Source organism: Heptranchias perlo, chromosome 16 (genome assembly GCF_035084215.1).
Source record: "Heptranchias perlo isolate sHepPer1 chromosome 16, sHepPer1.hap1, whole genome shotgun sequence".
NCBI lineage: Eukaryota > Metazoa > Chordata > Chondrichthyes > Hexanchiformes > Hexanchidae > Heptranchias > Heptranchias perlo.
The window spans coordinates 49,049,349-49,326,630 of record NC_090340.1 but is presented as its reverse complement, the minus strand read 5'-3'; the positions used below and the strand labels follow the sequence as shown (position 1 = coordinate 49,326,630).

The following is a 277,282-nucleotide window of genomic DNA, read 5'->3' as shown; positions in this document are numbered from 1 at the left end:
AATACATTCAAGGCTGAGTTAGACAAATTTTTTGATCAGCAAGGGAGTCAAAGAAAATGGGGAAAGGGTGGCAAAGTGGAGTTGAGGTAAAAATCAGATCAGCCATGATCTCATTAAATGGCGGAGCAGGCTTGAGGGGCCGAATGGCCTACACCTGCTCCTATCTCTTATGGTCTTATGGCACCTCTGAGTCAAAAGGTCAAAAGGTTCAGGACTTCATCACATAAAGATAGAATGACACTTCAGTGCAGCAGTGAGACAGTATTATATTGTCAGACGTGCTATCTTTTTGATGTGATGTTGAACAACGCTCTGACTCTGTTCAGGTGGATATAAAAGATCTCAACAATATTTTTTGAAAGAAGAGCAGGAAGTTCTTCTTGTGTCCTGACCAAAATTCATCCCTCCAGCAACGCCACCAAAACAGGTTTTTCACCTCATTGCTGTTTGTGGGACCTTGCTCTGCACAAATTGGTTGCCATGGTTGCTTACAATCAACAGTGACTACACTTCAAAAGAAATTAATTGGCTACGAAGTTTTTTGGGATGTCCTAAGGATATATAGAATCATTGGTCTGGATATTAACTCCAAGCCAGGAAGGAAGGGGGAGGATTTTCAGACGGGAAACCCGTAAGTAAGGATTTTCCGCACATCGTGACGATTTTGACATTAGGATGTCTTTAAAAGTTTTTCAACAGGTTTTGAGCCAGGTTAACAGATTGATTGCCTGTCAGGCAGGAAAGTAACCGGGGCGAGGTCAGAGTCTTCAGGGTTTGTATTGCGGGGGGGGGGGGGGTGGGGGCGATCGCGGGGGGTGGGGTAAGTCGGACATCGTGGAGGGGGGTTGGGGAAGTTGGACATCGTGGGGAGGTGGGAGGGTCGGCCAATCACTGGGTGTTTAAAAGGTATGCTTGGTGAGCCACGGGGAAGCACTCCTGCTTCTCCTGGCCCACAAGCAGTGCAATAAAAGCATTTACCTCATGGATCCAGCCCTTCTCGCCTCTGTTTCATTGGCGAGATTCACAAGCCCTGGGAAACATAAGATTATAAGAAATAGGAGCAGGATTAGACCATACGGCCCCTTGAGCCTGCTCCGCCATTCAGTAAGATCATGGCTAATCTTCAACCTCAACTCTACTTTCCCACCCAATCCCCATATGCCTTGATTCCCTTAGAGTCCAAAAATCTATCGATCTCAGTCTTGAATGTACTCGGACTGAGCATCCACAGCCTTGTGGGGTACAGAATTCCAAAGATTGACAACCCTCTGAGTGAAGACATTTCTCCTCATCTCAGTCCTAAATGGCCGACACCTTATCCTGAGACTATGCCCCCTAGTTCTAGACTCTTCAGCCAGTGGAAACAACCTCTCAGCCTTTACCCTGTTAAGCCTTCTCAAAATCTTATGTGTTTCAATGAGATCACCTCTCATTCTTCTAAACTCCAGAGAGTGTAGACCCATTCTACTCAATCTCTCCTCTTAGGACAACCCTCTTATCCCAGGAATCAGTCTAGTGAACCACCTCTAAGGCAAGTATATCCTTCCTGTGCTGGAGATGTTAAATTCGAAGGTCTCTTAAATTCAGTTGAAAAACACCTGCTTAACATCTCATAATGAGGTAAATTGTTCCGGGAATTACCCGCCCGCCTGCACTAATTAGGTTCTTGACTGCAGCGAGTAGGTCACTCGCACGCATCCAAATGCGCCTCCGTTAACCCAGAAGTGGACACATTGAAGACGGGTTGCGGTCGCGCTGGAAAAATCTATTATTTTAACTTCCCAACCCACCTTTTCTTGGGGGTTAAAATTCCCCCTATAAACTTTTACAGCACAGAAGGAAGTCATTCATGCCTGTGCCGACTCTCTGTAAGAGCTCTCCATTTGGTATCTTACCCCTTCCCTTTCCCCATAGCCTTTTAAATTTTTCTTTTTCAAATATTTCTCCACTCCCCTTTTAAAAGTTATCATGGATTCTGCTTCCAGCACTGTTTTTAGTAGGGCATTCCATATCATAATAACCATCAACATACATCTCCCTTCATTCTTTTAGTGATAACCTTAAATTTATGTCCTCCAGTTACCGACTCACCAACTAATGGAAATAGTTTTATCCAATTTATTTTATCAAAACCCCTCATAATTTTGAAAACTTCTATTGGATCTCCTCTGAACAGTCTTTGTTCTAAAGAAAAGAGCCTACTTTCTCTACCCTCTCCTCATCATTAAAGCCTCTCAGCCCTGGTATAATTTTAGTGAATTTCTTCAGCACCCTTTCAAAGGCCTTGACATGCTTCCCAAAGCAAAGTGCCCATAACTGGACACAATATTGTAACCGTGGTCTAATCAATCATTTGTGCAGATTTAGCATTAACTTGTTGTTTTAATACACTGTACTTCTATTTAGAAAACCTACAGCTTTATAATTTGTCCCCTCACTTTTAAATATTTGTGTATCCGAGCCCTTAAGAATATCTACTCCTTTACTCCTTTTATAAATCCAAGGTTTTCCTTTTTTTCTCTGACTATGTTGTTATTAATAAAACATAAAAACTGCAGCTGCTCCATCAAAAGCCAGTTTGGAGCAAATTTGCTCAAATTTGAAATGTCATATATCAAATATATGTTTGATATATGGCACGTCAAATTTGAGCAAATTTGTTCCAAATTGATCTTTTGAAGGAACAGCTGAAGTTTTTGAACAATTCAGCAACTAAAATAGAATGAGGGTAATATGGTGAACCAAAATTGTAGAGACCCGTCTCAATTAAATCTACCTGAGGAATATCTGATTGCCAGGAGTGCTGGCTATTGCTGGTTTAGCACAGAAATCTTTGTATTGAAAAGCAGGGTATTTTCCAAGGATTTGAAATTGTTGTTAACCCAAAAAAAATCAGGCTACTTTATTTCACAAGGTTGGGGTTCTCTTGCTTTTCAGTTCACAAATGCGCAGCCTGATGTGGTGCTGAAAGATACAGATTATAAGTTAGCTGATCTTGGCCAGGGCAGAGATTGGGGACTATAATTGGCCTCAGTGCCCCTTGGCAAGGGAGAGGAAGATTGACCAGGATTCCTGCTTCTGATGATTACTGACTTTCACCTGTTGGAAGGTGTGCAAATGTGGGCTTCAAATGAAAGGAGGATTAGGCTTGTCTATGATGCCCCCTGGTTGAATAGCCTGCCAGTGTGCATGCTCTAGGCTCACCTATGAGAAAGGTACATTTGAACAAAGTACAAGAGGGTCACTGGTTCCCATCGAACTATGCCCTATCATCAATCATTACCTTTAAGTGAAAGGGGAAAAAGTTGGAGGTGAAAACAATTGCCTCGTTCTCATACGTAGGTGTAACAGCCCCTTAGGATCTCACAGTGTAGTTTATGGTACTGGACTAGAAAACCAGAGGTCCATAGGGGTAATTTTGACTTTGTGTGATAGCATAAAATGGGTGATAGCAAATCGGCAGCCCAATCGGATTGAATGGAAATAAAAATTCGCTAGCATCCATTTTACACTATGCCACAAAGTCAAAATTACCCCCATGAGTTGAAATCTCACCATGGGAAGTTGTGAAATTGAATTCAATAAAACTGATAATTTGTGGTCTAAAGAAAGCTTCTGTATTGTTGCAAACACCCGACTAGTTCACTAATGTCCTTCAGGGAAGGGAATGTGTCACCCTACTTGACCTACACATGACTTCAATTGCACACTACGCGGTAATTCTCTCTGAAGTGGCCCACAAAGCTGCTCGGTTATAAAAAAAATCACTGCTGTATGAGAAACCCCGCCAGCTTCTGAGGACAAGTATCAATGGCCAATAAATGAGGGCTTGCCAGTGGTGACCACATCCTAGAGCAAATATAAAAAGCCGACACAAAGGGGCAATTTGATCTTTACGACTGTAGCTGAGCCATGCCTATCTGCTGACTTAAAAAAAACAGTGTTAAAATTGGTGAAAATGTTAGCAACATCTTTCTTTAAGTGGGTTAAAATCACAATATCCCAAGAACAGATTAACTGGACTGTTACCGTTAATATTTCTGGATAAAACAGTGGGCAGAGCCTCATGGTACAACATCGAGCTATAAATCTTGGCCACTCTGAAACCTTTGCCCTAGCAGAATGTGTACAAGAAACAGCAGGTTGTTAGGGAAGACTTGGGATTGCATGATAAAGAGAGCAATAAGAACAAGAGAATGTTCATAGAATGCTGGCATTTATTACACGAGTAAGACATTAAGCATGATAGAAAACATCAGTCCCAGTTCCACAACTATACAGGGCTTTAATGAGAAGAAAGCTTCCTGCTGGAGGGAGTCCATTTTGGCACCACAGATTTCATCTATGGTTACTGTCTCTCCTCCTTAATTTATCCCTAGTCATTTTAAAGGTTACTTTTGATGGATACAGCTTTGACTTTGTTTTTAAGCAGGCACTATGACTCTCATTACAAATTTATTAGTTTCCTTGTCACAGCTGCTGAAGGTGATGTCTCTGGGACACCAAAATTACTCAGCTTCATTAAAGTTGTTTTTAAGCACACTAATTAAAATTGTTTTGCGTAGAAATAACTTCTCTGTTGCACTATTTATGTTGAAAACAAATTGTTGCACGCAGACAAACTAAGAGCGCAGCTGAAAAACCTTACTTTAGTCCAATTAGTGCTACAGATGTTTTAAATATGTGCACCTCCCCAAAGGGACAAAAATATTTTTTGAATTCTCTCAGCATGTTAAAATCTGTTTAATTAGGAAAAACTCTGCCATATTAAATATTTTATAGCCATGCCTGCCCCATAGCCACCACTTTCTTTCCCGAAAGGCAAAAATTAAATTTTCTGTTAACAATAAAACTAATTGATAAAAGAAATCCCAAACGTAATTTTCAGAAACTATGAGTATGAATCATTTATTCCATGTGGCGTTGTGTAATTCCAGCTGATGTATTTGTGTCTGTTATTCACTTATTCCAGCACATTTATTACAATTTAATGCCGCGTGCAATGTTAAATGGACCATTTTCCACACATTTCAATTAGCTGTTAATCATCATAAAAATACAATCCATTTATGTGCCAAAATGAAAAGAGTCATCTTTTAAATATTCTGTTGGGAATATTCTTGCTTCAAATACATGCTGTAATGATCATCATTATCACTAATCAACAAGAAGAGTATTAAACAATGTATGAATATATTAACTAGCAGTTGTATAATGTTAATTCAGCCTAATGTACTAAAATGCTTCTCTTGAGTAAGGTTTCTCTGCTCTCACTGGTCTTGAAAATCATGATAGCATCTCATGACTTGTGGATTTTGCAAGTTGTAGATTGTTTCCGACATCAGGGAAAATGTCCTTTCTAAGCCAGGCCAGGTGTAACAAAATCATAGGCTCAGTTTTGTAAACTGGTTTACGATTTTTTTTATACATAGTACACAAAGGCAATCCCCGCCCCCTCCCCCCCCCCACAGTATTCTTCTACTGTTTACTTTGATGTCTCCTACCATATTTCTCTAGGACACTCATATTATTTAGTATGTTGAAAAATCTAGGTGAAAAGCCAAAGCTCACAGTACAGGAGGTTAAAAAGAATGATCCAAACTTGGATTTTAAAAACGCATAGATTGAAGGAAAATTTTGTTTCACAGTTTTAAGATCCTAGATAGAATAAGACAGAACAGGAGATAGTGCAGTGCATCTTGATTTCATCACAGTGGGACTGTGGGACAAGCAGCATATTTGAAGCTCAGGAGGAATGGGAGATAGATATCTCAGCAGTTTATTCAGTCCATACCATGTAACATCCTTGTGATTTAGAAATGCAAAATAGGCTCTTCGTCGGTTCTGCACCAGGATAAAATTCAGAATCCTGAAGATTACTGCTGTGCCATAAACTATACTTAAAATATTTATCAGTTACGTATTAGTCATTTAATTATTAACTGTATTTTTTCTGTACCCTCTATATTCCAGAGGGCACTTCAAAAAAATACTTTAAAAAATTTATCAAAAACATTTTTGAAACCAATGACTCAAACCTTTAATCCAGCCAACCCATCCTCCTTAGATTCTGTCTCTGGATAAGCTGGAGTGACAATTCCAATAGTGAGCCCATGACATCTGTCACTGTGTCTGCACCACCTGGAAGAGTGGGTCACACTGTGAGTGGGTGGGAATGAGCAGATGTAGCCTGTTCAGTCTTTACCGTGCTAGAAATTCATTTAAAAAACATACCAGTATTTTGCAGATGATTGGGGAAGAATCAACATATAGCTATATTTATTGCGCATTTGAATTTCTCATTCCAGGTGTTAAAAATTCTTTGATTGGTATTAATGTCACTCCATGGCCCAGAAATTGGATCACGCTGCTCCTGTTTTACAGGCATAAAACAGGCACCTAAGGAGCCAATATGGCAAGCAGCATGCCATAAGTGCACTGCCCACTATATTGGATCGGGCTCCTCCATAGGCCAGGTCACGCGCTGGAATTATTTAAAAGCCTCATTATCATATTTAAATAAGGGTCCTACACTTGTTGTAGCACCCTTTTGTGAACATGGGAACATAGAGACAGAAGTAGGCCATTCAGCCCCTCGAGCCTGTTCCGTCATTCAATTAGATCATGGCTGATCTGTATCTCAGCTCCATTTACCCGTCTTGGTTCCATATCCCTACCTAACAAAAATTGGTCTGCCCAGCAATTGACTCATTAAGTGAAAAGCTTGCTTAGCAACTTGTGGCGCTAACAGACAGAAGGACTCTTCAGCAGTGCTATTTAAAGGCCTCGTCTACTACACACAGGTTAGTTGTTGGTTTGTCCTTTTAGGCTACTTGTTAATTTATTGGGTTTTTTCCCCCTATTTTCTGCCTTCTACAACTGATTTCTGACTTCTTGCTGAGAAGTTTTTGCTGGCGCTGGACTGCTTTTGTCTGCCGTCATAACTGTTTGTTTTACTGCAGTCATGGGTGGTCTGGCAGGTCTGCCTTTGGGACTGGAGGACGAGCAGCCAAGAAGACAGGAGAGAGCAGCAGCAGTTAGGAGAAGATGGAGGAGGGCAGCCCTGTGCAGGAGGCCATACCCACAGCAGGTCTTCAGGGAGCTCTTCTACCTTAACATCACTGAGGACCAATGCTTTCGTTTCACCAAGGAGGCTGTCACCGAGCTATGTCACCTGCTGCAACCACAACTGGAGCCTCGCACCAGGGCATAGACAACACTGCCTGTGGCCGTCAAAGTCAGCGTGGCCCTTAACTTTTATGCAACAGGCTCCTTCCAGGCTGCAGCAGGTGACATCAGCGACATCTCCCAGTTTGCTGTTCACCGTTGTATGAGGGAGATCACTGAGGCTCTCTACACCAGGAGAAATGCCTACATCACCTTCCCAATGAACAGAATGAAGCAGGACAAGACAGCACTAAGCTTTGCCCGCATTGCAGGCTTCCCCAGGGTGCAAGAGGCCATAGGCTGCACCCAGGTTGCCTTGCAGGTTCCCCATCACCAGCCTGGAATCTTTGAGTAGAAAGGGATTTCACTCCCTCAAAGTCCAGCTTGTATGTGACCTCAGGCAGCACATCATGCAGATTTCTGCCCGGAATCCTGGCAGCAGTCATGATTCATTCACCCTGCACCAGTCCTCTGTGCCGCCTTGATTACAACCAGGTTGTCAGGTCACAGTATGCCTACTGAGCGAGAAGGGCCATCCCCTTCATTCATGGATCAGGAACTTGGGCACAGCTGCAGAGCTGGCATACAAGGAGAGCCATGTCTCCACCAGAAATATTATCGAGCAGACTGTCAGTATGCTCAAGCAACGCTTCCGCTGCCTGGACTGTTAGGGAGGAGCTTTGCCGCACACCCTGACTGTGTATCCAGATTTGTGGTCGTTAGCTGCATTTGGTCACAATCAAATTTCTAGGCTCACATCTTCAGGCATATGTATAATATAAAGCTAAACGATTACTGGAGATGAATGAATGGATAAGTTGTACTTGGAGTGGGTTTCATTGCCATCTATAGACTTAGGTCAATATGCTTCAGGCTGTGTTTTTAGTACATGATTGTACTGGCAATAGATCATAAGAAGGTATCTTGCAGCAACTTTACTTCAACATCATCATTGGGTTTGTTGTATGCTGGATCAATTTGCATCACAATATATCAACACATTACTCGATGTAGAAACCTTGGGGAAAAATCCAAGAACAACAGTTACATAGAGGAGATAATTTATATTATCTGGTGCTATCCAGCCACTCTCCACATAAATATGTTAAGGACAGTGAACAACAGCATCCTGTCACAGACATGGAGGGTGATTTTCATCTCATTTACTGCCTCATTTACACTCAAAAATGGGGCAACAGCCGATGGAAAATAAAGCGTCTACTCATCGCGCCCCCTTACTGCTGCTTTTACATGTGCTCTGATTTTCCGGCGGACGTAATTCCTAATGGCCAGAGATCCCTGAAACAGGCAGAAGCCTCATGAATACATGCAAATAGGGTCAAGTGGCATCATTTAGATCCTGATGCCAGTTTCTGCCCTCAGTGCCTGACTACGGCCAGTTCCTGCTCCCACCCTTCCCCAATGGTTGGGGGGGAGGGGAAGGGTGGGAGCAAGATGGCCATTTTGAGCAATATTTAAAGGGATCCACAGCTGCTATAAGGTAAAGCTGTATAGGGATATTGGAGTTATTTTTCTTGCAGTAGCACATGCTATTTTTTCACCCTAAGGGATTTGAAAGTGCTTGTAGTTGTTGCAGTAGATTTTCAAGTTTTTTACTCTCTTTAGCAAAATAAATTTCAAGTTATAAGGATCCTCTGTTAATGGGGGCATAGACCTATGGCTGGTACAATGATGCCATCACCTTCAGGCAGTGGGAAATCTACTTACTGCTGGATGAAACGTCAGCCTTTTGCTCAAGGTGAAATACACCATCTCTGAAGGGTTCCACTTAGCTTTGAGAGAAAGCTCATTACACGTTTGTGTCTGGGCAGTTTAAATATTAGCCAGCATTAAAACCTGAGCCTAGATAGCAGCAGTGCAAAGCAATGTTATTTAAATGTTAATAGGTAATTTTTGTGCTCATTGATTTGAAAAATGATGGTACAGCAGGGCCTGTATTTGAATGTAGTACAGAGGTGAGGAATGGTGATGATTGATAGCTATTAAACATACTAAATGATAGAAATTCTTATATTATCAATGTAGCCATTTTCATAGTTCAGAACGCACATTATAAGCCTGAGCAATATGCAGAGAGAATTAATAATTTTTCCCTGATATGCCAAGCTGCTGACACAGTCCACCTGCCTTACTAATCTATTGTCAGAGTAGAATTACAAGTTGCTTTGTTTGCATTGGATTCATTGCACTGCCATTGCTTAATTTGGATAATGGCCAGGGATGAGTATGACTAAAACTAAGTCATGATGTGGAGATGCCGATGATGGACTGGGGTAGACAAATGTAAGGAATCATACAACACCAGGTTATAGTCCAACAGTTTCATTTGAAAATCACAAGCTTTCGGAGCTTACCTCCTTCGTCCTGACAAAGGAGGTAAGCTCCAAAAGCTTGTGATTTTCAAATAAAACTGTTGGACTATAACCTGGTGTTGTAAGATTCCTTACATAAAACTAAGTCATAAAATGGGATGGGTTCAAATTATAAAATGGTGGTGTATGTTGTGATGGGCAAGGAGGAAAGCATAGGTATAGTAAATTGGAGGAGAATATTACAAAATATCTGATTGGACTGCATGACACCATCGGCCTCAATGGAAAGGAGAGGAAAAAATTGGCCAGGTTACCCAATCCTAATTGCTATCCAATTATACCTTCTGGAATGTGTCTGTGTGTGGACATTAGAGCAGGAAAGAACTGGGCTCAGCAATGATGCCTGTCGACACTCACTGTTTGGGTGAACACATAAAGAATGGCCATTTGAGTGAGGTACCTGAGGGCACATATGGTAATATACTACGGTATAAGCCAGGGACTTAAGTAAAGGAGGGGTGAGAAAGGGGAAGCAATAAAACGCGGAGGCCTAGAAATTGGTTCATGCCTAATTTCAGGAGTCTCGATAGCTGTGGAGGAGAGATACATGTTAGCAATTGACTTAGTTGGATTTATTGCCAAAGTGCAACCTTGATGGCAGAATTTAATTGGCAGTGGGCTTGGGTCTTAGTTAGTCTCAAAATCTCCCTTATGAGCTGTGTCCGCAGCTGTCTGGCTTTGTAAGGGAGGCACAACCTGCTAAAGCATTGCCAAGATGTCACAATGACGCAGCCCATCTGGATCTACAGAAAGGGAAGTGTGGGTACCAGTGGGTAGAGGCTGGAGGCCACTTACAAGGCCAGTTCTGCTTGACATCTCTGCTGTGAACCTCTTGATCCTCCTCTTCTTCCTCCTCATATCAGAGGAACAGGGGGGAGGCCTAAGAAAGACCCCGCTGGTTGAGGAGGCCCTGTACGCTACATTCAACTTTTTTAAAGTCAAAGAAATTTTTTAGAAAGCTAAAGAAACTTTAACATAATTTACAGAAACTTAAAAATGCACTTAAATATACCATTTAAAAACGTTTTAAAAGAAACTCTTATTAAACTGATCTGCAGTCTGCTCCACGCCTCTGGTTCCCTTCAGCTCTGCAATGCCTCTGGCCCACCAGAAGCAGACCTCACCTCTTCCATTGAAATGTTCTTTTAAAGAGGCAGTCTGGGGAGTGGGTATGGGAGAGAAATCAGCCATTGCACCAAGCCACGCTTTGCACCGTCATTTACATTACAAGGAAAGTGATGGCCATTGACATCTGAGGCAATAGGTCTCCCCGTCCCGTTTTATGTTAAAGGACCACCCGTAAATGGTCAAATTCCTGGAGGAAAATCCAGGCTATCATGGTCAAAAAATCAAACTAATTCTTTGTGTTAGTCACTGCAATCCATACCTTCAAGTAGAATTGCAGAAGTGTTGGATGAAGCTTACAGATACCAATTAACTGAAAGAATTTTACTGAAAGAATACTTTGGCCCTCATTATAACTCAGGAATGCAGTACAGATCAGGTAAAACAACTTCTCTGACTGCCCGAGAGTTTCATGTAAGCCAACAGAGAGGAAACAGAATGTAATTTTTTTTTAACTATTTAAAGTTTAGTTTCATAACCACGCAGAATTCAGTGAATCTGCTTTGTTTTGGCACAGGAGTTGGAAAGGGGAATGGGATTAACCAGTCATAAAACTGACATTAATGAACTTGAAAACCATTCCGATTATCACAGCTTTACTAAACCTTGGCAAATCATTAAAGAAACTCATTTACTCAAGAGCGTGTATATTTGAAAGACTGAGCAGAGTGCTCCTGAATGCATTCCAGTGTTTTCCCTTCAATACAATGTAAGGTGAAAGATTTAAAGCCAAGGAAATGAAGTGGCTCACTGTGAGCAGCCCATCAGAATTAGCATAATCTTTATAGTTTTTGCACATAATCTGTAACATGGTTTGAATCAGGGAAATAAAATGTCACTGTTGATGGGCATGATGACGAATGCTTTCTCTGTAAGGGCTATTATAGTATCTCACTGGTGCATCGAAGTAAAAAGTATAAAAAGGCTACAATTTCCGACTTTCAAAGAGACTACTCCAGCTGAAGATTAATTATATGATGTTGAGCCATGACTGAAATCTTTCCAGGTGTTATATGGTAGAAAAAGCACACGTTTTAAAAAGACTCAAGGAAATCTGGTACACAGGTGTAAGGAGCCCAAATATTAACAGACAAATGGTTAATGCATTGGTATGACATACCTTTACCTGCTATTTTAGTGGAAATGTTAACCATTTAAAATAAATGAGATAAAACCTGCATCAAATTAGAGAAGAAAGGAATGTCATCGTGTTATAGTATTGCCAGCATAATTTCTAGGTTTCTATATTTTGCAGAAAAATCTTATACTGCTACAAGAACTCAAGAACAAGTGTGTGACTATTTTATTATGTTAAAATGGACTTTATTTATAGAATTTAGCTAAATTTTCTTATCATTTAATCTGATTGCGAACATGAATTATTTATAAACAAGTTGAGGCAACTCTTGGAATTACCTCAGACAGCACCTTACGTAGGTATCTTATCTTGGACAAAGGCAGACGCCCACAGCAGATGCATTATAGCCACACTAATTTTAACTTTGTGTGGTATGATTACTGAATTATGTAAACAATACTCTAGTCTCTCACAAAGGTTACAAGTTACAATAACAAGCTCACAAAATAACAATACACTTCCTTCTTCCTCTAAAATTCACTTTGCAGAAATTACTTTCATTTTATTTCAATTTCCAGTCTTCTTTGCCATTACAGCTCTTGCAATGGCATGAGTATCTATTGCCAACTAAAGTAACAGTGCTTGCTTCACAACATAATCGCATAAAGGCACTGACTTGTATAAAGTCATGCACTTTAACGAGTAATGTATCCGCAGATGACACGCAGCTCTACCTCACCACCACCTCTTTCGACTCCTCCACTGCCTCTGATTTGTCATGCTACTTGTCCGGTATTGGATGAGCCAAAATTTCCTCCAATTAAATACTGGGACAACCAAAGCCGTTGTCTTCGGTCCCTACCACAAACTCCATTCCCCAGCCACCGACTCCATCCCTCTCCCTCGCCACTATCTGAGGCTGAACCAGACTGGTTGCAGTCTTGGTGTCCTATTTGACCCTGAGCTGAGCTTCCAGATCTATACCCTCTCCATCACCAAGACCGCCTACTTCCACCTCTCTAACACTGCCCGTCTCCGCCCCTGCCTTAGCTCATTTGTTGCGATGGGCAATGCATGGCCAACAGGCCCAGCTGGAGCAGTTCTGCATGAAGAAGCCTGCAGATGTCTGTAACCACCTGACAACTCACTCTGAGCCTTCGTATGCACTGCTCCTCAGAGAGGTCCAGGAAGCTCAGCCTCTGCCTGCAGTCCCTCTCACGAGGGTAGTGCCTCCTGCGACCTCAGCCCCTCCGCTGGTCCCTTCTCTGCTTTTCTGCAGGTCCTTGTGGCGCAACTCTGTCTTGCGGAGCAGCAACTCCAAGAAATGCTCACCGTGCCTGCCGAGGATGGTGATGTGCCTCCTCCTCAGATGTATTTCTCAATACAACTATTGTGCCCCCCATCCTGATGGTGTCAGTTTGAGGAGGTTCAAAGTGTAGGTAAATATGTGTGAACACTAGAATTCTGAGAGTGAACAAAGAAATCTGAGTCTAAACACAAAGATCTCCCAGCCAAAGGTTTGTGTGAGAGAACCATTTGCCCTGCTGCAAAAACTCACCTTTTATCCCAATCTGTCAAACAGTGATTTAAATGTCCAAATGGCTGCTGACTGCAACTCGCCTTTGTTTCCATGGCGTGTTTCAGAGGCCACGGGAAACATGTTGAGTCAGAGTTAAAATCCTTTCCCTGCCTCAATACACTAAAAATTAACCAGTTCAACATGTTTAACTATCTTAATCACTGCTTTAAATATCTTTAATTGCCGGCGGGACTTCCAGTTTCTTGAAACGCGCACCCAGATGCGTCTGAGTCAAACGGGGAAGTCGGCAAGTTGGAGCTGGGATTCGTTCCCACTCCGCAATTCTCCGATTTTGATCGCCCCCTCCCTACCCACCCGATCTTGGGGGCTAAAATTGTGCCCTTAGTGTCTACCTTATATTTATGCCCCCTTGTTCTGGTTGTTGTTGGAGGTGAGGGTAGAAGGAGCAGAGGAGAGAGGTTTAAGGAGACGGTTGCTAGTGGAGAAAAGAAGCCGGGGTTTATCTTTGCATACCAGGATAATCCTGGAGTAGTTCGCAATTTTAGCAGAGGGGAGCAGGGCCCAATAGTGCTTTAAGTTGTCGATCGGATCTGGCGATGAATAGCTAAATCAATTTTGCGCCTTATACGTTCAAGTCTGCGCCCCTTAGAGTTAAGCAGGGAGACTAACATGGTGGACATGACATTATATCTTTTTTGATCTCTTCTTCTAAAGACATTTAAGATAGAAAGTGGGGAGATAATTGATAAACTAATCAAACTTAGAGGATAAAACCCCTGCATCTGCGTTTATTAAAAGAAGTTAGGGAGGAGATAGCAGAGGCACTATTACATATATAAAAATTCATTAGAAAAGGGAATAGTGCCAGAGGACTGGCAGACAGCTAATGTGATTCCTATATTTAAAAATGGAGATAGAACCAGTCCAGAGAATTATAGACCAATTAGCTTAACGTCAGTAGTAGGAAAGATAATGGAATCCTTACTCAAAGATGTCATAGAAAAACATCTAGAAACCGAAAATATAATAAAGAATAGTCAGCATGGATTTCAGAAGGGAAAGTCATGCTTGACCAACCTCATTGAATTCTTTGAAGAAGTAACAGAAAGGGTAGACAAGAGTAATGTGGTAGATGTAATATATTTGGATTTTCAAAAGGCCTTCGATAAGGTACCGCATAGTACACTCATGACTAAGGTCAGAGCATGTGGATAGCAAGCTGGATACAAAAGAGAACACAGAAAGTAGAGGTATAAGGTCATTACACTGACTGACAAAAGATGGGAAGTAGTGTTCTATAAGGATCGGTGCTGGGATCACTGCTGTTCACTATTTAAATAAATGATTTGGACTCAGAAATCGGAAGTACAATTTCAAAATTTGCAGATCACACCAAATTGTAGGATTTTAAGGAAGTGTAATTAGCAAATGATTTTCAATATAGATAAGTGTGAGGTATTACGTTTTGGTGGGAAGAATAAGGGGGCCATATACTTTTTTTTATTTGTTCATGGGATGTGGGCGTCACTGGCAAGGCCAGAATTTATTGCCCATCCCTGATTGCCCTTGAGAAGGAGCCACCTTCTTGAACCGCTGCAGTCCGTGCGGTGAAGGTTCTCCCACAGTGCTGTTAGGAAGGGAGTTCCAGGATTTTGACCCAGCAACGATGAAGGAACGGCGATATATTTCCAAGTTGGGATGGTGTGTGACTTGGAGGGGAACGTGCAGGTGGTGTTGTTCCCATGTGCCTGCTGCCCTTGTCCTTCTAGGTGGTAGAGGTCGTGGTTTTGGGAGGTGCTGTCAAAAAGCCTTGGCGAGTTGCTGCAGTGCATCCTGTGGATGGTGATGGTACACACTGCAGCCACAGTGCGCCGGTGGTGAAGGGATAAGAGTCCAAATGGGGTAAAGGAGCAAAGGGATCTGAGGGTACAGATACACAAAGCACTAAAAGTACCGACGCAGGTTAATAAGGTCATTAAAAAAAAAGCAAACCATGCACTGGAGTTCATTTCTAGAGGGATAGAATTAAAAAGCAGAGAAGTTATGTTAAACTTGTATAGAACCTTGGTTAGACCACATTTGGAGAACTGTGATTAGTTCTGGTTTCCATATTATAAAAAGGGTATCGAGGCATTGGAGAAGGTGCAAAAAAGAACTGAGAGGTTATTCCTATCAGGAAACATTGAGCAGGCCGGGGCTCTTTTCTCTATAAAAGAGAAGACTGAGGGGTGACCTGATAAAAGGTCTTTAAGACTATGAAAGGGTTTGATAGGGTAGAGAAGGGAAGACGTTTCCACTTGTGGGGGAGACCAGAACTCGGGGCCATAAATATAAGATAGTCACTAATAAATCCAATGGGAAATTCAGGGAAAACTTCTTTACCCAGAGAGTGGTTAGAATGTGGAATTCGCTACCACAAGGAGTAGTGGAGGCAACTAGCATAGATGCATTTAAGTGGAAGCTAGATAAACACATGAGGGAGAAAGGAATAGAAGTATATACTGATAGGGTTAGATGAAGTAGGGAGGGAGGAGGCTCGTGTGGAGCATAAACACCGGCATGAACCTGTTGAGCTGAATGGCCTGTTTCTGTGCTGTACATTCTAAGTAATTCTATGTAAGATGGGGGCTGTACCGGGGGTAATGACCAGGGTGGGAGAGTGTACGGGTTTTACTGGCGATAAGGGCATCAAAGATGGAGGTGAGGGTGCGATTAAGCAGATCGATAGTTGCAAAAATATCATGGCAAACAGAGGGCCAAAGGCTTGAGGTAAGTTTTTTCCAGGGGTGGATGCAGAAGGAAGTGGGGTCGAAAAGAGGATATGCATGGTGAGGGATACAGGAAGTGATCATAGATTGCCTTGTGTGTGATTGAGCCTGCGGGCATGGAGAGGCCAAGATGCCAAGTCAAGGGTGTGTCCGTGAATATGAGTTGGAGAGTTTATATGAAGGGAGAGGTTAAGGAAGGACAGAAGGGTAGTGAACTCAAAGGAGGGCAAGGTGAGTTCAGATGGAGGTTGAAATCACTGGGCAGGATTTTAACTGTCAAGTCCGGGTGGGTTTAGGGCAGGGTTCAAACAAAATTGCATTTTTATGGAGCGGGAGGGAATCCCGGCTCCAACTTGCTGAAAAACATGTATAACCCAGACGGATCTGGGCGTGCGCAGATCAGGAAGCCGGAAGTCCTGCCGGCAAATAAATCCAGTGGGCCAATAATTAAAGGGGCAAATATACCCCATTGAGGTACTTAAGGTAGTTTTTTTGTATATTGGACCCTTAAAAAGATTTTAAACATACCTGGGCGGCTTTTCCATGGCTTTCGATTCTCGCCTGGTGAAACCGGACGGGAAGGGCCGGATCAATGAAAAATAGACTAAACAAATTAAATAAAATTACATTTCCCATTGTAAAAAATAAACATACCTTAAAACCGAAGTCACCTGCACCCACCCCCCCCACCCCCCCCACCCCCCCATGACTCTCCCAACAGATGATGTGGTCCCTCTCTTTCTCCACTCCCCTCCCCCCCTTCTTGGATGTGTAGTTCCTCTCTGCCGGGCGCAAAACCCGGAAGAGGGATTGATTAGCCTCATTAAGGTCAAGGCCTACTTTCCTTCCGGATTTCGCACTCGCAAATCCTCCCCCCACCGGCATGCCCACTGAGGAGAAGTCGCTTAGTGCAAAGGCAGAGGGAGGAAAGGAGTGAGGCTATCTCACTGAGAAACGTGACGTGAGGCTTGATAGAGAACGAGGATTTTAAAGGAGGCGAGAGGGGTGGAACAAGGTGAGGTGCTAAAAGGAAGTTCCTGAGGGGTAGGGAGACAGACGAAACTACTTATCATAAGAGACATAGGATCCACTTAACAAAGAGATCAGTGACGCTGAGCTTGACAGAGTATCTAGTGCAGACCCAAAATTTGTAACTGTGTCAGAATTTTTCTTTCACTGTTAAACCACCAGCACACAAAATGATATACAGAAGTGTAACTTTATTTAGCAAATCAAATACAAGTTTCTTCAGTTCCAGACTTGAAGATATTTTTCTTTCCTTCCAGTTTCTCTATTTAATGCAAGATTTATCGAACAATGAGTATTTCAATTCAAGTAATAACAAACAATATGGCTTTTATCTGGTTACAGAAGAAATTAGTTCATTGTCTGTTTAACAAAACTGAGAATTGTTTACAGCAAAGCACTATTTATTTATTCAACATCTTAAGTATCTTTGAGCAACTTAAACAATTTTTGATACCCTGCTTTTTCAAAAAATGCCCCATTGATTCTGATGTTTACATTATACAGTTAGCTTTATCTAAAGAGTTCAATACAAAGGACGGTAAAAAATCTTGGACATCCATATTCTATGGATGATAAAAGTATAGCCTTTATAAGAAATTTCTCAGATTCAATATACAGGTTTCAGATCACAGAATCTTCATCCTGGATTTTATTTTATAACAAATGAAAAGGAAATATCATTTTAACACCAGCAAAAGAGAATTATGTTTTATTTAATGTATAAATCATGCCATTTCTGGTTCATGCCATTGCTACTTTCCAAAGCAGGCATGGCTCAGTTGGGGGATACTCATAATTTGGATACCTGTTTGAATGGACTTTTTAGTATGGAAAGGTGTTAAGTGTGTGACTGATACCCAAAATCGTGTGGTTTGGGTTAATCAAATAAAATATATTTTATTATTTGTGAACAAAGGGAAATCACACAACTGTGTTGAGATGGGTCATTCTGTTTTGTATCTATGATTGTTAATGCCAATTCATTGCTCAGCTAAATCAATATTTCAATACATGCAACTCAAGACTAGATCATTTACACGTGAGGATAACAATTCACAGGTGACAGCACTGTGCCATTTTCCCCAAATTCATTTACAGCCACTGTTAATGTTCAAGCACCCATATGTAGTCTCACCAGTGGAGCAGCATTCCAGGTATCAGGTTACTCATGATGTGGAGATGCCGGTGATGGAATGGGGTTGACAATTGTAAACAATTTTACAACACCAAGTTATAGTCCAACAAATTTATTTTAAATTCCACAAGCTTTCGGAGGCTTCCTCCTTCCTCATTTCCACACCGTTCACCTGAGGAAGGGCGAAGCCTCCGAAAGCTTGTGGAATTTAAAATAAATTTGTTGGACTATAACTTGGTGTTGTAAAATTGTTTACAGGTTACTCATGACTGACCTTCAAAATAATTGAGCTCACAAGACTCAGCATATTACAAGTTTTTTTGCATTCAGAAGGAAACTGCCAAAACCTGCATGGAGAGATATCATGTATAAATGTACAGAGTATGCCATTCCCGTATAGCCTGCAGTAAAATTAAACCTCTGTGTATATTATATAGAACAACAGAGACCTTGTGTAATCTTAAGCATTTGTAAAGAAGATCTTTGGCTCTGCTCCTTTGAATATAACATGAATATAAATGTCTCACTGTATTACTGCTATGTAAGATACTCCCACCTGTGTTTTCCTATATACTACTTGGTTTTAACCCAGTACGAACGACTGTGAAACAAGCACAAGCAATAATCATCTACCCATCATGTAATGCTATAAAATTTCAAAGGACTATTATATTCTTATACCATTATGTAATCATGATGTGGAGATGCCGGTGATGGACTGGGGTTGACAATTGTAAACAATTTTACAACACCAAGTTATAGTCCAGCAATTTTATTTTAAATATGCTTGTGAATTTAAAATAAAATTGCTGGACTATAACTTGGTGTTGTAAAATTGTTTACATTATGTAATGGTCAGCTAGCAGCAGTGCAGGCATGATGGTTTAAATGTATAAAACCCTCAAAAGTCATAAAAGTATATGTACCTGGTAGGCATTTAGAGACAGTCATAAATGGTTTGTGCGTTGTTTGTCATTTGGTGAGGTGACTGGAAACCTTTGATTGGGCTAGTGATTTAAAACACACTCCCAGGTCTCTTCTCTTCGAAGAACAGAATTCAGAACTTTTAAATGTAGTAACAGCATAGCAATAAAACACACACATAATGCACACAATTAACAACAACCATTCCTGTTCAACATAACGCACATGTAAACTGGAAGCTCCTATCTGATCAGTGTCAGCCTTGTAAATATGCATGGAGAATAGGTCATTACCAACAATGTGATACAACAAACAACACATGCGGCTGACAGATCACTACTGAGCAACAAAGGCTGCAGTTACAGTGCCACTTTTTGTATTGGTGTTCAGCTGTGCATTGACAAGAAAATGGCAGTGTAAGTCAGGAGTCAGGTTGGCAATCTGACACTTGAGCGCATTGAAGCCCACCAGTTGGTAGTCTCGCATTACTTGGAGTTTGCAGCAGGTGCAACTCCAGATCAGCCTACTTGACCTGTAGGAACTTTATAAATGTAGTTTTTAATGCTTCTAATGTAAAGAAAAAATGCACCCTCTCACCCACACTCTCCTAAAGTTAAGAATGAGTTGCCTTGGAACAGCAACTCTATGTACATGTCCATGCATATTGCTGAGCTCCACTGACGCTAAGCATAATGTGATCTGCCACTGGCAATGTAACTGGGATCTGTCAGCTGCACATCACATTCTCCAGATACTGATTTGAGATCAGTAACTGTAGTATAACTTGTAACCATAGACACAAATGAGGTTCAAAGTGGAGCTGCTTCACCAGTATCACAGGGAGCTAGCTGTAACGTGTGTTACTTTTTTCAATTAAACAATAAAAACATTTTGTAATATATTTTCTTGTACAAGAAATTTTTGTGAGGTCTCGTTGTCATTACAATGCCACATCAGTGGAAGTAAAATTCTTATTCCCACTAATATTTCTCCACGACAGTGTAACAACTTGCAACGAGGAATAAACTATTGTAAATAATAAATTCTTCAGCATCCCTCATTCAAGCAAAAATGTGGAGAGGCACAAATAGTCTGCACATTAACTGATACCAAACACAGATAAACTGACACAAATAAAATTGCAATGAAGTCATTTTCAACAACGACAGTCGGCTAAAAATCGAGTTTTCAGGTAATGTTTTGCAAGGTTCCAGTAATCATAACAAATATTCTCCAGAAACTATTGAAAAGCCAGATGGTATCTCAAAGTAAAATACCAAAAAGGTGCCCCCACAATTTCCCAAAAACAAAAGAAAACTTTGCAGATATTGTACTTTGGTTCATATTAAGATGTTACATGGTCCATCCCCAGCTGAAGCAATCATGAAAATTCTAATGCTCCTTTAAGTATATGGAATGTTTGCTTATGGATAACACTGAAAAAAAACAAAAGTACTGCAACTAGTGGAAAAGTAACATGACAGCCTTAAAACCCACTGATACCAAAGATAATGAACTACTGTTTCATTCAGATAAGCTTTTCACTAAAGAAATGCCAGTAAGGAAAGAAATAAACGTAAACTGTTTGCTGAAAGAACGATCCTACACTGGATGGGAAGGTGGAGTAATAAATAAGGCAGTTCTCTGATACAATTCAAATTCAGAGTGGTTCATCCACTTGGAATATTCTGCAGAGTGATAGCTTGTTTCGTCTCCAGAGAGCACTAATGTTTTATGTAGTGGTTTGCACCATTACTAAGCTGAAGTCAGCAGCTGTGCATGATTTATTTTCTCAAAACATGTAACCGTTTGAGACCGGAGATTAACAACGTTCAAAACATAAACATTTTCCTTTTATAGAACATTTGTAAAAATTATATCCTGTAACTCACTAATGCTAAATATAAATAATGTAAAATTAGATTACAAGTACTGAAGGCTCCATTACTTCACAGTACTCTTGGAGTAAACTGAACATATGTGGTTGTTGCTTTACGTGACTTAATATTCTCTTCAGTACTCATTCCAGTTACTGGAATATCCACCATTATAGAATTTCATATTGCATACAGTTCTTTTTGCCACTACAGTACTGTAATATTTTCTATTAGTACTTCTTCGTTGGCTAAAAATTTCTAAGTCGACTGTGCCGTTTGCGTTGTAAAATTACCTGTTAAGAATTATGAGCCCTAAAATGTCAGATTGATGCCTGCTGTCAGATTATTTGCTTGTTGTAATGTGGATAAACATGAGAAAATGGCAGTGATCTGAGATCAACTCTACATCACCTAGATAATGAATGACTGTACTAATGGGTACTAATTGCAGTAGATACAATAGAACCCCGCTTCAAATTTGTGTTAGGAGAGATTTGTTGCAACGAAATGTCCCCTTCATAAGAAAATCTATTTTGCTGGTCAAGCTTTGTAATAGCAGAGTTTGTACAGTATGTGAAATATACAATTAGTTTGATAATTGAATCATTTCTTAATTAATCAAATAATCAGACACATTATAAACGACTGTCAAAATGGTGCTACTTCTTGGTTAAATGTGAATTCAGTGTTACGCATAGTAATCATGTTCTATTGAACAGGCCACAATTTTTGCAGATTGTGGGGTAGAAATTGCGTCCATTATTTGGGCATTAAACGGGCATAATGACAAATTTGGCAGTAGGACATCCTGTGCCTGTTGGGCCACTGCTAAATTTGTCGGGCCCTTTTTATTTAGGCGTCCCGGGTGGCTGCCTAAAATAGGTGTTAGGCCCCTTACATATGTTAATCGAGAGGCTAATGCTTGTTTTAGGACCTCTCTGGGAAATTGGTTTGTGATGAGCAGAGTAAGTACCGAGTCTGCTCCGCTTTGCATTCTTTAGCAGCCACTGCCGAAGCAGGAGTGCCCCATCCAACTCCACAGTTCTCGCAATTGTTCCCAACCACCCCACCCCCACCCATTGCCGTTCCACCATCCCCTACCCTCTGCTGGGACTTACCTTTGGGCTGCTGCCGGTGAGGCAATTGGCCCGACATATGTTGCCTTCAAATGTGCGAGTTGCCTGTGGAGGCACGACAGGCGCCAGCAACTCGTGTAAATAATGTTAATAATGCCCGAGGCCCAAGTTCAGGTTGGCACCAAGCCTCCCGCTGTCGCTGTGCTACTGATTATACGGCCGAGAACGGGCCATAACCAATTTCTACCCTTGTATCTTTTAGCCAATGTATTGGTCAATTGCCCAGCTTCGAAGCAAAAGACTTTTCCAGCCTGTTTTAATTCTAACAATGATGGTAGTTTCACATAGAGCAATAGATCAAATGTGTGGTATGCTACTATACTGGACCCATCTTAGCTACAACAAAAACTAAGGCTGCTGGAAATACACAGCAGGTCAGTCAGCACTTGTAAAGAGAAAACATAAGTTATGGTTTTGGATTTTTCACCCTTCATCAGAACTGAAAACTAAAAGATATAAAATGCCCAGCAGGCTGACTGCCCTACAGTTTATTTTTTGTTGCTGATTTTTTTTTTCTTTTTACTTGCCCATATTGACTAACTCTGTAATAAATTGATTATTGATTTCTAGTTGTGTGGTAGATGTCTGTTCCAGCAATACTTCACAAATTGGACTTGCTCATTATAGTTCATGTGCATACAAAAGCCACAGTGCATCATGGGTCTCAGATTGCCCACTGAGTTTCTATTTCTATTGTATAAATTTGTATTGCATCCATAAAAAGATTTTGGAATATCAAAGGATCAATAAATTTTTAAAAACAGCACCGTTTTTCACTATATGCAGTCTGCATCTCACACTACACCAAAAAGTATAAAATTCTATTAAGAAAGCTTGCACTAAAGTTTATAATTTAGTATACATTAGGAAAATGAAAAGTGTTCTACATTGAGAAGAGTTTAGACACTCCTTTTATTAAATATCTGAGTTAGTCTCAATAACTTATATGTTATTGTGGCACATGCAAGTTAAGAGAATAAGTACAGAATTCAATAGAGTAGTATCTTAACAGATCTCAGTGTGGGATCCTCAATCTACAGAAGAAAAATCATTGCTTTGTGCAGTAGACCAACTAAAGCTGCTCCATGGCATGGTTAATCTTAATGAGTATGAACTCTGCAATATTGGTGCTGTACCATTCTGAAAAATAAATGCTCATTCAGTGCCCAAGCTTCAGACTTGGACTCTGCTTGTCCTACAGGGTGGACTAATTGTTATCCGTACAATGATTTGTGCAATGGAGTATTTAGTGTAGAATTTGTCGTTGTACGGTAGGATTTGTTAGTTGCCTAATGCATATAAAAAGGACTTTGCTGTACAAAATACCTGTCTGTGCTAACTGGAGAAGGGCTTACTGTTGGTTATTGATAGTACCCAGTTTATTTACACCATCTGGTAGACCCTGACCTGATCTCAATAGCAGACCAACAACAAAATCAGAGATGCAGGTGGGAAGGTAGCGATGAATGAATGGAAGAAAGAAAGCAGCTGTTCCAGGGGTGTAGAGACATTTGGGGTTCTTTGCTATCAGTGCAATGGAGATATCATTAAGAACAGGTTGTAGGTCATCTGATGAATTGGCCTCCCATTTAGCATATAGTCCTTTGATTGCAATAATGTAGTTTTCACCGTAATCTGCTTTAACATCAGGAGAGAGATGCTGCATGATTTGCTTGTGTTGGTTGATCTGCTGGCCACTGGTGCCAAAGATACCTGTGGAAAGATACAATGTTTAAGGGTTTAGGTTGCACATCTTCAGTAATACCCTAACAAAAAAAGACCAAAAGCAAGACAACAGTGCTAGGTGAATTGCTGAGTTACTCAAGAAATATTTATTCCTAATATTTAAGAAAAAAAACCCTTAGTATATTGGAAAAGTTAAAATACTGACATTTTGTGTACTTTTGTGACATCAGTCAGAATGAGTGATGAAGAGCGTTTTTAAAAGACGGAGAAAGTACCAAACAGCCTGTACTCCCTTTCTGAAGATGGTGAATATCCCATCTCAACAAATCCACACCAACCCACAAAGAGAGATGGACAAGCGGTTGTAAGAGAAAAGAAGGAAGTATATCACCACTTGCTCCGGGGAACCAAAAGAACAGGAACCAAATTTGATGACACCTTCAGGATAAGATAATGTAGTTTCTGTGCACCTGTACATAGCTATGTCCACACCATGGTCATTGCCAACCACCCTCATCCTGTAGTGTGTAAAATGACTACATCAGTATGTACAATTAAATCAACGGATTTATTGGGGTAGATTTTCATCTGTACTGCCCGGCATAGGGCAGAGAGGTTTACTCTCCTGTTAAAGAACCTATGCAGTTTACATCCCTTTAATTTAAACGGAAGGAAAATCAGACGGGCTCTGTTCCTGCTTTGTGTTCCTCCCGGCTCAGGTGATTCTTAATGCCCTGGCAGTAAAGAAGAAAATCTACGTTATTGTTTCAATGCATGTTGTTGTAAGCAAAAAGTAGACCAGTGTATAATTCTGGAAAAATGTTGCATGTTGCAGTGTTGGTCTCTGCGATGATGTTTCTAGAGTACCAAATAGAACAACCCCTCCCCTACAGTCAACTCACATAGCATCACCTCCACTTCTACAGAGGATTCTGGTGCTACGTTTTTCCATCACTTGACCACAGACTCAGTTATCTTCCGGTAGCAACTAGATTTTGATGCTTTTGGTGCCACCAAACAGCATTTGTACAGGCTGAAATATGTACTTAGAGCCTTTTTAAAAGACTATTTTGTTTAAGTAGCTGCATCTCTTTAATTTCCCTGCGGCTTTATAAGGGCTGCTGATGTACAATTTCCCATTCCACTACTTTGGCAAGTTCTCAGTTGCAGGCCCAATACTGACTGGGAGTTTCGGATATATAATAGGGGATAATTCTGGGAAATTTGCGCTGCTAGAAGCTGGTACTGCAGCATCATTCTGCCCAGTTTGTATTAATAATAGTGTCCCAAATTTGCAAAATAATTATTTATTCCTTTCTCACTATTCCTGCTCCGTATTCCATCCTCCCCAATTAACAGCTAGAAGGATAGATACTTCCTTCCTTAATTACTACAGTCAGTTAAAGCTTCTAAAGCCTGTCGTAGTGCACAGTGTTAATTGTGCTGATTTATGACTGCTTTGAGCAGTTGCCCTTTTCTTCCCGTATCTCTCTCCCTATCACAATAAGGATGAAAATTACCAGCTAAATTACCATAAAGATTCTTCGACCTCACTTGCTGGGACTGATCGCACTAGTTATCATTCAGCATCATGAAGTTTAATATTAAACACTAGAGGTCATCCTCACACTATTACAGGCAAGAGATGTCCCATTTAGTAGTTGGAATGAAGTAGTTTAGCATTCAAAGCACGTATTCATTGTCGACGCTTTCAAAGCCAAAATCTATGCAACGTTACAGTTTTTTGATCAACCATCAAAATCATTATTTTCCAAATATTAAGATAAATTGATTTCAGAATTACTATGCAGCGTGTCACTTAAAAGGTGTTTAATTAATTAAAGGCGCTGCATTATACAAGTAAAACTGGCCATTTTTCAAGTAGATGTCAGAATGTCAATAAAGGCTGACATCGACTGCACTTTTAGATGGGCTAAGCTTCGACTGAAGGAATCAAATATGAAATATGTTCCTTGCACACTAAAATCTATTCTGGAGAAAATCTATATTTAAATTAAAACAACACATTATTTCAATCTGGAATATTGTATTAGTTCAATTGTTTCCTCAGAAGAACGATTCATCTATTTAACTAGTTTAATAATAAAATCTCTTCATCTCCTCGAGTTCACTGTATAGAGACATATATATATACTATAGAAAATCATAAACTAAGATATATATCTTAGCATTGCTCAATTTTTCATTTATAGAATGTCAGATGATGAAAAGAAAGGGGGAGATGCTTGTGGAAGCTAACCAGAACCTTCACTTAAGTTCGTTCCTATGTAGATAAAAACCTGTTTTGAAACCACCAGGTTGGATGATAGACACTTTTACTCCCCACATGGCAAGTTCTTGTCTCAAAATATCAGAAAACATGCTGAGAGCGGCTTTTGAAGCACCATACGCTGCAAACCATGGCAGTGGTGTACTTCCTGTATTGGGACAGATCAATAACAATGAATGTTAAACAATGACATTTACAGAATCCTGGCCAAGCTTACTTAGATACATATTTTCAGCATTAATTTCGAAGCAGAGTCATTTCAAGTTCATCTGCAAAAATACAGTATGAATTTTTATAGATACACTTATGAGAGATGGAAGGTCATTGATGAAGCATAAACTCATGAGTAAACTGTTGTGCAATAGGCTCAGACACAAAAAAAGTTTTATTGCTATACTCCATGGATTCCTCTTAGATAAGAGCATTATATGGGGCGGGGGGGAAAGAGGGAAACATTCAGGTTGGAAAAAGAAGCATTCTTTCAGCCTTGTTAATGTGTGTGATGGTCTTGATGAATTGAAACCCCAAGAAAGTTGTGTTAATCTCCACAAGGCAGTATATTCTGAATGTTCTGTAACAGCAGACATTTGATATTGAAAAGAAAAACAGCATTTGTGAAAGGCTTTTGTTGCAGTGTCACGCGTCAGGAATGTAGATCTACTTGTTGGTGCAGATGGTGCGGGATCAGATGGAGGACTTTGTGGCCAACGAATGCAGAAATCATAGGAGATGGACCATGTTCAGAACTAATTACTGCAAACTTAGCATAGCTTCCTTGGCTTCCTTGATTGACCTTTGCAACTTGTGCCAGAAAGACCTATAGGAACAATCAATCATTAATACTACCCTATCAGTGGAAGTAAATAGTGCAACATGCTGAACTTTTATATAACTGATACCTTTTCAGGTACCCAGTGGAGACATACTAAGACAGTCAATGTGCCATGAAATTTTTCATTCATGGTGTCACAGAATCCTTCCGTCACCACGTACGCAGCTATATAATATTCAGCAGCGACCGCCAGCAGCAGCAGAGACAACTGGAGTTTTATCATGTTAGGTTCCCCACGTTACTGGGCAAAATTAATTGTACACTCGTAGCATTTTGTGAGCCAGACCACAATCCTGACATGTACTTGAATCACATCCTAATTATTTCATTGCACATTTGTAAACAAATAAAAAAGGGTTTACCAAACTTTTTTTTATGAAATGGGACACCTTTAGACTTCCCCCGCTCATTTTTTTTTCTAAAAGCTTATGAATAACCTACTTAACAACACTGACTTTCACTTGACTGGTTCCTAAATCAATTCACTTGACTGGTTCCTAATTATGGAGAGATGAAGAAAAAGGACATTGAATGTGGCACTGAGACTGGATGTTGAACCTTGACCACGCAGTGGTTATAATACTTATTGAAGGAACCATACCTGCAACGCTTGTGATGTTGACGAGTCTGCCTTTGGCTTGGCGAAGTAATGGAAGGAACATTTTGGTGAGTTCCACAACCCCAAAGAAGTTCACCTCCATGCAGCGTTTGTAAATATTCATGGGAAGAAGTTCTGCATCAGCAATTACTTCCAGGACCCCTGCATTATTCACAACACCCCAAAGTCCTAAAAATAAAGAAACATGCTTTAGAAAACAAAATAGCTTTGCAACAGGTCTACCTAGAAGCAGTGTTACAAAGGAATTGGAGACCAAAATCACAAGTTTGTTTTTAAAACACTAATACAAACAAGATTGTTAAGAAAATAAGTACATAGAACCATAGAAGTTTACAGCACAGATTGAGGCCATTCATCCCATTGTGCCTGTGCTGGCTCTTTGCTAAAGCAATTTAAAACTAATCCCACTGCACTGCGGTCTCCTCATAGCCCTGTATCTTCCTCTGCTTCAAATACTTATCTAATTTTCCGTTAAAAGATGCAATCGCCTTTGCCTCAACATCTCCCTGCAGAAAGCATTCTACGCTTCAACAACTTGCTGTGTAAAGAAACTTCTTCTAACTTCTCTCCTCACTCCTGGTGATATTTTTAAATTGATGATTCCTCACGACTGACTCCCCAACCACAGGATCTGAAAGGCTGCAACAGGGAGAGTGGCAGCAGTGGGAAACCATGTGGGACTTGGAGAGGACGAGGGTATCAAGAGCAGAGCTAATGGAGTAGCTTAAAAGGTCAACTGTGGCAACGGTGTCGTGGCTGGTGGACGGCCAGAGGAGAAAGAGCTCGAGAATGTAATGGTAAGGGAGTGAAGATGGGTAGAAAGATCCTAACCTAAGAAATCGGTCAAACTGAATACTCTCAATAACAGACTTTTGCTCACTTTTAAGTCGGCCACTAATCATCTTGAAATAGTTGAAACCTGTAGGAGGGAAAAAAATCCTGTCCAGCCTGACAAAATGCAGCTCCTCCTGTCAGCTGATGTGGCAAGCTTGACAGAATGCAGGGCACAGAGAATTCCACTCTCTTAACTGTGGTGTTTTGTTCTGGTGGGTGGCAGGAGGTTTATTGGCAGGGAACAGATAAGAATTAATAACCAAAAACAATCTGACTTAACTGAGGCTGTTCTGACTTATTTGGCAGACTTGAAACAAAGTTGCTAATATCTTTGAATTACTCTATTTTAAAAGTTTGATTTTCTTGTCAGTTATTAATTACTTCAATCACCGTTGGCATGTTAGATGTTATAATGCCCTAAGCAATCAATTGCTCCATTCATTCTATGGGTTTATAAAGCAAAATCCTGAGCTAATCGTCTAATTTTTAAATTTAAATCACAAAAGATTCTTACTGAAATGCAAAACTCTTCAATATACAACAGAAGTGTCGTGCCTAAAGTTATGCAGTTCCCCTGTTATGAGCTATTCTACTTGAACTAGATAGTGTAATGAGTTGAATAATTAGTGCAGATTAAGGTCATGGCCCTCATTATTCCCATTCAACTTCAATGCTATTGTGAATATGAACTTAATATAATGTTGAGGAAGTTCTACGCAACAAAAAACATTCTTGAACGGTTTCCAGCCAGTGGTTTTAAAGAACAAATCACAGTAACAAGAAGCAAATGAAATGCACAAATAAATGCAAATATCCATTTCTATAACATTTAGGATTATGTAATAAATCAGCAGAATACTCTTCACCAAATTCAAGACCAGAGCACAAATCATGGCCAGCAATGCTGTACATTACATTTTCACAGGTGAAGTGGGCTGGTTAAATCCCAAGAAGTATTGAGTGGTTTATGATCAGCCAACAAATATTATTATAACACATCAATTGATAATATCAGTTCTGTGCATAGTGCCTTCAATTCTGCTCACCATGCCAAATAACATATACACTTGCAGTGAAGAGGGTGTAGAGGTCAACAATACTGATCCTAAATGGAAAGGGGAAGAGATGTGATCAGGAACGATTAGAGAAACTCAAGCTCTCGTCTAGAAAGAAGGGGAGCTCTTAAATAATTACAAAATATTAAATGGCATAGAATACTACTTCAAAGTATGCCTGGAAAGTAAGACTGGGGGTTATGATATTGAATTACTGAAAAGTAAACTTAGAAAAGACTTTAGGAAGAAGTTATTCAATGAGTAATGACATTGGGTACATTTAAAGTGTTACAATGAAACAGTTAGGTTACCAGAAGGGTGAGTTTCAATGGCCTACTATTTTTGTAGGTCCAGAATTTGCACAGAGTGGCATGGCAACGATCGATGCAGCACCTGCGAAATAAATTAACGAATGTACTTACTGCGGGCTCTGTGGCGTCGACTTGTGTGATTATGAACTTTTAAAGAATTGTGTGCTATCAACCCAGCCTCTGAAAAGCGTAGGTTGATTTACATGGAACAGTCTGTGAGAATAGAAGACACGCCTACAAAATCTGTCAGGAAGAGAAGTCAGGCCCACAAGCAGGCAAGCAGACTTCGTTCATTTCAAGTTAATATTCTGGAAGTCATTGTAAACAAAAACTTAATTTTTTTAATAAAAATTATAAGAGACAGAAGGGAAAAGTAAAAAAAAATGTAGGGTCCGTTTCAGGCGGGGGTAGCGCGATGTGCTAGTACCCCGCGCCTGATGGACCCTACGCAGGCAGGACGCAAGTTTCGACCCACCCAAGGGCTTACCTGCAATCAGCCTTCCTTTCCACCACCAAAGGAAGCTCAATCTCTTAAAGGGAGAATGTTTCTTAGAAATCTCTTAAAGGTAGCTGGTACCGGTGATTTGCTGAAAATAACAGTCTACTCTCTGCATGGAGTCTGAATGGAGATCAGACATCGCACATGTAAAACACAGATGCAGGTCCCATCCATATGTTTATACACTGATGAGTTATGTTAAAACATTGAATAAAGGTTGCGCATTACTAAATCCCACATCCTCCAATCTGCATGCCAGACCTCACCAATCTGCCGATCTGAGTTGGTACCAGGCCTGCGAGAGTGCATGGACCAAGGTTCTCTGCTCATGCACTGGAGACCTTGGGTGCAAGAGGTGGACAGAAGGAGGGACATCCTATATCTGCAGTGGGGGGGGGGGGGAAAACAAGAGGCCCTCCAGACATATGCTCAAAAGACAGTGGGAGGCAGCAGGGGACGAAGTCAATGCCAGGAGCACAGCATCATGAACATGGATGCAGTGCAGGAAGAAGTTCAATGCTTTGACATGAGTGGTCAAGGTGAGTGAGGTCAACTGTCAAGTGGCGTCTCCTACCAACTGCACCACGCACTACACCCCCATCCCCCACATACCAATAAATTCTTTCCATCAGTACTCAACTCTTCCAATCAGATGCTTCCTTTCACCCTTACATATTACCACTGTTTCAAGCCGCCCACCCACAACTCACAGGCCACACACACACCGGCAGCTATTCAACCATGACAGGCACATCACCCAGACACACATCCCGCTTTCTTGCAGGAGAAGGTGGTGCATATCAGGAGGCAGCAAGTGGCAATGGCATTTAACCCCTCGAGCCTATTGCGCCATTCAATGAGATCATGGTGGACCTGTGACCTAACTCCATGTACCCGCCTTAGCCCCATACCCCTTAATACCCTTGGTTCACAGAAATCTATCAATCTCAGATTTAACATTCACAAGTGAGCTAGCATCAACTGCTGTCTGCAGAAGAGTGTTCCAAACGTCTCCCACCCTTTGCATGTAAAAGCATTTCCTAACTTCACTCCTGCACATCCTGGCTCCAAATGTTAGGCTATGTCCCCGCATCCTAGTATTGAAGTCTAGGAGACCTCCAAGAATAGTTACAAATGTCTCCCCAGCCAGAAGCAATAATCCAGCCACTAACCTGTAATTCCTGCATGGTCCCTTTAAATAGCCCTGCTGGGGGGATCCTCCAGGCACTCTAAGACACGTTCAGATGGTCGGGGTTAAGACTGTGCGTTGAGTTGAGCGTTAGACACCATTTTGGGACTTATCACTTTAAATCAGCATTGCACACTGATTAAAGCCATTTTCTCTCTACTTTACATGATACCAGTGTTTGTTATCTGCGCCTGCGCTAACTCCTATACCAAGATGGCGTCTGGCGCACGTCATGCAGGAAACGTGCGTGCACATCCAAGATGCCATCTTGGATGTCGGAGAGGCAATGGCCGCTGTACGGCCCAATTTAGCGCCCGAAATCTTAAATTTTTTTTATGACCAACAACTATTAAAATAAGGAGTAATATGAGACTCCACATTTTTAAAATTTAATTTTTAATTGTTTGGCAGTCATAAAGAGTTATTGCGCTTTTAAAACTTGGTTTTAGACCTGGTACTTTTCAGCATACCTTTTGGAGGCATAATTAGTTACCTTCCAACTGGGCGGATAAGCAAGTTTGCGATTTTTTCAGTGATTTCTATGATTCTATTGTGCGATGGGCCCTTTAATTTGCCGGTGAACCAATAGGAGCAGGTTCATGATTTCCGCGTTTTAGTGCGCATGTGCAAACACGGGAACTTGCTCCTTTGATTCACCATAGAAAACGGAGAGCGCTGTTGAGCTCCTCCGTTACTTCAGGAGCAATTTCTGCCTCGTATTGTTTCTTAGGTTTCTTTCTTAATGACTATTACATCCTTAATTTATAACACACAGCAAGGTTTCACTTTTTGGAATAAAGCTTGGATTAATATTTTATGAGTCTTGCAGCTCCTCTCACACATCCACAAGACAAACCAATTGAGCGTGCGGCAGCTTTTATTTCCGTGGATATTTTCCAAGCCATGTTATAAGCTTCTACTTTCAACAAAGCAATTGCAAATCTCATTAAAGTAGGAAGTTGTAACAAAACCTGCCTGAAAGCTTTGCAAATGTAAGATAATACTTAACCACACAGCAATGCTTCAGTGAAACCAAACGCTACACAAACATCGACTTTTTAAATTTATTCATCACTAACCTCTGTTCTTCAGCTGAGCTTTTACTTGTGCGAAGGTATTAGCTATCTGTTCGGAACTGGTGACATCTAGCTGGAGCACGGTAAGTCTGTTTGAGCCACCTTTCTTCAAATCCTCAGCACCAGGCCCATCTAGGTACAGAACTCCAGCAAATACAGTGAAGCCCAGTTTGTCAAGATACTTTGCCAATGCATGACCAAATCCAGAATCACATCCTGTTTAGTGACAGAAGCAAAGGGTAATGTGATTTCTACAGGAAGCAGATCCTATGCAATTCTACACTCTTTCCTATCAGAAATGTCCACAGAACACAGCAACGAATTAAACTGGAAAAATATCAGAAAACATTCCTCTGACAAGATTAATTATGGCATCTGAGGTACAGTTCAGAACTGAAATACAATGTTCAGTATATTTTCAAGGTTTAAATTGCTGCTGTCAAATACATAAGAGGGGATTTTTCCTGGGAGCGGGTTTTTATGGGCTGAGCCTCAAACCCCATCACCCCCATGGTCTCAATTTTAACTCCCAGGCTTCATTTCTATCCCCCAGCCAAAACAGGTGTAAAGAGGAAGCTGGCTAGCTGCTGGCACTCAGGTAAATCGTGGAGGGCGGGTGCCTGAGGCTGCAGAGGCCCAAATGTTGCTTATGTATATTCTTCCTTAGGTAAGGAGATCAAAACTGTACACAGTACTCCAGGTGTGGCCTCACCAGAGCCCTATATAATTGCAGCAAGATCTCCTTACTCTTTTAAACTCCAACCCATTTGCATTAAAGACTAACATACCATTTGTCTTCCTAATTGTTTGCTGTACCTGCTTGTTAACTTTCTGTGATTCGTGTACAAGGACACCCAAATCCCTCTGACTACCAACATTTCTTAGTCTCTCACCTTTTAAAAAAAATTCTGCTTTTCTAGTCTTCCTACCAAAGTGGATAATTTCACATTTCCCCACATTATATTCCATCTGCCACCTTCTCGCCCACTCACTTAACCTGTCTATATTCCTTTGCAGCCTCTTTGTGTCCTCCTCACAGCTCACTTTCCCACCTAGCTTTGTATCGTCATCAAACTTGGATACATTACACTTGGTCTCCTCATTTAAGTCATTGATATATATTGTAAACAGCTGAGGCCCAAGCAATGATCCTTGCAGCATCCCACTAGTTACAACCTGCCAACCTGAAAATTACCCCTTTATTCCTACTCTCTGTTTTCTGTCCATTAACCAATCTTCAATCCATTCTAATAAATTACCCCCAATCCCATGAGCCCTTATCTTGTGTAACAACCTCTTGTGTGGCACTTTATCGAATGCCTTTTGAAAATCCAAATATGCTACATCCACTGGTTCTCCCACATCTACCCTGCTAGTTACACCCTTAAAAAATTCTAACAGATTTGTCAAACATGATCTCCCTTTCATAAAACAGTGTTGACTCTGCCTAATCATATTATGATTTTCTAAGTGCCCTGTTACTACGTCCTTAATAATGTACTCTAGCATTTTTCCTACTACTGCTGTCAGGCTAACTTCCCTATAGTTCCGTTTTCTCTCTCCCTCCTTTCTTGAATAGGGGGGGGGGGGGGGGTTACATTTGCTACCTTCCAATCCACGGGGACCATTCTGGAATCTAGGAAATGGCACAATGACATTTAAGAAAATCCCAATTTATCCATTAGGCTCCTCATTTGCAAATTTATTTCTGTCACCCAAAAGATTTTGGGCGTTAAATTGGGCAGTGTAGCGCCCGTTGATTCGGAACTACACTGCCTCTCTTACATCCAAGATGGCATCTTGGATGCGCACGCACGTTTCCTGTGTGATGTGTGCCAGACGCCATCTTGGTATAGGAGTTAGCGCAGGCGCAGATAACGAACACTGGAATCATGTAAAGTAGGGAGAAAATGGCTTTAATCAGTGTGCAAAGCTGATTTAAAGTGATAGACACCATTTTGGGACTTAACGCTCAACTCAATGCACAGTCTTAACTCCGACCATCTGAATGTGTCTTATGGTGGCTGGAGGACCCCCCCCCCACCACCAGTGCTATTTAAAGGGACCATGCAGGATTTACAGGTTAGTGGCTGGATTATTGCTTCTGGCTGCTGAAACATTTGTAACTGTTTTTGGAGGTCTCCAAGACTTCAATACTAGGACGCGGGGACATAGCCTAACATTTAGAGCCAGGACGTGCAGGAGTGAAGTTAGGAAATGCTTCTACACGCAAAGGGTGGGAGACGTTCGGAATGGTCTTCTGCAGATGGCAGTTGATGCTAGCTCACTTGTGAATGTTAAATCTGAGATTGATGGAATTCTGTGAACCAAGGGATATGGAGCTAAGGCAGCTATATGAAGTTAGGTCACAGGTCTACCATGATCACATTGAATGGCAGAACAAGCTCGTGGGGCTAACTGCCACTGCCACTTACTGCCTCTTGATATGCGCCACCTTCTCCTGCAAGAAAGCGGGACGTGTGTCTGGATGATATACCTATCATCGTTGAATAGCTGCCAGTGTGTGTGGCCTGTGAGTTGTGGGTGGGCGGCTTGAAACAATGGTAATGTGTAAGGGTGAGAGGAATCATCTGATTGGAAGAGTTGAGTACTGATGGAAAGAGTTTATTGGTATGTGGGGGATGGGGGTGTAGTGCGTGGTGCAGTTGGTAGGAAACGCCACTTGACAGTTGACCTCACTCACCTTGACCACTCATGTCAAAGCATTGAACTTCTTCCTGCACTGCATCCATGTTCATGATGCTGTGCTCCTGGCATTGACTTCATCCCCCGCTGCATCCCACTGCCTTTTGAGTATATGTCCGGAGGGCCTCTTGCCCCCCCCCCTTCTGCGGATATAGGATGTCCCTCCTTCTGTCCACCTCGTGCATCCAAGGCCTCTAGTGCATCAGCAGAGAACCTCGGTGCATGCGCTCTTGCAGGCCTGGTACCAACTCAGATCGGCAGATTGGTGAGGTCTGGCGTGCAGATTGGAAAATGTGGGATTTAGTAGTGCGCAACCTTTATTCAATGTTTTAACATAACTCATCATTGTGTAAACATAGAGATGGGACCTGCATCTGTGTTTAACTTGTGCAATGTCTGATCTCCGTTCAGACTCCGTGCAGAGAGTAAACTGTTATTTTCAGCAAATAACCGGTACCAGCTACCTTTAAGAGATTTCTAAGAAACAGTCTCCCTTTAAGAGATTGAGCTCCTTTTGGTGGTGGAAAGTGCAAATTGCATTGATTCCACGTGCAAGGCCTGGAAAGGAAGGCTGATTGCAGGTAAGTCCTCAGATGGGTCTTAACTTGCGTCCTGCCTGTGTAGGGTCCATCGGGCGTGGGGTACTAGCACATCACGTACCCCTGCCCGAAACGGACCCTTATCCAACTTTCCCCCGGTATTTTTCAGTGTACCTTTTGGTGGCGTAAGTATTTTCGTTCCAGCTGGGCAGATGGATAGGTTTACGATTTTTCAGTAATTATAGCGTACCACTTTAATTCACAGCTGTCAAACCACTGGCGAACCAATGGGAGCAAGTTCACAATTTCTGGGTTTTAGTGTGCATTCGTGAAGTTGCTTCATTGATTCGCCGGCAGAGAGAGGGGACGTCATTGAGGAACGGCATCCTGACCTGAGTAAGTTTTGCCCCATTGTGTTTTTTTTTAAATAGTACCTCTGCCCATCAGATTTCTCCTTTTCAACTTCTGTACTTGTAACTTAATTATCAATTTAACACAACACTTGGCAGCAGCCCACTGAAACCCAAACAACGTGAAATGGGCACCAAATTAAGACTGTCTCTTAAGTAAAACTCACTATGGTCACCAGTAGTTGAGGAACAGAAGCCTGCCGTAACTGTCACATGTCAACAGCTCTATTCCTCTAATCTCCTAGAACTCCCAGCAGATTAATAACATTATAAGAAATACCTATACAGATGTGTTGCCATACTGTATGGTTTTAAGATTTCAGGAACGCAATTATGTTGCAATCTACGGCACTGAACAAATAATCACAAGCCTTTACGCTCTCCAGTATACCTTGAATACACTAGGAAACTGAGAGGGTTTTTGGAGTGAAATGCCCCACCATTGCTTTAAAATTAGGGTGTCCAAATCATGGACAGTGGGTCATATGTGGCCCACAAGACCTGGCAATCTGTCCCATGAAGTCCAGGCAACTTAGTTCTTTTTGTATTTATATTTTCATTCCTTGTTTTGTCCTGTTTAAAGGTTTAGAAAGAGCTGTCCTTAGCACTGTGAGGTAAATGAGGCAATTGCCTTGTTGGTGGATTCGGTTTAAATCAGACAATAAAATCTGTTAGTAATCACAGTTTTCAATATAGGCAAAATAATGGCAACATTGATTTAAATTTTATGTTGCCCGTGAGGTGCCATGATGCATACCTAAATGGACCATTAAGAAACTCCTGCTTTAAAATAAAAGCAAAATACTGCAGATGCTGGAAATCTGGTTTAAATGTTGCAATAAAATGTGGTGAGAAGTTCGAAGTGAGAAACAGAAAATGCTGGGAGCACTCAACGGGTCAGGCAGTATCTGTGGAGAGAGAAACAGAGTTAACGGTTCAAGTCGACGACCTTTCATCAGAACCGGAAGAAGTTAGGGATTTAACAGTTTTTAAGCAAGTACAGAGCCAAGAAAAATTAGTTCTGTGATAGGGTGGAGGGCAGGAGTGATTAAATAACAAAAAGGATGACAGAGTAAGACAAAAGGGGGTGGTAATGGGACAAGTAAAGAAAGAAAAGTGTAAATGTTAACAGCAGAACCATTACCAAAACCTGCTGTCCGAGAAAATGGGAGCAGTGCTTATGATCTAAAGTTATTGAAATCAATGTTGAGTCCAGAAGGTTGTAGAGTGCCTAATTGAAAGGTGAGGTACTGTTCCTCACGCTTGTGTTGAGCTTTGTTGGAACAGTGTAGGAGGCCAAGGACAGAAAGGTCAGAGTGGGAGTGGGATGGAGGATTAAAATGGCAAGCGTCCAGAAGGTCAGGGTCACACTTGCTGACTGAGCAGAGGTATTCAGCAAAGCGATCACCCAATCTGCATTTGGTCTCCCCAATGTATAGGAGAACGCATCATGAGCAGCAAATACAGTATACCAAGTTTGAAGAAATACAAGTAAAATGATATTTCACCTGGGAGGAGTGTTTGGGACCTTGGACTTTAAAATAATCTCTTGCTCAAACATATATATAGGAGCTAAAGGAGGCAATTTATCAGATCAATCAAGCTTCCTCCTGTTATCAGTTTTGCAGTGCAGTTAAATTTCATGATCAACTGGTTTCTGTATTCATGTTACTAACCTTCTGCTCATTAACCTCGGTCACAGGATCATCCCAAGATAGTGAGACAACAGAAGTTAAAAGCAAAGATTAGGGACATTTGTACAGCGCCAATATTAGTACAGACTCTGAAATTTTTCCTGTTGATGATTTTAGGAAAAAAAATCACTGAGTACAAAATGGGATTTTAATATGAGTTTGGCACTGCACAAATATCACTATTACTTGGGGGCATAAACATTTTACTTTGGAAACAGTAATTCCACTTTACACAAGATCCAGGTAAGGGGAGTTATTTTAGTCCCATGTACTTAAGATCACAAGGAAAGATGAATTGAGAAATTCTTCCTGTTGATGATGATCACAGGTGATAATCTCCGGATTATTACCTGAGCCACAAGCAAATTGGCACAGAGTAAATCAGATCAGAGAGATGAATGCATGGCTCAAAGATTGGTGTGGGAAAAGTGGGTTTCGATTCATGGGGCACTGGCACCAGTACTGGGGAAAGAGGGAACTGTTCCGTTGGGACGGGCTTCACTTGAACCATGCTGGGACCAGTATTCTGGCAAACCGAATAACTAGGGCGGTAGAGAAGGCTTTAAACTAAATAGAGGGGGGGAGGGCTCAGGTGGGGCAAAGTTTAGGTTGATAAAGAGAAAAGACAAAAGAAGTAGTACAGGAAAATGATGGGGGTAATGATAAATAGAGTGTGCCAGGTAGGGACAGAGCGTACAAACATAAGAGTGCACTAGCAAATGGGGCCGGGGTAGGAAAGAATGATAAAAAGACAAAATTAAAGGTTCTTTATCTGAATGCACATAGCATTTGTAATAAGATAGATGAATTGACGGCACAAATGAAAACAAATGGGTATGATCTCGTGGCCATTACAGAGAAGTGATGCAAGGTGACCAAGGTTGGGAGCTAAATATTCAGGGTTATTTAACATTTCGGAAGGATAGGAGAAAAGGTAAAGGTGGTAGGGTAGCTCTGTTGATAAAGGATGAAATTGGTATAATAGTGAGAAATGATCTTGGCTCAGAAGATCAAGATGTCGAATCAATTTGGGTGGAGATAAGAAATAGCAAGGGAAAGAAATCACTGGTGGGAGTGGTATATAGACCCCCTAGCAGTAGCTACACTGTAGGGCAAAATATAAATCAGGAAATAAGGGCTTTTAAAAAAGGTAATGCAATAATGATGGGCGATTTTAACTTTTACATAGATTGGACAATCAAATTGGCAAAAAAAAACCTGAGGAGGAATTCATAGAGTGTATTAGGGACTGTTTCTTTGACCAATACATCAGGGAACCAACCAGGGAACAGGCCATTTTGGATCTGGTAATGGGTAATGAAACAAGATTAATTAATGATCTCAAAGTAAAGGATCCCTTGGGAAGCAGTGATAGAATTTCACATCCAGTTTGAGAGCGAGGATCTTGGTTATGAAACTACTGTATTAAACTTAAATAAAGGTAATTATAAAGGAATGAGGGTGGAATTGACTAAAGTGGACTGGGTAAACAGATTAGATGGTATGATGGTGGATAAACAGTGGCAAACATTTAAAAATATATCCCTGTTAGGAGGAAAGAATCCACAAAAAGGGTGAACCAACCATGGCTAACAAAGGAAGTAAAAGGATGGTATCAGGTTAAAAGAAAAAAACATACAACATGGCAAAGATTACTGGTAAGCCCGAAGATTGGGAAAACTTTAAAAACCAGCAAAGGATGACGAAAAGAATAATAAAGAGGGAGAAAATAAATTATGAGAGTAAACTAGCAAGAAATATAAAAACTGACAGTAAAAACTTCTACAAGTATATAAAAAGGAAGAGGGTAGCTAAAGTAAACATTGGTCCCTTAGAGGATGAGACTGGGGAAATAATGATGGAAAACAAGGAAATGGCAGAGGAATTGAACAGATATTTTGTATCTGTCTTCACACTAATAACATACCAATAATAGTAGAAAATCAAGGGGCAATGGGGAGGGAGGAACTAAAAACAATCACTATCACTAGAGAAAAAGTACTTGGTAAACGAATGGGTCTAAAGGCTGACAAGTCCCCTGGACCTGATGGCTTGCATCCGAGGGTCTTAAAGGAATTGGCTACAGAGATAACGGATGCATTGGTTGTAATCTTCCAGAATTCACCAGATTCTGGAAAGGTCCCAACAGATTGGAAAACCGCAAATGTAACACCCCTATTCAAGAAGGGAGTGAGACAGAAAGCAAGTAACTATAGACCAGTTAGCCTAACATCTGTCATCGGGAAAATGCTAGAATCCATTATTAAGGATGTAATAGCAGGACATTTGGAGACTCATAATACAATCAAGGAGATTCAACATGGTTTTATGAAGGGGAAATCATGTCTGACAAATTTATTAGAGTTCTTTGAGGAAGTAACGGGCAGGGTGGATAAAGGGGAACCAATGGATGCAGTATATTTGGATTTCCAAAAGGCATCCAATAAGGTGCCACATAAAAGATTACTGCATAAGATAAGAGCTCATGGTGATGGGGGTAATATACTGGCATGGATAGAGGATTGGCTAACTAACAGAAAACAAGAGTCGGGATAAAAGGGCCATTTTCAAAATGGCAATCTGTAACTAGTGGGGTGCTGCAGGGCTCAGTGCTGGGGCCTCAACTATTTACAATATATATCAATGACTTGGATGAAAGAACAGAGTGTCTTGTGGCCAAATTTGCTGATGATACAAAGATAGGTAGAAAAGCAAATTGCGATGAGGACACAAAGTGTCTGCAAAGGGATATAGATAGGTTAAGCGAATGGGCAAAAATTTAGCAGATGGAATATAATGTGGGAAAATGTGAAGTCATCCACTTTGGGAGGAAAAATAAAAAAGCAAAATATTATTTGAATGGAGAAATACTTCAAAATGCTGCGGTACAGAGGGATCTGGGTGTCCTCGTACATGAAACACAAAAAGTCAACATACAGGTGCAGCAAGTAATCTGGAAGGCAAACGGAATATTGGCCTTTATTTCTAGGGGGATGGAGTATAAAAGCAGGGAAGTCATGCTATAAATGTACAGGGTGCTGGTGAGACCACACCTGGAGTACTGCGTACAGTTCTGGTGCCCTTATTTAAGGAAGGACATACTTGTATTGGAGGCAGTTCAGAGAAGGTTCACTAGGTTGATTCCGGGTATGGAAGGGTTGTCTTATGAGGAAAAATTGAACAGGTTGGGTCTATACTCATTGGAGTTTATAAGAATGAGAGGAGATCTTATTGAAACATACAAGATTCTGAGGGGACTCGATAGGGTAGATGCTGAGAGGATGTTACCCCTCATGGGGGAATCTAAAACTAGGGGGCATAGTCTCAGAATAAGGGATTACCCGTTTAATATAGAAATGAGGAGGAATTTATTCTCCCAGAGGGTCGTGAATCTTTGGAATTCTTTACCCCAAAAAGCTGTGGAGGCTGAGTCATTGAATACATTCAAGGCCGAGTTAGACAAATTTTTGATCAGCAAGGAGTCAAAGGATATGGGGAAAAGGCGGGAAAGTGGAGTTGAGGTAAAAATCAGATCAGCCATGATCTCATTAAATGGCGGAGCAGCCTCAAGGGGCCGAATGGCCTACTCCTGCTCCTATGTCTTATGGAGAAAAATGTTTTTGACTATGAAGCCTATACTTCAACAGACCATTTAACTATTTGTCCTATTGTAGGCTCTCCCTAATTTAATCTTGGAATTTTTATTGTCGTAGGTGAAGTTCACATTTCGGGCAATTCATCACAACATGCATTTCTAATGAAGGACAATTACCTGAAACATTAACTCCGCTTCTTTCCACAGATGCTGTGCCTGATTTGCTCAGTGTTTCCACCATTTTGCTTCTGTTTTATTTCTAGCTCTAATTCACACTGACTCCTTTCTGGAATTCTTCTCACAGATCTAAAATTTGCTGTCCAAAATTCTTGTGCATCTGTAGTGTTACATAGTTACATTGAGTCAACAGCACAGAAACAGGCCATTTGACCCAACTTGTCTATGCCAGTGTTTATGCTCCACACGAGCCTCCTCCCACCCCTCTTCATCTAACCCTATCAGCATACCCTTCTATTCCTTTCTCCCTCATGTGCTTATCTAGCTTCCCCTTAAATGCACCGATGCTATTTGCCTCAACTATTCCTTGTGGTAGCCTGTCCACATACTTACCACTCTTTGGGTAAAGAAGTTTATCCTGAATTCCCTATTAGATTTATTAGTGACTATTTTATATTTACGACCTCTAGTTTTGGACACCCCCATAAGTGGAAACATTTTCTCTACGTCTACCCTATCAAACCCTTTCATTATCTTAAAGACCTCTATCAGGTCACCCCTCAGCCTACTCTTTTCTATTTGGGGATTTTGTTTTTATCACAATAGGATTTCTAACTGACAATAATCATTGGAACCCAAGGCTCTGAAATAATACTGTGGGATATAAGCAAACAAATGCTGATTGTGTTTGTCTGTAATTCCTCTCTGCACTGTTTTAGTAGAGGTATTAATTTGATTTAAATTATCAGTTTAACACCTTTGCTATAATAGCAGGCGAAGCATATCGAACCTTCGAACATGAATATTCCACTGCATAATTTCAGGTCCCAAGTGATCATCTATTTCCAGGCTACTAATCATTTCTATACTGCTTCACGTACCATGTTAGAAGACTGTCAATTATTACCTTCATGAAAGTGCTTATACCTACCTCAAATTGATTGAACATTTGGCACTCTGTTCTGCTTGTCCCCTAACTTGCTGCTCTGATATTAAAATCCATGGGATAACCTACAGTCTCTTATTTGCTTAAATAGCTCTCCATGGGCTTGGTCACTTTGAGGTGGTTGGTGTGGATAACAGTTGCCAAGTTTTAATTTGTTGCCCTTATTATCACTAATTTCTACCCATGCTGCTTTTGCTATCTCCCCTTCTGCAGTTACATCCACCTTCTTGGTAGCAACTATGCTACTTTTTTTTTTAAAACCAATAATGCCACTCTACAGCCCAACTCAACAGGTCTGCCTTTACAAAGCACTAACGGAATGGCAATGCACCATCTTGGGGAGTGAACTGTTTCACTGCTGTGAAGTTCTATGTAATTCTATGTAACAAATCAATGCAAGGTTATTTCAAGCCAAGACTTTTATAACAGCTCAGAGCACTCTGTTTGGATTGAAGTGCCTCTCAGGCACTGCAGATGAAGGGAAACACTTGTCATCCAATTCACTTGAAAATGTGCCAGTGGAGCTCCACCACAAACTATAGCAATGTCACCTGACGAAGGAGCTAAGCTCCGAAAGCTTGTGATTTAAAATAAAGCTGTTGGACTATAACCTGGTGTTGTATGACTCTGTACATTTATAGCAATGTAGGAGGATATAAAACAATGAAATATATTACCCTATATTGGTTTGTACTACAGTTATATGGGGCAGCTGTCTATACCAGACACTTTACCGCCCATAAATACTCAAACAGCCCTCACAATTTCTGCTTCACATCCATGTCAACAGATAAAATATAACATTGTCTTCAAACAAGCTTAAACACAGGATCTGGATGCCTTTTCCCTGTGGGTACTAGCGTACATTAGAGATGAGCATCTGAAGTTTAGCTTCATAGACAATTTAGATGTTTGAATTTGAATCAAAGTTTTAGGATTTTTTCATCTGGTTTGACTTGTAAAAGCTCGCATTAGAAGCATGAACTATTTATTTTTGACCATCTGAACTGCATCCAAAGTTCTGAGACTTAACCCTACCATATCTTTGGTTTGTTGATGGCATAAATGTCACAATGAAGATCAATGACAAATACGTATCTTCTACTATTAATAGAATCAGAGTATATTCTGTACACTTTTTGTATAGTTTTGCGCCTCCTATGATTTTTAAAACGATGCCATATTTTTCTATCGTAGTATAAAATCATAGCGATTTATGCTACACACCACACCACCTCTCTCGTTAAGTTACTGGGTCAGAGCCAACCGACAAAAGGGCCTCGAAATTGGATCGCACTGAGCCCATCTACAGGCCCACCGGAAACAAATTTTGCAGAGGGAACCTTCAGCAGGCATTAGGCTCCTAATTAACATATGCAAGGTGCCTAACTACTGTTTTAGGCGACCGCATAAAAAATGGGCCAGATAAATTTAGTAGTGGGCTGAACCCCTGCGCAGATTGGGTGCAAATTGTTTCTGCTAAATTGATCAACATTTCACCTGTTTTACACCCAAAAAATGGGCACAACGCATACCAGGTGCAGATTTTTCTTTCATGTTCTTTGAAAGTAGAGTTTAACTTGGATGAGATTACAGACCATTTACAATTAATATGGTATTGGTGATCAAATGATATATGGCTACATTAATCCCAGGAAATCATAAGCAATGGGCTACATCAGTTGTCATTTCACATTTCAGTTCTGAATTTGAAGCTATGCTATGGTGTCATTTCAACAAACAAAGCTCCTGGCTACTGAACGCTAACAGTCCCAGTTTAAAGAAAACCTTTTTAGCTCCTAGGCAATTCACCTTAAATCTATGCCCTCTGGTTCTTGACCCTTCCGCCAATGGGGACATTATATATGTATATGTCACATCTTAGCAAATGTGTCCTCAGTTATAACCTCTGCTACAAATACTCCAACTTCCAGCCAAGTAGACATAAACCAACAAAATGCACATTGAGGATAATCACAAATTGAGCTGGAGGAACGCAGAGTTCTTGGTGGGTTGTAGGGCTTGAGAAGGTTACAGATATAGGAAGCGGCATTGGAATAGTTGAGTGTCAAAGGCATGGATGAGGGTTTCAACAGCAGATGGGCTGAGACGGGGTAGAGACGGGTGATATTACAAAGATGGAAGTAGGCGGTCTTGTAATGGAGAGGATACCGGTATTGGAAGCACTGCTCAGGGTCATATAGAGTGCCGAGGTTATGAACTATCTGCTTCAAACAGAGATAGTAGCCAGGGAGGGGAATGGACCCCAGGGCGAGTGTGCAGGGTTTGCGGTGGGAGATAGCTTTGGCGTTTTAATGTTTAACTGAAGGAAACTGTGGCTCATCCAGGACTGGATATGGACAAGCAGTCTGACAACAAAGATGCAGTGGAGGATTCGAGACATATGGTGAAGTAGAAGAGCTGGCTGTCGTCATCATCATGTGGAACCTGACAGCGTGAAGAGAATTTTAACCTCCAAGAGCCGGTGGATTGGGGTGGGTGGGAAGGTAAAAATCTTAAAATTCTCAAACCCAACCCCAACCTGCCCACTTCCGGTTTTAATGGAGGCGGGTCGGGGGGCCAGCGACCAACCTGCTCTCAGGGGGCGGGGTGGTCACTAAAATCGTTTAAGCAGGCTGCGTGCCTCCATTTTAACTCAATTTTTATTTTTAACACATGGAGGCCAGGATTCCCGGGCCGCAGGAATCCCGGTAGTTAAAAGGAGGCAAGAAGTGCTGGATCCATGAGGCAAGTGCCTTTATTGCACTGCTTGTGGGCCAGGAGGATATGCAGTGCTTCCCCACGGCCCACCAAGCTTACCTCCACGCGATCGGAGCCACGCAATTGGCCGACCCCCCACGATGTCTGTTTCACGCCACCCAGTGTCCCAATCACCTCCCCATGATATCCAATTCACGCCATCCCCCCGCGATGTCTGACTTCCCCCACACCCCCCCACCGTGCTCGACCCTCCCCCCCCCCCCCCCCCCCGATCCAAGACGCTGATCTATCCGTGACCCCCCCCCACCCCCATCCAAACCCCAAAGATGCGATCGCTCCCCGGCTGCTTTCGATCTGGTTGGCTGTCGAGCACGAAACCTGCTGACAAAATTTAAAAGACACCCTAACGTCAGAATCAGCAGGATGTCCGGGAAACCCTTACTTCCGGGTTTCCGTCTGAAAATCCTCCCCCTCGCTCTCTTCCCGACTCTGAGTAAATTCTCAGGGCCTGTGTCTTTGGATGGTGCCGCCAAGCACCAGCACGTAGATGAGGAAATGCAGGACTGACCCTTGAGAACTCTAGGGATAACGGCGCAAGGACGGGAAGGGAAGCCATTGCTGCATATGCTTTGGCTATGATTGGATAGGTAAAAGAGGAACCAAGTTAGGGCAGTCCCACTGAGCTGGGCGACAGAGGATAGGCTTTGGAGGAGGATGGTGTGGTCGACCGTGTCAAAAGCTGCAGAGAGATCAAGAAGGATTCGGATGGGTAATGCACCACTGTCACAGAGGATGTTGCTTGTGACTATGATTAGGGCCCTTTCAATGCTGTTTCACGGGTGGCAACCGGTTTGGAGAGATTCAAACATGGAGTTGTGGGAAAGATGGACATGGATTTGGGAAGTGACAACACATTCATGGATTTTGGAGAGGAAAGGGAGGCAGGAGACGGGCTCGCAGTTAGCAAGTACAGAGATGTCACGGGAAGGTTTTTTGAGGAGGGGGGTGCTGATTGCAGTTTTGAAAGGGAGGAGGACAGTACCTGAGGAGGGGGAACCATTTACAATGTCATCTAGCATGTGGGGCCAAGAAGGGAAGTTGGGTGGTCAGCAGTTTAGTGGTAATGGGATGAAAAGAACGGGAGGTAAGTCTCATGAACAGGATGTGCTCGAAAAGGGCATGAAGAGAAATAGAGGAGAAACTAGAGGAGAGATAGTGGAGAAAGATGCGGGTTCAGAGCTAGGGCAGGGGGGGAATCTTGGTAGAGGTTTTGCTTGGTGGGCAAGGAGAAGGGGATGCAACAGAGGCAGTTGAATGAATAGTATCAATCTTAGTGACAAAAAAGTTCAAAAGCTGCACATACTTGTAGTTGGAGGTGAGGGAGGTGGGGGCAGGGGAAAGGGATTTAAGGAGACAGTTTGTTGTGGAGAGAAGCGTGGGGTTTATGTTTGCTTTCCAGGATGATCCTGGAGTAGTGAGTGGTTTTGGCAGAGGAGCGAAAGACCCAATAGTGCTTGATGTGGCCTAACCAGATCTGGCAATGGATGACTAAACCAGTTGTGCACCAAGTACGCCCTACGACTTGAGAGAGTGAAGAGGCGGGTCATATCAGGGGGAACGACCGGGGTGGCCGAGAGTAAGGGCTTTACTGGGGACAAGGGTATCAAAGGTGGAGGTGAGGGAGTGGCTGAACAGAACGACTGCAGAAGAAATATTGTGGCAAATGGAGGACCAAAGGCTAGACAGTTGGGAGTTTGAAAGTACAGTTGCAAGTGACTTGGGGGAGCTTTTTTTTCCAAGGGCAGATACAGAATGAAGCGGGGTTGGAAAGGGGCATGGGGATGTTGGTGGTGAGGAGTACAAGGAAATGGTCGTAGATGGCCTTGTCTGTGATTGAAATAATGGGAGTCATGATGTGGAGATGCCGGTGATGGAATGGGGTTGACAATTGTAAACAATTTTACAACACCAAGTTATAGTCCAGCAGTTTAATTTTAAATTCACAAGCTTTCGGAGGCTTCCTCCTTCGTCCTTTTTCACATCGTTCACCTGACGATACAAAGCTAGGTGAGAAAGTAAGCTGTGAGGAGGACGCAAAGAGTCTGCAAAGGGATATCGATAGATTAAGTGAGTGGACAAGAAAGTGGCAGATGGAGTATAATGTGGGGAAATGTAAGGTTATTCACTTTGGTAAGAAGAATAGAAAAATGGAATTTTTTTAAATAGTGAGAAACTATTAAATGTTAGTGCTCAGAGGGATTTGGGTGTCCTTGTACATGAAACACAGAAAGTTAACATGCAGGTAGAGCAAGCAATTAGGAAGGCAAATGGTATGTTGGCCTTTATTGCAAGGGGGTTAGAGTACAAGAGTGAGGAAGTCTTGCTGCAATTTAACAGGGCTTTGGTGAGGCCACACCCGGAGAACTGTGTGCAGTTTTGGTTTCCTTATCTAAGGAAGGATATACTTGCCCCAGAGGCGGTGCAACAAAGGTTCACTAGGTTGATTCCTGGGATGAGAGGGTTGTGCTATGAGGAGAGATTGAGTAGAATGGGCCTATACTCTCTGGAGTTTAGAAGAATGAGAGGTGATCTCACTGAAACATATAAGATTCTAAGAGGGCTTGACCGGGTAGATGCTGCGAGGATGTTTCCCCTGGCTGCAGAGTCTAGAAATAGGGGACATCGTCTCAGGATAAGGGGTCGGACATTTAGGACTGAAATGAGGAGGAATTTCTTCACTCAGAGGGTCGTGAATATTTAGGGCTGTGGATGCTCTGTCGTTGATTATATTTAAGGCTGAGATCGACAGATTATTGGACTCTAAGAGATATGGGGATCGCGCGGGAAAGTGGAGTTGAGGTCGAAGATCAGCTATGAATGACGGAGCAGGCTTGAGAGGCCATATGGACGATGCCTGCTCCTATTTCTTATGTTAAATTCCAGTACACAGTTTACTATAATTGATCATGATGTGGAGATGCCGGTGATGGGCTGGGGTGTAAAATGTAAGGAATCTTACAACACCAGGTTATATACTATAATTGAGGCAGTTGTTAGTCCTGGGTCACATACTATCTGCAAGGGCAAGTTACAAAAAAATACTGCTGCTAGATTATGGGAGACAAGACCCACTCATGGGAACTGCTGTGAAAATGTTGAAAGGGAAAATCATGCTTTAAAACGCCCACATTTTAACAGGCCCAATTTACATACATCTATCTAAGCTTTTTGTATCAATTAAGTTTCTTTACTATTACTGTAAAATTTTAAAATTGTTTCCATTATTTTGATTCAATCATATATCTCCCAAGTTCAATGTGTACACCAGTAGCGTGTAATAAAGTACACTGTTTATCTTAATTAGAAACACTACCAATAGTTAGTTGATACTGTTATTCCAATTATAATTTTTCTTGCTATTCCACACCCAAAGATTTACTAAACGTGAAGGGTTACAACTATGTCACCTACTGTACAGCACACTACGTATGGAAAAAAACTAAATTAGAAAAAAAACATTAGAGAATAAGAAAGTCAAAAGAGATGCAAAGGACACCTCCAACAGGTTGGGTGGAAACCTCATTTGGGGAGAAAGGGCAAAGACTTACTTCAAATCAAGGTCATGGATAGGTTCGATGGAGAAGAGAACATCCTTTCCTTATGCTTTAATCCACCCAGAGAAAGAATTTAGTAACAAAATAAGTAAAACAATAAATGTATGAAGGAAAGGAATGAAATAAGTAAATCAAAAGCCAATAAGGGGGGGGGGGTTGAGGGTGGAATAAAATAATCGAAAAATTAGGGAGAAAGATGATAGGGGTACATGGGCATCACATAATGAGTCCTTTTGGGCTTGAATTGCATTTATCGTTTACTCTCACTGAATTAAAACGAAAACAACGAGAGAGAAAACGTTTAAGTGTTTTTAAAAGATTAAAAGTTTCGGTGCAGCTTCGCCGGCGGACTTCTCTTCTTACCTGTGATTAAGATAGCCTTTCCCTGGACAGGTAGGAGCCCTGTGACTGGCAGCGTGCAGTAGTTCAGCAGACAGACCAGGGAGAAGAGAGAGAGTCCGGGATAGCCGGGCAACGCCACGAAGCACGTGAACTCCCCGAGGAAGAGCAGCAGCAGGCTGAGGGTGACCCGCACTCCCATCTTCAGCTCATGTCTCACCAGCCGGCAGACCACCGCGCCACCGAACACAGCCGTCGCCAGGGTGTAGAGTGAGAAGAGGAGCATGCTGTCGACCGGCTGGTCCATTCACTTCCACCCCTCTCTCAGCGGACTGCCAGCACTCAAACGACCACGATGGGACTCCTGTTAACCCCGCCGCGCTCCTTCCCCTTACTGTCCTGCTCAAAGCCTTGCCTTTGCTCCCTCAGCAACACCTTCTCCCACTCCACCCCTCCCTTCTGTCACCGCCTGCCTGTCACTCTCATTATCAATAGCAGAATCGCTGACTGTGACAATGGGAAAATAATAAAGGAGCCACCCAATCCAAACACGCCATTGTCTCCCATCAGACAGTCAAGGGAGACAACCCTCAGGTATTAATATTGCAACAAAACCCTTCTGATTTGCTCACAGCCGTATATTGACCTACCATAAGACATTTATAAACATGTACACACATTTGGCATCCTTTAAAACTTCTGGCTTGAGCAAGGAAAGAGTGGGTTAGAAATCCCCCTTGGGCGGAAGCGCTAAATGGGCAGTATAGTATTGGCCGCCTGTTTACGCCCCGCATGATATTCAGTTCTGTTGGAGTCAGTGGAACCGAATATCGGGTGGGGAGTATGACGGGTGGCTGGCACAATACCACCCGTTTGGCGCTACTGCCACAACGAATTTCAACCCCAGTGCCTCAATCTATGTGAAGCTTTGCTCAGTGTTGTGTTCTCCTGTCACCCTAAGGCAGTGAAGTGAAATGAAGCAACTGCCTTGGTGAGAAACTAGGAACTGTGGAGGAGCAAAGAGATTTGCATGTCCATGTACACAGATCACTAAAAGCTAGTAGACAGGTACAAAAAATAATCAAAAAGGCTAATGGAATGTTGGCCTTTACGTCAATGGGCCTGGAATACAAATGAGAGGAAGTTATGCTTCAGTTGTATAGATCCTTGGTCAGACCTCATCTGGAGTACTGCGTTCAGTTTTGGGCACCACAGCTCAAGGTGGATATATTTGCCTTGGAAGGGGTGCAGCGCAGATTCACCAGAATAATACTGCTGGCTTAAAGGGTTAAGTTATGAGGTCAGGTTGCATCAACTTGGCTTGTATTCCCTTGAGTGTAGAAGGTTGAAGGGTGATCTAATTGAGGTATTAAAAATGACAAAATGATTCAAAAGTGTAGATACAGAGAAACTCTCTCCTCTGGTGGGGGTATCCAAAACAAGGGGGCATAACCTTAAAATTAGAGCTAGGTTATTCAGGAGTAAAATCAGGAAGCACTTTTTCACACAAAGGTTAGTGGAAATCTGGAACTCTCTCCTCCAAATGGCTGTGGATGCTGGGTCAACTTAAATTTTCAAGGCTAAGATAGATAGATTTTTGTTAGCTATGGGTATTGAGGGATATGGATCGAAGGTGAGTAAATTGATTTGAGGTACAAATTATCCATGATCTGATTGAATGGCGGAACAGACACAAAGGGCTGAATGGCCTACTCCTGTTCTTATGTTCCTTTGTGCTTTATCAGTAACCCGCAATACAGTACTTTAAGTAATTCTCAAGGGCAATTAGGGATGGGCAATAAATGTTGGCCTTGCCAGCAACGCCCAATTCCCATGAACGAATAAAGAAAACTTAGTACTGAGATTTATGTTCCCAGGGATCGGCTGTTTGTGGACATATTTGTCACTGCCTTTTAGATGTTCCCCAAATAAAGTAGTGGATGTTTCCATATGTCTGATTCATTCTGGCTGTGAATACTCAGATAATTTGATGTGCACTATGGAAGGAAGGCCCCTACACTTCTTGATACAAATAATCATTTGGCCAAATATTGTGGCATAAATTGGGCCAAAGTCACACATCTGTGTCGAAGTCCCGTCCCCCTCCCCAACACTCCCCTTTCAAGGACTCTTATCAACTTTGACACTACTAGCTATTAAACAATAACAGCAACTTGCATTTATATAACAACTTTAGCATAGAAAATGTCCCATTGTACTTCACAGTGAAGAAAAGGAGCTGCTGCTGAATGTTCGCAGAAAGGTTAGGAGAGATGATCAAAAAATGGACAGACAGATGTTTTGAGAAGGCTTTCAAAGGTGAGGAGAGAGATAGAGAGACAGAGGAGATTGGATAGGGAGCTCCAAAGAGGAGTACCAGAGTGGCTGAAGGCTCTGATGGAGTGAAGAGAGGGGAGATTCATAGCAGGCCAGGTTTGGAAACCACAGGATGCAGGCAGGGCATAAAGGCTGGAGAAGGTTGAACAGGTAGGGTAGGACAAGGCGATGGAGCGATATGTTGACAAGGACGAAAATTTTAAATTCGATCCATTGAAGGATAAGGAGCCAATGTAGGTCAATGAAGATGGGGATAATAGTTGAGTGCCAGGAGTTCATAGACTTCTTTGTCACTAAGATTGAGACCATCTGTTCAGTTGCCTCTGCTGTGACCCCTTCCCATTGCCCACCAAGCTAAGACTTCCCCTGCTCTAGCCCTGAAACACATCTTTCTCTAGTTACTCTCTTATATCCCCTCATGCCCTCTCCAAGCTCATCTTGTCCATAAGATCCATCTCCTGATCCCTTGACCCCATTCCCACTAAACTGTTGACCACCCAACTTTCCTTCCTAGTCCCCATGCTAGCTGACATTGCAAATGGTTCTTTCCTAAGGTACTGGCCCACCCACCCTTTCTAAACCACTATCATCACCCCTTCCTCAAAAAAAACACCATCGATCCCTCAGTCCTTGCAAATTGCTATTCCATCTTCACTGAGCCACCTCTGACTCCAGCTGGCAAAGAAAAGAGACTTTCATCTCTCAATCTTAAACAGATTTGAATTGAGCATTTCATGCCATCCCGTCCTAATATAATATTAACAAGAAAAGATAAAGGGGGGGAAATTGGTTAAGGGTCCGTTCTGGGCGATGCACTAACACCCCGCACCCGACAGACCCTGGGCAGGCAAGACGCAAGTTTGGTCCCCAGAGAGCACTTACCTGCAATCACCGTTCCTTTCCAGGCCTTGCACGCGGTATCAATGCAATTTGCACTTTCCACCACCAGAGGGAGCACCATCTCTTAAAGGGAAGATGTTTCTTAGAAATCTCTTAAAGGTAGCTGGTACCTGTTATTTGTTGAAAATAACAGTCTACCATCTGCATGGAGTTTGAACAGAGATCAGACATCGCACACGTAAAACACAGATGCAGATCCCATCCCTATGTTTACACACTGATGAGTTATGTAAAAATATTGAATAAAGGTTGCGCATTACTAAATCCCACATCCTCCAATCTGCACGCCAGACCTCACCAATCTGCCGATCTGAGTTGGTACCAGGCCTGCGAGAGTGCATGGACCAAGGTTCTCTGCTGATGCACTAGAGACCTAGGGTGCAAGAGGTGGACAGAAGGAGGGACATCCTATATCCGTAGTGGGGGGGGGGGGCAAAAGGCCCTCCAGACATATACTCAAAGGACAGTGGGAGGCAGCGGAGGAAGAAGTCAATGCCAGGCGCACAGCATCATGAACATGGATACAGTGCAGGAAGAAGTTCAATGCTTTGACATGTGTGGGCAAGGTGAGTGAGGTCAACTGTCAAGTGACGTCTCCTACCAACTGCACCACGCACTACACCCCCCATCTCTTACATACCAATAAACTCTTTCCATCAGTACTCAACTCTTCCCATCAGATGCTTCTTCCCGCCCTTACACATTACCACTGTTTCAAGCCACCCACCCACAACTCACAGGCCACACACACTGGCAGCTATTCAACCAGGACAGGCACATCACCCAGGCACACATCCCACTTTCTTGCAGGAGATGGTGGCACATATCAAGAGGCAGCAAGTGGCAATGGCATTTAGCCCCTCGAGCTTGTTCCACCATTCAGATTTAACATTCACAAGTGAGCTAGCGTCAAATGCCATCTGTAGAAGAGCATTCCAAACGTCTCCCTCCCTTTGCGTGTAGAAGCATTTCCTAACTTCACTCCTGCACGTCCTGGCTCTAAATGTTCGGCTATGTCCCTGCGTCCTAGTCTGAAGTCTAGGAGACCTCCAAAAACAGTTACAAATGTCTCGGCAGCCAGAGGCAATAATCCAGCAACTAACCTGTAAATCCTGCATGGTCCCTTTAAATAGCGCCGCTGGAGGGTCCTCCAGGCACTCTAAGACACGATCAGATGGTAGGGGTTAAGACTGTGCGTTGAGTTGAGCGTTAAGTCCCGAAATGGTGTCTATCACTTTAAATCAGCTTTGCACACTGATTGAAGCCATTTTCTCCCTACTTTACATGATTCCAGCATTTCTTATCTGCGCCTGCGCAACTCCTATACCAAGAGGGCGTCTGGCACACGTCATGCAGGAAACGTGCGTGCGCATCCAAGACGCCATCTTGGATGTCGGAGAGGCCATGTAGCGCCGAAACAACGGGCGCTGCACAGCCCAATTTGGGCCCAATATCTTTAAAAGTATTCAAAACCAGTTATTATGAAAATTGTGCCAGAATCTATGGCTACCGCGGTGTTACATAATCTTCAGCGGTCCCCCAAAAAAGTTTTATACAATGTTTTGTGAGATTACATAATATCTACACAAATCAGACATGGAGGTAGATTAAAACATAAGAAAGAGAAACCAAAATACTGATAAGAACAAAATAAATTTGCGATCTGTTTCAATGTTAAGGACCGTGATAGTGAAGAAATAAACTGTTCAGATAGAAGTTATAAGGCTTTACAGATAAAACTGTTAAATATATCAAACGTTCATTCATCGAAAGACATTGCAGTTACACATAGATAAATTAAGAAGTTGATAACCAATTGACTGCAGTTGATATATATCAATTAAATTAGATTAATCCTTAAGTATGACAAAAATATTCAGTGTCAAGCTAACTCTTAGACAGCCTTTCAAATCCCAATGACCATTCTTTCCAAAAATACTGTTCCTGTTCAGTACAATCTGTTAAAATATAAGGATTCTGGGGTTAGTTAGTTCCACATTTACGCTGGTTTCCATAGACTTTACACCAACGTTACGGTGGACGATCGGGAGAATGCCGACGGAAATTCAACATTTAATCTCATCAATAGGTTCATACCTGTGACAGTATGGGAATGTGCACTCTCTGTTTGTGATTGTACACCTAAATATATATTGGCCTCAAAATTTCTATATGATTATATTCTTAGTTGTACAATTGCCTCATAAAATATATGTGAATGTATACCCATATGCATAATAGCTTCATAGAATCATAGAAGTTTACAACATGGAAACAGGCCCTTCGGCCCAACATGTCCATGTCGCCCAGTTTATACCACTAAGCTAGTCCCAATTGCCTGCACTTGGCCCATATCCCTCTATACCCATCTTACCCATGTAACTGTCCAAATGCTTTTTAAAAGACAAAATTGTACCCGCCTCTACTACTGCCTCTGGCAGCTCGTTCCAGACACTCACCACCCTTTGAGTGAAAAAATTGCCCCTCTGGACCCTTTTGTATCTCTCCCCTCTCACCTTAAATCTATGTCCCCTCGTTATACACTCCCCTACCTTTGGGAAAAGATTTTGACTATCTACCTTATCTATGCCCCTCATTATTTTATAGACTTCTATAAGATCATAAAATATCTGTATGGGTGTACACCTATGTGTATAATGGCATAATAAAAGGTATGTGTGGATATATATTTATGTGTATAATAGCTTCATAAAACATATAAACAAATATAAACATATAAGTATAATAGCTCACCAAGAATAGGGAAACAGTTCAGACCACCTGCTACTTTTATGACTTTGAAGCACAAGTCATATTTCCCAACATGATTTAAAAGATTTTCATTCCTCTTCGGGCTCTGCCAAGAATAGTGTGCAATTTTTTAAACTTGTCTGCAGGAAAATAAACTTTTTAAGATGCCCCCTTGCTGTATGAATTGGTGAAGATATATTGCAAGGTGTATGTTTTTGAACATTGAGCAGAAGTGTTTTTCTACATTTTCTTAACTTATTCAAATGAGGCAGCGGTGGTAAGAATTTAAATCAATCAATATTATCACAAACTCATCAGTTCTTTGAACGGGAAGCACAAACCACAAGATAACAAAAGCTTGACAGTTCAGAATAAAATGTCAGATCAGAAGATTAAGTCGTTACTTAAGTTGTAATGGTTTGTTTCAGCTCTTGGGAATAGGTAAAACACTCCCTAAGTTGATCCATAAATCATCTGTAAATATAATGACAACTTTCTCAATTTCATTTAAACAAACAAGAACTTATTATATGTCAGGGCTTCAAATTTCAATAAATAAAGGTAATTAAGAGTCTCCTGGAGCACAGGTCCTTCTGCCCTAGGACAATATTTTAACAATTGAACGAGAACAGATTTGGATAAATTTGAGATGATGCCAACTAGTTTAATTTGTGATCAAAATAAAACTGTTTGTGAAGCAGTGGCCATACAAAATTTCTTCTCAGATAGATATGACCTTGTTACTTATATCATTCTCAGCTCCAAAAATAGTTTGAAGCTTCTGATAGGACCATACTGGTGCAGTACTAACTCAGTTTATGTATCATTGTGAATGGGGATTGCCAACAAGAAAAAAAAAGAATTTGAATTTATATGGTGCCTTTCATGTCCTCAGGATGTCCCAAAGTGCTTCACAGCCAATGAAGTATTTTTGAAGTGTAATCACTGTTGCAATGTAAGGAAACAAGCTCCATAGAGTTCTATGCCTGTACCTGATCTGATGGGGGTTGGGTCTCCAACACAGGTCAGGTCACAAGCTTGCCATCCATATTGAGCACGACAGTTAAAATACTTACTTTATTTATTGTAAACAATTTTACAACACCAAGTTATAGTCCAGCAATTTTATTTTAAATTCACAAGCTTTCGGAGGCTTCCTCCTTCCTCAGGTAAATGTTCAGGAGCTCCTCGAAGCCTACGCATTTATACATACAGAACAATACATGGTGTTTACAGAATGCCCCTGCAACTGCCCGTTGCCAAGGCAATCACCGTGATCAGACAGAGAGGTGTCACCTGCAGAACCCCCGAATACACATTCAACAAAAAAACAAACATCTCCACATCATACTTTATTTATATGTAGGGAATAAAGTATTCCCTAGAGAAGCCTTGCATCATAGTCAAACAGCTGTTAGCCTCTCAAACTGCCTGTATTAATGATGTCAAGCTTTAAGGTCCAATTACTGTAGAGTTTTTAATTAGGTCTGAAAGGACTTAATGCAAAATCGCAGCCTGCCAGTAAAATTTTCTGTAACAGTTTAAAGTAATGACATTTTAAAAGGAATGGTAACTCTATAGGTAAATAACATCACTGGTTGCTTCATACTACAGAACGCAAAGTTCCCTTGTTGCTAAATCTGCTTAATTTATACTGCAAGGCAGATTCAGCAACAGTGGCAAAACTGTATACTAACTAAATCTTGTGCTTCTGCAGTTGGTGCAGAGTTCCAATCATGACTTTGTCAATCTGGCTAGGCTTATCCTCAATGTCAGGAGAAAGGACATACAGGCTAGCAATAACAAAAGGGCATTGTTAGTCTGAATTGGTGGGATGAGAGGTCAATCTGCATGCAGCCAGATCTGAGATAGGCATCTGTTATCAAGTACTGCCAACGGGAGTCATTTATCTTTCCTTCTGGTGGGAACTTCCTTTGGAGACACCCAGCAAAACACCGGGGTGCGTCCAATGGCACTTCTGCCCCTTTGTTTACCAAGCAGGATTTTCTTTGTACTGGGGCTAGAAGGGGGATGCTTATGAACATTTTGATGCAGACCTCAGACACTGCAGCCTGAGTCAGTCGGGCAGTACATGACAAATGACCTCCTGTTCAAATTTTGGTCATTGGAGACTTAACTGTGAGAGAAACCTTACTGAGCAGTGCTCGATCAATGACAGCTTCAAAAAGAGCTACAAAATCTATCGTGAAATAAGGAGAAAAGGAACTTTTGTAACTGATAAAAATAGGCAAATAAATGAAATATTTAAAGCAAACACTGCAAATCCACTTTGAGACCTAGAGTAAAAAATTATATGCAAATAACTGGGAAGAAGAGATTTTGGCGAGGGAAAACAAAATTATTTACATCACCAGCATGTTTTGTAAAGTGGTAGGTAAATAGTATTACAAATATTATATCTGGGAGGCCTGTATCTTTTGGTATCAACATGGTGCATAATATTTTTACTTCAAGTCAGTCATGTAATGTGCTGCTTTAGTAAATTTGCGATACGACAATGATGAATAAACTACGGTTGCACTTAGGCTGCAGTGGGGCTGTGAGAAACATGAGAAACCATCCTCCAGGTTCCAGACTACATTGAGCAACTTCACAGGAAATCCAATAGTATTCAAAACCTAAGTTTTAATTTTTGACAGAATTTTTAATTTACAGGGCTCCACTTGAGACAGCCTGGTTGAAGCAGACATAATGGGGTGGCCTCATCCAACAAGATCCCCTTCGGTGCATTTGCTCCATTAAGTGGTGCATCCCCCTTTGCTGGTCTTAAAGAAAGTGGTCTCAGTGTTAAATTTCCATTTTTGTTTTAAATCTTTGACAAGTATTAGTTAACACTCAGTAGAACTAGAAGGGGAAAAAAGAGTGAAATCATTAAGCGGGAACCGATCTCTAAAAGATTGGGAAAGATCCCTAAATTTGTAAATGAAGATTTCACCAAACTAAATCTTAAATCTTTTTTTTATGGAAGAACTTTATGGACGATCAGTCCTGTTATACTTTGTCCAACTGTTAGAATTTTTCAATGATGGTACTTAACCACAGAGTGACATCCTATTTTAAGCAACAAATTAACCTGAAGACACGCATTAACACAGGAAAGTGACTTTGGTGATTTTGAGTGATTTTAACATTGTTACTGCAGATACATTTTGATTATTTTGATATGTATGAAAAATTACTATGGCACTGGTGCGAGTAGCTATCATGCCTTCATGATAATGACATCAGTGCGGATGTGGTCAAGTCGGTGGAAACTGACCTGAGGTCAATTGACTTCAGACACAAAGTCAATGGGTGGAGGAGGATAGAGCAATAGACAGATAATAAGAAAATAAAAGTGATTAAAAACAAGAGAGACCTAACTTGTTCAGTTTGTCCAGTATTTGCTTTTGCTATGAGAAAGTAGATAATGAGGGCGATATTTTGTGAAATTAAACATCATGAACTTATTGTTCTCAAAAGTTATATAATAAATCTATTTATTTACAGAAATATTACGACCTCCACAACTTTCAAGTAACATTATATGAAATCTTTGTTCCACTAGTAAGTAAAGCAACAAAAAAACTGTTATAATTGTAATCAAATACAAGATGTTTCCTCATGATTTTTAAAAATTCATTCATGGAATGTGGACATCACTGGCAAGGCCAGCATTTATTGCCCATTAAGGAGGTGATGGTGAGCTGCCTTCTTGAACTGAGCAGGATTGTACAACTGAGTGGCTTGCTAGGCCATTTCAGAGGGCAGTTAAGAATCAACCACCTTGCTGTGGGTCTGGAGTCACATATAGGCCAGACCAGGTATCGACAGCAGGTTTCCTTCCCTAGAGGACATTAGTGAACCAGGTGGGTTTTTACAACAATTTGGTAGTTTCATGGTCACCATTACTAATACCAGTTTTCCATTCCAGATTTTATTTTATTTTAATTAACTGAATTTAAATTCCCTAGCTGCTGTGGCAGGATTTGAACTCATGTCAAGCCAGATTATTAATCCAGGCCTCTAGGATTATTAGTCTAGTAACATAACCACCATGCTACCATACCCATACATAATTTGAAGTGTTCTTTTCATAGAGGTAGAAAGTATGAAATTACTGCAAAATAGTACAAAAAATGCCACTTCGAGAGAAAGTACAGGTATTCTACTCTGGAAACTGCATTTAGCTGTTTTTGTGAAATCTCTGGAAATATTATTATATAAATATGAGACAAGAGATGAAACGTAATGTAAGATTACAAATCTAAACCAAAACCAAATTGATACAGGATATTATGTACATATTGACAGAGATCAAGTGCCTACAGTTTCAGTAATATTTATAATATTCTGTTAAATTTTCTACAAATGTTTACCACCCTTAAACTGGAAATATACAAACCTTCCATTGCTAAGATATCACCATTATATATCAAATCTGCTTGGTTCAGATTTTCTGATTGAAGCAGACACTTTGATATGATCGTCTGGCAAATTTTTGTTCAGCTGAGCATTCTCTCAGAACTGATCAGTCCAACTTTGCTGGTCTTTCAATGCTTTCAACTTTGTGTACTCAGCATAAAAACATGAATATCAACATGTTCACTGCCAATTAACTCTTCTAATTTCCTCTCTTAGCCAAATTTAATGGTGAAATGGACATGAGTAAACTGGTGAGCAAAACCATTAGCAGTAACAGAGTATGGAGCCAGATGGTCACTGAGCACATTCTATGTGTTGTAGGAACATCGGAATTGCTAGGCGGAAAAAGACCAAGGTACATCTAGTTCGCATTCTACTATCCTCGTAGTCGCATGATACAACGATAATGGAGTTGTTGACTAATCATAGCAACCAATTGTTATAATTTATTTTAGAATACGAGGAAAACCCCAGCAGTGGAGAGCTTTGGGAAACATGGGCACTAAATTGGGCCATGTAGCGCCTGTTGCTTCGGTGCTACACGGCCTCTCCGACATCCAAGATGGCATCTTGGATGCTCACGCATGATTCCTGCATGACGCTTGCCAGACACCATTTTGGTATAGGAGTTTGCGCAGGCGCAGATAAGAAACGTTGGAATCGTGTAAATTAGGGAGAATATGGCTTCAATCAGTGTGCAACGCTGATTTAAAGTGATAGACACCATTTTGGGACTTAATGCTCAACTCAACGCACAGTCTTAATCCCGACAATCTGAATATGTCTTAGAGTGCCTGGAGGACCGCTCACCGGCGCTATTTAAAGGGATCATGCAGGATTTACAGGTTAGTGGCTGGATTATTGCCTCTGGCTGCCGAGACATTTGTAGTCATTTTTGGAGGTCTCCTAGACTTCAATACTAGGACGCGGGGACATAGCCTAACATTTAGAGCCAGTACGTGCAGGAGTGAAGTTAGGAAATGCTTCTACACGCAAAGGGTGGGAGACGTTTGGAACGCTCTTCTACAGATGGCAGTTGATGCTAGCTCACTTGTGAATGTTAAATCTGAGATTGATAGATTTCTGTGAACCAAGGATATTAAGGCATATGGGGCTAAGGCGGGTATATGGAGTTAGGTCACAGGTCCACCATGATCTCACTGAATGGTGGAACAGGCTCGAGGGACTAAATGCCACTGCCTCTTGATATGCGCCACCTTCTCCTGCAAGAAAGCGAGGCATGTGCCTGGGTGATGTGCCTGTCATGGTTGAATAGCTGCCAGTGTGCGTGGCCTGTGAGTTGCGGCTTGAAACAGTGGTAACGTGTAAGGGCGGGAGGAAGCATCTGATTGGAAGAGTTGAGTACTGATGGAAAGAGCTTATTGGTATGTGGGGGATGGGGGTGTAGTGCATGGTGCAGTTGGTAGAAAACGTCACTTGACAGTTGACCTCACTCACCTTGACCACTCATGTCAAAGCATTGAACTTCTTCCTGCACTGCATCCATGTTCGTGATGCTGTGAGCCTGGCATTGACTTTGTCCCCCGCTGCCTCCCACTGTCTTTTGGATATATGTCTGGAGGGCCTCTTGCCCACCTCCCTCCCACCCCTGCGGAAATAGGATGTCCCTCCTTCTGTCAACCTCTTGCACCCAAGGCCTCTAGTGCATCAGCAAAGAACCTTGGTGCATGCACTCTCGCAGGCCGGGTACCGACTCAGATCGGCAGATTGGTGAAGTCTGGTCTGCAGATTGGAGGATGTGGGATTTAGTAATGTGCAACCTTTACTCAATGTTTTTACATAACTCATCAGTGTGTAAACATAGGGATGGGATCTGCATCTGTGTTTTACGTGTGCGATGTCTGATCTCTGTTGAGACTCCATGCAGACAGTAAACTGTTATTTTCAGCAAATAACAGGTACCAGCTACCTTTGAGAGATTTCAAAGAAACATCTTTCCTTTAAGAGATTGAGCTTCCCTCTGGTGGTGGAAAGTGCAAATTGCATTGATTCCACGTGCAAGGCCTGGAAAGGAACGCTAATTGCAGGTAAGTGCTCCCTTGGGACCAAACTTGCGTCTTGCCTGCCCAGAGTCCGTCGAGCGCGGGGACTTAATGCATCGTCTAACATCGCCCAGAATGGACCCGTAACCAATTTTTCCCCCCGTATGTCCATAGTCACCTGATCCTCCCAAGTATGATATACTTAACACATTTCATGTCTCAAATTACTTATACACTGTAAACCAAAATCTTATTGCACCATCCTCTATTGTAAAAGAGGTCCATTAAGGTGAGTATCCTGAAATAACCGATGAGGGGTAAGCTGCATGGTAAACTTCTGCCCAAAACATATTGGCATTTCTGCAACCATCCCATCTGCTACATCTTCTTCACCTATGACTCTTCCTGTACTGCCTCATCTGCCTCACTAAATAATAGGTGAGAGGTGTCGGAACTGCCTCTTAATAAATGTGGGTGATGCTGTGTGAGGATCTGGTGAACGCTGTTGCTCCAATGATTGCTGCAGACTAATTGGTCCGCAGGCTCTATAAAGAGAGTAGATGGAACAATGTTAGTAACTGAGCACACTTTTAGCTATTATTTTTTACTGTATATAATCTATGAAACACATGAGCACAATCAGACTGTAAGGCGATGATATAACATATGGACACAGCTCAGAATACAGCAGAGTCTTGAACTTTGGTACATCAAATATCTCAATATATCAAAGTTTTAACATAGTTCTGGTCTCAATGGCATTGAATTTTACTTCAATATATCTAGGTTTTACTTTCATACATTGAAGTAATTTGGTTCTGCCTTGCACTCCTGGAATCTCCAGTTCCCAGTCTCCTATCCACTAATGAAGGAGTAGCACCGAGAAAATGTATTTCCTATGCCATTGGGCCCACCAAATTCAAACAGACAAGCCCACTAGCGTAGGAATATCACTGACTGTTGCAACTCAGTGTCAATCTGACCGTACTGCACTCTGACAGTGGGAGGAAAGCGGAAGACCAGCAGACTGGTGCGGAAGAGTCCATGGGGCTTCTACAACACTGATGCCAGATCAGGTTTAGGAATACAGGCGACGTGCATGTAGACAAATGTTTCTAATACAATACTGAACAATTGTAAATACCTGTGATGTTATAGTTTAGCCCATTTACAAGACAATAATTCAGTTAATGATTGTTTCTATCTGTGTTCGCAAGCAGTCATTCTGTCAATGCTTTCCTAGAGCATACCCTTAAATCAATTGTCTTTAGTTTACTATATCGGCTGATAAGAGAGGGTTTAATAGACCAAATGTCTTTCTCTCATTCCAGTATTCTTTACGTTCATCATTTTCACAGACATCAATTTAGCCACAAAGTAGTAGATGCCAGTGAGTAGAAAAATTTAAAATGTACATTTGAACAAAATAGCAATAAACTTCTACTCCAGAAGAAAGTGTAAATGGTTAATTGTCGGTACAGTTAACAATATTATACTGTTTACCTTGGCTTAGACATACTGTGTTACATACAGTTGTATATGGTAAGTGACTGTATTAAAGCCCTGCAGTCAGGACCAAACCAACAGAGTTTAAAGAAAGCAACAGAAATGCAAATCTATCTATATTTCGGAATAGGGGGCATAATTTCAAAGTTTGCAGATGTCACAAAGCTTGGAAATGTAGTAAACAATGAGGAGAATAGTAGCAGACTTCAGGAAGACAGACTGGTGAAAAGAGCAAACACATGACAGATGAAATTTAATGCAGATAAGTGTGAAGTGATGCATTTTAGTAGGAAGAATGAGGAGAGACAATATAACTAAATGGTACAATTTTAAAGGGGGTGCAGGAACAGAGAGAGCTGGGGATATACGTACACAAATCTTTGAAGGTGGCAGGACAAGTTGATAAAGCTATTAAAGAAGCATATGGGATCCTTGGCTTTATAAATAGAGGCGTGGAGTACCAGAATGATACCAGAGATCAGGGACTTCAGTTATGTGAAGAGACTAGAGAAGCTGGAATTGTTCTCCTTGGAGCAGAGAAGGTTAAGGGGAGGTGTTCAACATTATGAGGTGTTTTGCTAAAGGGAGAAACTGTTTCCACTGGCAGGAGGATTAGTAACCAAAGGACACAGAATTAATATAATTGGTAAAAAAGCCAGGGGGAGATAAGGATTTTTTTTTATGTAACGAGTTGTTATGATCTGGAATGCACTGCCTGAAAGGATGGTGGAAGCAGATTCAATAATAACTTTCAAAAGGAAATTGGATATACACTCGAAAAGAAAGAATTTGTAGGGCTATGGGGAAAGAGCAGGGAAGTGGGACTAATTGGATAGCTCTTTCAAAGAGCTGGCACAGGCATACAGTTTTGGTCTCCATACTTAAGAAAAGACATACTTGCTCTCGAGGCAGTACAAAGAAGGTTCACTCGGTTAATCCCGGGGATGAGGGGGTGGACATATGATGAGAGGTTGAGTAGATTGGGACTCTACTCATTGGAGTTCAGAAGAATGAGAGGCGATCTTATTAAAACATATAAGATTGTGAAGGGGCTTGATCGGGTGGATGCGGTAAGGATGTTCCCAAGGATGGGTGAAACTAGAACTAGGGGGCATAATCTTAGAATAAGGGGCTGCTCTTTCAAAACTGAGATGAGGAGAAACTTCTTCACTCAGAGGGTGGTAGGTCTGTGGAATTTGCTGCCCCAGGAAGCTGTGGAAGCTACATCATTAAATACATTTAAAACAGAAATAGACAGTTTCCTAGAAGTAAAGGGAATTAGGGGTTACGGGGAGCAGGCAGGAAATTGGACATGAATTTAGATTTAAGGTTAGGATCAGATCAGCCATGATCTTATTGAATGGTGGGGCAGGCTCGAGAGGCCGATTGGCCTACTCCTGCTCCTATTTCTTATGTTCTTATGTTCTTATGATGTGCTGAATGGCCCCCTTCTGTGCTGTATTATTCTATAATCATAGAAAACGTGTGTCAGGAATTTCCTCCGGGATTCCCATGATTGGCCACTGTAACTTCAGTGGACGATTGGCGGAAGCTTCAGATAGACATGTAAATGGGGTTTCCGCTGATCTTCCGCCGAAGTTACCACGGCCGATTGGGAACCAGTTCAGTCAGCATGTTATTGGTGACAGTGCTATTGATGATTTCTTCCATTACTTTGTTCATGATTGGAGGGAAGCTAACACGCCAGTAATTGCCTACGTTTGATTTGTCCTGCTTTTTGTGGATAGGACATACTTGATGGTACTGATACTTTGATGTGTCTATTGTGAGCCGTTAGTCCTCTCAGAAATTAAATCTTGAGATAGCCCTACAAACAAAAACTCGGAGTCACTCAAAGTTGCCTAAAGATCCCATGGCACTATTCGAAGAAGAGCAGGGGACTTCTACCCGGTGTCCTGGCCAATATTTATCCCTCAACCAACATCACAATAACAGATAATCTGGCCATTATCACATTGCTCTTTGTGGGAGCTTGCTGTGGGCAAATTGGCTGCCGAATTTCCAACATTACAAAAGTGTCTACATGCAACATTCTTAAAAATGCAATTCCAAGATGTTACACTGGAGGGAGCACACCAGCAAACCAACAACAACAACTTGTATTTAAATATGGTGCCTTCAGACGTCCCAACAGGAGTGTTATCAAACAAAATGTGACACCGAGCCACATGAGGAGATATTAGGTCAGTTGTCCAAAAGCTTGGTCAAAGAGGTAAGTTTTAAGGAGTCTCTTAAAGGAGGAGAGGTAGAGAGGTGGAGAGATTTAGGGAGAGAATTCCAGAGCTTAGGACCTAGCCAGCTGAAGGCACAGCCACCAATGGTGGGGCGATTAAAACCAACACAAATGTTTACGGAATAAAGAAAAAAGGCTGGAAACACTCAGCAGGTCAGGCAGCATCCGTAGGGAGAGAGAAACAAAGTTAACATTTCAGGACGATGACCTTTCATCGGAACCTTTGGGTGGAAATTAGGCTGAAGAAAAGGGACCTGTATTAGGTGACAGCCTAGCTCAGTGGTGGCACACTTGCCTGAGTCAGAAGGTTGTGGGTTGAACTTCAGGTCTTAACCATACATCCTCGGCTGACAATTAGGGGCAGTACTCAGAAAATGCTGTACTGTCAGCAGTGTTGTTGCTCAGAACTGATGAAAGGTCATCAACCTGAAACATTGGGCCCGATATTAGGAGGGCGGCGGGTTCGCAGCGGGGGGTCAACTGGGCGCGTGGGTAACTGCACATGCACAGCATAGGCTGTCAGCTGGATGAGCCATATTTAAAAGGGCAGTCCTCCACTGACTGATGCTGCGGGAAATAGGAAAAAATACAGCATGGAGCAGCCCAGGGGAAGGCTGCTCCCAGGTTTAATGATGCCTCACCCCAGGTATTATTGGATGGGGTGAGGAGGAGGGGGAGGACAGAGATCTTCCCCCCGGCGGGCGGGAGGAAGCGGCCTGCCTCTGCCACCAAGAAGGCCTGGCTCGAGGTGGCAGAGGAGGTCACCAGCACCACCAACATATCGTGCACCTGCATACAGTGCAGGAGGTGCTTCAATGACCTAAGTAGGTCAGCCGAAGTGAGTACATTTACTCATTCCCCTACACTCCGTCTGCTACATCTCCGCCCCCATCCCACATCTCCTTCTGCACTGCCTACAGTACTCTATCTCATCGCTCCTCACACCCACTCAAAGCTCATCCTCATCTTACCTGCACTTACTCACCTCACCAGTACTCATCCCGCCACTACCACTCAACCCAATCCTCATACAATCTCATGGCTCTATTTCATACTCACCCTCGCATGCATCTCTTTCACGGTCAGCCTCACTCAACCTGCCACTACCTGTGCTGCAGCCACAGGGCACGCATCACATATGTGCAGTAGGAAGCATAAGGCAAACGTGTCGTGAGCATGAAGGGGATGCACAAGGGTGTTTGAGTGTTTGTCATGGTTTTTTAATTTCTGATCAACTCACATATTATATTGTCACCATTACTGCCTCGTCTTTGTGAATCTTGTCTGGTTTGTGCAATAATGCCCTTTCCTGAGGATCACTATGAAGATCCATAACTGATGCCACCCATTGTGTCACTGCAGAGTGGGTATTGGTGTATTTGCAGGGCTCTTTTGTGCAGACGACTGAGACGTCGGCGATGTCCCGGTGGCACCCTGGGAGGATGCGGAGGAAAAGTTGTTGAGGGCAGTGGTGACTTTGACAGCGACAGGTAAGAAGATGGTGCTCGGGCCAGCCAGGAGCAGCTCGGCATGAAGGAGGCTGCAGATGTCCACGACTACATGTCAAGTGACTCTGAGCCTCCGTGTGCACTGCTGCTTAGAGAGGTCCAGGAAGCTGAGCCTCGGTCTGTAGACCCTGTGGCGAGGGTAGTGCCTTCTGCGATGCATCTCCCTCTGCAGTTGCCCTCCCTCCTGCTGTGCAGGTGGATGTGTCACAGCACTGTGTTGTGGGGCTCCACGTGTCAGAGGTGGACAGTGTGGCCAGCGAGGCTAGTGATGCTGTTCGTCCTCCGAGGAAGTCATGACTGCAGCTACGGCGGCCCCCATCCAGAAGATGTACATTTGAGGGGGTCTGCAAGGTAGGTAAATGTGTCTGGACACTGGGGTAAATGCGCAAGTTGGTGAATTTTATTGTTAGGAGGAGGGTGGTGGAGGCCAAACTTTGTCCAAAGTGACAGGGTGGCCTCCTGCAATGAGGGTCTCCCCCCCCACCACGTCAAATGGACCTTTGCAGCTGCTACAGGCTGATGGCTACACACGTCCATTTGAACTGGGAATGTTTCCCCCAGTATGGGAAACAGTCCCAGTTGTTTGCAAACTCCCACCCCTCCTAAAATGTCATGTTAATCAGGTCTCTAAACGACCTGAAATACCTTCATGATTACTTTAAGTGGCACCCTACCGGCTTTAATTTCCAGCGGGAGTCCCACATGCAGGGGCTGCGCGCGCAGGTCAGCGCGTCACTGGGGAACCTGGAAGTGGGCGGGTTGGAGCCGGGCTCCAGACCCGCCCCGGGCATCCCCAATTTTCGCAGCCCCCCCCCCTCCACAAACGTATCTGCTCGGGGGTGTGAAAATCAAGCCCATTAACTCTGGTTCTCTCTCCACAGATGCTGCCTGACCTGCTGTTTCTAGAATTTTCTGTTTTTATTTCATGGTGCCAGTATTTTGCTTTTGTACAAATGTTTATGGAGACTACTTAAGTGTGTTTAATCTTCCTATTTTCAGTATATTCCTAATATTTAGTTTAATTTAAAGTTTGACTATTTCTTTAAACATGGTATTAGTTCAGTGCACATAGAAATATGTTATAGGATGAATATAAGGAAAGAAAAATCCTATGAAGATGTAGCAATATATTTTTTAAGGGGATCAGAGAAGATCTGCATTAGAACTGGGAAGGGATAGATGCAGTAGTGGAGTCACATTTGTAAAAGATTGAAGACGACGGCCTAAGGAATCAACAGCCAATGGTGTTCTAAAGTCCAAGTCGCAGGGTCGGGAAAAAAAAAATCCCCTTTTTAGATTCCCAGGATATGCAGCATTACCTAGCCACCTCCAGCTTCTCCAGATGATCAACTCCTCCCCCTCCCCCTGCCCCAGCTTCTACCTCTGATTGTCTCCACCCCATGACTGACTTGATTTTTGAATTGTCTCTCAATTGAAAATGTATAAATCACAAACTTATGAATCATGGTAGCTAAATCAAGATTGGCTAACTTCTACTGCCAATTGAGATTCAAACATTAAATCAACTTAACTTGCATTAAAAATGTAATCTAAACCCCAAAGAACACAATATTCATTTAAACATCAACACAGCGCTCACTTTTTTAAAAAAGTCAAGAATTAAAGTTTACATTCCAACTTCATGCCATAAAAATACAAAGGAAGGCACATTTCAATGGCTCTGTGATATAATCTGTATCCCATTAACAATTCAATACTTCACTCCCTAAATTATCTAATATAGGCAGAAAACCAATTAATAACCCAGGTCAAAAGTACATTTAATGTTTGCCCTCTAAATATCATTATTCAAATCAAAAGATTTAGGATTAGTTTACCACAATGATAGAAGATCGTGGACATTTTATTCCATAAATGCAGGCATAGGATCAAAATCATAACATGGTGTGGGTGGAACTTTTCATAGAAACCATAGAATATTTTTAAATATCAAAAAACATTTGCTAAATTAAATTTGCACTATGCAAGTATGTTGAAAAAATGGGTGCACAAATTCATTTTACAATAATAGCCTGTAGGCAATGAGTGGCATTTAGCTTGGTGTACGTGCCAGAAGTGAGAAAATAAATCAACAGTCCAATAGTATTGGATTTTCTATTTAATGCACAGTTAATAGACTTCATTTTCCTTGCACTACATTTTTCCAAAAGCCCAGTTTTTGCATTTTAACAACTTCTTTTAAAGCAAGAAACACCAATCTCCGAACTAAATAAATCTACACAATGCAATGCCAGGATTCGTACACAATATAAAATATACAGATTCGATGTTACATATATAAAATCTTCACTCCACTGGATTTGTAGATATATGGCTAGGTCCTTCTTGAGGCTTGAATGCTGTGGCAATAGGTTCTATGCTCTACAAACACAAAGAAAAAGGGCACAATTTATTTTAATATCTGCAGTCAACAGTGAGACTTTAAGTAATCTTGAATTATTTTCTTTGGCTATTTTTAATGAGAATCCATCTTGTGAGTTGTAACTAAACTAAGTTCATGAGATCAAAATGAAAGGAACAAATCAGATAATAAAATTGGTTCAGAGCAAAGGAGACAAAAGTAATATAAATTATAATATAAACTAATTCTGATAATTCAGTCATTTCTGCACCAAAAAAACGATTTTCATTATCCAATTTGAATTAAGCAACTTTGAATTAAAAGGAGTAGAGTGTAAAGGTATCATGACCAATGGTAACAGCATTAAGCTGGCCACAGAATCGCTGCTGCTGTTAATATTATTCATGACAGAGGACAGTATTGCATATAGAGCTTCTACATTTTCAGATGACACCAAGATCTTTGGGAAAGCAAGAGAAAGGGCAAAAAAATCAGACAGAAAATTATTAATTTTAACATTGACTAATGTAAAGAAAATCTAAATGATGAATATAACGAAAATCTAAATGATGAATATAACAAGTGCATATATAATGAAACACATTAGGATTTTCATGTGTCAAATCGTCACTTGAAAATTTGCCGTGCCCCTTTTCTTTGCTCCATCATTGGCGGACGTGCCTTCAGCTACCTAGGCCCGAAGCTCTGGAATTCCCTCCCTAAACCTCCCCGCCTCTCTCTCTCCTCCTTTAAGACACTCCCTAAAACTTAACTCTTTCACCTGTCCTAATATCTCATGTGGCTTGGTGTCAATTTTTATTTGTTAATCGCTCCTGTGAAGCGCCTTGGGATGTTTTACGACGTTAAAGACACTATATAAATGCACGTTGTTGTAAACAGTGAACAATTGTTTCCACAGGTTGGTGAAACTGTAACAACAGGGTATGCATTAAGAATTATCACTAGAATTAGGAAGTTAGAAGTGTTTTCACACAGATGGCTATTAGAACGTGGAATGTTTTACCACATGTGGCTATTGAAAGAGATTATAACATCATTTAAAATGGAATTGGATAATAATAGAAAAGTATAGTGGGAAACAGCAGGAAAATGGGGTCAGAATAGATTGCTCCCATTGAAGAGGTGGCAGCAGCATGATGGGCCTCCATGATTCATTGCACAATCCAGAAATACCAATCTCCCCCTAACATAAATCAGTCTCACAGCCCAAGAGATTAAATTCATGATATTCGTATTATACTTGGCTTCATTCCCGTGCTCATTGTACCACATGTGCAAGACCAAAATTTGGCAACTCTCAATTATTCTCATCATGGTAAATGATGGAGATTCCATTGTAATTCATATAGGTGGCCATTTAGCCTACTGTACCGGCTCTTTGAAAGAGTTATCCAATTAGCCCCACTCCCCTGCTCTTTCCCCATAGCCCTGTAAATGTTTTCCCTTCAAGTATTTATCCAATTCCCTTTTGAAAGTTACTATTGAATCTGCTTCCACCACCCTTTCAGACAGTGCATTCCAGATCATAGCAACTCACTGCGTAAAAAAATGGTTCCTCACGTCGCCTCTGGCTCTTTTGTTGATCATCTTAAATCCGTGTCCTCTGGTTACTGACCCTTCTGCCACTGGAAACAGTTTCTCTTTATTTACTGTTAAAACCTTTCATAATTTTGAACACCTTTATCAAATCTCCCCTTAACATTCTCTATTCTAAGCAAAACGACTGCAGCTTCTCTGATCTCTTCACATAACTGAAGTCCCTCATCCCTGGTACCATTCTAGTAAATCTTTTTTGCACTCTCTAGGGCCTTGACATCCTTCCTAAAGTGTGGTGTCCAGAATTGAACACAATACTCCAGCTGAGGGTCATTCACACAGGGTCGACAAAAGAGCCAGAGGCGACGTGAGGAACCATTTCTTTACGCAATGAGTTGTTATGATCTGGAATGCACTGTCTGAAAGGGTGGTGGAAGCAGATTCAATAGTAACTTTCAAAAGGGAATTGGATAAATACTTGAAGGGAAAACATTTACAGGGCTATGGGGAAAGAGCAGGGGAGTGGGACTAATTGGATAACTCTTTCAAAGAGCCGGTACAGTAGGCTAAATGGCCACCTATATGAATTACAATGGATCTCCATCATTTACCATGATGAGAATAATTGAGAGTTGCCAAATTTTGGTCTTGCACATGTGGTACAATGAGCACGGGAATGAAGCCAAGTATAATACGGATATCTCTTGGGCTGTGAGACTGATTTATGTTAGGGGGAGATTGGTATTTCTGGATTGTGCAATGAATCATGGAGGCCCATCATGCTGCTGCCACCTCTTCAATGGGAGCAATCTATTCTGACCCCATTTTCCTGCTGTTTCCCACTATACTTTTCTATTATTATCCAATTCCATTTTAAATGATGTTATAATCTCTTTCAATAGCCACTTGTGGTAAAACATTCCACATTCTAATAGCCAGAGTTTTATAAAAGGTTTAGCATAACTTCCTTGCTTTTGTACTCTGAGCATCTATTAATAAAGTCCAGGATACGATATGGATTTTTTTTTTTTTAAAAACAGCCTTCTCAACTTGTCCTGCCACCTTCAAAGATTTGTCTCTCTATTCCTGCACCCTCTTTAAAAATGTACCATTTAATTTATATTACCTCTCCTCATTCTTCCTACCAAAATGTATCACTTCACACTTCTCTGCATTAAATTTCATCTGCTATGTGTCTGCTCATTTCACCAGTCTGTCTACATCCTCCTGAAGTCTGTTACTATCTTCCACATTATTTACTACATGTCTGAGTTTCATATCATCTGCAAACTTTGAAATTGTACCCAAGTCCAGGTCATTAATATATATCAAAAACAGCAGTTGTCCTAATAAAGTCTTGGGAAACACCAATGTATACTTCCCTCCAGTCTGAAAAAACGACCAACCATTCACCACTACTCTCTGCTTTCTGTCCTTTAGCCAATTTTGTATCCACACTGCCACTATCTCTTTGATCCCATGGGCTTTAATTTCACTAATAAGTTTATTACATGATACTTTAATTAAATAAAATATGGGTGTTCTATTTAGTCAGTCATTGAAATCATCGTTTTGTGGCAATGGTTGCCGAGGCAAGTAGAGTATTAGGCCGTGCAAACGCCACAGAATTGAAGTCAACCTAATTAGTACCATAATAGAAACCAAATCTGCAAAATCCACTGCTGCAGCATAATGCACAGGTATTCCACTGCACCATTCCTGGACACTTAAAATTCAGTATAATTTCACCACCCCACCATCCCAGAGAAGTCGCTCCACAGGAAATAATAGATATGGTTGTGTATCTGATTATTATTGAAATTATATTTTCTGGACATCTCTAAATCCACAGTCAGGAAAAGAAAGAAAGCTGATCCATATAATTTCTGATAGATCAGCTTGCTGACAGGCCTCATAGCTAACATCATTTGAGCAGCTGTGTGTGGAGATCAGATATAGGTCTTCAGGCAGCAAAAACATTACGCTAACATTATGTCTCCCACAAAGGAAGGTTAATATCATTGAACATTCCCATCATATATACCACCTTCTTTAACTATTGTACTGTACCCGATTGAGGAATTCTTGACATTGAATGGATTTCTTCATCACTTTCTGGCAGTCATTTAATTTTTGTAGCAAGGACCCTGAAATAAACAAGCATGTACAACATATTTTATGCAGAGTGAAAAAATAGATACTACACAAACAAACAAACCACTCAAAACAGCAAATCAAATTTCATTCACTCCTCATAAAAACAAAATCAGGGCTGAGATTTCAGTTTGGATAGGGTGGACAGAGATTTAAATATTAATATGTTTAAGTCACATCTAAAGGAAACAACAATTTCCAGACTGTACTACTGCAACCAGACTCTTGGGCAACATGTGATACAACAGTCAGCAGTTACAGGTAATGTAGTTAGGATGAGGAATTACAGAGCTTAAGCAGTCTACCTAATTTATTGAGTCCCTTTGAAAAAAAGTTGCAAAAAAAATGTAAAAAAGTGTTAGATTCTTTTTCTTTTGGGACATTTCAGGAAAAAATTAGGAAGCCTTTTTTTGGTTGAAGAGCTACATGATAACCGGACATAATATCACAAAAATGACTAAAAATGTTTTTAGCAGAAGTTAGATCATTCCATCACATGCTTGCAAACAAATGAGAAAGACAGTATAAGGGCTTACAGTAGGTGTTATACAATAAAGTTAAAATTTTCAATTGACAGTCTCCTTGGCTTCCCTTACACTTTTGTGAAGCACTACAGAACATTTGTCTATGTTAAAGGCATTATATAAATGCAAAGAAACATAATTTGTATTCATATAGTACCTTTCATGACCTCAGGGCATCCCAAAGTGCTTTACAGCCAATGAAGTATATACTTTTTGAAATGTTGAGGTACTGTCACTGTTATAATGCAAGTTGTTGTTGCTCTTCAGCTGTCAGTCTCACACTCGCCCTAATTCCCTCCAACTTGCTAGTTCAGTCCCCTCTTTGATGGCCCCATTGGTGAGGGTCAACTCTTCTACTGTTCATTGTCCATTTACGCCTCTGAAGTGCTTCCAGAGAGTACATGTCACTACTTTAAAAGTGCCAGTTGTTGCTTATAATATTTATGATCAGTAGCAGCCACACAGCCCGTAAAAGCTACTTATTTTCAGCAAAACCCATCAAAGTGAACCACGCTTCAACAGCAAAGTGGGTGACAGCTATCGGGCCTGCCTAGTTCAGTTACCGGGACAGCAGAGGAACTCTTAACAGCACATCAAAAGCAAAATACTGCGGATGCTGGAAATCTGAAATAAAAACAGAAAACGCTGGAAATACTCAGCAAGTCAGGCAGCATCTGTGGAGAAAGGTAGAGTTTTGATTTTCAGGTCGATGACCCTTGGTCAGCCAGTTCTGACCAAGGGTCAGTGACCTGAAACGTTAACAATAACAACAGCTGGCTCGTTTCTACATCAACAACGCCCGAAGTTAACGCAGCCTGCGGTGATCGAGGATAAATACCGAGAGTATTGTTGACAGCGGTGAGCTCAACGGCCACATCCGCACATTCTTCAGCGTTTATTTCGCCCGCCATTCTTGTCCGCCTACAGACCCACCCCGCCCAAGTTCGGAAGAACCAACCAGATGAGACTCCGCCATCTTTGATCGTGGCGCCACTTCAATGTGTGTCCTAACAGGCGCCATCTTAAGTCTTGGCTTGAAGGGCGGCCCAGTTTAAGTATGCCGTAGACATAAAATATGTAGTAACCGATGAGTTCGCCGGAACTGCACCACCGTGTTTGATTCTCGCAACCTGTTTACAATGTGAATGTTGATTACATTGTTTAGCAGTTTGCCTGTTGGGTCATTCACCAGCCGGTTTTAATTGAAGAATTCGCGCATCACGTGACCAAACAGGCTGTGACGTTGACGTATGATACCCGGAATGGCGCCATGGTAACGACTGCGAATGGTTGGATCGGGTGAGTATTGGGTGTTGGTGCGTACACGGTGAATATATTACTTTATTAAACCGGGAGTAGTGTGCCAGGAATAACTGAAGGCACACCTGTGAGCGTCTGCGGTTTGATGGGCGTTTCCTTTCCAGACGAACATATGGGATTGACGGCAGGAAAAGACCAGCTGGTCTCATCAAGCCTGCCCCACACATTGTGATGGCTGGAGCTTCATGACTTGGTACTTTCCACCCCTAGTCACGTAATCCCCTTATATAGTATGTGAGAGAAGCAAATTTCCTTAATATTCTGAGTAGTAATTGTAGAATAGCATAGTAGGAGGCCATTCGGCTCATGATGCCTGTGTTGGTTCTTTGAGAGAGCTATCCAATTAGTCTCATTCCCCGTAGCCGTCCAAATTTTTCCGCTTCAAGTGTTTATCCAATTCCCTTTTGAAAGTTGTAATTGAATCTGCATCCAACACCCTTTCAGGCAGTGCATTCCAGATCATAACAACCTGATCTTTCAAAAAATTTCTCCTCATCTCACCTCTGGTTCTTTTTGCCAATTACCTTACTTCTGTGTTCTCTAGTTGCCACTGACCCTTCTGCCATTGGAAACAGTTTCTCCTTACTTACTCTTATCAAAACCCTTCATGATTTTGAACACCTCTATCAAATCTCCTCTTAACCATCTCTGCTCTAAGGAGAACAACCCTAGCTTCTCCAGTCTTGCCAGGTGAAGTCCTGCATCCCTGGTACCATTCTAGTAAATCTCCTCTGGAACCTTGCTAAGGCTTTGATATGTTTCCTAAAGTGTGATGCCCAGAATTGGACACTACCAGTGTTTTACAAAGGTTTAGCATAATTTTCTTGCTTTTGTACTATATGCGTCTGCTTATAAAGCCAATGATCCCGTATGCTTTAACAGCCTTCTCAACATATCCTGCCATCTTCAAAGATATGTGTGCATACACCCCCAAGTCTCTGTAACCTCTTTAAAATTTTACCATTTACTTTATATTGCCTCTCCTCATTCTTCCTACCAAAATGCGTCACTTCACACTTCTCTGTATTAAATTACATCTGCCATGTGTTTTCCCATTTCACCAGTCTGTGTGTTCTCCTGAAGTCTGTTACTATCCTCCTTACTGTTTACTGCATTTCTGATTTTCATGTCATCTGCAAACTTTGAAATTATGCCCTATATACCCAAGTCCAGGCTATTAACATACAGTGAACCCTGTACAAACAGACATCTCCAAAAAAGGACACCTGCAAAAAACAGATACTTATTGACAGTCCCAAATAATTTACATTGTAATAGATACAAGCTGCACCTTGAAACAACAGACACCTGCAAATTATGAACTATGGACGGTCTTCAATACACTAAGTCTGTTTACAATTTAAACATGAGACACAGCCTGACATCACTCCTTAAAATATTCAAAGTTTGTACTTACTGTATGTGAGTCTGAAGATCGTGATTCCTTTTTGTTCGTGCCGTATCGGGTTTTGAATCCCCCGGCAGCCACTGTCCCTGCCGATCCACATGCAGACCTGAAGAAGTGCATGTGTGCTGACCCGGAAGGCGCATACGAACGCAAAATACGCGCGCTCACTCAACCAACCGCTCGCAGGGCAGTACGGTAATCTGTTGTTTCCAAACTGAAGTTCCTAGTATTGCTGCAGCTGATTAGGTGCTGTTCGTAAACAGAAGCATGATGAGTTGCCACTGGATCAAAAAATCAAGCTCATTAACAGCACGAACGTGGCAGCCAAAGCGTCCGTTTGTTGGTAAAAGCCTTCTCGTGGTAAAACGCAAGTTTCCAGAATTTTGAAGTGTAATCATGAGCTGCTTGATTCATATGAGTCCCACTGCCGTACTGCCAGAAAGCGTCCCTGCTACAGATCTGACCTATCAACAGTGAATACCATGGTTTGGGAACGGTTCCAGCGTGCTTGGTCACAGTCCATCCCGCTCTCCGGTCCACTTGTTCAACAAAAAGCCCTCCAGTACACCCAGTCCCTAGGTATCACCACGTTCAAGGTCGTTCAAGCAACCATCATTCCATCTCATCTCAGGCGAGAGTGCCAGCGTCAACCCCAATGTTGTCAGTGACTGAAAGCAGCATCTTGTGTCCATGTTCAAGTCATACGAACTAAGGGACATCCATAATATGGACGAGACCGGCATATTTTTCCGGGCCTTGCCGGACAAGATGCTCACCATCTCCGATGAGCAGTGTGAAGGAAGCGAAAAGTCTAAGGACCGCATCACAGCCGCCCTCTGCTGCAACGTTGTGGGGGAGTTCACCAAGCCTCTGATCATCAGCCATGCTGCTAAGCCCAGGTGCTTTTGTAACCTGGACATATAAGAACATAAGAAATAGTAGCAGGAGTAGGCCATACAACCCCTCCAGCCTGTTCCACCATTCACTAAGATCATAGCTGATCTTCTACCTCAACTCCACTTTCCTGCCCTATCCCCATATCCCTTGATTCCCTTAGTGTCTAAAAATCTATCAATCTCAGTCTTGAATATACTCAATGACAGCATTCGCAACCTCCTGGGGTAAAGAATTCCAAAGGTTCACAACCCTCTGAGTGAAGAAACTTTTCCTCGTCTAGGTCCTAAATGGCCGACCCCTTATCTTGAGACCATGACTCCGAGTTCTAGACTCTCCAGCCAAGGGAAATAGCCTCTCAGCATCTACCCTGTCAAGCCTTCTAAGAATTTTATACGTTTCAATGAGATCACCTCTCATTCTTCTAAACTCTGGAGAATATAGGCCCATTCTACACACTTTCTTCTCATAGGACAACTTTCTTATCTCAGAAATCAATCTAATGAACCTTCGTTGCATCCCCTCTAAGGCAAGTATATCCTTTCTTAGGTAAGGAGACCAAAACTGTACACAGTACTCCAGGTATGGTCTCACCAGAGCCCTATATTATTGCAGCAAGACCTCCTTACTTTTATGCTCCCAACTCCCTTGCAATAAAGGCTAACGTACTATTTGCCTTCCTAATTGCTTGCTGTACCTACATGTTAACTTTTTGTGATTCATTTACAAAGATACCCAAATCCTTGTGACTACCAACATTTCTTAGTCTCTCATCTTTTAAAAAAAATTCTGCTTTTCTATTCTTCCCACCAAAGTGGAAAATATCACATTTCCCCACATTATACTCCATCTGCCAGCTTCTCGCCCGCTCACTTAAGCTGTCTATATCCCTTTACAGCCTCGTTACACCCTCCTCACAGCTTACTTTCCCACCTAGCTTTGTATCGTCAGCAAACTTGGATACATTACATGAGGTCCCCTCGTCTAAGTCATTAATATGATAGGTCAGAAATGGGGATGTTCGCTGATGATTGCACAGTGTTCAGTTCCATTCGCAACCCCTCAAATAATGAAGCAGTCCGAGCCCGCATGCAGCAAGACCTGGACAACATCCAGGCTTGGGCTCATAAGTGGCAAGTAACATTCGTGCTAGATAAGTGCCAGGCAATGACCATCTCCAACAAGAGAGAGTCTAACCACCTCCCCTTGACATTCAACGGCATTACCATCGCCGATTCCCCCACTATCAACATCCTGGGGGTCACCATTGACCAGAAACTTAACTGGACCAGCCGTATAAATACTGTGGCTACAAGAGCAGGTCAGAGGCTGGGTATTGTGCGGCGAGTGACTCACCTCCTCACTCCCCAAAGCCTTTCCACCATCTATAAAGCACAAGATAGGCGTGTGATGGAATACTATCCACTTGCCTGGATGAGTGCAGCTCCAACAACACTCAAGAAGCTCAACACCATCCAAGATAAAGCAGCCTGCTTGATTGGCACCCCATCCACCACCCTAAACATTCACTCCCTTCACCACAGGCGCACAGTGGCTGCAGTGTGTACCATCCACAGGATGCACTGCAGAAACTCGCCAAGGCTTCTTAGAGAGCACCTCCCAAACCTGCGACCTCTACCACCTAGAAGGACAAGAGCAGCAGGCACATGGGAACAACACCATCTGCACATTCCTCTCCAAGTCTCACACCATCCCGACTTGGAAATATATCGCCGTTCCTTCATCGTCGCTGGGTCAAAATCCTGGAACTCCCTTCCTAACAGCACTGTGGGAGAACCTTCACCACACGGACTGCAGCGGTTCAAGAAGGCGCCTCACCACCACCTTCTCAAGGGCAATTAGGGATGGGCAATGAATGCCGGCCTTGCCAGCGACGCCCACATCCCATGAACGAATAAAATATCCACCCTTCCAGTCATCTGGAAGTACAAGAAGAAGGCCTGGATGACCAGTGCTGTCTTTACTTCCTGGGTTAAGGACTTCAGCAGTCAAATATGCAGCCATAAACACAAGCTCATTCAATTTGTGGACAACGCCCGTCTTCACCCAACACCACCTCTTCAACCCCTCGACCTGTGAAGCACCTTGGGACATTTCACTACGTTAAAGGTGCCATATAAATGCAAATTGTTGTTGTTGATGATTTACTTAGAAAACACAGGAAGACGTGCATTTTAAAGCAACAGAGAGGTCCTGGGCATTGTCACTGGGAGTTATAATGATAGATTGTGGATAGACTTTTTTTGGAACTCAGTGGCTTGGACATAAGGTCTGTGTGCAGCAAGAAGACTTTGCCATCTGCCTGAGGTACCAAAACAAACCCTCAAGTAACATACTTTCTGATTAATGATTTTGCAGGTGTGACCTGTGAATTTTTTTTGTTGGTTTTTGAGGTGGCCAAATGTTAGGTTATGGAAATAAGTTCTTCAGTAGATGGTGAAGTGTGAGAAGGCTTGACTATAAATTAAACATTAGTATAGCTCAGGTTACTATACACACACTGAATGTGACACAATGCAAACATGATAAAGTATTTCCTGCATACAGTTCCGGTAATGGTCTTGATCTCAGTCACTTATACAGATACTGTGTGTGAAAATACTAATTTTTTTTTCTTCTGTCAGAATTACTACACATGATCTCCACCTCCATATTTATTCTGTTATGGAAAGATCTCCAATGACATTGCTCACAGTTAGTCAGAGGACACGCTGAAGTTTGACATCTGAAGTGTGACTGGAAGTAAGTGTAAGTGTAATGGTTACAGGAAGTGTGCACTGCACACAATATTTTTAATATGTTACCAAAGGGCTACTTATTGTTTCTGCGTCTTTGGAACATTTTTTTAATTGTGTGTGCAAACTATAATTTACAAAATGAATTTTAAACAGATTAATGTTTTCTGAATCTTAATCTATGCTTCTGTGCCTTTTAAGGAATTTTTTTTACTGCTCCTGCTATAAAAAACAGCAGTTACAAATCATTTGAATTTTTAGTTTGCTTGTTATTTGCATTCAAACAATAGATGGACTATCAGCTTTAATACCAGCACGTCCATTGGTTTGAATTTTTGGATTGCCTGGTATGGATCTAACAGTCACCTTTTGGATAAATTGCTTTGTTCATCAGTATTGCTGTGCTTTTAGATACTGCTAAGTGGTTTTATCTTCAGTGCTGTCATCTTAAATTTTATTTTCAACAGCCCACCATACTTTTGATCATTTAGTCTAAAGAAATGGAAACCTCAGCAAAGACCTCGGTAACAGAAACTGTCCTGATCACTGGCGGGGGAGGTTATTTAGGATGTAGGTAAGAGCAATCATTATGTAGTATAAATTAAATAGTAGATGCACATAGGACTAATGTCTTAACATTCTATTCGAAAATGGGGCAGTTATTAAGTGCACTTTTCACCTGTGTTTCTCTGCGGGGAATTGCCTTTAAATTGTGGAAAGTAATAAACCCAATTCAAAATTGCAGCTGTATGCCATTTTGCTTCTGAAGTTTTTGTTCAATCTGAATCTGTTAGCATTAATGAAACAAAACTGCACAATCTGAAGTGAATTGGCCATTAGCAGGGGTAGAGTGGCAGAGCTACATGAAATCGATTGCAATTCCCTAGAAGACTGTTCTGATTATTCATGTATTTTATATAAGATAAACGTTTTGCTGGTTTACATTATCAGTCAGCCTTCTGGAAGATAGGAGAATCATACCTTGTGCCACATGCAAAGTCACAGAATCTAGTACACACAAGGAGTATTGTTAAGGCCCCTGGGTCATGGTACCGTGTAACTCGATATTTTGTGGTAAAGGTACTCTCCAGATTGTAGTGGATGCAAAGTCTGCTTACTGGAGTGACCAGTAACGTTGAGTCTTTGAAACATTTAACAATGACCTATAAACTGCTTAATATAGGCTGCTAAATGATATAAAAGTCAGCAATACAATTATGTGGAGATATAAAAAGAACAATGGAATGCACAAAGAGTGAGGTGAAAAGACACAGGAGAGGTCTACACAAATAAAATCTCTGTGGCTGATGTGTCTGTTGATTCTCATTGCCCCCTCTCCTCCTCCTCTTTTGCAACCTCACTAAAGTGTCTGTTTATCTTCAGTTCTGATGAAGGGTACATACCCGAAGAAGTCATAACCTGTCTCTCTTTACAGATGCTAACTGACCTGCTGTGTATTTCCAGCATTTTCTATATTCTCTGTAAAACTCAATACAGTATTTTGCTGTAAAACTTGCTTTTCTTGTTGCAGCTAATCTTACTATAAGCCTGCTCTAGACTCCTAATCAGGATTGGTTGAGATTTGCAAATATGCAGTTGCTTTATAATCATTTAGGGATCATTTCTGTATATATCTCATTGCCTCCCTACTCTTAAAATAGAGATCTGGTGATGATCGTCCAGTCAGAAAAAAGCAATTGTTTATATATAATATTTTAAAAACACAACCTTTATTTCTGTGTCAGATGCAAAGCAGTGACATGATATGTACAATCTACATAGTCCTTTTTTTTATTCTTTATGTACACAGCTCAAATTGGCCAAATCTGCATCTTTTGGATTTATAGTTCAGTTTGGCTTTTGTCTCAAGTTTATATTTTGTTGAAGGTAGCTCAATTTAGAATGCTGTTCACCTTTTTCCTTCTCGTTTTGGGAATTGCTTTACCTCAACTTGGGCAGCTTCTGTTCCATGAAGTTTGATAAAGGACCATGTAACACTCTTGATGAAATTCAGTAGAGAGATTGCTGTGCTGTACTAAATGAATTATGGATGCACACTTGATGGTTCAACAATAAGTCTGGTGTTCAGCAGTAATAAAGACCAGATGGAAACATTTAAACAGCTTGTGCTATATCTGTTTTATTGGTGAAGATACATGCATATCATGTAGATACAAATTCTTCTACAGATTTCAATAATTAACCTCACTGATATCACCCAAAAATCTTAGCAAAGATCTTGTCAAAATTCACTCCAATGTTTGACTCGCCTTCCTGTCGGTGATCTGGAGTTGCACAGTGATGATATCTGTGGGGGGATAAATTGCATCATACAGCTTGTAAACAGTCCCCTGGTGTACTTGTAATGGTAGCACACAGGTTGGAAATAAAGGGCGTACCATCTGTTTTGTACTCATTAACTTGAGTTTTTCCTCACCATCTGTGAGTTACTTCTCCTTGTATTGTGATTAACCCCTTTCTGTTTGTCTTTATTATCTTTTTGATTTCATCCAGATTTCAGACCTTTGAGGAATTGTGCATTTCGATATCACATTGCACAATCTCTTTTTCTACTTTTATCGCTACAGTTCTGGCTCGCATTGATGGTTTTGTGAATGGATTAATCTGCGTTCAAGTAATTGATGGGGGATTGAATGCATGAGAAGTTAATGAGAGGAAAAGATTAGAGGAAAAAATATGCAGAAACTTTATAAAGGAAGAAGAAAATGCAGAGGTTAAAAAGGCATAAACTTTAGGAAGAGTGAAGTATAGAATTAACAAAAAAGGAATTTTATATTGAGTAATAAACAGAGAAGACCACCTGGGTAAAAAAAAATTCCTTTTAAGGAATTTACTTGATGTTCTCTTGATGGTTCAGCAAGTTTGTCCAATGAGTAGCTGAGCCATACAGATGAGGAAGGTCCTAGATTCTGTTCCTACAATTGTCTTCAGGATCCTTGGATTAGAGAGGGGAAAGTTGCCCAGGGCTCCCACTTCTGATTACTATCCAGCGGCCCCTATTAGAAGTATGTGTGTATGGATATTGGATGAGCACAGGTTCAAACTTGGCTGTGATGTTCCCTGTGGTCAAAATGCCTCATACATAAAGAATGGCCACCTGGGTAGGGTATTGGAGAGTGCCTACACCTGTGAAACTGAACCTTAGCAAGAAGTCAAAGCTTTCAGAAAAGAGATGTAAAAAATTGGCAAGAATTTTTTTTAAAAAATGATCTCTGCCTAAAGGGTGACGGAAGCAGATTCAATAGTAACTTTCAAAAGGGAATTGGATATATATTTGAAAAGGAGAAATTTGCAGGGCAATGGGGAAAGAGCAGGGCAGTGGGACTAATTGGATAGCTTTTTCAAAGAACCAGGACAGCCATATGGCCTCCTTTTGTGCTGTATGATTCTATGATTCCCTCCTCTTTCTTGACTATGTGGGGGTTCTTGTTTATTGGAGTAGCAAATTATAGTTGATCCATAAATTTCCATGAAGGTGGAATACTTGCATTTATATAGTACCTTTTACATTTTCAGGACATTCCGAAGCACTTCAGTCAATGAATTACTTTCAAAGTGTAGTCACTTGTTATGGAGGCAAACCGGACCGCTAATTTGCATACTGAGAGATCCCACAAAAAGTAAATGAGATAACTGGCCAATTAATCTGTGTGGCTTGAGGATGAATCTTGGCCAGGACATTTGGAAAGCTCTCGTCCTCTCTTTTGGGTAGTGTCATGGGATCTTTTATCTCCACCTGAACAGTTAATCTCATTCAAATGATGGTGCCTCTGACAATGCAGCACTCCCTCAGTACTGCACTGAAACATCAGCTTAGATTATGTGCTCATGTCTTGGAGTGGGACCTGAACCCACAATTTTCTGACTCAGTTTACGGTACTACCAATTGAACTAAGTTGATTTTTGTAATTATAGGAATTTGTAAAATACATGCACAAAAATACTGAAATGTGCTCTAGCGTGAGGTAATTTGTATCTTTTTTAAACCAGATTTATACTTCACAAAGAATAACTTGTGCATGTTCTGTACAATAATTGTATGCTAATGACCTTTTCTAACAGTGAGCTGTTTTTAGGAAAATAGTTTTACACTGCCGATTACCTTTTCTGTTTCAGATTGGGCTACACCCTGCACAAGATGGGCATAAATGTGGTCCTCTTTGACATCCACAAACCCATACAACAAGTGCCTGATACAGTAGTCTTTATAAAGGGAGATATCTGCAACTACATGGAGGTAGAGGCTGCGATCAGGAATGTAGATTGTGTTTTCCACTTAGCTTCGTATGGCATGTCCGGAAGAGAACAGTTAAATAAGAAACTAATAGAGGACATCAATGTTAAAGGGACAAAGCATGTGATCCAGGCCTGCCTGAAGAATGGGATACCAAGACTGCTTTACACAAGTACATACAATGTTGTGTTTGGGGGCCAAGTAATTACAAATGGGGATGAATCTCTCCCTTATCTTCCGCTGCATCTTCATCCAGATCACTACTCGAGGACCAAGTCTTTAGCTGAGATGGAGGTGTTACATGCAAATGGCACAAAGCTAAAGAACAGCACAGGTGTTTTACAGACCTGCGCCCTACGCCCAGCAGGCATTTATGGACCTGGCGAGCAAAGACACCTTCCAAGAATAGTTAATTATATAGAGAATGGACTCTTCAAGTTTGTATATGGGGCTGCAGACAGTCTGGTAGAGTTTGTCCATGTTGACAACCTTGTTTCTGCACACATACTGGCAGCAGAAGCTCTAACTGGAGGAAAGAATTACATAGCTGCTGGCCAGGCTTATTTTATCTCTGATGGTAAGCCAGTGAACAACTTTGAATTTTTCAGACCATTGGTAGAAGGCCTTGGCTACAAGTGCCCCACAATTCGACTGCCACTCACACTGATATATTTCATTGCCTTCCTCACCGAAATCATTCATTTTTTTGTAGGCCGCATTTATAATTTTCAACCATTTCTGACTCGCACAGAAGTCTATAAAACTGGGGTCACTCATTATTTCAACCTACAGAAGGCTAGAAAAGAACTAGGGTACAATCCCCAGGAACATAGCCTGAGTGAAATAGTTGAGTGGTTCAAAGCTCGCGGTCATGGGCGGAAGCTAACCACGTACAATGTTAAACGCTTTATGTGGGATGTGATTTTTTGTATGTTGTTGTCTGCCTTTATCATGTCTTGGCTTCCGGTAGTTTCAGCATAGTATTCCATATAGTTTATGTTCCACTGGCTATTGTTTGCAGCATAGACCCTAATTGGGATGGTTTGATAATAGAGGCTACAACATGAGACTCAGTGCGTTATCACGTTTATACAAGTGAACCTGACTGCATAATATGTGACAAAGTTGCAAATGGTTCAGCTTGCCAGTTGTTTTAAATATGGTTTGCTAGAGCCTGTATGGTGGTTTGTTTATGATAGGCAAGGAATTTTAGTGTTAAAACATTTTTCTGAATCGGTAAGTTTAAAGAAACTGAGGGCTTTCGCCACATAGGCATTACATCGTCTTCAATGCCTTCTCGTCCTCTGCCGCCCAGTCACCTTTCACATGCATGCTGACGAAAACCAACTGCATCGTGCTCTCTCTCGCGCTCTATTCCCCCCCCCCCCCACCACCCAAAGAGGGGCTGGGGTGCTCAGTCGTTGAGTATATTTGATAGATTATTGGACACTAAGGGAATTAAGGGGGATGGGGTGGGAAAGTGGAGTTGAGGTAGAAAATCAGCCATGATCTTTTTGAATGGTGGAGCAGGCGCGAGGGGTCGAATGGCCTATTCCTGCTCCTGTTCCTTATGTTCTTAATCCAAAGGCTGTTCCTACACTCTTCAGCTGCCTGTCTAACACCAAGATCTGGATGAGCCAAAATTTCCTCCAGCTTAATGTTTTATAGAAAAAAAACCAAAGACATCAAGAGCAATTTTAACCCTGTCCGCACGGTGGAAACTGTAGGTGGTTAAAATAGCTTATGAGCCTCACCCGCTGACGTCCCACTATCTTCCCGCAGGTTCTAATCTTAACCCATTCTTCTGAGCAGATGAGAGGGACAACCGCTGGAAGCTGACGGGGTCCTTCTTTAAATATGCAGATTGGGCTTCAACGATGTCATCGGGCCCAACTGCAGTTTTAACCCGAGGCTTGCGCGGGCAAGCAGTTGTGGCTTCCCTGCCAGGGTAAACTAGTGGGAAGAGCAGCCGAGGGCAGAAGAGGCTCAAAAGGGTCATTGTTTTTCTTTGGTTAGCAGTGGTATGCTTCAAAAACATAGATAGGAAGAGAAGCTTGGAGGTGAGGTGGTAAGTGGGAGGTTGAGGTTAGGCTTTTTATTAGGAGTGGGTGAGTCTGGTAGTTCTGAAAGGAAGTGGCTGAGGAATAGGATCAATTTATAATGTCTTTGAGCATTATACTGAGGAAGAGTAGTTGAGTGGTGAGAAGGTGTCAGCGAAGCACGAGGTGGATCCTGTGGAGGAATTATATCTGACAAGGGCTGGGGTTGTGCTAGAGGAAACGCTATAGCATGCGACGACACCAAAAAAAGTGGTCAGGAAAGGTGGAGGGGCTGGAGTGGGTTGAGGCAGCTGAATAGATCGCCTTGATTTTGCAACAAAGGTGCTTTATAATGGGGAAGTTTAGAATTGCACTTGCCCTCCAGAATGTGTTGAATTAAAAAGCTGGTTTGGCCTTAGTGAGGGAGAAGCAATATTTGTTCGGATAATAAAACGGTTTGAAGCCCTTTTTAGCTGCTTTGCATTTTGTCTGTCAAGTTTATGATGAACAGGTTTATATGTTTAAATATAAAAATGAAGAAAAGTTAAAGATGAACTGAAGGAAATTAATCAAACATTTTTCTAAAAGACTGAAAACTACAGGAGCACTGTAAAATAAAGTGATAAAACAAAGCAGGAGTTTTGGAGTTAGCTGAACAAATGGGTAATGATTGCGATATTAATTTAAATATCAAGGTTATTTGTATTCTAATTCATTCATGGAACTATTCATAATGTGAAGCACTTTGCCGTTCATATGGAGGCTTGTGTGAAAAGGTTTAAGTGGTTTGAAGGTTAAATTCAAGTTAATTTAATGCTAATACAAGTGCCCATAAGGCTCCAAAACAGGATGACATTAAATAATCACCATGGTGACATAAATTAGGATAAATGAGCTATTTCCATATATGGCATCTTCAGCATGCCTCAGTGCTTCTATTAATGAATTACTTTTTGAAGTGTGTTTGTTATGTAGGCAAAAATGGCAGCCATTTCTGCACCAGCAGCATGCCACAATCAGCCAGGAGATGAAGTAGCAGTTAATCTTTGTGTTATTGGTTGGGGGAGGAATGTTGGTCAGGGCAAACCAGGAGAACTCCATGCTCTTCTTTGAATGGAGGCATGAGATCCTTAACTAAGAACAGGAACTCCAGCAATACAGCAGTCATCCAGAACTGCACTAAAGTGTCAGCCTAGATTACAAGCTTAACCTCATTGTTACGGAGCTTGAAAACACAATTTTCTGACTGAGAGGTGAATGTAAACGAGGCAAACTGGCTGGTTGGTAAAAGCAAAAGATTGGTTAGCCTGTAATGAGTAACTCATTCTCCCTCAATCTTCTTCAGACTCTGACGCATGCATTTAAATTTATACATAATCCTATAAATGTGATTTTAATTTTTAAAACTGTGTGAAAAGCATTCAGCCAGTTAAACGCAAGTGAGAGATATGCTGAAGGTACTAAAACTTATTTAATATACCAAAGATAAAATTGCCAGGGTAAATGGAAACGGTAGGAATTGCATAATTCTTAGGATTTTTCTCATTTTGTAAATCGTGTAACGATTCTGCCGAAAACCATTTGGATATTTCAGATTCTTCTTTTAAATTCCAAGCAATTTCTAGAAAACTTTTTTTTATATAACCAGAACTGCTGAAATTGAGATGTATATCTGCACCAGTGGAACTAAACAGAAAAGTAAACTTAAGTGTGATCATTTAAAGATCGGCTTCTTTGGCATACTAAGATTTAATATTGTTTCTGTGCAGATACAATGCTGTAATTTTTTGTGATTGATGAAAATGTAATTTCACTTTTTTCTTTGTTTAGCAAGTAGTTATTCTGGTAATATGGTACAATTTTTTGTAAAGATATTTGTACAAATACTTTTGCTACTAATAAATTTATCTTGTGGACATATCTGTTGTGTGATAGTATGTATATATTTTAAAGCAACCTGTTTAAGCAGTAAGTTCTGGCTTATTTTTAAACTATGAGGCTTTAATAGTAGTTTGTAATTATGTTGTTTAATCTCAAACAACAAAATAATCTCCATTGTTTGAGATGCTGAAATGTAAAGTTTATTGTAATTGTTATCATGGTTGACATTGATATAGCTATGGTCACAACAACACTTTGTATGGCGCCTTTAATGTAGAAAAATGTCCCAAGGCATTTCACAGGCATCAGGGAAAAAAGTGGTTGCCGAGCCAAAGGAGGAGATATTAGGAGCAGGAGAGGTGGGTTGGCCATCTGGCTTGTATTCTGTTTTCTAAAAAAAACAAAGTTTGAAGTCTTCGTGTTTGCTTTTCCTCATACCAGGTGACATCCTAGTGAATCTGCGTTGTACACTCTCTTAAAGCCTCAATATACTTTCAGTAGTGTTGAGCCCAATACTGCGCACACAACTCTGATTGAGGTCTTATTCAGGTTTTCTAAAGCCTCATCATTACCTCTTGGCTTTCCTATTCATTTGCGCATCGCCCAGTTTATGCGCAAGAAATCTACATTCCACTTACCAATTTTGCATTGGGATGTCCCTATCAGCATTGCTAGGGGCCCAGAATAAGACAGCACCCTGCTTCCCTTTCAGAAGGGTTTGAAGCACCAGTACAGTTAAATCTTAAAGGATATAATTAGTGAGCTTGAGGAAGTAGCATTGGTGAGTTACAATGCATTGGCAAGGAGAAGCAAGAACTTGCTATCTAGATGGTTGCTTAGCTGCCATCAATGATTGCCTGTATTTGTATTTCTGGTGTGTACCCTTCACCAGATGTTGACTGGCCTGCTGTGTATTTCCAGCATTTTCTGTTTTTTCCAATTTTCACTCCATTCCATCTAATAATGAAAAACACCACCAGTAAATTTATATTAAAAACAGAAAATGCTGGAATGCACAGTAGGCCAGCATTTGTAAAGGGGAAAAAAAGACAAGGTATGGGGAAAGTGCACAGCTCTATCATAATATTGTTATTTAGGGGGAAAGGAGTTGGAAGTGCTGGGAAAGCTGACAAATTTGATACATGTATGGGCAGCACATTGGCTGATACTTTAGATGACGTGAATGCTAGTCTGAGGTGAAGGCAGAAAAGTTAATGGTGGTGACCTCGACTGCCACTGGCAGTGCCATACCTTTGTTTAAGATTGGTTGCAGAGCTCTTTGTAGCAGATGGCACAGCTCTTCAGCTGCCTCTGGAGGTAATTGTCATCTGAATACAACAACAACTTGCATTTATATAGCACCTTTTAATGTAGTAAAATGTCCAAAGGTACTTCACAGGAGCGCAATCAGACAAAAACAATTAACACCGAGATAAAGCAGGTGACATTAGGACAGATGACTAAAAGCTTGGTCAAAGTGGTAGGTTTTAAGGAGCATCTTAAAGTAGGAGAGGCAGGGAGGGAATTCCAGAGCTTGGGGCCTAGACAGCTGAAGGCACAGTCGCCAATGGTGCGGTGAAGGAAGTCAGGGATGCACGAGGCCAGAATTGGAGGAGTGCAGAATTCTCGGAGGGTTGTAGGGCTGGAGGAGGTTACAGAGATGGAGGGATTTGAACACAAGGATGAGAATTTTTAAATCAAGGCATTGGCTCCTAGTTCCCAAATGTAGGTCAGCAAACACAGGAGTGATGGATGAAGGGATTTGCTTTATTATTATCACAATAATACATTGTGCATTATACTGTATAAACATTCCAATCCTTAGAAACATTGTATCATCCAACTTACTGTGAGCAATGCCATGGAAGATTTGATAGTACTATACTAAGAACCTTTTATTCCAACCTTTTTAAAGCCCATAATGGTGGGTGCGGCTAATCCAACTCTTTCTATTGATTATGCAGATGATATTCAGCTGTTTTAAATTCTTTTTAAAAGGAATTAGATGATTGCTTGAAAAAAGAGGAACGAGTGGAGAAAATTACCAGCACAGACTTGATGGGCCAAATGGCCGGCTTCTGTGCTTGTAGCATTATATAATTGTATCTTTATGCCTCTAGCTCTCTGATGCTAAAAATAAAACAAATGTAAAATCAAAATAAAACATTAAAATGTAATTGAAACAAAGAATTTTTAAAAAATCACACAGGACAACCGTTGCCCCTTGATGAGCTCCTTCAGTCACATGAAGTCACCGAATAACTAGGGCGGTAGAGAAGGCTTTAAACTAAATAAAGTGGGGGGGCTCAGGTGGGGCGAAGTTTAGATTGATAGAGAAAAGACAAGAAGTAGTACAGGAAAGTGATGGGGATAAGGATAAAGAGAGTGTGTCAGGAAAGGACAGAGCATCCAAACATAAGAGTGCACTAGCAAATGGGGCTGGGGTAGGAAAGAATGGTAAAAAGACAAAATTAAAGGTTCTTTATCTGAATGTGCGCAGCATTCGTAATAAGATAGATGAATTGATGGCACAAATAGAAACAAATGGGTATGATCTCGTGGCCATTACAGAGATGTGGTTGGGAGCTAAATATTCAGGGTTATTTAACATTTCAGATGGTTAGGAGAAAAGGTAAAGGTGGTGGGGTAGCTCTGTTGATAAAGGATGAAATTGGTATAATAGTGAGAAATGATCTTGGCTCAGAAGATCAATTTGGGTGGAGGTAAGAAATAGCAAGGGAATGAAATCACTGGTGGGAGTAGTATATAGGCCCCCTAACAGTAGCTACACTGTAGGGCAAAATATAAATCAGGAAATAAGGGGGTCTTGTAAAAAAGGTAATGCAATAATGATGGGCGATTTTAACTTTCACATAGATTGGATAAATCAAATTAGCAAAAATAGCCCTAAGGAGGAGTTCATAGAGTGTATTAGGGACTGTTTCTTAGAGCAATACATCAGGGAACTAACCAGGGAACAGGCCATTTTGGATCTGGTAATGGGTAACGAAACAGGATTAATTAATGATCTCAAAGTAAAGGATCCCTTGGGAAGCAGTGATCACAACATGATAGAATTTCACATCCAGTTTGAGCGCGAGGATCTTGGGTCTGAAACAACTGTATTAAACTTAAATATAGGCAATTATAAAGGAATGAGGGCGGAATTAGCAAACATTTAAAAAGATATTTTATGACTCGCAACAAAAATACATCCCTGTTAGGAGGAAAGAATCCACAAAAAGGGTGAACCAACCATGGCTAACTAAGGAAGTCAGGCATGGTATCAGGTTAAAAGAAAAAGCATACAACATGGCAAAGATTACTGGTAAGCTGAAGATTGGGAACACTTTTAAAAACCAGCAAAGCATAACTAAAAGAATAATAAAGAGGGAGAAAATAAATTATGAAAGTAAACCAGCAAGGAATATAAAAACTGACAGTAAAAGTTTCTACATGTATATCAAAAGGAAGAGGGTAGCTAAAGTAAACATTGGTCCCTTGGAGGATGAGACTGGGGAAATAATAATGGAAAACAAGGAAATGGCAGAGGAATTGAACAGATATTTTGTATCTGTCTTCACAGTAGAAGACACTAATAATATACCAATAATAGTAGAAAATCAAGGGGCAAAGGGGAGGGAGGAACTAAAAACAATCACTATCACAAGAGAAAAAGTACTTGGTAAACTAATGGGTCTAAAGGCTGACAAGTCCCCTGGACCTGATGGCTTGTATCCGAGGGTCTTAAACGAAGTGGCTAAAGAGATAGTGGATGCATTGGTTGTAATCTTCCAGAATTCACTAGATTCTGGAAAGGTCCCAACAGATTGGAAAACCGCAAATGTAACACCCCTGTTCAAGAAGGGAGTGAGACAGAAAGGAGGTAACTATAGACCAGTTAGCCGAACATCTGTCACTGGGAAAATGCTAGAATCCATTATTAAGGAAGTAGTAGCAGGACATTTGGAGACTCATAATACAATCAAGGAGAGTCAACATGGTTTTATGAAGGGGAAATTGTGTCTGACAAATTTATTAGAGTTCTTTGAGGAAGTAACGGGCAGGGTGGATAAAGGGGAACCAATGGATGCAGTATATTTGGATTTCCAAAAGGCATCCAATAAGGTGCCACATAAAAGATTACTGCATAAGATAAGAGCTCATGGTGATGGGGGTAATATACTGGCATGGATAGAGGATTGGCTAACTAACAGAAAACAAAGAGTCAGGATAAAAGGGTCATTTTCAAAATGGCAATCTGTAACTAGTGGGGTGCTGCAGGGCTCAGTGCTGGGGCCTCAACTATTTACAATATATAGTAATGACTTGGATGAAGGAACAGAGTGTATTGTGGCCAAATTTGCTGATGATACAAAGATAGGTGGAAAAGCAAGTTGCGATGAGGACACAAAGTGTCTGCAAAGGGATATTGACAGGTTAAGTGGATAGGGTGGTGAAGAAGGCATTCAGCATGCTTGGTTTCATTGGTCAGAACATTGAATACAGGAGTTGGGATGTCTTGTTGAAGTTGTACAAGACATTAGTAAGGCCACACTTGGAATACTGTGTACAGTTCTGGTCACCCTATTATAGAAAGGATATTATTAAACTAGAAAGAGTGCAGAAAAGATTTACTTGCTCTCGAGGCAGTACAAAGAAGGTTCACTCGGTTAATCCCGGGGATGAGGGGGCGGACATATGAGGAGAGGTTGAGTAGATTGGGACTCTACTCATTGGAGTTCAGAAGAATGAGAGGCGATCTTATTGAAACATATAAGATTGTGAAGGGTCTTGATCGGGTGGATGCGGTAAGGATGTTCCCAAAGATGGGTGAAACTAGAACTAGGGGGCATAATCTTAGAATAAGGGGCTGCTCTTTCAAAACTGAGATGAGGAGAAACTTCTTCACTCAGAGGGTGGTAGGTCTGTGGAATTTGCTGCCCCAGGAAGCTGTGGAAGCTACATCATTAGATAAATTTAAAACAGAAATAGACAGTTTCCTAGAAGTAAAGGGAATTAGGGGTTATGGGGAGCGGGCAGGAAATTGGACATGAAGCTGAGTTCGGATCGGTCAATGCCCTGTGGGTGGCGGAGAGGGCCCAGGGGCTATGTGGCCGGGTCCTGCTCCGACTTCTTGTGTTCTTTAGATTTGTGGTTGGGATCAGATCAGCCATGATCTTATTGAATGGCGGAGCAGGCTCGAGGGGCCGATTGGCCTACTCCTGCTCCAATTTCTTATGTTCTTATGTTCTTATGCTACCGGGACTTGATGGTTTGACTTATAGGGAGAGGTTGGATAGGCTGAGACTTTTTTCCCTGGAGAGTAGGAGGTTTCGGGGTGATCTTATAGAAGTCTATAAAATAATGAGGGGCATAGATAAGGTAGATAGTCAAAATCTTTTCCCAAAGGTAGGGGAGTCTATAACGAGGGGGCATAGATTTAAGGTGAGAGGGGAGAGATACAAAAGGGTCCAGAGGGGCAATTTTTTCACTTAAAGGGTGGTGAGTGTCTGGAACGAGCTGCCAGAGGTGGTAGTAGAGGCGGGAACAATTTTGTCTTTTAAAAAGCATTTGGACAGTTACATGGGTAAGATGGGTATAGAGGGATATGGGCCAAGTGCAGGCAATTGGGACTAGCTTAGTGGTATAAACTGGGCGACATGGACATGTTGGGCCGAAGGGCCTGTTTCCATGTTGTAAACTTCTATGATTCTAAGTGAATGGGCAAAAATTTGGCAGATGGAATATAATGTGGGAAAATGTGAAGTCATCCACTTTGGGAGGAAAAATAAAAAAGCAAAATATTATTTGAATGGAGAAATACTACAAAATGCTGCAGTACAGAGGGATCTGGGTGTCCTCGTACATGAAACTCAAAAAGTCAACATACAGGTGCAGCAGGTAATCTGGAAAGCAAATGAAATATTGGCCTTTATTTCTAGGGGGATGGAGTGTAAAAGCAGGGAAGTCATGCTATAACTGTACAGGGTGCTGGTGAGATCACACCTGGAATACTGCGTACTGTTCTGGTGCCCTTATTTAAGGAAGGACATACTTGCATTGGAGGCAGTTCAGAGAAGGTTCACTAGGTTGATTCCGGGTTTGAAAGGGTTGTCTTATGAGGAAAGGTTGAACAGGTTGGGTCTATACTCATTGGAGTTTAGAAGATTGAGAGGAGACCTTATTGAAACATACAAGATTCGATAGGGTAGATGCTGAGAGGATGTTACCCCTCATGGGGGAATCTAAAACTAGGGGTAATAGTCTTAGAATAAGGGGTCGCCCGTTTAAGATGGAAATGAGGAGGAATTTCTTCTCCGAGGGTCATGAATCTTTGGAATTCTTTACCCCAAAAAGCTGTGGAGGCTGAGTCATTGAATAAATTCAAGGCTTGAGTTAGACAAATTTTTGATCAGCAAGGGAGTCAAAGGATATCGGGAAAAGGCGGGAAAGTGGAGTTGAGGTAAAAATCAGATCAGCCATGATCTCATTGAATGGCGGAGTAGGCTCGAGGGGCCGAATGGCCTACTCCTGCTCCTATCTCTTATGGTCTTATGAAGCTTCTTTTTTGGGTCACTCCAGGTGAGCTGAGTACACAGTGCAATCCTGTCCTAAATGGTTGAGAAATGAAGAGCAATTTGAATGAATTTAAATGTTATGATAAACCTCTAACACCAAATGTGCAAAACACTTTAGACTGGCTGATATCTTGGCCCTCGCACAATCACTAAGCCAGTTGACTGAAAAATCGAGGAAGTTTTGGTTTGTGACCTTTAAGGGAAAACTCGAGCCTCATGGTAAATTTACCTAGAGAGAGCCTTAACAATTGAATCTACATGCTGCACTTTTATCTGTGCATTTATCTATCCTTACACAATGCACAGACAATATGGCAATAACGCTAAGGTTTTTAAAAATTAGTTCATGGGCTGTGGGCGTCGCTGGCAAGGCCAGCATTTATTACCCATCCCTAATTGCCCTTGAGAAGGTGGTGGTGAGCCGCCTTCTTGAACCGCTGCAGTCCGTGTGGTGAAGGTTCTCCCACTGTGCTATTAGGTAGGGAGTTCCAGGATTTTGACCCAGCGATGATGAAGGAACAGGAATGTATTTCCAAGTTGGAATGGTGTGTGACTTGGAGGGGAACTGGCACGTGGTGTTGTTCCCATGTGCCTGCTGTCCTTGTCCTTCTAGGTGGTAGAGGTCGTGGGTTTGTGAGGTGCTGCAGTGCATCCTGTAGACGGTACACACTGCAGCCACGATGCGCCAGTGGTGAAGGGGGTGAATGTTTAGGGTGGTGGATGGGGTGCCAATCAAGCAGCTGCTTTGTCCTGGATGGTGTAGAGCTTCTTGAGTGTTGTTGGAGCTGCACTCATCCACGCAAGTGGAGAGTATTCTGTCATACTCCTGACATGTGCCTTGTAGATGATGAAAAGGCTTTGGGGAGTCAGGAGGTGAGTCACTCACCGCAGAATATCCAGCCTCTGTCCTGCTCTTGTAGCCACAGTATTTATGTGGCTGGTCCAGTTGTTTCTGGTCAATGGTGACCCCCAGGATGTTGATGGTGGGGGATTCAGCAATGGTAGTGCCGTTGAATGTCAAGGGGAGGTGGTTAGACTCTCTCTTGTTGGAGATGGTCATTGCCTGGTACTTGTCTGGCGTGAATGTTACTTGCCACTTATCAGGCCAATCCTGGATGTTGTCCAGGTCTTGCTGCATGCGGGCATGGACGGCTTCATTATCTGACGGGTTGCGAATGAAACTGAACACTGAAATTATCAGCGAACATCCCCATTTCTGACCTTATGATGGAGGGATGGTCATTGATGAAGCAGCTGAAGGTGGTTGGGCCGAGGACACTGCCCTGAGGAACTCCTGCAGCAATGTCCTGGGGCTGAGATGATTGGCCTCCAACAACCACTACCATCTTCCTTTGTGCTAGGTATGACTCCAGCCACTGGAGCCTTTCCCCCGATTCGATTGACTTCAATTTTACTAGGGCTCCTTGGTGCCACACTCGGTCAAATGCTGCCTTGATGTCAAGGGCAGTCACTCTCACCTCACCTCTGGAATTCAGCTCTTTTGTCCATGTTTGGACCAAGGCTGTAATCAGGTCTGGAGCCGAGTGGTCCTGGCGGAACCCAAACTGAGTATCAGTGAGCAGGTTATTGGTGAGTAAGTGCTGCTTGATAGCACTGTCGACGACACCTTCCATCACTTTTCTGATGATCGAAAGTAGACTGATGGAGCGGTAATTGCTGGATTAGTTTTGTCCTGCTTTTTGTGGACAGGACATACCTGGGCAATTTTCCACATTGTCGGGCAGATGCCAGTGTTGTAGCTGTACTGGAACAGTTTGGCTAGAGGCGCGGCTAGTTCTGGAGCACAAGTGTTCAGCACTACAGTCAGGATGGTGTCGGGACTCATATCCTTTGCTGTATCTAGTGCACTCAGCCGTTTCTTGATATCACGTGGCGTGAATCGAATTGGCTGAAGAATGGCTTCTGTGATGGTGGGGATATCGGGAGGAGGCCGAGATGGATCATCCACTCGGCACTTCTGGCTGAAGATGGTTGCAAACACTTCAGCCTTGTCTTTTGCACTCACATGCTGGGCTCTGCCATCATTAAGGATGGGGATGTTCACGGAGCCTTTTCCTCCCGTTAGTTGTTTAATTGTCCACCACCATTTACGACTGGATGTAGCAGGAATGCAGAGCTTTGATCTGATCCGTTGGTTGTGGAATCACTTCACTCTGACTATAGCATGTTGCTTCTGCTCTTTAGCATGCATGTAGCCCTGAGTTGTAGCTTCACCAGCTGGCACCTCATTTTTAAGTATGCCAGGTGCTGCTCCTGGCATTCTCTTCTATACTCCTCATTGAACCAGGGTTGATCCTCTGGCTTGTTGGTAGCGGTAGAGTAAGGAATATGCTGGGCCATGAGGTTACAGATTGCGCTGGAATATAATTCTGTTGCTGCTGATGGTCCACAGCGCCTCGTGGATGCCCAGTTTTGAGCTGCTAGATCTGTTCTGAATCTTTCCCATTTAGCACGGTGGTAGTGCCACACAACATGTTGGATGGTGTCCTCAGTGTGAAGACCTGACTTCGTCTCCACAAGGATTGTGCGATGGTCACTCTTACCAATACTGTCATGGACAGATGCATCTGCAACAGAAAGATTGGTGAGGACGAGGTCAAGTAGGTTTTTACCTCGTGTTGTTGGCTCACCACCTGCCACAAGCCCAGTCTGGCAGCTATGTCCTTCAGGACTCGGCCAGCTCGGTCAGTAGTGGTGCTACCGAGCCACTCTTGGTGATGGACATTAAAGCCCCCCATCCATAGTACACTCTGTGCCCTTGCTGCCCTCAGTGCTTCCTCCAAGTGGTGCTCAACATGGAGGAGGACTGATTCATCAGCTGAGGGAGGGTGGAAGGTTGTAATCAGCAGGAGGTTTCCTTGCCCATATTTGACCTGATGCCATGAGATTTCATGGAGTCCAGAGTCAATGTTGAGGACTCCCAGGGCCACTCCCTCCTGACTATATACCATTGTACCGCCACCTCTGGTTGGTCTGTCCTGACAGTGGGACAGGACATACCCTGGGATGGTGATGGAAGAGTCTGGGATGTTGGCTGAAAGGTATGATTCCGAGAGTATGGCTTTGTCAGACTGTTGCTTGACTAGTCTGTGGGACAGCTCTCCCAATTCTGGCACAATTCCCCAGATGTTAATGAGGAGGATTTTGCAGGGTCGACTGGGCTTGGTTTGCCTTTGTTGTGTCCGGTGCCGGCTGGTCCATCCATTTTTTTTCTGATTGTGACTTTTTGTAGCGAGATTGTACAACTGAGTGGCTTGCTAGGCCATTTCAGAGGGCGATTAAGAATCAACCACATTTCTGTAGGTCAGGAGTCACATATCGGCCAGACCGGGTAAGGATGGCAGGTTTCCTTCCCTAAAGGACATTAGTGAACCAGATGGGTTTTTATGACAATCCAGTAGTATGGCCACCATTAATTTTTTAATTCCAGATTTTATTTAATTAATTGAATTTAAATTCCCCAGCTGCCATGGCGGGATTTGAACTCATGACTCCAGATTATTTAACCAGGCCTCTGGATTACTAGTCCAGTAAGGTTGTTAATATTTGACAAATATCAGCACAAATTAATATTTGCAACTGTAAACATTTTAGCAATAAATATTTAGAATGCTTCATAAACATACTTTAAAACAGACACATCAATATATGAATGTTTCTTTATTTGCACACGTTAAATAATTGACAAAAAGCAAAATCCACAAAATGTTCAGAACTGCTAAGTTTCCTTTAGATTGTATTAATTTCACTTTTTTTAAGATAAGTTACAACTACTTACATTTCCACGGCTACAAAGTAAACCTACTGAATTGATTCTATCCAGCATAAAAAGCTAGGATTCGTGTCTTCTGTCGGAAATGATTTTCAGAATCACTTTAGCATCGTTTGACTGTACCCATAATATTCAAATGTATTATCCAGTTTTAGAAAACCAACTATCCTTATGGAATTAAAAAGTAACATGGCTCACTAGTTCAGAAATAATTACCATTTGCGAAATCAAAATTGTTTGTCCACCTACCCTCTCCTCATTCTGTAAAGATTTTTTATTATTTCTTAATAGAAAAATGTGAAACGTATAGAATGCTTAATCTATTAGTAGAAGAAATAGCCCATTCTAAATTTAACTGTTAAAACATCATAACCAGAAAACGACATTAATTGAAGTTACAGATAATAGTCTAAAAGCAAAATGAAGAAAAATATAAATACAGCTATTAGACAATTTCCTCTGAGCAGTTCAAAGGCATTCTGTTTTAAAACCAAGTAACTAGCCCTCTTTTTTTTTAACCAAATGCTCTTCACTGGCAGTTTTTATACCTCAACTGCATTCTTAAAATAAAACATCTTTTTAAAGTATTACAATGAAAAACGGGACAGTAAGGGAAAACATCACCAGTATATTTATATTGAAAAGCAGAAATTGCTGAAAATACACACTAGGCCAGTATTTGTAAAGAAAAAAGAAAGGTTATGCAGTTTCTGGGGTGTGCCCTTTATCAGATGCTGACTGGCCTGCTGTGTATTTCCAACATTTTTAGTTTTATTTCAGGTTTCCTGTATTGCAGTTTTTCCTTGTTATGTACCAGTATTTGTATAATGGATTCCTATAAAGTCAACAGTCTAATATTTACTGTGCGTGTGGGTATATCTACACAAGGTTAAAATAGTATTGTCTCGCTGAGCACACTGCATTTGTCTAGAACTTTGCATAATGTGAACCATTTCCTCACTATTTAACTTGAATGATATTTGATAAAATCATACCGGTTTATATTTCAATAGAACATGATCTTAACATTAATAATATTTATTCAAATTGGAGAGGAAAAAAACAAATCTTTAAATTAAGTTTTTCCACATTAATTTCTGTTGGGAATGATCCAAAACACGGCATTTTGAAAAGTCAGACCCAAAAGGAGGCGAAAATTCATCAGTTTTTGTTCATCCCTATTAGTAAAATCAAAAAGGGGGTATAGTGTGATTCTTAGTTCTAGTTTTGAAATGCTGGAACAGATACTACCTCATAATTCAAAGGCATTATTTGCAGAATTAAAAATGATTTAAAACAGTTACAGTATATGCCAAATGTATTCAGAACACTGTTCAAGAAAACATTTTTTAAAAAAGAGAATTAAGAAAAAAGGAAAATTATAATGTATTTTCTGTTTTATGTTTAACATTGATTTCTACATTTATAAGGAATTAAATGGCAGACTTTGGAAAAGGCGTGTTAGAGATGTTTGGCTTTGCTCTCCTTACATTAAATTTAGCTTAAAACAAGAAAAGAACATATCACAGTTTCTCCTACATCAACTTGGCACACTTCATGTCAGTACTGAACAGCCAATGAAATTTACATAACATATCTCAAACTACTATCACCCTTAAAATGTCACTTTTTTTGTTAATTTTATTTCTAATGTGAAAAATAACAAAATACATGAAAGTAACTAGCTAACATATTTTCTATAAATTTGCAAATATGTAAGAATTCTACATACATTTAACATTTTCCACTACATTAATTGGATTTCATTGCCATAGTTTGGATTTAAAGTTCTTATAAGAGGGGAAAAAATACATTCACAAAAAAATTACACAGCACATTTATAAGTAAAATGTGCACGGGACAAATAATTAGCAAATAACTTAGAAGCATTATGTTCATAATGAAAGCAATTTGGCAAATATATATTGTGGAAATAATTGCACTGATGGCTATGTGTAGTGACACTGTAAATGCATTTAAAAAGAATGTATATATGATTACACTACATATAGAGAAACCTCAGCAATTCTTCCCCGAATGTGATTCAGATTTTTCTAGAAAATAATTTCCCTTTTTGTGCCTGTTGAAGATATAAAATCCAGTTTTCTTAAATACTTGCACTGCAGTTTTCTCCTGGCAGGCTGGTGCAAATACTAGTCGCAGTGTACAAATGGGGTCTATTCCCAGTGGTAGCGCAAAGAAAGTGTCACCAATTAGCTTGACGTTTTTGGAGCTGTCACACAGGCTCATGGGAGGAGACAAGCCAGTGTGTGTTGAGCCAGGAAAACTACTGGAGTTGCAATTAACTGCTGCAGTTTTTTTTCTTCCCTGCTCATGCTCCCAATTCCAAGATGGCGGGACTAATTCCAAAATAGTGCTGGACTTTTAATGCCATTCGGAGAGAAATTGTAACAATGTTTATCAGAAAATACATTACAAGCTGCAAACGGACCACTGTCCATATCAGATTAACAGAAAACATTTTCAGCATTAGGTAAAGGAAGGCAAAATTTAAAAATTATTTTTGAAGTTGAATAAATTAACCAAAAACCCTTTCTATGGTGGATAATCTATGTGCCTTATTCCATCACAGGTTAACTGCACAAAATTGACATCCAGGCAATTCGAAGTACATTTATACCAGACAGTAATGTTGATGGCAAGGGGAAATTGAAGTTTTGCATGGCAGCATAAGTGAAGCCACACAAATAGAAAAAAATAAAACCTTCCTTTTTAAAATGCTTCATTGTAAAGGAAAAAAATCTTTTATGATTCAGCGTGATGATATAAACTAATATGTACACGCAGGCTTGTAAATACAAAAAGGCAGTTGGTTTTCTTGACTCTATTTACTTGAAACATTGAACCTTTTGAAATGGCTGGTGTAAACTACACAGCATGCTGTGTATAGTACTTTCAATTTCCACCTCAATCCTATGATGCAATCAGTTTAATAAAGAATTAATCTCTAAGCCATGTAATGCATTACTTGGCAATAACTGAGATGCTGACCATAATTTTGAAGATAAATTATGTCTTATGGGACTGTAGTCTATTTCCTACATTGATGAAATCATGAACTGACTGAGTTTTTAGTATGCTACAGTATTGTACACATGTACTGCAGTCTTATTGCATTATCTGTGGCCAAACTAATTCTGTCCATATTTCACATTGAGCTGTGTCTAGTCTTGAAGCTTAGATAACATTTTAATGAATAAAAGCAAGTGTGTTAACAGTTAGTTGGGTTGCCACTTCTCTGGTTTTGTACTGGGCATTCCTCTTTCTCTTCAGAAAACTTCTAACATGTTAAACAAGGCACCAAAAGTAATTTTTCTGTATCATATGATATGATAGCATGAGCTATCAAAGCTTTCAGTTAATTCTCATTATAAGCAAATATATGAACTCAGGTCATGATCCCACGTCATGCCCCTCCCACATCTTGCCCCATCCTTTCCCCTCCAGTTTTGGAATTGGCAAAAGATGGTAATCCTAACAGTAAAGGATATTCAATTTTGTGTGAACCTGCTACTTGACACATGATGCATTAAGTTAGTATCGATCCTTCAGATTTATTCTGATCTCGGTAAAGCAATTTATTTAATTTTGCTTTAATATTTAAATCCCATGAGTAATCAGCAATAACTTTGAAATCTTGGGTTCTGTCTTATTGTTTAATGTTACCTGTGTTCAAATTTGATAAATCAACTCAACTTCACAAAAGTAAAGCATTGACCTGAAAGAAACAAAAGCCATTTCATGAGGGGATTGCACTGCACTCTATTTGATTCTGCAGTTACACTAAATCCCATGAGCTTTTCCTTAACATTGAATGTGATATCTTTTAATTGATTGACTAGTGGAGGACAGATATATTTGAAAGCCTTTGGGGTCAATAGGCTATTTAATCAGGTGAGAAAAAGAATGATCTTAATGCAAGTAGGAAGATAGTCAATGCTTTTCACTATAATTCATGATCCTAATTACCTGACAGAAATAATAACTAGTTATAGTGCAATAGATTCACTAAATTTATTGGTCTGTTATTGACCACTGATTTCAAAATTTGCTGATCCTTTACAGTAATCATATTTTTTGATATACAATATGACATTCATGCTGGCATCATGGGTGGCAAAGACAGTCGTCCTTTATGTATAAAATTTGCTGCTATTACCAGGTCTCTTTTCCTTGTCCTTACCTCTGAAAAAAGAAAATACCAGAAAAGCTCTTTATTAATTATTCAACTTGGGCTTTGACAACTCATTACCTTAAAAGGCTTGCAAAGAATCAAACATAAAGTTAATTCAAAATTCCCACTGTAACAGTTTTGTACCCCAAAAATGACACTAGTATTTTTATCCCTCCAAATTTGAGATCTTAATGTTTTCCTCATCTGAATGGCAAACTTTACTGCACCACAAAACTGTGATGTGTGAGGGTGCAGTGAAATCCTATTGTGGTGATACAGACTGTATGTAGAAAACTTGGATAGTCAATTCTACTTGTGCGGAACAAGTTGAGGATGATGAAAGATTGAAGAGGAGACTGCCTTTCGCATTGCTGGACTCCCATTCAGATTGCCTAAAGCCTTTCCATTTGGCTACACCATTTAATAGCCCACAGATTAGCCAGTTATGTCAAACTTATTGCAAACTTTTGCTTTGATGTAATTGCGCTTTGCAACTTTGCACATAAACAAAAATAATAATATTGAGAAGTACAGGATAAAACTAAGCCTGGTATTTCCCTCTGCATGTTAGCTTTAACAAACGTAAGTGCACTGGGCGCTAAATTGGGCCGTATACCGCCCGTTGTTTCGGCACTACATGGCCTCTCCGACATCCAAGATGGTGTCTTGGACGCACACGCACGTTTCCAGCATGATGTGCGCCAGATACCACCTTGGTACAGGAGTTTGCGCAGGCGCAGATAATGAACGCTGGAATCATGTAAAGTAGGGAGAAAATGGCTTCAATCATTGTGCAATGTTGAGTTAAAGTGATAGACATCATTTTGGGGCTTAACACTCAACTCAACGCACAGTCTTAACCCCGACCATCTGAACGTGTCTTAGAGTGCCTGGAGGACCCTCCACCAGCACTATTTAAAGGGGCCATGCAGGATTTACAGGTTAGCGGCTGGATTATTGCTTCTGGCTGCCAAGACATTTGTAACTGTTTTTGGAGGTCTCCTAAACTTCAATACTAGGACGTGGGGACATAGCCTAACATTTAGAGCCAGGACGTGCAGGAGTGAAGTTAGGAAATGCTTCTACACACAAAGGGTGGGAGACGTTTGGAACGCTCTTCTGCAGACGGCAGTTGGTGCTAGCTCACTTGTGAATGTTAAATCTGAGATTGATAGATTTCTGTGAACCAAAGGTATTAAGGGATATGGGGCTAAGGCGGGTATATGGAGTTAGGTCACAGGTCCACCATGATCTCAATGAATGGTGGAACAGGCTCAACGGGCTAAATGCCACCTTCTCCTGCAAGAAAGCGGGACATGTGTCTGGGTGATGTGGGCTGTCATGGTTGAATAGCTGCCAGTGTGTGTGGCCTGTGGGTGGCTTGCAACAGTGGTAATGTGTAAGTGTGAGAGGAAGCATCTGATTGGCAGAGTCGAGTACTGATGGAAAGAGTTTGTTGGTATGTGGGGGATGGGGTGTGTAATGCGTGGTGCAGTTGGTAGGAGACGCCACCTGACAGTTGACCTCACTCATCTTGACTACTCATGTCAAAGCATTGAACCGCTTCCTGCACTGCATCCATGTTCATGATGCGCCTGGCATTGACTTCGTCCCCCGCTGCCTCCCACTGCCTTTTGAGTATATGTCTGGAGGGCCTCTTGTCCCCCCCCACCCCCACCACTGCGGATATAGGATGTCCCTCCTTCTGCCCACTTCTTGCACCCAAGGTCTCTAGTACATCAGCAGAGAACCTTGGTGCATGCACTCCAGCAGGCCTGGTACCAACTCAGATCGGCAGATTGGTGAGGTCTGGCATGCAGATTGGAGGATGTGGGATTTAGTAGTGCGCAACCTTTATTCAATGTTTTAACATGACTCATCAATGTGTAAACATAGGGATGGGACCTGTGTTTTACGTGTGCGTCATCTGATCTCCGTTCACACTTCATGCAGACAGTAGACTGTTATTTTCAGCAAATAACAGGTACCAGCTACCTTTAAGAGATTTCTAAGAAACATCCTCCCTTTAAGAGACTGAGCTGTCTCTGGTGGTGGAAAGTGCGAATTGCATTTATTCCATGTGCAAGGTCTGGAAAGGACCGTTGATTACAGGTAAGCCCTTGGCTGGGTCCAAACTGATGTCCTGCCTGTGCAGGTGCCATTTTAGGCACGGGGTAATAGCACATCACGCTACCTGCGCCCAAAAACGACCCCTATCGAATTTTCCCCCCACTGTTTGTAATCTGTTTATAGATTAACAAATCCTTAAATGCATTTACAATCAATATACAGGGGAAAATATCAGGGTGAAATCTGAGAAAATATTAAGTTAAAATTACATGTAACTAAGTTAGCAGTATATATTATAGATATAAAAGGTGTATTAATATCTACACACCTTTTTATTTATAATGTAACTGAAGTTAATGTAAACAAAGTTATAGATGACAAATCACAGAACAGAGTATTTTGCCCTACTCTGAACAGTTATTTAGTAGCATTTAAACGAAATTGTTAGATGGGCCATAAATACAGTTCCACATGCCCATGCCCTACTGGCTTGTAGGGTGTAGCATCTCCCAACAGTGTTGTTTCTAAAACTGTCCTTTTTGTAGCATCTCATGCTACTAGCCTGACCTTCTAGTAAGAAGGGTTGATCAGAACAGCGTGCTGCTCTGTGAAGTATTTCCACTCCAATGCTGCTCTGCAAGTAGGAAGTTGTTCAAAGACAAGTTTACAGTTTTGAATCTTCACACTGTACATGTGTCTTACAACTTTGTTGGGTTCTCTGTCATGTAGATTGGACAAAAACGTCAACCTCTATTTGCCTATTTAAATATAAGCAGTACCTTATTCCGTTATTAAGTCAATTAAGGAGGTTTCGTGTTTGGTAGGTTTGAATTAGATGTGAGGTTTAGTAGATTGATAAAGATTTTGACTTTTGGGCACCCGATCGGTGGAGTGCACCAGACAGTCGCCCATAACTGTGGGAATGAGGTGTCCATGATTTTGAGGCCTCAGCCTCATTGCATCAAGGGAACAGAGTGCCAAACTGGCACCCTGATCCATCTCGCTGGGTTAGTGCTGCCAATATCGGGCGCTCTGGCCGACAACAAGGTAAGTGCAGGGGGGGGGAGGGATTGCGATTGCAGAGCGGGTGTCCAGAGGCGGCAGCTGCCCAGATTATTTTTGTGGGGCCTGGAGGAGCACTCCTTTTCCTCCACACCCCACAAAAATAATTTCAAACTTACCTTTGCTGGGCCTCTTCAGCTCTATCAACCGTGGAGCTGATCAGAGCATACAGGACACATGCTCTGACCTGTTCCAACCTAAAATGGCAATCGGGGTCCTGGGATATTAAAAGGGGCCTACCGCTTGAAACAGGCAGCCACTTTGGGCACTCAGTGGTAGGCCCTTTTGAAAATGGCGCCTGCCGCATCACTGAGGCTAATGGGGCGGTAAGCCTACCAAACCCATTTTGAGGCTGTTACTGCCCCATTAACGCCAAGTGCAACAAGCTAAAAACGCCCACAACACCTATTGAAATCTGTGCGATATCTACAATCCCCTTTTTATTTAGTTTCCCAGAAACTTTGAAGAATTATAGATTTCGTATACCTACCTTCTCTTTGGAACTTCTGGAAGCTGCTCCCTCCTGCAGGCTTGCGATGTGTAGGAATCATATAACATCGGGTCAAATTGTCGCTGACGGGGTGCACTGCTACTATATAATCCATCTAATGTCCGTTGTCTAATTGGGGTGGTATCATATAACCCTTCAACTGGCCGCTGCCGTAACTGCTGACGAGAGGAGTAAAGTTCTTCTTCACCTTCCTGTAATGATAAAATAAAATGTTTTTTTTAAATGGGAGATGAGTTTAATCTGGCTAAAAGTCATATGGTATCTTTTCAAGGATTTGGTTGTGGGACAGCACAATAGTATCAATAACCCTATTCCATTGGTCTAAGACTGCATCTTAGTTGAATGTCTACGTGGCCTTTTAGGTGGATCATTTCCCAATAGTGCATTTTCTCTAGAGGAAGAAACGGTCTTCACTTTACAAGCTCCTGTCAAGTGGTAAGGTGACAGCTGTCACAAAGAAATCTCTGGTCTTGACTTGCCAAGTATTTTGTATGTAAGAATGAATGACAAAATACATTTGATGCTGTATATGACAATTTAAGTCTTTCATCTTCAATTTTTTTTTAAAACTCATTCATGGGATGTGAGCATCGCTGGCAAGGGCAGCATTTATTGTCCATCCCTAATTGCCCTTGAGAAGGTGGTGGTGAGCTGCCTTCTTGAACCGCTGCAGTCCGTGTGGTGAAAGTTCTCCCACAGTGCCGTTAGGAAGGGAGTTCCAGGATTTTAATGCAAGCGAGGATGAAGGAACGGTGATATATTTCCAAGTCGGGATGGTGTGGGACTTGGAGGGGAACGTGCAGGTGGTGTTGTTCCCATGTACCTGCTGCCCTTGTCCTTCTAGGTGGTAGAGGTCGTGAGTTTGGGAGGTGCTGTCGAAGAAGCCTTGACGAGTTGCTGCAGTGCATCCTGTAGATGGTACACACTGCAGCCATGGTGCGCCGGTGGTGAAGGGAGTGAATGTTTAGGGTGATGGATGGGGCGCCAATCAAGCGGGCTGCTTTGTCCTGGATGGTGTCGAGCTTCTTGAGTGTTGTTGGAGCTGCATTCATCCAGGCAAGTGGAGAGTATTCCATCCCACTCCTGACTTGTCCCTTGAAGAAAGGCTTTGGGGAGTTAGGAGATGAGTCAGAATACCCAGCCTCTGACCTGGTCTTGTAGCCACAGTATTTATGTGACTGGTCCAGTTAAGTTTCTGGTCAATGGTGATCCCCAGGATGTTGATGGTAGGGAATTCGGCGATGGTAATGCCGTTGAATGTCAAGGGGAGGTGGTTAGACTCTCTCTTGTTGGAGATGGTCATTGCCTGTCACTTGTCTGGCGCGAATGTTACTTGCCACTTTTCAGCCCGAGCCTGGATGTTGTCCAGGTCTTGCTGCATGCGGGCACGGACTGCTTCATTATCTGAGGGGTTGCGAATGGAACAGAACACTGTGCAATCATCAACGAACATCCCCATTTCTGACCTTATGATGGAGGTACGGTCATTGATGAAGCAGCTGAAGCTGACTTAGATCTCCAATGACATTGATCACAGATACTCTGATGTATTACTTGTGGATTTTTATGGCACTCCTAACTGCAAGTTGGTAGATGAAACATTTTGCACAAGTCAGTTTGACAGATTTGTGGAAATCCGGTAGCTAGATTGCATAATCATAGGTTTACATAGGCAAAACCTATTATAAATGTGGGCATAGGAATATATAATGGGAAAAAGTTGACATAAAAAGTGTAACAAAAATGTGACAAGAAGTCAAGTTCTGTAAACAGGAAGTGCATGCAGACATGGGATTTTTAATATTTTATAGATACAGGTAAATATGGCTTTGCATTCTGGTGGTCACTTTAACTAATTTGTTATTTTTGAGAAGAATTGTGTCACTTTTCTGACAATTTCAAAGCTTTCATTAATTTATATTCCAAGATCTGCAGTTCTTAACTTGATGCTCTGAGACCACGTAAAAAAGGCAAGAGAAGTAGAAAGTATACAAAAAGAATGGAAGAAACATTTAGAAGCAACAGATAAGGAATGACAAGTGAGCTGGCAGTGATAAAAAAGAACAAGGTGAATTCACATCAGGCTAAAGTGAGATCTAAATTAACAATACTGCGAAAATAAATCCACTTTCCTGTACTAAATTTGCTGTAGTTGTTTCACTCAATGAATAAGGCAAGAGACAAATAATAAAACACTTTGAGGTTGTATTTTGACAGTTCCGGAATATGAATTCTGACCTATTGAAACTTCAGCTTTTACTTGCAATCTTCTACTAATCTGTAACGAATTCAATTACCTATTTTTCTATTGGTTCGCTACTTTCCAACTTGTACTATGGATATTTTGACCTGACAATTAGGGGTTTCTCATTGAACTCTGACTGTTTCTTAATGTACATGTTATAATGCTTTTGTATTTTTAATAACAAATTATTGGATTTTTATATATGTGGCTATTACCCTTCTCAGTTACAGACAAAATGACACAACACAAAAAGATATAGTAGTGAGTATTGATGAAGTGGTAGCAGTATAAAGCAGGAGAAATTCTCAAAGGAAAAAACAAGTAAAAAGGACAATTTACGTATGTGGATCCCAGAACAATTTAGCTCTAAATCTACTAGTTTACCTCAACAGTTGACAATATTTGTGGACAAATGCTATTCCTCTGTCCACTATTTTAGTGGATCCATTTAAAATAATGCCCATGTTAAAATAATTTTACAACACCAAGTTATAGTCCAGCAATTTTATTTTAAATTCACAAGCTTTCGGAGACTTCCTCCTTCCTCAGGTAGATGTTTACCTGAGGAAGGAGGAAGTCTCCGAAAGCTTGTGAATTTAAAATAAAATTGCTGGACTATAACTTGGTGTTGTAAAATTGTTTACAATTGTCAACCCCAGTCCATCACCGGCATCTCCACATCATGTTAAAATAGTGAACAAATGAATGTCATACAATAGCATTTAGTGTTTGTTCAGTGCTGTTGCCAATAGTCATTTCTAGCCTAATAGCACATTGCTCCTTGTGGTAGATCCACTAGGCGTGGACTTCACAAACAATGCAGGAGCCCTGAGTTGACTAGGCAATCACACTCATTTCAACCAGGTAAGGGTAAATGGTAGCAGGATGTCAGATTATACACCAAAATATTTTAACTGTTTGGGCAAGTAAAACTTCACAATAATGTGCAATATACTCAAATCATGGAATACTATCATTCTCATTCAGAGAAAAACAATAGCAGCAATGATATTAATGGGCTGTAAGCATGTTCAATAAATTAGTGGTTATCTTTCCACTGTCTCTGAAGAACACCTTGTGGTTTTGATACTGGTTACCCATTTTTCCATTCTATATTAATTATATAATTTTAGATCATGGAATCTTTGAAAATTGCAAGTCTTGTATCAGAACTTCATCTCTCTCCCCATCCAACTATATTTCTTACGTATGAATCTCTCTGGGGTAGATTTCTGTCTTCACTGTCTGAACAGTAATTTGGTGGGCCCTTTACAAAGTCCGTTTGGATTTTTATTCCATTGAAATGAGTGGAATGAAAATCAGACAGATTCTGTAAGGGGTGTGCAATCTGCTTCGCCAGAATACTGCCCAGGCAGCGAAGATGGAAATCTACTCCTCCATCTCTTTCACTCCCTCTCGTTTCCCTACATTCAACAGCGACTGCACTTCAAAAGTACTTAATTGGCTAAGAAGTGCTTTAGGGTGTCCTGAGGTGGTGAAAGGTGCGATGTAAATGCTAGTTCTTTCTTCTTTCACTTATTTGGTTTTGTCTTATCTGGAAAATGCAGAAGTGTATTCATGTTCTCAGTAATAACTGCTTCAAGCAATAGGTTAAAAGTTAACATTCATTAAGCAAATAACTTGAGTTCCAAAAATACACATTATTTACCCCCAATTGGTTCACTTCACACTGGATAAGAAGAGCTGCTAATTCAAGGTCTTCGCTGTAACCATTTTTAAGAGGAACAGATCTGAAACCTGGAGAAAGTATGGAAAATAAGCATTTACTAAATAAACATTCAAACTCCTGATTACACTAACATTTCAATTACACTGACAAACTGATTTTACACCAAGACTCTTTGCAAACTAATTCAGGTGAGTGTTAATGTGTGCGATGGGAGTAGAACCTCATCCTGCTTCATATTTTAAATTTCTAATATATTTTTCATATGAAATTTTATGAAGGCCAAGATGTTGTGAATTTGAAATAGAACTCTTTTAGCTGCCTTTGGAAATGAATTATTTCATCTTTTTGTGGGGGAAATGAGACAATACACAAATCTCTCCAGAGACAGCCATGGGTTTTGGGGTGATGGCCAGCCGGGTGTCTATAGTACTATTGATTGCCTATACTTACAAGTTAATTGCTTCAACAATCTTCTCATAGTTTTGAGACATTAATGCATGGGAGCTTATAGTCTCACATTGGTAACAAACTTTCTATTTAAGAACAGCCAAGTTGTTTAATATACAAGTCAGGTGTCAATCAATCCATCCATCAGAAAAGTGCAAGTGAGAGCCAGATGAATGGTAAAATTGATTAATAACATGGTTGCTAGTCCAGTAGGAAAGAACTGCTTTATTCTTAAGTGTTGCAACATGCTTTGAATAGTGTAAGTGCTGCTGGTTTTCCCCATTCTCCAACTTTCTAATTTTCTGCTTATTTACCTGCCTACAGCAAAGGAAAAACCTCCATGAGTCAAAAGCGTCCATGTTACATTCCTTCAACTACTCATTTAAAAAGACTCTGTAAATGGCATTAAGACTTTGAACTTTTTATTATTTTCTAACACATTTTGTTGTTCAAGTCAAGCACTGTAATCCTGATTATTCACTGTATTCTTTTTTGCTTCTGTGTAATTGGAAACCTTATAAATAAACCGATAACTAGTTTTAACTTGCATGATACGGTCTGACAATGTGGTGTTCTCCACCTTTTGGAGTGCACAGGAGTACACTGTAAACAGTCCATGCAATCTCTAATGTAAATTGTAGTAGTAAAAAGTTAATGGTTAATCCTGTGGCATAGAAGTTCCACTCACATCATGCATAGAGATGTAAGTTTGGATCATAGGAGACATGGGGATGTCTACGGAAACTGCACTTTGTGGTGAACATGAATAACAAGTTGAAAGACAGCACAATTGTAATAATGTGTAATACTGGTTCTAGGTGTGGTGAAGGTATGAAGACATTAGAATATGTGTAGTGTGATTTTGTGGCCGCTGACAATCACTGTGATGGAGACTGTTAATTAAATGTATTACTAGTCTGTTAATTTGATGAATACAGTATATACAATAAAGATAAATCGTTGCCATTAAAGGCTAGGCGAATATGATTTCATCTTCCTTTCCTGTGATATGAACAATGGAAGATTTGCATTTAGCTATAAATATGTGCAAATGTTTCAGAGGTCGTTTTATATTAATAGAAGATTCTGGTCACTGAATTGACTATGTTCACCATACCAGAGGCAGTGGTAAGGCTTATCTATACATCTTCAGAATCAAATTGAAATGCTTCATTCACATATAGATGACTAAAAACCATGTCAGATATTATAACCAGCAGATGCCAGTTTGTTCCTCATTACAAAATTTAAAGCATTACTGTATTCACTGTTGATGCTTGTGCATGCTGTACATAAACTACAATTAACCAGAATTGTATTTGTCTCAAACATTAAAGGGATACTTCACTGAAACTGCAAATGATACTCCAGCCACACAGTGCCCTTGAGACATTTTGGTGATTGTTGTTCTAAGCCTAAATATAACTTGGACTCCTGACAAATATACAACTTCACAATTCATTATATAAATTAATTATAAAATTCATCAATACCACACTGAAAACAAATAAGAATGGTTTTCATTGCACTAATGGCTTAAATCTGCATACTTTCAAAATTTAGACACCAAAACAATCAATTAAAACACTCAATGACACATATTGTAAAGATATATATCTACCTTTTATGATAATCTTTGAAAAGTAAACCATAAAAATGAGTCTGACCACAGATTGGCACCTGCAGCGATTGGTCAAGCAGGCTGTGCAAGTGGTGTAATATCATTTGATTTGTCAGGCTACTGAAAAACCTCTCTCTAGCTTTTCAATTCAGTTCAGTCCAAAACCCATTAAGATCAACAGACTGAATGCCAGAATTCATCTTTTATAACATTGTAAAGATATGGCTGTGCTATAAATCATCTACAACAGCATGACTGGGGCAACTTTCTAACAGCTGCAACATGCTTTGTAAATTCAAATGGGACAATTGCCTTGGCCAGCATGAGTCCGGCAGAATGGTTTGAAAAAAAGGTACTCAGAGATATGGGGACCTTAATTGGGAATACCTGCTCAGCCTTGTCTGGGGCAGAACCTCCACTTGCCCCTTATAAGGCCATTTACACAGAAGTGGTGGAACCCCTATGCTGGGGTTTCCCACTTCCCTGGTCTCTAAGGGAACCAGTATAACACTGGAGGCAGAGACTCCCATGAGATGAACCATGCAGGCCTCCAGAAGGGTGGAGGTGGGCCTCACCAATGGTGATGTCCAAGCTGGGGAAGCTGCCTTGACCTCTGGAGATGAGCAGTTTTTTAATATAAAAATGTAAGAATCGTCGCCCTTATACACAAGACTGAGAATCCTGTGGGGAGGCCTGGAAACCCCCTAGATGGTAGTCAGATGCCAGAGTTTCTGGCAACATGGGGCAGATGGGTGCCTGAGTTGTGCCTATAGCGGTGGGGGTACCTGCTGTCCCCATGCAAATGCGGTGTCCTCCCATTGACGCTGCAAACGCCAAGGGGTCAGAGCTGGGGGGCACATTTTCAGTCAACACCAGTAGTAAATTGACACGCATAATTTGTTATTCCTGTGGAGCCCTTTCCCTTCATTAAAATATAGAATTAACAATCACCTAGATAAAAGTCAAGACTCTTGGAGCATGCATCAGGAAACCTCTGGCCTGCCTATTAGAAACTGAGTACAAATTCTCCAAGCCTTCCTCTGCTCCCAGGATCAACTTAGCAAGGTATCGGTCTTTGTCCTAGTTGTATCTGGCTAAACCTTGTTATGCTGCCTAATATACAAGATTCGTTTCCACCGAGTTTCTGATCTGTTAAACTAACCAGTTTTGATTCCTTTGACGGGAAAAGTGGCATGAGCTAAAAAGTTAGGATCACTGAACATGTCCTCTTCAAACACAACAAATCGGAGAAAAGCTAAAGAGGGATCTTGGATGAAAAATTCCTCACTGGCTTCTTCAGTTGCTCCTGACCAAACTGGGTTAAGGCCATTATCATCTGAAATAAAAACAAGCACAAGATTTAAATCACTTAAGATTCACAAGACACTTTTGTCAAGGTATAAAACTTCTATATTATTCCTGCCTCGTTTTATATATCACAGCATATTAATTTTCATATTTTTACAAGTAGATAAAGATTACAGAAATAACTTGTAATAATTAAACCAAATTATTTCTGCATTGTAGAAGCTATATCTTTGCTATCCACCAGTTTAAACTCTGTTGTTGAGATTTGAGGTTTGCATTCAGTTTTGCTTGCTATTAGAATATATATATATATATATATATAAAATCACAGCAAGGTATTTACACGATTATACAATCTCAGCACACTCTGTCAAAACCTGAAAGCAAAAATATTAATTCAGATTCTGACTGACCTGTTGTGCATTTCCACGTTTGCAGTTTTTTTTTGTTATCTATTAATGTATCCATATCACCAGGAAGAATTGTATCATGACTGATTTGGTAAAGACACTATCTGATGTAGCACTAAGCTATCATAAGGTCACAGGTTCAATTCCCAATCTGTGCTGAGTTAGCTGATCTCAGTTTGAGCAGCAGTTTGGGAGGGCTACAATTGACTAGAAACACTCCTGGGTTAGGGAGGGGAAAAAAGAAATCTGCCAAGGTTCCCGCTCCAGGTTGCCGTCTAGTGACTCCTGCTGGAAGGTACATTTATATGGACATTGGGAGACAACAGGTTTGGGCTCAGCAATGATGCTGCCCCTTACACCACCACAGTTGAAAAGCCTGCACACACTCATTGTTCAGGTTCACACATTAAGGTGGCCAATTGGACAAAGTGCCAAAGGGCTACCACTGCCTATGGAAATCAGCCCCTGCTGAGATTGGAGAAAATTAGGCAAGTTTTTAAAAATCAATCAGGACTAATTAAATATTGATGTTAATTTATCAAAACTTCAAGACAAGTTTTTCAGGAGTGAATGGGAAATAAACACAAAAGTTTGAACAGTTGCTCTTTCATGTGTTCATTACTAAAATAATTTCCATTCTGCTCCACATAAGTTTGTTGGCCAGGGGATGCAGAAACTACTGAGTTTATTCCGAACTGCTGACACACAGGCAAAAGCAACTTTTGAACTGAAGTAACCTGAGTTCAGTCGCTGGCCTGAGCTGGCTGGAACCAGTTTGAATTAGCTAAGTTTTGTGAAAGACAAAGGAGATGTGATAAGACACAAGTCCTTATTTAGAAAAGGAGTAATGAGGTAATGCTACCTAAGTCCTTGGGACAGAGCCAATGAGGAGAAGACACAGACTAGGCTAGCAAGCCTAAACCAAAGGGAGAGAGAGACAGCACAGCTTGAAGAGATAAGATTCGGAATAAGAATGAAGAATCTGGGGCGTGGAGCCAGAGCGAAGACTCCGGAGAACAACCATCGCGGAAGTGGAAGAACCTATGTCAGGGATGTAGAGAGAGTGAGAATGGAACGCCTGGCCAGCGTCAGCTCTCCTTTTCGGGTATTAGCCTTTATATTCTGTGACCACTCAGGGAGTGTCAGAGAAACCTAGTGGGTGTGCGTTTAGATCCTAGTTTGGGTATAAAACTGTATAACCTGGTGCAAACTGCATGTCTATATCTAACCAGACGTATAAGCGTATGATCTAACGACGTGAATAAAGCGAATTGAGAGTTAAGAGAGAATTGACTCTTCTCCTCTTTGTACTAAGCCAATAACCGTAACCGGTGACCTCCGGTCAACATTTTACACACAAACACACACACACGCACACTTACTTATCACTACTGTTTTGAACTTCTTATTCTCGTTCTCAGTTCCACACAGTTCTACTTCTACAAAAGGGCAAACTATACTCCTGCCAGGTTTGGGTAGATGTCGAGCACCAAGAAGCTGTAAAGATAATGAGAACAATAAACACATCATAAGAAAATCCAACTGATATCTAATCAACAGCATTATAAAACATGATGAAGATACAGAACTACTTAACAATACAGTGTTAAGAATGACTTACACAACCAACCCACGACCTTTATTTATCACTTGTGATGGGGGCACATTGACTGCAGTGGATATCTTCAGCAGTAATACAATACCATATAAATACATGTCACATTTTGTAACTTTAACTAATGTCATTTGCTAAGGATGTGCTTATACTACAGCTTTGGCATCGCTGTAAAGCAGCTACAAATGTGCAGCACGCTAAAGTTGTGTTATAACTCTGAAGTCAGGAGAGGAACTCTGCACATGCCTGTAACATCGCACATGCAAAGTTCTCTCCTGGGCAAGAGAATTGTAGTTGGAGACAGGCAGCATTGATGAGGCTGGGATTGATACTGCAGATTGGTAGCTGTGGTATAAATGAACCATTTGTAAACCTTGTGATATTACCTTGAATCACTCCACCATTTGCTTAACAATGTGTGCTTGAGCTTTAAAAAGATTGGAAAAAGGTTCTTAGTATAGTACTAGCAGATCTTCCATGGCATTGCTCACAGTAAAGTTGGATGATACAATGTTTCCAAGGATTGGAGTGTCATACAGTGTAAAGCGCAATGTATTATTGTGGTAATAATAAATCAAGTCTTGTTCACCCATCACTTCTGTGCTCGTTGACCTACTTTGGTTCCCGGTCCCTGAACACCTCGATTTTAAAATTCCCATCCTCATGTTCAAATCCCTCCATAGCCTCGGCTCCTCCCAATCTCTGTAACCTCCTCCAGCCTGATAATCCTCCGAGAATTCTGCGTTCCTCTAATTCTGTCCTCTTGTGCATCCTTGATTTCCATTGCCCTACCACTGGCAGCCGTACCTTCAGCTATCTAGGCCCTAAGGTTTGCAATTACCACTCTAAACCTCTCCACATCTCTCTCCTCCTTTAAGACACTCCTTAAAACTTACCTCTTTCACCTGTTCTAATGTCTCCTTCTTTGGCTTGGTGTCAATTATTTCTTCTGAATACACTACTGTGAAGTGCCTTGGGATATTTTACTATGTTAAAGGTGCTATATAAATGCAAGTTGTTGTAAGGTAAAGCAGTGGCTGCAAAGTCTAATTGTTAAGTAAACAAAAGTGCAGGGCAATCAAAATTTGATTATTGTTTGGTCAGGGAATTCTGCAGATTGAAACATGCTCATCAGCTTGAAGCTATAGTTCAGAAGCACCCAACTTTTTAAGATTGTTTAGCATTTAGAACAAAGTGTGACATCTGGAGTGTGATGTCTGCGTTAAACATATAAATGTTACTTTTTGTAAGAAAGAAATGGCTTTTTTTTTGTCCTGTTTTCAATTATCAAAATTTCTAGGCAATCACTCCTGAAACTGGATGGTTGGCCACCCTAGTTCTAAAACCATTCTCTTGGTCTTGATGCTTTTAATTCTATAAGTATGTTCATATATTATTACTGAAAATAGAATGACACAATACTACCAAATGTGGAATCAATTTCCTTACTTTTATTTTGATGGAATACGGTCTGTGCTTAATTGAATTGTCACTCCTCAGAGATTCAGGCTGTAGCAGAAAACCTGTTCTTCCGTTCATAGAAAACATAGATTGATTCAACTGCATTGATTTATCTGGAACAGAAGAATTGTAACTGTTTGTTAAGCACAGTGTTATGTACAATGAAAACACCAAACCTTTGAATCAGTGCAAACAGTCCCTATTCACTCTCAGATATTAGGCATGAGGCTTCCCAACTTCTCAAACACTCATGTCCTAGCCATAGGTATATAAAATCTGTGTAAAAGCACGTAACAAAATATGGAATGAGAAAAAGCAATTCACTCTGTCAATCTCATATCCTGTGTCCAATTTGCACCATCTTGGAGTCTCGCCAGCTCATTTAATATCACGATGGAATTAATTAATCAAATAAAATGTCTTAAAACAGAAGATTAAAATTTCTCCCCTCCCCCAAGATAACGAAGAGAAAAATCCAGGCTCTGAGCTAAACGTTACAATTCACATTATGGAACAGTAATAAGATGCACTGCATAACTGACATACCCAAAGGGCTCAACAGGACTTAAGTCATAAAGTACTTAACCTATAATCTTGGGTTTCCAAAGACGCTGAAAACCTTGTGCTTTGGTCCAGTGTTCGTATCCTCTCAGAACCCTCAGTTTGACATTCAGCCTTGCATCCAGTGCTACTTATCTATTATGCTACCTAAATTTTTTCTCAGTAAAACCTCTTATTCTCACTCACACTAATACAATCTACTCCTGTTAATTCAAAGTTTTTTGCTTGAAAGGAAAAATTTGCAGGGCTATGGGGAAAGTGCAGGGGAGTGGGACTAATTGGATAGCTCTTTCAAGGAGCTGGCACAGGCATGATGGGCTGAAACGCCTCCTTCTGTGCTGTATGATTCTATGATCCAGTAGTACAAATTAAGCAATTTTAACCAAACAGCACAGGAGCTTTTCTTTTGCATGATTTCAATTTGAATTAACAGATAATTCACATTAAGCAACTTCAAACTAAGAGGAGTATTCAGTGTACCCTGGATCTAGCACTACAAGTTTGTAAGGCACTCCCTATTCCTTGTAAAATGATATACAGCCATCCCTGCCATCAATTACTACAGACAAATGTAAGAGTTTATATAATTTTACATAACAGTCTCCAATTAGAGGTTAATGTGTGCAAAGGCAAGCCACTTTCTAGTACTGGGCCAAAATTGATGGAATCATTCAAAAAAACTTCACTAAGTGATACACCACTGGGGAATACTTAATTTTCATGGCATATAAATTTCAGCGTGCATTGCTGTTGGTAAGATTGGTGTAGAAACCAGCATAAATTTCGGCATATATCGGATTGAGGAAATTCCGGCCCATTCCTTACACACATTTAGAATTTCTCTATAAATGGTAACCAGCAGAAATCTTCCCCAAGATTCTTTTTGCTAACTCACTTGTTGCTTTAATGTCATAACCCTTTGGATTAAAATAAATCAAAAGTTTAAATGATTCATTATGAAAAATATAATGTACCTGGGGTTTGAAAATTAAGAGCTGCCATTTGGGATCCATGTTGCCACAGCAAAACTGGGTCATAGTTGGAAGAATCGATGCGTTGGCCTTTGGGGTAGATTCTGGAGAGCTGCTTGCGGTTGTATTCTCGAAATTCTTTTGACTTTTGTTTGAGGATGGCATCTGCCTTGTTTTCTGCAAATGATCTGATTTCTTTGTAATCAGTGCAGTCTTTAACTAAAAAGAACAGATTTTATTCGTGAATAATTACTATATTTGCCCCTTTCCCCATGTAATTCCTTAACACTTCTACAGTTAAAAGGGCACGCGCACAAGTTACATGATGGGCAGAACTTTTCACTTTGGCAGGGATGTAAAACGGGTGATATTAATGGAAAGGATAATCAAGCCAGATGTATAATGGGCGGCCGATCTGATATCGCCCGTTTTATGTCCCTTTTGAGGTTGAAAGTTCCTCTGGATGAGTTGGACAAAATATGTAAGAGGTCAGAACAATGGCATATAAAATTTAATGCAGAAAAGAGTAAAATGCTACATAGAAAGGAAAAATAGACAACATGCAAACTCCATGAATGGTACTGAAATTGCTAAGGATGAAGCTGAAAGAAACCTAGTGCACAGCAGCAATGAACAAAGCTATTAGCAATGAACAAAGCCATTAGCAATGAACAAAGCCAATAGCAATGAACAAAGCCAATAGGATGTTAAACCACATAGCCAAACCAGTAGACTATAGGTCAGAAGAGGTAATGGTCTAACTTTACAGTTGGTCGCTAAGAAATAAGAGAAACATTCAAGTCCTGGAGGCGGTTTAGAGAAGAGCTAAGAGGCTGATCTCCAGTGTCAGGAGTCTGAGTGAAAAGGAAAGACTAGAGAAGCATAGGCTTCTCAGCCTAGAAAGGAGGCATCTGGGAAGTGATCTTATAGAGGTATATAAGATTGTAGAAGGTATAGAAAAAGATAATCTAGAATATTACTTTAAATTAAACTGTGGGAGTAGAACTAGGTGACATGGATTCAAACTAGTACAAGGTGGTTTTAGGACTGATATCAGGAAGTAATTCTTTACACACAGAGTGATCAACTCTTGGAATAAACTTCCAGATATAGCAGCGGAGGCAAAAATCTTGGAATCATTTAAGAAACAAATAGATGCTACTATGGGGGAGGAGATCTCCCCGGATGGATGAACTAAGGTGGGCCGAATGGATTTTCTCGTCCGTAATTATCTTGATCTTGCTCCCATTCCATCAATACCCTACGTAGCCATAGAACATAGGAACAGGAGTAGGCCATTTAGCCCCTCGAGCCTGTTCCGCCATTCAATGACATCATGGCTGATCTGTGACCTAACTCCATATACCCGTCTTAACCAAAGGTATTAAGGGATATGGGGCTAACAAAAATCCATCAATCACAGGTTTAAAATTAACAATTGAGGTAGCATCAACTGCCATTTGCGGAAGAGAGTTCAAAACTTCTACCATACTTTGTGCGTAGAAGTGTTTCCTAACTCCACTCCTGAAAATCCTGGCTCTAATTTTTAGGCCACGTCCCCTAGTCCCAGACTCACCAACCAGCGGAAATAGTTTCTCTCTATCTACCCTATCAGTTCTCCTTAATATCTTGAAAACTTCCATCAAATCACCCCTTAATCTTCTAAATTCCAGGTTATACAACCCTAGTTTGTGTAATCTCTCCTCATAATTTTAACCCTTGGAGTCCAGGTATCATTCTAGTAAATCTACGCTGCATTCCCTCCAAGGCCAATATATCCTTCCTAAGGTGCGGTGCCCAGAACTGAACACAGTACGCCAGATGTAGTCTAACCAGGGCTTTGTATAACTGTGGCATAACTTCTACCCCCTTGTGTTCTAGTCCTTTAACTATAAAGGCCAGCATTCCATTAGCCTTTTTGATCATTTTCTGTACCTGTCCATGACATTTTAATGATCTATATACATGGATCCCTAAGTCTCTTTGGACCGCCACTGTTTCGAGCTTTTCACCATTTAGAAAATACTCTGGTCCAAAGTGGATGACCTCACACTTGCCTACATTGAAATCCATTTGCCACAGTTTTGCCCATTCACTTAATCTATTAATATTGCTCTGTAATTTTATGCTTCCAACTACACTGGGCCGTGGAATGCTACCTATCTTTGTGTCATCAGCAAACCCGGATATGTGGCTCTCTATCCTATCATCTAAGTTGCTAATAAATACAGTAAATAGTTGAGGCCCCAATACAGATCCCTGTGAGACACCACTAGTCACTTTGATTACCTGCCCATTATCCCTACTCTCTGTGACCTGCCACTCAGCCAATTTTCTAACCAGGTCAATAATTTGCCCACAATTCCATGAGATTCAACTTTAGCTAACAGTCTGTTATGAGGGACTTTATCGAATGCCTTTTGGAAGTCCATATAAACAATAGCAATAGGCATGCCCCTGTCCACTACTTTAGTCACCTCTTCAAAATTTCAATCAGGATCGTCTTGCATGACCTACCCTTTACAAATCCATGCTGGCTCTCCCTGATCAGCTGAAAATTTTCAAGGTCTTCAGTCAGTCTATCCTTAATTATAGACTCTAGTAATTTCCTGAAAACAGATGTTAGGCTATTGATCTATAATTCCCTGGCTTCCCTTTCTCAACTTTCTTAAATAGTGGAGTGACATGTGCAATTTTCCAATCTAAAGGAATGGCTCCTAAATCGAGAGAACTTTGGAAGATTATAGTTAGAGCTTCTGCAATGTTCTCACTTACTTCCTTTAAACCCTGGGATGGAAACTATCTGGTCCTGGGGATATGTCACTCTTTAGTGCCATTATTTTCTTTATTACTGTTAATTTGCTTACATTAAATTAGTTTCCTTGGGGTGTCCGGCATGCTATCCTTTTCCTCTACTGTAAATACTGATGCAAAGTAATTATTTAACATGTCCGCCCTTTCCTTATTTTCATTTACAATATCACCATCATCAGTTTTTAAGGGGTCCACATTGCTCTTGATCACTCTTTTTTTCCTAATATAATTGTAAAAAATTTTTTGTGTTGATTTTGATATCCCTTGTAAGTTTTTTTTCATAGCTCTTTTTTGTAGCTCTTACTATCTGTTTTGTCACCTGTTGCTGTTCTTTGTATCTCTCTCAGTCGACAAGATCTGTGCTATTATTTGCTTCATCTTTTGTATGCTTTTTATTTTAGTTTTATGTTGTCCCTTACCTCTTTTGTCATCCATGACTCTTTTTTTTGGCAAATAGAGCTCTTGCCCCTTAGGGGTATAAACTGATTATGTATCACATTAAATTCTTTTTTGAACACCTCCCACTGATCTTCTGTCGTTTTACCCATTAATATATTTGCCCAGTTTACTGTGGACAGTCTCTGTCTCATCTCGTTGAAGTCGCCTTTAGCTAAATTTAGAACCTTAGTAGCTGTTACGGGATTCTCCCTTTCAAACACAACGTTGAACTCGATCATATTATGATCACTATTAGATAAATGTTCATGCACCATTGGGCTGTTAACTAAATTTGGCTCATTACTCATTATTAAATCTAATATGGCCTGCCCCCTTGTTGGTTCTAGAACATATTGTTGCAGAAAGCTGTCCTGAACACACTCAAGAAAGATGTTACTCTCCCATTTAGTTTTTTTCCCTCCCTGCAGGAAGCCTTTGCTCAATATCTCCCTATTCAATACAGCTCATATCAGGAGCCGAACAGAGTAGGACTTGAATCCATCCCACTCTAGGTCACAGTGTATTAGTGCGGTAACACTCAGCGCTACTTCACTACCTACTAATGAATGATTTAATGACAAGAATCATTATAACATTTGCTGTACAAATTGACCAATGTTATTATTATTCTTCAAGTGTTGGTACTAGGATAATGGGAAATATCAAGTAAATGATTGATGAGATGGACAGTTTTGTTTCTGCATAAATGAAAAAATGAGACACCAGTGTTAGAAATCTGCCAAATAGTGCTGGCCAAGCACTACTTTTCTGGGTGGAAAAAAATTACCATTAGGAAAAAATTCTCTAGACTTTGCAGGTCGGCAGTACACAACTAAATCAGATAACTCTTTGGCAATCTGCTGTTTCCTCTCCATCTCATTTCGATTCTCCTCCTGTTAAAACAGAGATCAAATCAGTTTTTGTTCCATTCAAAAGAATATTAATACCTCATGACCATATATGTAACAGGTTTTATCCATTATACAATCTATTCTTCCACAAATCTGTTCTTTATTTTACTTCTCTTTTGACCATCCCATTCCACAAAGTGCATGTAACAAATATTAATCCCATTTCTTCTGTGTACATTAAGTTCTAATGTTTAAACAAGTATTACTTGCAATGGAAGATTGAATGGGGATTTATATCCTGGTTAGTCACGGAATCTTTTCTTTGTTTTTCCATTTGTGTTTTTTTTCTCTAGTACAGTGAGGCTGATGTACACATCGTTAGTTTATCAAGAAATTTCATCTTTACATTGAGATTCTGCTCAAGTTAGGATTTCTGTAACTTGAACAACCACTTAAAAGGAGCGCAGAGAAATAACGCTTTCTCTCTGTGATTCATATACAGTGCAGTGATTATTGGTACGCAGGCAAACACAAAAGCCATTTTGCACGAAGCTCAAGATCCCACAAAGAGTAATGAGTTAATCGGTTACTGGTGGTGATGGTCAATGAAGGAACAACGACTGGGACAACAAAAGTTCCTGGCTCTTCTTCAATCTTTAACATCTGCCTGGACCACCAGAACAATCACATAAGACCTTGGTTTAGCATCTTATCCAAAGGATTACACCTGCAACAATACAGCTCTCCCTTATTACTGCACTGGAGTGTCAGCCCAGTTTATGCAGTCAAGACCTAGAGTCAAGCGGACATGGAAATTTGACTGAGCCAAGCTAACATGGAAAATGCATGCAAAAAAATGCCAATCAAAATAAAAAAGACAAGCTGCTTAATGGCTCAATAGGTAAAAGCATAGGTGAGGGATGATTTTCCAAATGTGTGCTCCCAGTGCAGTGTCTCACCCACTGGGAACACATATCGGGAAATCGCAGGCGCACTACCCTTGGGGAGTGTGCTTGCAATTTCCTGATATAGGAACAGGAGTAGGCCATTCAGCCCCTCATGTCTGCTCTGCCATTTGATAAGATCATGGCTGATCTGTGATCTAACTCCAGATACCTGCCTTTGGCCCATATCCCATAATACCTTTGGTTGCCAAAAAGCCATCTCTCTCACATTTAAATTTAGCATTTGAGCTAGTATCAACTGCCGTTTACGGAAGAGAGTTCCAAACTTCTACCACCCTTTGTGTGTAGAAACGTTTTCTAATCTCGCTCCTGAAAGGTCTGGCTCTAATTTTTAGACTGTGTCCCCTACTCCTAAAATCCACAACCAGCGGAAATAGTTTCTCTCTATCCACCCTATCTGTTCCTCTTAATATCTTATAAACTTCGATCAAATCACCCCTTAACCCTCGAAACTCTAGAGAATACAACCCCAATTTGTGTAATCTCCCCTCGTAACTTAACCCTTGAAGTCCGGGTGTCATTCTTGTAAACCTACGTTGCACTCCCTCCAAGGCCAATATGTCCTTCCGAAGGTGCAGTGCCCAGAACTGCTCACAGTACTCCAGGTGCAGTCTAACCAGGGTTTTGTATAGCTGCAGCATAACTTCTGCCCCCTTGTACTCTAGTCCTCTAGATATAAAGGCCAGCATTCCATTAGCCTTCTTGATTATTTTCTGCACCTGTTCATAACACTTCAATGATCTATGTACCTGAACCCCTAAGTCCCTTTGGACATCCACTGTTTTTAACTTTATATATGCTCCCTGCAGGCGAAGCTCTGTACCGAGAGCTCATATTCAAAATTCGGCTTTGCAGTGTGGTGCTGAGCCTATTTAGATCAGGAAAGTCCTGGAAAGTTTATTAATTTCACTTGCAGAGGCAGTAGGGATATATTGTACAAGTCAGAGGAAGTCATGATCAAACTGTATAGTGCTCAGGTCAGAGTGCCCCTTGAGTACGGGGTTCAGTTGTGGTTGCCGAGAAATAAGGGAGCACTGGAGGCAGTGCAGAGAAGTGCCACGAGGTTGATTCATAATGATAGGGGTTTGAGTCATAGGGAATGACTGGGCTTTTCAGTCTGGAAAGGAAGAATGCGAGAGGTGATTTTATAGCGGGATATAAGATGATTAGTGGTATGGACAAAGTAAATCTAGAATATTATTTTAAATTAAATTGCAAGAGTCGGACTGGTGCACAGGTTCAAACTAGTAAAGGTAAATTTAGCACTGATGTCAGGAAATTCTTCTTCACACAGAGTGATCAATTTATGGAATAGACTTCCAGAGAGAATAATGAAGGTGAAAACCCTGAAACAATTTAAGAACCAATTGGATGCTGCAATGGGGCGGGGGAGAACTTTACAATCTTTTTGGGGCAGGAATTTAGATGGGCCAAAATGTCTTTCTCGTCTGTAACTATCTCATAATCTTGTGATCAATTGGCCTCAAGGCTCTTAGGCTAAGGAAGGAAGAAAAATGGGAAAATCAGTCAGAATTCCCATTCCCAATAGCTATCCAGTGGCAATTGCTAGAGTGTGTGTGGGTATCAGGCTAGGACAAAATCATGATTGGTGGTGATGCTCCACATTGTTGAGCAGCCTGCCAAGAAACTCTGTTTAGGTTCATACATTAAGAATGATCATTGGGTGAGGGACTGGAGGGCAGGCTCACCCTGTCAAACCATAGTAAGAAGATCTAAAATGTCCCACTGTCTGAAGTTGTCCTAGAACTAATACAGCAGTGAAAACATCTGTTCACAGCATTGAGCGCATCTGTAAAGATTTGCTTTGTTTGGTAGTCTAGCTAAACCATAAATGCTTTAAAACAAAAGGCAGAGAGGAAATATTCACCAACATATTCACCTGTAGCAACCAGAGGAATTCTTACCTCCAGTGTATGGAAATTCCTGTTTTTATTGAACTGCAATATTTCAACACAAATGGACAAGTGCCGTGTATGAACCAAGGTTATCCACGTATTAAGAATAAAGTCAGAGCTCGTTGTCAGTGATCAAGAATGCTTTATTCACAGTTTGATTTGATTCTATTTTAAAAGAAATATTTTGCCTGAGACATACCTGTACAAATATTTTCTGAGAACACTGTACCACTTCATGGTACCACGAAAACAAATCTTCCAACGATTCAGTGGCAATATCGAGCGCCAGTGCGTCCGCGGGTACTTTAGGTTGAATAGTAAACACGTATGCCATCTCATGCATCCCACTTGCCTGTTTAACTGTTATCAAAGGAAGTATAATTTCATCTTTTATGGTAGCCTTGCGTGTGGGAACTCAAACCATTAGAACAACTTAAATAAAGACAATTAAACAATCAGATACTTTCATCATTGTACCTCACGGCGCAGCTCATACGTACCAACAGAACACTTGGCAAGTTCCACAATTCCTCTGCATATTACTCCTAGGGGGTTATCTTCTGTTATCTGAAAAATAAAATAAAAAAATAAGCTAAAGATCTCCAAACCTGTTAAAACCAGTCGAGACCATTTGAGACCATTATTTGTTAAGAAGATGCAAAGGCCAGCTGACTTAAGTTGTACTACCATGATGGTGAAAATAACAGTAATGGAAATATAACAAATGGAAAGATCCATTCACAGGATAGCACTGGCATGCTGAAATAGATTGTTGGGTCTAAATTAATCAAACTCAAGCACTTAAGGCCATAGATATATAAGCACAATTACCAGATGAATAAAACGTACCTGGTTGCTAAAGTCTTCTAGGATTTCAGCAGCTATTTCTTCCACATAGTTGGCTGGAAAAAACTTTTGTGTTTGGTCTCCATAATCTCCCTTCCACCTAAACATATCATGTACATAGAATAATGGAATTTCTTATGAATACTAATTTATTGTTTTAAGTTTTTCAACATTCTGTTTGCTCTGAGAGAAAACAATGCAATTATTCAGTGGGTAACTCTTATTCTGTGGTACTTGGCTGAAATTCATATATGGCATAGACCTGTGGCTTCATCTACTGTTTTGAAGTCTGAGATCAACTAACTATTAATAGGAGAGTTCGTCTGCCTGAAAGAGAAGAGTTAGAATGTAGAAATTAGTGGAGACCCAGGAGTCATTTCAAGTGGTTTGGGGAATTTTTTAAAATTATTATTCATTGGATGTGGCAAGGCCAGCATTTATTGCCCATCCTTAATTGCCCTTGCAAAGGTGAAGGTGAGCTGCCTTCTTGTTTGTAGCGGGGTTGTACAACTGAGTGGCTTGCTAGGCCATTTCAGAGGGCAGTTAAGAATCAACCACATAGCTGTGGGTCTGGAGTCACATATAGGCCAGGCCGGGTAAGGACAGCAGGCTTCCTTCCCTAAAGGACATTAGTGAACTAGATGGATTTTTACCACAGTCCAGTAGTTTCATGGTCACCATTACTGATACTAGCTTTTTATTCCAGATTTTTAAAAAATTTAATTAACTGAATATAAATTCTCTACCTGCCGTGGTAGGATTTGAACTCATGTCTCTGGATTGTTAGCCCAGGGCCTCTGGATTACTAGTCCAGTAACATAACCAGTATGCTATTGTACCCGGTAAACCAGCAGAACAAAACTTTTTATTCACCAAGAACCCAAGATGAAGGCCCAAGGCCGCTAGCGCACGACACCAACAGAATTGAAAAGAGTAAAGAAATGGCCTGAATAAGAGAATGGTCATCATCTGAGCTCCAAGGTGGTACGCTGGTCCTCCAAACTTACATAGGTTACATAGAATGTACAGCAAAGAAACAGGCCATTCGGCCCAACAGGTCCATGCCGATGTTTATGCTTCACCCAAGCCGCCTCCCTCCCTACTTCATCTAATCCTATCAGCAAACTTACAATTTACGCCACAGAGTGGTAAGATGGAAGTTTTATCATAGGGACCCACTGAACCACATTAAGGAATTCTGGGAAAACCCAAAGGGTTAATATTGCAAGTCCAGAGTCTATGAGAAAGTGCCAAAGAGACTTTTACACAAGAACAAACACCAAATGTCTAATTGAGAAAGTCTGGAACTATTAAAAGAAAGAAAGAACGAACTTACATTTATGTGGCACTTCTCATGACCTCTGGACATTCCAAATTCCTTTACAGCCAATTAAGTACTTTTGAAATGTAGTCACTGTTGTAATGTAGGGAATGTGGCAGCCAAATTGCGCACAGCAAGATCCCAGAAACAGCAATGAGATAATGCCCAGGTAATCTATTTTAGTGATGTTGGTTAAGGGATAACTGTTGGCCAGGACAGCGTGAGAACTCCCCTGCTCTTTATCGAATAGTGCCATGGCATCTTTTATGTCCTCGGTTTAACATCTCATCCGTTGTTACTCCACCAGAAGTGAAGCAGGGATCACCATGACTTCCCAGTCCTGACCCTGTTCTAAATTGTGAGTGAGACAATTTGAATATACAGAGGCGTGCAGGTCTGCAAAACCTCAAATACATCAGGGTGGAGCAAAATGACTGCAAAACATGTCCTAAATGGTTGGCAAGGTGAGGGGGGAGCGGGGGGCAGAAAATGAAGCTGTGAGAAATGGAGACTTGAGGCCCGATTTTAGCACCCGCTATCGGGTGCGTTCTCGGCGGGGGGGCCTCGAAAATAGCGAAATCCAGGATCCCGAATGGATCCCGCCTCGATTCCGCCCACTTCCGGGTTCCCCGCTGACGCGCCGGCATGCGCGCGCAGCCCCCGCTGGTGGGAATCCCGCAGGCAATTAAAGCCAGCGGGATGCCACTTGAGTGTATTTACTTAGCTATTTCAGGTCATTAACTGACCTGATTAAGGGACTATGTGGGATTTTGGATCAACATGGGACTGTTTCGAACACTGGGGGAAACACTCCCAGCTCGAGTGGATGTGTTGCAGCTGTCAGCCTGTGGCAGCTGCAAAGGTCCATTTGACAGGTGGGGGGGGGGGGGGTGGAGACCCTCACCCATTGCAGGAGGCCACTCTGTCACTTGGGACAAAGTGTGGCCTCCACCACCCTCCTCCTGACAAGAAAAGTCACCAACCTGCACACCGGGGTCCGGAGACATGTACCTACCTTGCGCACCCCCTCAGATGTACATCTTGCGGATGGGGGCCGCCGTAGCTGCAGTCATGACCTCCTCGGAGGGCGAACAGCATCACCAGCCTCGCCAGCCACGCCATCCACCTCTGACATGTGGAGCTCCACAACACAGTGCTGTGACACATCCACCTGTACAGCAGGAGGGAGGGCTACCGCAGAGAGAGATGCGTCGCAGAGGGCACTACCCTCGCCACAGGTTCCACAGACCGAGGCTCAGCCTCCTGGACCTCTCTGAGCAGCAGTGCACACGGAGGCTCAGAGTCACTCGACATGTAGCCATGGACATCTGCAGCCTCTTTCATGCCGAGCTGCTCCTGGCTGGCCCGTGCACCATCTTCCTACCTGTCGCTGTCAAAGTCACCACTGCCCTCCCGAACTTCTCCTCCACAGCCTTCCAGGGTGCAACCGGGGACATCGCCGATGTCTTTCAGTCGTCTGCGCAGAAGAGCCCTGCAAATACACCTACACCCACTCTGCAGTGACACAATAGGTGGCATCAGTTGTGGGTCCTCATAGTGATACCCAGGAGCAGGCATTATTGCACAAACCGGACAGGATTTGCAAAGACATGGCAGTAGTGGTGCCAATAGAATGTGTCATGTGAGTTGTTCTGAAATTCAATAGAAGAAAGAACCATGACAAACCCTCAAACACCCTTGTGCATCCCCTTCATGCTCACGACACGTTTGCCTTACGCTGCCTACTGCACATATGTGATGCATGCCCTGTGGCTGCAGCACAGGTGGTGGCAGGTTGAGTGAGGCTGGCCGTGAGAGAAATGCACGAGAGGGTGAGTATGGGATAGAGCCATGACATTGTATGAGGATTGGGTTGCGTGGTAGTGGCGGGGTGAGTACTGGCGAGGTGAGTAACTGCAGGTAAGATGAGGATGGGGTTTGAGTGGGTATGAGGGGTGATGTGACAGAGTAGTGTTGGCAGTGCCGAAGGAGATGTGGGGTGGGGGCAGTGATGTGGCAGACGGAGTGTAGGGGAAAGACTACGTGTACTCACTGTGGCTGACCTACTGAGGTCATTGGAGCGCCTCCTGCACTGTGTGCAGGTGGGCGATATGTTGGTGGCGCAGGTGACCCCCTCTGCCACCTCAAGCCAGGCCTTCCTGGTGGCAGAGGCAGACCGCTTCCTCCCGCCCGCCTGGTGGAAGATCTCTGTCCTCCCTCTCCTCCTCACCCCATGTATTGATGGGGTGAGGGATCCTTAAACTGGGAGCAGCCATCCCCCTGGGCTGCTCCATGCAGTCATCTTTGATATTTCTTGCAGCATCTGTCAGTGGAGGACTGCCCCTTTAAATAGAGCGCCTCCAGCTGACAGATCTTACTGCGCATGCGCAGCCCGCCCGACGCGCAGATCAGCAGCGGGGTACCCGGAGGAGCAGGTAAGTGGATCCAATTAGTGCGTTGCCTGCTGCGATTGCACGGGAAACCCACTAATTTCACTGGGCGCGTTACCAACGCGCCCGCTTGCCCATCCGCCGGGAACCCGCACCCCTGGTAAAATCGGGCCCTTGGTGTAGCAGCAGTATGTAAACCCTGCTGCTGCTTAAGGGGGAAATGGCAGCACTGGAGGAAGCAGGCAACCTGGGCAAGAAGGACAGAAACCAAATCAAAGAAACGAGTGACAGATTTCAGGGATTCTGACTGGGATGGAGATACGGTACAGGAGGACTGTGTTGCTTGCAGTTGGGGGCTACAGACTCACCAAATGTGGTACACAGTCTGTGGAGGGAAATGGCTGTGGCAATGAGTGCCAGCTCCTTGACTCCCAGAACTGATTTGCCTAGAAAAAGTGTAATAACCTAACCAGAGCAGCCAAGGTAAGCTACCTGCTCACCCTGACCCTTCCTGCAGTGTCTTTACATATGTGACACTCCTTCATTCATTACCTTCACTGTGATCTAGGACAGTACTTTGAACCCCTGACACCTCTTCCCATCCCGTGTCACTTGCTATCTACAAATGCATCTTCCATCGCAGTGTGCCATGCACAAGCAAGCCTCCCTAACTCACTATACCTGTCCTTTCTTGATTTTCACCACTTAGACTGTAACTGGATATAAAAACTCTGACAAATAATTAACTTATCCATGTTACTAAAGAAAAAAAAATCCTCACCATCCTTGATCGTGTTTTTTAACGTTGTGGATAATGGCACCTCTAGGAAACGTCAATTCATCTTGTTGTTGACTCTGGTAGTGGTACAAAGCTTTTACTGAACCCTGTGGGTTAAGAAACAAATGGTTAACACTGAATGGAAATTTAATTACAGTAAAATGGATTTGTCATTAGTAGAGTACATACAATGCGATTATCATTTAATTATAATGAACAGAGGAAACCTTCCCCTTCAAATATGAATTTTTTATAAGGATTATGGAAGTATTGTTAATATACTTGAAAACGCAACAAGAAATTTAAAATTTTAGCGCCATACAAAGATCAAAATATCAATAGATAGCATTAACAATGTAAGTAGTTAAAGTTACACATGATTGCCTTTGGTTAAACTGCACCACTCCACATTTCTCCACAATCCAATTTGCAGTTGCCTATAAATACACTACTGACATCCTCACTCGGAACAAACTCAAATTCCAACATATCTACCTTAGCCTGTGGTCTGCTCCTGAATTCATGCATCACTATGGTCGCAGTGGCTTTCATGCACAATTCATATGAAAATTTTTACCCAGGTATCAATTGTTCAGATATGGTTGAATGTGCCCCTAACACTCTTGAAACGGCCCTGCAAATTATGGTCCAAATAACCACAGGTGATTTTGGTGATTTTCAGCAAGATCAACAATTCAATTGAACAACAGCTACACTTAGCTATTCCATCTTTAGTCAGGTACTGATTTGCTTGGAACACTTCAATCTGTTTTGAATTGCAGCTATCTAATTCCAGCAGTTTGTCCTTGTACTGTTCTGTTTCACTCAGTCTATCTTTACTGTGGGCTTCTTCCGCTCAAATGCTTTCCAAAGATAGAAAGAAATTGTTTGGGAATCCACATATTTTCCAGTCTTCTGACATGTCCAGTCCAGCAAACTCTTCTCTGACTCACAAAGGCATTAATAAGAAAGAATTTGCATTTATACACAACTCAAGATATTCCAAAGCACTGCAAAGCCAATTAATTACCTTTGAAGTGAAGCCGCTGTTATACAAGCAAAAAAGAATTTGTAGCTTAATCTAACCCCGCATTAGAAATGAATTGCCTGGAGATAAATAGGATCTTTCAGAGATGCAACAAAATGTATCCTGGAGAATTTCTCAATCATTCCAGACATCTGACTAATTTTTACAGAAAGGTGTTTAACACCAACAAATAAAAATAGGTATGAAGAAAAAAAACTAAATGTTGAAAATCTGAAAGGAAAAGATATGCTAAGAGACCCTAGGCCGAATTCTCCTATTGATAGGTTAGCATTGGAGCAGGACTTCTGTCCAACTACAAGACACTGCTGCTAACCCACTGAAGTACCTCTCAAGGCTCTGATTGTAAGATCTGGGTCAGGGTAGCAGCAGCAATACCATTCCTCATTGGGTTATTGTCAATGGGAGGTGAGGGAAATAACGTGGTTTTGCAGCCTTTAAAAGGCTACAGCTAGTTAAAAGGGGAACACCACTTTTTCATCAGCAGCATACACAGGTATAAGATGTCTGAAGGAGCAGCACCCTTGGTGGGAGGAGAATCATCAGCTGGAAGGCATCCCAGATTCTCGGATAAATCTATGGCGGTTTTGAAAGATGAAGTATAAGAGATTGATTGTTGGGCACTCAGGGTATATGGAGAAAGGTTGCTAAAGCAGTTAGAGCAATCTCCACCACACGAAAAACTGGCACACAGTGCAGGAAGAGGTTTAATGACTTCACAAATATGTCCAAGGTAAGTCAAGACACTGTTCCCATTCTGTACCATTGCTAGAGGCTTCAAGCACCTCCTTAGCTCTTTGCTCTTTTTTTGTCATTACCTGGGTGTCAGGGAAATTCACTTATGCAAAAGGGAACCTCTGCAAACACTCAAGCTGCATACTACATAATATCATTGTGATATTATGTAGTATGCAGCTACAATAATTCTGTAGACTCTCGTTGAGCTGTATTGCAGGCCTCCACTTGATTTATCAAGGCACCTAAATTGAGACTACAGAATGTGTGTAATCTGCTCTATTACACTTCTTGTACTGACATGGGTGCCATTATATCTGTTCTCCCTAATCTCTGTTGAAGCCTTACTGGAGTCATGAGCCATGACTGCAGAGGACAGCTCTGATCACATGCACTCTGTCAATTGCTCTTGGTACCCATGAGAACTCTGCCCGTCTGTAGAATAGGATAACTTGTCTCTCTTTGTTTCCCTGGTTCCTTTGGAAAAGATATGAATTGCATCGCCCTCCCGAGGACAGCATCAGTTACCTTCTGTGTGCAATGGTAAGTGGTTGCCTGACAACCTACAACTCCAGCAAACAAAATGGACTCCTCAATGCAGTGTCCACCTCAGGAATACCACTGTGCTGTTCATGCCACCAATTATATTGTGACCATAATTATTAGGGTCAGGATTGGGGCAGATGTTGGGGGAAATAGACTGGGAGGGTTAACTGCATTTAAATGCGGTGAGATGGGCTCCGGGGAATCGTGCTCCAACTAGAGGAGAATTCTGATACAATTTGTTTAGCAGTGGAATTGAGGCAGTAGCTATTCCTGCCCCATTTTATTTTATTAGCACCACAAAAGTGCCTGAAAATGGTTGGTGAATCAAAGGAAAATCCACCCCCTTTGTCAGAACTGATGAAAGTCTTTACCCAAAATATTAGTGTATCTCTTTTTGGATGTTGGCAGCATTTTCTATTTTTATTAAAGATGGATCCCTTGGGTTTTCAGCCACATATTTGTGTGATCACATGCCTTGGCTGGGTGCAATGGCTACTGTATCTTACCTGAAATTTTTATGTAAACTGGAAATCTTTTTGACATCTGGTTTTATAATATGAAGTTATTATCCTTTGTGATTTTGACCTCAATGGGCTTAAACCCAACTCATAACAGGACTAATCTATGTTTGTTAATTGCAATTAAAGACTGTTATAGTTCTATTTCTACTACCAAACACTCTTCTTGAATTATTCTCACTTGTGCCAATAGGTCTGAATGCTTATTTTTCAACACTTTGTAGAACGTTAACCACATCTTATTTTTGGTCGAGGAAAATACAAATGATCGAATCCCCACCAAATGTGTCCAAATATCTAGTTTGATCATACAAGAAGTTTTCAGAAACTGCATTTTGTGCCAAGTTGGACAAACAGATTGGAACATTATCCCAACCCTCACTAATGTTGATTCTGTACAGCTCAAGTTTAAATTATTTCTTTCTTTTCCTCTTCAAATATCTTCTCCAATTTTTGCACTCCTTCCTCTCCTTCTATGAGATTGTAGTTCCATAGCCAATGGTTATCTATTGATACCTTACCCAAGTGGCTGTTATTCATTTTTGAGGCTTGGTAGTGAACATTAACAGGCTCTTGGGAGAAGACCACAGCTAGTCGATCCTGGCAGTCACCCAATCTCCACCTGTGCACAATTTCAGTAGGGCTTGCTGTATAGCGATTAGAAACCGGAATCCTGGCTGATTTTCTCTTCCCAAATCTAGGCCAGTTGCAGTACCACTACAGCTGCTTAGGACCAGATCAGCTAACTCAGCACACACCAGGGATCAGGCTTGAGATTTACTTGCTGTGAACGGCTCACAGACAGTGACTTTACCTCTAAGCATCAGGACACCCAGCTTAAATCAATTCTTTCTTGGAACCAGAAACTGGTACAGATCATTGATTAAACTTTACTTAATGTGTCTCCTTTGCTGCGAATATCTAATGTGAATTTGGACAATAGCTGCCAATGAGAATTTTATATTCTTAATATAAACACAAAAACAGAACATTTCTGAACTCTCCGATAAACATGTCAGAAAACAAGAAATTCTCTTCCTTCCAATAAATGTTAGGCGAAAAATAGTGAAGCTATAATATAGACATAAGTGTACTGGACTGTGAATCGTTAATAGCCATCCAATTGAAAGGCGAGTCTGCAGATCTATGCTCAATTCCTTAGCACAGCACAGATGTAATTATGTTACTGTAATTTACCAGGAATGATGCAGGATGAATTGAAGGAGGTTGCTAGCAGAAAAATTAATGCTCTTCATTGTACATTACTGGTAGTGAGAAAGTATCTGCCTTGGCTCAGTGTTAACACTCTTGACTCTGAGTCAGAAGATGGTGGGTTCAAGCCCCACTCTAGGGGCTCGATATTACGAGGGCTGCGGGTTCGCGGCGGGAGGGCGATTGGGCGCATGGGTAACGCGCCCGGTGAAATCAGTCTGCCCCGCGCGCGATCGCAGCCTAATTGGATCCACTTACCTGGTCTTCCGGGTTCCCCGCTGCTGAGCTGCGTGTTGGGCGGACTGCGCATGCGCAGTAAGGTCTGTCAGCCGGAGGAGCTCTATTTAAAGGGGCAGTCCTCCACTGACAGATGCTGCAAGAAATAGGAAAAATTACAGCATGGAGCAGCCCAGGGGGAAGGCTGCTCCCAGGTTTATTGATGCCTCACTCCAGCTCTTATTGGATGGGGTGAGGAGGAGGGGGAGGACAGAGATCTTCCCCCCGGCGGGCGGGAGGAAGCGGCCTGCCTCTGCCACCAAGAAGGCCTGGCTCAAGGTGGCAGAGGAGGTCACCTGCACCACCAACATATCGCGCACCTGCATACAGTGCAGGAGGCGCTGCAATGACCTCAGTAGGTCAGCCGAAGTGAGTACACTTACTCATTCCCCTACACTCCATCTGCCACATCACCGCCCCCACCCCACATCTCCTTCTGCACAGCCAACACTACTCTATCACATCACCCCTCACACCCACTCAAAGCTCATTCTCATCTTACATGCACTTACTCACCTCGCCAGTACTCATCCCGTCACTACCACTCAACACAACCTCATAAAATCTCATGGCTCTATCTCATACTCACCCTCTCATGCATCTCTTTCACGGTCAGCTTCACTCAACCTTCCACTGCCTGTGCTGCAGCCACAGGGCATGCATCACATATGTGCAGTAGGCAGCGTAAGGCAAACATGTCGTAAGCATGAAGGGGATGCACAAGGGTGTTTGAGGGTTTGTCATGGTTTTTACTTATATTTAATTTCTGATCAACTCACATTACGTATTATATTGTCACCACTACTGCTACGTCTTTGCGAATCTTGTCTGGTTTGTGCAATAATGCCCTTTCCTGAGGATCACAATGAAGACCCACACCTGATGCCACCCATTGTGTCACTGCAGAGTGGGTGTAGGTGTATTTGCAGGGCTCTTTTGTGCAGACGACTGAGAGACGTCGGCGATGTTCCCAGTTACACCCTGGGAGGATGCGGAGGAGAAGTTGTTGAGGGCAGTGGTGACTTTGACAGCGACAGGTAAGAAGATTGTTCTCGGGCCAGCCAGGTGCAGCTCGGCATGAAGGAGGCTGCAGATGTCCACGGCTACATGTCGAGTGACTCTGAGCCTCCGTGTGCACTGCTGCTCAGAGAGGTCCAGGAAGCTGAACCTCAGTCTGTAGACCCTGTGGCGAGGGTAGTGCCCTCTGCGACGCATCTCTCTCTGCCTTTGCCCTCCCTCCTGCTGTGCAGGTGGATGTGTCACAGCACTGTGCTGTGGAGCTCCATGTGTCAAGAGGTGGACGGCGTGGCTGGCGAGGCTGGTGATGCTGTTCGCCCTCCGAGGAGGTCATGACTGCAGCTACGGCGGCCCCCATCCGGAAGACGTACATCTGAGGGGGTCCGCAAGGTAGGTACATGTGTCTGGACCCTGGGGTAAGTGTGCAAGTTGGTGAATTTGATTGTTAGGAGGATGTTGGTGGAGGCCAAACTTTGTCCAAAGTGACAGAGTGGCCTCCTGCAATGAGTGGGGGTCTCCCCCCACCCCACCTGTCAAATGGACCTTTGCAGCTGCCACAGGATGATGGCTGCAACACGTCCATTTGAACTGGGAGTGTTTCCCCCAGTACGGGAAACAGTCCCAGTTGTTTGTAAAATCCCACCCCTCCTAATATAACAGGTCAATCAGGTCTGTAAACGACCTGAAATAGCAAGATAAATACTGTCAAGTGGCACCCCGCCAGCTTTAATTGCCTGCGGGATTCCCACATGCGGGGGCTGCGCGCGCACGTCTGCGCGTCTGTGGGGAACCCGGAAGTGGGCAGGTTGGAGCCGGACTCCCGACCCACTCCGGGATTCCCCGATTTTCAGAGCCCCCCCGCCAGGAACGCACCCTATAGTGGGTGCTAATATCGGGCCTTAGGGCTTCAGTTCATAATCCAGGCTGACAATTCAAGTGCTGTACTGTTGGAGGTGCTGTCTGTCAAATGAGAAGTTAAACTGAGGTCCTATCTGCTGTCTCAGGTGGATGTAAAAAATCCCATGGCACTATTCGAAGATGGCTGCAAGGATAGCTGCTCCCTGCAGTTGGTGTCGGCGTGTTTGGTCTTTTTTCAAAGCAGTTGCAAGCTCTCTTTTCCCTATGTCTCTTACTATGGTTTAGGAAAAACAAAATAGAGACGGAGGCCTTTTGACTGGCAATTAAACGAATCATTCTGAAAAGGAATCTGCACTGAAGACTGATCTTAAATTTGACTGAACACACTGACACTTGCATCAATTGAAGGAAGTGGACATGTCCTTGGCTTGCACCATTGAAAAATGTCCACTCCACTGTTTTATTGGGAAAATGAAGGAACTACAGGGATCGACTCTGAAGCCCTGTACATGGGAATATGTCTTCTTAAAAAAAAAACAAATTGACACAAAAATAGCTTCCTAGAATACCACTCATAGTTCCCATTCCCTAGAGTTTCTTTCTAAAAATCTTTTATCTTCTTGGACTAACGGATCTAGATTTATTAAAATTATTATATCATTAATAACTGTCAGAGATGTTCAGGCTATATATGGGTAGCGAGCCCTGGCTATCCATATCCTTAAGTCCCTCTAGTTCACCCTCTTAATGCACCAATAGATCCTAAACCCACCAATGAGGAGGGAGTACTGAGAAGAGACCTTTCCAAACTCCCAGCAAGTGAATTTAATGATATATAAAATATAATTGGAAACAGCAATGGAGCAGCAACAGCTAAAAAGACAGCTAAATTGACAATGAATGTCGTGCCTTTGATGCAGTCTGTATGCAACTAAGTAGCCAATTATGACAAAAAAGTTTGGACAACCCTACTGCACAACATCAGCTAATTACATTAGTATTTTAGTTCTCCACTGTGGAATTTAGTAAAATGATTGTGGTCTTGCTCCAGAATTTAATTTCTAGTAACTGCCATTTCAACTAATTTTACCACAACAGAAAATGAATTAATTTAAATCCATATCTACCTCCTCACTTCCTCATGTTATGATGTGGAGATGCCGGTGATGGACTGGGGTTGACAATTGTAAACAATTTTACAACACCAAGTTATAGTCCAACAATTTTTAGATTTCAAATAAAAATTGTTGGACTATAACTTGGTGTTGTAAAATTTTTTACAACTTCCTCATGTTGATTATTTAAATACTGGCAGTTAATATCTGCTTCAAATCAAACGGCATTGCCTTTACTGTTCAAAATTAGTCTGCCATTTACAAGTGGCTCCGTGTCAAAAGAATGGAACATTATCACAGTCCGTAAATCAAGAGTAATTACTGCCCTGATTCATAATTCTCAAAATCATGCAACATGGTTTAGATTTTGTTAATACCGTACAAATATTCTACATTCACACTCTAAATACTGTGCAAATCTATTAAAATACAGATTGAATCAGATAAACTGGACAGCTGGGAGCCATGATGGATGACCTGTGGTTTTTGATGGATGGCAGTATCAGTCTTTCACTCTGTCCAAATAGCAACTTGCAAAGGGCCAGGCAACAGGGACCACTGTCCCAATTTAATACTACCTTTTGACACAGTAAGTAATGCTGTTCTACCTCAGAAACAATTACTGGCTTTAATAAAAACTTTAGTTGTGCGGTTTCATTCTTTTTTTAAAAAAAAATCCTTTTGACTGGCAATTAAACTAATTCTGAAAAGGAATCTGCACTGAAGACTGATTTTAGTTAAAACAAAAACAGAAAATGCTGCTAACAGTCAGCAGGTCAGGCAGCATCTGTGAGGAAACAGATGAGTTAATGTTTCATATGTGGACTCTCAGCAGAACTGGTTTTATTTGGTGTGTCAAGGACTAGCTCTTTATTCATTGCTGGTATCGCTAATTTGATCAATGAAGAAAGCTCCATATATTTTAATTTCTTTATTTCAGTGTTTTCTCTTGGAGTTTGGAACACAAGGACTTCTTCAAGGAAAACTTTTGTGGTTCCTGTTTGGTATGCAATTAATCTTCCAGGAGTTAGCAACCGCAGAGGGTAGAATCAGAGGCTCTGGCACCATGGACTGGAATTTTCCCTGCATTTACTCCAGTTACTGGAGGAAAATCCTCCAAATGGAAAGTTCTGCTGAGGCTTCTTAAGCCAGATTCTGAGGAGTCACTGTACATGAAGGTACAGCATTTGAGCAGAATAATGATAATAACCTTGAGCTCATCCAAAACTCATATCCTAACTTGCACCAAGTCCCGTTCACCCATCATCCCTGTGCTCGCTGACCTACATCGGCGTCCAGTTCGGCAACACCACGATTTTAAAATTCTCATCCTTGTTCTCTACCACGTCTCTACTTCTCTCTCCTCCTTTAAGACGCTCCTTAAAATCTACCTCTTTGATCAAGCTTTTGGTCACCTGTCCTAATATCGCCTCATGTGGCTCAGTGTCAAATTATATTTGATGACGCTCCTCTGAAGCGCCTTGGGACATTTTACAATGTTAAAGGTGCTATGTAAATGCAAGTTGTTGTTATTGTTGGTAAAGGAGTTCTCCCTTGAGTTTTTCAAATAATACATCAACCTCTTGATGATGTATTTAGGGTTATGTTAACTAGAATTAATTGTTTGCAATGTATGTAGATGGCAGTGTACTATAGGAGAACTATCAGCAGGTATGAAATCTGCCTTGTATCTAATGTTTTATGACTAAAGTAGTTTCCACAACCTCCTCAATGTTCGACTAAAATTTACTAATGTTAACGGAGATCATGACGAGAGAAGGATCCTGGGCTAGGAGGACTCCACAGACCTGTTCTATCACTCATTTCAGGTTCTGGACAGAGGTTAGTACTCCCAAACTAGGTTTTTACTTTGAATCTCCTATTCCTGCCTACTACAGAGATTTATTTAAGACTATATTAAGCATGAGGCAAGTCTATGTCAGAAACCTACCTTAGAAGGTGCTAGTTCATTCGGGTCCACATAATTTACACCATAGAGACTGCCATAGTCTTTTTCCTGAAAGCAAACCAAAAGTTTCATTATACAGAATATCGCAGATTGTTGAGTGCGTAGTTTCAGAGGCATTCTGGTGAGGCTTTCCTTTCATGTCACCTTGGCTTGGTTTTCTTTCAAACCCCACCGAAGGTTAATATTTTGGCCTTAGTCAAAAATTATGCAGTGATTTTCCCTTGCTTTTGAAGTAACTGTAGGAAAACACAGTCTGGATCTGCATCCAGAAGTTAGGCTAACCTGTACCCGCCAGTGAAAATGCCATTGGCTATTAGTGGTAAAGCACAGCTGTATAAGCTGGAGACAAGTTCACAATGGCATCTTGCTGCAGGTATACAATGGAACTAAGCAGCATGTCTCCATTTTACAAGCGAGTTCTTGGGTATAGATAATTCAAGAGCAATCTTGAGATAATCTAAAATGATTTGCCAGGCAGAAGACAATTACAAAATGTAAAGAATCAATTGTAAAGAATAAATAAAATGAAGTAATCCAGTTACTATGGGCATGATTTCAAATGTGAAAAACAGGTGGGTTGGGGGCAGGGGGGGCAGTAAAAATTTTAAAAATCTTAAACCCGCCCCAACCCGCCCACTTCCAATTTTCACAGAGGCGGGACGAGGGACGGGCGAACAACCCGCTCTTAGGAGGCGGGTCAGTCAGTGGAAGCCTTCAAGGAGCCTGTGGGTTTCCATTTTGACAGGTTTTTTTGTTTTTAACTCCTGGGGGCCAGGATTCCCAGGCCTTCTACTTCATGCTGCGTGAGAGGAGGTGAGAAGGCCCTAAACTGCAGATAAGTGCCTTTATAGGACAGCTTGTAGGCCCGGAGGAGCAGGAGTGCTTCCCCCAGGCCCAACAAGCCTACCTGCAGCGACCCACCCCCTCACGATCTCTGACCCCCGCGATGACTCCCTACCCCGACCCTCCCAATGACTGACCCCCCGATGACCCATCCCCCCATCCCCATGACTAACCCCTCCCAAGAGACTGAGCCCCCTCCCATGACTGACCCCCTCCCCCACCTAACACTTACCTACTCGCTTCCTCTTCTTTCCTCTTTTCCTGTCCGATTGAGACCAGCTTTTCAATTAGGCTGGCCTGTCGGGCGGGAAACCATCAAGAAAAAATAGTCCTTACGTCAAAATCGTAAGACCGTCCGGAGGAATTCCACCAGCCCCCCTCCCCAACAAAAATCATGCCCTATATCTCTGAAGTTGGACACTCGCCCAGAATCCCAAACTCAACATTCTGAACTCTTATCTCCATTGGTTGAATTTTTTTCTCTAAGTTTTGAACCAGACGACTAAAGGGAGCACTTTACAGATGTGCTATCTTGGGAGAGAAGGGCAAACTGTGGGGATCAGGACATTCCCTCATCTCGGATGATCATGGACTGGCAATAAAGGCAGCTGGTGAACCGTGGGGTTTAAGGCCTTGCTTTTCCATCTTCCTGCCTAAAGCAGGAAGCAAAACTGACCATAAAACTGGGAAAAAAGAAATTAATTCTTAAGTTAAGGAAAACAATAAAGAAAACACCTACCGCACAGTAACGCTCAAGCATCTTTTCTGTAACTGGGTAACGAAGTTTCATTTTTCTATATAATGGGTGTTTTCTATGATAACTGATAAGCTCCACCAGGCTGTCAAACTCTGCCGAGGTCCCCAGTATGTACTTTCCTTCTTCATAGTTAATGCGGCAATGTTTAACCTTACTTTCAGCCCTGGGGAAGGTCGCAATTTTAAAACGATGTAGTTAAGATTCTCTTCACACTTCATGGAAACATTTATTTTAAATTCTTTTTATTAATGGTCTCTAGTCTTACCTGAAGGTAATGGCATATGAATTGGGCTCGTCTCGCTTTCGAACCAAAAAAGCGCCATCTCTGGCTATCCTCAAAAGCATGTCCTCAGCTTCTCCTCGACTTAGATTTTTATAGTACCATCTGAAAATGACAAAAAGGTACACTGTTCTGTTTTCGAGCCTGAGTGATGCAGTGTTTTTGGAACTGGTCTTTTATCTCTCAGATCTGCATTCAAATAGGTTGACCAATTGTATGATTTTCAACTAGTCAATTTTGGAGCTGCTAACTTTAAGGAATGAGAATCAAACAGAAAAAGGTCTGATTTTTGACACCTGCATTATAAAACAAAAGGCACAAATGGATCTGTTTTGCATTTATGCATACACAACTGAACCCTTTTCACACGTGCTACTGAACCCATTTCTCACATGAAGGATTTTGTGCATGTACAATCAGGCCCATTTTTATGCATGTGCACAATCTTTCTAAAAAAAAATGCCCTGATCTTTTCCAGTTTTGGACTGGTCAAAAAATGGCCAACCTTAGGTTCAAGTCCTGCCTAGGCTGATGAGATGAAAATCGCCTCTGTCTGCTGAGAGTCTTATCAGAAATTACTCAAAGGACCCTAAATCCAGTTCTTCGCAAGGACACAGAACAAAACTGCCCCTAACCTGGCACTAAATTAGCAATTTCACGCACACAGACCACGAGATGGCTATGTGAAGAAAACATTAATTTCTTTTTTTAGCTTATAGGATTGAAAAAATAGCTAGGGTTAAAAACAAAGGCCTATGTTGACAATACCCTCAAGACGGACAACATCTAAACAGTAGCTCAGGAATCAGTAGCACCAGGTTTGTATGGCTGCAGTTTGCCCATAAATTGCATCCACTCCAAGAAAATAACTAATGTTATATATTTCTAATGTACATCCACTCATTGTTATGCTTTTCTCTGTTCTCGAGATGCTTAAATTGATTGTACAAGTTTTCTATTGGAGTACTTACTCTTGAGATTCATGGGGATTTGGGCTGGGTACTGCTTCAGTTAAACGTAATTCAAATTCACTGCATCGTAAAGGCGCAGTCTGATAGTGTTGAACTAGTTCATATATGTTGCTGAAAGTTAAATTATCAGTCAGGAAATATTTAGTGCTCTCTGCATCTGTGAGAGACCGAATACGACAGTGCTGAACTCTTCCATTTCTCCTGGTTGGATAAATGCAAAAAAAATTGATTCAGAATGTGAGTTTTTATTTTATATTCAATCTCACCACACCTAGTGCCATTTCATTTTTGAAAATTACTTTTCCCCATCTTTTAAAGCCTCCTGCATTATTTAATGACTGAGAGGGTGGCTGGGTGACCTGCTCTAATGCTGCTCTGTTATCATTCACTAGGGGATGCATACAAGTAGCCTGAAGTGACTTGTCCTCTCATCTTCCCTTTCTTTGAGGCAGGGTGTAGGCTCTGTTCAGCATTTCCAAAAGACCTAGAACTCTCCATATAGGGAATCATGGGTGAAATCCCGAGACTGCAGCTGTGTGGTACAGTGCATTGATAAAGAAAGAAAAGAACTTGCATTTATATAGTAACTTTCATGACCTCAGGACATCCTAAAGCGCTTTACTGTTGTAATGTAGGAACAGTGCAACTGGACTGCCTGAGTCTGATTTGTTTTAAGATACAACCATACTGTAGCCTATAACATCAACTCTGATAAGGGGATTAATTTTTTCAAGCCTAGGGCATCATTTTTCATACAATTTCTCTTTCTTCCTTCCCGCCGAAAAGTTGCTGATTCCTGCTGGCAACCCTTTGGTACTTCATGTATCTAGACAGTGAAAATTGGAAGGCCGTTCACCGTGAAGGGTTTCATGGCTAAGTTTGATGCTCTCTTCAACCAACATCCACACGTGCACCTTTCAGCATGGGTTGCAGGAGCTGGACTCCTGGCTATTATATCCCCCTCCCTAGTCTAAGGACACCAATGGAGATGAAAATTGGGAGAGATGTATAACAAGAGGCTGATCTGATATCGCCCATTTTACACTATTGCACAAAGTCAAAATTACCCCCAAAATTAAATCTAACTTTTCAGGTGGGACTCTTCACCAGAACTCAGGTTGCATCCAAAATGTTTGTACTGTGAACTCTCAGCTGTCTGTGCTTCTATTTCAGATTTCCAGCATTTGCAGGTTTTTATTTTTTGTCTCTTTCCCTATTCACATTAAGTATATTGTTTATATAATGTATTTTTTTCTTATTTTTATTTGTTTGTAATTATTTTCTAGGGAGATGTTTACTTGTGTGCCTTTACTTCTTTCCCACAGAAGCCCTGGGCCAACGAAAGGTGAAGGATCTGTGCAGTGTGAGGCACAATGGTTATCGTTACTGAGCCGAATGCTGGACAGGTGTTGGCCAGTAAGGCAAACTGAATCCTGGCTTCTACGTATTTGACGATGTGGGAGACAGATGTTATCTGAAAACCTCCTCTTTACAGATCATCTAACTTTTAAAAGCTTTGGGGAATCCTGAACTGATTAAGAAACCGTATGCAGCTTAAATCCATTTGGGGTGTGTATTTTATGCTGGTGATGTTTTGTAATTCAAATTTGTGTGTCCTTGGAGGGTTCATTGTTTTTTTTTGTTTGAAATGGTTCGGAGCTTTTTCCAGGATTTTATATTGTGGGTCAAAATTATCTCCAAGTCCAAACCTTGGTGGTCATTTCAAAAGCAAAGGGGCTGACCGTCCAAAACATAAAATATAACTACAGTGAAGAGTTATAAAAAAAATTCATCACTTGGCATGAATCTTTCTTGTTTCTTTGCCTTAATTTCTGCCTTTTCTCTTTTCCATTTTTCGTCAGTCATTGGTACTACATTTTCAACTCTTCACTGGGTTTTTAAAAAATCCACATTTTTGCTCCACCTTGTTCCTCCCGGCATTGAACTTTGTGCTAGACCAGGCCTCACCTCTCTCAGCCTTCTGGTTTGTTTCAACTAGGCTGCACAGCAAGCTTTGATCTCGACAGTTTCCAGCTTTCATCCATTCCAGCCCCAGACACACGCTCTCAGTTCTGGCTATTTGATATGACTGTGCAAGTACAGCGTGGGAGGGGGAAATGAAGTACAAATGATGCAAATATGTCTTACGAATTATTTCCAGGCAATTGCGCTATAAAAACACTGGTTGGGAAGAAAACCTTTTTTTGGTTTACAGTCTTGCTATGGCATGCGGAGGGGATTTAAAATGTAAGTCGATCGAGGTCCTTCTAGCTCTATTTTAAAAAAAATCATTTTGTTCAGCTGCCGGAGCTGCTCCAAGGCTCCCAAGGACTGCAGCTGCGATTTCCCTCCCTCCCCAAGGCAGGCTCCCAAATGTGGGTGGGAATCCTGCTGGGAGCCCATCGGATTTAATGGCCCCGATTTTCAAAGGAAATTGCGGGTGCGTTGGGGGCTGCGAAAATTGGGGAAATCCCGAGCGGGTGAGGAGGCCGGCTCCAACCCGCCGACTTCCGGGTTTCCCACAGACACGCCTGTGTGCGCGCGCACTTCCTGAATGCAGAAGTCCAGCCGACAATTAAAGCCGGCAGGATCATAGTTGAAGAACCAAATGAACCTCATTGAGTCACTTAAGGTACTTCATTTCTGACATAGTAGATAGGTAAAACAATTTTAAACTTACCTGGGCGGCTTTTCCACCAGGCGTGAAGGGCCGAATCAGGCAAAAAACGAAATAAATTAAATAAAAAACCATTGCACAAAGTTAAAAAACAAAATAAACCTATCTTTCCACCCTGCTCTGATGTCTGCCTCTCTGATGTCACCCTCTCCCCCCGATGTCTCCCTCTCAGTCTCCAATGTCTCCCTCTCCGATCTCCCCCCTCCCCCCAACCGATGTTCCTCTCCGATCTCCCTCTCCACCCCCCGATCTTCAATGCCCCCCACTCTCTGTTCCAGCGTGGATGACCCCTCTCTCTCTCTCTCTCTCTCTTACCACCCCGCCCCCACCACGGCGTTACAGCTCCTGTCGGCAGCCAGCCTGTCAATCAGCACGAAACCCAGAAACAACTTTAATCACCATCAATTACATCGCGGTCACATCAGAAAAGGTAAGTTTTTTTTAATTCGGGTTTGCCACGCGCACCTTCACCCCCCCCCCCCCACTGCCAACCCACCACCATTTCAAAATTGAGCCCAATGAGTCTGACCCTGGAAAATGACCTGAAGCTGTCTAAGAGCAAGAACTTTCACCACTGCTGTGCTAATGGGTAATTTGGCTGTGCTAGTGTCAGATTGTGTTAGTTATTTTGCTGTCTTTGTTATCAGGCAACTAGGCTGACATTTCAGTACAGGTCTTAAGACTGGTGAAATTCAACATCAGTGGGAGTGCAAAGCAGGCGGTTGCACGGTGGCTGGCCATTATACACCCAATTAAAGTCAATTAAACGGAAAATCGGGCAACGATCCGCTACTGCCCATTTTGCCCCCTGCTGAAGTTGAATTTCACGCCCACCCCACCCTGGAGTGCTGCATGGTCTTTGGGATGAGAGGTCAAATTAAGGCTTCTCAGGTCAGCGAAAAAGACCTGATGGCACTAATCGAAAAAGAGCAGGGGAGTTCTCCCCAGTGTCCTGGCCAACATTTAACCCTCAACCAACATCATTAAAACAGATTATCTGGTCATCTTTCGTTGCTGTTTGTTGGACCTCGCTGTGTACAAATTGGCTGCTATTTTAGCCTACATTACAACAGTGACTGCACTTTAAAAGTACTTTATCAGCTGTAAAGCATTTTGGTACATCCTGAGGATATGAAAGGTGCCACATAAACATCTTTCACTGCATAAGCCACTTGATTAAACGTACTTCAGCAGACATTAGATTATTAGTTAATGCAGGTCAAACCCTCCCATTACATTGCTTATCTAAAGCTGCTCTTCTACAGCGGGGAGCAAATTTGTAGAAGTGAGGTTAATAAATCTGCTGATAATATCATCTTATCTTAGCCCAACACCAGTTGTATAAACCATATCTAGTCATTAACTGTCAAGACCTTGGATCAAATCTAGGACATAGTAATAGCTGGCCAGGGGATGAGAGTACTAATCACACACTATTATCTCCACAAACAGGATTTATGATTGCATTGTCAAAGCATTGAAAGAAGAGTCAAAGATTCCTGAAGCTGCTATCTCACTCTTGTTTAACAATGCCAATTGATGTCATTTTTAATCACTGTCAGTATTTACAAAAAGTAACATTGAAAATGTGGTTAATGGATTCTATTAATTTGTTGGTCTCTGGTTGCCTACCACTGGTATTACATAGGCAACAGTTTAAGGGGTTTTGTTCATTTGTAATCCAGTAAACCTGTTTTAGCACTCAGACTTTATTTAACAGCTTATTGCAACTATTTCAATCCATTCTGAAGATGCTGCCTGCACAAGTGGTGAAAAGTCATGATTTAATTTTTATTTAATCCTTTTGCCTTTTTAGCCTTCGGTATTTTGTCCTTTTCCAAATAATTCTGTAACCAATGGTGTCTAATTTCTTTAATGCCACTTTTTAGCAATAATCTCCACTGAGAAACCTTTAATAATATAAAGTTTAACTTAAAAGAAAAACACCAATACCAAAATGACAACGTGAAGTTTCCAGGGAATGTGTCACTCTCCCGCACCAAGAAAGTTCCATCTCGTCCCACTGTTTCCATACAAAATTCCTGGAGCAGCTTCTCCGCCCTCTGTCTGCCGTCTTTGCCCATTTTCCCATGAAACCATTTCTCATTAAAGTGACGATTCGTACTATTAATTTCCTAAATAAAAAAAAACTATTTTCATTAGTCATTTCTACAGGTACAGTATTACTTTGAAGAGACAATTATAGGAAAAAACAAGAATGTGAAAGGATGTCAAGGCCTTGAAGAGGCTGCAGAGGAGATTTATCAGAATTATACTAGAGATGAGGGACTTCAGTTATGTGGAGAGACTAGAGAAACTGGGATTGTTCTCCTTAGAGCAGAGAAAGTTAAGGGGAGATTTAATAGAGGTGTTCAAAATTATGAAGAGTTTTGATAGAGTGGATAGGGAGAAACTATTCCCACTGGCAGGAGGGTATTTAACCAGAGGACACAGATTTAAGATAAATGGGAAAAGAACCAACATGAGGCGATTTTTTTTTTAACACAGTGAGTTATTATGATCGGGAATGTACTGCCTGAAAGGAAGGAGATACAATCGTAACTTTCAAAAGGGAATTGGAAACCTGCTTGAAAAGGAAAAATTTTCAAGGCTATGGTGGAAAGAGCAGGGGATTGGGACTAATTGAATAGCTCTTTCAAAGTGCTGGAACAAGCATGATGGGTCGAATGGCCTCCTTCAGTGCGGTGAGATTTTATGAAGAGCAAATTCAAATATTAGCGATGTGCAGGTTACCCAAATAGCAAGCACAGCAGAATGGTAAGGTGAAGGATAACAATGTTAAGAAATGGCCATGTCAAAGGCAAACAGAATCCTTGGTTTTGTATATCAAGGTATAGAATATAAAAGCAAGGCAGTATGGGAGAATTTGCACAAGACCTTCAGCTGCAGTTGGAATATTGTGTACCCCATTACAGGAGGGATATAACAGCAATGGTGCAGCATAAATTCACCAGGATATTACCAGGGATGAGCAGTTATCATCACAATGAAACATTTGAGAAGTTGGCTGCTGTTCACTAGTGTTGAGAAGATTAAGGGGTGATCTGAAAGAGGTTGTCAAGATTATGATAAGGTAAGTAGTGACAGATTGTTTCTACTGTTCAGTGAGATGGTAACAAGAGGGCACAAATTTAAGATGATCACAAAAAGAATTTCAAGGGCAGTTAGAAAATAATTATCTCCACAGAGGATGGGTAGAATGGGAAATTCTCTGCCATAGACCATTGTTGCAACAGAGTCCATAAATTAATATAAAAGGGAATTAATTACTTTAAAAAGGTGGTAAAAGATATGGGGAACAAGCAGGAGAGTGGGATTAGAGTAGGTGTCTCATTTGGAGAAAAACACCAGGGTACATTTAATGGGATGAATGCTCTGTTTATACACTGTAATATTCTATGATTCTAAGTGATGATTGGGGTTGGATTATGGCCAGTTTAAAGGTGTGGGCCCATGTCACTAATGATAAGACTGAAGCTACGCAGTCACCTAAATTCATTAACAGTCATCACACAGGAGACAGCTTCAATCCTGTTGTGATGCTGGAATCAATCCCAGGTCTCATGTGTCAGAAGATGGTGTCCTAGTGAAGTGCTTCAATCATTTCTTGCTAGAAGTAGTTCTTAACTTACTTAAGGACAGCATAAGTGAAAAAAACATTGCTGCGATGATTATTACTATAATAAAAAGCTCTTCACTGGCTCAGTACTTGTAGTAGTAGCATACAGCACATTGTGTTTCTGCAGCAGAGATCACAAAACTCTGAAATAATACTGTTCTCTGGTGTTTGGTTCTGCATTATGGCAGAAGTAATAAGTGAAAGCAAATTAGAATATTACTGAATCAGTAATACATTGAGACAGTCGAGAAACTATATCACAAGAGTACTGAACTTGCAACGTGGAAACTAAAGTCAGAAGTATACTCTTGGTTGCAATTGTGCTCTGGCTTCTGGGAGAGAGTGAGTTTGCCAACTCTCAATGTCATTGTGGAATGGAAGGATAATTGGCTGTGTTTTGGTTCTCTTCTTGTAACACCCAAGTGAGTCAACTCAGGCTTTGTGGATGTTCCTAAGGGCTGGGCAGTGCTACCCATGCAATTGAGGAACGTTGTGTAGACATGTCAGTTGCAGGGGGAGGGGGGGGGGGGAAACGAGGAAAAACGATGGATGCAGAAGATTACATTTTTATTGTTTCATTACATATTGAAAGCATGAATAAGCCAATAGATATGAAACCTGGTGGAAACCTCTGCAGGGAGGAAAGGAACGAACAGCAGAAGAGAGGAAGGAAGGTAGAAAAGGATGAAGCAGGTTAAACTGAATGATACCTGGGATGTCGTTCTAGCAAATTCATTATCATCATCACTTGGATCTGCGAAATAAAGCTTGCCATCTACTATTACGCAATAGTGCTTATACCACATCTGCAGAAAGAAATCAAGCAGAGTTTAAAATAGTGACAATTTTACAATGGTTATAGGCCAATAATACAAAGCAAATATGTGATTTTGCACCTGTCCTTTTATGCATTTGATATTTAAAAATGGTACTGAGATCAGAAGCCAGTGATGCAATCTAAGAACACTGTACAGTTCTGTTAAGGACATTTTCGTTTTGTGCAGAACATTTTGAGATGGATACACATCTTATGTGAAGAAAGCAATGAGAAACCTCCTCAGCTACTATTCGCCAGTAAGTGGCTCAAGAATTTCATGTGTGCGAGACTTGAGTTTGGACCTTCCCTAGAGCAGAACACATCAAAAAGACAGACAGACCTTATGCAAGCTCATCCAGGGCCTAGTTTTGTTCTTATGTAAGAGTTGGCCTCAGATCTGCTAGTATATTCAAAGTGTAGCAGTTTGCGAAGGATCTGAAGCTGATTTCATGAACTATTAACAAAATTGCTTTTCAGACGTTTCCTCACATAACCACTTTATCAATATTAACACATCTCTGATTTAGTATCTTTCAGTAATATTAGTATTTGAAAGCATTCTTGTGAAAACTTTTGAAACTTTATTTTTAAAAATTTTAGCTATACATCCAGTACAAGACACAAAGAACTGTTAGGAATAGTGAAATCTGTGGTTTTACCAGATCAATTGGATCCAGCAGATAGAGAAATCCAGACTTTTTTTCAAGCTCCTTGCAAGACGTGTAGATGGTGGAAGTATTATTCTCTTGCTGAGAATCCAATTTTTTATGCTGAAACAGTGACAGAAATTTCAGAATAATTACAACAGAAATGGCTACAACACACATTACAACAATTTCTAAGCCTCATTAGTTTTTAGTAGGTTGCCTCTCTACTACAGAATGATGAAAGGAATAAAAAGGAGAAAAATATAGAAATAATACAGCAAATTAAAATAAGCAAAGATATACTGCTCGATCTCCCTGTGTTGCTCACAAATTTGTATGGACTGAGCTCTTACCTTTTCTGGCACTACTGGAGCAGTGTTCAGTGAGTCATAATTGGAAGTGGAATCCTTACTACATCTCAGTCTACCTCCTCTACCTCAAACCCACTTACTCCTGCTCTGAGCTTATTCTCTTCCCCTCTCTCCCTGTTGCTAATTCTAGTTCATAATGCTTGCTTGCCACTCCACAGGTGCATTCCTTCTGACTTGGCCGCAAAGCTGTTTTACTTTCCATTTCTTTTCCTCAGCCACATGCTTCAAAACAAAAAAAATGATTAAAATTGGAGCTCAGTTGGAGCTGCAACGGGCTGAAAACTTTAATTATTTTTCTGCAGTAAATATGCTGCAGGGGCAAAATCCAACATGGCTGCCTTGTACCTTCTTTGTGGAATCTGATTGGTCTGTGGTGTTACATGATTAGCATGGACCAAATTTGGGATCTGACTGGTTTGTGGTTAGCATGGACCAATCAGCCATATTGCAGGCTCACTTCGGCAGTATTCCAGACATGCATTTAGAAAATGTTTCATTATATAGATAGATGTTATATCTGTGGCTGAATAATCAATATAAAGCTGAACAATGGCTGGGATTTTCCTCAGAGATGCTCCCGCTCCAATGCCGTAGCTTCACCGGTTTTTCTATGCGTTTGAAAACATACTCATCCCTTATAGAGTCCCACGTTTGAAGATAACTCAAATAAAATTGCCAGTATCAGAGTCTTCAGCTACATATTGGTCAGTATCAAGTCTATTACAAGATGAGAACTAAATCTCAAAAGTATCATAGGAGGCCTTTCAGGCCATTGTGTCTGTCCTGGTGCCAGCTCCACATTGGAGCTATTATCCTAACCCAATGGCAAACCCAATGTGACATTCTCACCTTAATAATAATTTTATGTGTAAGCTGTGCTGGGGATGGCAGCTGCTCAGCATTTGCTTCAATTGGTTTGGTAATAAGCATAGACCCAAAAGTGTCCTTGAACTTGGTGGCCATATGTCGCTGTTGCTCAACTGTACAGTGTTCTTCAATTGAAAGTATGACTGGGTACCTTAGAAAGTCAATGATAGAATTAGTACCACATCCACTGTACCATGTACATTGTACACAATGAATGGTACGACGTGTACCCAATGAGCAATTGCAATAAAATAGTCTTAATAATAAATGTTTGATGGCTAATCAAATCAGTTCAAGAAAATAGGTACAAGAACCTTGTAATTGGGAACTGGGTCCAAATTCGGCCCAGACTGATGGGAGAAAAGTTTCCAAAGTCTGCTGGCTGTGTAGGTCTTATGTGAAATGTGTTTGGGCAGTCTCAATCCAGTTTCTAGGGGGACATGAGCCTAAACACAAATTTGGTACCAACTGATAATGTCATTCAGACAGATCCAAGGATGACTGGTGTGGGAAATTGAAAAAAATGCCCCATTGGTGCAAGGGGGGCTGCTCCTCTGAGGTTGGGGCTGAGGCACATTATTGGAGCAGCAGAGAGGGAGCTTCACTCTGCATCTAGTGGTACTGGGATTGCTTGATGTTGACACTGGGTGCCGAAAATGGAAAGTGTTTCATTCCCTCTCACCAAACAAATGTCACCTTAATGAGTACAATAAATAGTGTAATTACTGACAAGTAATATAAAATCAAACTCTTGAAAGCAGTAGTGAAATTCCATTGTTTTATATTTTATAAAAAGGAACATAATTGTTCCAAAAGATTTCTTCTATAGCCATGCAGAGAAATGCAAAGTGGTGTGAGGAAACCTATACAGGAGGAGAACATACATTTACAAAATTTGGTGGGAGTGGAATGGAGATGGTATTATAGCAATTTACTATACCTCTAGGTGTCAGCCTTGTCTCAGTGGTAGCACTCTTGCCTCTAAGTCAGATGGTTGTGGGTTCATCTCCCCACACCAGGTACTTGAGCGCATCATTTAAGCTAACACTTCAGTACAGTACTGACAGTACCCTCAGAGCAACTAGGCATGGGTGATAAATGCTGACTTGCCAGTGTTGCCTACATCCCAAGAACAAATGATTAAAAAGCTGCAGTTCTTATATTAGACTTCAGCTACATTCCGGGGATAACATGGGAGCTAGACCAGCATTGCAGCCAACTTCCGTCCTTATTAGAAAATACTCAGAATTTTTAAAAATTGTAAATGTTAGAAATCTGAAACAGAAACAGAAAATGCTGGAAATAAACTGCAGGTCAGTCAGTACATACAAATAATAAAAGAACAACGGTTAACATTTCACATGTATGCCCTTTATCAGAACTGAGAATTGTTCCATTGTCCATACCTTTCAGTTTGATGAACAGAAAGAACGCCTGACGTAGTCTGCAGTGACAACACTGATCAAGCAGCTAAAGCATTAAACAAAATAAGCAGATGGAACTTACTCTGATGAAACAAAGGCATGAACTTTGATGGCGTCAACAACATCATCAAACTTGATTTTGGATGTTAATGTCCAGCCGTGATAAATAATTGGTTTCCCATCTGGCCCATCCCAGCAGTCCACTAAAACATTTAAAAGTAAATGAAGCATCAATATCATAAAGGAAAGAGTATATGCCATAAAATATCATAGGAACCAGGGAATCAGTTGGAAAATGCACTCTAAAACCTGAGCTTTAAATGAAGGGAAGGTTGAGGAAGGAAATGATCCAGACCTTTAAATATTGAAAGACATTGATGTAGATCTATTCAGGCTATTTAACATGGACTTAGAGCACAAAATTAGAGGATATAAGCTTTTTTTCCCCATATATTCAGCTTACATTCAATACATCGACACCCCATCCTCAGGCATCTAGCATACGCTTCTGTAGATGAATCACTACGAACCTGATCTCCCGTGAGGTACCTGTGAACAAAAGAGTGACAGTCAGTTACTTTAGTAAAAGAATTCATGTACATTATTTTAAATATCTAATAATACTGCAGTAGTAAAAGAAAGGCACATGCTTACCTTTAAATAATCTAAATTAGGTTCAATTTTATATATGAGCAGGAGAGTGGAATTAGACTAGATAGTTCATGTGGAGAAAAACTCCAACACAGACTTGATGGCCAAATGGCATGTTTCTGTGTTGTAACATTCTATAATTCAAAGTATTTTAAACCAACCTGAACAATCACTTGATAAGGTTTCTCATTTTTCTGATGATATGTACTTGAACTTTATTAAAAATGTTGTTAGAAGAGACTGTGAAGAAGTGAAAGACAGGTGATACTCATGGAGGCAGGACTCTGGGAAACCCAAGCAGGGAATATGTGGAATTTGTGTCTGCAGTACTGAAACAATAGCAAATGTTCCTCAATCCTTCATTAGTATAAGAACAAGAATTTCTGGATGACCTGAGCCATAATTCTGCTCAGCGTTTTATGATAATGAAATCAATTCGAACCAAATGTGATCTGATTCAAAATGTTCAGTACTTATTAAAGTTGAGCCCTCTAGTCCTGACAACATACATTTAAATGTGCCAGATAATATTGATAAGTGATTATTATTAATATGAAAGTGTTCTTTAAGTGGGACTGGGTTTGCTACTGTTACAGTTTTCTGAAATACATTTCTGATAGAAATTAACAGAAGGGGTTCTTGTCAGTGAAATATTTTAGCATTGTGTCACTTTGGGACTGAAACTAATCCATTACTGGATTAACAAGCATAAACATATTAAAAGAAAATCAATGATCCAGAGTTCCGTCAATGAAGTGCTCTGACTTTTTCTGAGGAACTGTGTTTCGGATTTTCTGAAACAAGATTAAGTAACACTGGAGGGGAATTGAATCATAACCTCGCACAACTTTTTGTTATTTGAATAAGGCGCTCAATGGGACTGTTAAACATCTTTTATCATTTAATCAAACACTGATATTGCAAAGGTGTCTACTGCTTTAGTTCTTGAGAAATTGCATGCAAATATTCTTTCAGGTTTAATTTTTACCCATTTTTCCCTTCTCTCCTGGAAGCACTGACTCTTGCTGGGGTTTGATTTCATGGATGCTGGGAGCCCTCTGGTGCCTTGTTTAAGTAATCATTCTTCAAGTGTGTTTACACATTAAATATTTGAATGATATTTGACAACATAGCCAAGCCCTGTACAGTCCTCAGCAATGGTCAATGGATGATGATCGGGAGTGGCTGATTCTTTCCATCTCTAGCCTAGAGAGGCTGAGTTCAACTCTGGTCTCCCCACTGCTGCCATAATTGAGATCAGTTAACTCAACCTGAAATCTTACCTGGGACCTTTCTGGTCTATATGACTCTGTACTATATTGGGTGGTACATTTATTCACTAGGCCATCAGAGCACACAATTTTTAATGAGGAAATGACACACATATCTGATAAGGTTTGTTTAATATAAATGATTGGATAAGAGGTAATTTTGCTCATTCCACAGGTGTTCCCTTTGAGAGGTTTTTACTTTATTAATAAAGAATTTCCCATTATGAGTGAAACAGTGAAATCAGATTACATCAATTAGTTATGACCACTGTGGATATTTGGATGTTTGACCTTCATCTCTGGTAAAAGAACACCCACCCTGCCAGTGTGGGTGGCCAGTAATATCTTTTCAATGATGATGTATTTGGATGCAACATGATAATGTATTTTGGTTACTGATTGCTATCTTTGTGTGGACAGTATAATTCTCATTCTTCATCTATGAAATGTAATTGCTTTTAAAATCAAAATCAGGCTACAAAATTTGATCTTATCATCCATGAATTTTCTAAACTAAGACCTATGCGTCGCTCAGCTGTCTGCTACTGTTACAATTTCTTCTTTGTGATTGAAACTTTATACTCATTGTTAATTAGTGTCAATGATTTTGAGTATTACTGAAGAGACTGCATATCATGTTTTAACCAATATTTCCAGCCTTGTTTAAAAGTCAAGTCATGCTCTAGAAGATGTGATCAAAGGACTGACAGCCCCATTCGAAGCTTCAGAGAGCAGGAAATGAAGGACAGTCATTAACTGGTGCAACATCACCTCAAAAAAGAAATCTCGAACTGACAGAAAAAAGCCTTTAAAAACAGACGAGGTAAATTCCTTACGTGTTATGTGAAGATGAGATCCAGTAATGTGATAATGGGTTGTTCATATCCTGCGAACAAATGGAATCATACTTGGTGTCCCAGATTGTGTTTTCTTTTGAAAACAGATACGTCAAAAACTGAAAAATAATCAATAAAAAGAGCAGGCATTACAGCAATTTAACTCTTTTATGCAAAATTAATCTGAAGTGAGAGTGCATTTTAAAGCCATTGCTTTTGAATTTTAATATAGAATCAGAGAAGTTTACAACATGGAAACAGGCCTTTCGGCCCAACATGTCCATGTCACCCAGTTTATACCACTAAGCTAGTCCCAATTGCCTGCACTTGGCCCATATCCCTCTATACCCATCTTACCCATGTAACTGTCCAAATGCTTTTTAAAAGACAAAATTGTACCCGCCTCTACTACTGCCTCTGGCAGCTCGTTCCAGACACTCACCACCCTTTGAGTGAAAAAGTTGCCCCTCTGGACCCTTTTGCATCTCTCCCCTCTCACCTTAAATCTATGTCCCCTCGTTATAGACTCCTCTACCTTTGGGAAAAGATTTTGACTATCTATGCCCCTCATTATTTTATAGACTGCTATAAGATCACCCCTAAACCTCCTACTCTCCAGGGAAAAAAGTCTCAGTCTATCCAACCTCTCCCTATAAGTCAAACCATCAAGTCCCGGTAGCATCCTAGTAAATCTTTTCTGCACTCTTTCTAGTTTAATAATACCCTTTCTATAATAGGGTGACCAGAACTGTACACAGTATTCCAAGTGTGGCCTTACTAATGTCTTGTACAACTTCAACAAGACATCCCAACTCCTGTATTCAATGTTCTGACCAATGAAACCAAGCATGCTGAATGTCTTCTTCACCACCCTATCCATCTGTGACTCCACTTTCAAGGAGCTATGAACCTGTACTCCTGGATTTCTTTGTTCTATAACTCTCCCCAACGCCCTACCATTAACGGAGTAGGTCCTGGCCCGATTCGATCTACCAAAATGCATCACCTCACATTTATCTAAATTAAACTCCATCTGCCATTCATCGGCCCACTGGCCCAATTTATCAAGATCCCGTTGCAATCCTAGATAACCTTCTTCACTGTCCACAATGCCACCAATCTTGGTGTCATCTGCAAACTTACTAACCATGCCTCCTAAATTCTCATCCAAATCATTAATATAAATAACAAATAACAGCGGACCCAGCACCGATCCCTGAGGCACACCACTGGTCACAGGCCTCCAGTTTGAAAAACAACCCTCTACAACCACCCTCTGTCTTCTGTCGTCAATCCAATTTTGTATCCAATTGGCTACCTCACCTTGGATCCTGTGAGATTTAACCTTATGTAACAACCTACCATGTGGTACCTTGTCAAAGGCTTTGCTAAAGTCCATGTAGACCACGTCTACTGCACAGCCCTCATCTATCTTCTTGGTTACCCCTTCAAAAAACTCAATCAAATTCGTGAGAAATGATTTTCCTCTCACAAAACCATGCTAACTGTTCCTAATCAGTCCCTGCCTCTCCAAATGCCTGTAGATCCTGTCTCTCAGAATACCCTCTAACAACTTACCCACTACAGATGTCAGGCTCACTGGTCTGTAGTTCCCAGGCTTTTCCCTGTTGCCCTTCTTAAACAAAGGCACAACATTTGCTACCCTCCAATCTTCAGGCACCTCACCTGTAGTTGTCGATGATTCAAATATCTCTGCTAGGGGAACCGCAATTTCCTCCCAAACCTCCTATAACATCCTGGGATACATTTCATCAGGTCCCGGAGATTTATCTACCTTGATGCGCGTTAAGACTTCCAGCACCTCCCTCTCTGTAATATGTACACTCCTCAAGACATCACTATTTATTTCCCCAAGTTCCCTAACATCTATGCCTTTCTCAACCGTAAATACCGATGTGAAATATTCATTTAGGATCTCACCCATCTCTTGTGGTTCCGCACATAGATGACCTTGTTGATCCTTAAGAGGCCCTACTCTCTCCCTAGTTACTCTTTTGCCCTTTATGTATTTGTAGAAGCTCTTTGGATTCTCCTTTGCCTTATCTGCCAAAGCAATCTCATGTCCCCTTTTTGCCCTCCTGATTTCTCTCTTAACTCTACTCCGGCAATCTCTATACTCTTCAAGGGATCCACTTGATCCCAGCTGCCTATGCATGTCATATGCCTCCTTCTTCTTTTTGACTAGGGCCTCAATCTCCCGAGTCATCCAAGGTTCCCGACTTCTACCAGCCTTGCCCTTCACTTTATAAGGAATGTGCTTACCCTGAACCCTGGTTAACACACTTTTGAAAGCCTCCCACTTACCAGACGTCCCTTTGCCTGCCAACAGACTCTCCCAATCAACTTCTGAAAGTTCCTGTCTAATACCATCAAAATTGGCCTTTCCCCAATTTAGAATTTTAACTTTTGGGCCAGACCTATCATTCTCCATAGCTATCTTAAAACTAATGGAATTATGATCACTGGTCCCAAAGTGATCCCTCACTAACACTTCTGTCACCTGCCCTTCCTTATTTCCCAAGAGGAGGTCAAGTTTTGCCCCCTCTCTAGTCGGGCCATCCACATACTGAATGAGAAATTCCTCCTGAATACACTCAACAAATTTCTCTCCATCCAAGCCCCTAATGCTATGGCTGTCCCAGTCAATGTTGGGAAAGTTAAAGTCCCCTACTATTACCACCCTATTTTTCTTGCAGCTGTCTGTAATCTCCTTACATATTTGCTCCTCAATTTCCCGTTGACTATTTGGGGGTCTGTAGTACAATCCTATCAAAGTGATCTCTCCCTTCTTATTTTTCAGTTCTACCCATATAGACTCAGTGGGCAAACCCTCGGATATATCCCCTCTCACTACTGCCGTGATGTTCTCCCTAATCAAGAACGCAACTCCCCCTCCTCTCTTCCCTCATGCTCTATCTTTCCTATAGCATCTGTACCCTGGAGCATTGAGCTGCCAGTCCTGCCCCTCCCTTAGCCATGTTTCAGTAATAGCTATAACATCCCAGTCCCATGTACCCATCCATGCCCTGAGTTCATCTGCCTTGCCCATCAGACTTCTTGCATTGAAATAAATGCAGTTTAATCTAGACTTCCCTTGGTCTTTGCCCTGCTTTCTCAGACCATCTGTCCAGTCATGTTTTGTACACTCTCCCTTACTGCCTTTTGTTTCTGTCACCACTTTTACTTCCCACTGACTTCCTGCATTGGTTCCCATCCCCCTGCCATATTAGTTTAAACCCTCCCCAACAGCACTAGCAAACACTCCCCCTAGGACATTGGTTCCAGTCCCGCCCAGATGCAGACCGTCCAATTTGTACTGGTCCCACCTCCCCCAGATCCGGTTCCAATGGCCCAGGAATTTGAATCCCTCCCTCTTGCACCATCTCTCAAGCCACATATTCATCCTAGCTATCCTGTCATTCCTACTCTGACTTGCCCGTGGCACTGGTGGCAATCCTGAGATTACTACCTTTGAGGTCCTACATTTTAGTTTAACTCCTAACTCCCTAAATTCAGCTTGTAGGACCTTATCCCTTTTTTTAACCTATATAAAACCACAGTGAATGGAATGAATAATGAAAATTTAAACCCAAAGCTCCTGCTGATGGCTCAAGTTTTTCCAGTGAGTACTGAGCCATACAAACCAATGATCAGCCCAAACGTGATCCCCAAACTGTGCTAGGTAAGCTGTTCTAGGATGTCAGCATCCTAGGTTGCTGAGGGAAGTAAGGGTGGAAATTGCGGAAGTACTGGCCACAATCTTCCAATCCTCCTTAGACACAGGGATGGTGTCGGAGGACTAGAGAATTGCAAATGTTACATCCTTGTTCAAAAAAGGATTTAAAGATAAATCCAGCAACTACAGGCCAGTCAGTTTAACCTCGGTGGTGGGGAAGCTTTTAGAAACAATAATCTGGGACAAAATTAATAGTCACTTGGGCAAGTGTGGATTAATAAGTGAAAGCCAGCACGGATTTGTTAAAGGCAAATCGTGTTTGATTAACTTAACTGAGTTATTTGATGCGATAACAGAGAGTTGATGTTGTGTATATGGACTTCCAAAAGGCAACTGATAAAGTGCCACATAATAGGCTTGTCAATAAAATTGAAGCCCACAGAATAAAAGGGGCAGTAGCAACATGCATATGAAATTGGCTAAGTGACAGGAAACAGAGTACACGAAAGCGAGGAAGTTATGTTGAACCTTTATAAAACACTGGTTCGGCCACAGATGGAGTATTGTGTCCAATTCTGGGCAACACACATCAGGAAAGGTGTGAAGGCCTTAGAGAGCGTGCAGAAAAGATTTACTAGAATGGTTTCAGGGATGAGGGACCTGAGTTATGTGGATAGACTGGGATTGTTCTCCTTAGAGCAGAGAAGGTTGAGAGGAGATTTGATAGAGGTGTTCAAAATCATGAGGGGTCTAGACAAAGTAAATAAAGAAAAATTGTTCCCATGGGGAGCGGGCAGGAAATTGGACATGAATTTAGATTTGAGGTTAGGATCAGATCAGCCATGATCTTATTAAATGGTGGAGCAGGCTCGAAGGGCCAATTGGCCTACTCCTGCTCCTATTTCTTATGTTCTTATGGGTGGAAGGGTCACGAACCAGAGGACACAGGTTTAAGGTGATTGGCAAAAGAACCAAAGACAACATGCGGAAAAACTTTTTTACGCAGCGAGTGGTTAGGATCTGGAATGTACTGCCTGAAAGGATGGAGGAAGCAGGGTCAATTGTGGCTTTCAAAAAGGAATTAGATAGGTACCAGAAGGAGAAAAAGTTGCAAGGCTGCAGGGAAAGAGCGGGGGAGTGGGACTAGCTGGATTGCTCGTGCAGAGAGCCAGCGCAGGCTCGATGGGCCAAATGGCCTCCTTCTGTGCCGTAACCATTCTATGATTGTCAGGAAGAATGTTATATAATTGTGTACAGCATTCTGGGTTAGGGGGAAAAATCAGATAGAGATGAATCCCTCTCCAGTGACTCCAACTGGAATCCAGTTGTGTGGATGTCAGGAGAAAACAGAATTGGGGTCAGCTGTGTCAATGCTCCCTGTCTACGGCCTGCAAATCAATAATGGCCACTTCGATGAGATATCAAAGGCCACCTGAGGTCTGTAGATCTGTGAGGAATTAATGCTTTCAGGAGAGGAGGAAAAAAATTAGCATGAAAATTTTAAAAGACTAGCATTCCAGTTATACGGCATTGAAGGGTACTCAAAATTCCCACATTTTTCATATCATCAATGAGGATATGACTTTTGGACTTTTATGGCAGAGGACCCAACTGCTGGGTTAAATATGGATCCCTGCAGACAGGAGATTCGGCCCATGAGGGCCTGGGACTGGACATGCCCGGGCTTGTTGGGTGCAGTGTAGATTATTCCTGAAAACCAGACAATGAGAGAAGACAGAATACGCATTCTTCCCTTTAAAACAATCTACCCAGAGAAAGACTTCAGCTTACACGAAACTAAAGCCCATCAAAACCTTGCATAAATTATCGCTGCTAACTACTAAAAGCAGGAAGGTAGCAATCAATGCAATTATGCAAACCCATCAATACAATGGCTTTCAGTTCAAGACTAGTTACGGGGATAGGAAACCAACAATCACCTGAAGAAGCCTACCTTAATCAGACAAAGAACTAACCTTGTTTTGGATTCAGATAAGAAATTCGAAAAAAACAGTATAACTGGGCCACCAGTTATGAAGCACAGGGGGGTTGGTTTTGGAGCAGGTTCTAAGCAGTTCAGTTTTAAACAGCAGTTTTGGAGCAGCAACAAGGCAACCGCAGCCCTCCACGAAGATTGCCCACCCACAACTGCGCCTTACCGCACCAACAGACTCTATCCAACTGAAGAACATTCGCAGATTTCACAGACCAGGACCACGTGGGGACGGCAGGGCCCAGAGGACACAAAGAGCGTACCCCAAAACTGCAACCGGCTTACCTGGCTGGATTTCGAACTGTCAAGGAACCCTGGTTTGGTGAGCATGATCCCTGACCTCTCCTAGTTCAATTTAGTTAGGTTTTGGGGGTGGGACAAGGGTAAGGGGATTAGTAGGGTGATTTTCCCTCGTTATGCCGTGTGTTCCCCATTCTTAACTAAGTGTACTTTGTATGTCTGTATAATCTCAGTGTTATCCTAATGTTATAAGTTCATTTGTGACTTCAATAAACCCAGTTTCTTTTCTTGTACCAAAACCAGTTGTCTGCTGCACTTTTTGTCACAACCCCCAAATAAGTCCAAGGTCTAGAACCCAGGGAGTGGGAGCGATTCGGACCGCTCAGAAGTCAGAGGTGAAGCTGACACACACCACCACCCCCTACAGCATCCCAAAGAGGACTTTACCATCATGGTTTGTTTCTAAATGGGCCAAGTCTGAAACAACCATACAAACAAAAATGTCCGGCAAAATGTGTTGGTTTCTGTCAGCCTCCAGCTACAAGCCTCTTTGGGCTTTGAGCTGCACATCTCAGGATGCACTGCGGCATCGCTGTATTATTCTAGGGTAAACCATTTATGTCCCAAGAAATTTGTAATCATTGCTCCTTGACTGATCAAATGTGAAAAGGAATTTTCCTGCATTCTGAATGTGATCTCCAGCCCATTAATATTTGTTACTGTTCAGTAACTGCACTCATATTATAAGACTTATGCTGGGAATTTTCTTGAGGATTCTCCGTTCGGCTGCTGGAATTCCAGCGGAAACCCCAGATAAATGCCCAAACAGGGATTCCACCGGTCTTCCCCCAAAGTTGCAGTGGCTGATTGGGAAAACCCCCGAGGAAATTGCTGGCATCAGATTTTTGTGCCTCTCCCCTTTTAAGTCAATGGAAATTTAGATGCGCATTCTCTTGATGCAGGAATATTTAATATTGCTGTGATTTAATTCCAATGTTATGCTGGGATTTATGGTACAAATGAACCACAGAATTTAAATTCATGATCAGTATTGCACATTCGTAATTAGAACTGTTCATTTAATAATTATGCCAGAAGGACATCTCTGACTTAGTTTTTCTCTGACTGTTTTTAACGATACTTCTCTCTCTCTCCCTTTGCATCACATGTTTCCTGTTTGACGAGATGGGCTGGCTCGGTCTCCGCCTAGTACACTATATCATTTTGATTTTTTCTCCTTTTCTGCTGTGTGCCTCCCCCTGCTGGACTCAACAAGATCATCCAGTTGTCATCCAGGGAAAATGTGCGGGACATCTCAGGCGTTTTGTACTTTAACTAACAACTTCCTCACAATCTCTTAAACTACCATTGTAAACTACGCCCTGTCACCTTTCCCAAAAATAAAGCAAGGAGATTCAGTGGAATATGAAATATTCCTAATTCTGTGAACAAAAAGCAAAATGCAGCAGCAGGGTCAGGCAGCATCTGTGAAGAGAATAATAGTCAACTTTTTGGGTCAATCTTCCTCAGAACAGGAATTTGTATTGTCTTTATCAATTCATAACCAACCCACTAAAGATTTCTATTAGAATTTAGTAAGCAAAACCTAAATTTCCTGGCAACACCTGCTCCCTAATATATGAAAAGAGTTGATTTGTTTTGAACTGTGATAAATGTAACTCGAAAATATCACCATCTAAGATTTGTTTTGATGCATCAAACATGGTCTGAATTGTTTCAATTGCAATAAGGAAAGAAAAAAAATCTATCACTCCCCATATTAAAATTTTCCCCATAGTGAAACTCTCCTCATACTGAAACTCCCCCAGAGGTGAAACTCCTCAGTATTGAAACTCCACAAATGCTGAAAATCTCCTCACTAAAACTCCGCAAGAGCTGAAACACCCCCATGTTAAAGCTCCTACCCATACAGAACCTCCTCCAGTGCGGAAACTGCCCCCAGAACTGAAACTGCCTGTGCCAACATTCCTGCAGTGATGAAACTCCCCATTACTGAAACTGCTCCCATGCTGACTGCTCTTAGTACAGATGCACTACTCTGGTACTTTTTGTAGATCATTGATAAACGTCATTCATGCTAATTAGTGCAAACATTTAAACCGACACGGAAAAACTCAAATTGGTCTCTTGGACCAGGATTTCTGCTTCTGCACTTAACAACCTGCGATTTTCTGCCCTTGAAAGTGAAAGGGGGAAAATGATTGATTTTTGGACACTAAGATCGATAGATTTTTGGATACTAAGAGAATCAAGGGATATGGGGATAGGGCAAGAAAGGGAGTTGAGGTAGGAGATCAGCCATGATCTGTTTGAATAGCGGAGCAGGCTCGAGGGGCCGTATGGCCTACTCCTGTTCCTATTTCTTATGTTTTTATCATGGGTTGGTGAGTGCAGAAGCAGAAAACCTCTTCATGTTTCCTACAAAACAGTGACTACACTTCAGAAGTATTTTATTGGTTGTAAAGCGCTTTGGGAAGTCCTGAGGTTGTGAAAGGTGCTATATAAATGCGAGTACTTTTTCTTCATCACAACAGGTATGAGGCAGTTACTAGCAAGTTGTTCCGGCATCTGCGTGCAGTTTCTATTCTCACATTTTGGTCTAATTTTTCCCGTTATGTATGCCTATGTCCATATTTATATTGGAAACAGCGAATGTAAGCTTGTCATGCTGTAATTACAGCAGTGGTGGCACTACAGTGCCTGAGGGTTGCATTTCTCAATTCCTCAGCCTGTACAGCGGAGAAACTCCTATCCTCCAATCAACTCTACTTCCGTGCTTCCCTAATTGCTGTACATTTTGCTATTTACCCAGAAATAATATTGGGCCAGAAATCGCTCACCTCCAGATGCCGTCCCTCAATGGCATCCTCTCTCTCCGCCGATGAATCCAGGAAGCAAGTTCACGAATGCGCACGTGCGCACTAAAATCCAGAAATCTTGAACTTGCTCCCATTGGTTCGCCGGCGGTTTGACAGTTCCGAATTAAAGGGGCATGGTACACTTCAATCACTGAAATCATTCAAAAATCGTAAACTTACCCAACTGGAACGAAAATACTTATGCCACCAAAAGGTACACTGAAAAATACCAGCTCTACACTACTTTTAAAAGCGCAATGACTCCTAATGACTGTGAAAAAACTAAAAATTAAAATTAAAAATTGTGGACTATCATATTACTCTTATTTTAATATTTTTTGAACATTAAAAAAAAATGTAAACTAAAATTTTTTTTAAAATTTTTTTAGTTTTAACTTCTGTCTGATTAAATTAAATCATTTGCTCGGCTTTTTATAAGAAGATATGTTAAATTTTTATTTATACTGACATGCGGAAGTTTATTTTAAATGAATAATCTCCACCTGCCTGCTTGTGGATGTGGCTTCCATTCCCACAGACATTTCCCATGCGCATCAACCCATGCCGTTCAGAGGCCGGGCTGATGTCGCGATTTTTTTCAAAGCTTCAAATTCACACAAGTCTACGCCACGGATCCGCGGTAAGTAAATTCGTACTTTTTATCCGCAGGAGCTGCTGCGAACGTTGCCATGCCAATGTGAGCAATTGACGGCCAAATATAAAATTAAAGTATCATATAAAAATAAGTGCTTTAAAATGAGGATTGAATTATGTCTGCACACCTTGGTCCAATGATTCCCTGCCCTCTAACCCCACTTGCCCCTGGCTCTGCTCTCCTAACATTTGCCTAGTAATGGGCAAGTGCAGGCTCCAGTTTTGGTCACCCTGCTTTAAGAATGATGTCAAGGCCACAGAGAAGAGCAGAAGAGATTCACTAAGTTGATACCAGCAATGAGAGGCTTTATTTACGCAAAGAGACTGGAGAAAATGGGGCTCTTTTCATTGGAACAAAGAAGGTTATGAGGAGACCTGATAGAAGTGTTCAAAATTTGGAAAGATTAGATAAGGTAAATATGGAAAACTATTTCCACTGATTCGTGAGTTAGTAACCAAAGGGTATAAATTTAAGATCATCACTAAAAGAACAAAGGGAGTGGTTAGGAAAAAATTCTTTACACAGAAGGTTGTTAGGACATGGGATAGCCTCTGGAAGCAATAGTGGCAACTGTATCCATAATAGCTTTTAAAAAGGAATTGGAAAATTGAAACACTTAAAAGGGTATTGGCAGAGGGTAGGGGAATGCAAGAGACAGCACAGAAGTGATGGGCTGAGAGGACTCCTTCTGTATTGTAAGATTCTGTAAACAAAAGGAAGAAATTTATAGTTCTGAACTATTTTTGAGGAACATTGATATTAACATATCTGTCTAGGAAATGACCCTTTCAAATGAAACTTCAGCAGTTCTTGGGTGAGCAGCTGAATGGATTCGCACAGATCTCAGGAGCCAGTAAGGGGTGGGGAAGAGGAAACTATCCATACTAGACTCATATGGCATTATTGTACCAGCTGCCAGTCAGTCATGGAAGCCATGAAGTGTAATTCATCCCATTCACCCAGCAACTTTTGAGGGTAGCAGAGGAAGGCACCGAAAGAAGGAAATCTTGGGGGAAGGGTGATGTTAGCAGTCAGCATACTAGGCATGATTTGATATGAACAGGAACTGAGAAAGTTCACTTGCACACAAAGGATTGGCATTTTTAACCACATGTAATTAAATCTTCTAACACATCATAAAAGGTTACACACCTCATCTATATAGAAGAAGGGTTCATTTGTTTCTCTGTAAGTATCATAAATACACTTAGTCATCAGCTCGCGAACCTTCTTAACATCACTGGCCCATGATTCCTATATTGTAGAAAAGATACATGTGAGGTTGTACTAAAATATGATATCAATATTACATTATGTGAAAAAAGAAACATTTTCTAAACCTAAAATAGAAACTTTGTATTATTTTCTATTAATCATCATCTTCATGAATATTCAGGCCACCTTCTGTTGTTTGGGAGGGAAGAAGAACTCAAGGGTAAATGTTACAATTTAGTTTTCCCGGCGCACAAGTTCATGCAATGGAAGCTCACATTGGGAACTTGGGTGCAGAGCTCAACTCGCCCGATTAGCCGCCTGCCAATTTTTCATTCATTAAAGTTAAATTCTGTGCTGGGACCCCTAAATTGTAAAAATTTGCCCCTAGAACAGCAGTGTCATTTTTTGTCACCCTGCATTCTACCCTTTTTTATATTCATTCATGGGATGTGGGCGTCGCTGGCGAGGCCAGCATTTATTGCCCATCCCTAATTGCCCTTGAGAAGATGGTGGTGAGCCGCCTTCTTGAACCGCTGCAGTCCGTGTGGCGAAGGTTCTCCCACAGTGCTGTTAGGTAGGGAGATCAAAGATTTTGACCCAGCAATGATGAAGGAACGGGGATATATTTCCAAGTCGGGATGGTGTGTGACTTGGAGGGGAATGTGCAGGTGGTGTTGTTCCAATGCGCCTGCTGCCCTTGTCCTTCTAGGTAGTAGAGGTCGCAAGTTTGGGAGGTGCAGTCGAAGAAGCCTTGGCGAGTTGCTGCAGTGCATCTTGTAGATAGTACACACTGCAGCCTCTGACTTGCTCTTGTAGCCACAGTATTTATGTGGCTGGTCCAGTTAAGTTTCTGGTCAATGGTAACCCTCAGGATGTTGATGGTGGGGGGATTTGGCGATGGTAATGTTGTTGAATGTCAAGGGGAGGTGGTTACACTCTCTCTTGTTGGAGATGGTCATTGCCTGGCACATATCTGGCACAAATGTTACTTGCCACTTATCAGTCCTTTTAGAAAAGGAGGAAGACCTGTGTTGGCAGGAGAAGGCAGAGGGGTGGAGCTGCTCAGACAGGGCACTTCTGGGGCCAATTCTGCGGGTCAAGTCTGCCAAATCCAAAGCTCAACCACCCCCCCCCCCAGCCCCACACCACCCCAATCCTTCAAACCTAGCTCGGCCACTACCAGAAGGAGCATTAATGTTCCTCCTGGCCCGACAAAAACCTTTTTTTAAAAAAAAAACAAGACTTATCTGTTTCAAAAGCAGTCTCCAGCAGTCACTTCTGAATCCGTTAGGCGACTCAGTGGTCCACCCACTGGTACACAAGAATGCCACTGGGGACTACAACTGGCAGAGGTCCCTGATTTAAATATTGAAATAAGGCTCCCACCTGTTTCGGGCAGGAGTGCTGGCTGCCCATTTTGAGACCCGCTTGAAAATCGAGTCAGGTGGGCCTCAAGCAAATTTTTATTTGAGATCACCCCAATCTTCAGCATAAACAGGGTGGTAGGCCGACAAAAATCACCCCCAGTGTATCTACTACCAGTATAATCAGTAATTGATTTTAATGCATGGACAATACTCTTCATGTTGCTGCTCTGCAAATGTGTCATTTGGCCATTATAATATCAGTCTAATTTTGAACATCTTCATAACCTTTAAGTAAGATGCAATTTATTTTTAGAGCACAAGATTGATCATTATTATTTTACCTTCTGTTCATGGAGTAGAAACCGCTGGAAATCATGCAGGTACAAAACTGAAGCAGCGGGTCTATCTGTTCTTCTGCAAGCAGAAAACAAACTAAAAGTTAGTGAAGAAGATACAATGAAGTTGATAGGAAGTATTTGTGATATAAGTAACTGAACTGGACACTATACTACGCCTTCAATAGAAGCCAACATCTTTTTGTTTTGTGAATTTTGTATTCTGGGGAATGGAACACTTTCCATCTACAGCACACACTGCCACCAGCAAGCACTCCCACATCAGGTGTAGCACAGTTAGATTTAAGTAAATCTCCCTCTACTTTTCTCCATCAATGTGCTTCAGCCCCAATCTTGAAAGAGCACGCCCACTGTGCCAGTATGACATTTTTCCCTTTCTCATACCAGCTATCCTATGGCCTCTCTGAATGAGATTACTAATTAGTGCCAATTTAGTGGTAGTGTTGTGCCATGGTCAGGAATTGGATTTAAACCCTTTTAGCCAGGATACAAAGAGGACTTTGATGCCATTAATTTAACCAGGTTGAGAGGTGAAATGCTAATGTCTAACCCATTCCAACCCAGCCCCTTGGTTACGTGCTTTACATCTTTACATTAACGTTTACACAATCTAAGATAAACTTAACCTAAGTACAAATCAAGACCTATAGCTGTACATTACTGCACACCCCATACTTAAACCCAGTTATGTGGTCATGGGATAAGGTCAGTATTAAACTACCACATTAGCCTTCCAGTTGCCCAGAGAAATCAAGAGGATTCGATTCATCAGTAACTTGGTACCAAAAATGAGATATTAGATAAATCTCCCAAATTATTAGGGTGACTGTGGTACATGTCCCTGCCTGTATAGGAAAATGATTGTGCTGCTGATAGTGTCTTCGCGGTTTGATGTATGTTTAACATTAAATGATAAAACATCTAATGCTTTAAATAGGTTTTAAGATTAATGAGCATTAGATTATTCTGTCTGTCTTACTCTGTTTCTGCCCTTGTGCACAGGCATTAACCTTTTACTTCTGGAACCAGAATGTAACTCAGTCTTCATTACTCCTTTCCTGAATTAAGGCAAACACATTAAAAAAGTCACTTCTACCAGTAGTTGATCAGTATAGATGTTTGTGAATTTTCTGAACTTTTTTCATGTTGTAAACGATTTGATGTTCTCAGAGTTCTAACCCACTGCTCAGGACAATACTCCATGACATGCTGCCACCTCTAGTGTAACAAGCATTGTTATAACATGTTCAGTGGCATCCTAAGTGGACAATGGAAAACCATATGATATGGTGAACTTAGAGTTCCAAAAAGTCTTCAATAAAGTTCTTAATAGAAGGCTGCCACTAAAAGTGTGATCAGGGTGTCAATCATGGCTCATTGGTAGCACTCTTGTCTCTGAGTCAGAAGGTTCAAGTCCCACTCCAGAGACATGAGCACAAAATCTAGGCTGACACTCTGAGCACTACTGAGGGAGTGCTGCACTGTCAGAGAGGCTGTATTTTGGATGAGACGTAAAACAGCTCTCAAGTGCGTGTAAAAGATCTCATGGCACTATTTCGAAGAGCAGGGGAGTTCTCCCTGGTGTAATGGCCCACATTTATCCCCCAACCAACATCACTAAAACAGATTACCTGGTCAGTATCACAGTGCTGTTTGTGGGACCTTGCTGTGTGCAAATTGGCTGCTGTGTTTCCTACATTACAACAGTGATGACACTTCAAAAGTACTTCATTGGCTGTAAAGCGCTTTGGGACGTCCTGAGGTCATGAAAGGCGCTATATAAATGTAAGTCTTTCTTTATCTTTATGGGCAATTCAAGGTAAAACATGGGTAAGGATCGGCTGAAGGAAACAAAGGATTAGGGACTTGTAAGCAATGTCACGTAGAATGCTGGGGGATGAAAATATTAAGTGGAAAGTGTAGGGATTGGTTGCGGGCCCTCTAGTGTTCCTAATGTACATTGACAACCTAGATTCAGAAACCCAGTGCAAATTGGTCAAATTCACAGATGATACTGAACTGAGGAGAGAGCAGTTGAGTCAAATGATGCAACTAGGGATCTACAAAAGCAGTTAAATCAGCAGATCAGTGACAGGTAAAATTCAAGACAAGTGCAATGGCAGGAGACGAGCGGAGCCCTCAGAGAAATGACTTATGCAGCCGTTTTCAAGCATTTATGCCGTTTCTCTGGGGATTACATTGCCTTTCACTGAAGTTATGGCTGAAGACTCCATGCAGAATTTCAGGGGCACGATCTTTACAGGTACATAAATGAGCACCTTGAGAGGTGGCTACTGAGAGGGGACCCTCTTGAAGTATACAAGATACTAATAGTTCCGAGAAGGTAGCTCTGGGTCACTACAGTAAGATGTGCCAACACACAGAACAAGGGGGCATAAGATAAAACTGGTGAAAGGACAATTTAGGACAAACATGAGGAAGGCTACCTTCATGCAAAGAGTGTTCAAAACTTTGAATGGTTTTCCAGGTCAGGTAGTGAAGGTGTAAACATTAAACTCATTCAATACACAGTTAGCTGACATGATGGAGGGTTTGTAGTTTTTTAAAAAATACTGCATTGATCAGCTAAGATGGACTAAATGGCTCCATCATCTGTACTAATCTTGAAATCAAGACCCGAGGATCTACTGGAGTGAGACTTCACCTTTTCAGGATTAAAAACAAGAGTTTTCTCCTTACCCGAGAATAAATAGAGATCCCTCTATTTTAAAGGTCTCAAGAATCTGAAAAAGATGCATTTGATTGATGAGTTTTAATTTTAACAATCATATTATTTTAAAAGATTACTTTTTACCAAGTAAGAAAGATAAAGTCAATATAAGCATCAGCAATGACAAGAATAAAGAGTGGGACTACATTATAGAAACACTGCGCTTATAAGATTGAATTTTCATGTTTTTTTTTATTCGTTCATGGGATGTGGGCGTCGCTGGCGAGTCCAGCATTTATTGCCCATCCCTAATTGCCCTTGAGAAGGTGGTGATGAGCTGCCTTCTTGAACCGCTGCAGTCCGTGTGGTGAAGGTTCTCCCACAGTGCTGTTAGGAAGGGAGTTCCAGGATTTTGACCCAGCGACGATGAAGGAACGGCGATATATTTCCAAGTTGGGATGCTGTGTGATTTGGAGGGGAATGTGCAGGTGGTGTTGTTCCCATGTGCCTGCTGCTCTTGTCCTTCTAGGTGGTAGAGGTCGCGGGTTTGGGAGGTACTGTCGAAGAAGCCTTGGCGAGTTGCTGCTGTGCTTCCTGTGAATGGTACACACTGCAGCCACTGTGCGCCGGTGGTGAAGGGAGTGAATGTTTAGGGTGGTGGATGGGGTGCCAATCAAGCGGGCTGCTTTATCCTGGATGGTGTCGAGCTTCTTGAGTGTTGTTGGAGCTGCACTCATCCAGGCAAGTGGGGAGTATTCCATCACACTCCTGACTTGTGCCTTGTAGATGGTGGAAAGGCTTTGGGGAGTCAGGGGGTGCGTCACTCACCACAGAATACCCAGACACTGACCTGCTCTTATAGCCACACTATTTATATGGCTGGTCCAGTTAAGTTTCTGGTCAATGGTGACCCCCAGGATGTTGATGGTGGGGGCTTCTGCGATGGTAATGCCGTTGAATGTTAAGGGGAGGTGGTTAGACTCTCTCTTGTTGGAGATAGTCATTGCCTGGCACTTATCTGGTGAGTTTTCACTCTGATTCCCATTGACTTCAATTTTACTAGGGCTCCTTGGTGTCACACTCGGTCAAATGCTGCCTTGATGTCAAGGGCAGTCACTCTCACCTCACCTCTGGAATTCAGCTCTTTTGTCCATGTTTGGACCAAGGCTGTAATGAGGTCTGGAGCCGAGTGGTCCTGGCGGAACCCAAACTGAGCATCGGTGAGCAGGTTATTGGTGAGTAAGTGCCGCTTGATAGCACTGTCGACGACATCTTCCATCACTTTGCTGATGATCGAGAGTAGACTGATGGGGCGGTAATTGGCTGGATTGGATTTGTCCTGTTTTTTGTGGACAGGACGTGTAACTTGTGTAATCCTGCAGTACACTGATTGAAATTTCATCATAAGCAGTAACTACAATGCTTTGCAATGGACTCCAAACTAGAAGACCTGAGCTTAAATCATAGGCCCTGACTTTAACTGTGGGTCAGTTTTTGGCGGGCGAGTAGCAGTGTAAGTTAAAAAATCAGCTGCCGCTCCAAAAATGAGGCCTGAAGTATTTTAACTCCTGGGCCTCAATTAAATCCTGCCAGCCGACTTCCCAACCGTTCCGGGCAGGTAACGGTGGAAAATTGTGTGGTCTGCAGGCCACCAGCCAACAGCAGGTAAGTAGTGGGATCGACTGCCGGGCTCTCCTGAGGGTGTACGGGCAATCGGTTGGGGGTGGGGGTTGGAGGGGAGGGATAGTCGAGGAAGGGGAGTCCTAAGCTTCTTTTTAAAAAAATTTAAAATGTAAAAACGTACTTTTTTGGTCCTCTTCTGGCCCTGATCAGCTTCCTTGCTGAGTTGTCTGGGCGGAAAACTCACTACCGCTTTCTGCTCAGGCCACCTAGTAAAAGCTGCAGTCAGGTTCCGATACTAAAAAGGGCACCAACAGCTTTGGGCAAGTGTTCTTCCCACCTGTTCAGTTGTGCAAGTGAAAATCATAGGAGGTCAGCTTCTGGCTTCTCTAGGGCAGGTAAGTGACCAGGGCGATTTTAAAAGGTTTCTGCTGGGTGGGTGGGGTCACAATCGCCTCCTTAGTTTTGACTATTAGTTACACTTGAGGGTGTGCTGAATCAGTATTGACGGAGTGGTCTTTCTACCTTGGTCCACAGGAGGTGGCACCAATATCATCTGTACAGATACCTGTGGTCTAGATCATGCCAGGCTCCTGGCTGGAGAGAGAGAGAGATTAGGCAAAACATTTCATTGCCATATTTGATTTTGAATGTGTAGAAACATTGAAAAAAAATCTAAAATGCATAAATACATGTATGTACATCAAATCAGTTACTTCGGAAACATTTGGACAGTTTTAGATTTAGGTAGCAGTGAGTGTATGGAGACCAGGATTTGTTTTGTACTGAATGCGATTTTAAGGTTTCCACTGATCTTTAGCTGAGCACTGCATTGTGATAACTAAAACTGTTGAATCTTCCACATAAATGGGACAAATTTATGGAATTGAGTCGAGAACATTAATTTTTAAAGCCTGCAGGTCTTCTCAGAAATTCCCTTGGCTTCTCCCCATGACAAGAGAAAGGAATTTACAAACCATAATGATAGGAAATAGTAAGCAAGGTCTGGTGATATATACGAATCCCTTGTTATTTAAACATTGAGATCTTTGAATCTTCAATGACAAGATATACTTACTATCTTCTGGCCTTCAAACATCAGGTTCTTGTAGAGTTGGTGAAACTGTTCAAAGCTAAGGTCGTCCTTGGAATTTCCCATGTCCTGTAAGGATCAACATTTAGTTATTTCACATGGCAATACCTAAAGAGCTTTGACTTTCCTCACTGACATGCCTTCCAAACAACATCCAGTGGATGCAAGTGAATGGTGCTGTTGCAGGACCGCACAGCCCACCTCATAATTTGTATCATTGCAGCAGCCCTGGGTGCAGACTGGTGCCCGAAACAGCAGGTAATATGTTACTGTTTGGAAGATACTTCCTACAAGGTAGGTAATACACTCGTTCCTTTTTAAGATTTACTAGCTGGGGAGTATTGTTTACTGAAAATATTCCCTCTAGGTTTTTCTCTCCTTTAATAAGCAAAGTTGGTAGCAGAATTACAGCGGGATCTATTCTATCACCAGTATCAATTAAAACTGTGCTGAGCCTTTGGAGAATATAAAGAAACAAACGATCATAAGGAGGTTTTTTAAAAAAAATCACTTTCAGCAGAGTGAAAATTGCCAGGAAATAAAGGATTCTGCAGATTGAATCCAGTAACGAACAAAAATTAGAATAACAAGCTCCCTTTAGCAAAAGGATAATCAAAGGACTTACACTGTCCCCCCACTCCCACAGAGAATCAACTGGTTGAGCCAGTGTGTAGCTGAAGCATACAGATAAGGAAGTTCACCGGTTCAATTACCAGGCTGTACTAGGTTTAGGACACTACAATTGGCCTAGATGCCATTGGGTTAGTTAAGGGCAAAATTGAGAAGTGGTTCCTATATCTGACTGCTGTATTGAAACAGGATGTAGTTTGGTTGTAATGCAACCTATGGTGAAATAGTCTGTCAACACTTGGACAAGGTACCAGAGGGCACCCGGTGGCTATGAAACCACAAAGAGACAATGCCTTCACTGGAGGAGGTAGCAGAGGTTTGGCAGAAGGATCAAGTACCAGAGGAATAGATTTAAGGTGATTGGCAAAAGAACCAAAGGTGACATGAGGAAAAACTTCTTTACACAGCGAGTGGTTAGGATCTGGAATGCACAGCCTGAGAGGTTGGTGGAGGCAGATTCAATCATGGCCTTCAAAAGGGAACTGGATAAGTACTTGAAAGGAAAAAATTTGCAGGGCTATGGGGATAGGGCGGGGGAGTGGGACTAGCAGGATTGTTCTTACATCGAGCTGGCATGGACTCGATGGGCCGAATGGCCTCCTTCCACGCTGTAACCTTTCTATGATTCTAGGTAGAAAATTGGTGGAAAAGTGAGGAAGGAGAAAGCAGTGTGAAACAATTTCTCCCGCTCCACCATTATCTACCCGACGTCTTTCAGGCCATTGCCAATGGCATTTTCTACCAGCTGGCAGAGGCTCAGTAAAAATAACAAACTGACATTGCCTTTTTTTGCTTCATTCCTGGTGGTCCAACCAAGACCAGAAATTCTTCATTTAGAAAATCATGTCACTATGAGAGGCTATGCCCCTAGTCTTGTTTCCCTACATCACAACAATGACTACATTTCCAAAAAAGTACTTCATTGGCTTTGAAGCACTTTGGGACATCTTGAGGATGTGAAAGACACCATATAAATGCAAGTTCTTTCTTTTCTTCTTTTCTTGGTCTATGCCTAATGAATCTTATATCGTACAGAGGCAGGTCGAATTATAACAGGTTGCTAACTTATCCCTCTTTATACTTGTCGCATTCCTAATTTTCTGCAGAAATGTAACTGCAGTTTTTCAAAGAGCAAATTTGCCTGTTGTAGAAAAAAGTTATTTTGGATACTGCGGCCCTGAAATTATGCTGCGCGAAGATTAGTCCAACATTTTAGCAGAGGTGTTAATCCATTTAAAATAAATGGAGTGCCTGCAATGTTGTGACTGGTCCTCATGCTGGCATGTCTCATGTTCAGCCATAGACTCCTGAGAAACTTATTGGTTTGCACAGCTCCAAATCCTGCAAGGGGCAGGGAGATGGGGGTGGGAGGGGAAGTGCAACAATATTCCTGGACAGTTCTGAGACCATTGCAGGGCCTTTGGGAAAGTTTATACATACAGCCATCCATCCGGCAACCCTCAAGATGCTGCTATTAATCTGGAAATATACCCTCAGATTGGGAAGTGGTTAGAGGCAGAAACAGAGGAACAGCCAGAAGACTGAGTACGCGCTGTAGGAAGTGAGCACAAGGTGACGCGTTGGGACATTTTACGACATTAAAGGCACTATATAAATGCAGGTTGTTGTTGATCATTCATATTAACAGCTTTGTATCTGAAGTGCTTCGTGTTCCCACCTACTCTTCCCTCCCCAGCACAGAATTTGTGGTTCCCCTTTGATCACCATATACGAAGACCTGCACGCTGGTTTCGTGGGAAAGATGGCCAGGTAAGTTTTGACTTTCACCAACAGCATGGCTAACCTCTTACAAGCAAGTAGGAGACAATAACATTAGTGCCATATCACAGGTATGTCGCCTTCAATCATTGTGGAACACTTGGCAGGCATCAACTCCAGTGAGGTTTCATACCATTCCTGCAAGCTGCAAGATAGCATTAACACTGCAAGGAACACTGCAAGCAGAAGGGACAGTTATCGTTGCTGGTACATTTTGGCAGTGACAGGGTTGAGGAACATCTTACTTTGGTCAAATTGACTGCGGCAACTTGAAAAGGCTCAGAAGGATAACATTTCAGGGCTATGGCCACCTAAGAGGCAAAGCTGTCCTGACTGTATAGTGCCCCTCCAGCCATGAAATAGTATAACTCTGTAGCTATCTCCCAGACAACTGTATTTTTGAATGCACTGCTCTGCAGTCATATTCAGGTAGTTGCTCAAGGTGGTAGATGCATTCTTGTGGATCTGAGATGCTAAGGGCTGTGAGGGTTCTGTGCAATCTGAGCTTCCTTTCAGTTCTCTGCACTAAGCACAAAACAAACACTGTCAATGCTACTAATTGTGTAATCTGTCCAGCATTAACTGCAATCCTGTTATTCTTACCTCAGTTCAAAGTAAAGGCAAACAACGACTGGACTACTCAAGAACAATTCAGCAGAGGGCAACATCAGTGGGATCAGTAATGCACCAAACAGATCTTAATTGGCCTGAAGCTTGAAAGCAGAAGATACAAAAATTCCTGCTAAAGGTTTTAGCTCTGGTTTGAAGCCACTAGAGAAATCAAACTTCTGTCAGCAGTAGCAATTGCTACCTCAATTTTTGATGTTTTGTACTGAACATAGCACCTACAGCAGAGGATGCTAGGCCAAAAACCCAAACAGAAATGGTCCTCTGGAAATAAGGCTTAATGTATACAATTTTAGACAAATACAAAGCATTCATTTTAGGAGAGGGTATACAAAACACAACTCTTTGTACTCTTTTGAAAAAGGCATAATTATGTGAAGCACTTAACTTCAGATCAGTATGTACACAATTTGTCATGGAAACATATTTGGCAATTAGCTTAAAGGATAAATACCCCCATCTTGTCCTTAAGGAACTTCACACTTGGCACTTTGAAGTTTACTTGAGGTAGCATGAGCTTGAGCTCCTTGAGGGAGATGCTGCAAAAAAGTAAGAAATAAATATTTTCAACCAAATGAAAAAAGAGTTACATATACAAGGGTAAATTCACTGATCCCGTGCTCCAAGCAGGTAGCTGTGCTCAAAGGGAGTACGGGCCGAAGAGAGAGCTACAAGACTTTGTAATCTGCACTCTTTTTGACCGCGAGTCCTCGCTGGGCGCACACAAGCAAGGAATTTACTCCCTAAAGTAGGAGACAAAAAGCTATTAGCAATACATACTGGTTCAAACTAAAGCAAAAGCATTTTGTCACAAATGAAGTGAATAGATCTATTCTGTCGATTCCCATTTGGAATGGGACATTTATATGACAGTGAACTGTGGAAAAAAGTGAATAAAGTACTCTAGCATTTTAACAATTGCTACACATGATACTCCATCCAGGATGTGTGGAAGCAAGTGGTACTTTTAATAAACCTGGTAATTCCCCAAAGACAACCCAAAAGGACAGCTTCTATTTTATTATATCTCCACCTGTTCTTTTTTCATTGCAAGGAGGAAATGTTCTCAACCTTGTACTGAACTCTAGAAAGCCATTTCCTCCTCCCTGTCAGAAGTCTGTTACAGTCATGTGAAAACACACACCACAAATTCATTCCAAAAAGATTACTAATATTTCATTGCACTTTGCAAAAATGGCACTTGATTCTGCTTAAAGTTATGGTCCAAGCTGTATTACAAGCTTGTGTTAGCATACAAGTGCCAGCACTTGAGCCTATAAGTCATAGTTCATTGAAAAATAATATTTAGCTGAAAATTTTTATAACTATCAAACAATAGTTTAGCCAATCCAAACCAGCACAACAAAGGAGGGAGAAAACAATTGTTTTAGCTTGGGTTATTTCCCAAAGCATTGTACTCATACCCACTGCAAGTCAGCATCCATTGGTAAGCCAGCACTGCCCATGGACCAAAGTTTGACGTTATTAACCAAACCTCTAGCTTGGCACTGGGTGAACAGTGAACCTCTATCACTGGGGTATGCAACAGAAATAATACTGTCCCCTTGCAATGCACTCTAGAACTTTCCAACCTATCAGAAAGCACCATGTTGACAGATCATATAGTTCAGGCTAAAAATGAATTTACATTTATTAAAAAGTAAAATTGTACAAAAGCAAGATTAAATTAGCTATTTAAAAAAATAACATTAGTCCTTAATTCTTACCATTAATTTAAAACTGTGTTCTTCAAATGAAAACAACAAAGATCTTCTGAGGTGCTTTTTATGGAGTCCTGACTCACAGTGACCTATATATGTTAATTGAACTAAAGCACTGGGAGAGCTTGCCATACTTATGCCCAGATTCAGGCAACCGCTGGCTACAGAACTGTCAATCAAGATAGGTTTAAAAGGTATAAGGGGGAGGGGCTCGAAGATACCTCGTTCAAGCAATTTTTAAAAACTTAGGAAATGCAAAACAATCAGCATCCTGGTGGAACACCCTGGTGGGACACCCTGTATAGATAACAGCTTGGTCATTTCCAAAGGGGCAGTAGGTGCCAATGAGAGGTTGCAGGCAAGCCTACATTCAACCTTTCAGAGATCTGAAACAAATCACCTGCAATAGACTATAAGTATAGGCAATTGACAACCTGATGATCTATATTAACTATTACTATCAACTAGTGTGAGCTTTATTTCCTCTGACACTTAGGTAGCACAAATAATTTGGTCCAAAGTGACTATATATGTCTGATAAGAAACTACAAAATTAGACCATTCATTGCTCTATAGAGATCTATTATTTGATTAGTTATAGGTCAAAGGGTAAAGGGAAACTCAAGTTTTTACAACCAGGAGTAAATTCCTGATGGAATTTCAAACTGTAATGGCTTCAGACAGAGCAATGCGCATTCATATGCCTACTCCCTGTGGATACATTTTACAGAAACCAATTTAAATTTGTCCACTTCACCGAACTTAAATTGTATGCAAAAAGATAAAATGAAAAATTTGCCATGAAATAAAATCTGACAGATCCTGGGCCCACCCATAATGATATATCGACAACTGCCAAATAGTGACGACAGCTACAGCTACCAAACACCCAGGCCATTGGAAACTTAAGAAAAACAGCAATAACCGGCTGTTATGACAAGAGACGGGTGATAGCCCCATGGAATTTCCGGAAATATATCAGCAATACCAACATGAGATTAAAAAAAACTAGTTCAAAGGCACAAAATCATTTTACGCCAAACAAATTTCCTACATTCCTGTGCATCAACAGCACATGAAGAAGGGAACATCTAACTTGGTTGGACTGAGCCAAACTATATCTGTCTGCTCTCAGTACTTTTTTAAAGTTATGAATAATCAGCACATGTAATATTTCATTCCAAACCCAAGGGAAGTGCTTTTTATCTTTTCACCACTATGTGGTGTATGTACATGCAGCATAGTAGAGATGGCATAAAGCTGTTGAAAGGCTACCAAAACAAATGTCCATCTTATTCTATGTGCATACTTGGACTCTAAGGGAATCAAGGGATCTGGGGATCGGGCAGGAAAGTGGAGTTGAGGTAGAAGATCAGCCATGATCTGAATGAATGGCGGAGCAGGCTCGAGGGGCCGTATGGCCTATTCCTGCTCCTATTTCTTATGTTCTTATGCTCTTATGTACAGAACACTTAAGCAAGTAACTAATGAATTTTTCACTTGGCTGAATTGAAAATCTGAAAAAAAAACTTAGGCCCTGAATGTCCTCTGCTATTGTGTCAGTAAACTGGCATTATCTAGGCATAAGGGGTCATAAAATGGGATGGGACCCTTTAACGCCAGGTCCCTGCCTCTTTTTGCGCCAGTCCAAAATTCCACCAGAAGTGGGCATGGGTGCTTAGTACATCCATCCACATATAGGCGGGTGTATTATGACTCCTTACAAAAGAGCAAAATGCATCACATGACATATTTTGTTGGGCACGAGGGATACCTGTGCTTGACATCTGGCGTCGCTAAGGGCTCTGTGAGGGGGGTGGGTGGGGGATGGGGACTTGCATTTTAAAAAGTTGGTTTCCCAAAAACAATTGCTGACCACTATAGTGAAAATGACAAATTTGAATTTGGGGTATTTATATTTGTAGTGCTGGGCTGAGACCACAGGCCCACTTACACAGTGGCAAGGTGCTGCAGTGGTTAGCATCCCCTTCATAAATGGTACCACGCCTATGCAGAATATTTTAAAACCCGTGACCTCAGCGCTAGGGGTGCAAACAATGGGTGAGTGGAAGTCTCAACCTGCCGCAATTCTGCCAATGGAGCAGGACCACAGGAAATTTAGACTCCCAACATTGATTTTACGCCTAAAAAATTGGCGCAACGACGTCGAATTTCTCCCCCCTAGTTCCTATGTGCCCACACCATCACTTTTTGAGAACCAAATATTTAACACTGTTTCTTCCTGTTAAAGTATATCACAAGTAACAAAAAAAGTCACATCCTATACCATGCCCTGTGTAAACCTAGTAAGTTAAAAACAAGACAACACAACATATTTTAGTTTTAGACATCTTCATATACAAGTCTAATGAATCCAGAATTGTTACTTTACAGCATACATATCAATAGTCAACTGCAACTCTTAAATTCTTATTACATATTTATATATATAAATTCATCACAACAGAATTTTATAATCAATCAGATTAACAGAAGCTGCTCCAAACAGCTTCAGTACTTCATCATTACATAACTGTAGGATCTACAACTGAAATGATCATCCATCTTTTCTCATTATAGATGCTGATTAAGCTGCTGTGTATTTATAGCATTTTCTGCTTTTACTTTTTTTTCGATTCGTTCATGGGATGTGGGCGTCGCTGGCGAGGCCGGCATTTATTGCCCATCCCTAATTGCCCTTGAGAAGGTGGTGGCGAGCCGCCTTCTTGAACCGCTGCAGTCCGTGTGGTGACAGTTCTCCCACAGTGCTGTTAGGAAGGGACTTCCAGGATTTTGACCCAGCGACGATGAAGGAACGGTGATATATTTCCAAGTCGGGATGGTGTGTGACTTGGAGGGGAACGTGCAGGTGGTGTTGTTCCCATGCGCCTGCTGCCCTTGTCCTTCTAGGTGGTAGAGGTCGCGGGTTTGGGAGGTGCTGTCGAAGAAGCCTTGGCGAGTTGCTGCAGTGCATCCTGTGGATGGTACACACTGCAGCCACTGTGCGCCGGTGGTGAAGGGAGTGAATCTTTAGGGTGGTGGATGGGGTGCCAATCAAGTGGGTTGCTTTGTCCTGGTTGATGTCGAGCTTCTTGAGTGTTGTTGGAGCTGCACTCATCCAAGCAAGTGGAGAGTATTCCATCACACTCCTGACTTGTGCCTTGTAGATGGTGGAAAGGCTTTGGGGAGTCAGGAGGTGAGTCACTTGCCGCAGAATACCCAGCCTCTGACCTGCTCTCATAGCCACAGTATTTATATGGCTGGTCCAGTTAAATTTCTGGTCAATGGTGACCCCCAGGATGTTGATGGGGGATTCGGCGATGGTAATGCCGTTGAATGTCAAGGGGAAGTGTTTAGACTCTCTCTTGTTGGAGATGGTCATTGCCTGGCACTTATCTGGTGCGAATGTAACTTGCCACTTATGAGCCCAAGCCTGGATGTTGTCCAGGTCTTGCTGCATGCGGGCACGAACTGCTTCATTATCTGAGGGGTTGTGAATGGAACTGAACACTGTGCAATCATCAGCGAACATCCCCATTTCTGACCTTATGATGGAGGGAAGGTCATTGATGAAGCAGCTGAAGGTGGTTGGGCCGAGGACACTGCCCTGAGGAACACCTGCAGCAATGTCCTGGGGCTGAGATGATTGGCCTCCAACAACCACTAACATCTTCCTTTGTGCTAGGTATGACTCCAGCCACTGGAGAGTTTTCCCCTTGATTCCCATTGACTTCAATTTTACTAGGGCTCCTTGGTGCCACACTCGGTCAAATGCTGCCTTGATGTCAAGGGCAGTCACTCTCACCTCACCTCTGGAATTCAGCTCTTTTGTCCATGTTTGGACCAAGGCTGTAATGAGGTCTGGAGCCGAGTGGTCCTGGCGGAACCCAAACTGAGCATCGGTGAGCAGGTTATTGGTGAGTAAGTGCCGCTTGATAGCACTGTCGACGACACCTTCCATCACGTTGCTGATGATTGAGAGTAGACTGATGGGGCAGTAATTGGCCGGATTGGATTTGTCCTGCTTTTTGTGGACAGGACATACCTGGGCAATTTTCCACATTGTCGGGTAGATGCCAGTGTTGTAGCTGTACTGGAACAGCTTGGCTAGAGGCGCAGCTAGTTCTGGAGCACAAGTCTTCAGCACTACAGCTGGGATGTTGTCGGGGCCCATAGCCTTTGCTGTATCCAGTGCACTCAGCCGTTTCTTGATATCACGTGGAGTGAATCGAATTGGCTGAAGACTGGCTTCTTTGATCGTGGGGATATTGTTAGGAGGCTGAGATGGATCATCCACTCAGCACTTCTGGCTGAAGATGGTTGCAAATGCTTCAGCCTTGTCTTTTGCACTCACGTGCTGGACTCCGCCATTATTGAGGATGGGGATGTTTGCAGAGCCTCCTTCTCCCGTTAGTTGTTTCATTGTCCACCACCATTCACGACTGGATGTGGCAGGACTGCAGAGCTTTGATCTGATCCGTTGGTTGTGGAATCGCTTAGCTCTGTCTATAGCATGCTGCTTCCGCTGTTTAGCACGCATGTAGTCCTGAGTTGTAGCTTCACAATGGCACCTCATTTTTCGGTACGCCTGGTGCTGCTCCTGGCATGCTCTTCTACACTCCTCATTGAACCAGGGTTGATCCCCTGGCTTGTTGGTAAAGGTGGAGTGAGGAATATGCCGGGCCATGAGGGTACAGATTGTGCTGGAATAAAATTCTGCTGCTGCTGATGGCCCACAGCGCCTCATGGATGCCCAGTTTTGAGCTGCTAGATCTGTTCTGAATCTATCCCATTTAGCACGGTGGTCATGCCACACAACACGTTGGATGGTGTCCTCAGTGCGAAGACGGGACTTAGTCTCCATGAGGACTGTGCGGTGGTCACTCCTACCAATACTGTCATGGACAGATGCATTTGCGACAGGTAGATTGGTGGGACGAGGTCAAGTAAGTTTTTCCATCGTGTTGGTTCACTCACCACCTGCCGCAGGCCCAGTCTGGCAACTATGTCCTTCAGGACTCGGCCAGCTTGGTCAGTAGTGGTGCTACCGAGCCACTCTTGGTGATGGACATTGAAGCCCCCCACCCAGAGTACATTCTGTGCCCTTGCTACTCTCAGTGCTTCCTCCAAGTGGTGCTCAACATGGAGGAGGACTGATTCATCAGCTGAGGGAGGACAGTAGGTGGTAATCAGCAGGAGGTTTCCTTGCCCATGTTTGACCTGATGCCATGAGATTTCATGGGGTCCAGAGTCAATGTTAGGGACTCCCAGGGCCACCCCCTCCTGACTGTATATCACTGTACCGCCACCTCTGGTGGGTCTGTCCTGCCGGTGGGACAGGACATACCCAGGGATGGTGATGGAAGAGTCTGGGACGTTGGCTGAAAGGTATGATTCTGTGAGTATGGCTATGTCAGACTGTTGCTTGACTAGTCTGTGGGACAGCTCTCCCAATTTTGGCACAAGTCCCCAGATGTTAGTGAGGAGGACTTTGCAGGGTCGACTGGGCTTGGTTTGCCGTTGTCGTGTCCGGTGCCTAGTGGTCCGATGCCGGGTGGTCCGTCCGGTTTTATTCTTGTTATGACTTTTCGTAGCGAGATTTTACAACTGAGTGGCTTGCTAGGCCATTTCAGAGGGCAATTAAGAATCAACCACATTGCTGTGGGTCTGGAGTCACATGTAGGCCAGACCGGGTAAGGGCAGCAGGTTTCCTTCCCTAAAGGACATTAGATGGGTAAGAGCTGAAGAAGCTGGCCTGTTTCAAGTACTGCACCTCTTACAACAATCATCCCACTTTTCACAACACAAATCAGTATCTGTAACACATAAGCCATGACCTCTGCTCTGATCCTAAGATCATGCCAAGTGAATAGCCAGATCCCGAGTGCACTCAACTCAGCGAAAATTATGAACTCTAATGATGTCCCGGCTGGTGCACCAGTACTAGCCACTTCCCTGAAGCTGTTCCAATACAGATATGATTTACCTGACGACGTGGAAAATTACCATGGTGTGCCTTATCCCCCCAAAAAAAGTACAAATCTAGTTTGGCCAATTACCATCCCATCAGCTTCCCCTGGCCAGCAGTAAAGTGCTGGAAGGAGTCAACAAGAATGCCATCAATAAATCTACTCACCAATAATCTGCATACTGACACTTAGATTCTGCCAGAACCACACAACTCCAGACTTCATCACAGTCTTGATCCTGATATGGAAGCAAGAGATGAATTCCAGAGGAGGGGTGAAGGTCCTTGCCCTGGACATCAAGCCAGCATTCGACTGAATATAAAACCAAGGAGCTCTAGAAAAACTGAGGCCAATAGGGATCAAAGGGAAAACCCTTCACTGGCTGGAGTCGTACGTGACAGAAAGGAAGATGTTTCTAATTGTCAGAGGCCAATCATTGCAATGCCAGGCATCATGGCAGGAATTCCTCAGGAAGTCGCTTTCAGTCTAACCCTCTTCAGCTGCTTCATCAACCACCTTCCCTCTGACATAATATCAGGAGTGGGGCTGTTCGATGACAATTCCACAATGAAGTAGTCCATACCAGCCTACAGCAGGACCTGGATAACGTCCAGGCTTCGGCTGACAAGTGGCAGGCTACATTCATGCCAAATAACAACCATATCGAACAATAGAAAGCCCATCTCACCCTGACCTCCACCATTGCTGAGTCCCCACCATCAACATCTGGGGATCACCATTGACTAGAAACTTAACTGGACCAGCCATATCAACACTGTGGCTGAAGTAGTACAGAAATTATGCGAATCGTACCTATTTCTTCTTGTCCAGTCCACTGAATAGAACTGCTTCCTCAGCCAGCTGCAAACCATAGAAAATATGACAGTGAAACAAGGTCACAGATACGTTGTTACATTTCAGCTAATAGACTACTGGCAGCAAATTACAAGGTGGTAATCCAAGCCTAATTGTGTCATAAGGCACAGAGGTGAAGCTCCAGCAGCTCATTAATGTTGACAGAACATGAGAACTAACTGCAGTAAAAAGTAGTGCAGTGTCGAACAGCAACTGATTGCTTGCACCATTTCCTGGAAATCTTAACAATATTTAAGGAGAGTTCTTTGAAATGTTTCTAACATGATTGCATTTTTTAAAATTACCATCAATCTATAGTTATATGTAAAAGAATATCAGCCTCCAATGCACTAATTGCTTATTTAAATAACATTTGTGTATTTAGTATTTTGATATTTCTTCAAATTTGTCTGTCTAGAATGACAACTAATTGCAGAATGGGTAAAGCAAATTAAATGGAAATCAGACATGGGTTCCTTTACCTTTCCACCAGTAATGGGGTTGGTGCATTTTGAGCCTCTTTGTACAGAATTTCCAGTCCCTTTAACCATTTGGAAGCTTCTTCCCTTGAATTAGCTACAAGAATAGAAAACAACTGTGAAACTGTTGGTTACCAGTCTCAGTCAGTCAGTTCATTTATAGGATAGGAACTATTTTAAAGACAATAGAAACAGCAATGTACAATGGACTCCTTTATTATAGTATCTTTAGAAACTGTAAAATAACTGTTATTAAGGATACAAGATTTTTGCAGAGTGCTTTATATATGTTTTCAATAACAACCAACATCCCTAAAACAGATAATCTGGTCATTTATCTCATTGCTATTTGTGGGACCGTTCATTGCACAAATTGGGTGCCATGTTTCCTTCAAGGAAACACTTCAAAAGTACTTTATTGGCTGTGAAGCACTTTGGGGTGGCCTGAGGTTGTGAAAGGTGATATATAAATGCAAGCTCTTTCTTTCCTTTCTGGGGGAATCATGAATGACTTATACTTTTTCAGAGATTAGATTAGGGATGGGCAATAAAAGCTGGCCTTGCCAGCGTCGCCCACATCCCATGAACAAATAGAAAAAAAGATTGTGTGATATCATTGAGAGGTCCACTGTACCTTAATTGTGGAGTAAAAAGGCTGGATTTTCCAAAGCCTGCTCCCACAGGATCAGGGTGGGACTTACATCCGCTGCCCTAATCTCGGCCATATGGGGCATGATTTTGATCCTGAGCCGGGAAGGGGGCGGCGGGGGTCAAACTGCGGACGGGAAACCCGGAAGTACGGGTTTCCCGGACGTCCTTACGATTTTGACATAACGGCACCTTTTTGTTTTGTTGGTTTGCCATCCGACTGAGACCAGCTTGATTGACAGATTGGTCTCAGTTGGACGGGAGAGCAGCCAGGGAGTGAATTTGTTCAGGTAAGTCTTCAGGTAAGTCTTTGTTTGTATGGATGGGGGGAGGGGGGATGGGTGGGTACGGGGGCACAGGGGCACCAGTTGGCATGTTGTAGCAAATGGGCACTGGTGGGCATGGGGGTCACGGGGGGGGGAAGGGAGTCAGTCATGGGGGGAGGGATCGTGGATCAGTCACGGGGGGGGGGGGGGGGGTCTTGGGATCGGGTCTCCCCTATCGTTGAGCAGGGGGAAATTGAGGATCATCGCGGGGGTCTGCGATTGTTGGGGGGGGGGGTTTCGGAGATCGGGGTTCACGATTGTTTGGGGGGGGGGTTGGTGATCAGGGGGGAGGGGTTGGAGATCCAGGGTTGGGGGGGGGGGGGGGCCGGCAGCGATTGTTGGGTGGTCGCTGCAGGTAGGCTTGTTAGGCCTGGGGAAAGCACTCCTGCTCCTCCGAGCCCACAATCTGTGCCAGAATGGCACATACCTGTTAGTTTCAGGCCTTCTTGCCTACTTTCACGTGGCGTAGAAGAGAAGGCCCGGGAATCCCAGCCCCCAGGAGTTGTAACTGGAAACTCTGGAAAAATGGAGGCCCACAGCCTCCTTGAAAGGTTTTAATCACCAACCCAACTCCTGGTAGTGGGTTGGTCGCCCACCCCTCGTCCCGCCCCGGTGAAAGCCGGAAGTCGGCAGGTTGGAGACGGGTCCTAAATGGTTGCGCTTTTGAATGCCCCCCCGCCCCAAATCCACCCGTTTTCCCCTTTTAAAATAGTGCCTATGAACACATTGAATTTCTGTCATCCTCTGGGGCCTTGGATTCTAGTACAGCTTGTCCTTGATATAACCGAAGCACTACCTCGCCCACCAGTAGAACATAGGTAACACAGGTATCTCACTTATCCCATTTTGTGAAGTTAGTGCCTTGTTCATTTCAAAATAATGAACACCAAGTACAGCCACAACAGCTTAGGTTCTGTAGACTGTGACGGTTGGACTAATGTTTTAGCATGAAGAGAGGCTCATGCCTGGTTTCCTTACAGGAGCCTAAAAGTGAAAGTGTGCTAACCCACTGTGCCACCCTTTCCAGCTTCAAATTGCAATCTAGATCATAGGAACAGGAGTAGGCCATTCAGCCCCAAGAACCTGTTCCACTATTCAATTAGATCATGGCTGATCTGTATTTTAACTCCCGCCTTGGTTCCACATCCCTTGAAACCCTTAGCTCACAAAAATCTATCACTTTTAGTTTTGAAATTTTCAACTGACCTAGCCTTAACAGCTTTTTGGGGAAGAGTGTTTCAGATTTCCACTACCCTTTGTGTGAAGAAGTACTTCTTGACATCACTCCTGAACGGCCATGCTTTAATTTTAATGTTATGTCCCCTTGTTCTGGACCCCCCCCACCAGAGGAAATAGTTTCTCTCTATCTACCCTATCAAATGCTTTAATAATCTTAAACACCTCAATTAGATTACCTCTTAATCGTCTATACGTAAGGGAATACACGTCCAGTCAATGCAACCTGGCCTCTTAATTTAACCCTTTTAGCCCTGGTGTCTTTCTGGTGAATCTGGGCCACACCCCCTCCAAGACTAATATATCCTACTCCAGATGCGACGCAGTACTCCAGATGCGTAGATTCACATCAGTGAAATTGCACATTTTTAGGAAAATCATGTTAGATCTCCTCAGGATTGCTTTCATTTTGGATAACACCTCCCTTCCAAATTGTTGCCATGTTTTTCATTCTGAAGTTTCTGTTCTCTCTAACAGAACGTTTTGATGACAATTTAGTTTTAATCTTCAAAATGGAGAGTGGATTCAGGTTTCTGGTAAGTGCACTGACCCAAAGAGCAGGAATGCTGACAGGGCTGGTGAATTTTTTGTACCAGTTGTAGTACCCACCTGCCAAACTGAGATTGTTGAGTACAAACTCAGAACCGTAGAGCACCGTGAAGCAGGCATCATCGCTATATTTGTCTTTTTGTTCTTTTGAAATCTGCTCAAAGTCCTTCGAGTTTTTCCCAAGGCGGATTTCTTTGATCTCTCGTAAATCAACTAAAAGCAAACAAAATATTTATATGAGGTGCTGCATACTGACTTTGGCAGATAACATTTCACAGCTACCAGGATATCGAAGAGGACGCAGGAATCAACAGCAGTCACAAACGGTCAGTGAAGACAAACAGCAGACAAATGGACTTTGCCATTCATCCACAGGACATGCTTAATGTTATTGATTACAGATAGCATGTTGAAGAAAAACAATGATATTGTACTAATGCACTCAGTCTACTGATGAGTCTTTTGAATAGATGCAATACAAATGGAGCTAGGATTTCCATTAAAGAGACAGTATTGCTTTAATCTTAATTTAGATGATTTGTTTTTCAAAAATTACTGAAATATTCAGTTTATACTTGTACCTGCTGCTCATGTTGCACATTTCAAAAACATTCGATTGACTTTTTTCCCCTTAGAACATTATTTTTCTGCTTTAAGTTTTCCTCTATGCCATGTGCCATTTCCTGAACAAGAGGTCAGAATTGTGCCCTTCTCCCAGCCTTCTGTCTCTGTGGTTTTGTAATTGACCATTAGAAGATGCCCTCTGATTTTCTCGCTCTCCCTATGTAGAATGACCATGCTTTCTAGAACAATCTGAGCCGCTCTCGTTTGTGGGGAAGAAATACTCATTGATGAGAACATGAGTCCGAGTATCTTGTGGAACAGAGTTCCAGCAGATTCTGTGCCTGCAGTCAATGTTTGCATCGTTTGCGATCTCAGGCTTCTTTCACATCCAGGAATGTGTGACCTGAGTGAGGACAGTGAGACAGTGACACCAAGTAATCACATGGCCATCCTCCATTATCTGCAGAGTTTCACAGGCATGTAATGGTCTCACACGAGGAAAGGATTCATTGTACCTCTGAAGCTAGAGTTAAAGCTTTAAGCCTTTCAAAAATGTACATTTTAAAATTTAGTTAAGAACAGACCTGAAAATATAATATGCAGTAAACTATAAATATATAGCACCTGTTTCATTTCCGTAACACATGGGGGAAAGAAATTCTCCAGTCACTGCAAATGGCAACATAGTAAATATATTCAAGTATATCTTTACAATTTTGATGTACACAGCAACAGGAACAATTCTCCAGCCCGCCATCACCACCACCACACCACTCCCCAACCCACAGTGAGAAATATTTCTGTATCACTGGTCCTTCCTGTCATGTGATGTGGAATAAGGACTTTCATCATGACTTCTGTTGTATTCTGTCACCTACTGTAAAAACTGCCTCCTGTCATCAGGGAATCCTAACTACCATAACCAGCACTTTCTAGCATCATAAGCACCTGGAGATGGGATTATAAGATTATGGGCTCAATTTTGAAACCGAGCCGGGATTAGTACGGGTTTCCTGGATATCCTTACGATTTTGATGTAAGGACATCTTTTTTTTTGCCGGTTTCCCGTCTGACTGACCGGCCTGAATGACAGGCTGGTCTCAGTCAACGGGTGACCAGCCAGGGAGAGGGCATGTTCAAGTAAGTCTTTGTTTGCATGGATGGGGTGGGGAGGGGGGGCCCCACAGGGGGGCCATGGGTGGGCACAGGTTGGCACGGGGGTCATGTGTCATGGGGGGAGGGATCGGGGGTCAGTCACGGGGGGGCAGTTGTCGGGATTGGGGGTCATTGCAGGGGTCCGCGATCGTTGAGGGGGAGGATCGGGGCCGGGGATCCACGATCGTTGGGGGGGAGGGGGGGGGAGGGGGGGGGGGAGGGGGGGGGAGGGGGGGGGGTCGGTGTGCAGGTAGGCTTGTTGGGCCTGAGGGAAGCACTCCTGCTCCTCCGGGCCAAAAGCTGTGCCGTTCTAAGCATCTACCTATTAGTCTTGGGCCTTCTCGCCTCCTTTCACGAGGCATAAAAGAGAAGGCCCGGGAATCCCCGCCGTCCCCAGGGTTGAAATTGGGAAGTCCAGAAAAATGGAGGCCCAAAACCTCCTTGAAAGGTTTTAAGGCCTGACTTCCCTCCTGGGAGGGGGTTGGTTGCCCGCCCCTCTTCCCGCCCCAGTGAAAACCGGAAATGGGCGGGTTGGAGGCGGGTCTGCAATGGTGGCAATTTTCAATGCCCCCCCACCCCCAACCCACCTGTTTTTCACTTTGAAAATTGAGCCCTGTAAGAGAATTACATATCCAAAATTGCCTAGATTACATTATTTTGAATTTATTTACAATTATTTTAATTTGGAATACATGAACTACTTTACATCTGAACGCCCCTATCTCTTCAACAAGATGGCACATTAAATGCACAACAGAGGTCAAAGTTATTTCATTAGCATGGTGGTTATTAGCCGTCATTGGCCAATGGGCTGCAATAAAATGCGACATGATTGTATTAAGTCCTCAACACCCACAATAGTATGCAGGATGATCAGGTTCAAGTTTACAAACTATATTTATTAAACAAACGTACACAAATTTCTGACGTAAGTAGATTTCTATAAAGACTGAGCCCATTGCTGATTTAATCAGTGCACGATAGACAACCAAGTCTGAAAGTCAGATTACAAAGAAATATTTTGGTCTGTCAGGGAAATGATAGGGCTTCCCTGTGTTTCAATGTTCACTGCTATTCAAACTAGAAGTGAATAAACAACCTCCGGTGGAACATAATTCAAATTGTAGCCAAATCCAAAACTATAGATAGCTTTTTGGCAATCAAAGGTATTAAGGGATATGGGCCAAAGGAAGGTATATGTAGTTAGATCACAGATCAGCCATGATCTTATCAAATGGCGGTGCAGGCACGAGGGGCTGAATGGCCTACTCCTGTTCCTATGTTCCTAAAAGAACCACCCAGCTGCACATGCAGTGCAACGGGAAAAGTGAAAACTTGGCTTACCTTGAAGATTCTGCTTTGACTCCCTTTCCCCATCAATGGCAGCCTTCAACTGCATAGGACCCAAGCTCTGGATTCAATCCCTAAACCCCTCTGCCCCTCCTCCTTTAAGGCCCTCAGTAAAACCCACCTCTTTGACCAAATGTTTGGTCACCTTTTTTAGTTTGGCATCTATTTTTTTGTTTTTTATGCCTCTGCAAAGTGCTTTGGGCATTTTTCTATATTAAAGGTGCAACATAAATGCAAGTTGTTGTTGTTGAAAAGCAAAATGAATATTAATTAATCTGGCCGTGAATCCAGCATTGCAAATTGTTCGCAGCAAAGGGCAACATGCTTGGAGACTACCATATTGTCATTTTAGACATCAAAGCAATGCATTGCAACAGAAGCTATTAATTGTTGATCTTCAATTTATTTTATGAAGTTTGCTGCAGTTCCTGGGTAAGGTTCCATGGGTAGTGGCAATCCCATGCTACCTCAATCAAGCAATCGTTCTTCATGTGCTAACTTGGATAGTGAGGGTTGGTGAGATGTTTCACCATAGGAGCTACTGAAGGTGATCTCAAACTGGTCTGACCTGGTGTCCATTTAAGAACATAAGAACGTAAGAACATAAGAAATAGGAGCAGGAGTAGACCATCCGGCCCCTCGAGCCTGCTCCACCATTCAACAAGATCATGGCTGATCTTCTACCTCAACGCCATTTTCCTGCACTATCCCCATCTACCTTGATGCCTTTAATATCTAGAAATCTACTAATCTCTGTTTTGAATGTACTCAATGACTGAGCTTCCACAGCTCTCTGAATTCCAAAGATTCCCCACCCTCTGAATGAAGAAATTTCTCCTCATCTCAGTCCTAAATGGCCTACCCCTTATTAGGAGACTGTGACCCCTGGTTCTAGACTCCCCAGCCAGGGGAAACATCCTCTCTGCATCTACCCTGTTGAGCCCTGTAAGAATTTTGTATGTTTCAATGAGATCGCCTCTCATTCTTCTAAACTCTAGAGAATACAGGCCTAGTCTACTCAGTCTCTCCTCATACAACAATCCCGCCATCCCAGGAATCAGTTTGGTGAACCTTCGTTGCACTCCCTCTATGGCAAGTATATCCTTTCTTAAGTAAGGAGACCAAAATTGTACACAATACTCCTGGTGCGGACTCACCAAGGCCCTATATAATTGCAGTAAGGCATCTTTACTCCTGTACTCAAATCCTCTTGTAATAAAGGCCAACATACCATTTGCCTTCCTAATTGCTTGCTGCACCTGCATGTTAGCTGTCAGTGACTAATGTACAAGGACACCAGGTCCCTTTGAACATCAACATTTCCCAATCTCTAACCATTTAAAAAATACTCTGCATTTCTGTTTTTCCTACCAAAGTGGAGAACTTCACATTTTTCCACATTAGATTCCATCTGCCATGTTCTTGCCCAATCACTTAGCCTGTCTATATCCCCTTGAAGCCTCTTTGCATCCTCCTCACAACTCACATTCCCACCTAGTTATGTATCATCAGCAAACTTGGAAATATTACATTTGGTCCCCTCATCCAAATCATTGATATAGATTGTGAATAGTTGGGGCCCAAGCTCCAATCCTTGCGGTACCCCACTAGTCACAGTCTGCCAACTGAAATAGACCTGTTTATTCCTTCTCTCTGTTTTCTGTCTGTTAACCAGTTCTCATCCATGCCAGTATATTACATGTGCTCTAACTTTGTTCTCCATTTCTGTCCATTTTGCATGTATTAATGAGACTCCTGCCTGAGTCAGGCGGGCACCTCGCTGTCTAAACAAAACGTCCATGGTGGCGGGAAGAATGGAGCGGGACAGGGCAGTAATTTTCTGGAAGCAATTTTAACTGTGCAGTCACCCCATTCCCACTGGTTAGGGTAGGTTAAAATTGCCTCCAATGTTCTGAGAATAAAGTTGTCAATCTTGGCTAAATTGTAGCACTCACGTCTTGAGTCAGAAGGTCCTGCGTTCATGCCCCACTCCAAAGACTTGAGTATATTCAGTATTTCAGTGCTGTACTGAGGGAGTGATGTACCATTGGAAGTGCCATCTTTTGGATGAGACATTAAACTGAGGTCCTGTCTGCCTTCTCAGGTTGAGATAGAAGATCCCACAGAACTATTCAAAAAACAGAAGGGGGGTTCTCCTGGTGTCCAGGCCAACATTCATCCCTCAAATAATACCTAAAACAGATGATTTAGTCATTTATTTCATTGCTGTTTGTAGGATCTTGCTGTGCCAAATTGGTTTCCTACATTACAACAGTAACTCCACTTCAAAGCCATTTCATTGGCTGTGAAGCACTTTGTGATGCTTCAAGATCATGAAAGGCGTTATATAAATGCAATTCTTAATTTAAATTCAAAATATCTAACTGTCAACACCAAACAGGCAGAACAAAAATGTTAACCCTCAATTAAAGGTTAAAATGGTTTTACCTGAACTGTCTGTGTTATTACTGGGCCATAACATGTGAATAGGGTTCATTATGAAATAGGGGGATTGTCATTGCATCAAAGGACTCCAAAATCACCTTGTGCTTTAATATCTTGGTCCTATTATTTCAGCCACACGGTGAATCTAACCACAGTTTTTTTCTCATGAAACTGGATCCTGATGAAACATTTGCACCCTGCAAGTTGCAAAATAATTGCAAGCCGGAAAAGAAGTCCTAATGATAGCAGATATCCCAGCGTCCGTTTAAATTCATATGAAAAAGTTGCAAACTCATTTCAAGTTCGATTGGTTTTGCTCATATAGGCGTTGCAATAAACACTTAAAAAAAATGCTGCTAAAATAAAGCTTGAATGTTGCAGCAGATAAGAAATGCATGCATGAAGAACTGTACTAGGAAGAGCACAAGGAAGTGGTTTGTGCCACAAAAGTCACAACTGTGAGGCAGTGCACTTCCTTATAGAAGTAGGATGGGGTGAGGGAGGACATTCATTTATTTTGCCTTGTAGACATGTAAACCTGCTATCAATCTTACATGCTCAGTGTCTGCAGTTTGGGGAACACACAGTTCGGTTTACAGCATGACTTTTCCTGCCTGTATTACTCAAATGATGATGTGTTCTGTATCATTTCCGTCTTTTCTCTAGGCTTACACCCAAGGCCAGCGCAAGCCTTTGTTTCTTCAAAGCAATTGTTTTTTTACTGACCAGAACTGGAAACCTCCACAATGACACCACCTGAAGTGTCTGTTTCTCTTTCACTCAGATCACAAAATACCAATAAAAGGACCTAAGGATGACTGTAAATGGCAGAATTATTAACATTATTACTGAATTGGCTTAGGTAGCATCATATAAATTGATACAATTTTCTTACCAACATTTCCCACACCGGAATAATGAAGATTTGTCCCAAACCCTAAAGTAGCAACATATCATGGGGATCTTGCGGTGTTGTTAATGGGATGGGAAGGGTCAAGGCGAGATTCAAGACTAGATTTGAATGTATGTTACTACATATCATTAATGCAGTATTTAGCTCATCCAAAACTCTGCTGCTCGTATGCTATTTTAGAAGATCAATTTCACCCTGTGAGTTGAATTTGGATTGTGCGGCCTGAACACGTGCCGTGTCCCTAATTTCCCACAGCTATATGGAGGAATATGTTTTTCTTTAGCTTTGAGCAGTTTTTGCTCAAAAATTCTAAATATTATAAGGTAAAATTCATATTGAGCGATTTTTTTTAAAGGTTTAGTGTGAAAAATTACACACCTTTTATAGTTTTTGTTTTCTGTTGTATAAACTGAGATAAAGTGAGATAGAGAGAGAAAGAGATAGACTGGGGTCAGAGAGAGAGACTGGTGTCAGAAGAGGGGTTGAGAGAGACTGGGGTCAGAGAGAGAAAGAGAGAGAGGAGTGGTGAGAGGGAGAAAGAGTGAGTTGTCCTTCACGTAATGTTACTTCAATTTTCAGTTAATTACCTCGCCTACGTTTTGTGGACAGTTAGAAAAGGCCAATGCTAATAGTTTATGTCTGTGAAACAAAGGGAGTAACTTTCAAGTGCTACCTGGGCAGTAACCTGATTGAGCGGGTTGTCCACCCTCAGTAGAACCCGCACCATTAATTACAACGGAATTAAAATGATATGGGGGGGGGGGGGGATGGAGAGGGTTCTACAATGGGTGTGTGATCCGTTCCTCCAGGTTATCACCCAGGCGTTGAAGTTGAATATTACCCCGAGAGATTCTAATTTATTAAACTTGTGAGACAGAGGGGGACAGAGAGAGAGAAAGAGAGAGAGAGAGACAGAACTAAAGATACAAATACAAATAGTAAGAAAGGTAGACAGGCAGTTTCTATTATCATTCTAATTTGATTGCATTTTGACTGCAGACAAACCGTCCAATTTTCACTTCCATTGCTTTCCGCTTTACTGACACACTCCTGAAATTTCTACCACTGTAACTTAGACTGCAGATTGGTGGAAATCCTGGAGAAACAACATGAATGGCCATTTCTGCAGTGTCTGCAGGGTTTTCTGCCAAAGCTAAAACGTGAGAGCAGGTGATTCCCTTGGAAATTCTCCCCCAAAAACACTAAGTCAGGTGCACAGATAGTTGCATTGCCCCAACTCGTTTCCCCACCATACTCAGCAGTGCTGAAAATTTGCATTTTGAAGAGGTAAAAATAATTAGGTTCTGTTTCAATATGGGACATATAGATAAACATATAGATAAATATTGATGCTGCACAAAGAAAGACCAGAGATATGGGACAAGGCAAGGAAAAATAGAATTATTTTGTGACACCTGTAAAGATCTTCCACATATTGGCTACTATTTGTTTAATTGATTCGTTAAATAAGAACATTTTAAGAAATTCAGGTAACCATAAGGGTTCTATGCAAAAGAGGTCGGGATATAGTGAAGTATATTACGTGCAGCCCTGTAATAATGCAAATTTATTCTCACAAATTGGATTTGGTTCTTTTCGCTCAGAGTACCTCTGTGCAAATCATGGGGAAATTTTAATAGCAAATTTTAGAGTGAAAAAACAACACTGGTTCCAGGAGGTCAGAATTAGTTAGGCACTGTTACAAAGCTTTTGTTATTACAAAGACCAGTGGTAAGGAAATGTATATTTGATTCTGTGTGCCTGCCACAGTGGTAAGATTTAAATCACACCTAGAATTTCATAGTTCTCCACTCTATAGAGCTCAGAAAATCTCAATTGATCCAGTAGATTCAGTGCAAAGACAATACAATGACACAGGGCAAAAGGATTTCCCATTGGGAACTTAGCCAACATTGAGTCTAGTGCCATTCTTGTATGATGTGGATCTACTATTCCATTTTTGATCCTGTCCTACAAAGTATAAACTATTACAATGCTCCCCAATTGATGTATATGTGTGTGCATATACATTTAATTTAGAATAGAATCATAGAACCATACAGTACAGAAGGAGGCCAATCGACCCATTGTACCTGTGCTGGCTCTTTGGAAGAGCTATCCAATTAGTCCCAATCCCCACTTCATATTGTCTTCGTTGAAGGATTTCCCTTATTCCACTACTCTTTGGGTGAAAGTGATCAGACACTTTGCGCTCAGCTGCATGTCTCTTTAAACAAAATGCCTACGCCCAAATGCAAAGTGACATAATGTCATTCTAAGCATGTGTGTTACCATCCTAGCTACTTTGCCATCTGTCTCCCTACAATAACAGTGCAGTAATTGGAGCCACAATGATAAAGTTGTCATAAATGTGGTAGATAAATCACACCTTCACAGGGGTATTTACATCCTGAAAATCCGGGTATGTATGAAACGTTCTCATCCAGTCGGTGGGCAATAAAGGGAATGCACTCCTGATAGTCTATTAGGAAGAGTAATTGTGGCCTTGTGATTCAGGTGCATTTGGCCAAGCCCTACCTTAGGTGTTCATGCAAAGGACTGCACTGTCACAAAGTGGATCTCTTTACCTATTCACCTTATCAGAGGAGAAACAGTGGTAAAAGACTGAAGAATTCTTTGACAAACATGGGTAAAAGAGCTACGATTTTCACTTTTGGTTTTAGAGGATCTGAATAACAGACGTGCAAAATGTGAATTTTCCCAACGTCCATATCAAGAATACAGGAAGTACAATAGACATTACAACATTCACCGACACTTAAAATAGCAACTCGGGGACTGGTTGTGGAGGTCTCACAAAATAACGAAACGAAGAAAAAACATTGCTTTAGTGCATATAATGGTGAAATTACACAGCGCAGTGAGTGAAGGAGCACTTATCCACACCTCTCTGCAGATAACAAAGATTTATGGATGTTTCTACAGTAACATATTACATATTTTCAGATAAACTTCAATCTCCTTAGCTAACCTTGATTTACTTTATCAGGGACTGACAAGATTAAAATTAATACAGCTTTCAATTAAACATTGACTCAATGGCCTAGAAACTGGATCGTGCCCATATCCTGCTCCTCCCGGCTCCACAATAAGGTGGGCAGTCGGGCGGTGCACTTCAGACACGGAAAGAGCACGCGTACGCCATATTGGATGCAAAGCCGCCCATTTTACCCCTGTAAAACAGGTGTGGCTCCATCGAATTTTTGGCCGAACAGTGTTTTACAAGACTGCATTCTAGAACTGCTGATACAAAACTAAAACATTTCCCCTGAGATCAGGAAGTGGTGCACTGAAACATAACTTTAAAAGCTTCACATAAAAAAAACTAAGAATATTTCTAAAAACCAGTAGCTGGAAAAAGACAGAGTTTAAACAGACTTTTGCTAATATCAAAATATTGTCCTCTGGCATTGTATGGATTCTATAGCTTCTGTTTTACAACATAGAGGGAGCTAGAGAGTCAGTTTTCAGTAGAGCCTGTACATAAAAGTAAATACGGAGCTGAGATCTGTTGTTCATTAAAAGCTAGGTTTCTGCATATTTCTTGGCCTCTGGGGTCAATTAATTCCAAGGAAAAGGTGTTACAAGGTTTTTCTTGATGCTGGAAAACATAATGACAAGTAGAGTTTCCTACCTTTTGCCTTGATCAGATCATAACTGGACAGGGGTCAAATACGGACAGGACAGGGCAGAGGGTGGGATGAGGATTCCCATTCGTGAGGTTTTGGACTGAACAATCCACTTTATTCAGTGCAGTGTGTGGAAATTTCTAAAGTACTAGCAAATTTCTTGTGGTGTTACTCACAGATAGTATGAGATATGGAGAACGTTTTTGGGCTTGGAGTTTCCTCCACATTTGCGCCCAGACACACACATAATCTGGGCACAAACCAATTTTATGGTTTAAGAGGTGGCAGAATTTTGAGTAAGTGAGTTAGGGGCGTAACTACAATATGCCCAAGTCTCCTCGATCTTTTATGTCCGTCCATCAAACCTTCCATCCGAACAAATCTCCGCCCACAAAACTGGCCACGTCCCTGACTCTCAAATGCGAATATCCTCCAATTATGCTTGTTCGGGGATCTCTCAACATTGCGACCAGATTTTCAGGCACAGCAGCAAACAAAAGTCATCTTTCTGGTCTTTTAATTGCAATTTTTTTTGACCGTTTTTACAAATTTATCCTCCATGAAGCCTGCACTTTATTATTGGTTTCTTTGAATGCAGTTTAATGGCAAGATATAAGTCACATTAAAAATTGAAAAGCTACCCTGATTGCAGGTACTTAAAAATGCTATGTCTGGTGTATATGAATGACAGTGAAATGTGTTGAAACTTTTAATTTTGAAATTCAAAGAAAAAATATGCTGGTGTGGGCTCAGCGTTTCCTTGGGCCTCGATTACTTATGCTGATTTATGCCCATTTTAAGTTCTGGCATATTCTAATGAGATTGGGAGGACGCTTGGGTGTAACATGACATCGGCAAAATGGGTGCAGCTTCCAGCGCAATTTCGGGTGCAACTTCCAGGTTGCTTCCAAGGAGAAAACTCCAGTGTGAATACTGAAGGATATGGGAGTCAGGGGAGGATGTTTGGGGAAGATTGACCTGGAGTCCAGGAGAACTAGGGATGGGAATTTTGGAGCACTGGGAAACCAGAGTTTGGGAGTATTGAGGTTTGCTGGGATCTAGCAGTTTTGGATGGGAACAGAGTCAAGCTTCCTTGTGGAGGAGGGGAGCCGAGGAGGAAAGGACCTAAGCTGTCATTGGCTCTTTTAGAACCATCAGGTCTCATCCCCCCTACTTCGGTCCACCATAATACTGCCTGCTACCCCCTCACCCAACCTGTCCGCTGCCCCTTTCGCTCCCTCAGGTACCCCAGTCACTTTCCCCATCATCAGCTGGGTTTTGTCTTTACGTTCCTGATTTAAGGCATTTAAGGATAAATTTTCTGCTTCTTAAAATTAATGGACAGAAAATTATGGGCTGGAGGTGGGGGGGATTTCCAGATTTGCACTCCTGGCTTGTGCCTGGAACACAGAAACAACATTTTTAGCATGTTACTGGTGAGTTTGCTGACTTATACAATCTCCAGGAACAAACAAAAATTTTCAAGAAACACTTAAGGGTTCATTATTTAAGTATAGAAACTATGGAAACAAATATATTTTAAAATTCCTTAAGCCTCAAAAGTGGGAGTTTCGAAGGAGAGGTGAAATTGAATTTTTAAACAGTAATAAACAGCAATCCATTCTTTGCAAACAATCTTTGGTTTATTTCCTAATCGTCACAATCACACATCCTGCTGTTCACAGGTGTTTTAATAATTCAATCTCTACTTCCTTTCAAAGTCTTTTGGAAAAAGAAAAGAAACTCTCACAATCTCACAGGTTGAGGGAACACATCCTTTCATCCTTCAGCTCCTGTTGTTGCACATTTGGAGTGGTGGCAATGTCTACATGCTTAGATTAAGTTTTCCCATTGTAAATGATTACATAGGGATTTTCAATGTTAAATGTTGACATAAAAATACAACTCAGAGTCCTGACACACAAAATAAGATTTGCGGAGGAAGTGTGTGCCATATGCCAGAATTTTAATGTAACATAGGTAGATTTTGACCCTGGATTTCAAAAAGGCTCTCCTGATCTCCCACCATAACTTCAGCAGATGATCAGTGGAAACCCTGAAGATATGCCGTAAATGGCTAATTTTAGCTATTTACGTTATTTCTCTGTGAGTTTTGCTGATCTCCCGCTGGAGAACTCCAGGAAATTCTAGACCTTTGCATTGGTAGCAAAGTGTAATTCTTTGAAGTGTGGCATCTGATGTGTGATGCCCAGAGTGTAACAGACAAGTACTAGATGCAAGACTTAAATACATTAGGGATCTCCCATGGCATTGAGGGAATTGCTCAAAAGCACAGGGCATTGTGTGATATCTGCAGTGTGATGTCTCCAATGTGGCATCTATGCACAAAGACATCCAAGGCAAATTTTCCTCTGTAGTTACACTGACTGCCTGGCATAACTACATGAGATGGTGGAGGAAAACTGAGCAGCTCTCAGCCACACAATTTCGCTTCGGCAAGTAATATCAGGCATATAGTACATCTGCCAATATATGGGCAGATAAATTATAATAAGATGCAAATGAAGGGGCTATATCATATGATGTACTGCCTGTCATTTGCATCACAACAACACTGGAGGCTAAGAATGCCGGATTGACAGATTTTTTTTATTAGGGTATCTAGGGATATGGATCAAAGGTGGGTAAATGGTATTGAGGTACAGATCAGCCATGATCTAATTGAATGGTGGAACAGTCTCGAAGTGCTGGATGGCCTTCTCCTGTTCCTATCTGGTTGACCATGCTATACTGTGGCAGATGCCACAGCCATTTTGTTTTCAGACAGTAGTAGGAGGTAGCTTCTGGGAGCCTAACTACACTATAATATTGACCCTGGCCCCAAGAAATTGGGAGACAAGTGAAAGTCCTGCCTGTTAAAGTTGTGCTACCATCACTGCCCAGAGAAGAATCTGGGCAATAGTTTTGTATATATTACCAGCAAATCTCTCATGGCATTGCACATAGCAAGTCAGATAAAACAATGTCTTGTAAGGACAGGACCATTATTATAACGCACAATGTATTAATCTGCTGCTAAGGTGAGGCTGAATCTATACATAGACAGACAGTTAGACAGATAGATTCATCAACAGCAAAGCAAACATAAGTACTTGAGCCATGATTTCATACCCTGCTCCACCATTATCCTACTCCTGTCCGGTTTGTTGTGGAATCTTAGCTCGAATTCTTATGCTCACTAGACTGTTGATGAAAAAAACATTGAAAACGTAGTAATCTCTGCATAGAAAGATACAAAAGCAAATTTATTTTTCTTTTAAAATCAGTCTTTCGCTGTCTGGGTTTTATTTTTGTAGTTTACAAACTCACTTAAAAGCTGGACTGTGTAGTTCAAAATAGGATGGGTGGAAAACCAGTGACAGAGACACTATATCATGACTTTCTAAGAAATCCCCGCCAAAATTGAAAGACACAAATCTGTGCTGCTAGACATGGAATTCCCCCACCCAGTGCTGCTAGGTCCATGCACTTCTGCTTCTCTCCTTATCTAGTGACTCTAAAAATATGAATGACACATATTTGTCGGTTGTGCTTAATATTTTGGGGAATCAGGAAGTATTTTGGCAGAATTTTCTGTCAGAAGAATAAATGGGTGAGGTAGAATCTATGATAGGGCAGATTATAACTGGTTATGGAAGGAGCAGGTTTGATGGACACAAGGGCCTTCTTTCAATCCATCCTTTCTTTCCTTCTTGTATTCTTATTCTAACCTTTAGGATCTCCTCAGGTTCAAAGATAAGAAGTCCAGGATAGTCAGCACTTTTATTTCAAAAGGGTAGGTCATGTTTGACCAACCTTACTGAATTCTTTGAAGAAGTAACAGAAAGAGTAGACAAGAGTAATGCAGTCAATGTAATATATTTGGATTTTCAAAAGGCCTTCAATAAGGTACCACATAGTAGACTCATGACTACGGTCTCCATTAAAATACATTTTGTTCTTAAATTGATCCTAACAGATCGACTGCATGTTGTTGTTACAGCTATTCTGTTGTCTGGATTTTCAGTCCAGTTAACAAAATATCTCTTGAGGAACTCAAATTTGTTCCTTCAATGCAAAATAAGACTCATATGACAGAGTTCTTAAAGGTAAAGTGTATTGGATATAATTACCCGAAGCAGAGGTGACTCCAGAACTCACTTTATCATAGTGACCTAAAGTCATCTCTACCTTTCGTGTGCATGCCAGTGAGAATCATTGACAGCAAGTAATTTTCAGTTGATTAAATGGAGGATAGATTGTGACAATCCATAGGACGTGTATGATTTATATTCCATAAGTGAACTATGAGTAAGTATGCACCATGAATAGAGTTATAAAGTTACATTCCACATCTTTTTATAATGTACATTTTGTTGTTGGGATAAGGTGTGCAATATGTAAACTGGAAAGCAGTAAGAGAGGGGAAGAAGACCTGGAATATAAGCTAACAAGGATTACGGTGAGAAATTAAGTGTAGAGAAGCCATGGGGAGAGGGAAAGATGGTGGCAGAACCATACAAGAGAAAGGGTACTTTGGAGATACTGGTACCTGGTGACGGGTACCCGAGCTGATGATGATTTACAAAATTTTGTGCAAGCTTAGAGTGAAGGAGAGAACTGAACAATGATCAAAAGAGTTAACAAAAGACACAAATACTCAGAAGCTATTTCCAAGATGAATAAAGGATAATGAAGAAATGCATTGCTCATATTGGGTGTTCATTCGAAATGCAAGAGCTTTGCACTCCAATAAACAGAATAAGATATTGGATCACTTGGAGCAGATGGACTGTGAAATTGCTCACCTTCAGATAATGTGTTTGCAGGAGATAGATGGATTAGATTATGCAGAGGATGAACTTGAGAAGAGCTTACAGCAGGATCAAGTAAACACAACTGGGACAGTGATCCTGATTAAAATGGAGATGCCTTGTAAAAAAAATAAGTTGTGAAGTGGACAGATTCATCAGAACACTAGCCAAGTACAATACTGGCATTTGGATAGAGTGAGGCTATAATTTATGTGCCATTAGCTGGTGAATTGGTGGTACCACTTAAGTTTCAATTTCTGGCCACCGTCTAAGACTGAACCAGACCATTCGCAACTTTGGCATCCTACTTGACCCTGAGATGAGCTTCCGACCACATATCCATTCCATCACCAAGACTGCCTACTTCCACTTCTGTAACATCACCCATCTTCACCCTTGCCTCAGCTCATCTGCTGCTGAAATCCTCATCCATGTCTTTGTTACCTTTAGACTTGGCTATTCCAATGCTCTCCTGACCAGCCTTCCATTTCCACCCTCCATAAACTTGAGCTCATCCAAAACTCAGCTACCCGTATCCTAACTCGCACCAAGCCTTGTTCACCCATCACACCTGAGCTCACAGGCCTACGTTGGCAATGCCTCGATTTTCAAATTCTCATCCTTGTTTGCAAATCCCTCCATGGCCTTGCCCCTCTCTATCTCTGTAGCCTCCTCCAGCCCTACAACCCTCTGAGATTTCTGCGCTCCTCCAATGCTTGCCTCTTCTGCATCTCCGATTTTAATTGCTCCACCATTGGTGGCTGTGCCTTCAGCTGCCTAGGCCCTAAACTCTGGAATTCCCTCCCTAAACCTCTCTGCCTCTCATTCCTCCTTTAAGACACTCCTTAAAACCTATCTCTTTTACCAGGCTTTTTGTCCTAATATCTCAATGTGTAGCTCGGTGTCAAATTTTGTTTGAAAATCACTCCTGTGAAGGGTCTTGGGACGTTTTACTGCATTAAAGGCACTATATAAATGCAAATTGTTGTTGTTATTCAATCCAGCATCTTATAACAATGGCTCATTGTTCACATCATGTTGTCTGGTCTGCATCCTGAAGACCCAATTGTGTCAGACTATATAGAATAGAATAGAATATAAAAGGTTTGTTCCTTTTTACTGACTTTTATTGTTAGTTATGGAATGTAATGTTAAAATGATAAGAAGAACTACTTAAAAAAGTGGGGGAAACTGCTGGCAAAATTATTTCAGGAGATGAAGGAACCGGAGGGTCAGTTCCTCCTGCTGAACTGTTGGGAGAAATTGTATGTAATGTGACAATGTAATTGTATGTAATGTGACCAGGATTGTAGATCTGGTTGAATAGTGCAATGGAAAGATTGAGGAATGATGGACACCCACTGGGAGAGATGGAGATTGGAAACTGGTACATTGCGGTCTATTAGATTGATTAGATAACTTCAGCCAAGAAATGGCCATCTTTTGAGGAGTTGAAATGTGACTCTCAATGTTCCAAAGGGTGGGAATATTCTGCATTTCCCTGTTATATATTATTATTCTTGGATGACATATTTCTGTCTCTGAAACAATAGGTGAAATGAAGTGGGGGAGGGGGTTGAAGAATTAAACACATCAAGATGGCAAATCTGGTTATTTCTGATCATGCTTCAGTGTGGTTGAAATTAGCATCAGACTACCAGCACTTAATCGCCCTTTAATGTTTAAGGTCTAATGCTTCCCTGTTTCAAGATCAGGAAATTTATTGGATCCTTGAATTGTTTTAAATTTGATGAGAGGTCAGTAGGCTCAGAGAAGGCAGAATGAAAGGCCCTTTGGTCTGTAAAAAGAACTTGCATTTATATTGCATTCTTGGGACATCCAAAAGGGCTTCACAGACAACGAATTACTTTTGAAGTGAAGTTGCTATTGTCTTGTAGGCAAATACGACAGTCAATATGTGCACAGGAAGTTCCACAAGCAACAAATGAGATAAATGACCAAATAATCTTTTCTGGCTGGGCCGGTTGAGGGATGAATGTTGGATAGGGCATTCCCAGTCTTCTTAAAATAGTACCATAGAATTCGTTAAGTCCATCTGAACTGAAAGAATGGATGAATACTTCAACTGAGGCCCCATCTAGGGACCTCAGTTGAAGTACTCATCCATTCTCTCAGTGCTGCACACAGTGTTAGCCTTGATTATGTTCTCAAGTTCTGGAGTGGCATGAGCCTCCAACTTTCCGAGTCCAAGGTGAAAGTGCCAGCAACTGAGGAAGTAGATAATATATTTTGCTCCGAAGATAAACTGGGGGGGGGGGGGGTGCGGGGGAGGCAAGATTAGAGGAGGAAACAGCAACTATAATGAGAGAACACATGACAAGTCTGGATGGGGATCCTTGGTCGCAGTACAGAGACTTTGGCCTCGATTTTAGGAGGGAGGCGGGTTGGCAGCGGGGGGGGGGGGGGGGGGTCGACTGGGCGCGTAAGTAACGCGCCCCGTGAATTCGGGGTGCTCCGCACACGATCGCAGCCTAATTGAAGGCACTTACCTTGGCTTCTGGGTTTCCCGTTCTAGACCTGTGCAGCGGGCGCACTGCGCAGCCGCATTACAGGCTGTCAGCAAGAGGAGCCCTATTTAAAGGGGCAGTCCTCCAAAGTTCCTCCTGCAGCAAACAACCAATTTAGGAGCATGGAGCAGGTCAAAGGCAAGGCTGCTCCAAGGTTTTCTGACTCCTCACTCCAGGTGCTGCTCGATGGGGTGAGGAGTACGAGGGAAATTTTTTTCCCATCGGATGGGAGGAAGTGCCCTCCCTCCACCATCAAGAAGGCCTGGCTGGAGGTGACCGAGGAGGTCACCAGCAGTGGCAATGTGTCCAGAACCTGGGTGCAGTGCAGGAAGAGATTTAATGACCTAACCAGGTCAGCCAAAGTGAGTATACTTACGCATTCTCGCACACTCCGTCTTCCACATCACCTCCACCACCACACAACTCCTTCTGCACTGCCGCCACAATGCTCTCGCATCACTCCTCACATCCACTCAACTATCATCCTCACCTTGCCTGCACATACTCACCACCCCAGTTCCCATTCGAACACTACCACACAACCCAATCCTCACACAATCTCATGGCTGTGTCTCACACGCACCCTCCCACGCATCTCCCTCACGCTCAACCCCACCCATACCGATGCATGCAGCAGGTCACCACGCAACCATCACTCAATCACGCCTCTGTGTTTTGCCTTGATAGGAGAAGAGATGCCAGAACGCCCGGGAGAGGGCAAGGACCGGAGGGGGCCCGCCATACCAGGTGGCCTTAACAGATGTGGAGCAGCAGGCACTCGAGATACGCCGCATGCTGGAGTGCCTGTCCGTGATGGACGCCGTGACTGGGATTGCACAAGTGGCTGGTGACAGAAATCTAACACTCAGCACTCATGATAGCAAATGATCTTAGCATCACTTGGCATCTGCAGCACCTCAACATCTGTCCACATGCTTAATATTGCTTTCTGTTCTCTTGCAGGGCCATCTGCGAGTGCTGTGACAGCGGAGGGCGATTCCTCAGAGGACCGGCCGGCCTCTGAGGGTCCATCATCACATCTGAGCCATCTATTCACCAGCGCAGATACACACAACTCAGTGGGTCCCCATCCTCACTTAGTTGGGCTTGCACATGGTGAGTCACCACGTACATGTGAGCACGAGCAGACCCTGGTGGCAGGGGCAGCCGTGGAGAGTCCGCGTCAGTGGGAGCACTCTTCTCCAGGCTCTGCTCAGCTGGACCCAAATGCTGAACCCTGGGGGCCAACGTGAAAAGGAGAGTCATCGAGGACCAGCAGCACATTGCCGAGTTACTGGAACAGTTGCCAAGCGCACTCTCCACAATCGTGCGGAGGATGGAGAAGTCCAGCTCCTGCATGCGTGGAATACTGTCACAGGGACATGAAGGCATCTCTGAGATAGTGTCGCGGGTAGGTGCGGGAATGTCTGCGAAGGAGGAAAGGCTAGCCTCCATCGAGCGTCAAGCAAGGCTCAACAATGAGTCCATTCAGGCCCTGACAACGGCCGTTCGGATTCAGGGTGAGCAACATTCTGCTGCCTTAAACAGGCTAAACATACCTTACAACTGGCCTTCCAAGGCTTCACACAAGTCCTCCAAACTGTCGTACAGCAGGGTGGAAGGAGTGATGTGGGCCTGGGCCAGGAGAGGGATGATGGTGAAAGGGGACATGGAAGTGGGGACGCCATTCAAAGCGCTCCCACGTCTCACCCGTTGCCCCCCTCTCAACCAGAACCCGCAATGCTGCCCCCTCTCCAGGTGGCCGAGTCTGCCGCTGCACAGGTGCAGGTGGAACAGTCTTTGGAGGGGCCCTCACGGGCACCGAAACCCAGAGGGCGTTCATGCAAAGCATCTCATTGGTCAGGGCATGGACAAGAGCAACCTGCCACTACCTCTGCTGAAGCCACAGGGGTAGCACCATGTATGGGTTCCCGTAAACGTAAGGCGAAGGATTTGTGAGCACAAAGGGGATGCACAGGGGTGAAAGACAAAATGTCATGTTTTTCATTTATTTTCCTTTGTTTTGCAAAAAATCATAAAAATTGTTATCACCACTACTGCCTTGTCTTTGAAAATCTTGTCTGGTTTGTGCAATAATGCCCTTTCCTGAGGATCATAATGAAGACCCACACCTGATGCCACCCATTGTGTCACTGCAGAGTGGGTGTAGGTGTATTTGCAGAGCTCTTTTGTGCAGACGACTGAGAGACGCCAGCCATGTCCCCGGTGGCACACTGAAAGGATGCGGAGGAGAAGTTGTTGAGGGCAGTGGTGACTTTGACAGCGACAGGTAAGAAGATGGTGCTCGGGCCAGCCGGGAGCAGCTCGGCATGAAGGAGGCTGCAGATGTCCACGACTACATGTCGAGTGACTCTGAGTCTCTGTGTGCACTGCTGCTCAGAGAGGTCCAGGAAGCTGAGCCTCGGTCTGTAGATCCTGTGGTGAGGGTAGTGCCTTCTGCGACGCATCTCTCTTTGCGGTTGCCCTCCCTCCTGCTGTGCAGGTGGATGTGTCACAGCACTGTGTTGTGGAGCTCCACGTGTCAGAGGTGGACAGCGTGGCCGGCGAGGCTGGTGATGCTGTTCGTCCTCTGAGGAGGTCATGACTGCATCTACGGCGGCCCCCATCCGGAAGATGTACGTTTGAGGGGGTCAGCAAGGTAGGTAAATGTGTCTGCACACCGGGGTTGAGGTTGCAAGGTTGTGAATTTTATTGTTAGGAGGAGGGTGGTGGAGGCCAAACTTTGTCCCAAGTGACAGAGTGGCCTCCTGCAATGAGTGAGGGTCTCCCCGCCCCCCGACCTGTCAAATGGAGCTTTGCAGCTGCCACAGGCTGGTGGCTGCAACACGCCCATTTCAACTGGGAGTGTTTCCCCCAGTACGGGAAACAGTCTCAGTTTCGTTGAAAATCCCACCCCTCCTAAAATGTCATGTCAATCAGGTCTGCAAACGACCTGAAGTATCTACTTTATTGGTTTAAGTGGGATCCCGCCGGCTTTAATTGCCGGTGGGAGTCCTGCATGCAGGGGCTGCGCGCGCATCTAAGCGCGTCACTGGGGAACCCGGAAGTGGGCAGGTTGGAACCGGGCTCCGAACCCGCCCCGGGAATCCCCGATTTTTGGAGCCCCCCCCCCTCCCCCGCCACGAACCCGCCGGCTCGAATGTCCGAAAATCGAGCCCTTTATTACAATATAATTGCATTGAAGAGCACAAGTATGGCTTGTTTAGGACAAAGGTCTTTTGAACATATTCAACATATATTAGAAAAGAAATTATGGGGAGACAGCGAAGGATTTAAAGTGGATGTAACAAAGTTTGAGAAATTTTATCAGGATATGTACAACTGTTAAACGAATCCTCAAAAACACTTACAAAGGCTTCTTTAGTTTATTAGATATTCCAAAATTAGACAAGGTTAGAAAAGTTGGAATGGAAGCTCCCGTAAAGGGGACAATAAAGACAGTGTAAAGGGGAAATATCAGCAGGTAAAGTTCACAAGGAGATACCCTACATGTAATGTGTTATAAACATTCTAAGAGGCTTGTTAGGGTCTTTCATGGGGTTCAGTTATCTGGGGAGCTCTCTTCAACTCCCATAATGAACAGGATCTTAAAGTCCTATTAAAACTGAACAACCAAATTCAATTTGTGGATCTGGCAGTGACACCCACAGTTAGGCAAGAAGATGGTCCTGCAGGCATGGCAGACCAAAGAGCTGAATGGGCTGCATCATGAGGGAAAAACACAGACAGCCACAGCAAGGTTCATGATGCCACTGTTCCCTTGTGAGGCAGAATGGTAAACTATGGATAGAAATGGGGGCTCATATGGAGACAGTGGAAAAGGAAGAATTAGTGGTATGGAATAAAAGTTCATTCAAGGCCCAAGCTAATCGTAGCACATGAGGTGAAAGATGTTGGATATAAAATGTAGAATAAAACAGTGGAGAGATAGTGTGCTTTAACAGCAGATATGTGAGGGGTGGGCATGGTGGCAGAGCGACAACCAGATGGAACGCCACACAGATGGAACTTGATTGCACTAATAAGTAAAATAAATTGAAACGTGCACAAAAAAAACAAACAAAATATTACACCTGCAGGCTCTCAATACATCTGTCCTGGCTAGGACTGGAGGAATCCTGTTTAAGTGGCTCAGTACTCACAACAGTCAAGGCAAAAGCCCCAAAGGCAGCAAACATGTGCATGCCAGCCTCTTGAATCAAATTTGAATGTTATTAACATTGCATGCCATGCACACCGCCAAAATACAAGTTCTGCACACAGACACGCACAAAGGGCTAGGTTCTGCAAGGGTTTTCCTTTTTTTTTATTTGTCATGGTAATGTGGTGTGTTTATAATGTTGTTGACTTCAAGGACGTTTCATTTATTATAACTGCAGTGACTTCTGATCGTTCTAACTCTCCTCACGTGCTTTACAACTGGATATGAAAGGATTCTTTTTTATCCAATTGGTGGCACTGTGCTAATATTTTGGTCTGTCTTTGCATTTATAATTCACTCTGGACTATTGGAAATTATTATCAAAAGATCTAAACATTGAGCCTATCATCCAAGGACAAAACCTGCCAAGTAACTGTTTTTGTAGCGGTGATAAAAGAGTCATATTCTAATTAGGTCATCCAAACCTCATTGTACTACCAGGGCATTAGATTTAATAAACTTTGCAGTGTTTAGGATGAAATCTGCCAAGGAGTTTAGTTAAGTGTGTGTGACATTTGCTGCACACCAAAATGTATTTTATCAATAAATGTAATATTTCATATGTTTTCAAAAGCAAAAATCAGATGCAAGTATTAAAATAGCTAGCAGCCAGCTCCAAATGAAGAGTATGTACCTCATGCACATCTACTTATCAGGCAGCACTATATGGAAGAGTCCACTAATACCAGGGAGGCAGCAGCAACATTCGTGTTTGGGTAGGCTACTGAAAGATGGCAATGTATTACAGAGCTAAGAATCTCTAAATAACTAAACACTGCATACATTAATAACTAATATGACAAAAAAAATCAAATTCAGTATCAGTTGAGAAAAAATAATACTGTAAGTCCCATGTTGCAAATGTTTACAGCTATTAATGCCACTTGGATTTCTAAGTAAATTTTAAAACCTATATTTACATTAAATATTTTAAAACATTGTGTTTAGTCACATGATCCAACTTTTGATGTATCTGTGCACTCTGCTCTATATTTATCCAGATAGAAAGCCACATCAGAGACCTGTGTTCATGTAAACCATCATTAAGCATTTGCTTCATATCGAGGATGCAGATTGTTGCAAAAACTGTTTATAAGAGGTCTAGATGTCCCTATCCAGTCATTAATTATGAAATAACATGAGGAATTAGCCAAGGATTTTGAAGAAGGAAGAAAGGAGCGTGTTGAGGAATCAGGGTTATATTTAAAGTTTATGTCAAAAAGATACCTCTACAGCCACCCCGATGCCTCAGAAGTAAAGTCTTCGTCTTTGAGCCACATGGACCAGGTTCAACCCCTGGGCTGTGCTGAGTTAACTGATATGTCAGGGCAGAGGTAGGATGTTAAAAATGGCTGCAGCACCCTTAACTGGGGAAAGGAAAAACTGGACAGAATTCTCACTATTCATTGCTATAAAGTGATAAGCTATAACGACCCCTTGAGTGAGGTACCAGATGGCGACCACAGAACTGTACCACAGTGAAGGAGTCATTACCTTTTTGGTGGGGAGGGGGTGGTGGTGAAGAGGAAATTGGGAAAAAACACCACTTTTTCACTGGCGGCCACGAGAGAACAGCAAAGTTCATCATGCTGCTGGCTGTAAACTAAAATAATGATCAGATTTTTCAGTATCGAGGATGTTTCACTGCGCACATGACGAGGCTCCCATCAGTTTTCTTCTGCCACATGCAAAATTATTTTCATCGAATTTTGTTAAAAGTGTGCAGATAACTACGATACCAGAACATGTTCAGTAATCACTCGATATTGAAAGACCTTGTCATGCTTGTAGTAATTAAAAATAAGCCTCTATCAACAAGGCCAAGGTTCTGCAAAATCATACTGCTGACTTTTATAATAGGGGAAGTAAAATTCAAAGCACTATTATATTTCTTTTTTTGTAATTTTCTGCCAAAACTAAATGTTGTTCTTCTCCCTTACCCTATTCATTTAAACGGTGGAAATGGGTCTGATATAACAAACAATTGGTCAATTATTTATAAAAATTGCACTGAATGCTTATTATCGTCCGAGTCGGAAGGAAGTTGATGCTTATCTTGATAGGAGAGTTTTCATGGCCTGTTTGAGGCCTGTCGTGTAACTTCCCTAAAAGCGTTGGTCTTAGCTCTCCGAGTATAAGTCTCAAAACCTAAAAACATGTCAGCATTATCAAATGTCTTTTCCATCCAGTAATGCATAACATTAATTTATAAATGATAGAAATATCTTTTAAAAAGACCCTTTTTAACCAGTCTAGTCAAGTACCAGTGGAAAGGTTGTTAGCACTAATCAATATGTTTTTGGATAATTGTACAAAAGTACATCATTGTTCCAAAGAGCTCAGTTCTTTGGCCTAGTTAGCACAGCCTCAGGCATATAGTTCATCAATTTCTGGTCTTCACAGAATAACAAATCAACATCCATAGCACCAGGAAGAAGACAGTTAGTGCAACCTGGCAGAACAAAATCTAACAATTATATACTGGCTTTCTTGTAAAAATGTCCCAAAGTGCCTCACAATGGAGAAAGGTGAATGGATTCAAACCATCAAGGGAGAGATTATACAGTGTGACCGAAAGCTTGGCCAAGAAGGTTTTGAGTAGCTGGAAAGAGGAGAGGCAAAGAGGTTGAAGAAGGGAATTCCAGAGACTGGGGCCCTAAATTTTAACTCCCGAGCCTCATTTAAATTTCCCGATGCTGACTCCTGCTTAAAGCCAGCGGGAATGGCTTCAGTGTGGCTTCACAGAAGAATGGTATCATCCCTGTACACATATGCACTGCTATTTTTATAAAGAGACAGGCATACCCAAATCAGAGATGATCCAAATTCATTTTATCTGGTCATGATGTGGAGATGCCGGTGATGGACTGGGGTGGACAAATGTCAGGAGTCGCACAACACCAGGTTATAGTCCAACAGCTTTATTTGAAATCACAAGCTTTCGGAGCTTTGCTCCTTCACTCACCTGACGAAGGAGCAAAGCTCCGAAAGCTTGTGATTTCAAATAAAGCTGTTGGACTATAACCTGGTGTTGTGCGACTCTTTACATTTTATCTGGTGATTACCTTAATTCAGATTTGTGTTTCACTTTCACAGACTTTTAGTATAGAATATAATTCTTTTTCAAAACAACATTCTATACTAAAGTCATCTTGAATTCGTGCAGTGCTGTGAGAATGTGTTAAAAATTCCAAACATTTCTGTGTTCCAGTGCATGAGGAATGTGGGGAACTTTGATCTTGAACAAAGTTTGGGAACGGTCCAGGAATGCTGCAGGTCTCAGAGGGTGAAAGTCAATCGACACTGTCTCCATATTTCAACATTTATTGGAGTATCACATTACAGTCTACTCCTGGTAATTCAAACTTTATTGTTTACACTAAAAAACTCAATTATTCAGTCTTTTTTTTAAAAAATTCATTCTTGGGATGGGCTTCACTGGCAAGGTCAGCGTTTATTGCACATTCCTAGTTGCCCTGAGAAGGTGGGGTGGGCCTTGAATCAAGCAAATGTAAATAACACAGGAAAGTAAGATATGATGCTGGAAAAAAAACTGAATTATCAGATAATTTTGAATTGGTTTAAATATTGGAAGACATTATTTTTTGAGCTTTAATGGTATTTTCACGCTATCCCCATTGTTATTTCACACCAATGAAGCTAAAAATATTATGCACCTGGGAAAATATCAACACAACCATTGATACCACAAGCAATTCTTTAGTAATATGAAAGGAACAATCAGCAACCAGGAGAGCAAATCCTTATGCATGTAAATCAACAGCACAGACCTCCTTCTATAAGTAAAATGTCTTGTTTAACATTTGGGAAATTTTCATATTTATGTCATGTTGGTTCTTTTATTGTCTTAACATATTAAAATTCATTTGATCTTGACTTTGTGCGATAGTGTAAAATGGGTGATAGCGAGTCGGCAGCCCGTTCTCTCCCGATTTTTATATACAATGACCATAATTGAAAAAGAAAAATGAAATAAAAATCAGGAGAGCTGTCAAACAGGCTGCCGAATCACTATCACCCATTTTACACTATCGCACAAAGTCCAAGATCTACCCCAATTGAGTATCAAACCAGCATTACTGGGCTTATTTCACTCATAAGAAAGGTTACACAATTCCCTTGTGCCTGTGTTATTTCTGGGTCTCGCACATGATAATAAATGCTGCATAATACTGCTAACAGTCCAATATCTTATGTTTGCTCTTGAAAGCAGGGGATTACAGTGTTACAGATGGTGATTTAATAATCATAAGATTAATTATACAAGGGTAGAGGCACTTTACAAAATCACCTATTGATTAAGTGCTAACAGCAGTAACACCAATATAGGGCTGAAAGTTTCAGTGATGTGTGTTGATGACATCATGGTGACTTGTTTCAAAACAGAATAACTGACATTTAAACAGACTGAATTTCATATTCAGTAATATGGAAAAAAAATCTCAGCCTCGCCTTCAATTTCTGTCAAATGCAATTTTTGAAAATTATTATTATTGAGGAAGTGCCAAAGCCTACAATGCAGGATTCCACCAAGATTGAAAGGGGTATGAGTGAAGATGAGATCAATCAGGAAGTTGTGAGTAGGTAACACCAAGTTTCGGTTTCAAAAGCCTGAAGTTAATTGGAGAAAGAAGAGACTGAGCTAGGTGAGGAGTGACACCATTTTTGAGGTCCTGGGAAAGAATAAGTTAGAGTAGGAAACTGTGTGATTAGTCTTAATTTCAGTCAGGATGTAGGGAAGATAAAGTTTAAGTAACAAAGAAAGAATTTGCATTGATACAGCACCTTTTACAACTTCAGGATGCCCCAAAGCATTTTATAGGCAATTAAGTACTTTTGAAGTGTAGTAATGTAGGAAACGCAGCAGTCAAATTGCGCACAGCAAGGTCCCACAAATAGCAATGAGATAAATGACCGCATCATCTGTTTTTAGGTGTTGGTTGAGGGATGAGTATTGGCCAGGACATCGGGAAAACTCCCCGCACTTCTTCGAATAATGCCTTGGGATCTTTTGCCACCATCTGAGAGGGCAGACATAACGTATCATCCGAAAGGCAGCACCTCCAACAGTGCAGTACTCCCTCAGTACTGCACTGAAGTGTCAGCCCGGATTATGGGCTCAAGTCTCTGGAGCAGGACTTGAACCCACAACCTTCTGACTCAAGAGGCAGGAAAGTTCAGAGAAGCACTGAACACAGAAGTATTAATAAAATAGAAAAAGAAAAGCGGCAATAGAAAGGGAGGTTGGAGGCAATAAGTAATTCTGAAGCACTATGGGATGGTTTGAGGATGTGAAAGGTACTATAAAAATGCACATTCTTTTTTTGAAGCTTTTCCTTATATCCTGTTCAAAAGTGCAAAGGAGTTGTTTAAAAATCTGTTGTTGGGACGTGGGTGTCGTTGGCCAGGCCGGCATTTATTGCGTATTCCTAGTTGCCCTGTGTGGTGGGTCTTCTGTTTGATACAACTGAGTGGCTTGCTAGGCAAATATGGAAGAAGTCTTGGACAGACGTGCATTTTATGGAAAAGCAATGGGTCCAGCTGGAAGTGTCCAATTTGAAGGCCTTGGAAGAGGTGAGTGTGCCCAGACTTTGTTTTACGTTGCATCTTGTGTGCCCTGCTAAGGTATAGTTATGTATGAAATGCAATCAAAGAACTGTAAAGTTGTACAAAGGCTTGGCATGGGTTAGCAGTAAACATGGACAGTGTGACTGGCTAAACTTTGTGGCATATGCCATCTACCTAATACATGGTCCTGTTGGTTGGTCTTATCGTGCCACATCCCTCAAAGTGTGCCATCTTCTCCTGCATTTGTTTCTAGGTACTATAGAAAGCATTCAGCCTGGCTGTCACTTCCTACCAAGTGTGGTGCACTACTGTCATCAGGGAGCGTGCCCTGGAATGCCAATCAGGGCAAGACTCCTCGTTTCCATCTCATGCTGTAGAATGTCCACTCTGCCATCTATCAGACAGCAGTTGGCGGACATCCCCCTTCTGCCAATTACTTACAGATTCTGTATCGTGCCACCACATTGTGTAGTCTGTCCTTCAGACTTTGCCCAGCAGTTATTATCCACCCCCTTTGCAAAAGCTAAAAGCTGCCGTCTTTGTTTTTGTGCCTCGAAAAAGGCTCCAACATTTTTTCCCCTATACGTGGCCACTTAGCTTTAATTAACCACCTGCCTTTAATTTTGTGCAGCAGCTCCATAATGCTACATGCTCCTGAATCGGCAGGCTTCCCTTTCCAACGTGTACCAATAGTCCCTGTACAAGGTTCAAACTGTGCAGGGACTGTGTGCAAAATATTTAATCCAGCAGAATCAGACAGGCTTGGGCCACCACTTCAAATGTGTGGGTGTGCCCCAGAGCAGTTGGGGAATTATCATGAATAATAAATTTATAGCCGTTATTTGTTCTCTACATATTATGGGTGATCACTGCTTCATTTTCTCACTAGTCAGCAACTTATATTGTGATATACAAGGTATCACAATTGTGTGGAACACACTGCATGGAACAGAGGGTCTTTTCCTGTCCGTCATTCTTCATATGTTTGTAACTCTGCTTTGCTGACCACAACAGAAAACAGCTGAACAGAAGATAATAAGAGTCCATTAGGATCTTCAACTTTTTTTTCCTCCTCCTTTAAGTCATGCATCACTTTACCACACTATTCCAATGTGTAATGAGGGGACTCAGACCTGATCTCAGTGGAAATGAACTCTGGCAGTGTTACATTTCCTGAATGAAGCAAGTCTACAAATTTACTTCCATTTCTAATGGAGGGGAAAAAAAGAGCTCATGACATGGGAATATAGAATATATGTCAAAGTTTTTTTCCAGAATTCAAATCATTATAGTCACTGAAAACCTGTGACAGTTAATGGGTGATTATGTTGCAGAAGAAAGAGGCACCAAATGAGATTATGAAGCAGAAAATGATTATTGTTTTCTTCGGAATTAAAACTGATGTGCTTTTTTAACAAAATGTCTATTCAACGATCATATGTAAAAATGCTCATCAGAAAAAGTAAATCCTCACAGAGTATAGGCTGGTGCCAAAGAGAACAATGTGAGAGTTGTTTCTGTGCAGTAAATTCTAATTTATTAAAAATAAAATTAAAAGGGAAGTTTTGGAATTAGAGAGCATAAGAATGAATCTGAAAGACAAGAGGTAATTTTGACATTGAGCAATAGTGTAAAACAGGTGATTAAATTTCAGCCGCCCATTATACATCTCTCCCAAGATAGCACATTGCTTCCTATAGATACTGGAACCCTCAAGTGCCCGTCCACAAAAACAACCAAAGTGCTTAAGGTAGAATGAATACTGATGAAATTTCATTAAAATCTGGTAAAACATTTATTAATTTATTGAGGCTGCATGTTGTTTCTTTCAGATTTATAAACTGGGTATGTGGATTCTTATAAAGTTAGATTGAAAGTGTTTTTAGATTATTGAGTGTAATTAAGGTGTTCCTAAATTGTTGGAACGCGTCCATGCAAACAGCCAATACTCCTGTTCATGATATCACTCACTAGTATAAAGGACTCAACTTCTACCATTTGGACAGTTTTTCCTGTGTCTATTGATCTACTGTCAATCAGCACCTCAGCTCCTGTCCACTAAAAATACTGAGGTGGTTCTAGGTCTCTTGTGTGTTTGCCTCATGCTGAAAAATAACATCCTGATGCATGCATGCTGATATACAGAACCAGCTCAATGGTGAAAACAAAGCCAAAATGCACCCATAAAGAGCTAGGAAAGCTGGTCAAAAGTGTTCTTTTCTTGCTTTGAAGTAAACTCTTATGTGCTGTTTTACTTTGTTATGTTGCCCAGGCTTGCCCTTGCCCTGAACCTAAGTGACCTGGAGCAGCACGGCATGACATCCATATGTCCGTCTATAAACGTTGGAACGGTCTCCAGATTTCACATCAGCCTTCCAGCTTACAGGGAGCAGTGCCAGATGAATAATTAACAGAGGGGAGTGGCTCATGGTCACTCTCCCAAAACCAGGTCAAAAACAAACTAATATACAAATATTGATAAATATAAAAACTGACAGCACTGTAGCATAAATCTTCCTCATCTAGACTAGTCACCATTTTCATAATGCATGTTTTTAAAATATTTGAAAAGTACTGTGCCATCCAAATTCAGGAGGCAGATAATTCAATAATCACAATGTGGCTTTACGAATTGCATAGATTTTGAAACAATAAAATAATGCTGTTTTCTTTTTAAAAAACTTATCTTAGTGGTCAGGTTGTGGACAACGCTCTCTACAAACTGCTTGTGTGGACAATGTTACAGCTTTCACAATAATATCTGAGGTCACAGCAGGGCTGTACAGGCTTCTTTGGTTTGGCTGGAGTTCAGTTTGTTTCACTGTTACATTGCTCTTTGGGTATTCTGTAAATTAGTTTTTTTTAAAAAAAAACACCAGTTCTACCTAGTGAATAATTTCTGTAGTCCTATCAGGGATCCTGGTGGATATCTTGTGAACCACCAAGACACAACAACAACTTGCATTTAAACAGCACCATTAACGTAGTAAAACATTCCAAGGCACATCACAGAAGCGCTATCAGACAACGGGGTAGATTTTCATCTTCACTGCCTGGGCGATAATCTGGCATGCCCTTTAAAGAACCTACCTAATTTTCATTCCATTACAGGCAATGAAGACAAAAATCTACCCCAACCTGAATTAGCACAGCCATGAGGCTCTTTTCTTAAAGCAACAACATCTTTCATAAATTATTTTCAGATTCAAAAGTCAATGAGCACCATGGTCTTCAAATTTTATAAGAATCACATAAAGAAGAATTCTAACATTATACATACACGGAGTTCATTACTCAAAGGCATTTTCAATAACGTTACTAGCATAAAAAGAGTGGCATGGTATCAGTTTTCAGGACCCTTTTTTCATTTGAGAGGCAGTTTGCTTAAGTACTCTGTAGATATTCCCATGGTTTATAGGATTAGATCTGCAGATGGAACTAAGGAGTGAGAGACAGAAGCCTAACCCTGCATGCATCCATATAAAGCCAAATACACATTGAAAACAGAACAAAATACTGTGGTTCTGCAATATAAATGCAATTTGAGTGTTGTGAAAATTCTCATCCTTGTTTTCAAATCCCTCCATGGCCTCGCCCCTTCCTATCTCTGTAACCTCCTCCAGCCCTACAATCTCTGCGCTCCTCCAATTCTGGCCTCTTGCGCACCCCCAATGTTATAAATTGGATAGCCAGGTGGTGAAGGATAGAATACTAGAGCCTGGTCTTCAGTAGCTTCCAAGCCTTTATTCACAGAGATCAACACAACCCACACCCTAGATGGATACAAGAGAGTCCCCAATTGATATGCACCAACTGAATACAATTAACACTAATTGATATAAATCACATGGATACAATTAACACCCGCTTTTAAATCACTCCACCATTGGCGACCATGCCTTTAGCTGCCCAGGCCCTAAGCTCTGGAATTCCCTCCCTCTCTACTCCTTTAAGACACTCCTTAAAACCTACCTCTTTGGCCAAGCTTTTGGTCACCTGACCTAATAGCTCCTTATGTGGCTTGGTGTCAAATTTTGTTTGATAACACTCCTGCGAAGCGCCTTGGGATGTTTTACTGCGTTAAAGGCGCTATATAAATGTAAGTTGTTTTTGTTGTTGTAAATATTAATCCTGGAAAATTAGACAGCAGGCCAGTCACTTTCTGTATTTCCATGTAATTTGAATTAGGGTGCTGTTCTTTGTGGGATACTTGTTTATTTAACCATGTCACCATCAGTGGAGCTTTTTCCCGCCTGTGCTTAAACCCACAACCATGAAGTGCTCCCCACCATATAGGAACTCCCATTATTTACAGGATTCCCGACGAAGGTGCATCATACAGGCTTCTGAGCTGATGTATTCCCCTACTACCTTTTAGTAGGAGGCCTAAAAGACGTAAATGTATACTTAAGATGAAATATTGGGGTAGGGGTTGAACAGTTTAAAAAAATTATTGTGGCCAACCAAAAACAATTTAAATTTTGAAATGAATTCCCCTTACTGTATTTGCACTTTAGCTACAGTGAGATGCATTTCTTTTCATTGTGTGAGAAATAGGAAGTTAGATAGATTGTTACCTTGTGACCATTGCTGCATCTAAACACTTCTGAATTAATATAAGGAATCTTACAACACCAGGTTATAGTCCAACAGTTTTATTTGAAAATCACAAGCTTTCGAAGGCTTTCTCCTTCGTCAGGTGACTCACCTGACAAAGGAGAAAGCCTTCGAAAGCTTGTGATTTTCAAATAAAACTGTTGGACTATAACCTGGTTTAGTAAGATTCCTTACATTTGTCCACCCCAGTCCATCACCGGCATCTCCACATCAAGACTTCTGAATTAATGGCTCTGGTGTCATTTAAAATTTGACTCCAAGGGTTAAAACATGTTCTAAGTTTTTAAATCAAAAATTTACAATAGAGCACAGTTCAACACAGCTCAATTTCATAAGTTTTTATTTGAATTGTCTCATACGATACTTTTCACGTATGCCGAGCCTTCTGCGACTTTCTATGTCAAAAGCCATTCATCCAAATATTAAAAGCTGAGATTAACGCAGAAAATAGAAACATTCTCTTATGTACTCCTCTTTTTATCATGTAAATTTTATGGTATTGCATATGTTCTGGGCCTGTGTAATTTGGGGGGTTTCCAGCATTCGTCCCAGTACTGCAGCCCATACCAGACATCTATTCAATTGCATCAGAGGTTCAGCAAACTGCATCTGAATATTGTGGTGCTGTACTACTTATAACTAAAAAAGCAATCTCTCTTTCACTGTTTTAAGCATGATATCACTTAAAGCTCAGCAAAATGCTTGTAAAGATATTACATTCACAGAGCTAAGCTCCACATAAATCGGTGATTAATTTCTCAAATCAAAAAACAAAGTTACAATCTCATGGAGATTTCTGTACAATAAATAAAGTAATGGCCTGGACATTCTTTGTTGCTGCTAAGTGGACCACTTGATAAGTCAATTAACCCATTTATGTGGAAACCCAACAGAACAGCAAAATCACAAAACAGCTTCAATTAACTTTCCGTTTAAAGTGTAGCACAAGAGTAAGAGAGTATATCATGGTCAGCCAAGCGATAGATGAGGCAACCATAAGCGCTAGTTATTGCGGAGACATTTGTTGTAGAACACTACAAAAACACATCTGCATTACTTAAGTTGCTGGAAAAATGAAGCCTATAGCAAAAAATATTTAAATAGTTTAATATGAATTTATGATCCCATAAAACAGAAAGCTAGTGTCTGGGGCCAAGGCTCGAGCAGGGGGACTGTGTCTAATGATTTACAAAAATTCGAGCATCAGAAGTTTTAAAAAATGATTTTTGTCTGCTCATTGTACTATATGTTCAAGAGTTGCTGAGGACCTTGGTATTGTTTATAATAACAGTATTTATGTGTGACCTCTAAACTGTGATAACAATCATAAGGGCTCAGTGAACTCACCCAGTTTACTTTTGACTCGCTCAAAAAACACAAACCAATATCCTTTTTGTTTTATACTAGAGTGGTGGGCTGCAATTACCCCGTGTGATGATAGAAATGAACATATTAATGTTATTTTAAATAGGTTGATGCCTTCAATAAACTAGCGGACAGAGGAATTTCCTAAAAGCACAAAAGTCATGGACGAGAAAAGGCCATTCTGCCCATCCCCCTGCTCGAGCCTTGGCCCCAGACACTAGCTTTCTGTTTTATGGGATCATAAATTCATATTAAACTATTTAAATACTTGTTTGCTATAGGCTTCATTTTTCCAGCAACTTAAGTAATGCAGATGTGTTTTTGTAGTGTTCTACAACAAATGTCTCCGCAATAACTAGAGCATCCCTCCAGTATTCCAACTCTGCCAGACTACCATCTAACTAGAGTGGAGGTTATGAACTGAATTTGAACTTCCTAACATCTTTGATTCTACTAAATTACCTGGAAGATCATTACAAACATTTATCATCCTAAGATCTACTTTACATTTATTTTCCACTAATTGAAATTTACGTCCTCTAGTTCTACGGCTTAATTCATCTTAAAATAATATTCTCAGTTGAACCTATCTTCATACCATTAAATACTTTACACCATTTCTCTGGGGTTTGCACAGAACTTCTTCCAAAGTAATGGTGGACAAGTCGGAGAAACCCTGTGGAAATCTACCCCCTATATGTCTCATCACCCCAAACCTTCTCTCATACGCTGTACAGCTTGAGTTTCTCCAATCTCTGAACACTTATGCTCCAGAACTAACCATGCCTCTAACAAGCTGTTCCCATACAGCTACAACACTGACATCTACCCGACAAAGTGGAAAATTGCCCAGTTATGTCCTGTTTACAAAAAGCAGGACAAATCCAATCCGGCCAATCACTGCCCCATCAGTCGACTCTCAATCATCAGCAAAGTGATGGAAGGTGTCGTCGACAGTGCTATCAGGCGGCACTTACTCACCAATAACCTGCTCACCGATGCTCAGTTTAGGTTCCGCCAGGACCATTCGGCTCCAGACCTCAATACAGCCTTAGTCTAAACATGGACAAAAGAGCTGAATTTCAGAGGTGAGGTGAGAGTGACTGCCCTTGACATCAAGGCAGCATTTGACTGAGTGTGGCATCAAGGAGCCCTAGTAAAATTGAAGTCAATGGGAATCAGGGGGGAAACTCTCCAGTGGCTGGAGTCATAACTAGCACAAAGGAAGATGGTAGCGTTTGTTGGAGGCCAATCATCTCAGCCCCAGGACATTGCTGCAGGAGTTCCTCAGGGCAGTGTCCTCGGCCCAACCATCTTCAGCTGCTTTATCAATGACCTTCCCTCCATCATAAGGTCAGAAGTGGGAATGTTTGCTGATGATTGCACAGTGTTCAGTTCCATTCGCAACCCCTCAGATAATGAAGCAGTCTGTGCCCGCATGCAGCAAGACCTGGACAACATCCAGGCTTGGGCTGATAAGTGGCAAGTAACATTCGCGCCAGACAAGTGCCAGGCAATGACCATCTCCAACAAGAGAGTCTAACGACAACCCCTCGACATTCAACGGCATTACCATCGCTGAATCCCCCACCATCAACATCCTGGGGGTCACCATCGACCAGAAACTAAACTCGACCAGCCACATAAATACTGTGGCTGCAAGAGCAGGTCAGAGGCTGGGTATTCTGCGGCAAGTGACTCACTTCCTGACTTCCCAAAGCCTTTCCACCATCTACAAGGCACAAGTCAAGAGTGTGATGGAATATTCTCCACTTGCCTGGATGAGTGCAGCTCCAACACTCAAGAAGCTTGACACCATCCAGGACAAAGCAGCCCGCTTGATTGGCACCCCATCCACCACCCTAAACATTCACTCCCTCCACCACCATGGCTGCAGTGTGTACCATCTACAAGATGCACTGTAGCAACTCGCCAAGGCTTCTTCGACAGCACCTCCCAAACCCGCGACCTCTGCCATCTAGAAGGACAAGGGCAGCAGGCGCATGGTAACACCACCTCCTGCACGTTCCCCTCCAAGTCACAAACCATCCTGACTTGGAAATATATCGCCATTCCTTCATCGTCGCTGGGTCAAAATCCTGGAATTCCCTACCTAACGGCACTGTGGGAGTATCTTCACCACAGGGACTGCAGTGGTTCAAGAAGGCGGCTCACCACCACCTTCTCAAGGGCAATTGGGGATGGGCAATAATTGCTGGCCTTGCCTGCAATGCCCACATCCCATGAATGAATAAAAAAAATCTTTCCTTATCGATTTACCCCTTTACAATTAGGATCATTCTTGCTGCTTGTCTCTGAACCTTTTTCAATTCATGTATGTCCCAGGAAAAGGAATTTAATAGTGGGTAACTTTGGAGTCACTAGCAAATTATGAATGGCTTCTTCCAGTGTGGTGTAAGTGTGATGTCCCACTGAATGTCCTACATTGTCCCACTTAGGTTACTGTATAAAGACAGGAGCACAAAGACAACTATTCATTAATTTTGTTTAAACATCCGTCCTTCACTCAGCAAGTCCACCGCATGGCATGGGTGAGATTGTAACTTCACTGTTTCAGGACTTGCAGATCCAACATGCTTTACAACAAGTTGTAAAGCATGTTGGATCTGCAATGTATGGCCAATTATTGATTCCTATATTATAGGTTATCTCACGGCATCAATTCATGAAAATATGATTCCAGTATTTGAAGCCATCATACAACAGTGCTTGAATGCATTTTCTCTACGCGAGAACTAACAATCCATATCTGAAAGTACTAGCGGGTTTCTCATTACAACAGTTAAGACGCTCACTAAAAGCCTGACAATAGATTTGTATCAAGCCCTCCATTTACAATCATCCTCTTGGTTTTAGTTACTTTTTATTTTGTAAGTACTTAATCTATGCTCCCACACAGTGTCTCCTACCACACAATGTCTCTTCAACCTTGCTCATCTCTCATATCTTCCTACTCTCACCACCAAAACAATTTGCTTTTCCGTTAACCTCTATGGTCAAAGAACTAGTGAAACCAACATGAATTTGAGGGACGTATTATCCTGAGGCTATAAACCATGATCATTGGTGAAGAGGCAAGCAATCTATTCATTATGGTGCTGGGTCAATCATTCAGTTATCAATGTTAATATAGCTGTAGTCCAATGATAATTCTTCTCAACTCATTTTTTTTTAATTCTGAAGGCGAGTTTCTAGAATTTCAGAATATTTGCAGCCTCCAGATTTACTGCTGATATCTCCATTACATTCACTGACGGTATCTGGATGCGTTCATCACTTAGAAAGTTATCTACAATCAGCACAGTGATGACTAGACCATGAATAAATTAACTTGCCAAGGAGGGACACCATAATGCACATCTCACCAGTAGTAATTTGATACAGCTGACTGGCTGGTAGAAAGGAGGATACAATGCAAAAGGTGACTGAACAAGAATGCCAGATTTAAAGACATTAAGAGGTGAACACAGCAAATGAGTATTTAACAAAAAACCACGACATTGAGATAAGTCAAACAAACAAAAATTAAAGTGTCCACATACAAATATGCCTGAAAGGGTGGTGGAAGCAGATTCAACAATAACTTTCAAAAGGGAATTGGATAAATACTTGAAGGGGAAAAATTTGCAGCGCTGTGGGGAAAGGGCAGGGAATGGGACTAATTGCATAGCTCTTTCAAAGAGCCGGCACAGGTACAATGGGCCGAATAGCCTCCTTCTGTGCTGTATTGTTCTATGATTCTTCTACTACAACAACAACAACAACTTGTGTTTATATAGGTCGTTTAACATAGAAAAAAGGCCCCAAGGTGCTTCACAGAGGCGTAATCAACAACAGCAACTTGCAAAGTCAAACAAAAATGGATGCTGAGAAAAGGAGGAGACTTTAGGGGGTAACCAAAGCTGGGTCAAAGAGATGAGTTTTAAGGAGGGTCTTAAAGGAGGAGTGAGAGGCTGAGAGGCTTAGGGAAAGAATTCCAGAGCGTGGGACCTAGACGACTGAAGGCACAGCCGCCAAAGTGAGGTGATGGCAAAGGGTTGCCCAAGAGGCTAGAGTCCGAGGAATGGAGAGTTCAGTAGGAGGGGTTGTAGGGTTGGAGGGCAAGGTCATGAAGGGATGAAAACATGAAAATAAGAACTTTAAATCTAAGATGTTGAGGGACCAGGAGTCAAAATGGTCAGTAAGAACAGGGGTGATGAGTGAATGGGATAGGATAGTCAGCAGAGTTTTACATGAGATTAAGCTTACTGAGGGTAGAGAATGGGAGGCCAGTCAAAAGAGTATTAAATAGTCAAGTCTGGAGGTGACAAAAACATGGGTGAAGGTATTTCAGCAGCAGATGGGCTGAGGCACACATTGTTATGAAATTAGAAGTAGATGATATTATTAAAATGGAGAGGAGATTGGGTCGAAAGTTGAGCTCGTGGTCAAATAGGATGCTGAAATTGCAGACAGTCTGGTTGAGCCTGAGACAATGGCTAATGGAATCAGTGGTGAGGGTACGGAGTTAGTGGTGGGGACCAAACATGATAGGTTCAGTCTTCCCAATGTTTAACTGGAGGAAATTGCGGCTCATCCATGACTGGATAAACAACACAAAGGTTGCAGACGGGTTGTGACAGTGGTGGAGAGATAGAGTTGGGTGTCGTCAGCGTTCATGTTTAAGTTAACCTGTGGACATCATTAATTAGCAGCATAGTAGGTACAGCACAGGAGGAGGTCATTCGGCCCATCGTGCCTGTGCCGGCTCTTTGGTAGAACTATCCAATTATTCCCATTCCCCTTAGCCCTGTAGATTTATTTCTTCAAGTATTTATCTAATTCCCTTCTGAAAGTTACTATCGAATCTGCTTCCACCGCCCTTTCAGGCAGTGCAAACCAGATTATTACAACTCGCTGCGTAAAAAATGTTTCCTCATGTCGCCTCTGGTTCTTTTGCCGATCACCTTAAATCTGTGCCCTCTGGTTACCGACCCTTCTGCCACTGGAAACAGTTTCTCCTTATTTACTCTATCAAAACCGTTCATGATCTTGAACACCTCCAGCAAACCTCCCCATAACCTTCTCTGTTCTAAGGCGAACAACTCCAGCTTCTCCACATAACTGAAGTCCCTCATTCCTGGTACCATTCTAGTAAATCTCTTCTGCATCCTCTCTAAGGCCTTGACATCTTTCCTAAAATGTGGTGCCCAGAATTGAACACAATACTCCAGCTGAGGCCTAACCAGTGTTTTATAGAGGTTTAGCATAACTTCCTTGCTTTTGTACTCTATGCCTCTATTAATAAAGCCCAGGATCTCATATGATCTTTTTTTGCAGACTTCTCAATTTGTCCTGCCACCTTCAAAGATTTGTGTATGTGCACCCACAAGTCTTTCTGTTCCTGCACCCTCTTTTAAATTGTACCATTTAGTTTATATTGCCTCTCCTCATTGGTTGTGTCTCCGCATGTAGGTGAGGAAGAGGAGGGGGCCAACTACAGATTCTGGTGAGACTCTGGAGGCAACGGTGTGGGAGCGAGAAGCCATTGCTAAAGAAGCTGTGGCTACGATCAGATAGGTAAGAGTGGAACAAAGCAAGGACAATCCCACTGAATTGGACAGTGCAGGAAAGGCATTGGAGGAAGATGGTGTGGTCAAATGCCTCAAAGGCTGCAAAGTGCTCGAGGAGGGATGATGTACCATGGTCAAGTCACAGTGGATGCCGTTTATGATTTTGTCGCTACAGTGCTGTACAAAAAAACTTTTACATACTGAGGAGAACTACAACTCTGTGAGGACCAAGATACTTTTCTACCTATGTGCAAGATCTTGGGTTTTTTGTTTCTTAAATGGTGGCAAGTGTGCATCACTCAAACCATAACTGATCAATGGAAGAATCTCTGTAAAATTGACATTAGTAAGAATGTATGACACACTTCCTGCTGCTGGGCCACCAGAGTAAACTTCTTACAGGCTGCCCAGTTCATCTTTGTTTTGCATATGATTTGCATCAGAAGGCTGGCATGCTCTCCCTTTTTTGTTTTAAACATGCTTAGTGCAGTTATCTACAGTCCGCACATCACACCTGCACACAAAGCCACCACACTTCCTCTACCGACTTCTGTTAACTCTTTGAGGGCGGAAATTAGTTTTGTCAGTTTCAGAGAAATCAATGTTGCTTTCCATCACTGTACTCCTGCCCACCTCCAGAAACGTCAATTGTCCAAAAGGTGAACGTTCCAGAAGATACTGAGAAGAGCAGAACAATGGAACATATATCAGTCTATCAAGAAAATGGAAAATTTTAATCATTTGTTACCTTTGGATGCAGTGAGTCGCTACACATGTTTTATCATTCAGCACTTGTAAAGCTTGCATCATTTCCATACTTTGTTTTTTAAAATCCACAATTAAGGTTGTATTATCCTTTCACCCAAAAAATCCATTGTTTCTGGTTCAACTTCTGTAATTATTTGCTTCCTTTCTTGAAGGTAGTGATTTAAGCTGGTACACAGGTACAAGGTACCTTCCCCAGATGGCCATTCTTCACACGTGAGCTCAGTGATTTTTGGCAAGCAACTTGACCATGAGGAGGTATCGCAGCTGACCTTCACTCAATGTTGATGCACCTACACATTCTAACAGTGGTCACCAGATATAACAACAACAACAACCTGCATTTATGTAGAGCCTTCAACATAGTGAAACATCCCAAGGTGCTTCACAGGGGTGTTATCAGACAAAATTTGATACTAGGCCACATAAAGAGATATTAGGGCAGGTGGCCAAAAGCTTAGTCAAAGAGGTAGGTTTTAAGGAGTGACTTAAAGGCGGAAGGAGAGAGGAAGAGGCGGAGAGGTTTAGGGAGGGAATTCCAGAGCTTAGGGCCTAGGCAGCTGAAGCGAGGATGCGCAAGAGTTAGTGTTAGTTAGTTAGTTAAGATAGTTAGCATTACCATCCCAGGAACAGCAAGGACAATTGTACTGTCCCCACCACCATCCCCAGCCACTTCCACCCAGTGCCGGAGACTTTTCTGGTTTCTATCCCTCAGAACCACACCATATGGTGCATTTACCGATTTAGCTATTAGGGGAGGCTCTTACACTCATTTCTCTCTTTTTTTAAAAATCCTGCTCCTAACTCGACCACGATTCTTTTTGCTCCAACCACAGTTTGAAGCCTTTTTGCAGCTGTTTCTTTTGCTATCAAACAGAATGAAACTGTCCAGCAAAAATCTTGTTAACTGGACACGAGCCAAGATGTCACAAGCACGTACGCGCGGTTATAAAAAAAACTCAGCCAGTTTCATTCTGTCAGAAAGACGAGCTACGGCACAGCTGAGTTCTCCGAAAACTGTTTTAATTGCAGAATGGGGGTGACACTCGAAGGACCTGTGGCAGACTGGAGGCTTTTGGGCTGGCTTTGGCCATGTTTCCTGGCCATCGCTTTCTCCTTCCTGATGTTGAAACCAGTAGGAAAATAAAACTGAGAATGTACAAAACTCATCTCAAAAGCAGCTCTGGACCATAAAATTAATACGAGATCCCTAAAACAAAAGAGTTCAAGAAGTTTCAGTCCAGTTCCTAGTGGCAGGAGTCCACAGAACAAAACTGCCAACATTTTAGTGCTAATTGCACTTATTTGGCAAACCACCTCAAAGGGGCCACAAGGACGAGAAATGCAAATATTGCATTATTAGGCTGGTTGGTGATTTTTAGAGACCGCACTGAAGACACATTATTAGGTCAACACAGTGGAGGCTTTATCCTGCAGCTAGTCCTTTATATAGTTGACCTTGTAATGTCGCATACTGCCACTGGGTGAAAAGAGAGAAAATGTTTCAATCCACAGCACCAATATTCATCACTTCAATCAGCAAATGTTTCCCTGCAGATTCCTAATGCTGCATCTTTGCATAATGGGGACAAAACTGGACCCCACTGAGCCCATTGTTTGGCGCAAAACATATCCTGCGCCTGAACTGCACCGGAAGTATGTCCAATGCCATAATCGATCAAGCAATATTTACGCATCCCTCGTAGCCGCAGGCAGGCATTAGGTCCCTTGCGTATGTTAACGAGGGCTCGATGGCTGTTTCACAACGTGATCAGAACGTTACGTGATCAAAACCTCTAGGAATGACTCCGACCAGAGTTGGCAACCCTAACTATAATACCAAAGAGAATGTACCGCAGGGAGGATTTTCATTGAGCCTTACCAGTCGGGTGCCGAAATCTGCGAGGTTCCACCAGTCTCCGTCATGACTCTAGTCATCCACAAAAGCAGGCCGGTGGAATTTCAGTCCCTCTATCTTAATCTGCACTGTTCTGAAGTTCAAAGGCAAATATCGTACATAATAGAAGTGGATTAGGTGGTAAATCTTACCAGCAAGAACCTCTCAGAATATGAAACGAGAGTTGTTGATTTATTTGGGAAAGAGGCTGTCAAAAACTTTGGGTCTGAAGACCTCATTTAAGAACAATAGAATGATAACACTTCAATTCTATCTGTCTGTCTCCCATATACATAGAGAAGAAAATGAACTCAAAGACACCCTGTTTACTTAACAATAAGCTACAGATGTGTATATACCACTGGCTGGCCTGCACTGTCATAAGGAATATTAAAAACATAGAGGCAAATTTTCCAGTTATTGCACTTGGGTGCACTGGATCACCTGGAAGCAGCGCATGGAGGAAAAGTGAATGGGGAGGATCACACACTGATAACAGAGTCGACTTAATTTTCAGTCAGTTCGTGGAAAATCAGGCAGGCTCCATTACTTGTGTGCCCGAATTCACAATATGCAGCCCTGCTGAATGAAGCTCTGCACCAAGAGTGCAAATCCATAAAATCAACTCATATTTCAGGTATGGCATATTACAAGAACAATAACTTGCATTTATATAGCATCTGTGACATCAGAAAATGTCTCAAGCCACTCCACAAAAGCATGATCAGCACGATGCCGAGCCAAAAGAGATATTAGCAGGAGTGACCAAAAGCTTGGTCAAAGAGGTGGGGTTTAAGGAGGGTCTTAAAAGGTGGAGAGATTGGTGAAAAGACAGAGAGGGGGGAATTCCAGCAGGTATGGCATCGCCACCAACGGTGGGGCTAAGGGATTTTGGGATGCATGAGAGGCCAGAGTTGGAGGAACGCAGAGCTCTCAGAAGGTTGTAGGGCTGGAGGAGGTTACAGAGATAGGGAGAGGCAAGGCCATGAAGGGATTCAAACACAAGGACGAGAATTTAAAATCTGAGGCATTGGGGGATCAGAAGCCGAAGTAGGTCATCGAGCACAGGGGTGATGGATGAGCAGGCCTTGGTGCGGGATTGCATAAGAGCTGCAGAGTTTTGGATCAGCTCAAGTTTATGGAAGGTGGAGGATGGGAGGCCAACCAGGAGCTCTTTGGAATAGTTGAATTTGGAGGTGACAAAGGCATGTACGAGGGTTTCAACAGCAAAGTGCCGAGACAGGGACGGAGATGGATGATGTTATAGAGGTGGAAGTAGGTGATCTTTGTGATGGAGAAGAAATGAGGTTGGAGGCTTAACTTGGGATCAAATACAACAGCAAGGTTGTGAACAGTCTGATTAACAAAATAGACAAAAATTATTCAAGGGGATGGAAATGCATATTGTGCCACTATTAATATTATGAACTGCAATAAAAAAAGACTGAATTGAGATCTAATTGTCAAAATTCATCACGGAGCTGCACTATGGCACAGATTCTCTGCTAATTATACAATGATCTATTTGTGTCTTAGATGCACATGGTCTTTGGTGCTACTATTTCATTCTGTAACTAGGTATACAAACCACAAGGCTAATATAAAAGGAAGTGCATGGTGATGGGCCATTAGCACAAATTCAACTGGAGCCACAAGGACCGACCTCCTTAATCTGGTAGAATAAAATACACTTTTTTTTTTAAATCACTCTACACAACCAGAAGACTGCACCTGCATTAATGTATTCAAAGTCCCGTCTACCAATGACCACTCCATTGTTTACCTACTTGTGCACTTAAGGGAGAACACACGCAAAGGCAAGAGTCATTTAAAATAAAGCTATTAGCTTACAGAAGAATTTAAAAATATTTTTTGTGTCAAAAGATGGAGTACTTTTCATTGAATTACTTAACTTTTTCCTTTAATCATAAAATTTTCCACTCCATATATATGTTGGATGATAATGTCAGAGTTCTTTTTAAAAGGGAACCTTTTTTTTTTGATTTACACTGGGCACTCCACTTATAGTGAACATGGCTTGTCTGGATAGTTGGGTAAATCAAACTGCACCTGCCCAAAAATCATAATACTGCAGATGCTGAAAATCTGAAATGTGCAATAATAAACAGAAAATGCTGGAAATATTCAGCAAGTCAGGCAGCATCTGTGGAGGAAGAAACAGAGTTAAAGTTTCAGGTTGATGACCTAGCGTCAGAAAATGTTCAGTTCTGAGGAAGAGTTTATACATGAAAAGTCTACTGACTTCTGTTTTCTCGACAGATACTGCCTGACCTGCTGAGTGTCGACAGTATTTTCTGTTTTTGAATCTGTCCAGATCTAATGTGTGTTTTGGTGGTTTGTCAAACAGGATTATCCCTTTCCTGTTCCTATCAATGGCACATGCATAATTTTGCCCCACATAAGGCAATGAGTCTCTGGCTTTTGGCAGATTCCATCTCCAGTTCCACAGCTAATTCTCATGATTTTGATTCCCAAAACCCTTCCTAACTCCAGACTTGACCTGAAGTAATGGACAGCCATTTATAGCAGGTGAAACAGAGCTGCACCAATTAGTCTATTCTAAACCAGTGTTGTGCAATATGTTAGCCATTAGCCACATATGGCTAATTGGGAATCCAGATAGAGCTAATTATATTACAGATCAGTAAATAAAATGAGTAATAGACACCATCATTGGGCATGTGATCTCAATACTTATATCTGTGAATTATAAATGCGATTTCATTTCGAGGATTTCATTTCCACATCGTTCACCTGAGGAAGGAGGTAGCCTCCGAAAGCTTGTGAATTTAAAATAAAATTGCTGGACTATAACTTGGTGTTGTAAAATTGTTTACAATTATATCTGTGCATGGCATATGCATATGTACTTTAGCCTTTTTGTGCACATTCTGGTAAAATGGGAAGATGAAAAGCAGAGGGTGCGAGTGTTTTTTGATCATTGTGCGTGTTTTACTTCCTTGGTTTATGAATGGTAGCAGATGTTTGTTAATATACACATGAAGTACATTCACCTGCATTGTGAGAGTGTATGGAAGGCGTTTCCTACTAAGATTTGTGCATGTGGCTAAAACGGTGTCGCTGTAGTCACACCTGTAGCTAGTCAGCAATTTCTATTGAACAACACTGTTCTAAACAACTTGCACTGCACCACACAAGTGTAAAGGTTATAAATGAAAAACACCTGTACATCTTTTGGTCTCTCTCGTGTATTGTTCCTGTGATTTATGTTTTAAAAGAGCTGATCAGAAGTAGCCTGGGAGCAGACATTTTGTATGGAATTTGCTTGCAAGGACACTAAGTACCACTCAAGTTCCACCACGAATAGGGGCTTGATGTTATAGGCACTTTACATTCATGATGTTGCTGAAGTAGAACTTCACAAATTCATTACAGAAGAAATTCAGCACAAAATGTGCCTGTTTCCAATCTCCCTGTGATCAGCAATTTCAAAGCACAAAATACAGGAAAGACCAGTATACGGACAGATATCTCCCTTTAGTAACATTTTGGATTGTGTGGCAATTGAGATGAATACAGTTCCCCTTTAATAAGTTCCAGTAGCACTTTATTTATTTTCCCTCATACTGAGCACCCCCCACTTCCCTCACTCCTTCCCCCCACGACCCCCAGCCAGAGTGCCACCCACTGAGATCACAGATGAAACCTAGAAACTGTGCCAACACTCACTTTAAAAATTTTAAAAGAATGTCGGCTCTGATCCAACAACCCTCAATTTATTGAAACATTTGATGGACAAACAGGAGTATCAGTACGACACAAAAAAAAAGCCATTGTTTTAAAATGAGCTCCATTAGTCTGTGCCTAAACGCCACAGTGATTGCTGGGTGGGGAAGCGGGGAGAGGAGAGGACACTATTTTCCTGCAGTTTGAAGTGTTTATTCTTAAACTGGTTTTGTTCATTTGATCTATTGTTTATAAATGTTAAATGAGTGTTGAGCCTGGAGTCTTCTCCCATTGGCGGCGGGGTGGTCCTAATGCCAGTCAATATGATAACATTGCTAATCTGCCAGAATTTTCACCCAGAACTCTCATTAGCCATAGAGGGCAGTTTGAAGGCCAGAAAACTGCTCCTCTTCAGTGACATCAGCTGCAAGCCTTCATCAGATCCGTTATGTTCTACTCACACCAATCTTCTGATAAACAGCATTGTCACCAGCTATTGAAAAAGAAAGTACTCAACCAGTAACACATTAATCTGCCAATGTGCTTCTTGTGCGATAAGCTCATCACCTAAATTGTTGCCACCCTATCAACAACTATAACCACCAGTATGTCACCCCGGTGTCATAATAGCACAAAGTGGTCTCCAGACACAATCTAAATTTGGACCGACAAAATCTATAGCTGGATTGCAGAACATGATCTGAAGATTGCACATATCCACAATTGTTTTCCTGAAACCTTAATGACAAAAACCCTAGTTGGCTACATGAAAATTTCATGTACCCACCATTAAAATTGGCTGAAATTCAAGTGACAATACTTAAGTATATGTAAAGCTGACCAATATGTGAAGCTCCCCCATGCCCATACATAAATAGGATGGAAAGGAGTCACCACTTAAACAGTAGCAAATTCATCAACACCCAAGCAAACCTGATCAGTGTCGCGAAGTTTTACTTCATGATCTACTTACTGCCAGAGAATTCTAAACAACCATACCATATCCTATTCATGTAATCTGACAAATTTTCTGTCACAGTACAACCCATATTACATGAACTCTAATATCAAAGCTCCACGGCTTAATTGTTTCAAATGCCACCCTGTTACTATATAAATCTATCAATTCCTATAGTTATAATATATTAAAAATCTTATGTCATTGACGTCATGTTCAGGTGAGAGTCGGGCCTGGTATACTTAAATGAGGCCCAGGTGTTAAAATGGCCCAGGCCTCACATCGGCAAACTGAAGTGAGCCAGCGCTCACTCCGCCTGCCAAATGCTTGCCCCTCGCCCCCAGTTACAATCAAGGCTAGAGATAGAAAGACCTCATGCTTCACTTATCTGGCCTCAGGCCACCGAACCACATCCACTTCCACGCCCCCCCATCACAGACCTCAGGGCATCCTCCTACACCTCCACCATCTGTGCTCTGTTGGCTCCTATTGCTGTTGGTCTGCCCACACCCTTTTCTACCACTGACATCTCAGGCCTCAGGCTGTCCACCCACAACCACTGGTGCTCCTGCCACTTGTGCTCTTCGTGCTGTTTAACAACAATCAACCTGTGTAAAACGGATGGCCGATCCAAACCTGACATTTTCCAGTCGGGCAGGTTAGGTCAAAATAAGCCCACATTACTTTTTATTTTAAAAAAAGAGTATCAGGGAGGAGAGAGATGGAATAGGGACAGAGACAGAGAGGATACACAGGAAGACAGGGTGCAAGAGGGATAGGGAGAGGCTGGGGATGTGGACAGAAGGTGAGAAGGTAGAGAGAAGAAAAGGGGAATGGGGAGAGAGGGAAGGTTGGGGTGAGACAAGGGAGGAGAGATGGGAACCAAGGAAAAGAGGAGGAAGAAAACACATAGAAAGGGAGACAGAAGTCAGAAGAGCTGGGGGACTGGGAGAGTGTACATGTAAGGGTTGAGGAACACAATGAGAAGGAGACAGGGTTGATTGGGGCATGGTGGGAGATGATGAAAAGGGGAGAACACAAAAGGCGACGAGGTATGATTAAGAAGGGCAGTCCATACCACTGATGCTCATGGCGAATGGTGGGTTGATAAATCAATGCAGTTGGGGTGAAGGGGGAAAATCAAAAATGCGGTACGAGTGACAAAGAGAAGGCATATCATTAATCTTTGTACTCCAAAGTGTGATATGGAGCACAGGAGCGAATCAGTAAACACTGCAACCATTTTATCTCTGCCAGTCAACGACCCAATACCTGCCACCTCCTGCCCGAAATGACAGAAGAAAAGACAGACAAAATTGGAAGATAGCACAGACAGAAGCAAACCATGAGTCGGATGGGGGAGAGAAAGAAAGAGCAAAAAGAGAGAAAGTGAGAAAGAAGGAAAGGAGGAGAGCAAGAAAGAAATAAAGAGAAAGAAAGTGAGAAAGAAGGAAAGAAAAAGCAGGCAACAGATCAAAAGAGTAACATTAACACATAGATGACAGATAAAGGTAAGAGAAGCATTCCATCAACTCGCTGTGAGCAGTGACACAGGAGATCCCCTGGTATTTATTAAATCCAGATGATAACACTTAAACTGAAGCTGAGGGTTAAAAACTATCAACTGTGAAAAATGATGGCTATCATACAGTCTTTCATTAAAAAAGCAACTTCATCATAAAAAAAAATGTTGCATGGTGCTTCTGGCTTTTCTCCTTCACCAACAGAGGTCTGCCAAACATGTTTTCATTGACAGTTTGAGGGACAGTGCAACTTTAAGTGATTGTAACTGAACTGGAAAAGTTTCTCCCGAAGTAAGCCTAAATCCATTTTACAACATTTCCACAGAATTTTTATACATTCGTTTGGAGGCATGTGCAGGATGTAATGCATGAAAAGACAGATTGTACAGATTGATTGTTGAGTGCCTCTATAATAAGTTGGCCAGTAAGTTTACCACACAATCCAACAATTCCCTACTTTCCTGTTTTGGAAGGGTTGAAAGCAGAAGCTGTTACATGAAGTACATCTATGAAAATGCATTTTACACACATCTGACTGGGAGGGGACTTGCTGAGAACTGTTTTCCCTGATGTGAACAAAGTTGCCAGTGTAAATTTCCCGTGCTGCTTTGTTAACTTATAACTAAATTCCACAACCGTCATTACGGACTAAATATAAAACATACCACTACTTCTGAACTTTAAAAATAACTTCCTTTTACTGACACATGACTTAATTCCAGTTTAATTAAATGTTGTTTCAAACAATCCTTTTCGGTTCACACCTTTAAGCATTAATCTGCCCAAAATTTGACAAATTCACTTCACTATATCTTTTTGGTAAACCTTGTAGATTTTTTCTTAAGAGTTACGATTCTGAAACAATGTGGAAGTGCATTGCTATCTTTTATTAAATCTTACTGTAGTTAGATGCAAGCTTTTCATTTAATGTTAGTTGAAAGTTAATCCTTCTTACCCAGTAAAAACTTATCTAACACATGAAGAGACAACTTAGAAGTAAGACTTTAAATTCACTGTGGTTATGGCCATCTTTGCCCTCTGATTGCCACAGCAGCGATTTTTAGTTTTGTTGGCAAGAAGTTAGCAACACAATGTTAAATTTTCCTCTGTTGGGATAGAATATGGTAAAGTAAAACATCCTGTGGGTCTTGTGGATTTTCCCATTACCTCGCATGTACTATTTAGAATTATTCTTCTCTGTATTTAATTAAGCACAGCATCCCAACAACATTTACATTGAGGCCCTAAGGGGAGGCACAATACTAAGATCACTGGTGGGAAAGGGGAGGGGGGGGGGGGGAACGAAGGAGTTATGTGTGTTCTTTGCAATTGTTGTCAGGAGATCATTATTAGGATAACAAATTGATATAATTCAAAAGCTGGAAGTGTACTAGTGCAGATGCCGGGTCAAGACTGGAGGAGATAATACCACACTCGAATCAACATCTGAGAGGTGACCTTTTTGAAGTATGCATGGCAATAAACAGTATGGAACAGTTAAATACAGAAAATTACTTCAAACTAAATTGTGAGATTTAGGATAAGAGGACATAGGCTCAAACTAGAAAAAGGTAAATTTAGGATTGATGTCAGAAAGTTCTTAAACAGAAAGTGATCACTACATGGAATGGACTTTGGGATAGAATGATGGAGGTGGAAACCCTGAAATCATTAATGAAACAACTGGCCGCTGCAACGGGGAAAATCAAACGACTTTCTGGATGGATGAACTCAGGAGGGCCGAATGGCCTTCCTCGCCTTTAAATATCTTGTGACCTGGTGAATACCTTGCTGATTCTCACAATCTTGGCTCACTGCTGGGGAGAGGTACCAACAGGCCATCGAACACCTACGGGACAGCATGAAGCAGTTGGGGTGGCAGGGCATCTAACAGCATGTGCTGTTAGTTAGACTTGCCCTTGCACGTTTAAGTTTCTACATTTTTTGAGTGGCAAGTTGCTGAAAGTGTAAGTTGATAACGTCACAGTGAGGAAAACGGGGCATCTGGGACCTGAGTGAACAGGGCAAGCAACTGAGTATCTCCTTAACCAATCGGATTGAAGGACTGAGAAATAAACAGCGCAAGGACTGAGAAGGAAGTGTAAATTAGAGTGGGTGAATTCAATGTCAAATCAGGTACAGAAAGAGAAATAAAGAGAGGGACAGAAAGATTGGATTAAGAGAGAGAGAAAAAAAGAGAAAGGAAAAGTTAAAAAAAATTTAAATTTGACATTTTAAAAATCTCCAACAATTAATACCCGAAGCAATGAAATCCCACACCTGTAACAGATACTTTTCAGTGCCAGAGTGGTTGATGGGCAGTAATTAACACTTATCACACCGTTAAAAGGGTACTTACACTTGAAATGACAAGACTTAACTTTCTGTGGCGAGTTTAGTTCATATCTACCACGCAAATACAGTAACTTCTCCCCATTCAATGCATTTCAATGGTGAGACAAAGAGCAAGATGCCATTTTCGCGAAGCTAACGGCATAATGGTGCAACTTGGACAGCAACTTCTGGATATTCGTGTTTGACCATGCGTATGCCCCTCGCCTGAAGTTGCATTTACACATAAATAACAACGATGCCATTAGCCTCACCATTATTTTGGCAGCAAATTTTGGCCCAATGTTTTCAAGAGAGGAGCAGAGCAGGGGAGGGGGAGAGTGAAAGTGTAGAAGATGGGCAGAAATAGGGGGGAAAAGACAATGTCCCCTTAACACTGTTGTCTGCATTGAACATGAGCTCCAGTACTGACACATCCCAGTCAATTGAAATCTCAAACTACAATCGCCTAGTTAATCTATTGTTTCTTGGTTACTGTGAGAGTAAGCAAGACAAATGTAAATTAAATAGCATTGTAAATTATGTAGAATCATATCAGACAATCATTTGAAATGAAATCAAGGTCCTTGTACCTTTTGCGACATTGTACAAATGATATAATTTGCGTTACATTTTCTCAGTTTATTTGTAGAAGAAGAATTAATGGCTGCTCTGTTTACCCTCTTCAATGAGTCTAACTGGATACATATATCCAACTTTGAAATTAACCTGCCACTAGACTGTGAACAACACAAGTTGTTTTGGGCATTTCCTGGTGCTCTGACCCAACATAAAATGGTACTACAGCCTGACCATCACACTTCGAAGATAACTTCGAATATTGTGGTTGGCAGAAACCAAGTGGCAGGAATCGGTTAATAAAATTCAGTAATTTGTAGAGTTTCATCTACGAATAATGAGATGGTGCACAATAAACCAACCACTTGCATTCAGTGGTAGTGCAGGAAGGCCTTTGAATATTTTGCGTTATAACCCAGATAAAATAATGGGGAGAAAGGTATAAAAGGGGTAATTTTAACAAGGCTACATTGCTGTGGTGGAGCCTTGCCAGTAGCGAATATGGGTCAGAGTATCAAACCTACAGCATTATAGCCCTAACTCTGACAGCAGAGCCTTGCAGAGTTACCTCTAAAATGTTTACTCTACCTCAATCCTGAAAGAAGGAACAGGCAAGACAGACATTAGTTCTCGTACTTTGAAAGATCCTGTAACTGGCAAAAACAGTGTGCACAAAGGGAGTATCCTGAGAGTTAAGAGTTCATCAGGGAACAAGTTTGCTCTCCCAATGGCTTAATGCACTACCCAGTATGCTCCTGAAAAATACAGACCAGGGGGGTCCTAAGTTCGATCTCCGGTCTATGCTGAGTTTGTTTATCTGAGCAGGAGCAACAGTAGAAATGCTACATTTGTCCTCAATCCTCCTGAGCTGGGGGGGGGGGGGGAGGAATGGGGGCAGAGGGGGGACTCAGCCAGATCTTCCGCTCCTGATTGCTATCCAGCGACTCGTTAGATCCACCTTTAGATTCCAGCAGATGAAAACAAACATTAATCTTGGATGTGATGCTCCCAGAGTCAAGTAACCTGCTGAAACTCACTAGCTGGCTGAGGTATTGAAGAACTAACAGCATTTGTGACTGAATCATAGCATGGCTCAGGAGCTTCAGGGACGGAAAAGAGAAAAAAGGAAAAAAAATGGAATACAGATATAGGGAAAGTGCAGGGAAATGGGATTTGGGTAAATAGCTCTAGTTGAAAAGCTGGCACGATCACAATGGCCTCTTTCTGTGCTGTAACTTTGATGAATCTAAGGGAAAACAAACTTGACTTCAAATGTACATGTTTTTTCCTGGTTGTGTCTACTAAAATTTCTATGGTTTCATTTATGAACAGTATTGTTTTTACTTCAAGTGTAGCCCAGTGATCTGAAGTCTGCACAGACAGAATTTGACCCATTGAATTTTTCACCTGGCTCGCAATGCACTTTTGAATTATAATATTCAAGACCTGATTTGATAGTGGTCCCCAGAGACCAGACAGGATGTTTCATCTGGCCTGCCATGCGCTCTCTTTTTTCAATTGACTAGTGCTGATCCAGTAATGCTCCCCAAAGACCAAGCAGGTGGTAAAAAGTTCAAGCAGAAGCCTGCACATGAAGTGAATATATCCAGTATAAAAATACCATCCAGGGTGCAGTAAACTCCATTGCCTTCAATGGCTGTTACTGATGTTGAATGATGAAATGTTTAGTCCTTGGTTAATGGAAAAGGACGTATTTTGGTCCCTGGAGTTAAAATAGCACAGTATTTACACAAGGGGGCCGATTTTAGGATGGCCAAGCGGGTGCGTTCGGGGCGGGGCGGCTCCTAAAATGGGGGAACCCCGGAGTGGGTCTGGATCCCACTTACGGGTTCCCCAATGACGCGTTCGGGTGCGCGCACAGCTCCCGAATGCGGGACTCCCATCGGCAATTAAAGCCGGCGGGATGACAATTTAAATACTTGCGTCCCTAGTTGAGGTACTTGACAGACCTCATTGAGTGGAGATTTTGGCAGGGATGCAATTTTCATGGATCCTCAGCGTGTTTCCCGTGCTGTGGGAAACACTCCCAGTTGGAGCAGACGTGCTTCAGTCAGCAGCCAGTGGGAGATGCAAAGGATTTTTTGACAGTTGGGGAGAATACCTCATTTATTGCAGCAGGGCACTCTGTCACTTCAGACAAAGTTTTGGCTGCAACACCTTTGTCTTTCGACTCAAAATTAATAATTTATACCCGAAACTCTGCTGTGCAAATACATTTACCTACTTTGCGGACCCCCTCAAACTCACACCGTCAGGATGAGGGGTGCCATAACTGCATTCATCACTTCACCTGAGGACGAGCAACATCACCAGCCTCGCCAGGCACACCGTCCACCTCCGCCACGTGGAGCTACACAACACAGTGCTGCGCCACAGACACCTGCACAAAATAGTCATGCAACTACACATACACCAACTGTAGGGTGACCCAATGGGTGACATCAAGTGTGGGTGTTCATGGTGAACCTCATAAAAGGGACTTATTACACAAGCCAGTCAAGAATGGCCAAGACGTGGCAGTAGTAGTGACAATAATAATATTTAACGTGCCATTAACAAAAATCAAATATAAATAAAAAACATGACAAACCGTCAAACACCCTTGTGCATCCCCTTTGTGCTCACAAAATCTTTGCCTTATGCTTATGACTACTCCTACGTGGTGCTTCCCCTGTGGCTGCAGCAGCGGTAGAGGCAGCTTGCTCTTGTGCATGCCCTGACCACCTACGCCCTCTGGGTTTCGGTGCCCGTGAGGGCCCCTCCAAAGATTGCTCCACCTGCACCTGCACCTATTCAGGGGCAGACTTGACCACCTGGAGAGGAGGCAGCATTGCGGGTACTGGTTGAGAGAGGGGCAACGGGTGAGACGTGGGAGCGCTTTGAGTGGCATCCCCACTTCCATGTCCCCTTTCGCCATCATCCCTCTCCTGGGCCAGGCCCATATCACTCCAACCACCCAGCTGGACGACAGTTTGGAGGAAATGCGTGAAGCCTTGTAAGGCCAGTGCTGGTGTATCTGCCTGCCTGTTTAAGACAGCAGAAAGTTCCTCACCCTGAGTTCAAAGGGCCGTTGTCTGGGCCTCAATGGACTCATTGGTGAGCCGTGCTTGAAGCTCAATGGAGGCTAGTCTTCCCTCCATCACAGACATTCCCGCACTTATCCGCGACAGTATCTGAGATGCCCTCACGTCCTTGTGACAGTTTCGCAGAGATTCCCTCCTGTACCTGTGCCACCATTCCACTCATGCAGGAGTTGGACTCCTCCATCCTCTGTGCAACTGTGGAGAGTGCATGTGGCACCTGTTCCAGCACCTCGCAAATGTGCTGCTGCCCCTCGATCATTCTCCTTTTAAAGGATGGCCCCCAGGGTTCAGCATCTGTGTCCAGCTGAGCAGAGCCTGGAGAAGAATGCTCCCACCGAGGCAGCTACCAGTGTCTGCTCATGCTCACATGTGCGTGATGACTCACCATGTGCGACCCCAACTAACTGAGGACGGGGACCCACCGAGTCTGCATCAGAGGGTGAGTATGAGACAGAGCCATGACATTGTATGAGGATTGGGTTGAGTAGTAGTGGTGGGATGAGTACTGTGTGTATCTGCGCTGGTGGATGGCTCGCTCAGATGTGACGGTGCCCCCTCAGAGACCGGCAGGTCCTCTGAGGAATCGCCCTCCGCCATCATGGTGGTCGCTGAAGGCCCTGTAAGAGAGCAGAAGGCAATATTAAGCAAGATGACAGATGTTGAGGTGCTGAAGATGGCAAGGCATGTTAACATCATTTGCTATTGTGAGCACTGAATGTTAAAGTTCTGTCACCAGCCGTTTGTCAGGTGGCAGTCTCGGCGTCCCCGACGGACAGGCACTCGAGGGAGCGGCTCACTTCAAGATCCTCCTGCTCCACGTCTGTGAGGATGACCTGATGTTGTGGCCCCCTTCGGTCTTCGCCTTCTCCCGTGCATTTTGGGCTCTCTTCTCCTATAAGGGAGAAAGTAGAGAGGCGTGAGTGAGGGATGGTGACATGGCCAACCGCTGAATGCATTGGTTTGGGTGAGGCTGACCGTGAAAGAGATGCATCAGAGGGTGAGTATGAGACAGAGCCATGACATTGTATGAGGATTGGGTTGAGTGGTGGTGGTGGGATGAGTACTGGGGAGGTGAGGAAGTACAGGATTGTTGAGGATGAGGTTTGAGTGGGTGTGAGGTGTGATGTGATAGAGTAGTGTTGGCAGTGCAAAAGGAGTTGTGGGGTGGGGGCAGTGACGTGGAAGACGGAGTATAGGAGAATGAGTAAGTGTACTCACTTTGGCTGACCTGGTTAGGTCATTGAAGCGCTTCATGCACTGTATCCAGGTGCGGGAGATGTTGCTGCTGCTGCTGACCTCCTTTGCCACCTCGAGCCAGGCCTTCTTGGTGGCAGAGGCTGGCCTCCCGTCCGCCGGGTAGAAGATCTCCCTCCTCCTCCTCACCCCATCCAGTAAGACCTGGAGTGAGGCATCATTAAACCTGGGGGCAGCCTTTCCCCTGGGCTACTCCATGGTCCTGTGTCGTTATTTGCTGCAGGATCAGCCATTGGAGGAGTGCCCCTTTAAATAGGGCTCCTCCAGCTGACAGCCTGTGATGCGGGTGCGCAGTCCGCCCGATGCGCAGGTTTCCAATGGGAAACCCGGAAGCCACGTTAAGTGACTTCAATTTACCCGCGATCGCGAGTGGAACGGACGGATTACTCACGCGCCCAGTCGCCCCACTGCTGCCATCCCGCCTTCCTGGTAATATCAGGCCCAAGGTGTCTATAAGCTTCTATTCTTTAATAGAATTGGGACTAATTGGATAGCTCTTTCAAAGGCACGATGGGCTGAAAGAATCCATCAGCACAGAAGGAGACCAATGATCTGTCCTGGACAATATTTATCCCTCAACCAACATCACTAAAACAGATTATCTGGCCATCATCACATTGCTGCTTGTGGGACCTTGATATGCGCAAACTGGCTGCCACGTTACTTACATTACAACAGTGACCACACTTCAAAAATACTTCATTGGCTGTGAAGTGCTATGGTTTGTCCTGAGGTCAGCAAAGATGCTGTATAAATACAAGTCTTTTTCTCTTTATCACTAATTGTCTGTAATGACCTGTGATGACATAAGACTCCTATTATGTGCCAACTCAGAGAAAAGGAAAGGAAGCTGATTTGTCTTCTAAAGCCAGAAGTGTATAATATCTAGAACTTTCCTCTATTAGCTGTCAGTCAATTATCTAACAAATAACTACAATGTACTTAAATGCAAATAGATTATGGATAGCCTACCATATGCGAAGAGCAATTTTGTCTTTGTTATTTCAGCTAATTACGAGTTCTATTTAAAAAGTAGAGGCATGTACAAAAATGTCATCACGGCATTAAAGTATCAGGAAGGGAACTGGGTGGTACAGTAGCTTAGATATTGGTCTTTCACCTCTGGGACCCATCTGGGTTCAAATCTAGCCCGTACTGATCCTACATGAAATGAGTTTGGACAGTTCCTAGTGGGTATGGTCTGTAGCACAATAATTACCCTAATTTGGCATTAATTGTCAATGTTACATAGACAAGCCTAGGGATAGTTGCCATGGTAAATGGCAAGAATGCCCTACTGGTTAAATAGGGGGTACTCTTCTGAGATTAGGACTAAGGTCCATTGTTGGGGTACAGTAGCTGTACTGTACATCCACACATTACCTGATGTAGGAGTGCTCAATACTGAAATGGAAAATGTTCAATTCCCCAGCAATAACATCCCTCACCTTGATAAGCACAAAACAATTACATTTTTTAAAGTATCATAGATTTTACAGAGCTCAACACCATTATACTAGTTTACAATATAACTGAGCGCTCAATGAGATTATCATGACATCTTGAGTGTGACTGTGTATCTGCTAGATAGTTGCAGAAATGAAGGGACTTATGCAAGATCTGCTGGAGAACAGTTCATACTGCAGCAAACAGTAGCGTAAACATTTCCCTAGTAACCATCATGACTATGTTAATTGCGGCATAGGCTGTACCAGGAATTCAGCCCACATACCAAACTCATCACCAAGAAAATTATGTTCTTTTACCAGGATTTATACATTACCATTCTTGCCAATGTGCAGTGTGACCTGCAGAATACAGAACTAAATGTTCATCGGCACCATTGCCGTAAATGATGTATGCTGGGCCAAGCAACACAGGCTATCACCTCAATAAACAGGCTTCTCCTGTATTTAGCTAAGGTACAGAGAGAATGGTTCATTTCAATAGGAGTTCAGTAAGAACACACCACCAATCTTTTTTAAAGATATGTTATATATCTTAAAAACAAATATATATCTAGAAATCATGATAATTGAGGAAATTGTGGCCTGACATGTATATGACGTTTCCCCTCAGCATTACTAAGAAACCTATTTTAACACGCAGTGGCTTTATTCTAGAAATCACTCACCCTGCTGGGATACACATTCCCTACTATCTAAAGGAATCATCATTCACTGTAGCTGCATGATTTTGATTTGGCATCCTGGAGTTCTGACGCTTGTAGAAACTGCATGTCTCAATAATAGAGAAGAATTCAACCTCATTTCTCATTTCCTTAGTCTTTGACATTGTGTTCCTTTATCATCCTCATTTTCTAACCTCCAATCATGTTTTTTTTGGGCTCATCAAGATGAGAGATGTCACTGCCGAGGAATGGAACACTTCCTTGTGTTAACATAAGGCACTTCCTTGTGTTAACATAAGGCACTCCCAATTCAGGTGCAGCATACGTTAGATACATAGGAGTAGAGTTTCCGCTTTGGGCACAATCAGGAAATTGCGCCCAAAAGGTGCTTGAAATTGCACTAGTTAGGTTACACTTCAAGTTTCCGCTAAAATTCATTTCTATAATCACAAACGTAAATTCTTCCATGAACCAGCGCAATCGGTCAGCATAACAAAATGTAATTGTTTCTTTTTTTCCATTAAACAGTATTCCTCAATGTATTTAAGAGTGGTAAACTGGTGCAGTTTTATTAATACAGCTGAAAATGGGTTTATCACCAAAAGCAAGCATTTTTAATGAGTTTCTAGTCCTCTACCTGTAAGTAACCAGATTTAAAATCACTGAAAAATGACAAAAAAAATTATATTGAACCATTAATTGTTTCATTGGTGTACACTAGTCAGTTTCTTAGTAAATTAAATATTTTTTGACATAAAAAAAACTTTAAAACGCACCTACTGGTGTCAGTGAACCTCAGAAAAGGAGCGCAATTTGAAGAGCCTCCCCGAACCAGCGCAATCGGCGGAATCTCACAACTTCGACCTGAGGGCATGGCCAGTTTTGTAGGCGGGACCTGATTCGGGTGAACTGAATCTTGAACCAGCGTAAAAGATTGCGGAAAACACTAGCATAAGTGGTTTTGGGCATAACTCACGCTTAAAACTCCCCGATCTTTTGAGCTGATTCAGCCGATTACATCCGGATTGCGCTGATATAACTAGTGGAAACTTAACCCCATGATATAAAGCTCCCTCTACACTTCCCTAACCCAAATTTCAAAATGCCTGCTACCCGTGACATTTCCATACCTACCATCTTTGCAGGCTCTGAATGAGATTGCTAATTTAGTGCAATTAATGCTAAATTAGGGGTAGTTGTTTTCTTTTGCTGTGCATCCATGCTCATTAAGAATTGGGTTGAGATTTTCACAGAAGACCCATTTAGACAGAGAACAGACATTGGTCTATGGCTGGATTCGAACTCAACTCCTAGAGTTGAATGAATAATGTGTTAACACACTGAACTGAATAGTCCTACAGCCTCTATTCCACATTAGATGCGGCCCGTGGGGTTGGTGGCTCTGGCTGCCTGCCTCTCTTCCACGGCTTTGCCGAGGTTTTCCTCAAGCGACCGGTTGGCATCGCAGGGACTGGAGTGTATTGTCGACAAATTCTTATTTAATTTGTTAAGTTTCCTTTTTCCTTCAATATGATTTGGTCATTTATTGTTTGTGCCACACAAAAAAAATAAATGAATAGTGGCACTTTGTTACTTTATTTGGATTCATGACACTGAAGCAACCCAATGTCTCCTACAGGCTCACTCAAAAGTATCTATAACCACTTACTTTTGCTGTTTCAAATTTGCTGACTTGTTCAATTTAAATTCCAAGCTACAAGTCAACAACAGAGTTGCACATTTCAAACAAGTGGAAGTTTCTGTTCTACATGTTAGCAATCACTGTGAAAACTTCAAACAAATGTTCCTTTAAACCAGACAATGTGGAGGCCAACATTATAAATGTGTATGAAAAAAAATCAGCAGTAACACTGACAGCAAATTACTGCCCAAAGACCATCTGGGGGAGGGGCTTTCAATCAAAAATACAACAGCTAATATCCATTCAATGTAAAGTGATCATATTTATGCATTAAGGTAATCTGACCTGTTTTCATACTGTGATCTACTGTTGAATATTCTAGAAAAAAGTTGCATTTTTAGTTTTTCCTTCCCCCCCATAATCTTTCTGTGGTTCACTGCCCCAGCTCAGGGTCTTAATTAAGTGTGCAGCTGTCTTGAATTGGCTTAACTGAATGAGTCAAACCAGTGCATGGCTGCTGTCTACTAATTGGAATCAGGCCCCAGGATCAAAAAACACAGAGTTACTATGGAAATTATGTCAGTGTTGTTCTTTTAGGTATTGCAGTAAAACTAACCCTCTAACGTGCCAATATACTTGCTTCTTAGTGGAAAAACTGGCATTATGTCACGAAAAGGAACTCTAAGGTTCACCTTCAAATGTTCACCTCGTTTGCTTTTGTCTCTATGCAGGCCTAGTTTCCGTAGACTAGGAGTGTCCAAACTGTGGTGTATGGGCCCATATGTTGCCCCTGAACGATAGCAATCCAGTTCTCAAAGCCTAGGCAATTCACTTATGGGGTAGATTAACTACCCCAGCCCAGAGCTTTCTGCAACACGTGCATTCATTAAGAATTCAGGCATTGAGATCTACACTCCCTGCATGATTTTGCACCCATGAATTAATGCCACCGTGACCAAATTCCCAATGTGCACTCCTGTCACATGAAGCATTGTTCCATGAATGCCAATTTATAAAATCGACCCCTATATTTCTTTTCTTCAAATATTTTGTGCTCATCATGTGTGATGCTAGTGGTGGGAATGGAACTCTTCAGGCATCCAGTGTCTGCATCAGGCAATCCCAGGCCAACTACAGCACAACCAGATACCGACAAAATCTCTCTCTGCCCCAATAATGTGTCTCAACCCCACTGCCAGAGAACAGACTGCAGTTTACCTGACACTCTGGCAGATGATGATCCAAAATCCTGTGGTGATGTTTATGGCACAGATCAACCTCTGAACACTGCCACTGGTGTGCTAGGTAAAGTGGATTGTTATTCTGCCACTATGATTATGGAAAACTATTCACAGAGACCGCATAGAAACTGCAATATGTGGGAAATGACAGAATTAATTGTAGCAAAGACCTCAATTTTAATGCACCCCTCTGCCCTGCCAACACAAAGGCAGGAAAGTATCGGGCAAGGGGTTAAAATCCCAAAAATCAAAATCCCGCCGTAGTATTAACGCCATCAATTCAGGTCCTGGACGAGGCTCCCGCTAAAAGCAAGCAGGAGCCTAAATAAGATGCAAAAGTCTCACCACAACGTAATATTAATGGCAAGCCAGAAGGAGTCCCGCACACCATGGTGGGAGGAGCTGACTGGCCAGAAGAGGCCAGAGTGAGTTTCAAAAAATGTCCTTCTCTTTGAACTCCCTGTGGGCCAGGAGGAGCAGGATTACTCCCGCCAGGCCCTGCAAGGAGTCATTGGGCCTCCTCAGCCCCGGCCTCCCCACGATCGTGCACCACGATTGCCCTGGAACCACTCCTCCCTCCTGCGGCCAAGTTCCCACTCCCGTCCGCTAGTCAGGTATTGAATCTGTCCGAGTATCGGGCGAGTCTCCAGGATGTTTTATTTAAATGAGGCACCGTTAGGATCGGCAGGGCCTCCACGTTCCTGACAGTCGGGTGAGCAGTCTGCTACTGGGCTTGTGCGCAACCTTCCCGCCCCCTGTAAAAAAATCGAGGCCAAAGTTTCTATCAAAATACAAGGGCTTTTTTTTAATTATATAAAATAAATACAGGCACGGAGACATAAATACAGTACAACTCACCTTATTCCTTGGGCTCTATTTAGGTTACATAATACTAAACAAACTCGCTATACACAAAATAACCCTGCAATTACAAATATCAAGCTTTTCTCAATATATATCATCAGTCTTTATTCTCTTACTGTACTTTGCTTTATCTACAATACGATCATCTTAAAAGTAAGTCACCACTTTGAAACAACCAGTCCTGTGTAGCATTTATTGTTAGATCCAATGCTGAATGTACCTAACTTGCCTGACTGCTGCTTGCCTGACACCTTGCCAGGCACTCTCCTAGCATTCTGCCAGCACGTTCTTGGCTCATGACGTTGCTACAGGACTCAGTTGACCCTGGAACTCATGTGGTCCAGGCACCCTGCTGGCACTTGACAGCAACTTCATTGTTCTCATTCTTCTCTTCCACAACAGGCTCAGACCTCTCACCTTTCTTCTCTTCCCCAAACATAAAACATGGAAAATGACAGACAAGGATAAACAGGCACAAATGACAGACTGGATAGCAAGAAAATAACTGAAGAAATCTGAAGGTGATCTAATTGTTTAAGATGATTAAAGAATTTGATAGGGTAGATAGAAACTATTTCCTCTGGCAGCAAGGGAGCATAACCTTAAAATTAGAGCTAGGCCGTTCAGGGGTGATGTCAGAAAACACTTCTTCACACAAAGGGCAGTGGAAATCTGGAACTCGCTCCCCCAAAAAGCTGTTGAGGCTAGGTCAATTGAAAATTTCAAAACTGAGATTGATAGATTTTTATTAGGCAATGGTATTAAGGATTACGGAACCAAGGAGGACAGATGGAGTTAAGATATAGATCAGCCATGATCTAATTGAATGGCGGAACAGGCTCGATGGGTTGGATGGCCTACTCCTGTTCCTATGTTCCCATAAGTATATATTATGGGCTGAAAGTAGCAAAATGAATGCTAATGGTTAGACAAGCTCGCAGACACATCGGGTGAGATAAAGCAAGCAAGGATGAAGGAAAACTGGGATGTTTATTGGGGAATTCTACTGTTCAATAGGGAATAGGAGGATCCAGATGATTGCACAAACCAACTGTTCTCCCTTTTTGCAGAATACTGACTCACCACCAGCCAAAGAACACTTAATATAGCCTGACTGCCAGGATAATTAAATGAGTGCTATTAAGTGACCTTTAATTGTCAAGGATAAACAGGCACAAATGATCCATAACCTCTCTGCATGCCTGTACCTCAATTAGCTGACCTGATAAACATGCACTTTTCCTTAAGCTCAAAGAAGGCTGGCCAGCCAAACATTTTTTAACTTTATGGGACAATCGACTGCTGCGTTGTTTTGGGAATGAGCACATGCTGTCAACCCTGTAAATCCCACCGCCCACAGATAACCCATCATTTTAGTCTGCAGATATTTTGTTGCACCATAGTGTTTTTTTTCTTGAAGGATCTTGGTGAGTCTCAACAGGAATTTTTATAGCTTTGCAGTTTTTGTGCGCTCTGGAAATCAAGCATCTCACCCCAAACCTCAGTGGGAAACCAGTCCTAGGAATTCCTTATTCAGATCCACATGCCCAGTGGGAATCTCACAAAAATTTGGAAATCCCCATCAAGATGGAAGAACTGCTTCAAGTACTGAAGTTACTTCGCAGATTGGAAAATAGAGACAGCTACCAACATTTTTGTATGCTTTTGAAGTCAGGGCATTATTGGATTTCAATGTGTGGAATTAAAAGTTTGTTATTTCAATATCATTTTCTATCTTTCCCCCTACCCGTTAACATATGTTGAAGATTTTAACTGAAGAATTTTAATATATGTCCAGCTTTTCTGGATTCTCTGGAAATATGTTTCCATGAGGGATGACAAATATGTCAAATGTTAAGAAAAATTGTTATGGCACAGAGTTGTGTTAAATAATCGGAAGAGCTCATGACTGACATGAATAGCATTGCCCTCTATGATATTCTGCCAAACATCAATGTTATATAAACTCAATTAATGTCTTTCCTTGCAGAGACCTTACTGAAGTATCAGTAAAGCACATCAACTATTAGCAAATTATCACAAATGACTCTGTATTTTTTATATTTGTTATGGGAGCTCACAGCTTGGCATGAGAGTTATTTCCCCAAACATCTGTGTCTCTATTTTGGGTGAACTGGCTCATGTACAGGTGCCACTTCAAGCAGGATGAGTCACGATGGATTAATAAGTATCACAAATGACGCCATTAACAGTGGTGGTCAGCTTACCAGGGAGAAAGCGACCATTCCTTCCATCAGAGTTGTCCTGTTTATGGGATGCAAACATTATATCTGGCCGTTCCTGTGACTTTGAACTCTAGTTTTGATTGACAGCTTTATTTAATTGTGAAATATATCTTTTGATATTCTTTTGTCTCAGTTCAGATTTCAAAGCAGAGAGTGGGTACTACTATCATCTCATCTCCAGGCTCTTTAGTGAATTTTTGCTTCACCGGGTGGAGTTGATGAACTGCGGCCAGTGTAATACTCTGTGAAATATCCAATTTCATGTCTAAATTTTGCATCATATATGCAAGCCCAAACTAAGACCGTTACCAAGGAAATCTGTGAAAATTTCAGTAAGTTTTATTGTTTTGGAGCAGGACTGTGGGAATGAAATTGGGCTTCAGCGATAGCGCAAAATGGGTGATATCAAATCGGCAGCCGGTTTTACACCCCACCGATTTTCTTTTCCATTGAAGTAAAACGAGCAGCCGATTCGTTATCATCCATTTTGTGCTGTGCCGAAGACCAATTTCACCCTCTATAAGTTTAAGTAAAGCTGATTCAAAGTTGCTTTGTTGTTGAGACTGACTTCAAAAACTTGTTACAATTGCTTGATTTTGTGAATAAGGTTAAGTGGAATGGACATTTCAAACTCAAAACTTATTTTTTATATATATATATAGCTTCAGGAAAATCAATTGAAGCTACTCTGAACTATTATGCCACCGGAATAGAAGTTATATTTCAATATTTTCCCATGTGACCTACATATCATAGAATCATGGAAAATAGGAGCAAGAGTAGGCCATTCGGCCCTATGGGCCTGCTCCGCCATTCAAAATTATCATGGCTGATCGTCTAACTCAGTACCCTGTTCCCACTTTTTCCCCATATCCCTTGATCCATTTAGCATCAAGAAATATATCTATCTCCTTCTTGAATATATTTAATGACTTGGCCTCCACTGCTTTCTGTGGTAGAGAATTCCACAGGTTCGCCACCCGCTGAGTGAAGAAATTTCTCCTCATCTCGGTTCTAAATGGCATACCCCGTATCCTGAGACTGTGACTCCTGGTTATGGATTCCCCATCCATCGGGAACATCCTCCCTGCATCTAGTCTGTCTAGTCCTGTTAGAATTTTATATGTTTCAATGAGATCACCTCTCATTAAGAACATAAGAACATTCTTCTAAACTCTAGTGAATATAGGCCTAGTCGACCCAATCTCTCCTCATACGTCAGTCCTGCCATCCCAGGAATCAGTCTGGTAAACCTTTGTTGCGCTCCATCCATGGCAAGGACATCCTTCCTCAGATAAGGGGACCAAAACTGCACACAATACTCCAGATGTGATCTCACCAAGGCCCTGTACAACTGCAGTAAGACATCCCTGTTCCTGTACTCAAATCCTCTTGCAATGAACATACCATTCGCCTTCCTAACTACTTGCTGCACCTGAATGCTCGCTTTCAGTGACTGGTGTACAAGGACACCCAGGTCTCGTTGCACCTCCCCTTTTCCCAATCTATCACGATTCAGATAATAATCTGTCTTTCTGTTTTTACAACCAAAGTGGATAACCTCACGTTTACCCACGTTATACTGCATCTGCGATGTTCTTGCCCACTAACCCAACTTGTGTAAATCACATTGGAGCCTCTTTGCATCCTCCTCACAGCTCACATTCCACCCCAGTTTTGTGTCATCTGCAAACTTGGAAATGTTACATTTAGTTCCCTCATCCAAATCATTGATATATATTGTGAATAGCTGGGGCCCAAGCACTGATCCCTGCGGTACCCCACTAGTCACTGCCTGCCACCCGGAAAAAGATCCGTTTATTCCTACTCTGTTTCCTGTCTGTCAACCAATTCTCAATCCATGCCAGTATATTCCCCCCCCTTATTGTCATGGTGAGACTCTTCAATCATAGAAACAAAACAAGAAATCAACCAAGAATTAGTAGTTCTGAACCATATTTTGGTAAGAGGGTTTTCAATCCTTGTTTTGTTAATACAATTAAATATTTGCTAAACTTTTTCAGGAAAACCTCAGATATAATGGGAACAATGAATGAGAAGGACGACAGATATCAATGTTTACCTCGTAACAAAAGGCATTGTAAATACACTTATAATAATTAAAAAGAACTGTGCATGTCTCAAAACTTCTGTTCGGAGACCTGCATGGAATGTGATAAATAACCTGTCGAGAGATTTTAAATGCAGCCTTCAGACACTGGAGCCAATTTAGCCCTCTGGTGTGATGTATTGGTACCCATGGACAATGATGTAATTCCACCCAATGATTCCTGACAGGATGAGTTTCTGAGCCACTATTACCAGGGAGGTACTGAACAGAGATCAGGTGCTTCTCCAGGGAGAGGCTGAACCAACTTCCCAGCATATGGGCAGGCAAGAAGCAACCTCCTGGCATATGGACAGTTGCCTGCCCTTCCTCTAATTCAAAGCAATGTGCATGTGGCTTAGGAAGAGCAAAAGGAGTGGAAAAGAGCAACTTACAAACTGAGAAAGGGAAAACTACGTTTATAAAGGATCAATATATGATATTGTAGAAACTATTTGAAAATTTCTACTGATCATCTGTATGATAGCAAATTATTAGCACATTTCGAACCTATTCAAATGTGCATTATTATCCTCAAACTCTATGACTATTTATGTAACACTAAAGACATGTCCATTCTATAGGCATGCAGAGTCTGAACCACTAAAACATGTAGTATACCTTGTTACGCTATATTTTTTAAACCAAAAGGTCTTGGATTTGACTAGAAATCTGATAGCACTAGTGCAGTATAACTGGCTTGGCATCCCCTGCCCTGCAACAAAATAAACAAAACCGACACAATATATAATTTCCCCCTGACACCATGTGGATCCAACCACACTGCAACATTTTCCATAGTGTACAACCCACAATACATTATGCAATGATGCGTGTGATCTGTCCCAGTGTTGCACGATGTGTTTGGAATGACCTGTACATACATCCTAAAAACTGTACAAAATTTTGATGGGCCTACTATAATTGCTATGATATTTACAAATCCTGTTAAGTAAATCTTAATAAATAAATGCAAGTTGTTGCTGTTGTAAGAGTGTCCTATTCCCAGCGAATATGACCACAATGAAACAAAATGTAATTCCAACAATATTAATCTAGAAGTGTCAGCTTGGCTCAAGATAGCACTTGTGCTTCTGAGTCAGAGGTCATGGGTTTAAACCCCACTCCAGAATCTGAGCATATAATCTAGACTAACACTTCGAGGCAGCACTGAGCGAGTGCAGCATTGTCAGATGACACGTTAAGCCAAAGGCCCATCTGCCTGCTGATGGATGTAAAAGATCTCATGCAAATACTTGAAAAAGATCAGGAGAGTTCTCCTGGTGTCATGGCCAACATTTATCCCCCAACCAAAACAGATCGACTGATAAAGTGTATCATTGCTGTTTGTAGGACCTGTCTGCCATATCTGCCTGCATAACAGTGACTACACTTCAAAAGTAATTCACTGGCTTTAAATTGCTTTGGAATATCCTGAGGATACGATATCAAGCTCCAAATAAATGCAAGTTCTTTCTTTACCTATAACTCCTCCAGAATGGCACTGAGGTACAGCAGCACAACTTAACATAAAATGTGTGCATGTATTGTCACCCATCCTCATGACCACAGTTTAGAGACACGCTGTTCCTTATTAAATGAAGGTTCCACCAGCTTACGGTGCAGAGCTTCGGTAGCAACTATTTGCATGTCTGCGACCCAATCAAGAACCCTGGATAAATGCACATATCTAGCCTCCACTTAATGCTCTCGAGTAGCTTTCATCTCAGCACAGAATTGCTTCATTAGTTGTATGGAAGGAAATGTTTCTTCAGCATGGTAGAAGGACAGCACGTGACATGCAAACCATCTTGTAGCTGTCCAAGTACATTGCCGTGTTCCAGATGTATTCACCATCAACTGCTTAATCTAGATCCTCACGTAAAGGGCTTGGGGAAAGTGAGATACGTATTGTGAGACTTACTCACCCCTCCAAAGTGCTGAGTGACAGGTCAATATCAGCCAGAGGCCTCCGTCCCAGCAATTATTTCTTTTTTTTGACAGAAATCAACCTCATAACTTGATTCTGGATATCAGACACAGGCCATCCGAAAATAAGTCATTTCATGCCTAGGAACAATTCACGAACTGGAACTATAGCACATACCTCAAGTTTAACCCATACGGTGAATGATAAGTGTCTAGAAGAGTTCCATAGGCAGGAGAAGCATTGTGTAAATACCAATACTATTCTGTGCTGACTTTTTAAATCGTTAAGAAATACTGACAGCAAGTCACATTTCTCTGATGTTATAGAGTTTGGGCTTTAATATGGAGCATACAATTGTCAACCAGTTCACTAGGTTTAACCATTTTGGACTGTATTGAGGTCTGTACTTCAATATGTTGATGATAAATAGCACTAGAAGGTGTAAACGGATTTTATTAATATACAGCAACAGAATTAATAGACAAGCGACTATAGAAGATGACTGAGAAATCTGATGACCTCAAGGACCCCTAGGGTTGCATGGCTAACCGCTGATGCAACTATTGGGGAAGGAGGAATGGGGGATGGGGGGGGGGAATGCTCCACCTCCATTTTTACTGGCACAGGTTAGGTCCCCATTCCTCCCTGCACCAAATCCCAGCATTGCCCTGGTGTCTCCCCAGTTCTTTAAAATGTGGTTATAGGTGTCTCAGACTTCCTGAGATCCAGGGACCACAGTTTGAACACCAAGGTTCTAAATGTGTCTCTAGCTCCCATCTCCACAGCTGACAAATCCTGTAGTACACACAAGAGTTGGACCCTGTCTCCAAACAATAAGCCTATTATCAAGAGGATGTTTATCTGGACAAGAGAATTCTTCAAATTCTCTGCAAGGAGTTGCATTTTAAGCGATACGTCACAATTAATAGTGAACTTTAAAAAGTATCAAATTTAACAGTAATGTCCAAATAGTAAAGGGTTAATAGTAAAGGGTTAATAATAAATATGCAGTTGACTTTTTAAAAGCCCATTTTAAAATAATTCAGAGTGCAGAATGATGATTAGTAGTTTAATAACTTATCAAACTACCCCTCAAACTGACAGGCGGGAGGTTGCAGCAGCAGCAGCAGGAGTCCTGCAGTGTTCATTGAGCGGCACTAAAGCCTGGATCGGATACTCACGGACACCCTCGATCTTGTCTGCGGTCCTGTTCCAGGACAGTTGTTGGGTTTCCATGATCACCTGCAACGTTCTCCTCTCGGGCTGAGACTTTTTCAAGCTAAACACGGTCATTACGGTGCCCAACTCCAAGGTCCTTTTCAGTTGACTTTTCTCCGGCTCCGACATGGAATCCAAACCGTCTCTATGCCAAGACATTTTTGTTTCTCTCTCGTCCTTTTTTTTTTACGCTCTACAACTCAAAAGATTAAAGGAAACGAGATCGGCGCCCAGCTCCCTCGCCACTGCCCCGTCTTGAATGTAAAACACACAACAGAGCACAGTACCAATTAATTTGAGGCAAACACGTTCATCTGGAAACTTTTGCAGGGGGCAAGGGAACGTTAGAATTACCTTTCAGGTCACTTTACACATACAGACACGGCCAAAAGTAGTGAGTTTTTCATGGTTATAAAACAATTATCTTGCATGTTCCGCAATTTAACTGCATGAGGAAGTTGGCTGAAATTTCTTTAAAAAAAACTTGATCCGGAAGCGCCGTTGATACGATCTATGCAAAACTACGAAGTTGTCCAAAGGTACGTTACATGGGGAAGGGAAGTTTGATTCGTGTCCACATTTATAGAGCGCCATCTGCCGCAGACTTCAACCTTGCCACAACAGCGAGATGATTTTATACTTCAAGCATGGTCCGCAGTTTCCTCCTGATTTGCGCCCAGATAACAGCGTAATCTGAGTCCATGAGCTTCTCTCATCCTCCCCCCCCCCCCCCCCCATAAATACTTTGTGAAAATTGCGGCCTGCAGTTGCTAAATCAATGAGATTATTTAAACGAAGATAGACCGACCTTCGGCTGCCTCTTCCTCGTCCTAACCCAACAAAAATATATGAATATATGCAACCAGATCTGTCAACATCGGGCTAACGTAGGCAGTGACATTTATGATCAGTAAGATTGCAGACCCATTCAAAAATATGTAATTGTGTTTATTTGTAACTGTGGCTTACTTTTAAAGAGGTCACATTTTAAAGCCAAATAAATGATTAATATTCATATTGAAATAGGTGCTAATATCACTTTTTATGAGTCTTGATATATATGGGTATTAAAATGAAGACACATCCTTAATGCATAGTTTTGGATGTGATAGTCACCAATAAATCTAATAGGGAATTCAGGAGAAACTTCTTTACCCAGAGAGTGGTTAGAATGTGGAACTCGCTACCAGGGGGAGTAGTGAGGCCATTAACATAGATGCATTTAAGGGGAAGCTAGATAAACACATGAGGGAGAAAGGAATAGAAGGATATGTTAATGGGGTTAGATGAAGAAAGGTGGGAGGAGGCTCACGTGGAGCATAAACATTGGCATGGACCCATTGGGGCAAATGGCCTGTTTCTGTGCTGTGCATTATGTGTATTACAACTCCGAAAGGTTCTTTGGGGGTAAAATAGTAAAATAATGTCCACAGCTCATGTTAAACACTGAAGTTGTTTTCATTAATTGGTCTTCCCTCTATACTTAGGATCACTAAGATCTTGGGATGAGAATATTTCTGATGATAACTCTCCTAGGCAGTATGCATCATTACGACATATTAATAGAACTAGTCGATCTGCCATGGCATTTCTCAGAGAAAAGTTTTTAAAAATCATGCCCATCTCTTCCTTTATTTATTTCCCACTCCCTAATTTGCTCTGTTCCCTCTCTGTTTTTCCACTCTTTGCCTCCCTCTTTTTCTCTCTATTGCTTTTACTCATTCTCTCATTTTTTTCTGTATCTGTTTGAATCTCATTCTCTCTTCCTCTTTCTGTAATAAAAATAGGAAGACATTTCCTTTTAAATAAAGCTGTATGACCTTGCTTTGATCCAATTAGAGTTGCTATCTGAACAGCTGTGACCATTGATAGGGAAGGTTTGTTTTTTTGGCAAATATACTTATAAAATGCACAAATGTTACATGATTTTGTTCCATAATATTTTTGCTGTTAGTCACACTGGTGAGATTGGAGTTTGCTTCCAAATGAACCATCAAGGGCTTCATATTTAGCTTTTTTTTTTGTATTTGGAAAATAAATGTCCTGAAGCTTAGACTAAAGATCTGTGCTCACTCATGTCACCGATCAAGATAGGCTGAACTGTCATTACCCCCACCTTCATCATCCCCAGTCACCTGTAGAGGCTAATTCCAGTCTCTAGAGGTTAACTACTTTTCAATTTTTTTCTGGTTATGTTTTTCATTTCAAAATATTTAAACCTAACTCAAAGGATTGTAATCATTAACACACACCCTCAATTCCTCTCACCAAACTCCCTGTCATTGGAACAGGAGTAGGCCATTTAGCCCCTCGAGCCTGTTCTGCCATTCAATGGGATCATGGCTGATATGTGACCTAACTCCATATACTGCCTTAGCCCCATATCCCTTAATATCTTTGGTTAACAAAAATCTATCAATCTCAGATTTAAAATTAACAATAGAGCTAACATCAACTGCCATTTGTGGAAGAGAGTTCCAAACTTCTACCACCCTTTGTGTGTAGAAGTGTTTCCTAACTTCACTTCTGAAAGTCCTGGCTCTAATTTTTAGGCTATGTCCCCTAGTCCTAGACTCCCCAACCAGCAGAAATAGTTTCTCTCTATCTACCCTATCAGTTCCCCTTAATATCTTGAAAACTTTGATCAAATCACCCCTTAATCTTCTAAATGCCAGGGAATACAACCCTAGTTTGTGTAATCTCTCCTCATAATTTAACCCTTGGAGTCCAGGTATCATTCCAGTAAATCTACGCTGCACTCCCTCCAAGGCCAATATATCCTTCCTAAGGTGCAGTGCCCAGAACCGAACACAGTACTCCAGGTATGGTCTAACCAGGGCTTTGTATAGCTGTAGCATAACTTCTATCCCCTTTTACTCTAGTCCTCTAGATATAAAGGCTAGCATTCCATTAGCCTTTTTGATTATTTTCTGTGCCTGTCCATGATATTTTAATGATCTATGTACATGGACCCCTAAATCTGTTTGGACCTCCACTGTTTCGAACTTTTCACCATTTGAAAAGTACTCTGATCTATCCTTTTTAGGTCCAAAGTGGATGACCTCACACTCGCCTACATTGAAATCCATTTGCCATAATTTTGCCCATTAACGTAATCTATTACTATCTCTAATTTTATGCTTCCATCTAGACTACTTACAATGTTGCCCATCTTTCGGTCATCGGCTAACTTGGATATGTGCCTCTCTAACCCATCATCTAAGTCATTAATAAATACAGCGAATAGTTGAGGTCCAACACAGATCCCTGTGGGACACCACTAGTCACATCCTGCCAATTTGGGTACCTGCCCATTTTCCTTACTCTCTGTCTCCTGCCACTCAGCCAAATTCCTAACCAGGTCAATAATTTGCCCTCAATTCTATGAGCATCAACTTTAGCTAACAGTCTGTTATGAGGGACTCTATCGAATGTGTTCTGGAAGTCCATATAAACAACATCTATAGACATTCCCCTGTCCACTACTTTAGTCACCTCTTCAAAAAATTCAATCAGTTTTGTCAGGCATGAGCTACCCTTTACAAATCCATGCTGGCTCTTTCCGATCAGCTGAAAAATTTCAAGGTGTTCAGTCACTCTATCCTTAATTATAGATTCTAGTAATTCCCGACAACAGATGTTAGGCTAACTGGTCTATAATTCCCTGGTTTCCCTCCCTCACCTTTCTGTAATAGCGGAGTGACATGCGCAATTTTCCAATCTAAAGGAACGGTTCCTGAATCAAGAGAACTTTGGAAGATTATAACTTATTACTGTATCTGGGATACTGCACATTTGATGTAATACACTGCTGTGAAGTCATACCCTCTCAACCCATTATATCTTCCAGGATACATACAACTGATGAAATATGCTTCTACGGTATCATAATCGATGAGGTACATTGGATAGCAAGGAGAACACCTTGAAAACAATAACAAATAATACTAATTTTAGAGATCTAGAAGCTGATTGGAAATGCAAATCTTTGATGGATAATAACTTTAGAGAATGTAATGGATCAGAATGGAAAGGGTTAATCGATGTAGCAGCAGGAATCCCGCAGCGAACTTGAGCAAATTTGATGGAATTTGTTAGTCTAGTACTGCTATGCTTTGTTTTATGTAATAAGGTTACAGAATATATTGTAGGAGTGTAAACATGTAACATTTTGTTTTTTAAGCATGGTGATATAGTCTTTAAGCCACAATGTGCTGAAATAACTAATCAATGTCTAGTTATTGTTCTGCAATGGAGAAGATGTTTGAGCAAATGGTCCTTGAATGGGGGAAATAGATAAGGAAGCAAAATCTGTGGTTAGAGGGTGCTGACTGGAGGTTGGGAAAGCACGTTTGCAACGATATCTTGCAGTATGGGGTGAGACAGGCAGACTTGGGGGTTGATAGGTTCCCAAGAATGAATAGCAACCAAACTTATGGTTAGCAGATACAAATGGTTGAACAACAATTGATTTTAGGAGAAATGTGCTGCAGGATAGGGTAACTGGTACTTACTGATACAAATTACAAGGACATCAGATTGTTAATTGAACAGAAGAGAACCATTTGGTCAGACACAGCACCCTTTCTTCATGTAATAAAGTTTATGCTGATAGATGATTGGTGGTTAGATCATATTCTAAATAGCTGCTTTAGAGACTTTTATCTTTATTGTAACAAGAAACAAAAGGTGACTGTGAATTTGATGTATTAGTTAATAATTCACCCTCTCAGAATTATTACGTTAATATTTTTTCTGCGGTGTGCTAAATAAAGCCAATTTACTGACTTTACATAATAAAACTTTGCACGAAGAAAAGTTTTATAAATATGCAGTCCCTTAGTAATAAGAATTCCCCCCCAAGCAGCACATTGCAATTTCCTATTATGAGATCTTCTCCTTTCAGCTCTCCTGTAGACATTTCCTGTAGTCATGCGTATCCTACTTTTCTTGAGCATGCATTCCTTTTGGAAACAATTTTACAACACCAAGTTATAGTCCAACAAATTTATTTTTAATCCCACAAGCTTTCGGAGGCTTCCCCCTTCCTCAGGTGGTGTGGAAATGATACCTTTTGGAAGCATTGTTCCTAGTTGGTCTGTAAGAAATGCACAAGGTACAGTTGCAGGTTTAGCTGGAGTCTGTGAAAGCTAAACAGTATGCTGAGAACGTTTTGCTGAAAAATTGCATCGTTATATCACTTGTGAAGGATCTCATTATTATAGAAATGCCACATGACTCTGTTGGTCCTTCTTCCCTCCCAAATGCAAAGAAGTTTGCCCAGCACTTTTTCAGGAAGGCAGTGTCCCTTTAAAGATCCTTCACTGCTTTCTATAGTTCCTTATTCTGCTGGCTGAGGGAGCTGAGCTGGTGTTGCAGTAACTGATCCTGACCTGTTCACCCCTCCAACTAATGCTTCTGATTATTCAGTATGTGGACTAAAGTGACAGTGTTCAAGCAGTAAAGCTTAACAAAAGACTTACCTTTAAGAAAACTCTATTCACAGATGTGCCAAATTTATTCCCTTAAAAAAAGCTTCAAAAAGAAAACTCCATGAACTTTCACAACTATTAGACTCATGTCTAAACAATGCAAAATGATCAGCATGATCCCTATCTTATGCTCATACTCATATTTGGATCACAAATTTGGGTATTTGAATGAACCTCTAGATTCAGAGACCATTCTGTTTATATTGTGAGGTAATTTCATGAACAAGGAAGAGAAAATTACACATGGCTGTCGCTGCTTTGCCAAACCCCTCTTCCATACCTGGCTCATTCTCCCTCACTGTGATTCTTCTAGTACTTACCTAGAACATTGCTGTTCTCTATTTTTAATTTAAATTCAAAATAAACTAACATACTTAAAATAAAACATGCTGGGAAACATGCAGATTGGTCATTTATTTTGAGTCAATTTATTGTACAGTTTACAATGATGGGAGCAAAATCAGATGAGAGACAGTGAGGTCGTTGTATGAGGGAAAAAGAAGTCAAGTAGTATTTGCCATGTTGTTTCAGCAATGATAGTTTACCAGTGGAGTCAGCCCACATCATTATAATGGCCAACTATGTTGCTTCTGTATTGTCCGAGGTTGGAGGTCATCTCTTCATTAAAGGTTTCCTTCATCCAGAAGCAATTAGAAAACTGACATTAATGTTATAATAATTCATTTGTTCTGCCTTTCATAGATTATGCTCCTCATTTATTGTAGCAAATTAAAATCCAAACATGCAGTGTTCTGGTTTTGTAATTGATACTGAAAGTCTGGGGTGAAAACCCCTTGGACATTGTGCATTCAAAACATTTGGACATTACATTTGAAGGAAAGGGTTAACTTTGCCCCTTTGGACATTACATGTGGACATTATAAATTTAAAACTGCAAAGGCAGCAATGTGCAGAAACTTCGAGAAACTCCAAACAGACTTTTGGTTCTCAAAACAACTGACTTGGAAAAACAGTGCTGAGACAGTTAGAAATCCTTGGGAAAAGACAACTAAAATTACTGCACCTGGGTTCACATGGACAAGAAGATATAGCAGGTTTCTCACAGTGAAAAGGCTGCACCTAGTTTTGAATGGTCCAGCCAACCGTTCATCATTAATGCAATGGTGGGTGAGTGGCCAAAATGGGACTTCTCTTAACTTTCACTCACACCCCAAGTGGCAAAAAATTATATAAAGATGGGACATCATGGCAGCTTCTTTACTGTGGTCAGGGGAGCTTGACAAAGCTTTGCCTCGAAGAAGGATGTCCAACAAGAAGAAGAAACTTCAAGAGCTATGAGAGTGTAGATAACTCTTCTGCCTTGAGGCTGAAATCTTTGGTTTAAGGTTGTATGTATTGCTTGATTTGCTTGATGCTTGTGTGAACTGTTTAAATCATCAAGTAATCACTTTGATTAACGAAACTACTATGTACGTGTGACTCTCTTTGAGTGACTATTGCCTAGGTTCACAAATCACTGCGACATCTGTATCCCTACACTATTGTTACACAAAATGGCCAATTTTAACCCTGCTCACCCGACAGGAACTGGGCAAGCAGGTGGTTAAATTAGCAGTAGAGTATTTAGCTCTGCATTCCCATGCACTGCCACCCACCACCACCGTAACCATGCAGTTATCTAAGCTGGCTGAGATGCCCGCCAAAGGCGAGCAGGGGCCTCATGAGTACATGTACATTGGGGACCTATGATGCAATTAGGACACCCATACCAGTGCCCAACCCAGCAGTAAAACTTAGTGGGTTTGGTCTCTCAGAGCCACCGAACCAATATTTAAATGGGCACTTAGCTGCAGCTAAGTGAATTATAAGATCTTTGTTCTATTTGGAATGCCAGGAGAGGTTCTGACTTCCAGATTGCTTCTTTGATATATTTTGCCTTACTTACCCTCAGTGAGCTTTATTTGCTTATCATGGGAGCTATTATTGCCAGTTTCATTTGGATGGAGGAACATTGGAGGAAGAGAAGCAGCCACTGCCTCAGCAAAGAGTACGAGCATAGATGGGTCTATTAGAAAACACCAAGTGAATGGGGGCTGCATGTAGGAGGGCATACCCAGCACACAGGGCATACAAGGGCAAAGAGTCAGTTTTTTTGATCTATCCGAGGAGCAGTGGTGCTTCAGGAGGCTGCGCAGACCTTAGCAGCCTCCTGCAACATAACTTTGTTAGTTGCTGTCAAAGTCATCACAGCCCTTAACTTCTTTGCCACTGGCTCCTTCCAGTCCCCTGTAGCAGACGTCACCAGCATCTCCCAGTCTGCAGTATTAAGTAGGTCACCAAAGCCCTGTTCCCCAGGGCCAACCAGTACATCTCCTTCCCCAATGACCTCAACAGTCAACACAAGGATTTGCAGCAATGGTTGGCTTTCCAAAAGTCTAGTGCTCAAGCCTGTGAGGGTCTGACTGCAGACTGCTGCACCAGTCCGGCACAGCTGACTTGAAGGCACCATGGTGGGTATTGGTCAATACCTGGTATAACTGCTTGTATGAGACAAGCAATTTTCTTTTCATGGCTGAGTCCCCGAAGTCCTGATCTCTGTCCTGTTCAGCAGGGCTTGGAGAGGAACTGGCCCTCTGGCCAACTCTCTCCTGGGTTGTTCCTGCCATCAGCACCTGCTGTTGTTGCTGGATGTTTCACCACATGCAGGTCCCTCTCTCACTATCTAACCCACATGGAGTGCCAATGTCAGTGCTGGTGCTTTGGAGGGATGGATCACGTGATGGTGCATCCACCGGAGGATTGTTCTCCTCCGAGTGTCTTCTTCAGGAAGGTTTTGTTACTGAGAAGGACCTAGCGGAGAGAGAAAAGGGACAAGACTTAGGATGGCACTGAGAAGTTGGACATTAACAGGTGATAGTCTTCAGAATGCAGCTTGAATGTGAAGCTTGCTGAACTGAATGAAGGATTACAAGTAATATGCAGAAACCATGCTCAGATAAACCACTAGCCTGGTCTTCTCCGATGCTCATGACTCTGCCCAGGCCACCAATCTCCAGGCTCTGTGTTCTGCTTAGGTGAGGGCTACGATGTTGGGTACTCCTCCCCCGGTCTTGCTCCTCTCCCTTGTATTATGTGCTGTTAGTCCTGCAGAAAGAGAGGGCACGTGTTAGTGAATGGCTGTTGAAAAGGTAAATGGAGTTGTGTAGGGCTTGTCCAGAAGGTGCATGTGCTGAGAGTTGGAGAAGCAAGATGGAATGAGGATGGGGAGGTAATGAATGTAAATCCGAGTGTGTGGAATGCGAAGTGAGGAAGGAGTGGTGGGAGGAGTTGCTGGTTGTGAAAGTGCTCAGATGTGACAAGAGAATGCTGCAAGGGTGTGATGTGACGAGAGCAAAGGAAGAGGTGAGTGTGCTTGGAATGAGAAAGAGATGCTTTGCAGTGATTGTATTTTGAAGGATGTGATGGAGGGGAGGGCATTATTGAGCGTGGTGGGGGAGGTGTGAAAGGAGTGTTGGCAGGTGACATTGAGAGAGTTGGAGAGATGAAGAGCTGTACTTAGCCCTTGCTGCTCTTGTGAGGTCTTTGAACTTCTTCCTGTACTAAAACCAGGTCCTGGTGGTGATGCTGCTGGCACTGACCCAGTCAGCCATCTCTGTCCAGGTTTGCTGGATAATGGCCCTGGGGAGGCTTTTGTGGTTGTTGCGGTACAGAACCTTCCTCTTTGCCCTGACATCTTCCGCACTGACCTCCAGGGAGGCATCAGAAAACCGGAAAGCAGCTCTCTGACTCATTAGTCCTAGCAGAATTGTATGCATAGTCTTGGAACACAATCTGTTTTCAGGGAATGCAACCTTGCTTTAAGAGGTGTATTCGCACTTTAAATAGGCCTCGGAAATTCCGCGCATGAAGTGGACGGGCTGCCTGTTTCCTGACACGATCGGGTGGGCAGCCCCTCAATCTTGAAATGAGGTTCGGGAGTTAAAATCACCCGGGCCTCAAATTGGTGACGTCATGGGGGCTTCCCACTCGCCTGGCCTCGTTTGATTCCCGCACTGAGTTAAAATCTTGGAAATCACAGTCTACGTCAACGTGCGTGCAAAAATATTTTGAAGCCTGGTTTATGCTCAGTCACGTATTGGTCATTATTGGTCTGAAGTGATAGGAAACAGCTGACTTATATAATTTTTAAAAAATGTGCTGTTGTGCCACTAGTTCATATTACACATCAACTAGATTTATCAGGTAACAGTCAACCACTTGTTATTGCAATCACTCGCTGAAATTTATAGTTCAAATGTTTCAAATATTGCTTTCCTCTAGCCAAGTTCTCTCATACTGTCATTCCACACTTCCACATATTTCAATACACAAGCTTTGTCTGAGCAGAGAGCTGTGCAATCAGGCACAACTTAGGTGCTGACCATTCACCACTCCAAAGATAGTGCTGGTGGAGGCAGCATAACTGCACTATGGGATTCAAACCTGGCATTTTTCAGAGAGTGCTTGTTCCTAGAGGTATTGGAACACATCAAGCAGAAGGTTTGACCTTCAATACAAATGCAATGTCATCTCACTGAGCCAAAGTGGCAGGAAGTGACTGAACGTGGACAAAAATTGACAGTTATTTGCTTTGTTAATCATCCTGTTATCCACTTTATTTTCCCCACTCAAAAAAAGAAACATTTGTAACTCATTGTCAATTTTTCAAATGAATTATTATATCAATGGTGTGTGTTAACCAGACTTTATGTATATATGCACATTAAAACCCATTATAACATAGGCTTGAGTTATTAATATCCTTTTCACAAACGTTCCTAGCATAACAATTTCACCCTTGCAGTTTCATAAACATAGAGGGCTAGAGTTTCCGTTTTAGGCGCAATCGGGAAATTGCGCCAAAACGTGCTCGGAATTACACTGGTTAGGTTACAGTTCAAGTTTCCGATAAAATTAATTTGCTTAATCACAAACGTAAAATCTTCCAAGAACTAGTGCAATCGGGCAGCTTAACAGAGCGTAATCGTTTATTATTTTTCCTTTCCAGTAAAAAGTATTCATTGATGTATCTAAGAGTGGTAACCCTGCTCCACTTCTATTGATACAGCTGAAAATGGGTTTATCACAAAAAATGAGCATTTTTTACTAAGAGTGTCCACCTGTGAGTAACCTGATTTAAAATCACTGAATTAATCGAATCTTGAACCAATGGAAAAGATCACGGAAAACACAAAACGTAAATGGTTTTGGGCATAACTCACTTACATTTAAAATTCCCTGATCTTTTGCTCTGGTTCGGCCAATTCTGCCCGGATTACACTGATATTACGAGCATAAATGAATGGAAAAACTACCGCCAGAGTGTCAATGTGAAGGTGTTACTGATACCAATGACATCGCTTCACTTTTGATTTTTTTTTACACAGCTTCACTGCCTGGGCTTCAACTGAAACGCTGGATTAAAGTAAAATTGGGAGGATATGGTGAGCTTGTGTCTCCTATGACTCCAGGACACAGAGCTTACCATACTTTAATCAAAAATCTCAGGTATAGGGCCAGAGGAGAATATTGCTATTGGTCCACTAAACAAGGTGTGTTCATTAAACACAGTTTCAGCTGAGTTCTTTTCTATTATTTTTGCCTTTCAGAAATATCAGATCGTGTTGGGAATAGTCTATCAACAGACTGTTGTCCAAAGACGGCATAGAGTGAGGCAGCTATCTACATCATGGCACAGACTCTGTATTCACTGCCATGCATTAATGCCATGCTAGCTCTCTACCTTCAGGTTGTGAGGGGGCCTCATTTTTGTTGACAAGGACATGTAAGCACTGATCAATATAACCCAACTGGGATTCATTCATGTTGTGACAGGAAGTGACATGGCAGGAAGAGAGCAGGACAAGAGAACCAAACCAGGCGAGCATAAGGCAAGCTAGGAAAAAACAAATTGGCTGTGGTTATATGGTACACCTCGTTAAACAATGTTTGGCTCCCAAAACACATGTTATAGTGCGGGTGGATTCTACTAAGAAGGAAAATTGATCAGGTAGTGTATGACGTTGCCCTGAAGTTAACCTACAATTGAAGGATACAGTAATCTACATTTAAATTAATTATTTTAAATTTCAATATATGTAATTAAATTGAATAATTGATACTGAAATTAGATATGCAGATTGATTGACCAATGCTGTGGTTTCAGTCATATTAATTATTCTACCAACTGATCCACTAGGTGGCGACTAAACACTGCTCTTTTTCAGAATCCTCAGTTTAATAAAATCCTAGATGAAGTAATCACATCCTGGATTCCTGTTAAGACGTCTGGAAGTACCGCAATTATCTATGCAACTAGTGGGACAGATGTCACTAAAGAAACATACTTCTCAGGCAAATAAAAAATAAAAGAACTGGAGATAGAATTAAAAAAGAACTAATCGAAAAAATTAGCATGATTACACCACCTGTGAGGCACTCTTAATAAATAGTTCCTTAATTGTTAAGATATCAATACACTGACTCCCTATATGGTAAGGCAAAATTTGTGCTTAAATCTTACTTGCAAATCTTAAGCACAATAAAAATGCAAGAAAACAATGAGATTATGTAGAAAAAAGTAGAAAAATCCCAATATGTCTAAGCCTTTGGAAGTGTGGTGACAAATAAATAACATTTAAAGATGGCATCAAATGACAATCTGCCTCTTTATATATGAGCCTCCCAATAATGAAAAGGAAATGTTCGATTGCCAACAGAAAGAATATTAATCACAACACACAAAAGGTTCTTTTACATTAAGAGGGTGCCATCTGTGGCAGGTGTGCAGTTTTTCTTCTAACAACAGTACCCTCTAGCTAAAGCTGGCGACCTCCGGAAACCTGATGCCATTGAAGACCCACATTTTCATGGATCCTGCAAAATGTCATCAGTTCCCACTTTTTTTTTGAAGAATGGCGGCACCAATAAACACTCAGGGAGAGTGATACCTGGAGATTGACTGGTTCCGTTTGAGCACAGCTCTTCTAATGTTTGCTAACAAACATTGTGCTGCACCTGCTCAGGAGGCTCCATGCAGGTCAACCTAGAAAACAAGCAAAACTGACCAACAGATTCAAAAAGGCTGATGCAGGCCCAAAAAAAATGACAACTCAAGAACAGCCTTGACTTGTGAGAACAACGGGCCAGAAATTGCTGCAATGACAGATCTCGCAGTCAATGACATTAATTGGACATCGCACTATATTTGGGCCACAAATTGCTGGAACGTTGGCAGGATAATGGTGCAGAGATATCAATATCGCATCTGGAACCTCATGAACGTTGTGTCCAATGACTTACCTCCTTAACCAATGAAAGAAAAGGATAAAGAAATGGAGCGAACGACAGAGAAGGAAATAGGGTAAAATTAGTGACAGAAAGAGAAATAAAGAGAGTGAATGAAAGAGAGAGAGAGAAAAAAAGGACAGAAAGGAAAAGTAAGAAAAAAAATTAAAAGAACAAGCAGAAGAGGACATTGTAACCCAGTTGTGTATGGGAATTGTTGTATTGGTCCTTGAGAAGTTAATGAGTGAATGGCAGGGTAGGTGTGCAAAATGTACAAACATTCTTGTCCTGTGAAGAATAGAACCAGCGGCCCTATCCATCATGATCAGGTACAGTGGGTCACCCAGTGGGTACGCCATTGCACTGCTTTCATAGGAACATAGGAATTTCTAGATGAAAAATGTTACATCGAGACTACAGCACAGAAATAGGCCATTTGGCCCAACTGGTCTATGCTCATTTATGCTCCAAACGAGCCTCTTCCCTTCCTACTTCATCTAACCCTATCGGGATATCCTTCTATTCCTTTCTCCCTCATATGCTTATCCAGCTTCCCCTTAAACGCGTCCATGCTATTTGCCTCAACTACTCCTTGTTGTTGCGTGTTCCACGTTCTTATCACTCTTTTGGTAAAGAAATTTCTCCTGAATTCGCTATTGGATTTAGTAGCGACTATTTTATATTTATGGCCTCTAGTTTTGGACTCCCCCACAAGTGGAAACAAGGGTACTGTAGCATAGTGGTTATGTTACTGGACTAGTAATCCAGAGGCCTGGACTAAAATCCAGAGTCATCAGTTCAAATCCTGCCACGGCAGCTGGCGAATTTAAATTCAATTAATTAATTAAATTCAATTAATTAAATAAAATCTGGAATTAAAATACTAGTATCAGTAATGATGGCCATGAAACTACCGGATTGTCGTAAAAACCCATCTAGATCACTAATGTCCTTTAGGGAAGAAAACCTGCCGTCCTTACCTGGTCTGGCCTATATGTGACTCCAGACCCACAGCAATGTGGTTGATTCTTAATTGCCCTCTGAAATGGCCGAGCAAGCCACTCAGGTGTAAAATCTCACTACGAAAAGTCATAATAAGAATAAAACCGGACGGACCACCCGGCATCGGACCACGAGGCACCGGACACGACAACGGCAAAACACCAAGCCCAGTCGACCCTGCAAGGTCCTCCTTACTAACATCTGGGGACTTGTGCCAAAATTGGGAGAGCTGTCCCACAGACTACTCAAGCAACAACCTGACATAGCCATACTTACAGAATCATACCCTTCAGCCAACGTCCCAGACTCTTCCATCACCATCCCTGGGTATGTCCTGTCCCACCGGCAGGACAGACCCACCAGAGGTGGCGGTACAGTGATATACAGTCAGGAGGGAGTGGCCCTGGGAGTCCTCAACATTGACTCTGGACCCCATGAAATCTCATGGCATCAGGTCAAACATGGGCAAGGAAACCTCCTTCTGATTACCACCTACCGTCCTCCCTCAGCTGATGAATCAGTCCTCCTCCATGTTGAGCACCACTTGGAGGAAGCACTGAGGGGAGCAAGGGCACAAAATGTACTCTGGGTGGGGGACTTCAATGTCCATCACCAAGAGTGGCTCGGTAGCACCACCGCTGGCCGAGTCCTGAAGGACATAGCTGCCAGACTGGGCCTGCAGCAGGTGCTGAGCGAACCAACACGAGGGGAAAAGCTTACTTGACCTCGTCCTCACCAATCTACCTGTCGCAAATGCATCTGTCCATGACAGTATTGGTAGGAGTGACCACCGCACAGTCCTCGTGGAGATGAAGTCCCGTCTTCGCACTGAGGACACCATCCAACGTGTTGTGTGGCACTACCACCGTGCTAAATGGGATAGATTCAGAACAGATCTAGCAGCTCAAAACTGGGCATCCATGAGGCGCTGTGGGCCATCAGCAGCAGCAGAATTGTATTCCAGCACAATCTGTAACCTCATGGCCCGGCATATTCCTCACTCTACCATTACCAACAAGCCAGGGGATCAACCCTGGTTCAATGAGGAGTGTAGAAGAGCATGCCAGGAGCAGCACCAGGCGTACCTAAAAATGAGGTGCCAACCTGGTGAAGCTACAACTCAGGACTACATGCAAGCTAAACAGCGGAAGCAACATGCTATAGACAGAGCTAAGCGATTCCACAACCAACGGATCAGATCAAAGCTCTGCAGTCCTGCCACATCCAGTCGTGAATGGTGGTGGACAATTAAACAACTAACGGGGGGAGGAGGCTCTGCAAACATCCCTATCCTCAATGATGGCGGAGTCCAGCACGTGAGTGCAAAAGACAAGGCTGAAGCATTTGCAACCATCTTCAGCCAGAAGTGCCGAGTGGATGATCCATCTCGGCCTCCTCCCGATATCCCCACCATCACGGAAGCCAGTCTTCGGCCAATTCGATTCACTCCACGTGATATCAAGAAACGGCTGAGTGCACTGGATACAGCAAAGGCTATGGGCCCCGACAACATCCCAGCTGTAGTGCTGAAGTCTTGTGCTCCAGAACTAGCTGCGCCTCTAGCCAAGCTGTTCCAGTACAGCTACAACACTGGCATCTACCCGACAATGTGGAAAATTGCCCAGGTATGTCCTGTCCACAAAAAGCAGGACAAATCCAATCCGGCCAATTACTGCCCCATCAGTCTACTCTCAATCATCAGCAAAGTGATGGAAGGTGTCGTCGACAGTGCTATCAAGCGGCACTTACTCACCAATAACCTGCTCACCGATGCTCAGTTTGGGTTCCGCCAGGACCACTCGGCTCCAGACCTCATTACAGCCCTGGTCCAAACATGGACAAAAGAGCTGAATTCCAGAGGTGAGGTGAGAGTGACTGCCCTTGACATCAAGGCAGCATTTGACCGAGTGTGGCACCAAGGAGCCCTAGTAAAATTGAAGTCAATGGGAATCAGGGGGAAAACTCTCCAGTGGCTGGAGTCATACCTAGCACAAAGGAAGATGGTAGTGGTTGTTGGAGGCCAATCATCTCAGCCCCAGGGCATTGCTGCAGGAGTTCCTTAGGGCAGTGTCCTAGGCCCAACCATCTTCATCAATGACCTTCCCTCCATCATAAGGTCAGAAATGGGGATGTTCGCTGATGACTGCACAGTGTTCAGTTCCATTCGCAACCCCTCAAATAATGAAGCAGTCCGAGCCCGCATGCAGCAAGACCTGGACAACGTCCAGGCTTGGGCTCATAAGTGGCAAGTAACATTCGCGCCAGACAAGTGCCAGGCAATGACCATCTCCAACAAGAGAGAGTCTAACCACCTCCCCTTGACATTCAACGGCATTACCATCGCCGAATCCCCCACAATCAACATCCTGGGGGTCACCATTGACCAGAAACTTAACTGGACCAGCCATATAAATACTGTGGCTACGAGAGCAGGTCAGAGGCTGGGTATTCTGCGGCGAGTGACTCACCTCCTGACTCCCCAAAGCCTTTCCACCATCTACAAGGCACAAGTCAGGAGTGTGATGGAATCCTCTCCACTTGCCTGGATGAGTGCAGCTCCAACAACACTCAAGAAGCTCGACACCATCCAAGATAAAGCAGCCCGCTTGATTGGCACCCCATCCACCACCCTAAACATTCACTCCCTTCACCACCGGCGCACTGTGGCTGCAGTGTGCACCATCCACAGGATGCACTGCAGCAACTCGCCAAGGCTTCTTCGACAGCACCTCCCAAACCCGCGACCTCTACCACCTAGAAGGACAAGAGCAGCAGGTACATGGGAACAACACCACCTGCACGTTCCCCTCCAAGTCACACACCATCCCGACTTGGAAATATATCGCCATTCCTTCATTGTCGCTGGGTCAAAATCCTGGAACTCCCTTCCTAACAGCACTGTGGGAGAACCGTCACCACACGGACTGCAGCGGTTCAAGAAGGCGGCTCACCACCACCTTCTCAAGTGCAATTAGGGATGGGCAATAAATGCTGGCCTTGCCAGCGACGCCCACATCCCGTGAACGAATAAAAAAAAAAATTTCCTCTCTGTCTACACTTTCAAATCCTTTCATTATCTTAAAGACCTCAATCAGGTCACCCCTCAGCCTTCTCTTTTCTACAGAAGAGAGCCCCGGCCTGCTCTGATAAAGATATCCTTTCAGTTCTGGTATCATCTTTGTGAATCTTTTTTGCACCTTCTCCAGTTCCCCTATATCCTTTTTATAATAGAGAACAGAACTGTGCACAATATGTGGTCTAACCAAGGTTCTATATGGGTTTAACATAACTTCTCTGCTTTTCAATTCTATCCCTCTGGAAATGAACCCTAGTGCTTGGTTAGCCTTTTTTATGGCCTTATTAACCTGCGTCGCTACTTTTAGTGATTTGAGTGTCTATCCATAGAGAATCAATTCTCCAAGTACTATCATCAAATCACAAGCTCAGTAGATGAGCTATAAATAAGGTATTTTGTCCTTGGTATTCATTATTAATACTATCTATTTCTAATATTTTGTAATACTATTCGAGATCACCATTCAATCTCTGAACCTGGGCGAACCTGCGCGAACCTGCTTTACTTCTCTGTTGCTTTTCGCTGCTGACTTTTGTTCTGCTTGATTTTTACTTTCCTTTTTTTCTTTAGGTTTCCCTTTCCTCTCTGCTATTATTTCTTTATTTTGTAAGTTATTTCTTCCTTTGTGTGTCTCCACATCCCATAATACTGCTGTATAACCAGGACCCAGAAGGTCTGTGAGAGTAACCCTACGTTCCCTGTGGAAATACCATGCTTGTGTTTGATTGTTTCCTCACAATGGCCTGATTGTGATTGCAATATGCACTGTGTTAGGGATCATGAGCATGATGCCCATCTTTTAATATTTTGGGGGAAGAATTGCTTTCATCACAATATGGTAGCAACATTATAAATGCATGATTTTTGAACGTATTTACAATGTTGTTACACAGAGCAACCAGATAAATTCTAAGCTCCCCCATCTAGTGTGTGTTTTTAAAAAATATTTTCTTCCATCTCCTCCAACATTCTTTTTTTTATTTTCTCAATTTTCATTTTATCACTTTCTATTCTTTATTCCTCTCCATTATTTCATCCGGCCTACTGGTTCTTCAAGTTGTTTTTCCATCTGATTTTAATTTCCCTTTCCTCCTTTGAGTTTTTCTCCACTGTCTGACTTTTTTTTGAACCAACGGGACATGCTGTATTCAGCGACAAAGGTCAAATGCAGCAAATGCACATACTAAATAAAGCAGCGCAAGAGGTGGGGAGAGAAATGGCAGGGAAGCTGGGAGGGGAGAAAGGAAAATTGCATATTTCACTAAATCAAAAGCAAAATACTGCAGATGCTGGAAATCTGAAATAAAAACAGAAAATGTTGGAGAAGCTCAGCAAGTCAGGCGGCATCTAAGGAGGAAAAAAAAAGTTAACATTTCAAGTTGAGGACCTTTCATCAGAACTGGAAGATGTTAAAAGAGTTAAAGTTTTTCTGCTGCCATGTTTCTTATCCTGTCCCATTACCACCTTTCTTGTCCTGCACCATCCCTTAATCACTCTTGCTGTCTACCCTATCACAGACCTTCCCTTTTGTTCTTTCCTCCCCTCCCTCCCATCCTTTCCCTGGCTCTGTACTTGCTCAAAAACTTAAAATCTTTTAACATCTACCAGTTCTGATGAAAGGTCTTCGACCTGAAATGTTAACTCTGTTTCTTTCTCCATAGATGCTGCCTCACTTGCTGAGCTTCTCCAGCGTTTTCTGTTTTTATTGCATACTTCACTACTGTCTGCTGCTCAACTTTTGATCAAAAACAGATTTCCACTGATTTGAAGCAGCTGTTGTTAAAACTGAAAAACTGGTGACACAAACTCCAGCTCGGAATATTTTTACCATCCCCCAAATTATATGTAAAGTTTTCAATTACGATCTCCATCAGCAGCCAAAAGGTCCTGACCTGCGAGACTTGACACACCCGAGAGACCTGCAGCTGTGCTTAACTTTCCTGCCCCTTCAGTCGGTGACAGACCCTGCCAGGGCGCAAGCCTCTCTCTGAGTGCCCCTGGACCATGTTAATGATAGGAGCAAGAAATCCCAATGCCCATGTCCAGCACCAGGAGCCCCTCTGGGGTGGGATGGGTGGATGGCATGAAAATCTATCTTTTAAAATTTGACACTAAACCTACAGTGCATCAGGGATATGTTAACTAGAAGCAGGACTGAATGCCTCTTAGTGTATTCAGCTCAAAAATGTTCACAGTTTTTTCCCCAAAATGTGATGGTGCTCTGAACCATAAAACTATAGGCTTCATGTTCTTTCATTATGATGCCAGTCATAAGGCATTTTAAGTAACGGCTGATCTTGGAAAAGAAATTATAGTGATTATAGTATCTGATGAATTTGACTGGTGCGGCACTTATTATCATACTCTAGAGGAGTACTGGGGGAGTGGCGTTCTGTCAGAGATGCCATCTTTTGTTTGAGACGTTAAACTGAGGGCCCGTCTGCCTTCTCACATGGACGTTAAAGATCCCATGGCACTATTCGAAGAAGAGCAGGGGAGTTCGCCCTGGTGTCCTGGTCAACATATCCCTCAACCAACATCACGAAAATAGATTATCTTATCTCACCCAAAAGACACCACCTCAATCAGTGAGGCACTCCCTCAATACTGCACTGCTCTCTGGAGTGAGACTTGAACCCACAGCCTTCTGTCTTACAGGCAAGAGTGCTACCACTGAGCTACAGCTAACACCTGATATCAGGGCTTAAAGGATTAAATTATGAGGACAAGTTGCATAAACTTGGCTTTATTTCCTTGACCTTAGAAGGTTAAGGGGTGATCTAATTGAGGTCTTTAAAATGATAAAGGGATTTGCTTTTCTGCAGAAAATCATGGGCTGGAGAGAGCAGAATCGGAAAACCCTGAACTATAAATCCAATCAAAATTTATCAATTGGGTGGATGTTTGAGAAGAGAAAAAATGTCAGTCTCCATGGCTCCAGTTCACATTTCATTTGAAATCAAAATCTAGCCCGCTGCAGAGCACAAAATATGGATCATCCTCCTTTCTCACAGCTGACTGTATAATATTGGCAAAAGTATTGGCTAGTAGACTGAGCAAAGGTATATTGAAAAATGTACCTGTAGGCCAATTGGGATTTATTGTTAATAGATTTTTAGCTGATAATAGAAGGCTGTTTGCTAACCTCATTATCCACTTGTCATGCAATCTACACATTTAACGAACTTGGAGGAAA

At 41.9% G+C, this 277,282-nt stretch overlaps 3 protein-coding genes across 3 annotated transcripts; 1 reads left to right on the top strand and 2 right to left on the bottom strand.

Annotated features, from left to right (window-relative positions):
* Window positions 1-23,523: 23,523 nt before the first annotated feature.
* On the bottom strand, window positions 23,524-49,611 carry LOC137333436 (estradiol 17-beta-dehydrogenase 2-like). Its single transcript, XM_067997585.1, has 5 exons — window positions 49,329-49,611; window positions 32,567-32,779; window positions 27,582-27,767; window positions 26,159-26,296; window positions 23,524-23,885 (listed from the first exon to the last, which is right to left on the bottom strand). Exons 1-5 carry the CDS (start codon window positions 49,609-49,611, stop codon window positions 23,524-23,526), a joined length of 1,182 nt encoding a protein of 393 aa, XP_067853686.1.
* Window positions 49,612-74,612: 25,001 nt separating this feature from the next.
* On the top strand, window positions 74,613-88,166 carry sdr42e1 (short chain dehydrogenase/reductase family 42E, member 1). The gene is made up of 4 exons (XM_067998098.1): window positions 74,613-74,884; window positions 79,853-79,970; window positions 80,431-80,537; window positions 84,101-88,166. Exons 3-4 carry the CDS (start codon window positions 80,464-80,466, stop codon window positions 85,197-85,199), a joined length of 1,173 nt encoding a protein of 390 aa, XP_067854199.1. The 5' UTR covers window positions 74,613-74,884; window positions 79,853-79,970; window positions 80,431-80,463; the 3' UTR covers window positions 85,200-88,166.
* A 10,233-nt stretch (window positions 88,167-98,399) lies between these two features.
* On the bottom strand, window positions 98,400-257,755 carry LOC137333765 (1-phosphatidylinositol 4,5-bisphosphate phosphodiesterase gamma-2-like). Its single transcript, XM_067998097.1, has 32 exons — window positions 257,193-257,755; window positions 189,007-189,159; window positions 186,191-186,284; window positions 185,667-185,714; window positions 177,618-177,702; window positions 174,113-174,196; window positions 171,444-171,487; window positions 168,729-168,801; window positions 166,958-167,059; window positions 156,342-156,460; window positions 154,047-154,132; window positions 153,666-153,786; window positions 152,142-152,310; window positions 150,934-151,044; window positions 150,168-150,263; window positions 147,771-147,952; window positions 143,141-143,341; window positions 142,155-142,274; window positions 141,872-142,052; window positions 140,272-140,337; window positions 131,002-131,105; window positions 126,513-126,609; window positions 126,164-126,230; window positions 125,863-126,023; window positions 122,719-122,824; window positions 118,683-118,898; window positions 117,136-117,260; window positions 115,454-115,568; window positions 113,516-113,689; window positions 110,265-110,353; window positions 106,330-106,541; window positions 98,400-102,718 (listed from the first exon to the last, which is right to left on the bottom strand). Exons 1-32 carry the CDS (start codon window positions 257,386-257,388, stop codon window positions 102,667-102,669), a joined length of 3,849 nt encoding a protein of 1,282 aa, XP_067854198.1. The 5' UTR covers window positions 257,389-257,755; the 3' UTR covers window positions 98,400-102,666.
* Between the last annotated feature and the right edge of the window lie 19,527 nt (window positions 257,756-277,282).

Excerpts from the sequence above, each read along its gene's own strand:
- LOC137333436 (XM_067997585.1), bottom strand. The coding sequence starts at position 49,611 with ATGGACCAGCCGGTCGACAGCATGCTCCTCTTCTCACTCTACACCCTG. Across the intron at positions 27,768-32,566 it reads AGCTCAGCTGAAGAACAGAG|GACTTTGGGGTGTTGTGAAT; the intron begins GTTAGTGATGAA and ends CTTTATTTTTAG. Across the intron at positions 23,886-26,158 it reads ACCTGGTGGTTTCAAAACAG|GTATCTTTGGCACCAGTGGC; the intron begins GTTTTTATCTAC and ends ATCTTTCCACAG.
- sdr42e1 (XM_067998098.1), top strand. The coding sequence starts at position 80,464 with ATGGAAACCTCAGCAAAGACCTCGGTAACAGAAACTGTCCTGATCACT. Across the intron at positions 80,538-84,100 it reads GGAGGTTATTTAGGATGTAG|ATTGGGCTACACCCTGCACA; the intron begins GTAAGAGCAATC and ends TTTCTGTTTCAG.
- LOC137333765 (XM_067998097.1), bottom strand. The coding sequence starts at position 257,388 with ATGTCTTGGCATAGAGACGGTTTGGATTCCATGTCGGAGCCGGAGAAA. Across the intron at positions 142,053-142,154 it reads TCATATGCCATTACCTTCAG|GGCTGAAAGTAAGGTTAAAC; the intron begins GTAAGACTAGAG and ends GACCTTCCCCAG. Across the intron at positions 106,542-110,264 it reads GTGAAGTGAACCAATTGGGG|GAAGGTGAAGAAGAACTTTA; the intron begins GTAAATAATGTG and ends TTATCATTACAG.